Below are 288,358 nucleotides of genomic sequence, written 5' to 3'. Positions count from 1 at the left end.
GAATAGGTCCTACATAAGTCTGATTGTCTCTTGTGTTGAAGAAATGTGGGAAGTAGCCCTTCTTAAGTTCTTTCAGCCCGAATGTTTTAGGGAAGTCACTCAAAGGAGAAGCTACGAAACTGTGGCTATCAATAATGCTTATTAGTCCGTTTACCTCTAGCATCATCAACTTTGTTCCATTGTATATAGTGTATGGTTTCAACGTATTCTCTATACAGTATTTTAAAATGAATTGTGAGTCGTAGTCTTTGGCGTTGTGTGCTATGGCGGTGTACCATTGATGGTTATTAGAAATTAACCATTTACAGAAGTCTTCATTCGCCCTGAAGGATAATTTGGTACCGTCAATATAGTGGGCTACTACGAGGTTGGGGATGTGCACTCCAGTATCTTGCTCAGCTTCATAATCAAACCAAATATACTTCTCTGTATACGTACAACCATTTAATAGCGTTACAATTTCCATCAGTGTGTTAGTGTAGAGTACTTTGTACTCTTGTTCTGAAATGTCTCCATTGCTAAATTGTTTTCGAAGCCTAATGAGCTTTGCATTTTTGAGAAGTTTATCCTTGTTTTTAGCTACAAAGTGTTCCAAAAGACTCTCCTTATTCGTAGCCTTACAAATACACCGACTTTTACACCTTCCGCCTTTCTGATGTTTATGTTGTATGTAGTATTTATGTTCACCAGTCTTACAAGGTTCCATACAATTGTAGCAAAAGGAGTATCCACATTTGTGTTCCTTATATCTCTGAAGAATCATGTTACACCCTCGGCACTTGTAAACAGCCTTACAAACCTCAGAGTGATGATTCAAGCATTCCTGAGAGTAACAATACCTATTACATTCATTACAGTAAACTTTATCTTTACCTTCGGGGGGAGTGCGCCGGTTTCTTACACAAAATACACACCTTTACATCCTTCTTACACTTGTGCTTATCCTTGTTGTTGTAAGGTGAGTTACAAGTATCGCAGTAACATACACTACCCAAGAAAGCTTTCATACTGTTTACAACATCAAAGTGGTTCCCGTTTTTGTATAGATAAATTTTTGTATGCCTTTCTTCACCAGAGTATATAACTGAATTAAAATTTTCGGCACAGACAACCTTTATTTGAATATTCAATAACTTTTCCACGTTCCTTATATCCTCTAAAGTGAAACCCTCCTCATTGTAGTTACCAAGCCTCTTGCACAACTCTTCAGTTAACTCTCTTTGAATGGGTCTACCCATTCTGACTTGCTTAATATCCATGGGACTCAGTTGCCTACCGAGAACTTCATTCGTGTGGTAGGTCAGGGCTGTTACGATGGCTCCCGGGCAGCACAAGTTATCTTTGTTCTTTATTTGGGTGATGCATTTTTTCGTTTTCACATCTTCAGACAGATTTATAGTTTTGGACCTACCTTGACCTCTATGTATATTCAAAATCTTAATATTGAACCTGGTTTCTGTGATATTTAAGTTGTCGTTATAAGATAGAATTCTGCCTATATGGCTCATGAATGTTCTAGCACTGACGTCTGATTGAACCACAGTCGAAATATCATGGTTAAAATGCGGATTACTTGCTACTATAGTCAGTTTGTCTCCTTTTTTGTAGTTACCCTTCTCTTTGGCCAGTTTAATCATTGCGTTGATGGCGTTCTCAACTTCCATTAACTTATCAACTTTAATGGTGTAGTCTACTCCAGTGGCATTAAATTTCTTAATGAATCGTGAGTTGGTCTCTGTGATAGTGTATGGTGGTTTGCGTTCTACCTTAGGTGGTTCTATCAAGTCCTCGTGGAAGCCTAACTCTTGAGCTACCTTATTACGAAAGACAATGTCTTGCGTCTTCAAAATGGATTCAATTATTTCAGCCTTCCTCATCCTAACAGTCACCTTAATGTTTTTACTTCTACCGATGTCTATAAGCTGTGGTAACCTTAGCTTTTCCAAATCCTGTTTCTTGTACGACATGTCCAGAGCTTTTTTAAGTTGCGATTTCTTCATTTTCGAAACACCACTGAGATTATAATCTTTAGCCATGGTTCTAAGATCTTGACAGGTTATTTTCTCCTTGTTGTGCTCTTCCTTCTCTTCATTGTTAGGGTCATTCTTAACATGACTCTTCGATTTCAAGTGCCTGGGCCAGTTCTTATAAGTGATGTTCACTCGACACTTGTTGCAGTGTTTACCTGCATAGTTATATTTACTTCCTTCCGACATACTCGATTCTTTCTTTGTTTAGGCTTTTCTTTAAGTGAAAAAAAGTATTTAGTATCTCGTTCATCCTTGAATTGTAACCCAACCACTACAGTATCTTGACATTACTCAAGACATTGATGTTGAGATACATAGGTTAATGGAACCACCACCATCACTACCACGTCCAATAGTTAAACCACCACTAATGTCCGTGGCTACAGCTGAGGCTGAAGACGATCCCTTTAGTTGTGAGGTTCCGCTTGAACCACATTTTGGAACGGAAAAATGAGGCAAAGGGGTACCCCATGGTCAAACGGTCCGTTCTGCAACTTTGAAGTTATACCATCAGAGGTCCCCCATGAAACGGGGGGGGGGGGGGCTTATTAGGTTCAATTGAACCTAATCTGAGCTACAACAATGGCAAGGCTGTATACATCAATTGGTCAGTGGTTACCGGTTCCAGCATTAACCACATTTAGTATAGTTCCTTATCTTCCTCGACCTTAACATGCGTTGTGTATGGATACTTTTAGGTGGGTCCTTAATAATGGTGTTTGTTATGTACCAGTCTGATACATCATCATAGTCCGTCTTTGGACGATCTGTTATGCTTGAAAAAGATATCATGGTTACTTTATTAATAAGGATAAAATTAGGCTTTAGTTTTGGAGCTGTAAGGTTATAGTGAACCTTAACACGAGCCCTATTGTCAAGGTTAAGTTGAACCATAACACTAGACCCGATAAATATGGTTCCCAATGACATAACATTAACATATTAATGGTTCAATTGAACCATTAATATTTATAGCTGTTATATAGCACAATATTGTAAACAATGGATCAAATAAGGATCATTGGTCTTTTGGTTTACAGGGTGCCATTGTGCTTACCTGTTGCCGTACCTTGGTTTCGTAGACCTTAAAAATAATTTCTTCACCTAATTTAGTCAGATTGTGGTATTATTTCAACCATCAACTTTGCGAATTGTTCTTCTAGCTGAGACATATCTTCACCTATTTTATTGAGGTCACTGGGGTCTTCAACAAGTTCTAGAATAGTTAGCTGTAAACACTGATGCTGTCTTAGATAATTAAAAACAATATCTTTCAGGTTTTCAGGTACCTTATTTATATCAAAAGGAAGTTCTACTGGTCTGTCACCGCCTTTCATTAAGGCTGTGATACTGCAAGGAGGTATTAGTTTATTACTCATGTTTATTTATTTACTGATTTATTTCTTTAAGTGAAAAAAAAACTTCTTAGGGTGTCATTGGAGACGTGTATGTGGTTGCCGGTATGGTTAATTGGAAACCAGAAATATCCCAAACGTATCCATTAAAATTTCATCGAAAATGGCAAAACCTCGGCGCCGAAGAACCCTGTGGGGTCTTTTGTTTGTAACATTTCTTCGTCGTTGTCGTTGTTCTTCTGCCCCACAGGGTATTTTTCCTCTTTGTTACCACGTCTCGTCCCATACTTCTTAGCAGATGAGGGAGAGCGGATCAGTGCGGACGTCTCATGACGTCACTCAAAATTCCACGATGAAAACGTTACTCAGTTTTTTCTTCAGAAAGGTGGCCAGTCTTCCTGACCGAACGCGCTGAGCTACCGCGCCGGCGAAGCAAATGCATTCGAGTAAGCTGTTAATCTTACTCTCTCTCAGCATTACGCTTCATTCGAATTACTGTATATTTTTACTTACATTACGTAGTGTAACATACACAACAACACCCAAAAACAACAATTTATTAGAGGAACATTTACGTTTAAGTGAATAATATACATTTAAGTTAAAATATTACGCTAGAGCAGCGCTGTTGTGACTAATGCAGGCACTCGTGACATCGGCGGACCGACCTTCACCGCTGGCCTCCCAGTCCGCTATCGCTACCGCAGAGGCCTTGGCAGTGAAGCTATCGCAAGAGGCGAGGCGGGACACGGTTGCTCGAACCAGCGTCAATGAAAATACGGAAGAATCTACTCCTCACCCTTTAAAGCTTTACATTATCCATATCGACTGGTTGATTACCTACAAACTTTTGTTTCATGCTTCTGTCAGACCCTTCATAACCAAACCATTCTAAGGTCAACCTGGCCACATGGCCAGGTTGACCATTGCAGAACCACTGTGCCCACGTGGGCACAGTGGTTTTCCAACCATTACTTGCCAAAAGTAGTTAACCATTACGGGGTCCAGAGCAAACTTGGCTACTGAAGTTTTAGAAGTTCGTAAGCCTCGGACACAAATGTATGGTTAGCTCATCCTGGAACCACACCATCCTCGTCCAACAGACCATAATTGTATCCATAATGTCTATACTTTATGGATGGAACACACACATTATAATTACCTTTCAAATAAATGAACATAATAATTCTACTTTCAATTTATCCTTAGTATCTGCTCACGATGAAGCAGCAATAAAATATTTGCACAGCTTTGGGTACTTGGACTATCAAGAAGATCAACTTTCTCAACTGAGTGAAGAAGCGTACAAAGATGCACTTACGTTATTCCAACAGAAATATCATCTCGTGGATAATATTGAGCTGACTGATGAAATTTTACAATTAATGAAGAACCCGAGGTGTGGCGTGGAAGATAACGTTTTAAGCTTTACTACGCACATCTACAAGTGGAATAAGAAGAATATAAAATGGCATTACTATCTCGCAACTAGAAAAATGTTACAGGTGGCACAATCAGCACTTAAAATGTGGCAAGAACACACGGATCTTACTTTTGAGAACAGCAACCAAAGTCCTGATATTGTCATTTCGACTAAGCGAGGAGCATTCCGACGCCAAAACTCAGCCCTGCAGTTCTGTCAACGAAGTTTTGATGGTAGAGGAAACGTATTAGCTCATGCCGACTTTTCTAACTTGTACAACGACCCCATTGAAATCCACGTTGATCAGGATGGATACTGGTACATGGAAATTGACTGTAACACACCGTCTTCACAGACAAACCTGTTTATTGTTCTAGTTCACGAGATTGGTCACACGTTAGGTATGGCGCATTCAGATTTCTCTGAATCGGTGATGTACGCCTTTTACAATAGCACTATCACCACCCTATCTGAAGATGATATACACGGTATCCAAAGTTTATATGGGAAACGTGCTTCTAGCGATACTGAACAGCGCCCTACTCCTACTCCGGTTTCGCCCTCAACCGAAGCAGTCCCTATGAAGGAACCTAAACTGTGCAGACTGAAGCAGTTTGGAAGTTCTCCAATTGTGAATGAGTTTCTATACATTTTTTATGGAACGTGGGTTTGGATGACTGCTCTTAATAGTAATGACGAGCTTTCAAAACCGCAACTAATCACAGACTGGTTAACGTTTCTACCTCAACAATTCGAAAATGTATCTGCTGTTTTTCAGAGACCATCAGGTGAAGTTGTTCTGATTATTAATAACATGATATATATGGTTCAAATACCGAGCTTATCGTTAAAATCTGGCTACCCAAAAAGAGTATCTGATATAGGGTTGCGACAAAATTCTTTTGTACACGGAGCTGTCAACACTTACTCTGGCAGAAACTTCATTTTTTATGACCATATATATTTTGCTGAAATAGATGAATGTAGCTTTAAAGCAAAGGCTTATGGTGTTATCCGTAAAATCTTCCCAGGAGTACCTTCAGCCTTTGATTCTGTTTTTAGATACATAAACGGTTTGCTGTACTTCTTCAAGGATGGTATATTATATGAATACAATGAATTCTCAAACGTACTAGTAAGAGCAGGTAAATTCGAACTTTCTTTATTTGGCATAAACTGTCCCAAGAAGTCATCTTCATTTAGGGCACTAGTGAAGAACTTAAAAGATGCTGTGACTCAGTTAGAGAAAGAGACCGGCCAGCAACAAGAGAACTTAATGTAACGTCCCAACGTCAACATCCCAACGTCAACGTCCCAACGTCCAACGTCCCAAAGTCCAATGTACCAACGTCAACGTCAACGTCCAACGAATAATTTTATATTTTCTCCTTAAATAAATGTTTGCAAAATATGATGAAAAGCATGTTAAGCAAGCAAAAAGAACAGAAAGAAATTCGAACAAATCAAAGACCAATTTAAAGAATGGAAAATTAAGCCTGTAACCGAATACGAAAAATACAAAAAGGAGGACCAACCAGTAATTTACAAATTAGATGCGATAGGGAAAGACGTGATTGACGCTATAGAAAAAAATCGTGAGATTGAAAAGCAGCTACTACCTTACGATGGGCAATATGACGATATGTTCCCTATACCACCTACTCCTGAGGTAACATCGTTTGAGAGAAGCTTATTTGTTGATGACCCCATCACACCAAAGACACGGAAGAGGTTGGAGCCTATGTTGGAACAAATTGAAGTCGAGGAACGGCAGAAGATGAAGGCTGTTTCAGACTACTCAACAACTTACCTGGGCCCAAAAGTTTCAAAATATTTAGGCGCTCTGAATGACACAATTGTTGGTCTCCGTTTTGACAACGGGAGGCATTATATGGGCGACTCCGAAGTAACATTCAACAACGATAATATTATGGTGAAGGGTAACTCCTTTAAAGCCACCAATGGGTTTATGAAGCTCCTGACTCAGAAATCCGTATCACCTGGAGACTACACATCTGACGACCTTGATACCTATACAACTATGCTGAAGGTTACCAATGCGATATATCAGAACAATGATCCAAATGCAAATAAACCCAAGTCAAGCAGTAGTGAAAAATACAACAACATCATTAAACCAATATGGCAGTCACACAAGAAAGAACGTGGCAACACTCCAAACTCATATGGTGGTATGGGTTTTGTAAAGAGGTATACAGACAAACCAGTCGAGTACGTGTGGATGAATGACGTCAGAGATTTAATTGATAGGCTAATGGCTATTCATGGTGAAGAGAATCCAGGAAATAATAACTACCACAATGAAAAGGTTGGAATAACCAATATGCTTACGAGTAAATTTAATGACTTCATAGTAAATAATCCAAAGGGGATACCTTACCTAATTAGATTTCTAAACAATCTCCCTCATACATTCTGGAAGGCAGAAAGTTATGGAAAGGGCTTAGTGAACACGTTAATTAATAATCTTCCTGTTGAAATGCATTTACCTGGATACAATTACTGTGGCCCTGGTACCAAACTAGAAGAAAGATTAGCTAGAGGTTATGCAGGAGTTAATCCTCTAGATGAAGCGTGTAAAAGGCATAATATTGACTACAGAGACTATAAAGATTTGGAACAAAGACATCAAGCTGATAAAGAACTGCAGAAAGCGGCAAAGGAAAGGATTTTCAGTAAAGATGCTTCCCTAGGAGAAAGATTAGCTTCAACAGCTGTAGCTGGAATAATGTTTGGGAAAAGGAAGCTAGGACTAGGGTTAGATGATAATGGATGGGCACTGTGAAATGTGAATGAAGAAGTGTAATTTTAACGGGTCACAACCAATTAAAATTTAAGATGAGTGTTGCACTAAAATATTTAATTTATTTGAGATAATAAATGAAAGGATTTAGTATTGACTACAACATCCCATCCAGTGGGAATCCGAGAGCGAAATCTATTAAAATAAAACTGTCCAATGACGACCTGAAAAATCATAGCTTTCTTGATGCTTATCTTACAGAGACTCAAATGAAACAGAAAGCCAATAAACTTAAAAAAGGTGGTAGTTTGTTGATAACATTTTCTATACCTGTTGTGAAGAAGATACTCGAGTACCTAAACTCTAAGAGATTGAAAGCAGGTTCTGGATTGAATAAGCATGAAGGTGGATTTCTACCACTGATACTTGCAGCGTTGGGAGCAATCGGGTCCTTAGCTGCTGGTGCTGCGGCAATAACAAGTGCTGTGAACAAGAAGCAAAAGGAAGACGCAGAGTTAGCGGAGCAAAAGAGGCATAATCTTGAAATGGAAAAGAAAGCGGGGTATGGTATCTTTAAAAAAAGTCGAAAAAATTGTGCAAAAATATGATCACCCCTTGAGCAACTATGATATAGAGAGGTTAGCAAAGTTTTTAAAAATCAAAACCTTTAGAGGTGTATTCATGGCTGACGAGCTACCGTTAGAACCTAAAGAAGATGAATCAGGGGTAGTTAACTTAGATACATCTGATCACGTAGGTATTCACTGGATATGCTACTTCAAGAAGGGTGATGAAAAATTCGTTTTTGATTCGTTTGGTGGTAGTATTCCACTTAGCTTAGTACATTACTTGGGGCCAGATAATTTGTTTTATAATACTGAGAGAATTCAGAATTTTGACCAGTATATATGTGGCCATTTGTGTATGCTTGTATGACATCTATTTACAGATGGATGGAGTTTTATTAAAATTCTTGATACAATAAATGGATATTTTCGGAAACAAGATAAAGAAAGGTACTGAACAACTAGACGATGTCAGAGACGTCATAAACGGACTAGAATCTAGTCTCAGTAAACTTAATATTATGAAGTATTTCTCATTTTCAAAGAACTGGGTATCATTGAAAGGAAGACGCATTGTAAACATAGCAGATGCCATAGGCGGATCCGACGCAGTCACCAAAAGCCAGCACAATGCTGTTACTGAAGTTACTAATGCCAAATACACAAGTATACTAACAGCCCTTAACAATTATGTAAGTAAAATCAACCTCGACCATTATTACAGTAAAAAGGACCCAGAAAAAGTTTTCTCAGATTATTATACAAAAGGTGATTTATCTCAATACATCAACAAAACTGAACACGGCCTGAACAAAATATGTGATAAACAAACAGTTCAATTCACTTTTATGACTGGATTAGAACAACAAATGTACATCTTCGAGTATGATTTTGTACTGAAAAAAGTTATTGTCATTGGAAAAGATATAAACAAAGATTTAACATTTAATGATTTTGATGTTGCAGTAAGTATGTAGGACAAAGTACACGTAATTGAGAATAAGCATAACCCAATATTAATTCATAAAGGAAATTTCCTAACCGTAAGACTAAAAGAGTCGGCGAAGACAGTCCCCATTGACGTAAGACTCTTACTATTTGGCGAACTAGCATCAGTTAAAGATGCTATTGACGAGGGCTTAGAATCTTGATTTTTTAATTTCCGAACAAATAAATGATGGATGACAATCACATTTGGTGTCTAAGCTGCAAAAAAGTTACTACTACACTTCATCCCAAGAGAGTTGTGACGAAAAACGGTCGTCATAGGATTGAGGGCTATTGTGGGGTGTGTAATACCAAGAAAAGTAAGTTTATAAAAATAAAGTAATGTCTCAGACAAGTAAAAGTATTTGTGAAGAAATTATACGTGAGCTTCACAAGCCACTGAGAAAGAATTTTCCAAGAAAACCTGTTACATCCTACAGTATAGATGATTTGTGGCAAGCTGACTTGGTTGAGATGGATTCTGGTCACCTTAAAGGTATATCTAAATTCAACAAGGGTATGAAGTATTTACTGACTATAATAGACGTCTTTTCAAAGTATGCTTGGGCTATTCCTGTTAAAGATAAATCAGGTGGAAGTATTACCAATGCTTTTAAAGGTATACTACAAGAAAGGACGCCCAAACACTTACAGATAATGGCAAAGAATTCTACAATAAACACTTTAAAGAGCTCATGAAGATTTAAGGTGTAAATCATTACTCTACGTTTACAGAACTTAAGGCTTCAGTAGTTGAAAGGTTCAACAGGACTTAAAAGGAAAAAATGTGGAAACAATTTGCACTCCAGGGCAATCGAAAGTGGGTTGACTTGCTGCCTAAACTGGTATATGACTACAACAACAGAAAACATAGGACAATAGGGATGAAACCTATAGATGTAGATGAAAAGAATGCAAAAAATGTGGTGAAGGCCGCTTTTACAGCGGAACTCCAAACAGATCCACCCAAGTTCAATATAGGTGATAAAGTTCGGATCAGTAAATTGAAAGGTTTGTTTGAAAAAGGTTATACTGCTAATTGGTCGACAGAAATATTTGAAGTGAGTCAGATCAGTAATACAAATCCGCCTACATACAAGTTGAAAGACACTAGTGAAGAAGAAATCACAGGAAGCTTCTACGAACAGGAGTTACAAAATACAAAGTATCCAGATGTGTATTTTGTAGAAAAAGTTTTAAGAAAAAAGGGAAGACAAAGTATTTGTTAAGTGGTTAGGTTTTGATAGCTCACACAATAGTTGGGTAAACAGAAAAAATGTGGTATTTTAATGGTTTTTTAACCATTAAAATCTTGTAAAAGTTTTAATTCTATCTCTATATTTGCCGTCATACAGCTTTCGAGTCATGTCAACAGTTATGTATCCAAAGTCCTCGTTCCACACCTCACTGAAAAGCTCTCTAAAGTCATTCCATTTAAAGTCTCCACCTACAAACTCGTCGTAGATGTGCTTCAAATTAACGTCGACGTGTCTAAATATGTTCAAAAAGTTAAGGTTGTCTCTCAGCAGCTGCTTAGGTATTTTAGAATACGTTTGAGCTAAGTAGAAACAGTCAATATTCTTATGTCTTCCTCTGGTAAAGTATTCTCTTACAATATCTTGATTTTCTGATATAAAGTCGTCAAACACCACAACAGAGCGGTCTTCACACTCATCTAATGGTATAACGTCATCACAGTTACTAACAAAGGTTGCTACCTTCTCGTTGTGTTCCTTTTCAATTCTTTATCATTTTTCCATAAGATGTTTGTACTTAAACTGTTCTAAGCTTTTCGAGTAGATGTACAAGTGCTTAATATTGTTCCAGTTAAGCCAGCCTGGACACAACAGATAGTTATCAACCATTAATGTTGTTTTACCACAGCCACAAGGCCCCACGAATTGAACTAGGTAATAACTTTCCATGTCTATTCGCAGTTCGTTTTTCTCGTATTCTGATTTTTGGATCCCAATCAGTTGCATCTTTAGGCATTTTACTTATTTTTAATATCTTTAATAGATAATAAATGAATAGAATTTTTGAAATCAGTGGTACATCCTCAAACTTAAAAAAGAGGCTAAATGTACCAATAAGAAACTTGTATACAAAGGTTGGTTTGGTCGGATTTTATTCAACATTCTTAACTCCAAATGTCACAAAGGATAATAACAGATTACACTATGAGAAAGATGGTGTGGTTCACACTTTAAATATTCCTCCAGGACAGTACAGTCTAGAGAGTTTAGAGAGGTGTATTCAGAGCCAGGAACCTTTCAATGCTAGTAATATAAAGATTAAGGCTAACGATATCCTAAACAGAGTTGAGATAGAAAGCTTAGACTTTAAGCTGTATTTGGGAGGGAGCTAGGTTTTAGAGATGTAATTCTTGACCCTGCTAAAAATGTAGTTGCAAATGACCTACCAAAAATAAACTCTTTTGAAAAAATTAAAGTGCATTTTAACTTAGCTGATGGTATGTTTGTAAAGGATTCTGAACACTTTCATCGAGAAACAAACATTATTGCTTCTTTTAAACCCAAATTGGAGGGGTGTGGTCACTTACAGTTTGGTAGTCCTATAATACACGAACCGAGTTATCCATTATTTTTTCCTGTACACGATAAAGTTCAAGATTTGGAAGTCAGTGTAACGGACGAGAACGACTGTGTTATAGATTTTGGTGGAGCTACAGTGACTGTTCTTTTAGAAATGCTTTAAAATTAAAATATTGCGGTAAATAAAATGAATAAGATAGAAAGCTATGAGTGGCAGTCTTTCCCAGTAAAGGGGAAGACTAGAAATAATTTGAACCTACCGAACAAAGATGTGGAAATAGACATCAAAGTTGGTGATGGTTGGTTTGACAACAACGCATACTTGTATATGACATGTAACGTTACTCATGCAAATGGCTCAGACTATACTTCTTACGAAGGCAAATCGAATGTTAAACTAGTAGACAACTTTCCGGCACAGTTATGGAGTGCAGTAATTGTTAAGAATAGAGGTCACATAATCTACAAGTTATAGCATCCGAGCATTTCTTCAACGGTTTTATACCACCTTACCTCTTCTCTCGACGATGACATTAGATTCGAGGGTAATTTCATCAACAATGGTAAGCTACAAAGGAAAGCAAATGAGGTACTTTATCCGTTAAAAATGTTGGGTGGATTTTTTAAAGATTACAAAGAAATCATGTGGGAAGGAGACCTAACAGTAACTTTTGTGGGAAGCGCAAACGCTGGCGATGCCTTGTTTAGATGGTTTTCAAAAAATAATAGTGGTGCTGATATTGAAGGCTCTCGACCTGAGATGGGTAAAGTAACCATTACAAATATGGAGATTAGAGTACCCATTGTTAAGTATGAGCCTAACTATGAATTAGAGCTAAGAGAAAAGATGCTAAAGGATCCTAAGATTCCGATTTCATTTTTTGATCTTCAGACGCAGGAAATAGCAGGAATTACAACGAATTACTACAATTCTATAGAGTTTGACATGCCTTGTTTTGTATTTGTGGTGTTTCAGACCAACAGGAAAGGAAACCAAGATGCAGACTCATCAGTGTATGATCACGTGCATCTCCAAAACATTTATCTAAAGAATGGCAGAAATGAGATATTTCCTGAAGAACTGTGGAACATAGATCCTCCAGACACTTGTTTGAAGGCATACAATGCATTTGCAGACTTTAAGAGAATAACTGAATTGAAAGATGACCATAAAATTAGTGCATACAATTTCGTTAATTCGTACCCTGTTTATGAAATAAATGTGAGCAGGCGTAAGAATGTTGTCACTGCACAAAAAACAGCAATGAAATTATCAGCGACTTTCAATTCTCCAATTCCTGAGAACACTTTAGCATACATAATTATGTATGGTAAAAGAAACTTGACTTATGATCTTAAGCATGGACTAATTACTGAAAACTTTTGATGGGGAAGTTTTAATTTTAATGGTTTTTAAACCATTAAAATTTTAATGCAAAAATCGTTGCTTTAGAGTACTTTTAAGCTGGTTCCAGCAACTATGGTTCGCATTAGGTTCACAATCATTACCTCCAGGTGATAATTGTGGTTCACTTGAACCTAAACATGGTACTGGTGTGCATCGTGTTATGGTTCACCACAGGGTGTCCCCTGCTACAGCAGGGGCTGGGCTAACATTGTCATTTTAACCACATCATTGTTAACATGGATGGGTTATGGTGGTCGTGATCAGGCTGATCAAACAGAGCGGTTCCGTAAGTCAGGACCCGAAGACATGTTTAGCTTCATAAACAACCGCAGCGAATTTGACGATCTTAAAAACGATCTTAACAGTGATTGGTTTCAACAACTATGGTTTGTGTTAGGTTCGAAAAATGTCATCCCACCTATCAATTGTGGTTCGCTTGAACCTAAACATGGTACTAGTGATGTGTCGTATTATGGTTCACGTCAGCCCAGCCCCTGCTGTAGCATGGGCTGGGCTAACATTGTCATTTTAACCACCTTTGAACCATAAATTGTTTCACAATTCTCCAGAAATTTTTATGGTTAGTTTTCACCTTAAACAAGATTTACTTTTAGAAGCCTCATTGGACAGGGTATGGTTGGTTTTTAACCATTAAAAATAAAATGAGTTTAAGGTAGACAACAACCATATCCAAGTTATAAGTGAAATGATTTTTTAAGGTTCAAAGGGACCTTAAAAGACAAATAAAGTTATGGTTAAAATTTAAGGCTAGCCGAGGGGGGGTGTTCCCAAGTGATCTAGGGCGGTTGGTTTTTAACCATTAAAAATAAAAAGAGTTTATGGTTGACAAGAACCATATCCAGTGGATAATAGAAATTATTTGTATGGTTGCATCGAACCATAACAGATAAATAAAATTATGGTTAAATTTAAGGCTAGACGAGGAGTGTTCCCAAGTTACCAAATGGCTCAGACTGTACTTCTTACGAAGGCAAATCGAATGTTAAACTAGTAGACAACTTTCCGGCACAGTTATGGAGTGCAGTAATTGTTAAGAAAATAGGTCACATAATCTACAGGTTATGGTTAAATTTAAGGCTACACGAGGGGTGTTCCCAAGTGACCCACCTACTACTGGAGGGGCTTCCCTGCAGCTTTTACATTTCACAATACAAGTTCCCTAAACATGAACCAGCTTCCAATATACAAATTTTTCTTTATCAACATACATTTATTATAGAATTTCATTATTTTACACATCATTTCGCTTTTCCCTGTTTATATTGCAAATTTTGAATTTCCTGTCACACATAAATGACCTTAACTAACAAAAACAAACACTTCATAATCACAGATACGTAGTTATATAGTCTAAACCTACTTCCAATCGATATTCACACCATATAAAATTACTTCTAATCGATGTAAGTGTCACAATTGCTTTCTTGTAGGATGGAGTCGATGAGAATCATAACGTAAGAAACCATTGACATACAGTAGGAACCATGCATCGCATAACGTCGACAAGTCCTAATCTCTCCTCCTAGGTTTTGGGGCGTTGCAGACAGACGCAAGGCGCACGCACTTCAGTAGGCATGTTGTAGCGGTGGATAACGGGACGCCGTTTATGACGCGTAAACTTAATTAGTGTCTATAAATAACATAACGTCACTATACGAGTCCACGATCATTACCGCTAGTCAAATTAATTCTCAGTTTTGATCGCTATTACATCTTTATTATTTAACATACATCTTAATGCGTTTCTGTCACAGCCATCACAGGATTTGCCAAATAACAGAGAAAATGTTAAGCAATATTCATACAATAGCTGCAGTAATACACTGTACAGGAACAGAATGAGGACTTAAGAGTGTAGTAGTGCAGCAAGTGCAGCTGGCTGGTCCGAAGTGGTTGTTTGCCTGTCGTCCATCGCGTGTGCACCGGCCGTGGGCTGCGGCACGTATCGACACTTTCGCAGCGTCAACGCGAGAAGTAAACACATTAGCTGCTAGATGGCGACAGTACCAGAGCCTACAGTTAGTGGCTTGCTACGTATTTTAACATAAAACCATCACTTTTTATATCTAAAACTTATGAAACTAAAAACATGTTAAAATACGCGCTACAGTCTCAATACTTTGTCCCCCGCCTATATCCCCCATCAACGTGCAGTAACCACTGACACGCAGCAAATTGCAGCACTAGCAATGGGGAGGATATAAAGCGTGTTCGGGGACGCGGAAAACAGTCCAGTGGTTGTTAAATACGGAAACGGAGCGATCTATCTGATGTCTAAAAGGGCATGATCACTGGTTCTCGGGCCAAGTTTGAAAGCATTTCCGAAATTGGAAACGTTCGTAAACTGTTCGCACGCCGCCATAGTTATTAAAGTATAATGTCCATGGCAAACTGGTGCTGTGCAGAGCCGGCGCCGAAGAAACTGTGGAGCGCCACGCGCCATACATGACAGAGGTGAACGGCAGCTGAGGGCGTGCGTACGGGCGGGAGGGCGTCCAGCTGCTGGCTGGCTGACCGACCCGCCAGGTGAACCAAGGGGCTACCAACAGCGTCTTCTGAACGACCATTCAGCCCGCGACCATCGAACAGTTGACAAGCATGACGCAGGCCGCATGCCGATTGGACGTTTCTTGCATGCCGCCTACGTACTGTTGCAGTTTTCATGGCCAGCAGTGTAGACTGCATCTACCTACGAAGGGCGTTCAATAACTAATACAATACATTTTTATCGGACAATTTCGGTTGAAAAAATTGCGGAATTTGGTGTGGGACATGGAGAGATATTCCCGCTTCACCCCTACACTTTCATGACGTACCGACAGGTGGCGGCGCCTTACGTAGCTTTCAAAACGACGTCCGTAACGGAGCTGCGTTCCAAACACTGTAATTGTCATAGCTAGGCCTGGCAGGGAACAAAAGCACGGTGAGTCTTTGGGCGAGGAGACTGACATCATCGTAACAATGCCTCGCATAGTTATCAGATCCCTCGCGTGCCGGCCGGCCGCACACAGCTGTCTCTACTGCAGTGTTGGAACTTGTGGACACACTCATTCGAGGTGATCGAAGGATCACAATCACACATCTCGCTGCTTAACTCGACATCTCTGTTGGTGGTGCTGACACACTCGTCCACCAGTTGGGATACTCAAAGGTGTGTTCCTTCTGGGTTTGTCACCGCCTAAAAATGGTTCAAATGGCTCTGAGCACTACGGGACTCAACATCTGAGGTCATCAGTCCCCTAGAACATAGAACTACTTAAACCTAACTAACCTAAGGACATCACACACATCCATGCCCGAAGCAGGATTCGAACCTGCGACCATAGCGGTCGCGCGGTTCCAGACTGAAGCGCCTAGAACTGCTCGGCCACAACGGGAGGCTGTCAGCGCCTAACTGAAGACTGTAAAGAGCAACGAAGGACCATCTATCCGCAACTGCTTGTTCATTACGAGACTGATGGCTACAATTTTTTATCGAACACCGTCTTAGGTAATGAGCCGGAAACAAAACGACAATGCATGGAGTGGATCCACACCGCCTCTCCTCCGAAGATAAAGTTCAAAGCTGTACCCTTAGCCGGTAAATCGAGGCTACGGTGTTCGGAAGTGATTACTCTGTTTAATGTCCTCCCTCATGATGCAATGACGAACTCTGAAGTGTTTTGTACTATCCTCGAGAAACTGAAGAAACGGCTTCAGCGTGTTCGTCGTCGAAAAAAATGCGATCGAACTTCTCTTTCTTCATGACGCCACAAGGCCCCACACGAGCCTGCGCACCCGACAGCAGCTCACAAAAGTTCATTGGACTGTTCTTTCTAATCCACCCTACAGCCAGGATCTGGTGCCTTCCCAGCGGCCCAATGAAGGATGCATTCCGCGGGAAGTAGTACATCGACCAATTATTCAAAAGGACAGTCACAACCGCATTATTTATTTTGCCTCCAATCGGTATCAAACCGCGATGGGGTCATCTTGGTAACTATCATAGTTAACTATCATACTTACCAACCGTGCACAGGCAGGGTGACGACTCCAGCGAGCAACCATATGGTGTAAATTGTCCTCAAGATGACCCCATCGCGGTTTGATACCGATTGGAGGCAAAATAAATAATGCGATTGTGACTGTCCTTTTGAATCATTGGTTATAAGAACATCAATCGCTGTTATCTCCAAACAACTGTGTTGTCTAAAAATACAGTGCATGGATAACACAGAGGCCATTAACGCAGCAACAAGTTGGCTGCTATACAGGCCCTCCCAGTAAGGCGACGTAAGGTCGTCGTACTGGACGGTGATTACGTTGAAAAGTAGGATTCTGTAACCAAAAGAATGGGAAAGTATGGCTTTTTGAAGTACTGAAAAAATAACGCTTTCAGAATAAGATTGCTGCACTACTTATTGAACCCCCCTAGTACATACACAGTACATTGTCTATTAAGAATTACTTTTTTGAATCCAACGTAACGTATCAGTTGAAGGAAAGCAAATAAACGTTATATGCGTGACTGTCATCACTTATATAACCTATGTATCTAACGTGTGTAGTTTTTACGACATCGCCGGCCGCGATGACAGAGCGGTTGTAGGCGCTACAATCTGGAACCGCGCGACTGCTACAGTCACAGGTTCGAATCCTGTCTCGGGCATGGATGTGTGTAATGTCCTTAGGTTAGTTAGGTTTAAGTAGTTGTAAGTTCTGGGGACTGATGACCTTAGAAGTTAAGTCTGAAAGTGCTCAGAGCGATTTTTTACGACATCCTGCCATTTCATTTTAGTATTTGTGTAACTAGTGGCTTCTGTGCAAGTCTTCATCGATTCATGGTCGCCGCGCGGTTAGAGGCGCCATGTCACTGATCGTGCGGCCCCTCACGCCGGAGGTTCGAGTCCTCCCTCGGGCATGGGGGTGAGTGTTGTCCTTAGTGTTAAGTTACTTTAAGTAGTGTGTAAGTCTAGGGACCGTTGACCTCAGCAGATTGGTCCCTTCGGACCTCACACACATTTGATTCGCGATGAGAGTAATGAACATCCATCGTTATGGTACGGCAGAGAACATCAAACACTCGAAAGGTACAGCAATTAAAATCTCGGTCAAATCTTTCGCAGACCCTTAATTGAAAACCTGTTCTTTTAAATAGAACAGTGAAAGCATTCGCGTAACGTATGTTTTGAGTGTATTTGTCAACAAACACATATAGAACTCAAAATGATATTGTCAGGAACTGTTATGCTTAGAACCCATTAGCAAACGGGTTCGTGGTAAAAGCGTTGACTTCAATACAAGATGGGTGCTGAAGGAATAAGTTAGCATGCAATTATTGTTGTTTATCTTACACGCCACAAGTCTAATGGAAAAGGTCTGATAATCTACGATTATGTCTGTACGCGAAAAGTGAATTCACCCTTTTAAGATTGCACAGTTCCTGATGAAGCGGCAAAACTGATGATTATTATCTGCCGCAACGTAAAAGAGCTTTGACATCTGTAACACGCAAGTTACAGAAGCCACGAAATAGGAAAAACATTATTTCAGTAAACTTGTGTGACATATCTTGAAGATACACACATCGTAGTTTATTGGGGACAACCTCTTGTCTCTTTGATATCCACATGCTATTCAATGTGTGAATGTATGTTACGAAATTATTGTAACACTATTCTGTAATACCGAACCGAGCTAGTTGTTTTGGTTTGCCCTTGGTTGAGACACTGAGGATTATGGTGGGTGAAATAATGAATGACACGAAACTGGTAACACTTACTGGTTCCACTCCTAAAACAACACATTAAGAAGGTTTCCCTCAAATAATCTCTCTCTTTGTACAGTTAGTTCGTCGTTCGCCCTAAGTGCCTTCGCCATACTGAGTTCTAAGTAATTTCTGAATCGTTTAAAACATTAAAATGAAAAAATCTAATCCCAGTTAGGCCCGGTCTGAGAAAACTGTTGACTCAGTACAACCTTAAGGAAACGACAACCTTGTTTTCAAAATCGTTTCCCACTTTCGATATTTTAGATTCCCAATGCTAAGAACAGGGAGGAGCACAAGGTGTTGTGATCTGGTACTGAACAAAATGGAATACGAGCTAACAGTTTATTGATAGTAACTTAATATATAACATTAAATCAATAAAAAATAGTAGTTTCTGGTTGAATGCTACTGTCCGTACTAATTAGTTGTAAGAAAAGAATATATGTAACTTCCAATATGATCAACACAGTGGCATCTTTCTGGACCGAAGGAGTTGGATTGTAAAATTGTGTGGATTATTAGCCATGCGAGTACTAAGCATGCATCGCTCCACAATGGAAAAAGACGCGGTTCCATTTGTGGGTGCATTAGCGGAAAGTTCTACGAGACGACCTCGGATATTAAGCGGAGAAGAAGAGCGTTCTGGTGAATAACGCTCTGACTCATGGCAACATGATGTGTTACTGTAGGCCTAAACTTTCAACCGTGTGTGGACAAGCTATTTTCGCAGTCTGTAGTCATGGCGCCACTACTCACTCGCTATGACTATCTTCTCATCACGAAAATTAATTTGGACCATTACTAACATTCTCTTTTCCTGAAAGCGCTAATGCTACTAGATTCCTTCGTATCCTAGCCTTCCACCAAAACCAACATGCAATTACATTTCGACTTAAACACCCAGAAAGCAGATTCAGCAGCTCCTTTCCTGCGGTACCTTCTTCTCCTCTCTGCAAAAAAACAGTTCTGCGTCCGGTTTTTTTGGAGGGTCGAATCTGACCAACCCAGCGACTCGCTCTACTAAGCCAATCAGAGCCTGCGAGAGAGGACGGGAGACAGATGTTCTTGGAGCCTTCGAGAGCAGAGAAATGTTCTCCAACATACTAGAAGTTGACACACCGAATCCACAAGAGCCAATGAGACATCTAGATTGCAGAATCGGTGCAGGTGTTCTTTCCGGCCATTGATTGTTAGTAGGACATTGTTGCACTGTCCTGCGAACCTCTCCCAAGCCTACTGCAGCAAAGCCTGGGAAAGAAAAATGATACGCACACTGCCCAGTTTGTAACAGGCGTACCATGCAAGGTACTTAATATGGACAGAGCAGAGACTGCTGATCATAGAAAGGAATTAAAATTAAATAAAGCGCATGTTCCACCGTTTATTTCCTCTAGCTAATGATGCGAATCAGTTGTAAATTAACTACATAAATCACCAATGTGGTACACAGATAAGTTAAGTACCTATATATATCTGAAAGAGATACCAAAATCAGTAAACGTCTTTCAATAGAAAAGATGAAATACGGAATCTTGTAGAACCCATAACGGCACGCAACAGTAAACTCTTGGAAACACTAGGTGCTATGGAATTGCTATCAGAAGAAAACGTACCCTGATGGAACGGAAAGTGTTACACCTTGAAGCATCAGTTCAATATTTATCAAATTATGTCGGGATGTTCGTTTCATTAACAAGTATTAAATAATTAAACATTTATTCCATTACATCAGTGTCAATGTGAAGTGGAGGCCGTCTTGGCAAGAAGAATAAAACTTTTATGTCCTTTGTGGCACGTAATGAAACAGCCTCCCTATGTCACCCTGAGGAACTTCTTGCCATGTCTGAAACACAAGCGGTGTCTGTCCTTGAAGACCCCGACTGCAGAGAATGCGTCTTCCCGTCGCATCCCAGACATGATCAAGGCAACGAGCAGTTCACTCTAATAAGAAACTAGTCGGAGCGTCCCTTCGAAAGAAAGGTGTTACTCTGTCGAATTCTCGAGATGAATTCATCACCTGTCTTGCAATTGTTTTGCAGGACGCGACTTTTTTTCCAATTTCTGTAAATTTCTTTAAATTTGTCGAACGGCGTTATTCAAGAACACTCAGTCGCTGATAGAGGTTCTGGCGAGTAGCCCTGACAACTTAAAAAGTGAGACACTGACAAATAAATAGTGAGAACTACCTACAGTGTTTGCTTCTTACGTGCAGTAGACTGCACTGTTCGTGTCGTATTGGATTAAGTCGAGTTCCTAGCATTCCAAGGGTGAGCTGCACAAGCAGAGTGAACAGGGGGGGTTTCATGTCTTACTTTGGCCACTCCACGGGCGCTCTGCCGTTAATAACCTGCAAGATTGCTTAACGGTTGTAAAAATAACCATATTTCTCTCGTAGCTGAACTAAACTGAACGATTTAATTCATTTTGACTGGAAAATGTCAACAACTATTTCGTGACGACTGAAAATGCAGCAGCATCGGGTGTTTCGTCATTGATCATGGACTACCGCATATCTGCGAGTTCACCTTCCAATGTGCAAAACAGTTAAATGCTTATCTAGAATCGATACGCATTACCACAGAGAAGTTATATAAATACAAAACTTACTTTTTTTACATAGCAGCCTCCTTTCCAAATTACGGACATGTGCACCCATCTCATCATTTTTTTAAACGAATATGGAAATATCACAAATAAAAAAAATTATGTTCGTAGTTCATGTCCGCAAAATAGTTTTTCCGTGAAAATGTCGGGATAAAATTAACATACAGTGATTCCAAAACATTATGACCACTGCCCATGACCTTCAGAAGTTTGTAATCCGAGCAGACACGGACGGAGGATCACCCTAGCGAAGACGTGGGCTGCAAATGGGAAATGAGAAAAGCGACTTTGAGAAAGGGTGGATTATTATTAAGGAGAGCGTTTGCACGAGTATCTCGAAACGGCGAAGTTGGTCCGAATGTTCACGTGATACTGCCGTGAGCGTCTACGGAAGGAGGTAGGACGACAGTTCAAAATGGTTCAAATGGCTCTCAGCACTATGGGACTTAACGTCTGATGTCATCAATCCCCTAGAACTTAGAATTACTTAAACCTAGCTAACCTAAGGACATCACACACATCCATGCCCGAGGCAGGATTCGAACCTGTGACCACAGCGGTCGCGCAGCTCCAGATTGAAGCGCCTAGAACCGCTCGGCCACACCGGCCGGCAGGAGGACAGTGAAACTACCACTAGACACTAAATGTTTGGACGTCCACGACTCTTCACAGATCGTGGGGTTCGGAGGCTTGCCTGCTTGCTCATCAAGAGTAGTGACTGGCGTATTGTGACGAGCCAGTTGCCCGGCCACCATTGACCAGACGTTCTCAGACGTGGTGATCTGTCGCATCTCTGCCCAATGAGCACAATACTGGTGGACGCTCGAATCTTTCGGAGTACATCGTACATCGAACATTGTTGAACATGTAGCTCCGCATCAGAACACCCCTACGTGTTCACTTGTTGACGCGGCGACACCGTCAATTACGACTGCAGTAGGCACGGAACCATCGGTATTCGACCATCGGCTCTTAGGATTGAATCACATTTTTGCTACACTAGGTCGATGGTAGTCTCCACGAACGACGTTATCGACGTGAACGGCGGCTCGAAACGTGCACCAAGGCAAGAACGCAGGCTGCTGAGAGCAGTATTATGCTATGAGAGACATTTTCCTGCGATTGCACGGGACCTGTGGTAATAATAATGGAAGACACGCTGACACCTGCGAACCATCTGCATCCCTTCACGCTCCATGTCTTCGCCCATAGTGCTTTCATCTTCCAGCACTATCTCTGTGTCTGAGGGCCGCTGTAGTGGCTTGAGGTGCATTATAGGCAACTCATGTTGATGTCTCGGTGACCAAAATCGTCTGATGTAGATCTGGGTCACTATTGGGCGCCATCGCCGCGTACGGAAATCAGCGGCTCTTTCTTTACACGAATAACATGGCCTGTGCGTAAACATGTAATGCCACATATCTGTACAAACTTACCAACAAACTGTCGGATCCATGATACCCAGAATCAGTTATGTATTTCGTTCGAAAGACGCATAAACAAGCTATAAGCAGGTGGTCATGATGTTTCGTCTCATCAGAGTAAGTGTTTCGTATAAATAAATAATCCAGTTATTAATCTCCTTCATACAGAGGTTGCAGAGAGCAGTGCAGTGGTTACAGGAAAGATCAATCACAATGTTTACAATGTTTCCATTGTCACTGACCGCTATACGCCCGTGACCGCTCTGTGCTGTTTAATGGTTTCCTTTTCGACGCTGCCGGAGCTCTTGCATTCACTGGACACTAGATATTTAGGTCCTTTTGGTTCCTTTCGACACGAACTTTCCTCTAACTTGTGTATTCTATGAGGTGCGACAGTAAAGTAACGAAACTGATTTTCTTTGCAAGATGTGGCAACCCTGCAGGCTTGCATAGGCACAATGTCTTTGACCTTGATCTATAAGCTGCTGCTAGTCCAAGCGGCACATCGATGCAACTGCTCAGTCGGGAGTTGTTCTGTATTAAGTTAACACATGTTTGTGTCTCTCGTAACGAAAATGGAACCGCATAATATTGCGCAACGGTATGCCATGTCTTTTTGCGTTAAACTGGGTGAAAACGCGACGACAACTTACAGTAAACTTCAGAGGGCTTTTGGAAAGAAGGTTATGTCAGGAGCTCAAGTATTTCGTTGGCATAAAATGTTTAGTGAAGGCAGAACGAACGTTGAAGATGAAGAACGCAGTGGATGATCACCAACCTCACGGACTGATGTCATCTTGGCCAGGGTGTGTGAACTCGTACGATCTGATCGAAGATTATCCGTGAAAATGATTGTAGAAGAACTGAACATCAATCGGTTTGTCTAATAAGAGCTGAAGATCTTAATATGAGAATCATTTGCACAAAAATGGTCTCCAAAAATCTCCCGCCACGGAAAAATGTGGCACCAGATCTGTTAGAGTAAACGGAAATCAAACCATAATTGTTGAGCTGTGTTATCACTGGTGATGAAAGTCGGTTTTCTCAGTACGATCGAGAGACAAAACGACAAAGTTCGCAACGGTGCTCAAAGGAATTACCCAGACCAAAAAAAAAAGCATGTCAAAGTCAAAAGTAAAACGCGTGCTTCTATGCTTCTTTGATTCCAAGGGAATTGTTCGTAAGGAGTGGGTGCCTCCTGGACAAACAGTTCACCAGTATTACTACAAAGAAATTTTAGACAAACTTCGTAAAAGAGTTCTTCGTGTCCGTGTCAACATAGCTGGTAATTGGATTCTGCATCACAATAATGCGCCATCCCATACTGCTCTGTCAGTACAGCAATATTTAACTTAAAAACAAATTTCAGTACTACCACAGCCACCTTATTCACCAGATATCGCTCCGTGCGAGTATTTTGTATTTCCAAGAGTGAAAACGGCGGTCAACGGACACCACTTTCAAACAACACAAGATGTCCAAAAAGGTGTGACGTGGGTCTTGGAGGATAGTACAGAAGATGAGTTCCAGAAATGTTACCATCAATGGCAGAAGCGCTGGAATAAAGATGTGCAATCAGAAGTGAACTACTTTGAAGGAGACAACACTAAACTTGACTAAAACGATAATCAACATTTTTTCCACATCAGTGTCATTACTTTACTGTCCCGTCTCGTATAATACTGAGCATATTTCATTATTCTGTAATTTTCAGTTTCAAACCGATTTTCACATGTATTCCGGCGATTATTTTTATAGTTTTACTTTTGGTCCCAGTATTGCTTCACAAGCTCTTCACAGAGACACCGAAATCAATCTCCAAGTAAAATGCGCTTCCAAGCCACACCAATTTGTAACTTCACACGAATATGATCCTTAACAGTTAGGTGGATGCACCTACACTGGTACGAAGACGTTAAAATAAAAAAAAAAAAAACACGGAACGAGACGCACTTATAGAAATGATGTGTCCGCACTGGGCTCAATCGTTGTTTACACTTTATTACTCAAATCAAATGGCTCTAAGCACTACGGGACTTACCTTCTGAGGTCACCAGTCCCCTAGAACTTAGAACTACTTAAACCTAACTAACCTAAGGACACCACACACATCCATGCCCGAGGCACGATTCGAACCTGCTAGCGTAGCAGTCTCTCGGTTCCGGACTGAAGCGCCTAGAACCACTTGGCCACCGCGGCGGGCACACTTTATTACTCTCGTAGATATTTTGTCACACAGTGAACTTGGACCGATTACCGAATAGAAGTTTTCGCGCGACGAAACGCAAACAAAAAATTAAGAGCAATGCTAGAGTACAGACACCCATGATGACATTCTGTGATTCTACCGGATGTCGGCGTTCAAACAGCAAAGGTGATAGCCGAGCGATACCCGTGGTATTGGACGCAGTTCAGCATTGGTTTCCACAACGTCAGTACCGTTTAGTTCAGTGTAGAGGGATTAAGTAACTGAAGCTGGCGCAGCAAGAAAACGAAATTTAGGTGTAGAAGTACACATTTCGTTAAAATTAATGGAAAATTTGGAATTAGATGATTGAAAAACGTTACACTGTAATTCAGCTTTTTGGCTGGCTTGTTTTGTCTTGCAGTGGTTCTTCAATTTTCACGGCAACGAGAATTATTGTTCAATGGTCACTGGGACGGTATTCCACCATCTTGCTTCGGAAGGTCGAAGAACGTGTATCATTGGCGTCCGTGATACGTCTTCCTTTTCACATTATATAAGCACATTTGCTTCACTTAAGTAGTGCGGCTGCTGTTACGTCACTCCGCAGATCCGCAACAAACATACAAAACTGATTAAGATTGAGTACAGTTAGCATGTACAGTCCAGTGGCACGCCATTGCTGCTGGAGTCGGCGTGGGAACACTTATTCGACCACTTACTATCCGCTTCCATGGATCGAATTCACTAAGAGACTGTGCAAAATATCTTTACTGAATTATTTTGTCACGCGATTTGAGCACATATTCTACGGATATTAGACGCGTGACTTAAAAAGGCGTCACTATGCTCGGCGATATAACCCGTGATCCTTAAAAAATTATTTAACCGGAAGCTCCCTTTGGCTGAACACATTCAGCGACATGACTGCTTCGTGGTGTACCAGAAGATAGAACAGAAGAGAGAAAAATGTTGTGGAAGACAAAGATACTCGCATTATTCAGTAGAAATTTTGTTGACATTTCACATAAAAATGCGATGTGTGAAATTTGGGCTCTGTTGATTAGGTCACGGTGTGCCCTCCAAATCTGGAACTCCAGAAAAAATCCACTTCGCAAAAAACAGGTTTACTCAAAAGAATCTAGACACATTAAAGTTATTGTGAAAAATGTTTTTGTATTACGGTTAAATAGTATATGATTATACGCGGTGGGACAAACAAAAGTGGCCCGGAAACAGAGATACAGGCTACGGAGAAACACATCAGAGGAAAGGACGTGCAGTACTGTATCAGTTGTTGGAAGTTACCACTCTTGGGCCCTGGTCAGCAAGCTGCTGAAGGTGGATCGGAGCTGTACTGCTGCAATTGCTGCAGTCCCATTCGAAATGTTCTGCTGCAGTTCTTGAAGACTATGAAGTTGTTGCTATACATTCTCAAACTGAGGACTCCCCAAACAAAGTAATCACACTGTGACAAATCAGATGACCTGAGTGGTCAGCTAATGCCGTGACCAGACTGACTTCTGTTAACATCTCTGTCAGGCCTGAAGATTGTGAAAATCAGCTCCAAGGTTCGGCTGGCTGATTGGGCAGTTGCTCCATCCTATTGGAAGTAACTGGAGGTCTTTTCCGCCTCCGTTAATGCTGCCACAGATTCACATCCAAACTTATCCACTCGTCTGGGACACTTACATTTGCCCCACCTTGTATGTATGAAAAGAGCAACTCAGTAAGTTTTTCGTGCCATTTTTACATATGTAAAATATGTTAACTCTTAGGCACACGACACACTGTTGTGGTTGGCAGGAGAGCCAACCGTGTTTTTCTAAAGGAGGCCGAAATGCACGCGTCTCAGCTCACGCAGGCTGGCGTGAGGTCTCAAACATGACAAGGGAGCTAGAATTGAGAAAAACGGACGTAGCTGGTGGAATACTTAACTTTAATCCATTCATGGAGAACGTCGCTCTTTATGGTACATGATTCACAATATCAATATTACGGATACTGGCGCCTTGCTATTTCGTAGTAAATAACGTAGCTGAAGGCTATGCTAACTATCGTCTCGGCAAATGAGAGCGTAGAATTCAGTGAACCATCGCTAGTAAAGTCGGCTGTACAACTGGGGCGAGTGCTAGGAAGTCTCTCTAGACCTGCCGTGTGGCGGCGCTCTGTCTGCAATCACTGATAGTGGCGACACGCGGGTCCGACGTATACTACCGGACCGCGGCCGATTTAAAGGCTACCACCTAGCAAGTGTGGTGTCTGGCGGTGACACTACACACACGTCCTGTTTGCATCTATGATGATAATGATAATGATGACTGGTTTGTGGGGCGCTCAGCTGCGTGGTTATCAGTGCCCGTACAAATTCCCAACCTTTGCTCAGTCCAATATCGCCACTTTCATGAACGATGATGAAATGATGACAACACAAACACCCAGTCATCTCGAGGCAGCTTGCATCTATGTCAGCCACAGCTACCCTGATACATCCTCGTAGTCTGTAATGAAGTCGGGAAGTGAACCTGTGAAAACAGTGTCTTCGATGTAACCGCACAGGTAAAAAATAAAAGTCATACGGCGTCAGATCCGGAGGACGCGGGGGTCATGCCAACAAGTGCAGACTGCCACCTGATTCACACCCGCTGTTACTATTCTCGTCGTCAGTTGTTATGGTGACAGGTGGCCAATACTAAATAGAAACATATATTGCAAGTTTGGTAGTGAAGTCGGTAAGGAGCTGACTCCGTAGACTGTATCTGCAACGACTGAAATTATTAGTAGTCGTTGGTAAAAAGTAATATACTTAACTTGTGTTACAGGCTTCTTCATATGCTGCATACATATAATTACAAACAAATATCTAGAGAGGCATTACTTACGCCAAACATAACTAAGCGCCTTGTTAGAGGTTGCTTCCAATCACCTGAAGGCCGTGCTACATTCCTAGTTGTCGTCCCGGGCAAGAGTGGACGAGAGCTTGCCAGATACTTGTCACAAGCCGCGGAGTGGCGCTAGCCGCGACTCGCGGGTCCAGCGATGTCTATTACGGACCGCGGTCGATATCTGCGACCAGTAACAAGTGTGGTATCTAAGAAATCAGGAACATCGATGTTTAAATGCAGTGGATCACCATCATGTTCATATATGTAGTTATCACTATCCTGTTTCAGTTTCAGCGTGAACAACGTAAAACGCTTCCTCCGCAGACCTAAGAGCCGTGTTGCTGGAGATCACTGCAGCAAAACAAACGAGTTGCTGTTTCCATACATATTATCATATAATACAGTACCTCAATACAAGCATTTTTACAGTCACTTAAAAGTTCTCGATCGTTTGAATAACCTTGTATTACATCTGTGTGATAAATTTGTTCATTACTTGATGTTAACACATCGTTTACTTCAGTCGCCTTAACTGAAAGTCCTCATTTCATTGATCGTACTGCTTGGGATTAAGCGCTGGATCACTTTCCATGAGCCAGGTAGAGTTATGACACAGCGAACACAGCAGTTTCGGTTTACTACCCGAACAAGGGCCACGCTACCCGTCTTTCAGTCGCAACGAAACTTATCAGGCTTAGCATTTACTATGTCGTCTTCTTATTGTCAGCTCATCGACGAGAGACGACTTATTTGCGTTATTCATTTTCACATGAAATCATTGGATGGAAACTGCAGTCTCCCAAAGAAATGGTTAGTGGCTTCCTTCTATAATTTATACATATAGATGAAGTTCCCACACATGCTGTGTGGGAACTGACGAGTTATTTAGAAAAAGAGCAATTCTGATAGGAGCTAAGAACAGCATACCAAAATTAAAAAGTATGTGTCAACTTTGGATACAACTCCAAACTTATGCTGCAAGATCTTCAGAGGTTCAGAAGCAGAAAGATTCGTTGCTTGAGGAGACAGCACATGATAATACTTTGCATACCATTATTAATGAAGAAAATACCTGGTTTTTGATCAATCTGTGTTTGAAAGGAGGGCATGGAATCTGTCCCTAATTACTTGACAAATGGCATATTTAAGCGAGCAGTCAGCAGTGAAGAGAGAAAAGCAAAATGAATTATAAATTACACTACTCACTCAGTAGTTCACTTATGTTCTTACAACATAAATTTTGTGCATAGATGTATTTGAAATACAAAATAGTAGTAATAATAATAATAAATAATAATAATAATAATAATAATAATGCTGATAAATTTATACAAATTTAGACCACTTAGTATAGTAAAGAGCAAGAAAGAGTTTTCATTTCTATGTTAAATGATTAGCTTTTGACAAAACACCATCAAAAGTGGACACTTCTTAAGAGATGCGAGTGTGTGTGTGAGGGGGGCGGGGGTTCATATGTGTTAATTGAATTTTTTTTGGAAGAAACATTTCGTATTTACCTTTCACGCATCTGATATATGATATCATCCTCAGAAGCTTGTTCTATGCTTAAGATGAGCAATTTAAAGACATATCTGACTACATCAATCTTGACAAAAATTCTGGAGTAAATTTTAATGAATTCCAAACAGGCATTCAGCTTGGAAAGGTCTCTAAAGCTCAATTTATTTCAAAATACGTGAGTTATCTTTCGGTGCCAGAAGGTCTATCAACAAAGAAAGACGGACGGCGAAAGCTATTAACGGCTTGAGAATGTTCATGTTCCGTGGTAAATTCGGATTGGTACTGTAATACGAGAATTCATCTTCTGCAGTTATCATTTCTCTTGTCGTTTAGTGTGTAGAAGCATGAATCTATGCTCTTTGTGGAGGCACACCACCGTATATGTATTCTAGTATTGTTCCAAAGTTTTATTAATGTCAGGTAATCGATCGTGATACCTTCTCTATAGATATACAACAAATGAGAAACTATTTTTCGACTGTTAAATCACAATGAGTGTGAAGTTCCTAATCAACTAGTGTCATTACTAAAAGTTTTTAGAATAACCATGCAGCAATCATAAGAATGCATGGTCACCACTCGGAGTTTTTTGATGTCGCAGATGCAGTAGGTAAGGTTGTATCCCTTCACCACAGGTATACTTCGTCAGTCTGATTACAGGGACCGTTGGATGACTGGTTGATGGACTTTCAATTGAGAGTAGGAAAATCAACAATGTGCGTTTTAAAGTGATACTACCTTCGTTGCAGTAAGTGAGGAAGTACTTAAGGAGATGGTCTCCAGAGTGAAAAATATTAATTTAGTTTAAGTCTAGAGTTAAACTTGAAGAACAAACTAATGGTTATTGTTCGTCAAGATTTATATCAAATTCAACTTACAGGATGTTTAAAGGATCTGAACTTACTGAATGATAGTGTGTACAGAGGATCTCTGATCAGTAACACAGTAAAGCGTGATAAGGAAATAAAACGAGGAATCGTATTTCGCCGAGCCGCGCTGGTTGAACTCACTAAGATCTGGCAGAACCGGATAATATCCAAAACAACGAAGTCATCCCCGGTGAAGTCGTTGGTATTTCATGGGTTCTTCTAAGGGTACTAGTGAAAGTTAACGGCAAGAGCCGAACTGATGACTTCAAAGGGGGGTGTTGGTGGAAGATCTTACGAGTACCATGGACACGAATGAAACCAGTAGTTCCATTATGGAACGCTAATTTAAACCGCTGCCCATCGCTGGTCGGCATCAGTACTAAGTATTTGGAAGACGATAGTTTGCCTTCATTCTGCGAGTAGTAATAGAGAATACTGTACCTGTATGTAGGAGGCACAAGAAGCACAGGAATCAAGAGAAGTTAACTACATAGTTTCTTTTTAGAAATAAAGGGTTCAGTTAATGTTCAAGTGATTTGTACAGATGAGTTTGGATTCCTGCCACCGGCCATAGTAACTTCTCTCTCCTTCCTTGTTTGTGTCGGTGCTGAATCCTACAGTAACCGACGCAACAGAAAAACTTCCCCAACAGTTCAAATGACATTGTCTCCTTCTTTGAAACTTTGGGTATTTTATGAGCATTCGTGGAACTCATATTGAGCACAACTTTGAATACTCAAGAGTCGCAAGCGTTGCAGACTCATTTCCACCCAAATCTGTAGAGCCAATATTTGAGTTGCGATGCATCGTTCCGCACGATTAATGGTATCTGTGCGATTGACCGTGTTGGGAGCATTGGCTATGACAGGACGTCCAGAACGTGACTGTTTATGAAGAACCGTCCACGTACTTCCTGAAGGTCTATCTATCTTTATCCATCGACCAACAGCATTCCTGTCAGCTGCACAATCACCATCCGCTGCACAGAAACTTTTATGGGTATTCGTACGATTTCTTTTTCTACAATAAAGATCTCAAATACAGGATGTTGTCTGTAACGAGTTTATTTAGTAGGGGTCCGATGGTTCACTATGATGATCCTCGTAGATCGCCAGTGGCCGGCTGTCCCGCTGTGCCAGCGGCCACGACCACGCCCTTCAAGGGCCATTTGCGGCCAGGCTGGACGCACGACAGCTGGCGGCATTAGCCCGGGCTCAGCCGCCGCGCCCTAAATACCAGCGGCTAATGCCACCCGCTAAACCGAGCCCTCCGTGACACAGCCAGCGCCTGCGCGCTCCGCTACCCAGCAACACACGGTCTGTGCGGTGAACGGCTGCCGAGTGACTAAACACAGAGAGAAGAACACTAAGTAAATTTCGCACGATTTATCACATCTAAGTAATTAGTAATGCCTGGAATTTTCAGGGAATGAGAAAGCGATTTAACGTATTTTGTTAAAATAATAAAAAAACACTTTTCAAAAATCTTTTAATTGCCTGGATCGCGTACATATAAGGAGTAGTTCTAGTTGCCAGTCCAGCTACCCGCAGATCTGTAAACAAGCACGAAGACAGCAAATCGCCTTAGGCAAACCTTATTTTACAAAGTAATGTACAGGCTTAAAATGTTTGAAGGAAAGAATCACAAAGGTAATAACCTAGTACTCATAGTGAAAGCGTTAGCATCTGATGTACGGAATGATTGCCGAACGTATAAGGGCCAGTCAAATAAAAATAATACAAACGCAAAAAAGGAAGTAAACTATTTATTTTTTCAAAAGTAATCGTCATAACTGATAATACATTTATCTCACTCTGAGACAAGTGGTCAATGTATTCATGGAAAAAATGTTTACGATTTTCTACGGAAACATGATTGTACCCAGGCGCCCACCTCTTTACCCGAGGCAAATTCCAGCAGCCCCAGATGTTGCCAACGTTGTTTCCACTACGCCGCTGAAGTTTGGCTTGGAACCTCTTACACATCCTCCATATATTTTCCATCTCCCCCATGCGAGTTTCATATTTGGGAGTCCTGAAAAAAGAAACACTATTGGCTGTCGATTTGATAAGACGAAGAGGTTTACGCTTGGGTACAATCACGGTTGTGTAGGCAACCGCAAACGTTTATCCATGAAGGCATTTACAGTGGTATTCACAGTGGGATAAATGTATATGATGGAGATTACTTTTTAAGTAATAAATTTCTTCCTTTTTCCTCGGCTTCATTTGACTGCCCTTTATAAGTAATACATGAACGTGAATCACGGGCAACTTCACAAAAAATCTTTTTGAAACGTACTTTGGTCTCATTAGATGCAGGTTAGACTAGAAGTGGATGAACCAGTAACAACCATATTATGCAATAACTCGCACTTATGTCAGAAGTAAATTAAATCAGATATTTGATGGTAACAGTAACAACAACAATGAGACTAGTTTTATACCTGTTGTGACGCACATGCAGGTATATACTGAGGAAAGAAATCGCAACACCAAAAAAAAAAAAAAATTAATGTAGAGTAACAAAATTTCGGGAACGCATTTGTCTGGGTAACATGTCCAAGTGATTAACATTGCAAAATCACATGTTAATTAAGAGCGACATCAGCAATTGCAAATGTAAAAGGCTGGTACATTAATAACCGGTGTAGCCACTAGAATGTTTAATGGAAACACTCTTCCGTGCATGCATTGTGTTGTACCGATGTTCGATGTCAGTTTATGGGATGGACTTGAATTTGATCAGTCAGTACATGACTGTTAATGGTGGTTGTGGATGACGTTTTAGTTGTCGTTCGATTGTGTCTCATAGCTGCTCGATTGGAGGAAAATCTGGTGATCGAGCCAACCAAGGCAACATGTCGACACTCTGTAGAGCATGTTGTGAAAAAACAGCGCTATGTGGGCGAGTGTTATCCTGTTGCAAAGCATATGCTGGTATGCTGTCCATGAATCGTAGCGCAACAGATCGAGTCACCAGATAGACGAACAAATTTGATGGCGGTGTGTGTGGGATGAGCATGACAAAGATGCTGCTGTCATCGCACCCCGGACCATAACTCCAGGTGTAGGTCCAGTGTGTCCAGAACGCAGACAGGTTGGTTTTACGTCTTCAACTGGCCTCCTCCTAACCAACACAAGCCCATCACGATGGTGAGGCAGAACCGACTTTCATCCAACGAGCACTCGGTTTGGGGCCAGTGGAATAAACACAACAGGTCGTACGGCTTGGAGCTCTCCTTGAAGTAACCGATACGCAGCCATTCGCTGTGTCACTGTTGTGCCAACTGCTGCTCGACTTGCTACTGCAGATGCAGTACGATACACCAGAGCCACACTCCGAACCCGATGGTCTTCTCTGTCAAGAGCGCCACATGTCCGTCGGGAACCTGTTCTTCTTGTGACCGTACATTCTCGTGACTATCACTGCCAGCAGTCATGTACAGTGTGTTCATTCCAACCAACACTTTCTGCAATATTGCGGAAGGAACATCCAGTGTCTCATAGCCTTGCTGCACGAACCCGTTCAAAATAAGTAAAGTGCTGATGACGGCGTCTTTGTAGCCATATAGGCATTCTTCACTAACATCAGCTCGCCACGTCCACTCTCGAAGGTAACGAACCATCTCGACTGTTAAAGGGCGTAGTTAAAGGAAACCTGATTTGCATCCTCAGAGTGGCACTGGTAACGCTCCTCTATTGCTAATGACGCTAAATTTGAGTAGCCATTATCTTTCAGATGTAGAAACATGTCTACCGACAGTCGTTTTTGTCTCACAACTACTTCCTTGTGTTACTATTTGCTGATTTTTGGGCAGACCTAGGACTGGTTGCGTTGGCAACTGAATATACAGGGCGACAATTATTGAACTATAAAACCGTCATAACGTCAGAACGGTTTGTGTTTAAGACGTTGAAACTGCTCAGTTGGCCGCGGCGCTTGATAAGAATTAGTAGGCGCATGCTCACGCTTCTTGCTGTTGTCGGTCGTTTGCTCTTGAAAATGTCACGTTATAGCGTGCCTGAGTAAATAGTCCTACTATTCGAACAATAACAGCCCACCTGCGGCTGAATGAAAGTCTGCGACCGAGCTCAAGCTGAAGAAAACCAGTCCAACTGTGCTAACAGTGAATAATTTGAATCGCAAATTTGAGAGAACGGGTAGCGTTCGTGATGACAACGTTGGAAATGTCGGTCGCCCAAAAAGAGTGAAAACGATTGAAAACATCGAGAAGACACGCGCTGTGTTTCAAACCAACCCCAGGCAATCGATCAGACGAGCTGCACAAGAGTTGGGAATCAACCGGGAGACACTGTGACAAATTGTTGTTGAAGACCTGCATCTCTTCCCATACAAAATTCAAACCAATCAGCCATGAAGCCCCAGGCCCCTGGAACAGGGTTCCTCCAACACTATTGTCCACAGAACTGGCGAACAGGACTTTGATGTGATCGTGGTTCAGTTTAGCGACTAAGCGCACTTTCATTTGGATGGGTTCGTCAATAAGCATAATTGGCGCATTTGGGGGACTGAGATTCCGCATTTCTCAATAGAGAAGTCTCTTTACCTTCAACGGTAGACTGTGTGGTATGAAGTATCCAGTCACAGAATAATTGGTGCGATATTCCTTGATTGCCCAGTTGCTACAAAATGGTACGTGTACGTTTTAGAACATGATTTCATTTCCATTATCCAAAGTGATGTCGGCAAGATGTGGTTCATGCAAGACGGAACTCGATCCCATCGAAGCAGAAGAGTGTTTGACGTCCTGGGGCCGTATTCTGGCTCTGGGGTACACAGAGGACTCTGGAATGGGCCTCAATTGGCCGCCGTATTCTCCAAATCTGAAAACAGGAGACTCCTTTTTGTGGGGCAAAAATACAAACACGATACGAAGCAATAACCGGAAAACCGTTGCTCATCTAAAAGCAGCCATTTAGGAGGTCATCGACAGCATCGATGTTCCGACACTTCAGTGGGTAATGCAGACTTTCACTATTGATCTGCGTCACAGCATCGGCAATGATTACAGGAGTATCACTTCGTAACCTAAATCCGAATATCTGCAGTGTGTGCACGCCGTAGTTTGTAACTAATTTACGTCTTTTTCATATAGTTCAATACTTGTCGCCCTGTATGTGATCTAGACAGTTAGAAGAGTTTCCAAAAATGATATTTTACTTTTTAGCATACTGGCAACTAACATACCTCGATGAAACTTGAACCATAGAAAATAGGAAACTGCTGTAGTATAATTCTGAACGTAAACGAAAAAAAAATGCAATGAGATGAAGAGAAATGACTCCTTTAAGCGAAGACAACAGTTGAGCTGGGGTCACCACGTTTCGTGATGGACCCTTAGATGTTAAAAAAGACGGACATGGTTATTAATCGGACATGTAATCACCCAGGACGCGATACATGCTCTGCTGCGTGCTGCGATGCTGGCCACAAGGTTGGTAAGGAGCTGTTGTGGTAGGCCGCCCTACTCCTCCACCAGCGAGGTTGAAAACTTCTGGATCGTCGTTGGTGCGTGTGGGCGCGCTGCAATACGTCTCCGCAAACGCGTCTCACACGTCCTCGGTGGTATTTAAGTTGGGGGAACGAGCAGGCAGCCCATTGCCCGAATATCGAGTCGTTCTTAGAAATCGTCCAGCTGCACTATTCGAGGGGATCATGCACTAGCACCTACAAAACGAATTTAGGCCAGCAAACGCCATTGAAACGACGCACGGGGGGAAGAAGTACTATGTCACAATGACCTTAACTGGTAAATGTACCGCGTTTAATGGTCTAATGATTTGGAGGTCAGTAAACCCACGCAACGTCATGCATCCTCATGTCACAGTACCTGTATCACAAAACGATCTTGTTCGACAATGTTACGTGTTCCAAACTCTTGCCATCTGAGCACACACAAAGAATGAGTACTCTTGTCAGAAAAATGTGACCCTACTCCTTATTGGTCCAGTCCCTATGCACTTGTGACCTTCACAAATTGTCCGTCGATGTGCGAGTATCAACAGAAGACTGTTCGTCAGGCAAACAGACCACTCCCACATAGTCACCGTGCCATTGTGGCACTTCAGATTGCTTCCAGTCTGTTAATTATATTTGCAATTGCACCCGCTGTTTCCTGCGGGTCTGTCCCTGCCTATTTCACAATGTAGTGGACGTCTGCTGCTGCAAGTTGTCCATGGTCGGCCATTTCCTCTCCTTTGGGCAGTAGTACCTGTGGTTCTGAATGGACCCCATGCAAGTGAAATAATGAGTGAGCGGAGTTGTAAAACTATTTTATTCTACAGTAGACTACTATAAGTCATAAGTAAGTACAGATCGTGGTACTTTTCCTAGTAGCTTTGGTCAGTTAAGGTCATACCCACACTGCCTGTATGTTACGTGTGTTGCATACCTGTCGGGCGTCATCTCATCTCGATCGCTTTCTTCATACATGCAGTCAGTGTCTTACTGTATTCCCTGAACTGAACTGTCTTGAAACTGAGTGATGACATATAATGGACTAGGTAACCTTCAGAACATTTTTGTTCCACATACGTATCCTCCAGTCTACGGAAAAGTAAACAGTATTTACAGCAAAATTGAAATTGTCAATGTGTAACTGAAGTTTTATTCGAAAATAGTTAATTTGTAACATGAAGGAGAGGAATGTTATAGTAAAAATAAAGAACACAATACATATTTATCATATAGCGCCAGAAAACGCGATTTCCTCAACAAAAAGCTAAAGTAAGGAAAACACAAAACGTAGGTATACCAAACATCGATTCAATACTTCGTCGAGTTTATGTCCGAATGTTTCTGTTACTCATAAACAATAATAACAGGGAACTCTTGCCTTTGATAATGATGATCGTTTTATTGAGTACAAAATAGAAACAGTAATTATATGTGTAATTTTTATGTTTGTGCATGTAAACTGTACTTGCATCAAAAGTAACAGCTTTGACTGCATAAAAGCGCAGAAGAACGCTATCAACTAATTTGTTTTATTTATAAAATGCAATTTATATTTTGTAACTATATAACGTACACAACAGACTAACGATTTTGGACTCTAATTACGTGCAAAACAAACAACCAAACAAATTATAGAACAAAAGAAGTCGTTCTCCCAGTTTCACACATTACACATTCATTTATGTTTCTTTCCCTATCAATTGTACCAGTATTTCTGGTAACTCTTCCATTTAGTACCTCATTTGTTGTAGTTTTGGTAAATCCTCCTAGTTGTGAGCAATACTAGACCCTTGGGCTACACTCGTCACGCTTCACCCTTCTTCCAGTTTCCCGATGATACTTCCTGTTCATATATTGCTCCAGGCCTTGTTGTAATGAAGAACACCACACAAGTGCATCGTAATTGCTAGCTGATTGACACACAGTGTATCTTTCTTTTCCCACAACTACCTCATACTGCGAGGCCAGCTCTGTTCAGCACTATAGTCACGCCGACTCCACAACATGCCTCATCCATTTTTTTGTGCACGACTAAGAAATCTCTGGAAATATCACTCCACATATTCATTCATTTCCATCGCGTAGTTATCAGTTTAATAAGTCACGGTTGGAAACTTCGAACACGAATTCTTTACAAAGGTATGGGAACACTGATAGAAGCTGACCTTGGGGAAGATCAGTTGGGATTTCGGCGAAATATAGGAACACGCTAGGCAATACTGACACGACGACTTATCTTAGAAGATAAGTTTGGGGAGGGGGGGGGCACATCCACGTTTGTAGATTTGACAACGTTGACTGGAATACCATCTTTGAAATTCTGAAGACAGCATGGGTAAAATACAGGGAGCGAAGAATTATTTACAACTTGTACAAAAACCAGTTGGCAGTTATGAAAGTCTAGGGGCACGAAAGGTAAGCAGTGTTCCAGGAGGGAGTGAGATAGGGTTGTAGACTATCTGCCGATGTTATTCAATCTGGACGTAGAGTAAGAAGTAAAGGAAACCGAAACAAACTTTTGTGGTAGGAATTAAGGCCGCGGGTGGTAGCGGCGTGGTCTAGGGTGCCTTGCCATGGTTGGGGATTCAAGTCCTCCCTCGTGTGTGAGTGTGTGTGTGTGTGTGTGTGTGTGTGTGTGTGTGTGTGTGTGTGTGTGTGAGGGGGGGGTGTCGGGTGGGTGACCTCAGCGTAACTTAGTTTCAGTTAGATTAAGTAGTGTGTAAGCCTCTAGAACGATGACAGTTTGGTGTCATAGGAACCTACCACAAATATGCAAAATTTCCAAATTAAGATTCATTAACATCTACATGGATACTCTGCAAATCACATTTAAGTGCCTGGCAGAGGGTTCATCGAACCACCTTCGCAATTCTCTATTATTCGAATCTCGTATAGCGCGCGGGAAGAATGAACACCTCTATATCTTCCCGTACGAGCTCTAATTTCCCTTATTTTATCTTTGTGATCGTTTCTCCCTATGTAAGTCGGTGTCAACAAAATTTTTTCGCATTCTTAGGAGAAATTAGGTGATTGGAATTTCGTGAGAAGATGCAACGAAAAACGCCTTTCTTTTAATGCTGTTCATCCCAAATCCTGTATCATTTCTGTGACACTCTCTCCCATATTTCACGATAATACATAACGTGCTACCTTTCTCTGAACTTTTTCGATGTACTCCTGTCTGGTAAGGATCCCATACCGCGCAGCAGTATTCTAAGAGAGGACGGACAAGCGAACTGTAGGCAATCTCCTTAGTAGGTCTGTTATATTTTCTAAGTGTCCTGCCAATGAAACCCAGTCTTTGGTTAGCCCTCCCCACAACATTTTCTATGTGTTCCTTCAAATTTAAATTATTCGTAATTGTAATTCCTAGGCATTTTGTTGAATTAACGGATTTTAGATTAGATTGATTTATCGTGTAACCGAAGTTTAACGCGTTCTTTTTAGCACTCATGTGGATAACCTCACACTTTTCGTTATTTAAGGTCAGGGAAAAGAAACAATGACATTGTAATTCTGTCAGAGACAGCAAAGGTCTCAGAGGAGCAGTTGAACGGAATGGATAGCGTCTCTAAAGGAGGATATAAGATGAACAATAACCTAAGCAAAACAAGCATAGTGGAACGATTTCGAATTAAATCAGTTGATGCTGACGGAATTAGGAAACGAAATACCAACAGTAGTGGAAGAGTGTTGCTATTTAAATAACAAAATAACTCATAACTGCCGAAACAGAGAGGATATAAAATGTACGTTATCGAGGGCAAGATATGCTTTCTGAAGAAGAGAATTTTGTTAACATCGAATATCGACTTCAGGATTTTGTATGCCCTTCCTTTTGTCTGGAGGCCTTCGGGCACCAAGGCCGTGCACTATTGCAAGGAAATGAAACGCCTACAGCCGTCATTGTAACTTTATATATTGTGCAGCTACCAGTTTAGCCGCTTGAATGCGCTATCCGTAGGCCTGTATGCACAAGCAGTAATGGTTGATGCGTGGTTGATAGTACTGTATTGAGCCGTGCTCACTCCACATTGTATATTTCCTTGAACTTGGCTGTCTATCTGCATTGGATTCCCGCTGTTGTTGCGGTTATGCCGTGTTTCTTTCCCCTTCTACGCGTGGCTGCAGCGATGTGTATCGATATTTGCACCGTGTACCATCTTTGGTCTTGTGCATATAGGTTCTGGCTGGTTGTGTGGGCAGTCGGTCGGTTGGTGAGGACCAGGGAGGATATCTCCATGCGGTGCAGTCGGCTGGGCCCACTGGCGGTCCCTGTGCAGTGTCGGAGCGTGTGTAGAGCTGTCCGGTTGCTACGAGCTTCGTGGCTCATCGACCCAGGACGTCAAAGTTGAGTGGTGTCTTTAAGTACCAAGCCACGTCCGTTCATGTTGTGTCGTTCGTTTCGGTGGTTCACTGTTGGTGAGCTTTTACTGTGAGCAACACCGAGTGGTTCTAGTGGTGAAATAGAGCCCCCATGTGGTGGAATTAACTATACTGGTTCACTACAATTCAAATGCACCAGAGGGATTTTTTGCCTTGTGGCCGTTGGTGTTCTGGTTACCTGCCCTGGCCACTAACGTAATTTCAGGCAGTCTCGTTTTCTCACCCGTTGTCGCTGTCTGAGACAGTGTGTAGTTTTGACAGCTTAATACATATTTCATTGTGGACAATCAGGTCCGTAACAGTTTGGTCTTTGAGTTTTCATGTACCGATTGGTGGGTAACAAGTCGTTTGGTCGGTCGGTCTGTGAATGTCTCTTGGTTTGGTTACTGACAGATCGTGTATTGTTGGGCCCACCACCTGTCTCACCTAAGGGAACGTTAAGTTTTCGAGGTCAGCCCCACCCCCTGGAGGCGTCGGAGTTCCGTTGTCTATACTGTCCTTTTAATGGGTGTTTAATGGTCTGTTGGTAATCTCTTATAGCCAATGCTTTAAAAGAAAAAAAGTTATTGTGCTTTATGTAAATCAAGGGCCTTCAGGCCATGTAAATACTTTCAGCTGAAAGGTACTGTTGTTCTGTTATCTTTTCATTTAGTGTGCTGTCAGGAACTTAAAACTTACTGGTTTAAGGTATTTTGAATTTCTGGAAAACCATCTGTGGGCCTTCAGCCGCTTAAAGCCTTATTCTCAAAATTTCCCATTAAGCAAAAACATTGAGACCTTCTGCCTTAAGAGATTATGGTAATATATTTTAAAATTTTGAAATTTAATTGTGGCCTTCAGGCGTTTGTATTGCACCTTGTAGATGTTTGTTCTATCCACTTTTGCCTTGGGACTTCCTGCCTAACTATGCTTATATTTTATTTGCAATTTTAACTGCGTGTCTTCAGTCTCTTGAAATTTATCTAGCTGATTTTTAAGATTTCTTGTTTGAAGGCGTTAAGCCGTGAAAGAATTGGATTTTGAAACTTTTATTTGTAAAGGTTCGGCTTTGTGCCGTTTTGGTTTAAATGTGTTATTAAATTACAATTTTGAAGTGAAACTGACCGCCACCTTATTTGGCCCTTTGCTCAGTCCCAATCACCTGTTCTCCCAGCGGGTTTCGTGGGCGTCTCAGTATTACTTTTTACGCATACAGCCCTGAAAATGAAGCATTGAAGCGCCAAAACTATTAGCTACATAATAAATAAGATCATAAGGACGGTTGTAGGCCCTTCATTTTCTTACAACCAGTGTTAGGATGTCTTTTCTGAAGGTATTTGTCTGGAGTGAAGCCACGTGTTGTAGAGAAACATGAACGATAAACAGTTTAGATAAGAAGAGATCAGAGGCATGCGAAATATGGTGCTACAGAAGAATACTTAAGATTAGGTGCGTAGATCACGTGACTAATGGGAGGAGGTACTGAGTAGAATTGGGGAGACAAGAAGTTTGTGGCACCCCTTGTGTAAAAGAAGCGACACGTTGATAGGACACATTATGAGGCGTCAGATGGTCACCAGTTTAATATTGAGGGGAAATGTGGAGAATGAAAATCGTATGGGGGTGACCAAGAGGTTAGTACAGTTATCAGACTCAGAAGGACGTCGGTTGTAATAGTTACTCGGAGATTAAGAGACTTACGCAGGCTAGAGAAGCATGTAAAGCTGCATCAAGCCATTCTTCAAAATGGAGACAAGAACAACAATGGTTCGCATTTCATTTTATATGTTATTTATCTGCAATGTTCATGGGTTTTTGCAGAGCAGTTTACTTCAGACTTTTTCATACGACTCTCTTCGATTTGCTATTGCTGTAGTGTTACCAGTTGCTGCTTGTATATTGAGGGTCTTTTCTCTAGCGTGAGCGCCACAGGGAGTAACGGCCACTGGGGAAAATTGGTCCCCCGCGCTGCCGGCTGCGTGCGCCCTTTATGCGGGGGAGATTGTTGTGAGCGGAGCTGCTCGCAGGGCGGCGGCTGATGGAGTTCCGATAAAAAGCGCCCCCAGCCCCGGAGCGCGCCTGTTGCCATGGAGACCATTACCGGGACGTGCCGCGGCAGCGGCGCCGCCTAACGAGGCCAGCCGCTAGGCTACGCTGGCTGCCTATCCCAACTACTAGAAGGGGCCGTCAAACGCGTCGCAGCATCAGGCGATTTATTTCACGCTTCTGCGAAAGCGTCCTAAATGCAGCGTGGTGTGCGTCACCGAGTATGAAATTATTAATAGCTACAAACAATCCAGAACGCATTCAGAATGAACAAGTACCTTAAAACTCAGATCTCTGAAAACAAAACAAGACTTATAATTTAATATAGATAATACACATTCAATTAAGTTGTCACAGTATAATCAATCAACGTCAGAATAAGGGGGCGCAAATGAATAAACGGCATCACAAGACACTACTATCTAATTTTAGAGGGACCGGAAAGTAATATCATTTATTAAGGTTCCTTACCTCAGCCGATAAAAATGGAATCCTTACAGGATCACTTCGCTGTCTTTCTGTCTGTCCGACAGTTGTCTCAGTTATGGTTAGGAATATGAAGTTGAAATATATGTCACATACTAGGATCTACGGTCCCTTGGCAGTATAAAAAAGTTAGGCTTCTAAATCAGAGCAATAAAATACATGACCATTATTGACACTCGCAAACTCACTCATCAAAACCTGTACAGCACTTCCCGTTGAACTAGATTCATGAAATTTGACAAGAAGCAAAGTTTCGCAGTACAAGTTACGGTAAAAAAATTGAAGTTTGTAATTATATCACATAAGAAATATTTATCTGCAATTACAGAAGTACATTGCATTCATAACCTTTCAAAAATCTCGGGTACTGCAGTAGAAATTTTCATCTTTTTTTCAAAAAGAGGTAGAGTGATTCAAAAGCAAGCTTTGAATGTATAATTTCCAAATATTTCATGTTAATAGGGTGAGTGGGTGAACTATGATGAAATGAAGTCCTCTGCTGCTGTCAAAACGATGCCTTTGCCCTTCACTTATGACAGGCGTATGACTTCCGCATCACTCCAGCTCATTCTACTTACAACTATTCCCTGACAATCTATGCTTATGACACATAGAGCTTTTGTAATGTTTCAGAGCATTATTTGGGTTGAGGTTTTAGACTCCCATAAAATATCCACTGAAGTGTTCCGCAGAACAATTCGACTCTTGATTAATAACAGTGGAGCTATGATCGGCTGTACCGTGGGCGTTGTTAGAGACTTCCGTCAAATGTTATTAGCAACAGCAAAAGGGACGAGAGCGGACGAAGTCAAAGCATCTGAAATTGCCACTTAGCAAAAGACGTTAATAGAACTCCACAGTTAATCAAATGAATGAAAGTTACGATAGAGAATGTTATAGCACACAAAAAATTTAAACTTAAAACTCAAAATTAATACCTTCTCTAAAGCCTTTGAATTCCTTGGACAGATATCTTGAAATTTCGATATCGGAAAAATGGTTGAGATTTGTAATCTTACCCTCCCATTCATCACTATTAAAATTCTCTGTCTCTGCACAAGTTTTGTAAGCTTCGTGAGGTGTAAGATATACAAAAGAAAAACTTTTTACTTATCTTCATTTACTCTTGTTGTTGGTTCCAGGTCTTGCGTCTAGGGGTATATTCTTGTGGCAGAAATTTTGACTTACTGGGTTCCAGATGACTAAATAACTGATGCAGTACTATATGTTGCTATGTTTTTCTTTCCTTTTATCCCATTCTTCTATATCACACTGACTTCACGATCTCCACTTTCATACAACCATCAGTTACATTGACAAAATTAAAAAACATGCGCTTTTCCACCAGACGCATGCCCACTACTACTTACATTCTGTGGTACTCACAATACTTCAAAGAGTTTACAAAGCAAAAGAGATTACAAACTTTCTTTACAAAAGAATAATCATCACCAAGATATAACATTATTTTATAAATGAATCCAGAAATAAAATTAATAATTGGAGTTAGATTGTGCAATTAATAATATGAATTTTATGTATACGAGAAATTTCGTAATTTCAAATATTTCTAAAAGGAGAATCATTTAAACTGTACATACAGAGTGTAGCAAATTAATTTCTTTCTATACATTTTATTCTGAAATATAATACATCGTATACAAAATCATATCAAATTCTTTTAGCTACACTCATGAGGTGATTTTCACCTGTACAAGAATCTATACTATATATGGTATCGGTTATTTCTATAAAAAAGTTTATGTTAGAAAGGGTGTCCCATTACAGATTCTCGATTCTTGGGACGAATTAACTATATGTATATAACTATATACAACTATACGTAACACACAATTAATTTTCTATGGACGCATTGATGCTCGAATCCTACTCGCACTAGAACGTTTTCTCTTCCATTAAATTCGTACAGATATTTTTTTAAATTATTTTTAATCAGTGATTTAACCAGCATCATTATCAACAACCTTTTCCCATCTAGTGTGCAAATATTCAGTGCCTGATCGATAAAAATTTAGTTCTGGGCAAAATATCTGGAGATGGCATTTCGGACTTCATCGAAATTTTCGGATTTTTTGCCACATAGAAAATGTTGTAGTGATCGGAAAAATGGAAATCCGATGGCACATTAATCGGACGAGTACGGTGGGCGAGGCATACGTCCGACCCCAATTCATTAATCTTCTCCCGCGTTCATCTTGAGCAGTGCCATCTTGCATTATCACATTGCAGAATAACGCCCTTTGTGTAGACAATCGCTGAAAAATTTTGAATTGAAGATTGGTTTACTCCATCCACGTACTCCCAGTAAAGGCCTGCGTTTCACACTTTGTCTAGGTTTCAGCACGAATACTCGATCAAACATACAATATCACCTTTTTGGAGTGTAAACAGGAGTGAGCCACTGCCCTTTGCGTTTTGGCTTATGAGACCGGACCCATGGTCAACGTCCAGTGATTAATCAATAGAGAAACGGTTCTTTTTTGTGCCATTGAAGCAGTAAGTTGCTCGTGGTGGCTCAGTTAGCTTCGTTTTCATCGGACAGACTACGCGAAATCAAAACACCTGTCGTGCTTACTTTACGAGTCCGCTGCAAATGTTCTTGGATGGTCGAACAAGGTTGGGTAAGAGTGCTTGTCACTTACTCGATTGTCTGACACGGATTTGCTTCCTCTGCCCCATTAACATGTCATTCTCTAAACGTACTGGTCATCCTGATCGTTACGAGCCGGAAACGTCAAAATTACCACATTTGAACTTAGTAAACCACCTTCGGCACTTACGAACATCCAATACACTTATATAAACATCGCAGATGCTTTTGGTAGCAAGTGTTACGTGACTACCCTTGTGAAACACAAAAAGCGTGCAATGCCGAATATGTACCTCTTCCATTGATGTGCTGGCCAGTTCACAATAAACTGGAAAAATAATTAGGATGTAATTATGTACGAGTAGCCAAGTCACTCTGATCTCAAAATATCTCTGGCACGACTTTAAAGTACACAATGAGCTTATAAATGATAAGCGAATATATTCATGCGCAGAAACTATATTACTTCCGCTTCCCCTAATACAATTGACAGAATATCAACACAGCAGACCCTCTGAGTTCATTCAGGCTACAACACAAGGACATGAACTAAGAATCATAAATAACAGCGCACAGTTAAAGGACACGAGCCTCTCAATACCAGATTTCACCCCTCAAACAAAAATCCAATAATAGCCGAACAAAGCCAACACCTTGCTTAGTAAAAAGACAGGGAAAAGATAGAAAATTCTGCTGGACACTCAATATAAGGTGAAATAGTGAAATGGAACAGAAATGACAGATATGACACATATAATTTTGACTAGGCGCACTTCCTTCAGCTTGTACTCTTTCAGTTGTATATACTAGGTCCAACTGCGTCCTCCTTGTGTAATCAACAGGCGACCCTAAATGGCCAGCCCTGCCTTAAATGTTTAAACTGCAGCCAGCACTTACCACGTCAAGCGCACTCTCGTCTAGCCAGCTTTTCACTCCCAGCTGCGCTCCATTCTCCTGATACGCTAATCCCGGCATTGTCCGCTGCTTCAGCTGGAAGGATACCCCGTGTTGGCAGAAACAGGCTACCAGCTTCGGGCGTCCGGCGACAAGGCTGCCTCGTTGCTCCGCCACGCACCTCCTCCAGGAGGCTGTCCTCACACGCGGAGTTGCTGATGGTATTCCGCTCACTGGCCGATCCAGAAATGCCTCTGTTCCACCGCGGCGGCCTGTCCCTGATTGGTGCTGGTGCTCTCGCATGTTCCCAATTTGAAGCTTGCCAGGCCTCTTGTTTTAGAACACAATCCAGTGCGCGGTTACTGAGGGGAATTGAGGGACCTTGAGCTGCTTAACTCTACATAATCCCATAGAAGATCGTATATGGTCTGTTTTGATCTCTCTTTCGCTACATGGGTACCGTGTTAGCTTACCAGACATTATTTCTAATGGTATGATGGGGAGCATATCATGGGAGAGTTTTGTGTTATTTTATGCGAAAGTAACGGAAGAGATTAGTACACCGTTTTACTATGTTTACCCTCCACGCTGCCCTACAGTACCAAATTGGTGATCCGTTGATGCCTCAGAATATGGCCTATCTCAAAGTGTTTATTCCTACTCCGAATTTTCTTTTGTTTTCTTTACTGCTTGCTCAATATACAGATTGAATAACATCGGGGATAGGCTACAGCCCTGTCTCACTCCCTCCCCAACCACTGCTTCCCTTTCATGCCCCTCGATTCTTATAACTGCCTTCTGGGTTCTGTACAGATTGTAAATAGCCTTTCGCTTCCTGTATTTTACCCCTGCCACCTTCAGAATTTGAGAGTATTCCTGTCAACATTGTCAAAAGCTTTCTCTAAGTCTACAAATGCTGGAAACGTAGGTTTGCCTTTCCTTAATCTATTTTCTAAGAGAAGTCGTAGGGTCAGTATTCGTATCGAGTACGTGTAATGATGATATTTACCTCCTCCCTTCATATTCACCACTGAATCGAACATTATTTACGTACCGGGCGGTGGTTAGCGTCCCCTCCAGAAACAATATGGATGAACGAGAGTCGCACCTTATCGCGCCTCAGACAGTAAGGCCAAGGTTTAGGCCGGTGTGTCTTGGATGGGTGTACTCTAAAAGACAGGCTCAACAGATCTCCACCACACGCGCGAACGACCGCCACTTGCATGCAGATGGGATCTGAAGAGCACGGCGCGCCAGGCCGTCTTCCGAGCGCTCCTCTGACGGCCCCAGTCGAGCCGTGCACGTTGATTCTGTAGCGTGGGTGGAAGACGAGCTGGAGGTGTGCAAGCCCGCACTCCCACTACCAATAACCGATTCCCAACAGGTCGTGTTGACACGTCGGGGCTCATAAGCCCTCATATCTGTCCTGTGATGGTTGTACCATCTGCCACTGCTGTACTTGCAATATGACGATCCTGGAGGCGGTCTGTGGTGCGTGGGCGTCCAAAATCTCGTCTGTAGGTATAAGGATGTCTCACGTGACCTTTGATCGTCCCTCAACTGTCACAGTATTTCCTACTTGTGTGGGAATTCTCCGAAATGACCATCCCGCCAATCGGAGAGCCACAATTTGACCCCTTTCAAATTCTCATTTGACTGTAGGAAGCAAGAGTGCCTTCTCATGCTTGTTTGCTTGCTTCATACGTTTGCACGACAACAAACCTTTTGGCTATGAGAGTGGACACAAATGGCGCTCTGCTAACTATGCCAGTGCGCTACATGTTGGCGGACGAGTTGAAACCAATATCAGTACTAGTGTCGTCAGAGCAAAGTCGATGCCGTCCTACCAGATGCACATTTTTTTTTTCTGGCAGTGTGTTTCATGTTTGACATACCATAGTTAACGAACAATTGCTCACTATGAACGCTGGGTCATTCCATTCTCTTTTCTCGATCGGAACATGGATTGATTTTGTTGCACATCATGATACAGCTAAAAATGTGCCGTGCCTGTAAATAAAGGACTTACGGATAAAGTGGTCTTACCCTTTCAAAACAATTTTCATTGTCTTTTATGTTTGGCCTTCGATCAGGCTATACTTACGGTTTCTATGATGTGTTGACGAGATACATGACTGCACAGTACGACCACAGCCTCACGGCTGACACAACGTACGCATGAGTGACAACGAAATGTACCACGTCATCCGTTGTGGTTTTATAAGGATGGGGCCCCTCCACGCCCACACCAACGTAATGACCAAACCAAAAGTTCTACTGTCACCTCCGTAAACATGTTAGTTTTTGAATCAGACGTCACAGGATGCGGTCTGTGATGTTAGTCATGCGTTTGATAAGATTAATCATGGTCCATCAGGAGATATAAGTGGTCGAAAACGATAGAAGGGTACCGGTTGTAAGGGCAGAGGAAAAAAAAAGTGACAAGGCAAGCGCCAAGGGAGAAAAACCTCTGCGACAGTAGGACGGGTAGTAAGGGCAGTAGCGGCTTGCTAGCTGCGACAGAGCATGCAAGGTGAGGTAAGGTTAGTGTGAGGTATCGTGCATCGTTACGTATGTGCTGCGTGTTCGTTAACTGGATCAGTCCGTGTGCTGCGGCTGCGCTCGCGTGTAGTCTCCTGGGCCTGCTGCAGTGGCTTCCACCCTGTAACAAAGGAATTAGGCGCGGCAACGCATGCGTTGCTGTTAGGCCCTCTGCTGCGCCTTGTCGTCAGTGACCTGGTACAGCTTCATCAGGCTGCTGCAGAACGGCCGCAGCCGGCCTCCGTCCGGCATCCTCCTCTAGTTCACGGCGCAGCTTCAGCGTTGGAGAAATGCAGGCCGTTCGCTCGCGCTCGTGCGATGAAGGCTGCCTTTCTGTCTTCTCGGTGCGTCGCGAGGGCCGCTCCCGCAGCGGTTGACGTCGCCACCGGTACCGCTGGGGCGGCGGTTTTCTTCTTTGTACCTTTCACCTGCGGCGCTGCTGGGGCAGCCGCTGGGACAGGCGTGCGAACGTCCTTCAGCGAGGTCACAGGAGTGTTCGCAGGTACTGCTGCACTAAGGCCTTGGGCGAAGACTGCACGCGGTTGCCTCGAGGCCTCTTCCTTCTCTGCAGCCACGGCGGCTGCGAAGACAGCCCTCTCTGTCGCCGTGACGGCTTTGAGGGCTGCAGTTGCCTCCTTCACGGCGGTGCCGAGTTCGAAGTCACATTTCTTCTCGGGAGCGCTAGCTGCATCCTGACTGCCCGTTTCCGGGCGGTCGTCCCTGCCCCTGGCAGGTGGAGCTGCTACTGCGCCGTCCCTCAGCTGCGCCGGGCTGTTCTGCGCCCTACACCTTTCCGACGTCGTCTTCTCTTCTTCCACTGCGTCAGTGCGGCCGCGGCCGCCTCACCGCCTTCGGCACGGTTGCGGCTTGAGAAAGCTGGGCAACTGCGCCAGCTCGCGACGTGCGGGCCGCCACACCGAACACAAGTCAGCATAACGTTGCTGCCGCGGTCGCAGGCGCGGCTGTCGTGCTCGACTGAGCACTTGACGCACCGCACCGCGTTGCGGCAATACTTCGTGACGTGGCCCTCACCCTGGCACCTGAAGCACTGGGGCTGGGGGACCATGGCGGTCGGGAGAGCCTCCGTCGCAACCGGGAAGGCAAGTAACTTCCGCAAGTCGAAGATGTCGCTCCCGCCGTCGGTCGTTTGCACGGTTACGGCATAGAACGGCGCCCTCTTCTTGTTGGTCCGGTTGTCCAACCTTGCTGTTGCATTGCCGAACCCGGCTCGCAGCAGCCCTTCCCGGATTGCCGCCTCATCACAGCACGAAGGTAACTCCTAAGGAGTGCCTCGGTCGTCTTCATCCTTCCTACGGAAGGTGCCTTCTCACACGCCGGCGGCGTGTCGGGAATGTGTTCGGCCACTGCGATCTTGATCGCCCTGTGGTCGGCCACATTTGCAGGTCGAACGCAGATCAGCGAATCTGTGTCGACACACTCGTAGACTACCTCGTTCCTAGCGCAATTCTTCGTGGTGTCGAATAGCGCTGTCCACCCTTCTTTTCACTTGACGTATATAGGGGGGACAGGCCGCGACACGTCTACTCGGGACTTCCTTACATGGTCTGCAGACTCAGTGATTTGCACAACCGAAGGTTTCCCCTGCTTGTACTTCTTTTCCATGCTGCGGGGCGCAGAACACGACAATCTGCAGGCGTTGTGAAAACAACACGCGACAATTTGCTTTCCGCGGGGCCCACAGCACTGAAACCTCTTCTCGAGCTTTCAACGGCCGAGTAAGCGTAGCGCGCAACTGCAGCGATGCGCTCGCCTCGCTAGCTCAGGCCGCTCTTCCCATCCAATGTGGTGGCACGTGTGAATCCTATCTACGTCATCGACTGGACTTCCTCTCCTGTGGAATTGAAACGTGACCTGATCTCTCTGTAGCGCAATAGATCATTTACAAGTACTGACTACAATTGCTGAAAAGACCAGTGAATGTGATTTACCACTTCCTCTGTTTTTTATTTATTTATTTATTTATTTTACTCGAGTTGAACAAAATCGTCTCCACTACCCCTTGAGAACTAAGGTGTTGATGCAACTTACGTTGCTACAATGATGAAACTTCCATTAGAAATCAGCAGGATAATTCGAGGCTTAGAACTGGAAAGGAGTCTTGTAACGAGATTCTGTTTCACCAACATTGTCCTCAGCGGCTCCAGCGAAAGGTTTCAGGTTCTTAAATTGCGAAGTAGAAGAAGGAATACATGATTAATATGTGAATCATCTGCATTTTGGTGGTGGCGCTGTACTGGTTCACTCTAGTATACTTGAACAGCTATCGGAAGATCAGGACAGAGCAAGATTGGGAGCAGACCAGAGAAACGATTATAACAGAAATAATGTTGACGAGCACACCGAAAAAGAAGTTGTACAAGTTAACAGTGATATCATAGACACAGTTCATCAACTTTCTATCACAGCTGAATACGCCTACTGGGATACAGTAAAAGCATAAAAAGTTGCGTAAAACCCCTTCAGTGCTTTAAGTGTACTGAATAGGGTTTTTGAGACTAAGCTACCCAATGTCATTGAAACAGAAAGCTTAAAATCTATTTGCTATTTTCAGTTATGGTCCTCGGATATGGATCGTAAATGTGAAATTACTCAAATACAAACATCCAGTTACTTGAACCATTAGGAAAATCGTCACTGCCTATTCGAATCGGAATATGCTTTCAACATTTCCAGGGAGTTGAGGAATCCATTCCGCTGCAGACTCTGTAATTTACTGGACTTCACGTTGTAACTACAGAGTGTTCTGAGGGAAGCTTTCCTTGTCGCGTGGTTACTGACACTTCAGACTACGACGAGGACAAAAACACCGCCACTAGCGTATTCAGTCGTCTCCTACACTCACAGAATTCCACGCGTGAAGCTGTGCTGTGAAGATCCCATGGATGTCTGACGTTGGTAAATAATCGAGGTGACTCCGATTTCAGTATCGAATATGAGCATCGGCTGCCGCTTATAATCGATCTCAAAACATCTATGCTGAGATAACATGATGTGTTTACAAAATGACGTAAAAACATATGGATATTCATAAGTACTTCCGGTGTTTCAGAAAGCGGCTGCGCGAGAACTATAAGCCTTCAGGAAAACACACACACATCAGTGCATATTTCATGTGTCTATGTTTACAACTCACGTTACAGGTGTTAAGTGTAGGCACTGTTTATGACACGATAAACGTCAGTACGTGAGAGATGCACGTCGCCGCCGCAATGCCCATGAAGGCGCAACAGCAGCAGCCCGCTTTGATGAACTGGTGATCGGGTTGTCTATATGCAGGAGCGAAATAATTCGATGCGACAACACGAAGCGAATGATTTGTTAACATGCTATGAGACGCCTGCCGCTTACTGCAAATATCTAGTGATTTGAGTCAGTTTTGTTTATACCTTGGACTTTTCGTCTTCCGAATCCCCGGCGGTGCTTATGAATAACTCTGTATATTGGAATTGTATTTATTAAAAGTTCATCCTTAATAAGTGTTACATAGTCTACAGTGTTTCGTTTTTTGGTTGTAACAATAACATTTTTTTTTAAAAAAAGAACCTTTTGCAAGTGAACTTGATCACGATATGTGGTACACAAATACATTGCTATCTTAAAGATGATCTTCCAGATGATAACTTAAACTGTGATTAAGGGTATCTTTCTATGACAGTTTGTATTTGTTGTCCTATGTCTGTATCTACTATTCATACGATTCGTCTCATCAAATTTTGTATCACTGCCTTTCTACAACACAATATGTCGTCCATTCGTGCTAGCAGGTGTTTCGATTGCTATAAAAACGTCCAGGTGTTTCGATTGCTATAAAAACGTCCTTGATGGCTGTAGTTGTAATCAAGCATTCTAAAGCATGTTGAATCTACAATATACACAGTTGTTTGTTTAGCATTCAACGTATAAGTTACTTAGCTAGTCGTAAGGTCCTAACAGTTATGTTTCAAAACAAACTCACTCAAAAGACGGAAGATTGTTGACTACTATGGCATCTCCTAAGGTTCTTAACTTCGGTGTTCCTATGCTTCACACACTTCATTATCATATTGCCACACTGATATTCATCTTATTTTATATATCTATAGGTGAATCGGAATGCTGAAGCCGCAATTGGATAGAATAAGTGATCCAGATTCCTACATGTTGAAAGCAGTTTGAGCGGAAACCGTCCCATGAGGGATGATGTATATCTGAAGATTCTACCAATTCTTCAAGAATTCAATTTAATGGGGGCGGGGCAGCACTGTGGTCTGGAAAGCTCCTTCAGCTTGTATAGCTGTCGTCTGGCCCATAAGATATGTAAAGGTCGTCAGCTTATCAATTGCAGTTCGCTAGCAACCAGTGTCGACTCGTTGTGGATCTGATCAAATAGTTTGAGGGAGATTTCTCACAGAGTCATCTAAACCCTGTTTATCTCCACAGGCAGTATCAATAAAATTGATCCGTGAGTACAAATCTGCCTTTTCGTCAGTTACGTTTCGAAGCACTGCGATTGCTCTACAAACAGACATGAGGATACTGCAACAACACTATAGATTTCCCAATGCTCTCTCGTCAATATACTGCACTGGTATTAATTAAAAACTGTGTGGAGGTGGCCACGAATTCAGCAAAAGGAACAATTTACCAGCCTACTTGCAATGCGGCAGAACAGTTCGAAAGTGTTAGTGCAGTTTGACCTGTATCGGCATACAGTGAGAGGGAAATTCTATTGTATACAGAGTAATGGCTGACTGTTGTGCAATGCTCTCCTTGGTGACGTGGTTAATGGAATTGTACCAAGGTTTGTGATTCCTCACTACACACCTTGAAGTGCAACGAAAGGCATATGACAAACGTATCAGAAAGGAATGTGTTGTAACAGAGCATTGTTTGGATGTGCTACGATGGAGGAGGTGGCGTCGGGGTGTGTCGAAGATTCTCGACAGCAGTGGAATCCCTTTCATACTTTCCAGCGTATGATACACATAGATCAAACTCGTTTCTGGCGGGCGCTGGAAGGCAGGCATTGACCGTCAAACCTCGGCAGCCAGGCGTTGACATAAAAACGCATGCAGCTGCTACGCACATTGCAGCCCAGGCTTGGTATAACCCGGCGCTGTAAACATTCCCGGACAGTGGCTGAGGTGCCTCAGGATCTCAGTTGGTGGACAGGCATGACCACGACCATTGTGTAACGGATTGGCGGCCTGCCTCAGGCTGGTGAGTGGTCGGAGTTTAGATGTCCGTGGAGTAAATTAGTCTGGCCTCTCGCTGGGAGCGTCTGCTGCTCAGTGGCTGGTAGAACCTCAGTTCGCCTCTTGACCCATCAAAGCGTTAGCTGGACTAGTAGTTTACTGCTTGTAGGTGGTTCTATCAGGATGGAGGTAGATTGCTAGCAATCTCACTCATTTTTAGGAAGTGTTCATTGCTCAATAAGGTGCTGTGCGATGCTCACCCACAAAGTTCTCGTAGTCATTTTTATTACTGTTTCACAGTGCATTTCTTCCCTCCTGAAGTTTTTTGCAACTAATCCACTAATCAGAAGCAACAATGATGTACATAATTACAGTACCAGAAAAAATGACATTCATTACGACACATTAAGGCGGTCTGTAGCACAAAAGGCGTGGACAACGCTGAACCAAAAATTTCTGATAACTTGCCCAGTAATACAAAATGACCAACAGACAGCATTTGAAAATTGGAAAGTAAATAGGAAAACTTTTCCTTTACAAATCCTGGTGTTCCATAGAAGAATTTCTGTAATTGTAATATGTAAAAGGCGGTGGGCATAAATTACTAACTCACATCTGTATTTCTTTCGTAAGAAATACCTCTTGTAATTGATCAATATGTCGACATATTTCCAAAATAATTTGTCAGATGGATATAAATTAACACATACCACTTCATTATGATTTATTGTGCAAATGATCGACCATGAAACCGGGTATCTAACCAATCGTCATTATTTTGTATGTTTGCTGTTTTGGTACTATATAAATACATATTTTGATATATTTTTCATGTCTTCGAAAATAAAGTTTGGCTTTGAGAACTATAAGTAGTAAGGGGCCAATTTGTTACCTAAATTAATTTTACTTCCTGTAGTCAGTCACAAATATGTGCGATATGTCCTATACATTTCAATAGGAATTCTTGGCATTCAGCTATAATGTACATGAGCCGTGCGTGGCTCTTGTTCGTGGCGTTTATTGCTTCACATCTTGTCTTTGCGGTACTGCATACCGTTAGTTATTCGATTTGCTGGCATCACTAAATAGTTGGCTTGCCTGCCCGTGACTGTCAGCAGCAGCACTTATCGATAAGAACACTGTCGTACTATCTAAGGAGCCCCCGTTAGTATTTCCGGGCCGTCGTGTGTTGGGAGTTTAATGGGGGCGGAGCAGCACAGTGGTCTGGACAGCCATGACTCCCACGACCGTTGCCGTCACACATCACTTCAGTGGGGACGACCTTTGTTGGTCGTTCGATCGGCTGGCACGAAGACGTGTATTTGGTCGCCGACTACTTCTGGGTTCTTTGTGTGTGTCGACTTGTGATTCCTCCTAGTTGTTCCACAGTCACTGGTTTTAGTATTGTTCGAGTTGTTTGTGGCAGTGTTTTCGCGGAACTGTGTGTAGCTGGTATGGTTTTGACTGAGCAGTTATTTCAATTCTGTCTGCATGCTGGATTTTGTCAGTCGGTTGCCACGGAGCAGCGAGGATCTCTCCGTGGCGCGAAGCCAGGCCGGGACTGCTGGTGGTGTGCATGTGCTGTCAGATCGTGGCGCGCTAGCTGCGAGAGCGCCAAAGTTCGTTGACCACCGAACCTGGACGCTGACGTTAAGTGATCAGTTAACCTGTTATGAAGCTCCAAGTATGGTGACATCTCTTCGTTCTTTTGTGGGTTGTTGCTCCCTGGGCCGTTCGGGCTAGCAGCAATGTATGATGTGTTGGGGTCGGCGAAATCTTGCAGCCGTCTTCCTATATTGTGATTCATTATTAAATTGACTGTTAATTGCCAGTGAAATGCACCAGCGGTATTTTCTGCTCTGTGGCCATTAACGCCCCAGTTACGTGCCCTGGCCGTTAGCATACTCTTCCGACAGTGTGCCTTTCATCGCCGTGTTCACGCTGTCCGGCACAGTGTGTAGTTCGACAGACTTTAAGTTGTCTGGTTCATATTTGCTTAGAGTGGTTATTGTTCCCTTGGCTGTTTTTAAACGCTACTGCTGTTTGTATCCTCATCCTCGGACGATATTTACCACTGTTGTGCTGTTGGTTGGATGGAAGGGAATTGGTTAAATTCCGTTCCTAGTTTGGGTTGCCATCCAGTTATTTAACTTGCACTCTTGGCTGCCTGTCTCACCTCACCTTACGTTTCAGCTACCTTCTCAGGATGACCATTGGAACACTTCTGAGTACCACTTGTTCTGTTTGTTTTAGATTGTGATTTTCATTTTAGTTTGAAGTATTGAGCGAAGCCTTTGGCCGTGTATGAATTTTCTTCTTAAATTTCACATAAAGGCATTCAGCCATGTTAAATTAAAATTTTTAAGAATGATTTTATTTTGAAAAAGAAAAAAGTTTTAATTGAAATTCGTTCTATGTGAAATTGTTTGTAATCCAGGCCCTAAGCCTTTAGTTGTTCGATGTGTTATGTGCGCCCTTCAGCCGAGGACTTACGTGAACCGCTTTCAATAAGGCCTCCAGCCCTGTGTATTCTTAAAGGCAAATTTTTTATAAGAAGGAAGGGGTTTATTATAAATTGTTTATCTGACTTGTTGTTCAGGCCTTCAGCCATTGTATCAGATTTGTTTGCAGCCTTCAGCCGTGCAATAAGTTAATATTTCTTTAATTAAGCTTTTGGCCGTTCTGTTGTAAGTTTAAAAAGAAATTTCTTGGGAGGAAAAATTGTTTATTAATGTGTTTTAATTATAGTTGTCCTTTAGACGTGTACTGTAGACCTTCAGCCGCAAATTGTTTTCAATTACATGTTCTTTTTTTAAAAAAGAAAAAAAATACCTTCTATTTTTAATTGCTTTTGATTTCTAAGCCAGACCTTGATCTGTCCTTGTTTTTGGTGTGTTTCTGTGTCTTCAGCATCTCAAGTTCTTTAACTAGGCCTTCAGTCGTATTGTTTAATTGTGATCTTTTAAAGCAAGGTGTTTATGTGTTTGTTAGTAAAATAAAGTTTTATGTTTGAGAGTGCAACTGAAAGTAACTGCTTAGGGCCCTATCCACAATCATAACCTTATCCTGTGCGCTCTCCGAGTACCTACGAACCAGGATGAAGTACTTTTATATTATCTTTCATAACTGCGGGACATTAACCAATCCCTCCTGGAGAGAAGTGTTGGGCTGCTCACTGCAACATCTCATCAGGCAGTCAAGAGCAGTGGGGCCGGGTCACGTCTCTGACCATATAACCACGTAATGATCTTGTGAATCTTTCAGTAACAACAGTAATATGAGCGTCTATTTATATACATGCATCGTCAGTCTCCCTCTAAACCAGGATCTTCAGAAGAAGAAGCTGTCATGGAAGTATATAGACGAGATTTTTAAATTTCCTTTGCTTTGCATCCCTGTATAAATAGAATAAAGTAATAATAATAATAAAATAAAAATAATAATTGCTTTAACTGACAGTTCAATTGTCTCTTCGTAGAATATTTTATGCATCATGAATAAAAAGAAAACTGACACTGGTGTAATATTCTACAATACATATTATTTTACAGTACTTTACAGTGTTGATTATGTGTTGTGCTTACAGACATGTACTATGAGACAACTTCAGCCGTTCCTCAACCATCTAAATTCTAAGCACAACAATATAAGCGCCTAGAACACTTCGGCCACCATGGCCGGCCCACCATAAATTGTTTAGATCTAACCATAGATACTTTCAAGATTTACTGAAAGCCCACCAACACACACATACACATAGCATAATGCCATCCCTGTGAGTGATTACAAGCCCTGAACTGAATTAAATGAAATTAAAGAAATAGAATCAAGCAATGGGCACATCCCCGCCTTAATGGGTTCCACAATCCATAAAATACAAAAACAACGCTTCTGTCTTCTATTATCATATGTTCGACTCACCACCTTGAGACCTTACTAAATGGTGAAAAGTACCATCTCTACAAAAGTGTCTATGAATGTGGCCAGAAAGCTTACATATGGGAGCCCCAAAACATCATTTTATGCGCACAACGCTATTTGACATCTTTTGCCTAATGGTAATTATAATAAATCATCTTTGGAAAAGAACGAGATATTCAGAAACACTTGTAACTGTGGCAAATTCAGTACAGATTAGATGCCCTAGAAGTACGAAATTTACAAAAGCGATCAATACTTTTGTCAGCAATCTGTTAAAAGAGGCCCACAGTTACGAACTGTAACATGGAGCTTTACATAATATCTTCAAAGAGAGAAAGATGAACTGCCTTGAAATAATGTAAACTAATAAGTATAGGTCCACCTGCCCGAATTTAGTACCGAGTGAACAGACACAATTCCCTTAATCGCGACTTCTGACGACAGATCTGACAGTAATCTTATCCAAGCCACTCATTAAATTATCCCTCCTACTTACCTGCCCCATTTTTCTATTATTTCAGCTACTGTAGTTTCACTTGTCACGCCAAAACTTTTCTTTTTTATACACTCCTGGAAATTGAAATAAGAAAACCGTGAATTCATTGTCCCAGGAAGGGGAAACTTTATTGACACATTCCTGGGGTCAGATACATCACATGATCACACTGACAGAACCACAGGCACATAGACACAGGCAACAGAGCATGCACAATGTCGGCACTAGTACAGTGTATATCCACCTTTCGCAGCAATGCAGACTGCTATTCTCCCATGGAGACGATCGTAGAGATGCTGGATGTAGTCCTGTGGAACGGCTTGCCATGCCATTTCCACCTGGCGCCTCAGTTCGTGCTGGACGTGCAGACCGCGTGATACGACGCTTCATCCAGTCCCAAACATGCTCAATGGGGGACAGATCCGGAGATCTTGCTGGCCAGGGTAATTGACTTACACCTTCTAGAGCACGTTGGGTGGCACGGGATACATGCGGACGTGCATTGTCCTGTTGGAACAGCAAGTTCTCTTGCCGGTCTAGGAATGGTAGAACGATGGGTTCGATGACGGTTTGGATGTACCGTGCACTATTCAGTGTCCCCTCGACGATCACCAGAGGTGTACGGCCAGTGTAGGAGATCGCTCCCCACACCATGATGCCGGGTGTTGGCCCTATGTGCCTCGGTCGTATGCAGTCCTGATTGTGGCGCTCACCTGCACGGCGCCAAACACGCATACGACCATCATTGGCACCAAGGCAGAAGCGACTCTCATCGCTGAAGACGACGCGTCTCCATTCGTCCCTCCATTCACGCCTGCCGCGACACCACTGGAGGCGGGCTGCACGATGTTGGGGCGTGAGCGGAAGACGGCCTAACGGTGTGCGGGACCGTAGCCCAGCTTCATGGAGACGGTTGCGAATGGTCCTCGCCGATACCCCAGGAGCAACAGTGTCCCTGATTTGCTGGGAAGTGGCGGTGCGGTCTCCTAAGGCACTGCGTAGGATCCTACGGTCTTGGCGTGCATCCGTGCGTCGCTGCGGTCCGGTCCCAGGTCGACGGGCACGTGCACCTTCCGCCGACCACTGGCGACAACATCGATGTACTGTGGAGACCTCATGCCCAACGTGTTGAGCAATTCGGCGGTACGTCCACCCGGCCTCCCGCACGCCCACTATACGCCCTCGCTCAAAGTCCGTCAACTGCACATACGGTTCACGTCCATGCTGTCGCGGCATGCTACCAGTGTTAAAGACTGCGATGGAGCTCCGTATGCCACGGCAAACTGGCTGACACTGACGGTGGCGGTGCACAAATGCTGCTCAGCTAGCGCCATTCGACGGCGAACACCGCGGTTCCTGGTGTGTCCGCTGTGCCGTGCGTGGGATCATTGCTTGTACAGCCCTCTCGCAGTGTCCGGAGCAAGTATGGTGGATCTAACACACCGGTGTCAATGTGTTCTTTTTTCCATTTCCAGGAGTGTAATTTCAGTTGTTTCACGTAACTCTTTAGTCTCATTTTATTGTTTGTATCGCTGTACGGCCACCTTCATGGAACATCTCACCATTGTTTACCACATATTGTGGAAATTATTTTTTTATTATACCAGTTGTTGTAATCTCTCATGTAGTTAATTATTTAATCTGTAACGTATTTTATGTTAGGTAAATAGTTTTGCATAGCATTTTCACTGACGTAATAAACAGTCAGACATTAACAGTTATCATGTGTCGGGAAACAAGATCCTCTGTAGATGCACTAATTCTAAATTTTTTATCCTACAAATATTTTACTTTTGTAGCTGAAGGCGGTGTGACAGCCGAAATCCGATTTGTAAAATAATAAATATAATAGAATATTACGTAAGTATCGAGAATATTTTTATTCATAATAGTTATATCGATATAATATCCTTGTAGGGTCTCCAGCAGGATTGTACAATCATCTTAACACACATCAGAGAATACTGTTCAAATGATAGTATAAATACTACATTTTCTAGCATCTAGATTACAGTATCTTCATTGTGACGATGTTTCACTTCATCGAGAGACAAATACATAAATATTACTTTCGATGAGAAAGAAAAAGAATTTGGGTTTGAGTAAATGAACTGTTTTAGAAATCTGGATTAGTTTTATGTTAAAAATTACACCGAAGAACCAAAGAAACTGTTACACCTGTCTAATTGTCTAATATTGTGCAGCCCCCCCCCCCCTCCCCCCGGAGAGCACGCAGAAGTGCCGCAGCACTATGTGGCATGACTCAACTAACGTCTGAAGTAGTGCTGGAGGGAATTGACAACATGAATCCTGCAGGGCTCTCCATAAATCCGTGAGAGGGAGAAGATCTCTTCCGAACAGCACTTATCCTCAATAATGTTCATGTCTGGGGAGTTAGGTGCACAACGGACAAGAATGGGTGCAGGTGATCAGAAAGGATGCTTACGTACGTGTCACCTGTCAGAGTCGTATATAGACGTATCAGGTGCCCCATATCACTCCAACAGCACACACCCAAATCATTGAATAGCCTCCAGCAGCTTAAACGGTCCCCTGCTGACACGCGGGGTCCATGGATTCATTAGGTTGTCTCCATACCTGTTCACGTCCATCCACTCGATGCAGTTTGAAAGGACACTCGTCCGACCAGGCGACACGTTTACAGTTATCAACAGTTGAATGTCGGTGTTGACGGGCCCAGGCGAGGCGTAAATCTTCGTGTTGTGTAATCATCAAGTGTACACGAGTGGGCCTTGGGTTCCGAAGGCACATCCTGTTGATGTTTTGTTGAATGTTTCGTACGCTGCCACTTGTTGATGGCCTAGCATTGAAATCTGCAGCAATTTGTGGAAAGGTTGCACTTCAGTCACGTTGAACGATTCTCTTCAGTCGTCGTTGGTCCCGTTCTTGCAGGATCTTTTTCCGGCAGCAGAGATGTCGCGGATTTGATATTTTACCAGATTCCTGATATTCACGGTACACTCGTGAAACGGTCGTACGGGAAAATCGCCACTTCATCGCTACCTCTGAGATGGTGTGTCCCATCGCTCGTGACCCGACTAGAACACCACGTTCAAACTCACTTAAATCTGGATAATCTGCCATTGTAGCAGCAGTAACCGATCTAACAACTGCGCTGGACACATGCCTTACATAGGCGTCGCCGACCGCAGCGCCGTATTCTGCCTGTTCCTCTGTATTTGAATACATATGCCTATTCTAGTTTCTTTGGCGCTTCAGTGTATAATAACAGTGTGTCAAATTATGGATGTTGTTTTGAAGCATCATTTGTACTTCTACTGCTTCTCCTTTCCGACTGGCCGTATATGACAATTTTATTCATTACAACAATGAGGAAATTTTGTTATCCTGGTGGCGTATTCTATCATCATCCGAGTCATTTTTTCGGTGGCTGTTTCTGCATCACGCCCGTTTTCGTTCTCTCTCTCTCTCTCTCTCTGTCTCTCTCTCTCTCTCTCTCTTTCTGATACAGTCGCACTCGCAACCACACACACACACACACACACACACACACACACACACACTCAAAAGCACGAGAGTGAGAGGCGAATATACAAACGCCCTTAAATGAACGCAGGCAGACTATATAGGAGGTATTTCAGAGATAAAATTCAGACACTCACCCCACAAAGCCAGCGCCGGCAAGGAAAAACTGGAAGGTGTTCCGCTCTATGAGCGTGAAAAACATTTGGAGCCCACAGCCATCGTTTTAAACCTCAGAATAAAAGAGTTATGGTCGACTGATTATTTACACAGAACAGCCTAGATAACAAAACGGAGATTTCTAGGACATCTCAGGTAGTAGCTCCGTCGCAGATAATATCGCACATAATTTTAAATTGTTATGTGGCGCCTACAGTACCTGAACAGTGTTCCCTACTCCTCAATATTATTACGACAACTTGTCAAAATAATTTATTTTGATATTCGAATGCCACATACTTGTAATGCAGTTTCTGCTCCTTCAGACGACGGTCATTCCGTGAAATCAGTATTCCACCAAACAGTACTTACAAATACCCAAATGAATTTTACTCATATTGTCATTGGCCGTGGAACCCTAAGTTCGTATAGTTCTCCCAGCACTGCAGACGGTCGGTGACATGTGAAAACTATGTTTAATCAACATTAACTTTCCAGTCTCTCTTTTTTGCCCTTCCTCTTTTTCTGCTGCCCTGATTTTTTACTGATCTGATGCAGCGATTCATGTCTTCCCCTCTTTAATTGTATACGAAATTATTCGTTCCTCGCGGTGGAGGCACCTCTACGAATTTTCAGCGGCACCCATAAATGGTTCAAATGGCTCTGAGCACTATGGGACTTAATATCCGAGGTCAACAACTTAGAACTACTTAAACCTAACTAACCTAAGGACAACACACACACCCAAGCACGAGGCAGGATTCGGACCTGCGACCGTAGCGGTCCCTAGTACCGCTCGGCCACAGTGGCCGGCCACAGCACCCACAATATCTTATATCCATTCTTTGATGCGTTGCTTACCACGTCATTTGTGACATCCTGTAACATTGCGTTTAAAATAATTCTAATTTTCTGCTCTTAGACTCCCTTACTGTACACATTTCATTTGAGACAACGATGTACCACATGTGTTCAGTGAGAGGATGTCCCTGCGTCTTTTAATTTGTTCTGAAAAACAGTATTCCTTTCCTTATTGTCCCACTACATTTTTCATGCCTTTAGTGATTCCTCCTTTCAGGGGCCACGTAAAACCTACTTTCTTCAAATAACTGCCATGGTTTCTGTTACTTGTATATACTCTTATCATCCTACTATTTATTGTTAGAGCAAACCTGTCCTTAGTTCGTAGTTCTTAATATGTACTGCTGCTTCTGTACCTTTCTGTTTTTAAGTAAAATATTAGAATGATTGTTCGAATGCCGAGAGCACTATCGCTTCAAGGAAAGCAAAGTACAAAAGTGCAACTATAATTATAGTTTCTATTTTGAAAGAAATATTATGATTTACATTTGTTTCTATTTTTCAGGAATGTCCTGAAGGTGTCGTTCACGAAGATTCCTTCAAGGACATCTACGCCAAGTTCTTCCCTCACGGAAGTAAGTAAAATAGTCATAATATTTTAGTTAACGAATATGATATATGAGTTCCCTTTTTACTCATGATTAATACAGATATTGGTTAATATATAATACTTCAAAACTTATAACCATTTATTTTACATCAAAATATGATATTATTAAGTATACATTTAAACAGAATCATGTCAAGTAAAGGCTGTGTCGCCACAGTACAGTAGTATCTGACTGTCACCTGAAACTCTTCTTATTGTGGCTCTGTTACCGCATGGCTTAAATAAGTGCAATAAATATTTCATGAATGGGTTAAAGTAATATCACATACTCTTCACTGCATGCATCCAACTCTAAAAACGTGGATGAACAATACAGTACGAAATCCTGCCCTCCTTTTATTATTTTTGAGATGCAGATGGAATAAAATAAAGTAGGTATTTAAGCACTGCATGCTTATATTTTCTATATTATTCATTGAGACATATTAAAATATTACGAAATGAATTAGATGAGTCTCAGTTTTTCATTTATCTCACTTACTATTAAACTTTTCCAGTTGCCACACAGAATATTCAAATAAGTAATTTGATTACACTCAATATCGTATGCCTTTATTTAAGCACTGACGTCAATTGACAATCATGGTGATATGTTTCATCTCGTATCTTCTTCCTCATCTTTAATGACAAATGAAGCAGAGACCTAGGCACTCAGATGAGTTGCCAATCGATTGCAAAGTAAAAAAAGAAAAAAAAATCAGAAGTCCATGCAAAGTAAACAACGCGAATGTTACCGAGAACCTCGTATCTAAATCGATTAACTTCGGTCATAGCTGGTGGCGTTGCAGATAGTGTGTTTGGAGAATCGGAGCAGCATTCTGATTGACTAAAGACTTTCTAACCAGTAAGTTAACATGGGAAACCATCAGATATGGAAGTACCTTCGAGCGTATTCCAAAAGAAATTAAAGTATCTGGTAGTTATCAAGGATGTTGCGTGACACAGTTAGCGTCTGATGCTGTTATATACTAACAAGTGTCAGCGTAAAATAATTGCAAATAATTGTACTTACATCCATGTCTGAAGCAGCAGATACTGTTGACGATCCGCAACTTTACTAAATATTTTCGAAATTAATTGTCTCAGTGCGAATTCCTTGACACAGGCTGTATTAGGCAAGGACCTACTATCTAATAGTGAGATGTGCAAATTTGTTCCGGACTGGGACTCAACCCCGGATTTCCAGCGTATCGTGAGCGGTCTCACATTAACCACTTAGGCTATCTGGACACGCTCCCTGGGGACCGACCAAAACTATATGTTACCCGGTCTACATCATTATATCATAGTCCACAAAATTCATCAGCTAATGCTCGCAACATCACTCAGGTTCTCGCAACAATGTACCGGTGTACACAGTGTGGCATATGTAGTTTTGGCCAGTCCACGGAGGATGCACGGATAGCCAGTGCTGTTAAGGCCACCGCTCACAATAATCCGAGTTCGAGTCCCGATCTGACATAAATTTTCATGTGTTACTACTGCGTATGAGCTCTATAACTAATACAGCTAATTTCAATGAACTTGCAGTCAGTGAATTTATTTCAAATAATTGTACTGAAGCGAAAGAAAACATGCAGATGATCGGTAATTGCTTAAACAAATAGAAAGTATTGCGCATATGGACTGTAAGAACGTTTCTGTTTAATTGTGCAGTTGGTAATAACTGGCTGGGAACATCAGGAACCCTTAAATATCCAAGAATGTTAATTGGAAGTGGTTTAAAGTGTAAAAACCGTACAGAAGTATTGGGAGTAAGGCAGATGCAGTTTCATTGGAACCATATCAAGAATATGTAACTAAACCTCCGTTAGAGTGTTTGCAGAGTACTGTTCGTCAGTCTGGTACACTTACCAGGAAAGATTAGCAGTACAGAAACTGAGGCATCAATGAAAAAAAAAATAGTGCGTTTCGTGGAGGTTTCGTTTGGTGGGAGCAAGAATGTTGCTGACGTATTTATTCAGCTCCAGCGATAGATTCCACAAGAGGGGTGGCGTGCAGCACGGATATGTTAACCGCTAAATTTCCGAAAGCGTCACCCTGTTCCATAGCCACTATAGTACGCCTTTGACGTGTCTTTAGTCTTGGAAGTAGCTGGCTCGAATCTAGGTGGTGGAATGAATCTTAACCAGCGTGTTTGACCAACTAAGGGAGCCATGGTGGCGTTCTTGATCACCAGACTTTGCGCCAATGTGTAAGCACCTCTTGTGCTGTTTCAGTATATTGGTACTGTTTTTATTACATTACTAACCATTTCCCAATGGCTTCACTCACTTTTGCATATAATGCACACTCGCCCTTCTCCCTGCCTCTGTGTTCACATCTTCCTCCTCTTGCCTCCCCAGCTCATCTCACCAGCTCTTTCTAGCTCGTCCTCCCCTCTGTCTGCTTCTCCAACTCATCATCTTTCCATCTATTTTCTGTGACCATATCTTCCTCCCCCTCCGTCTGACCCCATCCTCTTTCCCATCTCTCTTTCCATCTCCACATTTCCTTTTCATCCGTCCACAGCCCCTCTGTCTTCCATATTCCTCACGCATCTCTCCCTCCTCCCCTCCCTCTGTCTATTTCCTCCTATATCCATCTCAACCTCTCCGCATCCATGCTCATCAGCAAGTGTAGCCACTCAATACAGTTCAATAAAGCTGCCCAATACCACACCCATAACACACCTGTCATGCAGGACGGGCTACACATCAGAGGTTCGAAAACCATTCATTTGTCCATAACGTTCAGGCTCCAAGGAAAGCAAGTCAATAAAGCAGGACGGGACTGCTCCAGCAAAACACACCTGTCGTGAAGGGCACCCTATACACTAGAGACGGGGAAAAAATCGTTTTTCCCCATATATCTCCGATCGGAGGTTATAAACCCCATGTGGTCATACTCGTGAGGCCTGCTGTTTCTGTACCTAATTTGGTTGAAATCGATCCAGGGTGTTGGGATAAGATCCAGGATGCACAAATACACAGTGCTTCATAGAGAGAGTGGTCAGAAACAGTCTGAGAAGCTTGTAAGTTTATTGCAGGGTATTTTATGCCGAGAGAATAACTGTTAAGACAAAAATTCGTTACTTTTCGCCATTTGCTAGGTAATTAGCATTGAGGTTAGTTAATCAGACTGTTGCATGTGCAGATTCAAGCACACCAGAGAAGATGTCACCAAACGTATGCTTCATTTGGTTTCATACCAAACAAGAGAGTGATACAAAAATTGGACATGGTACATTAGTAAAGACTGAATCCAAACCAAATGCTGAGCAGGCTAGTGTGTCATCATCTATGCTGTGAGAACAGCTGACACTAATTGTATCCAGTACACCAATTGAATTTGCGTGTGCAGTGGCCTGATTGACTGGCTTCAATGTTAATTAACTCAGAAACGGTGCAATGTCCCGAATTTTTTTCTTAACAGTTATCTCTCAACACAACGTACTCTGCAATGCCCTTACAAGATTTTGAGACTGTTTCTGAGCACCCTGTATATAACAGATTAGTTCGCATTGCCTGTACCCTGTACACAACGTATTACGAAATGAAACGTGTTCGGTGCATTTGTATGTTCACCAATAACCAATCAGATCATGACACAGTTTACATCAGTCACTCAGCTCCCAACGGGACAAAGGCACCAATTGTTCACTACAACAACTCATATCTCAAAGTGTAAACCACCCTAGGTGAGTTCCTAATAACATATCACAAACTCGAAAATATACTCGCGTATTGTGAAAATCAGTCAATGAAAAGAGCTGATTGCTTTTATTTTTGATACTTGTGAATTGTAGGTGAATAACAAGGAGTAATTATTGGCCATTGTTTTAAGAGTAAGTTCAGAATACTTTTGCTAGTACTGTAATAAAGACTATGAGTACTGGCATCGTAATGTGGGCAAACACTTTTATACCCAAGACGCACAGTTCAGTTTGATAATGTTATTCAAGTTTCTCAGTGACGCAGCCACAGATATCCTAAAAGTAATACATATCCGCTTATACATAAATACCGTGAATAAACATAACTTTGCATTTGTAACTGGGTGTAGTGAACTTCTATAAAAATATTCGTCCTATTGTTCACAACATTCAGACCACATTGCAATACGCTGTCAGTCATTATATGACCACTTCCTGCGCAACATGATTTACATTTCGATGCGGCGCTGTCCAGCTCCTCACGTCAGTCCCGCTGATTGCCGCTTGTCCGTACCGGCGACAGTGAACAGCTCCGGTGAGGACGCTTCGAGTCAAATTACAAGCGCCGTCGCACTACTTAAATGATCATTTATTTCGTAAGGTTTGATGACCGTACAAATGTCCTGGGTGAAATTCCAAACCTCTCCGCAGTTTGCGCATGAGATACTAGAAACATGCTGTAGTATCACTGTTCACCTTTTAGAGGGCGCTGACGACGGTTGTTAGAGAGTCATGTTGAAGTTTTCGTTGTAAGCAGTGAAAGGTGTAAGTTTTAGATTTGTTGGTGGTGGCAGTTTAAAACTGGTGAAACTTTAATTGGCTCTGTATATTTCACATAATTAAATCGATGCCCTCCAAAACAAATATCAAGGAACTTCTTACCTACGAAATTAATTACCTGATAAACTCAATTTGTTACATCAAAATGCAGAAGAAGTGCTTAAACGATCATTGAGAATAATGAGCTAATGCCTTGGCAAATCTGAACACGGAATCTGGGACACGGTTGAAATGAACGCGCAACTGGATAAAAAATTTACATTGACGGAATTCATATCATAATTCCCGAAGGTTTGTGTGTAAAGATAGAAAGTATTACAAGAGGGTGGGCGTTTGCATCTACACTGATGGGACAAAGGTCATGGGATAGCCATATGTGCGTATGTAGATGGCGGTGGTACCCCGTACACAAGGTATAAAAGGGCAGTGCATTGGCGGACGTGTCACTTGTACTCAAGTGATTCATGTGAAAAGGTTTCCGAGGTGATTGTGGCCGCACGACGAGAAGTAACAGTCCTTGAACTTGGAGTGACACGAATGGGAAATTCCACTGCTGGAATCTTTAGGGAATTCAGTATTCCGACGTTCACAGCATCAAGCGTGTGTGTCGAGAATAACAAATTTCAGGCATTAGCTCTGACTACGGACAACGCAGTCGCCGATGGCTTTCACTTTCCGGCCGAGAGCAGCAGCGTTTGCGTAGAGTTGTCAGTGCCAACATACAAGCAACACTGTATGAAATAACCGCATAGGTGCCCGCATCTCGTGGTCGTGCGGTAGCGTTCTCGCTTCCCACGGCCGGATTCCCGGGTTCGATTCCCGGGTTCGATTCTCTGTCTCGTGATGGCTGGGTGTTCTGTGATGTCCTTAGGTTAGTTAGTTTAAGTAGTTCTAAGTTCTAGGGGACAGATGACCATAGATGTTAAGTCCCATAGTGCTCAGAGCCATTTCAACCAACCGCATAAATCAATGTGGGACGTAGGATGAACGTATTCGTTAGGAAAAGTGCGGCGCAATCTGACGTTAATGGGCTATGGCAGCAGACGCCGGACGTGAATGTCCTTGCTAGCAACATGACACCGCCTGCTGCGCCTCTCCTGGGCTCGTGACACTATCGCTTACACCATAGACCACTAGAAAATCGTCGCCACGTCAGATGAATCCTGATTTCATTTGGTGAGTACTTATGGTGAGGTTCGAGTGTGGCGCAAACCCTCCGAAGCCATGGACCCATGTTGGCAACAAGGCACAGTGCAAGGTAGGGGTGGTTCCATAATGGTGTGGGCTATCTTTACGTGGAATGGACTGGCTCCTCTAGTCAAACTGAACCGAGCATTGACTGTGAACTATTACGTTCAGCTACCTGGAGACCTTTTGCAGCCACTCATGTTCATGTTCCCAAATAATGAAGGAATTTTTACAGATGACAATGCGCGATGTCACAGGTCACAATTGTTCGTGAATGGTTTGGAGAACAGTCCAGACAATTCGTTCGAATGTTTGGCCGCCCAGATCACCTTACATGAATCCCAGTGAACATTTATGGTACATAATGAAGAGGTAAGTTTGTGCATAAAATCCTCCACATACAACACTTTCACAATTATGGATGTTTATAGAGACAACATGGCTCAATATTTCTGCAGGGGATTCCAGCGACATGTTGAGTGCACGCCACTTCGATTTGCTGCACTATTCCGGGAAGGAGGCGGCCCGGCACGGTATAATAAGGTATCCCATAACTTTTGACACCCCAGTGATGGCCAGAGTTGAAAGTATGTTGAACCTCTAACTGCTAACAAGTCTGCCGGCCACGGTGGTCTCGCGGTTCTAGGCGCGCAGTCCGGAACCGTGCGACTGCTACGGTCGCAGGTTCGAATCCTGCCTCGGGCATGGATGTGTGTGTTAGGTTTAAGTAGTTCTAAGTTCTAGGGGACTAATGACCACAGCAGTTGAGTCCCATAGTGCTCAGAGCCATTTTTTTTTTTTTGCAAACAAGTCTTGTGAGTGAATGTTGAAATTATTACACATCGTTAAAAATTACCCAGCTATGCGTACACTTCATCTCGCTGCTGGAGCTTGGTCTGACCATACAATCTGCAAATGTGGCTAAAGTGGCTGGAGAATCAGTTACTGGCTCTGTACCAACAGCTTGTGTCTCTAATTCAACGGTGAGAACCTCTCGCCGGCGAACTGGAGATGGCACCTGGCTGAAGAGATTCTGACCCCAGGTAGGACTCTTCGTCAACTTGCTGAAATACAAAGTCTGCCTGTGAAGCTTACCAGAGAAATAACTTCCTGCAGGTTACTTACGACAAGGCAGACCCTGTTCTCTATCACATAGTTTTGATTGGCTGAATGACAAATACTGCCAGTGCCAACCAGTTGTAAGTTGACTTAGAAGACATTGGTTTCGCTCCGTTACTCTCATTTCAGATAGTTTATCAGCTACGAATTTCGTTATTTGTGGCCCTTCAAAACTGTGCGCCGCACTCTTCCTCTGTCTAGGTTCGTGTTGTGGCCAATAAGGGTGGACTTCTGTAAGCACAGTCGTTTTTCTTACTTCCACTTCTACATTACTTAGGTTAGCCAAAACTAGCTGCTTTTCCATTTCGTGAAACTTTTAGGTTTTTGTGGGGGCCTGAAAGCGGTGGTGGTATCTCACAATCTTCAAATGTGCCATAAGCTTTCCTGTTCCCATTCCACTCTCTCATATGTTAAGTGCTTACGTGTTTCACAACTTCTGATTGACTGCAGAACTATCCACAATATCAGTTCTTTCGGGACTCTGCCAAAGTAGTGTGCACTCCCAGACCATACACAGCTCACTAAAAACAGTCTCCGCAGCCCCGCACAGCCTAAAGATACAATCTGCCGTGTGACTTTTAGTGCGTCCGGCGTGAAGTCAGCTTTCCTCAAAGTACCGTCCTGTCTGACCGCCCTGTCTGACCCTCGCACGTGTTCAAATGTCCCACTGGACCTTCCGTGAATTCTGCTGCGGCTGTTTTCCCTGCTTCTTCATGACCCACGGCGCATCCATCAAGTGTGAGGTGCTTTCATGAAAGCTTCTTATTTAGGTGTCCATGCAATACAATATAGGAAATTGAAATATACGCCATAGAGTACTGGCAATCACTCATATTATTCATAACTCCTTTATCAGCGGGAAGTAATTTACTCCCATTCGATTCGTCGTTTTGTTTCGGGTTTACATCATTTGTCGCACAATTTGGGAACAACGGTCGTGTAATAGCAGGTTGAGTACTGTTGGACAAGTGGCCTGCGGGACGTCAATTGCTGGTTGCCAGAAACGGTTAAAGCCAGCGCTAGAATATTTGTGCATGTTAGTATCAAAGTTTGTCAACTACAGTGTATGTGAATTATTCTGGCAAGTACACCTTCCATATTCATGCGTCGTGTCATGGAGGTAACAACCAGGCATTCTCCGCCGGTTACGGGATCAAGAAACATGGACTTAGATAATTCAGAGAAAAATCTGCTTGAGAGAGGCTACAGGCAGTGTGTAATTAGATTTCACGAGGGAAGACTTCAGTCCGTGTACCTTGTCGCAAGATCAGCAGCCAAACGCATCACGAACTGGCTACTTATACCCTCGTGAAAGAGACTGACAGCATCATTAGTGTGCACCAATGTTAGTTACAAGTAACTGTGTCAGTCATTATCAAAAGCAGAACTGAATACCCAAGCAGTGAGTTTTAAACGGATGAATGGTAAGAGAGCAGTGCGTTAGAACGTTGCGACAATATGTCACAAGGTATTACAAGCAGACTATTGTGGCTGAAGTATTAGTAACAGTATTGAGATTATTAGATAATTAAAACAGTTTTAGAACGGTGGAGATCATATTCTGTGTTCCCAGGTAGAATGTACGTGGCTCTCTATCTGATACTTATGGTGCTTGCTATGTTTGTACTTCCACAACCTTCAGTTAATTACAGGACTGGTAACTGCAACGAAAAGTGTCGTATGATCTATGTAAATATTTTGATGTACGTCCTTGTATCTGTAGTTCTGAGCGACGTGTCTGTCTTTTGAGGTATGCGGAATCAGTCTTCCGGAACCCACTCCCCCTCCAGACCACTTACAAAACATATGATGGAGATCTGTCAGTAGTATGGACACTTGACATCCCACACTGAGCAGATACACTTAAGGTACAACTCGTGCACACCGTAAGGCAAGCGGCCCTTGTTTGACGAGCAACAAAACCTTTTCTTATCTCTATGTTCCCGGTCCACAATGCCACACAGCTCATATTACTCTAATGCATAAACATCTCACGAAATGACCATGACCGTACATTTACCGAAATGAAGCTCATATCGGACCTTCACAGCACTCCTTTTTCCTCTCCCACACATATTTCGCATGTGGAACAAGAAAAGATGGAAAATAGAGTGACACACGCTACAGACTGCGAGGCGTCTTGCAGACTACCGATGTAAACACTCGTGTAGATGTACCAGCGAATGATGACGAATTATGGCTGTAGAAAATTAAATACAGCTAAAGGCGCAGGAAACTGTGATACAGAAATAAAGCGACGAATCTCTCTAGACCGAACTGCAGTGGTTAAGCACACTAATATCAGGTAGAACCGGTAAATACCCAAAACAAGTAAGATGCGCTTGGTAGAATCATTGGTGATACCCGTGTTCTTGTACGGCTGCGGGACAAAGCTAATGACGAGAGAGAAAGATTTTACACGTGCCATGGACAACACGAAGGACCAGTACTTACATTACAGAAGGACTTAGCATTACAAAAAGTATTGCTTCCCGTGTCAGCCACAGCATTTGCCTTTTCCTAGGGCACATTTTGACAACAGAAGGCAATAATGTAGAAAAGACCACAGTGGAAGGGAAAAGCGAAGACAGGAGCCAACGTGTAAGAGCAGCAAGTGGACGATTAAATGAAGCCTACTTCTTCACATCATATTAAGAAGAGCTGAAGACCGCTGTGGATAGAGACGTCTAGTTGAAGATTCAGTTACGTAAGAAGGTCACAACACGCAGCAATGAGTAAACCGACTAACGAAAATGAAAGAATACCCTTTGTAAGTCAACAACTCGGCCATGGCGTTTCTTCTGCCGGTTGCTCAGGCGGGAGGAAGTGACCCTCACGCGTCTTCGGATTGGGCACCGTGCTCTCGCACATAGCTTTCTATTACGGCAGTAGGATCCCCCGTTTTGTGGTGCTTGTGGTGTGCACACCCCTGTCCGTCACATTTTACAGACTGCATTTTATACCGTGATGCAAGGGCAGAAGCACAAGTTGCTGGGGATCTGCCCTGTGTTTTAGCTAATGATGAGACGTGTGTGTCTAGGGTTTAAAGTTTTCTGATGTGACTGGACTCTGGCCTAATCATTTAGGCTGGAGGTTTTAGTGTATTGCAAAGTGGCTGGCTCCTCCCTTTTTTCCTTGCGGTCAGCCAGCCACTTCCTTCAGCTGCATTGTTTTAGCATCCTCTACCACATTCTTCTTGTGTTGTCCATGTTTTACTGCTGACGGCGTGCTTCGTCCCACGTTTCGGTGTGGGTGAGCACATATTTTTCCAACCTTGTTATCTGTGTTTTACGTTCTGCTTTCTCTTACTGTTCTGAGTATTTTCTTCACACCCATCTCAATCTGTTACTGAGCGGGCACTGAAGACCTTGACGTCGTGCGCCGATGCAACCCTCTCCATCCATCCACCTTCTCAATCAAGCGTGATATCGTGTTTTACAAAGCAGGGACGGTAGTCTGCACCCCAGCATCTTTACCTTATACGACTCCAAATGCGACCATCGCGGTCTTTCCCATTAAGCACCGCCGACTCGTCGATCCGCTGTCTTGTTCTCTCCATGTAACCATCGGACAGCACTATTAAAGGGCCTTGCGAACAGCACAACACTGCCCCAAATGTTAACGTAGGCCTCGGAAACGGTGCGACTACTCGTCTTCCAGGTAGTGTGTTAAATCAACTCAAACAAGCATTGCAGCGTCTGCAGTTCTGAGGATGGGGAGCACGGATTGAAAAACTAAACGTATGAGAAAAAAATACTTCACTGTTAATTAAAACAAAACAGTAACTAGAATTCCCGAATGAGATTTTGAGTGTGCGCTGATATGAAACTTTCTGGCAGATTAAAACTGTGTGCCCGACCGAGACTCGAACTCGGGACCTTTGCCTTTCGCGGGCAAGTGCTCTACCATCTTTTTTTTTAATCTCATTTTGTTCGGTGTTGCTCATTGCATCTGCTCGTGGCGGATGTCGTAAGACATTCATTTAAGTTCGTTGATGATCGATTAACTCAGTTTTTTTTTTTTTATTACAGAGGGCAGGTAACCCTCTGACCGAACACGCTGAGCAACCATGTCGGCTCCATCTGAGCTACCGAAGCACGACTCACGCGCGGTACTCACAGCTTTACGTCTGCCAGTATCTCGTCTCCAACATTCCAAACTTTACAACAGAAGCTGTCTTGCGAACCTTGCAGAACTTGCACTCCTGGAAGAAAGCATACTGCGGAGACATGGCTAGCCACAGCCTGGGGGATGTTTCTAGAATGAAATTTTCGCTCTAAAGCGGAGTGAATCAAACATCCCCCAAGCTGTGGCTAAGCCATGTCTCCGCTATATCCTTTCTTTCAGGAGCGCTAGTTCTGCAAGGTTAGCAGGAGAGCTTCTGTAAAGTTTGGAAGGTAGGAGACGAGGTACTGGCAGAAGTAAAGCTGTGAGTACCGGGCGTGAGTCGCGCTTCGGCAGCTCAGATGGTAGAGCACTTGCCCGCGAAAGGCAAAAGTCCCGAGTTCGAGTATGCCGAGCTTACGCGGACGACTTGGCCCTCGCCGTACGTTCAGCGGCCGACTTACAAGCTGCGATGCAGTGAATTATCCGTTACAGTGCAGGGAGCGCTATGAACGTGGCAAAATCATGCGCCATGAAGATCGGCCGCGTCCTTCCCGCAGACTGCGTAGTCCCATTTCAACTGGTGGACACCCTTCGTTGTCTCGGATTAGTGTACACGCGAGACATTCGCCGCACATCGGCGATCAATTTTCGGGCGCTGCTGCAACGCATACGGGCCAACATACGAAATCACTTACTACGCCCGCTGAATATGTGCCAGAGGGTCACCTTCGTCAATACCCATCTGGCAGCCCGGATACCCCATATAGCGCAGATTCTGCCGATCACTGCGACAATGGCGGCCAGATTACAGGCGGCTTTTGGCTATTTCATTTGTTCTGGACACATCTTCAAAGTCCAGTATGAAGCTCTCACCTTACCGAAGCGGGATGGTGGCCTCGATCTGGTTAATGTGAGAGCCAGGACAGCGGCACTTTACACCAATACTATGCTCCGGTTATGGAAAAGTCAAAATGCTAGTTTTACTGGAATGTTGACCACCGAGCTCGCACCTGTTTCGAGACACCGACCGACGTCCTTGGCACACATCCCACCTCCGATGTCACATATCGGCCGTTTCTTTTTGGAGTACAGCTACATATGCACCGAGCTCACCAGGACCAGGAAGACGACCACCCGCGACATCTACCGCCTTCTCCGAAAGTCTCCATCCCGCAAATCCGTCGAAACACGTCACCCCCAGGTTTCATGGCCTACAGATTGGAAAACGATCCACCAACCATATCACGCCACTGACACCTCCTCTATGTGGTACTTTCTCGTCAACGGCAAGTATACTACACGACAGAAACTGCATCGCATCGCACTGGTGGACTCACCCCTGTGCCTCAAGTGCAATGTCGAAGATACAGATTTACATCGTTTTGAGTGTGGGCCAGCAGCAGCTGTCTGGACCCTCGTACAGAAGATTGTCGCTTTCTACCTCCGAGTACCACCACATCACGTTTCTCCCACCATGATGATATATCCCGACACGACCTACTTTCCATCGGCTAAGTGGCACGTCATCACATAGATCAGTGGCATGGCTGCCAACCGCCTCTTCCGGGACGACATCGTCGATCCGGCGGACTCTTGGACACGCCTCCAAGTACATCACCACACCCTTCGCCGACATCGATACTATCGGGCCACTTTCGCGAACTATTTACAGTGTATTTTCACCAACTCGCCTCAAAGCTGGAATCTCAACGAACCGTGCCAGCCAAGACTGGACGATCCCACGTTCCCCTTCCATGGTCAATGATAGAATGCATTTTGTTCTGATGGCGCGCCAAAGTGGAGCATGGTGCGGAAAGTATTGTTATTTTATTTCACTTTTCCTTTCTCCTCCTCTTCTAAGTTTTTTTTCTCCTTACACATGTTTATCCTTTTCACACATAGCTCTCTATCAGCAGCCTATTTGTTTTCTTCCTCCTGTGCTCCCCCCCACCAAAAAAAAGGCTGCTGATGGTGAGACTGTATACTCATTTACGTTAGCAAAAAAAAAAAAGGCCGTTGCGGAAATACAGCTACCTTGCATGTTTTTACATTTTCAAAGTATATTGTGTTATTTTATGAAGATCGTCGTCTTTTATTTTCATACACAAGAGGTTTTTATTTGTTTTCTTAAAAAAAGAACAAACAATGAAAAAAGGTGGTAGAGAACTTGCCCGCGAATGGCAAAGGTCCCGAGTTCGAGTCTCGGTCGGGCACACAGTTTTAATCTGCCAGGAAGTTTCAGTAACTAGAGTGTTCGAAGAGCACATGTAATCGCATCTGAGAAATCTGAATCTGCTGCTTGATAATGTTCAGTATTCGTTTACTTCGATGGACATCTAGGTGATAATCTGAGCACCCCCTTAGATTGTTTGCAGATGACGCTGTAATTTACCGTCTAGTAAAATCATCAGACGATCAATTTCAATTACAAAATGATCTAGAGAGAATTTCTGTATGGTGCGATGCATGTATTGTATACAAGGTATTCGAAACGTTGCTATTCAAGGATGGCTCACTTTTAGATGGCTGTCCACCTGAGGTGAACTAATATGTCACGTTAGTTCCTACCGCTAGCTACGTCTGCTCCCATACAAGGTCAGTCTACTTCTAGATCGTTACTCTGCAATTCACACTTAGTGCCTGGCAGAGGGTTCATCGAACCATTTTCATATTACTGCTCTACCGTTCCACTCTCGAATGGCGCGTGGGGATAAGGAACACCTAAATCTTTCAGTTCGAGCTCTGAATTCTTTTATTTTATTGGCTTGGTTCAAATGGCTCTGAGCACTATGGGACTTACCATCAATGGTCATCAGTCCCCTAGAACTTAGAATTACTTAAACCTAACTAACCTAAGGACATCACACAACACCTAGTCATCACTCTTATTTTATTATGATGATCATTTCTCCCTACATAGGTGGGTGTCAAAAAAATATTTTCGCGTTCGGAAGAGAAAGTTGGTGATTGAAATTTCGTAAATAGATCTCGCCGCAAAGAAAACCGCCTTTGTTTCAGTGACTGCCACCGCAACTCACGTATCATATCAGTGACACTCTCACCCCTATTGCTCGGTAACACGAAACGAGCTGCCCCTCTTGGGACATTTTCGATGTCCTCCGTCAATCCTACCTGGTGGCGATCCCATACTGCTCAGCAACATTCCAGCAGAGAACGGACAAATGTAATGTAGGCTGTCTCTTTAGTGGGTTTGTCGCATCTCCTAAGTGTTCTGCCAACAAAGCGCAGTCTTTCTTTCGTCTTCCCCATAATATTATCTATGTGGTCTTTCCAATTTAAGTTGCTCGTAATTGTAATTCCTAGGTATTTAGTCGAATTGACAGCCCTTAGATTTGTGCGATGTATCGTAAACCGAAAATTTATCGAATTTCTTTCAGTACTCATGTAGATGACATCGCACCTGTCTTTTTCAGTGCTAATTACCACTTTTCGTGCCAAACAGAAATTCTCTCTAGATCATTTTGTAATTGGAGTTTATGGTCTGATGATTTTACTAGACGGTAAATTACAGCGTCATCTGTAAACAATCTAAGGGGGTTGCTCAGATTATCACCTACATCATTTATATAAGTCAGGAACAATAGAGGGCCTATGACACTACCTTGCGGAACTGCAGATTTCAATTCTGTTGTACTCAATGATTTACCGTATATCACTACGAACAGTGACCCCATCTGAGAGGATATCACCAATCCAGTCACACAACTGAGACGGTACCCCATATGCACACAATTTGATTAATAGTCGCTTGTGAGGAACGGTATCAAGAGCCTTCTGGAAATCTAGGAATATGGAATCGATCTGAGATCCTGCAATCCTTTCCGTTCACAACACTCTGTATGTAGGTTACCTACAATGCAAATATTCCATGATCAATAAGAATCCCCGATGTAACTTTTCAAGTTCTACATTCAAAGAGAGGGCCAGTTTCACAAACTGAGGAGTCTTCAACAAGTAATGCAACACCTTTTTTTTCTTTTCTTTTCTGAAAGCAGGTAGGTTTGATTCATGATACCAATTCACAATATTATTCCACAATCTTGTAACTGGAAAACGTAATCTGACAGTCAACGTCATCTCCGCTCATTGCAACGGTCTACGCCACGTCAATGCGAGCGCCTATATGCCCCATAGTACCGCTCTAATGTTCGACGTCGCAGGCGACGTCTTCCTACATTAAATTTCGCAATTGCGAATAAGGACTACCATCAGCTGTAGACTGAAATGATGACAAAGAAAGTTTGTGCCGGACGGCATTCGAATCCAGATTTCCCGATTATTGCAAGCGGTCAACTTAGCATTTCACTATCCGTGCCCGACTCACGGCCAGAGTCTGACATTTATAGTATCTTGCTACATAACGGAGGTACGAGCACAGGTTGTACAGGTCTCTCGCAATAAGAGCGTTCGAGTCCGGGTCCGGCACAAATTTCCACTGTCGTCATTCCATTCAACAGCTGATGGTAGTCCCCATTCGTAATTGTGATTTCATTTAATGCGTTTCGTAACGGCTGTGATGGTTACAGCGACTGTCCCTTTCGACATGTATGCGTGTCAAAAGGAACTTTGCATCGTAATCAGAATAACACAGGCAATGCAATATCTTGCCTTGCTGTCGGAAGGTGCGAGATCCAATGAAGTTTTGTGAGCTATTCTAGGGAGCGCACGTTTGTGTGAGGTCTCGCGTTGTCGTGCAGAAGGAGAAGTTGGTTCAAGCTGTTTCTTCAGTTGCTTGAGGGTAACACAATACACTTCAGAGTTAATCGTTGCACTACGAATGAGGACATCAAACAGAATAATCTCTTCGTAGTCCAAGAAGACCGGCGACGTGACTTCATCGGCTGAGTGTGCGGGTTTGAACTTTTTCTTCGGATGAGAGGTGGTGTGGCCCCACTCCATGGACTGCTGCTTCCGGTCCGAAGTAGTGAACCCATTTTTCATCGCCTGTGACGACGTTCGGCAACACATTGTCACCGTCAGTCTTTAACGCTGCTCTTCGTGGTCTTCTGTTGCGAGGAACGAAGCCGGTACCCACCTGTGAGCTCCCCTAGATGCTCGACGACTATGTCTGCGCTACCAACACACACGTCCAATTGAGCGGCGAGATGTTCGGTTGTGGTACGTCGATCACTTCTAATGTCAGTGTCCGCACGTTCGTACACTGCACATATGAAAATGTTCTGGTCAGGGACAGATCTGACTTCGATTGCTTTGCTGGTGTAATTCGTTTTATGAATAGTTTCTCCTCTGGTACATTACGTCACTAGAGTCTGTGAATATTGGATTAAAAAATGAAGCATTATAAGTTAGATGCTGAATCTGGTTGTCTAGGGGTAACAATCGTATATTTTTATTGTATAGTTTTATGATGTAATTCTACATCTGTAGACGCTCCTCTTCGGATGTTCTTTTCTCCACCTTCTTTGCGCGCCACAGTGTTATAGGGGCTGTACTTTTGTACGTGAATGACGCCGCGAGCCCAACTTCCTTGCTGTCTAGGTTGATGTGGTTCAAAAATGGTTCAAATGGCTCTGAGCACTATGGAACTTAACTTCTGAGGTCATCAGTCCCCTAGAACTTAGAACTACTTAAACCTAACTAACCTAAGGACATCACACACATCCATTCCCCAGGCAGGATTAGAACCTGCGACCGCAACGGTCACACGGTTCCAGACTGTAGCGCCTCACGGCCACCCCGGCCGGCGGTTGATGTGGCCCTGAGATTTTCCAGCGAAAAGGCAACTCGCGGTTGTGTTGCATTCTCCTCGTGTAGCTACGTGTACTACTATGGAGCGGCGGTTACCTTTTATTTTTGAACACAGGTGACAGAGATCTTAAACATTTTGTCTTACGAGAGTGAGTGACTCCTCGAATATAGTCGCTGTGGTGTATAACAATTAAGCGGGCTGTCCCTCTTTCTGTAAAGTGACAATGTGAACACTGTTTTAGTTTCAAATGAACATCGAACAAATATAACGGTAAAAGTCACCTGCTATACAGTGTATGGCCATCACAGATTACTGTTTGCCGACACGTGTGACAGTACTGCTATGTTTCAAAGACTTTACAATATACCGTCTCTGATACGCCATTTTGTTAGTAAATTAATTTTTAATATGACACTACCGCTATTTTAAGTTAATGTTGAAGAACAATATATAAAGATCTATGTGTATGTTGTTCTTGTGTATGGTGTCGATAACGACTGTATCATTCCAATTCAGATGCTACAATAAAAAAAATGTGAGGCATGTTCACAGACTGAGCAGCGTACAAAGCTCCATCCTACCGTTCACGACAAATCGAATTCTACTTAAATGCTCCACGAACGAAGATTCAGATTTACCTCCATTAATCAGGTGGCAGTGTTTAGTGGTTTATTATGGTCAAAAGGGAATTAAGAGTAAGGGGTTTGGAAAAAAAAAAAAACGAATCTTGCAGTTCATAAGGTTGGTGCCAGAGTTTATTTGAGCAATATGATATTGGGCGGTTACTTTTACCTTTTACACATCGAGCATCGATTAGCATCGCCAATAGGGGGCATCATCTTAAAGAGTTTCCAGAGCCGGGCTAGGGCTGTCTCTAACATAAACCTCGCTATGTAGTTCTGTTTTCCCGCCCTCTCCCTGCTTTCACTCTGATCCAGTCGATGCTTTTTTTTTTCAGCACACTCGTCCACACCTTTAGTCATCCATCCCGTGGTCCTCTTCCTGGTCGTTTCCTTCTCATCTCCGTTTCAGATATCTTCTCGGGAATTCTCTTGTTTTCTATTGTCTTTAAATGATTGTATCATCTTGATCTGGATGTTTCTGTTCAGAAATGCAAGGGTTCCACTTTCACTATTTCAGTCATCCTGTCATTCTTCATCTTCTCTCTCCTTGTTGCTCCTATCCTACTTCTAGGGAACCTCATTTCACAAGCCTGTAATCTGCTTAAATTTCTTTTGTTCAACACCTAAGTTTCAGTTGCATTGATGAGTATTAGGATGTATTGAATTCTAAATATTACTTTCTTGCTTTTTTGTGGAACGCTTTTGTTCCAAAGCAGGCTCCTAACTCTTTGCAGGAATGCTTCTACCCGTTTACCACGTTCACAGATTTTTTTCTCATTTCTTCCAATTTTTCTCTATCCCACTTTCAAATTTCTGTGTACATGCCACCTCCTTCTGTCGTTCACCTCCAATCTTTGTTTCGCTAATTGATTAATCTTTCTTCCTAGTCCTAACCAGGATATTACATTTGTTTACAATGAATTTAGTTCCATATTGTCCAGCTAATCCAAAATCTCCTCCCCCATATCATCAAGTCATCCGCAATCACCATTGCCATTGCTCTCACTGCAAAACATCATTTCTACAGCTTCTTCTGCCACCTTAGTCATTATATCATCCAAAACCATAATGCGGAGGAGAGGTTTTACACGACTTGTTTGCTGGAACATTTCCCATTTTCACACTACTTACAGAGTACATCCCTTCCTCTCTGCTTGTTGTCTCCTTTTCCATTCCGTTCTTTTTTAGTGCTTCCCAGACCTTTCGAGTACAGACGCTAAGAAATGTCATTTCTTAAACGCCAGCACTGACAAGAGAAAACTACTCCTGCGCAAAGGAACAAGGGCACATTTTGGGTTGAGAATAATGTAGATAAAAAGCGACGCAGACCGCAGACCCAGCCGCATTCTGCTTCTCAGTGAGAGTCTCCTTCTGGTACACAACACCCGACTGAACCACGCGCAGAGAGAAAGATTACTGTGTTGTTCACAATGGCCCCTTTCACAAGCGTGAAAAAAAGTGTGAGCACATAGTACTTCTCGAATAGCATGGAGAGGACCGTATGCGTTTAACTATGGCTGGTAAAACGATACTCGTTTTCGAATTAGCACGAGTACCCCATTACGTGACATAACTTGATACGTTATCGACCGATACTCAAACAGTTACGTGACATTTCTATATCGCAGCGTGAGTTAGAGGATAACGTGAAATTACAAACTAGCCACAACAACAGATCTATAGCACTACTTGAAATGTGGTGATTTTCGGAAACATGAAAATAGCAATAAATCCAAACACCGCACATACTCCCGTAACGCACCATTGTGGAATTATCCGAATGGGACGGAAATCGGTAGAGGTGATGGCATGTACAGAAAAACATATGATAAAAATTTCAGAAAAATTGGATAATTTATTTTAGAGAAAGAGCTTCAGAAATTGACCAAGTCAACAACAATAGGTCCATCTCTGGCCGTTATGCAATCAATTATTCAACTTACCATTGAGTGATAAAGTTGTTGTCTGTCTCCTGATGGGTATCATACTAAATAGTGTCTCGAGATAGTTGGAGGACCTGGCCCATAATGCTTCACACGTTTTGAGTTGGGGAGATATCCGGCCATCTTGCTGGCCATGATACGGTTTGGCAAGCATACGGACGGACAACTGGAACTTTCGCCGTGTGCTAACGGACATTATCTTGCTGAAACGTAAACCCGGGATGGTTTGCCCTGAAGTGCAACAAAACAGAGCGTAGAATAACGACAACGTACCTCTGTGCTGTAAGGGTGTCGCGTATGACAACCAAAGGCGTCCTGCAATGGAATGATATGGCACACCAAACCATCCTTCCTGGTTGTCAGGCCATATGGCAGGTGGCAGTCTGGTTGGTATCCCACGGTTGTCCATGACATCCCCAGAAATGCGTTCGGCCTGGAATATCATTGTCTGGAGTACAACTATCTTCCGAACACAGCCCCTATTCTGGAGACGCCCCGGACAGCGGTGGGGTATCACCCACCACACAGCCCGACAACCAGAAGTTATTGTCTCGAATACCGTTTCGTTTCATAGCAGAACCCCTCTGATTGACATTCGCGGTACCCTTGCATCACAGAGGTACGCCGACCGTATTCCACGTCCCATTCTGTTTCCCTTCTCGGTAAGCAATCCTGGACTTACATTTCAGTAAAATAAAGCGCGCACACGATGAGAGTCACTACTGCTTGTCTTGGTGGTTGCCAAACCCTACCAGGGCCAGCAAGAGCGCCAGATTCCTCGCTAATTGAGAACGTGTGGAGCATTTTGGGCAGAGCACTCAAACCAGCTCGGTATTTTGACAAACTAACGCTCCAATTGGACAGGATTTGCCACGGTATCCCCCACAAGGAGTTCCAGCAAATGTATCAATCGATTCCAAACCGTAAACTGCTTGCGTAAAGTCCAGAGATGGAATAAAGTGGTAATGACTTGCTCAATTTGTGAAGCTCTTGAATAAATCATCAAATTTTCCTGAAATTTGGATCACTTGCTTGTCTATACGTGAATATCACATCAACCGTCTTTCATCTAATTTGGAGAATTCCTTCATGATGGATCGTGTTTTTTGTCTTTCATTGTATTTTAACAGATTTGCAATTACAGTTCTGATACAGTATGTAACCATTTATGGCGATTTTTACGTATATCTGGTAAAGGCGCAACGGTCGTTTTTTTAAAAATACTGCATCTCTGTTGAACCCAAGAAAATAGCTTATTTATTTGTGTAGAGAGTCAAATACGTTGCAAATGAGCATTTCACACCCTGTTCCCTTATTACAACAAGGATAATCAGTTTGTAATCAACTTGAAAACAAGATTCCAGTTTTAAGAAGAAACAATGAAGAACTAAACGAATCAGTTCTCCTCAAAATGACAGCAGTTACGATCGGGAGGAGAAATTACGGCCGCAAGACGTAACTTGGAGTTAGTATCAAGAGCTGTCGCCAAATCGCAGGGGAGCGAGTCCGCAGCTCGTAGTTGTGCGGTAGCGTTCTCGCTTCCCACGCCCGGGTTCCCGGGTTCGATTCCGGGCGGGGTGAGGGACTTTCTCTGCTTCGTGATGACTGGATGTTGTGTGATGTCCTTTAGTTAGTTAGGTTTAAGTAGTTCTAAGCTCTAGGGGACTGATGACCATAGATGTTAAGTCCCATAGTGTTCAGAGCCATTTAGGATAAGCGAAAACAAAGAAGTTGGACAGAATCGTGATTTTCATCATTTATTAATTCCTGTTTTTACGAATGGACTCCTATAAGTAATGTAACATTTTTTTATCGACTAGGTTTGGTCCAAAAAAAAATATGCGTGAATGTCCTTCTAAATGGCGTGTGTCAAGAAGGCGCGTTCCAAGCGGAGGGTTGTTTCTTGTGGCAGAAAATCAGACCGTCGGAGATTTTCATACGCGCACACAAGACCTACGGAGGCCTGACAGTGAACAAAACCACGATGAGTCGTTGGGAGAGCCGTTTGTTATCATCGGAAGAACGTCGTATAAAGCTGTCCGATCTCTGTCGTGTCGGGCGACCGCACACAGGTATGATGACTCCTGCAATGTTGACGCATGCGGACACACTCATTCGAGATGATCGACGGATCACAATTAAACGGCTCGAATTTCGATGCTCATCTGGACGTCTGATGATGGTCGAAGTACAGAGGATATAAAACGTAGACTGGCTATGGCAAGCAAAGCGTTTCTGAAGAAGAGAAATTTCTTAACATAGAGTATTGATTTCAGTGTCAGGAAGTCGTTTCTGAAAGTATTTGCATGGAGTGTAGCCATGTATGGAAGTGAAACGTGGACGATAAATAGTTTGGACAAGAAGAGAATAGAAGCTTTCGAAATGTGGTGCTACAGAAGAATGCTGAAGATTAGATGGGTAGATCACATAACTAATGAGGAAGTATTGAATAGGATTGGGGAGAAGAGAAGTTTGTGGCACAACTTGACCAGAAGAAGGGATCGGTTGGTAGGACATGTTCTGAGGCATCAAGGAATCACCAATTTACTATTGGAGGGCAGTGTGGAGGGTAAAAATCGTAGAGGGAGACCAAGACATGAATACACTAAACAGATTCAGAAGGATGTAGGCTGCAGTAGGTACTGCGAGGTGAAGCAGATTACACAGGAAAGGGTAGCCTGGAGAGCTCCATCAAACCTGTCTCAGGACTGGAGACCACAACAACAACAACTGGACGTCTGTGATAGTAGTGCTGACACACTCGTCCAGGAGCCGGGCTGCTCACAAGCGTGTGGCTACTTGGATGCTCGCCGCCGAATAGAAGACCGTAAAGAGAAATGAAGAACCGTCTGATCGATACGAGGCTGATTGTGTCAATGTTTTGTCGAACATCGTCGCAGGCGATGCAGCATGGTTTCATCACTGGGCTTTTTTATAAAATATTACAGATATCTTGCTGCTCAAGTAAGACAGTAGATGACAATTACCAACAGATTTAAAGAGAAGACCCACAGATATTTCAAACAAATTACAGTCTGAAGCTGATTTTAAAAAAAAGTCACAATTTTGGTTAAAAATTCACAATATAAGGGTGATTTACCAGAAGCATCAGTTCTTTTAGAACCCCCAAAAACCCAACCAGCAAAACACGTGGCTAATTACAATTCATACTCAACAAATTTAAAACCCCTTTTTTAAAAAAAGAAAATAGATGAAACAGGTTATGTTTACCAAACAGGCAGTGGCCACAGGCTGCCCTGAGCAAAGGTGACTTAACTTAAATGCCGGAAGCAGTAGACCAGCCGTCCAGACAACGCCTAAAGGTCGGGGCCCAACCGGGAGTCACTTCCTCTTAGAGGGCACGTCACAGCTTCTGTGCACTGAAGCGGGACGTGACGCTGCACCCACGCACCCAAACTCACAGAAACTGGAACACAAACATTCCGCAGAAGACACGGCAAACACCAACCAAACATCAATCAATATACGTTAAGAAATTGATAAAAACAAAATACACAAACCAGTTACTGTCGAGTGAGGGCATTCAATAAGTGCACGTATATAAGGAAGTACATATAAATGATTAGCTTTACAAAATACAAGTTTTACTGATAACAGAATAGCTGGTTGTAAAAATTTTTTACAGCAATATACCAGGGACGTCGCTTGATGGCAATAACCCTAAATCACACGTACGCTTTCGCGCTAATCTGCGTTTTCACAGTCGTCCAACCAGCGGATTTTAAAGCAAATAGTAACTTCTGGTCTTCATACAGTCATACAGACTCTGCCGGCTTCTCTTACTTCGCCAACACGTGCATTAGAACCAACCGACCAACAAGTTCACTCGCTGCAACGCAAATCGTTTGACGAAACGAAGACACATAAACCACTTACATGTACGATGGAGAGAGTTTTTTTGAGATGGTCTTGAGGGATGGGTCTCTCCGAGAAAACAGGCCCCAAATCAATGCGACGAGGTCCACCACAAACTCTCGACCGTCTTGCAAGGTAGACCGACGACGCCACCGCTGCCCGAGCCCGCGTGTTTGCTCCGTCGTCCCCTGAAGCACATCCTAGTGCTTCGTAATCCTGATAAGAACAACTTGCTTCCAAAAAGAATTGTTGGATGACTTACTGAACGCCTCTTGTACATATAAACTGCACTCTATAAGATTCTTCAGTCTTTGATTCATGATTATTTTTTATTATTAAAAATTAGGACCATTGACAGTCACCAGATTGCGCTGCTACCAGAAAAGCCCGGATTTTCTTACGCTGTGACGACTGCTGTTGGAGTCGTTAGAATCGTGCTCCAACACAGCACGAAATTTATCGTTTCTATTCACCTGCCGGATCAGAGTTCACAGTATCACATACTCGTACCCCATGAGACACAGGGGAGGTGTTTCTGTGATGGTTGCTCATAGGAAGGTGTGGGCCAGTGGTTCCCTAACAGTGGTATGTGGATATGCAGATGGCGTTTCTGGATCGACAGCAGGCGGAGGGAAATGGCACTGACGCAAGAGTAGAGATTTTTGTTTCCTCTACTTCACGATTGGCGACGCTGGCAACGTCAGGAGACGAGGAGGGGGGGGGGGGGGTAGAGGGAGCGGCTAACGCTGGTCAAGCGTAAACAGACTCACACAACGTGACCGCCCCTAATGTTAAGCAAGGAAGTGAGGTGGCACCAAGCTGACTGAACCTCACTGCCTCGGAAGGTGAGGCAGTCACAGAACGGCTGGCTGCCAGGAGCCCAGGCAGTGAGTCGGCGGTCTGTGGTTCGCGCCCCAGAGATAGCGGCAGCACTCGCATCGGAAGTACGGGGCTGGCTGTCTCCGACCCCACTTCATACTACTGCCAGTTGTTCAGTGACGAAGGGCTGGTCCTGAGTGGCGTAAATGCCACTGCCTGGCACTGACCATTGCGGAAGTACCAAGGCTTTTGTGTGGCTTCAAAATGTCAGGCATGCTGCCAGCGGTCTAGGTGCTGCTGTCGCCACTCAGGAGAGGTCGACGCTAATGTGGTCCAACAGTGAAGGGTTACTGCCTCGACAGGTCTTGGTCCATGGCTGCTGGCGCCGATTGTTGCCCGGTTACAGCTTTGGGTTGTGGCACGACTTTATTCCGTAACATTTCCAATAGAATCCAGGGTCTTTGTGCAAAGTCTGTTGGTCAGGGACTTTACACCGCACACCTCTCGTCCCTTTGCCAGCCATGTAGGGTAAGTCCAGGAGAGTTGGAACACTTTTTTCTTCATCATAAAATTTGGATGTTTTCTTCTTTTGACTTCTGGCAGAACATCCGTGTAGGGTGTCATATAAATTTAAGTGTAATGTATTACTGGGACACTGCCACTTAAAATACAACAGATATGGTAAAATTGAAATACACATGAGTGGTCCATCTCACCCTTATGTGTACAGGTGGCATGGAACAGTGAACTGGGGGAGATGGTCCACATAAAAATAGTTATATGTACAGAAAAAAGTCAATAAAAGTTTTATATTTTTGTTTGGAACGTGTTGCAATGAATACGGAATTGTACTATTAAACCCAGTTCTAAGCAAAGAAGGAAAAGCAGACAGGTGGAAGGAGTATATAGAGGGTCTATACAAGGGCGATGTACTTGAGGACAATATTATGGAAATGGAAGAGGATGTAGATGAAGATGAAATGGGAGATATGATATTGCGTGAAGAATTTGACAGAGCACTGAAAGATCTTAGTCGAAACAAGGCCCCGGGAGTAGACAACATTCCATTGGAACTACTGACGGCCTTGGGAGAGCCAGTCCTGACAAAACTCTACCATCTGGTGAGCAAGATGTATGAAACAGGCGAAATACCCTCAGACTTCAAGAAGAATATGATAATTCCAATCCCAAAGAAAGCAGGTGTTGACAGATGTGAAAATTACCGAACAATCAGTTTAATAAGCCACAGCTACAAAATATTAACACGAATTCTTTGCAGACGAATGGAAAAACTAGTAGAAGCCGACCTCGGGGAAGATCAGTTTGGATTCCGTAGAAACACTAGAACACGTGAGGCAATACTGACCTTACGACTTATCTTAGAAGAAAGATTAAGGAAAGGCAAACCTACATTTCTAGCATTTGTAGACTTAGAGAAAGCTTTTGACAATGTTGACTGGAATACTCTCTTTCAAATTCCAAAGGTGGCAGGGGTAAAATACAGGGAGCAAAAGGCTATTTACAATTTGTACAGAAACCAGATGGCAGTTATAAGAGTCGAGGGACATGAAAGGGAGGCAGTGGTTGGGAAGGGAGTGAGACAGGGTTGTAACCTCTCCCCGATGTTATTCAATCTGTATATTGAGCAAACAGTAAAGGAAACAAAAGAAAAATTCGGAGTAGGTATTAAAATCCATGGAGAAGAAATAAAAACTTTGAGGTTCGCCGATGACATTGTAATTCTGTCAGAGACAGCAAAGGACTTGGAAGAGCAGTTGAATGGAATGGACAGTGTCCTGAAAGGAGGATATAAGATGAACATTAACAAAAGCAAAACGAGGATAGTGGAATGTAGTCGAATTACGCCGGGTGATGATGAGGGAATTAGATTAGGAAATGATACACTTAAAGTAGTAAAGGAGTTTTGCTATTTGGGGAGCAAAATAACTGATGATGGTCGAAGTAGAGAGGATATAAAATGTAGACTGGCAATGGCAAGGGAAGCGTTTCTGAAGAAGAGAAATTTGTTAACATCGAATATAGATTTATGTATCAGGAAGTCGTTTCTGAAAGTATTTGTTTGGAGTGTAGCCATGTATGGAAGTGAAACATGGACGATAAATAGTTTGGACAAGAAGAGAATAGAAGCCTTCGAAATGTGGTGCTACAGAAGAATCCTGAAGATTAGATGGGTAGATCACGTAACTAATGAGGAAGTATTGAATAGGATTGGGGAGAAGAGAAGTTTGTGGCACAACTTGAGCAGAAGAAGGGATCGGTTGGTAGGACATGTTCTGAGGCATCAAGGGATCACCAATTTACTATTGGAGGGCAGTGTGGAGGGTAAAAATCGTAGAGGGAGACCAAAAGATGAATACACTAAACAGATTCAGAAGGATGTAGGTTGCAGTAGGTACTGGGAGATGAAGAAGCTTGCACAGGATAGAGTAGCATGGAGAGCTGCATCAAAGCAGTCTCAAGACTGAAGACCACAACAACAACTATTAAATATTTTAGTCCAAAACAATTTTATCAGTTTATTATAAATCTCGACTAAACATTGAATTTTGTAATGAGTTGTTGGTTCTGTTCAAGCATTACCCCGTCTTTCTCTCACTACAGCAATTATACTTATTACCTAATGTTGACAGAGCGAGGTGGGACAGTGGTTAGCACACTGAACTCGCATTGGAAAGGATGATGATTCAAACCCGCGTCCGGTCATCCTGATTTAGGTTTTCCGTGATTTTCCTAAATCGCTTCAGGCATATCCCGGGATGGTTCCTTTGGAAGGTCACGGCCGGCTTCCTTTCCCACACTTCCCTAATCTGACGGGACACATGACTTCGCTATTTGGCTACCTCACTAGAATCAACCATCCAAACAACCTAAAGTTGACCTTCGGAGAGGAAACACACTGAATCCAATCGTAACTTTTATTAGTTTTGCAATGCATTTAACCACAGCCAAAGCATTCACCCTCATCTCATTGATCAAATGTATTTTCGTAATCTTCTACAATGTCTGCTTCTTCTAAACACGGTGACCTATTTGCAGTATTTTTCTTATTGGGCTTCTTCAGTCTGTTTTTATCTTTGCTAGTAATTCCTTTTGATGATTATTTTACGCTTTTTTTCTCTTTCCTTTTTTTTAACAGTTTCAATATTTTCAGCGAAGTTTATCCCTTTGCATGCATTTGCTGCCTTCCGCTCAGAATTCATGGTTTTATCAATAGAAAGACCAGATGATATTTCTTCCAAGCGTTTTGTCTGTGACGGCTTCGGTGTAGTCACATTTGAGGTGGTAATATCGAAAGTTTCAGATTTAGTAAGAGTGGTGCCCAAAGTTTTGTGAGTGAAGGAATTTGACTTGTGGAGATAGCTCAGCACTTTTGGTGTGCTTGAGATCAGCAGGTGTTTTGAGGTACTTCAAATTGGTTTCTTGGCATGTCCAGGAGATTCTGCTCTTCCATTTGTTGGCACAGATATATCTTCTGACAAATAAGTATTGTCCGAGACTGCTGCCATTTTCAGTGGGGTTATTGCATATGTCTTGAAGCTAATTTTAATTGTACTCTATCTCACTCAAATTACAACAAGTGGTCCTTCTCTCCCAAATAGCACTGGTCCATCTCTCTGTCTGCAGGTAGCAATTTTAGGTTACCAGAATGAGATTTTCACTCTGCAGCGGAGTGTGTGCTGATATGAAACTTCCTGGCAGATTAAAACTGTGTGCCCGACCGAGACTCGAACTCGGGACCTTTACCTTTCGCGGGCAAATGCTCTACCATCTGAGCTACCCAAGCATGACTCACACTCAGTCCTCACAGCTTTACTTCTGCCAGTACCTCGTCTCCTACTTTCCAAACTTTACAGAAGATCTCCTGCGAACCATGCAGAACTAGCACTCCTGAAAGAAAAGATATTGCGGACACATGGCTTAGCCACAGCTTGGGGGATGTTTCCAGAATGAGATTTTCACTCTGCAGCGGAGTGTGCGCTGATATGAAACTTTCCTTGCAGGTTCCGAGTTCGAGTCTCGGACCGGCACACAGTTTAAAAAAAAATAGTTCAAATGGCTCTGAGCACTATGGGACTCAACTGCTGTGGTCATCAGTCCCCTAGAACTTAGAACTCCTTAAACCTAACTAAGGACATCACACACATCCATGCCCGAGGCAGGATTCGAACCTGCGACCGAAGCAGTCGCACGGTTCCGGACTGCGCGCCTAGAACCGCGAGACCACCGCGGCTGGCGCACAGTTTTAATCTGCCAGGAAAGTTTCAATTTTAGGTTCGTTTAATGCCTACGAATTTCTGAAGCTCGCAGTAGAAACCTATCCCAATGTTCCGTAAAGTAACTCTTAATGCTAAAATTATGTACGTACACGATAAAATTTTACGGTTTACCAGGACAGAGAATGTAGTTTTTCTCCAAAAGTAACATGAAGATGACAGCAAATCTTGTGTACTTGTGCTTCCTCACAAGCAGCGGGAGCTGCTCTACAGCGGCGCATTTGTGATATATACCACTGGTCTATCTCTCCCAGACTTACCCTAATGGAGGTGAAGTTTTTATCCTCCACCAACATTCCAAAGACCTATTGGTGAGTCGAGTGCCACTGCAGAGATGCCACGTTAGAGACGTCATCTGTGGGGGCGGATGTTAGATGTAGGGAAGCGACTCTCACATTATCAAAATATACGGAAAAAATAATTGAGGACAATTTGAGGGATCACTAACACACATTGCACGATAATTTAAGCACCGCCGTGCGCCCTGTGCGAGCGGCAGACGCGGCGCTGCGGGCTATTACCGGCTGACCCCTGACCTTAATTGTATCGGACGGAGATAATACCGCTAACAGCCCGCCCTCACCACGGCGGGGCGATGGCGCATCGCGCCCTTTCGCTGGCAGCGCACTGCGCAGCCGGCCGGCGAATCAACTTAAAAGACGGCGGGGCGTGGTGACACGTCGATTACAGAGGGCGTGCTCTGTTATTAGGCGCTACTCCCTGTCTGCGTCATTAATGGGGTAGAAGGCCGCGAACGGCGTTTCATTGTCGCCACTACGGTTCGTTAACCGAGAGAATCAGGTCAATCATATAGGCGTGGCTTTTCTCAGTTGCTCATCCATTTTCTATACGGTGTACCGCGGAGGGTCACTCTAAAAGAAATGCACCCCATTTTATTCTACATGTTTGAAAGTTCTACAGTGTGTAGATACTCTCTTTAGGAACAATATTTTCATTTCTCCACATAATTTCCATCCATCCCAACTGCCTTACACCATCTTGGAACCACCGCCTGTATACCCGCACGCTAAAATTCTGGATCAACCTGTTGCAGCCACTGTTTGGCAGTGTGCACAAGGGAGTCATCATCTTCAAACCTTGTTCCACGAAGAGAGTTTTTCAGTTTCCCAAAGAGATTATAGTCACATGGAGCCCGGTCAGGACTGTCCATCCGAGTTTTTTGATCGCTTCCATGATTTTTTGGCTGACATGTGGCCGTGCATTGTCGTGAAACAGCGAAAAATTCTAGTCACATGGAGCCCGGTCAGGACTGTCCATCCGAGTTTTTTGATCGCTTCCATGATTTTTTGGCTGACATGTGGCCGTGCATTGTCGTGAAACAGCGAAAAATCCTGTTTTTGCCGATGTGGTCGAACACGACTCAGTCGAGCTTGAAGTTTCTTCAGTGTCGTCACATATGCATCAGAATCTATGGTGGCATAGATGGTGGCATGATGTCCACAAGCAAGAGTCCTTCGGAATCGGAAAACACCGTAGCCGTAACTTTTCAAGCAGAAAATGTGCTTTTGAATATTTTTCTTGGGTGGATTTCCATGATGCCTCTCCATTAATTGCCTCTTCGTCTCTGGTGAAAAATTATGGAGCCATGTTTCATCACCTGTCACAATTCTTCCAAGAAATTCATCTCTACCACTTTCCTACTGCTGCAAGAGGTCGCTGCATACCGTTTTTCTTGTTTCTTTGTGAGCCACTGTCAACATCCTGGGAACCCACCTGGCACAAACCTTTTTTAACGCCAACACTTTCAGTATTCTGCAAACACTTCCTTCCGCTATCAAAACGTAGCGTGACAATTCGTTCACTGTGATGCGTCTGTCATCAGTGACCAATTCGTTAACTCTCTGCACGTTGTCTGGAGTGTGTGGAATACCAGGCCTCCCGACGCGAGGACTATCGTCAATATTGCCGTGCCCGCTTTCATCACGTAACCTGCTTCCCCACCTACTAACTGTACTGCGATCGACAGCAGCATCTCCATACGCGTTTATCAACCTCTTGTGGATCTTTTTCACTGTCTCGTTTTCACAACACAGGAATTCTATGACAGCGCGTTGCTTCTGTCGAACGTCAAATGTAGCAGCCATCTTGAAGACATGCTGTGCCGGCGCCACTGACGGGAACAGGTTGAACATGGTTTGAAAACAATGGGGAAGGATGTATGTACACACTGTAAAACTTTCACACATGCAGAATGAAAACTATATTTTTTACAAAAATAGTGTGCATTTCTTTTGGATTGACCGTCGTATATACCATTATATCTACACCCAAATTCAGTAACTAGCTATTACGCCTATTATGTACTACCGTACTATGGTCAGTTTTAACACTGAAGGCATCTACAGTTCAAGAATAAAGCGCATGTTAACACGTGCAGCTGCTGATAAGCAAAAGGAGGACAACAGTTACAATTGCTCAATAGTTACGGTAGGTGTTTATCCGTTAATGTTAAGCAAAAGACGGTACCACATAACTTCTCAAAGTCCACAATGCGTTATGCATTCTGCATATGAGAGGCGGAATAGACGAATTATTTATACACATGTGTACAAAAATTAAATTATCTCTCGCATGATTTGTCACGGACAAGTAACATGGCTCGATGAAACTTGGACCCTGCACAGAAAGAACTGATAACTACTGACGACGCCTTTGGCACGATTATTTTATGTATCTCCACTGCAGGATGTGATTTCAGTGTATTTTACTTCTGATCAAGGTGTATTTAGATATACCGAAACAGTGGTCAAGGATTTTAATAAATCTTTATCCTGCAACTGTTTGGCTGTTATCATCTACCGTGAGGAACTGATAAACTACGGTGCGGAAGATAACTGAAAGAAATAAGCATTCAGGCGAGCAGAAATGACACTGTTATTCGAAGACAACAATTACACTGTCACAACTTCATGTTGGTCCCCTGGACACTACAAATGGCGGGACTTTGTTCTTAATAGGGGGTGTGATCACCAACGCATGCTCTGCAACGTGCTCTCCCATTATGGCCACGAGGTCGGTAAACAGTTCTTGTGGCAGGACATCCCATTCCTCCACCACCGAGGGTGACAACTGCTGTACTTCTATCCAAGGCACCAGACACGTGCTGGATGGGACTAAAGTCGGGCGATAGGGCCGGTCAGTCCATCCGTCAGACGTGCTCTCCACGTGCACTGGTCGGAGTAGTCGGGCATTGTCGTCCATAAAAACTCAAATCAGGGCCGAACTCAACCCTGAAAAGACGCAAGTGAGAGTGGAATGCAGCGTCACAAGGACCAACAAACCTATAGTGTTCGACAATGTTCCAGTATGTACGAGGTTCATTCAAGAAGTAATCCTCCACTTTTTGAAAAGCCATCGATATACATAATAGACAAACGTAGTTGTTGGTGCTTCACATTTTATGTTCTTTCTGTGCGTCGGTGAAGTTTCGAACCGTTCTGGCAGATGGCAGAGCCGTAGTACACCGTCAAAATGGCGTCTACATAGACTCCTGTTACAAGTAGCGTGCTGTTACTGAATTCTTGTGTGTAAGAAAAGGAACTGTGGTGAACATCCATAAACGTTTGTGCGCAGTGTATGGCGATGCTGCAGTTGATAGGAGTACAGTTGGGCGGTGGGTAAAGACAGGAAATGCAGAAACTGTGCTCCATGATCATCCGCGCTATGGACGTCTTGTCACAGCCGCTGCTCCAGACGTGGTGAATCGTACGGATGCCATTATTGGTGCCGACCGGAGCATCACAACTCGACAATTGGCTCTACGGTTGTCGGTCATCATTGGAAGTGCGTCTGCAACGATCGACACTCTCGGATATTCAAAGAAGTGCTCACGATGGCTTCCACGAATGATCACACCGGACCACAAGATTCAGAGAAAGGCGATTTTATCTGAATTGTTGGAGCACTTTGAAACCAATGGAGAGGCCTTTCTGTGACGGATCGTTACGGGGGCTGAAAGATGTGTGCACCAATTTGCGCCGGAAACAAAAAGGCCTCATCCTCATTTACCACAAAAGAAGAAATTCAAAACAACCCCCCTCTGCCGTAACAGTTATGGTGACAGTCTTCTGGGACAGTGATGGTGTCACGCTCGTGGTTGTGATGCCAAGAGGGGCAACCATCAATTCAGAGGCATACGTGAAGACTCTGAATAAACTCAAGAATCGTTTCTGACCTGTTTGAGTGGACAAGAACACAGCAGAAATCTTGCTGCACGCCCACAAACAAGTCTGAGAATCCGGAAACACATCGCCAAATTGGCTTGGACATCATTGACTCATTCCCGCTACCGTCCACACCTGTCACACTCGGACTTCCACCTCTTTTGGCTGCTTAAAGATTCTTAACCTGGAACACACTCCGACGATGACGAGAGTGTCAGTCATGCAGCAAACACATGGCTACGCCTACAGGACAAGAGATTTTACCAGCAGGAAATACACGCTCTACCACAACGTTGGCGTACGGCCATAGGACGTGATGGAGACTACGTACAAAAATAGGGCACGGACAAGACATTTTGGTATATATTGTAACCAAATTTTGACCATTAACAATAAATATATTGTGCGAAAAAATGTGGACATTGCTTATTGAACGACCCTAGTATTACGTGGTCCCTCCTTTCGCTATGAGGGTACATCCAACGTTGTCCACGTCGATTTGGTAGCCCAAGTGTTGTAGTATGGAGAGGTATTATACTGTATTGTATGGGCGTTCTGACCTCCAGATCTTTGAACACGGTACACCACCGGCCAACTTGGTTGTGACACTGCAATCCTTTCCCATTGCAATTCGCCTTGTCGTTCCTTCCTGTCGTCCACGACTGTTACGATAGTCTGTCTCACTTAAAACGTGCCACACTCCCGTGGAGTGCCACACACACCTGTCTTGTCTTACGTGTGTACGTCAAGAAGTTCCTATTATTGTCCGCTATACATTAGCAAAAACCGCATTTCAGTAACGTGTTTGCTCGTTCTGGAAGTGTTTGGGATGACCCATCCTAATGCCTCAGCCTGTATACATCAGAGCTGGAGATACCATTAGACCGAATTATTGCCTCGATTCCCGAAGTTTTCTCAAACAAGCGGCGGCCCATATCTTACCCATTGCTATAATTTCTTGTATCCCTTGCAATTGGTTACTGGCACTGTAACAACTTCCACTGCGCAGCTTCCGTTTGTTTCAGTGCTTCCATTACGACCAGGTTCTCATTCAAATGAGCAAAAAATAGGGTAATGTTTCGAATTTTTTTTTTAGACAATGAAAAGGCCAACAAAAGATCTTTCCCTGTTTCCGTCATGGTTTTGTTCGATGAACAGATTCTTAATCCGAACACCACTTTATTGATCTTTATAATTGAATAATACTCGTAGTACCCATCTTTCTCTATAGCTTGCACCTATTTTTTCTGGGAATTTACATCGATACCTGATTACTCTGCTATTCACAATCAAGAGGCTGGCAGAGGGTTCAATGAACCACCTTCACCCTATCTCTCTACCGTTCCACTCTCGAACGGCACGCGGGAAAAATGAGCACGTAAGTTTTTCTGTGCAAGCCCAAATTTTTCTTATTTTATCGTGATGATAATTTCTCCCTATGTAGGTGGGTGCCAACGGAATGTTTTCGCAGTCGGAGGAGAAAACTGGTTATTGAAATTTCATGAGAAGATCCCGTCGTAACGATAAACTACTTTGTTTTAATGATTGCCATTCCATTTCACGTATCATATCCGTGACACTATCTCCCCTATTTCGCGATAATACAAAACGAGCTGCCATTCTTTGTACTTTTTCGATGTCATCCGTCAGTCCCTCCTCATGCAGATCCCACACCGCAGACCAATACTCCAGAATAGGGCGGACAAGCGTGGTGTAAGGAGTCTCTTTAGTAGACCTGTTGCACCTTGTAAGTGTTCTGTCAATGAATCGCAGTCTTTCGTTTTCTCTACCCACAATATTATCTATGTGATCGTTCCAATTTATGTTATTTCTAACTGTAATACCTAAGTATTTAGTTATATTTACAGCCTTCAGATTTGCGTGACTTATCGCGTAAACGAAATTTAGTTTATTTCTTTTAGTACTCATGTGAATAATTTCACACTTTTCCTTATTCATGGTCAGTTGCCACTTTTCGCACCACATGTTGGTAAATCATTTTACAAGTAGTTTTGATCATCTGATGACTTTACAAGACGGTAAATGACAGCATCATATGCAAACAATCTAAGACGGCTGCTCAGATTGTGTCCTACGTCGTTAATATAGGTCTGGAACAATAGAGGGCCTATAACACTTCGTTGGGGAACGCCGGATTTTACTTCTGTTTTACTCGATGACTTTCCGTCTATCACTACGATACGTGACCTTACTAAGAGGAAATCACGAATCCACTCGCACACCTGAGTCAATACTCTGTAGGCACGCAGTTTGGTTAGAAGACGCTTGCGAGGAACGGTGTTGACTACCTTCTGGAAGTCTAAAAATATGGAATCAATTGGACATCCCCTGTCGATAGCAATTGTTACTTCATGACTATAAAGAGCGAATTGTGTTTCAGAAGAACGATATTTTCTGAATCCGTGCTAACTATGTGTCAATAAATCGTTTTCTTCGAAGTACTTCATAATGTTCGAACACAGTTCCAAAGCCCTACTTCAAATCGATTTTAGTGGTTAGGGCCTGTAATTCAGCGGATTACTCCTACTTCCCTCTTTGGGTATTGGTGTGACTTGAGCAATTTTCCAGTTTTTAGGTAAGGATCTTTCTGTCAGCTAGTGGCTGTATATAATTGCTAAATACAGTGCCGGCCTGTGTGGCCGAGCGGTTCTAGTCGCTTCAGTCTTGAACCGCGCGACCGCTACGATCGCAGGTTCGAATCCTGCCTCGGGCATGGATGTGTATGATGTCCTCAGGTTAGTTGGGTTTAAATAGTTCTACGTTCTAGGGGACTGATGACCTCAGATGTTAAGTCCCATAATGCTCAGAGCCATTTGAACCATTGTGCGAAATATGGAGCTATTTTATAAGCATACTCTGAGAGGAACCTGAGTGGTATACAATCTGGACCGGAGGCCTTGCCTTTGTTAAGTGATTCAAGCTGTTTCGTTACTCCTAGGAAATCTACTTCTATGTTTCTCATCTTGGCAGTTGCTCTCGATTGGAATTCAGGAATAGTTACTTCGTCTTCTTCGGTGAAGGAGTTTCGGAAAACCGTGTTTAATAACTCTGCTTTAGTGGCACTGTCGTCAGTGACTTCATCATTGTTATCGCGCAGTGAAGGTATTGAATGCGTCTTGCCACTGATATGCTTTAAGTATGACCAGAATCTCTTTGGGTTTTCTGCCTGATTTCGAGACAGAATTTCGTTGTGGATATTATTAAAGGCGTCTCGCAATGAAGTACGTGCCATATTTCGAACTTCTGTAAAACTTTGCCAATCTTGGGGATTTTGCTTTATTTTAAATTTGGCATGTTTTTTTCGTTGCTTCTGCAACAACGACCTGATCCGTTTTGTTTACCACGGGGGTTCAGTACCATCACTTATTAATTTATGTAGTATATGTCTCTCAATTGCTGTGGATACTATATCTTTGAAAACATTCCACAACTTTTGTACACTTACATGAACAGATCGGAAGGAGTGAAGACTGTCCTTAAAAAGGCGTTAAGAGCATTTTTATCAGCTTTTTTAAATAGATATACTTTGCGTTTGTTTTTGGTGGTTGTAGGTGTTCCAGTATTCAGCCTAGCAGCAACTGCCTTGTGGTCGTTAATCACTGTATTCGTAACAATAGTCACTATTTGTCCAGGATTATTTGTTGCTAAAAGGTCAAGTATACTTTCGCAACCATTTACGCTTCGAGTAGGCTCTTGAACTAATTGTTCAAAATAATTTTCTGAGAAAGCATTCAGTACAATTTCCGATGACGTTTTATGCCTGCCGCCGGCTTTAAACGTATAATTTTTCCAACATATCCAGATTAAAGTCACCACCGACTATAGTTGTATAAGCGGGGTACTTATTTGAAATAAGACTCAAGTTTTCTTTGAACTGTTCAGCAACTATATCGGGGTTGGTAAAATGATCCGATTAATAGTTTAGTGCGATTATCAGGTATAACCTCTACCCATACTATTTCACACGAAGTGTCTACTTCAATTTCGCTACAAGGCAAACTGCCTCTGACAGCAATAAATACTCCAACTGCCAACTGTATTTAATCTGTCCTTTCTGAACATCGTTAGACCATTTGAAAAAAATTCTGCTGAACTTATTTCCGGCTTTAGCCAGCTCTCTGTACCAACAAATATTTGAGCTTCAGTGCTTTCTATTAGGGCTTGGAGCTCTCGTTCTTTCCTAACACAGCTACGACAATTTACAATACCGATCGTTTATACAAATACCTTTAGAAATTCTTGCACTATTTTATATTATGAATTTTTTTTCTAGGTCGACAAATCCTATGAAGGTGTTCGAATTTGACTAAGGTCTTGCTTCCTTCCATAACAGTCTCTCTGATTTTTACCTTTTCTAAAGCCAAACTTGTCTAAGAGACCTTCAGTTTTCTTTCCCATTCGTCTGTATCTATCTATCTATTATTATTATCTCTTTCCTTTCTCAGACTTTATGTCTGGTTAAAAATGCGAAGTTCAATGGCTCTGAGCACTATGGGACTTAACATCTATGGTCATCAGTGCCCTAGAACTTAGAACTAATTAAACCTAACTAACCTAAGGACATCACACAACACCCATCCATCACGAGGCAGAGAAAATACCTGACCCCGCCGGGTTCAAATGGCTCTGAGCACTACGGGACTCAACATCTTAGGTCATAAGTCCCCTAGAACTTAGAACTACTTAAACCTGACTAACCTAAGGATATCACACACACCCATACCCGAGGCAGGATTCGAACCTGCGACTGTAGCATCCCCGCGGTTCCGGACTGCAGCGCCAGAACCGCACGGCCACAGCGGCCTGCTTGATCCCGCCCGGAATTGAACTTGGAACCCGGGCGTGGGAAGCGTGAACGCTACCGCACGACCACAAGATGCGGGCAAAAATGGAATGTGACGCGGATCTTGATCAAGCGTGACTTCCTTTTAATTGTATGGTATATGTTACATTGCATTTAGGAACTTTCTGGTAATTGAACATGTATCAATAATTACAGATTTCTCTGCTTGTATATATACGTTTGGATGTAGCTGTATTGAGTTGATGTACTGGTGGATATTGTGTAGTATGACTCCTGTAGTTGATAATATAATTGGTATAATGTCAACTTTATCCTGATGCCACATGTCCTTGACTTCCTCAGCCAGTTGGATGTATTTTTCAATATCTTCTCCTGTTTTCTTCTGTATATTTGTTGTATTGGGTATGGATATTTCGATTAGTTGTCTTAATTTCTTCTTTTTATTGGGGAGTATGATGTCAGTTTTGTTATAAGGTGTTGTTTTATCTGTTATAATGGTTCTATTCCAGTTGTTCCAGTATAATTTGTATTCATCATTCTCCAGTACGTTTTGTGGTGCATACTTGTATATGGGAACCAATTGTTTTATTAGTTTATGTTGTATGGCAAGTTGTTGTTGTATTATTTTTGCTACATCCCCATGTCTTCTAGTGTATTCTGTATTTGCTAATATTGTACATCCCCTTGTGATGTGATCTACTGTTTCTATTTGTTGTTTGCAATATCTGCATTTATCTGTTGTGGCATTGGGATCTTTACTAGTATGCTTGCTGTAATATCTGGTGTTTATTGTTTGATCCTGTATTGCAATCATGAACCCTTCCGTCTCACTGTATATATAGCCTTTTACTAGCCTTGTGTTGGATGCGTCTTGATCGATGTGTGGCTGTGTTAGATGATACGGTTGCTTGCCATGTAGTGTTTTATCTTTCCAATTTACTTTCTTCGTATCTGTTGATGTTGTGTGATCTGAAGGGTTGTAGAAGTGGTTATGAAATTGCAGTGGTGTAGCCGATGTATTTATATGAGTGATTGCTTTGTGTATTTTGCTAGTTTCTGCTCTTTCTATAAATAAATTTGTTAAATTGTCTACCTGTCCATAATGTAGGTTTTTTATGTCGATAAATCCCTTTCCTCCCTTTCTGTTTAATGTGAATCTTTCTGTTGCTGAATGTATGTGATGTATTCTATATTTGTGGCATTGTGATCGTGTAAGTATATTGAGTGCTTCTAGTTCTGTGTTACTCCATTTCACTACTCCAAATGAATAGGTCAATATTCGTATAGCATCGGTATTTATAACTTTTGTCTTGCTTCTTGCTGTCAGTTCTGTTTTCAGTATTTTTGTTAGTCTTTGTCTATATTTTTCTTTTAGTTCTTCTTTAATATTTGTATTATCTAGTCCTATTTTTTGTCTGTATCCTAGATATTTATAGGCATCTGTTTTTTCCATCGCTTTTATGTAGTTGCTGTGGTTCTCCAATATGTAATCTTGTTGTTTAGTGTGTTTTCCGTTGACTATGCTATTTTTCTTACATTTGCCTGTTCCAAAAGCCATATTTATATCATTGCTGAATACTTCTCTTATCTTTAGTACTTTGTTGAGTTGTTGATTTGTTGCTGCCAGTAATATTAGATCATCCATGTATATCAAATGTGTGATTTTGTGTTGGTATGTTTCAGTAATATTATATCCATAATTTGTATTATTTAGCATGTTGGATAGTGGGTGTGGGGCAAGGCAGAACCAGAAAGGAGTTAATGAGTCTCCTTGGTATATTCCACACTTAATCTGTATTGGCTGTGATGTGATATTATTTGAATTTGTTTGGATATTAAGTGTGGTTTTACAATTTTTCATTACTATGTTTAGGGACTGTGTCAATTTAGGATCTACTTTGTATATTTCCAATATTTGTAGTAACCATGAGTGGAGTACACTATCAAAAGGTTTTTGGTAATCAATGTATGCGTAGTGTAACGACCTTTGTTTAGTTTTAGCTTTATACATCACCTCTGCATCTATTATCAATTGCTCTTTACATCCTCGTGCTCCTTTGCAGCAGCCTTTTTGTTCTTCATTTATAATTTTGTTCTGTGTTGTACATGTCATTAATTTCTGTGTAATGACTGAAGTTAATATTTTGTATATTGTTGGTAGGCATGTTATGGGGCGATATTTTGATGGGTTTGTTGCGTCTGATTGATTTTAGGTTCCAGATAAGTTATTCCTTGTGTAAGTGTACCAGGGACTGTGTATGGGTCTGCAATGTAACTGTTAAACAATTTAGTTAGATGTGAATGTGTTGAGGTGAACTTCTTTAGCCAGAAATTTGCTATTTTATCTTTTCCAGGGCTTTCCAACTGTGTATAGAATTAATTGCTTTGGTGACTTCATGTTGCAAAATTATAACTTCAGGCATTTGTGGTATCATCTTGTATGTGTCTGTTTCTGATTGTATCCACAGTGCATGTCTGTTATTTTGTGCAGGGTTTGACCATATGTTGCTCCAGAAGTGTTCCATGTCTGTTATGTTTGGTGGATTGACTATTTTAATGTGTGTGTTAGCTATTGTCTGATAAAATTTCTTTTGGTTTGTGTTGAATGTTTGGTTTTGTTTCCTTCTATTGTCATTTTTATTGTATCTTCTAAGTCGTTTGGCCAATGCTTGTAATTTCTGCTTCTTTTCGTCTAATTGCTTTATCGCTTCTTGTTGTGAGATTTTACCTAACCTTTTCCGTTTTTTGTCTGATATTTCATTTCTTATAAATTGTGTTAGCTGTCCGATATCTTTTCTCAGTTTTTCTATTCTGATCTGTAGCCTGTGTTGCCATGCTGGTTTTGTGGGTTTCTTCTGTGTGTTGGTTGGTCCTGATCTCTGCCTAGTGTGGATATTTAGTGTAGTGAGTGCTCCTATATAAACCAGTAGTTGTAACTCTTCCATAGTTGTATTTTCATTTATTTTTTGTGTATGATTGTGTTGATAGTTGTTATTGTTGTTTCGACTTGTGGGTTATTTGGTGATCTATGCAAGAATGGTCTAAAGTCTGTATTTGTGTCTTTGTATTCTCTATATGTCAGCTGAAATTTTTCTTCTATATCTAACATGTGTGTCACTTCGTGTTCTATTTGTGCTTGTTCTGGTGACTGTCGTAAGATTTCGTTTTCCTCAGATTGTTTAATTGATGCGTGTTGTTCTTTGTTTGTTTGCTCTGGGATGTTCAAGTCCATTACTATATTTTCTTCTTCTTCTGATTGCACATTATTTTGTTCCAATATTTGTTGTACTTGTTGTCTGATGTTTTCTCATTCTGACTGGGGTATCCTGTTATTTTTGATTATTACACGGATCTGATCAGCTTGTCGTTGTTCTGTTAAAAATTTTAGTTCTGGGTATCTGGTAATAAATGTTGTGTATACTTGTGATCTGTATCCAGTTGTGTTGGTTCCTAAGTTTGTTACTTGATGCAGTAGTTGACTCCAGCCGCGTCTCCAGTACGACTGAAATGTTGTCTTCAGTATCCAGAGTTATCCCGAAAAAAAGGCAGTTTGTCTGATAGAGCCTGTGCCACCAGGAAACTCTAAAGGGCGTTCTCATCATATTATGAAGTAAGGGGATCTGTTCTCTGCTCACCATATTCGGGTTTCTAAGTGAAAATACCTCGAAATCGGCCCTTCGCCTTTGCCGGTAACGATCCCAGTTGCTACTCTGGAGTCCTCTTTCACTGCTTCAATTCCGGCAGCGGCCCGTGTCGTTTCTCTACGTACCGACCCCCTTCTGGTTTGTTAATTTTTTCTTTTGCTTCCTTCTCTGTGTAGAGGAGAGTTGGAACATGGGGGAGCGTCCGTAGGGAGGATTGTGGACAATCATTGTACTAACGATTTCGACGAGATAATGCTTGAATAAGCTGCCCCTAACCCAACTGTATCTTCGAGGTAGGTGGACGATACCTTCGCAATGTTGCTCCATGAAGAAGATAAATTGGTCAAATGGCTCCAAGCACTATGGGACCTAACACCTGAGCTCATCAGTCCCCTAGACTTAGAACTACTTAAACCAACTAAATATTGATTATCCTTCATTATTTAAAAAATATGACTTACTATTTTTTAATTTACAATTTAAGTGCGTGTCACACTTTGAGGTGCGTGTTTTCTGAGTCGGCCGCTGTGGCCGAACGGTTCTAGGCGATTCAGTTTGGAACCACGCTGCTGCTACAGTCGCAGGTTCGAATCCTGCTTCGGGCATGGATGTGCGTGATGTCCTTATATTAGTTAGGTTTAGGTAGCTCTAAGTCTAGGGGACTGATGACCTCAGATGTTAAGACCCAAAGTACTTAGAGCCTTTTGAACCATGGGAGAGCAGAGAACCCTTTGGTGCCTTATTTCATCTTGGGTAACGTTTATCTAATTCCATCACCGTAAGTGAGTGTCCGTGGCTGTGAGGGACTGTTACGAAGTGCACTGCGCCCCTTGGGACCAACTGACAAGGGAACTCCGCGTCGCACACCCCTCAGATCTGGCCGTAAGATGGCCCAGTGGGTAGTCCGACAAAAACTGAACACAAATCAAGCATGAAAACAGGAAGAAGGTGTAGTGAACTGTAAAAAAAGAAGCAAATAGAAAAAGTGAACGGTACAAGTTAGTTATGTGCAGCATTGAGCATGCTTAAGTAGCGATGGTGTCGTAGTTATGTGGTTAGACAGTTGGAATGTGAAAGTAGAAACCCAGGTTCAAATATCGCTAATGTGCTGTTTTTTTTCACAAAATGATGAATTTCCCGTTCTGTTAGTGACGTGTCTGTTCGCTGTAGTCAGGTTTTTGTCTGTGTCTTGGTATAATGCCCGTTTGTATCGGCGAGGTGATAGACACGACCTCCAGACGTATGTGCCTCCTAGTTGTTCTACATAAATGCCGCATGTTATGACTCTTGCATTCCGTTTTGGAAGTTTTGACCATCGAATTCCTTTGTTGTAGCACAGTTCAGATCCCCTTATTTGTGTTCATTTCTGTGAAAGGCCGATGCGACATCTCGTCTGCTGTCACTATTCATGTCATTTACTTGCGGCAGTAATATATTCTTACTACATTACATAATCTATAACCAAAGTATCGTATAACGAATACCAACACTACAGGAAGAGACAAGACACATCAACCACCGGACGGACACTTAATAATTTTGTGAGAAACAATTTCTGGTACGACCGAGACTTGGATACGGATTTCCCCTTCACAGTTCAACACCGTGACAACATAACCACGACTCCGTACCTGCATAATGATCCTCGATGCTCCACATTTTGAGCATGGACATTTCGCTTTTTCTATTTTGCTTCTTTTTTCGTAGTTCAGTTGACCTCCTTCCTGTTTTCAGGCTTGATCCGAGTTCAGTTTTTGACAGGCCATCTTACTACTAAATCTGGGAGTGATGCGGAGGGGAATTTCTCTTGAGAGGACCACACTACTGATTAGTATTGGCTACAAGGTCATAAAAACGCAAAGACCGTTACGCGGACCCTAGACGGTCAATGATATTGACAATATTTCCCGGATTTCTACATTGAACGCCGAGGAGTGAAATTGAGACACTACCCAGTAATATTGAGAACATCAAAATATATTGGCCTCTCTGGAAATATTGTGCCGTACTTGGGCAGTGTCTTGCTTGGTACCCAGACGAGAGAAGTTCGGTTACATTAGGTTTGTTCTTGTGTGGAAAACGTGTTCAAAACAATACGAAAGAGCATTGTTATTGTAGCGTATCTAAATGTATCAATCATTGTCGCAATTGTGGGATGTTAGGGCAATGATCCGAAAACCGAAAGTGTTAAGAGTGAGATGAATCGTATAATTTGTTGCTCAGAAAATACAGGGAATGGCCATGAACAAAAACGTTCCAAAACATTCAGTTGACGCAAAATTATGTATAAAAGGATACACAGATAATTATCTGTGTGTTTATGCCTCCATTACTTACATAAATAGAATCCTTAATGCACGTGTTTATGGATGAAATGTTTACATAACTATGTGTCAAATACTGTGAGGTAAAAGTGTACGTATAAATTTCAAGTCTTCGAAAGAACTAACAGTAGTAACGTATCGTATTGTAATAGATAAGCGCTGACGTGGCGGAACAGCGTCTCTCAGTATGTTACTTTACTTTTTTAATGACGGGGAGGAGGGGGTGGGGGCATGTGCCTATGTATGGTGACGCCAGTGTATGGGGACAACCATTTCCAGTAGTTCATCATATGTTGCACCAGCAACACACAGTAGTTATAATCTTGTTCGTTTTCGTTCAACCTTAATTCTCTCAACCAGTCATCTTTGACGCTTCTTGAACCAATTTTTCATTCAGCTATATTCGTGCTTGCGACAAAACAGCGCTATTATCACAGCAGTAGCGTCTTTATCGTGCAGCATTCCAAAATGGTTCAAATGGCTCTGAGCACTATGGGAGTTAATTTCTGAGGTCATAAGTCCTCTAGAACATAGAACCACTTAAGCCTAACCAACCTAAGGACATCACACACATCCATGCCCGAGGCAGGATTCGAACGTGCTACAGTATCAGCAGCGCTGTTCCGGACTGTAGCGCCTAGACCCACTCGGCCACATAGGCCGGCTAGCATTCCGTATTATTCCACAATACTATTGACATAATTACTGAGCAGTCTTGGAAGAACGTCAATAATATTAGTGTTATCATGCAATATTATTGACACTTCAGGGGTTCCATTACAGCGATGAGCTCATCACATGCCCTTCCATGTGTCGCATCCGATGACACCACTGATGGAAGATGACACGGGGCGGCGATCGAGGCCAGAACGCGGAATTTTAATTTTAACATTTAGGTGCCAGTTATGTGAGTTATTTCTCGTAAGATTCCTATTAAGAAACTTTCCAGCCCTATTGGTAACTTGATATCTATGTTGGAGGATGTGATATTGTCCCTGCCATTGACATGATAACAGAGGGACACCTCCCAAAATGCTCAGTCAGGTTATACCGGATTTTAGCATTTTGCTTAAAGCACTTGAAGTTTACTTCTGTTTATCTAGTCTAATTCCTTTTTCCGTCCACATTATGTAACAGATGTTGCAAGATCTTCTCGCTGAGTTGCCTTAATGGCTGTCTTGTGTGTCCTACACAGCCCAGTATAGTGTTGTAGTGCAATGTATTTGTAAGCACAAACTTTAACGCGATAATGCACTCGATTTCGACCAACTAGCAGTTAGTCGTAACTGGCGCTTTTGTACAGGCGTGATGTCTGTATTGGTGTAGATGGTGTTATCTGGAGTACTCGGGCATAATCGGCAAGCTAACCTCAGGGTCCTCCTCTCGACTGAGAGTATTTGGTAGGTGTTTGTCTTACTCCAGATGCGCAATGGCTCCCTTCGTGCTAGAACTTCTTTCACGCCCCGGATATAATGTACTTGATGTGTGTATATCGGGACATCGATTCATTTATGATCAGACCTTGATATTGTACATTGCCTATTATCTGTGTGTGTGTGTGTGTGTGTGTGTGTGTGTGTGTGTGTGTGTGTGTGTGTGTATGAGTGTGTGTGTGTGTGTGTGTGTGTGTGTGTGTGTGTGTGTGTGTGTGTGTGTGTGTGTGTGCGCGCGCGCGCGCGCGCTTCTCTCTGTCTTATTTATGTAGACTGTCTAAGCCCTCACGGTATTAAATTTTAAAAGTAAATTAAACAATCTTTATAGGTGGTGCAAATTTATAGTGGAAGGCTACATGAAATATACAACACAGGGAACTAAACCTTTTTAACAGCCATGGACAACATATTTTTGGTATGGCGTAGTAGTAGTGCAGAAGGCTTGTGTTCCAATACACAGATTTCTCATTCGGTCACCCTGACCAGGATGGCAGGAGAGGACTAGCGGGCAAATTTTATGAAGAACTTAGTTAAGTATGTGGAAACCAGAGACAACATCCATCGCAAGATCAACGTGTTTTAACAAGCAAAATGTGGATAAGTTTTACTTAGTTTTAAAAGAAGTGCGGGAAAAATGTAAATTTCCAGCATCTGCTGTTGATAACGCAGATAAGTCTGTCCAGTGTGCCTAATAAGCTACCAAAAGTGATTTCACCCACGGAAATTAAAGAGGTCCTGAAATCGTATCAGTAGAAAGAGGGAGAAACGTTACTATCATTTCTTGCATTAACGCTACTGGATATAACTTGCCGATTTTTCTCGTGTTTGCACAAAAACTGATACCACCTCACCTTGAGGAAAGGGCACCCCCAGTAACCGTCGGAAATTGCAGTGATAATGGGTGGCGCAATGGATCAACATTTGTCTTGTTTTTGAAACACTCGAATGTTCATGTAAGACCCACTAATGAATACCATATCCTGTCGCTTGATGACAATCATAAAACACACAACACTGGAGGCCGTCAACATTTGCAGAGAAAATCGTATCGTCGTGGTTGGATATCCACTGCAAAAGTACCCATCGTCTTCAGCCGTTGGATGTTTCATGTTTTGGTCCCCTAAAGACATATTACAGTTACAGTTAAAATTGTGATACCTTCATGGTCAATCACAAAGGACAATCCATTACTGGCACAAAAGGTTGCTGAAGTAATGAGGACTGCTTATTTCAAAGTAGCTATTTCAGAAGTGGACTTAATGGTATCAAAGCATGTAGCATCGAACTCTTCGACCCAAAAACCAAAGATTCTGTTCTTGTTAAAGCCAACTCCAAAACTGGAAGTGATCCTGCCCCGATTGCAGCATCGGAAGGCCTGCTCACATGAACTCCTGGTGATCATCAGGCAAACCAAAATGAAACACCCGGACCTTAACAAACTGTGCTTCCACTAAGCCAAAAGAGTGCCGAAGTATTTTTGACTTTAAATCATTGCCTACAGAAAGATAAAAAGAACTAAGAATACGAGCAGTAATACAGTGCATTGACGGTCTGTCGTGGAGGAACGTAATGCGTTAGGATAACAACAGCACAGTCGTACACGACAATCACCATAACTTTCACCATACTGGGGCTCTGGATGATCACCTGCGACTAGCTTTTCGAAAGAAGCGGCGACGCTTTCCGCGCAACCCACCCATCATCTTGCGCGGGCGCATACAGCGTAAGCTGCGGCTGCTCTGTTCGGTCGATGGGACTGGGACGTACTCTACTATCCACCATACTCTCCGGACTGACATAACCCTCGTACATGAAAAATTATGATATAAATGGATGGAAGCAACAATAAACAAACGCCTAGTTCGTAAATATCATTAAGCAGACTCCAGGTAAACAATCCCCCACAAAACAAGGATACAACCATAGACCCGATACTCAATGGCTCAGAAATGGTATACCACTTCAGTTTGAAATGCTTCTGCTCCCCCCCCCCCCCCCCCAAAACTTAATTCATTGGTACATAAACCTGATGCCATCAAGCCTTGTCCAAAGAGGCAGCCATGTAACGACGCTGGTATCGATATAGTCACTCTATTGCATAGCTCTTTGGCGTAGCTGGACATGTGACATGTCTCGTGGGAGACGTTTTGGTTTGCTGTGGCCAATTATACAGCTTGAGGAATGGATTTGTTTCGAACTCGGTATGGTTGGATGGCAGTTACTCGGGGCTTCGATTGAATCACTTGCCTTGCTTCCAGCCGAACTGCACGCTCTGGGTGGCATATTTCTGTTGTTTATGCTGCCACTCGGAGGCGGTAAGTCGCCGAACATGTAACTAAGTTCTGCGAGGACAAAAGCACCTTGCTTTCGCCAGGTTAGGAGCTTGTAATTACATTAAATGACGACGTTTCTGCTATCTGCTAGGTATGGATGTTTACAAAGGAGTGTATAACGTTGTACTCTAGAGAATTAAAAGTAATCTCATGTCCACACATTCTAATTTTGCCTACGATTTGTACTAATGCGCTTGCGCGGGTTAGGTGTTTATTGGTCAACTTTAGCCCTGAACTAGGTACCTGTCTCGGTTTCGAACGATTACTGCTTCGTATCTGTGGCGGACATCTTGTTTGGTCTAGGTGTAATGAGAAATATGCACAAACGTTCCTCGTGAATCAAACAGTATCAGCATCTGTACAGTAGTTTCTGAGGTTACTGCCTTCACGAACAGACAGAAAAACGCAATTGAGTACAACCCTGAGTTAAGGCTATATTAATGGGGCGTTTATACTGCTGGTCAGCGCATTGCTCTGGAACAAATTAATTATAAATTATATACACAAACCTTTCATGAATCGGTCCATCTACTAGTGAAAACTGTGTAAAAGTCCCTGCAGTACATCCTGAGATCAATATTCACATACAGACAGAAAAAAGTGATGAGAGATTTTAATTTACATTATGTGTATACGGACAAAGCGATTAATTCCTGGCCCCTAAGATCCGAGAACGACCGGATGCCACTGTCCCACATCCCAGCTTCCATTACTTGGACAACATAGTAGAAACAGGACGTATTCAGTGCTCAGCAACGCCTATGGATCCACCTCCGTGTTGTTAACCAGCATAGCTTCCATACCAACTTCTCCTTTGACGAACAACTCCTGTACCTCACCCATCTCCTAACCCACCAGGTCAATACCGAAATATCTGGTATCTTTTTCTTTTTCGACCTTGAGAAGGTGCATGGCCGCGAGTGGCATTTCAGTCTCCACTTCAAAGTACAGACTCCTGCATTTCCAATTATGTATGTCCGCCTTATTGCGCCTTTCCTATCTAATTACCCATCCTTTGCCACTGTTAACAATACCAACTCCCATACCTTCCACCCCACTGCAGACGTGCGCCAAGGCTCCGTCCTCTCTCCTCTCAGTTGTCTTCTCCACACTGCTGATATGTCTAAACCACTTCTGCCAATCCACCTCCTTCAATATGTTGATGAACTGCTTTCTCGCCTTCTGACCTACACTCCAGCAACCCCAATGATCCCTCAAAATCCTTCTAAATACGTTTACCTACTGATGAGACCAATGGCTCCTCGAGATCAACCCTTCCGAAACCCAGACAATAATTACAGGATGAATTTCCAGCAGCTACCATCTCCATGGCTTTTACCTCATTATTCACAACCTCCCTGTCCAATTACCTAACACACTAAACTGCCTCGGACTAATCGCATCTACTTACTGTTAATGACGAAGTCAACAGTAGCTTAAAAGTACTAAAGCTAGTAACTGGTCGAACTTGGGGTTTGCACGCTACCACTATCGTCCATAACTATAAAACTTTGATGCTCTCCGCCCTCCCGTATGCAAAAGTAGCATGTATATCCGTTCCACCTAAGCTCTACCAATCCCTCCAAATCATTGAACGTCGTGCCCTCTGCCTTGCTTTCCTCATCAGCTTCCTCTCCAACACCGAAATCCTCTACCACCACGGCAAATTCCCACAGCTCCTCACCAACACTGAATGCCTCTGTACATTCCAATCTATAAGCAAACTAGATTCCAATCGAACCACGGTATCCACTCTGATCACCAACTGCCGTGCGCTGACGCATCTTTGCAAACACATCCCACCATTCCCACGCCTACACATGCTCCATATGCCACCCCAACGCATCTTCAGCCGACTTCGTCTCCCAGACAATGAAGTCCGTCCCGCGCTCATCACAACAGCGAACTTGATTTAGGCTAGCCACACCAAGAGCATTATGAATCACCGCCAGAGCCTTTCTGGATACTAAAACAGCCATCCAGAATTTCTGCGCATGTGGCAAGGTGTACCAGGATTGAAACCCCTTCTTTGACAACCATTAATTAGCAAATCGGATCACTCGATGGAAGATGCAGCTGTTGACGATAAAGTGCTAGAAGAACAGGCAGTGCAAGGCTGCAGCGGGGCGGATTTCGTCGATGTTCGGAACAGATTCATAGCTGGTGGCGGAACACAAGTGCTCATTTCACTGCACAGCAGACGGAGCCAGCTTCGTTTAGGAGGCACCACAGTCGACTGCCCACAGCGCCGCCAAACACCGTGGGCGGGAGTAAAAATCTCTCACAACACTGACGATGTTTTGAGTCGGCACACTGTTGTGTTGTCGCCCTATCACTGAATTCTGTACATTTTTTTAGGAAAGGTTCGATACACCTTAGCTTCGTTAGATGCAGGCCTAACAGTTCAGTTTGTTTCTGATTCTCTGATGTGAGTAGTGTTTTGTCAATATTTAGTGTGCTTCGTAGATCTTTAAGTTATCAGCTGTTGGTTTCTTTGATAGAAGTGCCGTGAAAACCAGACTGCGAAGAGGACCATTTTGGCTCTTCCTAGATAAAGAATGTCTGTTGTTTTGACTTGTCAATACAGGAAGGATAGGGGGGAAGAGTTGTAGGCACTGTTGGACGATGAGTTAGTTACATAAGAAAAAGCAAAAATATACAAACCTCTTGCAAACACAGATCTGAACAGCATACACGTTCGGAGTGATCACTAGCCCCCGGAGCTACAATAGTGTAACAAAAAAGTGGTACTTCTGACTTGGAAAGAAGAAACAATTGTTTCAAAGTCTTCCACAAAAACTGAAGCAGTTTGCACCAGGACCTTGAATTAAAATAGCCATAAATCTGTTGTGCTTGTAAAGTGTCTAACATTTTCCCAGCATGCCCATCAAATAAATTAAAGTAGGAATCAGCTAATCTCCATCACTATTATTCATGATAACAAATATGCTGTAGTACGTGAGACGACAACGAAGGTGAAATAAAATCTGACGCATGCAATGGTGTTAATCCCTTTCCAACTAAATTATAAGTCAAAGGGAACATTTATTTATATGTTATGGCTGAGTCTATGTAATGTACGAGGGTCATCCAATAAATAAAAAGACAAAATGGGCAAAACTGATAGCAGGGCAAGTTTGGTACTTTTATGGCTTTAATCTGGAATCACTGGGATGACCCCTGATCAGCTAATGTATCAACATTGTTTCGTTTATAACCTCAAAAATACATTTCAAGATGGCGAGTCCGCTTGAAATGTCCACATTGGTTGAAAACGTTCTGTTGTTCGCTTTTTTACTTGCTGAATGCAAGAAACCATTGAATATAGAGGGTCGTCTGTTGATAGTGACCGGGCCAAATATCTTACGAAGTAAGCGTCAAACGAAAAAACTACAAAGAACTAAATTAGTTTCGCTTAAAGGAGGAAACCAGGTGGCGTTACGGTTAACCCGCTAGATGGCGCTGCCATAGGTCAAACGGATATCAACTACTTTATTTTAAATAGGAACCCCAATTTTTTATTACATATTCGTGTAGAATGTAAAGAAATATGAATCTGTTAGTTCGACCACTTTTTTCGCTTTGCGATAGATGACGCTGCAATGGTCACAAACATATAAGTACGTGGTATCAAATAACATTCCGCCAGTGCGAACTGTATTTGCTTCGTGATAAAATACCCGTTTTAAAATGTACCGTTTACCAACTGCGGGAAAGGTCGATAACGTGTTGATGTATGGCTATTGTGATCAAAATGCCCAACGGGCGTGTCCTGTGTATGCTGCTCGGTATCCTGGACATCATCATCCAAGTGTCCGGACCGTTCGCCGGATAGTTACGTTATTTAAGGAAACAGTAAGTGTTCAGCCATATGTGAAACGTCAGCGACGACCTGCAACAAATGATGATGCCCAAGTAGGTGCTTTAGCTGCTGTCGCGGCTAATCCACACATCAGTAGCAGAGAAATTGCGCGAGAATAGGGAATCTCAAAAACGTCGGTGCTGAGAATGCTACATCAACATCGATTGCACCCGTACCATATTTCTATGCACCAGGAATTGCATGGCGACGACTTTGAACGTCGTGTACAGTTCTGCCACTGGGCACAAGACAAATTACGGAACGATACAGTTTTATTGTACGCGTTATATTTAGCGACGAAGCGCCATTCACCAACAGCGGTAACGTGAACCGGCATAATATCGGAAAATCCACAATGGCTGCGACAAGTTGAACATCAGCGAACTTGGTGGGTTAATGTATAGTGCCGCATTATGGGAGGAAGGCAATTTAAATGGTGCAATGTATGCTGATTTCCTACATAATGTTCTACAAGACGTTCACTGCATGACAGAATGGCGATGTACTTCCAACATGATGGATGTCCGGCACAAAGCTCGCGTGCGGTTGAAGCGGTATTGCATACCATATTTCATGACAGGTGGATTGGTCGTCGAAGCACCGTACCATGACCCGCACGTTCACCGGATCTGAGGTCCCCGGATTTCTTTCTGTGGGGAAAGTTGAAGGATATTTTCTATCGTGATCCACCGACAACGCCTGACAACATGCGTCAGCGCATTGTCGGTGCATCTGCGAACATTACGGAAAGCGAAATACTCGCTGTTGAGAAGAATGCCGTTACACGTATTGCCAAATGCATTGAGGTTGACGGACATCATTTTGAGCATTTATTGCATTAGTGTGGTATTTACAGGTAATCACGCTGTAACAGCATGCGTTCTCAGAAATGATAAGTTCACAAAGGTACATGTATCACATTGAACAACCGAAATAAAATGTTGAAACGTACATACGTACTGTATTTTAATTTAAAAAAACCCGTACATGTATCACATTGGAACAACCGAAATAAAATGTTGAAACGTAGCTACGTACTGTATTTTAATTTTAAAAACCTACATGTTTCCAACTGTTAGTCTAAAATTGTGAGCCAGATGTTTGTGACTATTACAGCGCCATCTACCACAAAGCGAAAAAAGTGGTCCAACTAAAACATTCATATTTCTTTACGTACTACACGAATATGTAATAAATAATGGGGTTCCTATTTTTAAAAAACGCAGTTGATATGCGTTTGATCTATTTCAGCGCCATCTAGCGGGCCAAGCATAGCGCCATCTGGTTTCCCCCTTCAAGCTAGGTGAGTTTCGTTCTTTGTAGTTTTTTCGTTTGTTGCATATTTCGTGAGATATTTGGCCCCGTCACTATCAATGGACCACCCAGTATAATTACTGGGTGTATGCTGAAGATCTTGGTTTTAACGAAACATGTGTTCTACTTAGTCTCCCCCCCCCCCCCCCAATCCCCTTCCCAAGTCCAACGCACAACACGTTTACGCAACCAGGTAAAATGTCAGAAAAGTTCTTCTTCGGGATGTTGTTCAACTAGCGCGTCACGTTTGCTTGAATGTCAGCTTCGTCATCAAAGTCCAATCACCTTTGATCATTGATTCTAAAAAAAAAAGAAAGAAGCATACCAATGTTGCATTACAATTACAATCAAGTCATCAAGTCGTGGCAGGCGTCCAGCCTATCGCTGGATTTGTTCGAAAGTCAAGACGTGCGGAACAAACTTTGCACACACTTTTTTCAAAACATTGTGCAGAATGTCTCAAATACTTGGTTTGCAAACGTTGCTCCACTGCTATTTGTGACACTATAACGTCGATACACTATGGCAGCGCATCCACTACATAACACTACGGGCTCACAACTGATTCGTCGAATGCTCAAATGTTATTTACAACTGTTAGTTCAAGCTGCCTCTGTAGTTACTGTGGTGACGTCTCTTATATGCAGGCATAAAATCAGTCTTATAACTTTCTATACAGATGGTGTAACAAAGCTGTTTCCCATACAACATATTTAAGTATGTTTCACGTAATGTGGCAGATGTAGTTTGGTTAATATGGGACATACAGCTTCCGTTAGTACTGGAATTCACACAGGGTTCATAAAAAAGTCTCTGTGAATTTAAAAAGATAATTCGGCAAATTCAAGACTTGATTTATGTACCTGTCTTTCAAACCTTTCATCTCGTTGACTCTCCTGGAGGTTCATATCCAGGGCACCCATTTTTCAGTTTGCTTGCTTCTTATTTTGACAATGAAAAACTTAAATTGACTATTTTTCGTAACATTTTTGTTGAATTCACACTTCCAAACATAGATGATAACATTGACATACTTTTAAAAACGGCGTCAGTGTTGCGAAGTTTGTTTCACAACTGGATATGTAATACATGTGTAAGAAACAGTCTGTGTCTCAGACTGTACCTAACACACGTTGCGTACCAACAGCTGGACAAGGTTTTCCTTAAACAGTGGCTCGTGATGTCATTGGTAGATCGTCAAACGGGTCGTACGCCATAATGCTAATATTATTTTTTATTAATTTAGTATCTCTACGTGGTTAGTTTAGGCTGAAGGCCAATTGCGGTTAGAGGAATTACAATAAAATGGGAATGCCTCACGGAGTCCAAATCTGCCATGCGTGTGTTCGTGCTATGCGATACTCAATAGGAAGTATGGCAGGATAGTAGAGCTGAAAATATCAAAAATACTTTAGCATAATATTATCAAATTACACGATGAATGGCATGTGACAATCGTGTCTATGAATCGATAGCATTATATAATAACTTGGATTCCGATTTTATGAGGACAAACAACAGTCGTCGATGTTTTCATACCGATGCTTAAATCAACTGATACCAATTAAAAGATCGTCTTGTGTGAAAACTAGCTGTCTGAATCGAAGTAGTTCAGTTTATTTAGTAGGCTGTTTCAGAGAAGTATTTAAAATAAATGTTGTGGTGCTCTCATGTCAGGTTTTATGGGATCAGCTCACAGAAGCTTTTCCCTGCAAACCTGTTACTTCATAAAGGCTGGGTCTGCGGAGGTTTAACACTATAGGAGCACTGACATGCCCCGCTAACTGCCGCTCGCAGGTAAACACTTCTGTCCGATAGGATGCGACATGTCCGCCTTTCATGGCAGGTGTCTAAAATATTTCGCTGTTCTGCTCATGCCAGCCATGGCAAAAAAGACCACATAGACCCGAAAATACCCATGCTTGGGATGCAGCCCCCTATGCAGAAACTGGCATTGGAATGACCACTGACGGAGGCAACACCGACGCCACCGTCTCCCCCAAGAGGGTGGAAAAACATGCGAGCTGAGGCAATGGCAAGATCCACCAGTGGCGGCGGTTTGAGGCCACCTCCATCTAGAAAGGTGGAGAAGGGACGGAAGGGGAAGTGACAGGGGCAGGTGCAGGTCGAAATTTATGACCTTCACCCCAGTGGGCGTAAGGGCGAGCCGGACTGAGGTCTGAGGCTGCCGGCTCCTCCAGGAGCAATGTCGCACTAATTCCTGCTGATCAACTCACTGGAAAGCCACAATAGTGACGCTCCAACAGGGAGTAACAGGTTGGTATGACGAGTCAGCTGCTCCCTACCAACATCCTCCCTAAACAATTGCCAATCTCTCTGGCTCACCGTGACAACTGGCAGCCATCGTAGCCACCGGACGAAGCAACGGCCCTGACGCCGGACTCAAGGACAGAAATGAAGCAGGCTACAGTTGTCTGTGACACGCAAGTCGGGGTGCAACAAATTCGCAGCTGACACCACTCTGTGGTGCACTTGCTGACTGGCATCAACGAGTGTGTAGCCAGAAAACTCGATAATGCATTGATGCAGAATGAGGCAAGCATGGACTACTTCATCTGGGTCATTAATGTATGCACAAAGCACTCCGCCTTCGAATTACAAGTTAGGTGAAACAGAGGGGCAGTTAGATGCTGGAATTCACTGCTGCTGCAAAAATCTTGAAACTCCCATTACAGAAATTGCCTACCATTATCCGACATGAGGGTCCTAGGAGATCCCGCAATGGCAAACAAAACTGACAATGTTCGACTGTTGGCAGTTGATGATGTGAACGACAGCATCGCTACAAATTGCAAATTCAACAATGCATTGACCAGCACAGAACACATGCTGCCTAAAAATGGACCCTGTTCCAGTTGTGTTCCATTACAAACAAAAGAGAGAACTGGCATAGCAGAGTGGCTTGGTACTGTGCAAAAGCCCTGAAAGCCAGCACCAGATGTTCGAAGTCACAGTCCATAGACGTGATATAGCGCTAATGCCTTCATCCAAGTCATACCCCAATGAGATACTTCCAACAACTGCACGATGTGTGGATGCAATGCCGTGGGAACAACCACGCGACAGCACTCCTCTCTGTGGCGAGCATAAGGATCTCTGGACAACGTTGAGTCGAGTATGTAGGAGAAAAAACGTAGACCACACAGGATGTGCAGCAGAAGAGAGACGCTACAGTCAACCCATTTGGACCACTGAAACGACTTTCCAGAAAAGCGTGTCAGTAGCCACCTGTGAGTAGTTCAATTGCACATTGAAAAACGTCTTTAATGCATAAGCAATGGGCTGTTTGGTGCCATCCAGATTCCGATGGGACAGGGCAGCATCATAAGTCAGAGTCAAAGCTTTACATCATGTAAAGAAAGCCAGACAGGGAGCAAACACAAACTTTGCCCGAGAGACTGAGAAGCCCATTGGCAATCAGTAGACCAGGTCAACTTAGCGCCCATCTGCTGAAGTTGGTTAATAGGCTGGCAGACGTGTGCAGCCTGGAGAATGAACTGACCATAATACGAAACGTTACCCAAAAAGGCTTGAAGCGCCTTCAGATTCTTTTGCGCTGGTAGTTTGGTAACTAACTTGTTGCGGTAGCTATGGGGACAAGACTATCTTTACTAAGAAGATGAAAAAATGCATCTTCTGGGAGAAAAAAGTGTACTTTTCCATCTTGCAACGAATGTCATTCTCTGGGACTCACTGGAAAACCGACTGAAGGTCCCATAAATGCTCCTCCCGTGGAGGGACTATGATCCAGATGTCATGAAGGTAATATCGTTCGTAAATTCCTGTCGCAGACGAAGTTCCAAAAGGCAACCTCTTAAACTGGTTAAGTTCAAAGAAGCCTTTGAGGAACATGAAAGTCCTAGAAACTGCATTAAGCAGCAACTGCAGGTAAGCATCGCGCAAGTTGGATGTGGGAAAAATATTGCCTCCCAACAACTTCACCAACAACTCTGGCCTGCCACAGACTGGGATATGAATCCACATGTTGCACATTGATTGTCGGTTTAAAATTGCTGTAAAGGCTCTTGAGTCCTTCACCACCATGAGGGGGTGGCCCACTAATTCGACAAAACAGGAGAACCAATACCCTGACACTGCCAAATATGCAACTCAGAATAACGCTGAAGACCTGAAAATCACCGTGGAAAGACGAGCGACACCAAAATCCTGTTGCACTGACCTTATCAATGGCGACAACACGCTGTGGCAAAGCTACCTGAGGCACCCTGCAAGGCACTGGGGGGCTTTTGACTATGCACGTGTTACTGCATCACCTGCCAATTATCAGAAAGGACGTCGTGAACCTCCTCTGTGCGCTCATGCAATTCTGTAGTTTGGGCAATGTTTGGATAATGATGGGTCCGACAAGGTCAACACCCTAGTCTAAACCTGGAGATCAGGAGCTAACCGGACAATTGCGTCCCGAATTAACGAGTCTGCAAAAGAGACAGCTCATTTGGGACACTCAAAACGACATTTCCGTGAGAGCTTTTGCAAATCGGTGAACCAGGCTGTGTACGACTGCCTTGGGCGCTTGTGTTGCTGCTTAAAATGCAGCCGCGCCGCTACCACCTGCATCTGATGGACAAAATACTGTGTGAGCAAACTACAAAGCTCATCAAAGGAAAGCTTCTCGGGCTCAGTGGAGGGCTTCAAATTTTGAACAACTTTATATGAACCAGCGCTGCTGGCTAGCAACAACAAGGCAGCCTTATGAACAGAATCGACGATCCGCTTTACCTGTAGGATGAACCAACACAGATAATTTTCCCACTTTTCCGCCGACTCATCGAAACTGGCAAACGGTATCGGAGAAACAGGATAAACAAATACTCAGCGGGTGGGTGACACCGCACCACTGTGGCAACGTCGCGAAGTAAGTCCGCTTTCTGGGTTACCACCACTCCCACCTGCTTCTTTTGTTGTTGCTGCTACTTCTCTACCCGCAATTGTTCCTGCCTGCATTGCAGAAACGCCAGGCCAATTGGTTGGTCAAAGTGAATATTATGGAAATGGGGAGACAAAAAGAAGGAAAAATAGGGGAGTCACGCGAGTAAGAACGTCCTTCGTCGCCACTTCATTGTGTGCAGAAGGCGTGACGACGCCGCTACTCAACATCGTTGGCATGGAAGCTTCACAGGGTGGCGGTGACTCGGTATAACAGAAACCCTAGAGTGGAACGAACTCGTCGTGCGAATTGAAGTACGGGGTGTGGAGCGACCATAATATTCAGCATCCGGCTGGAGCGGAAAGCTAAAGAAACCTCTCGGCACGAAACTCTTAGACTGAGTACCTGGCGGTTTAAGTCCGAACTGGCCTGCTACTCTATTAGCGCTCGCAAGTAAACATTTCCGTCAGCGGGCCTGCCAACATGGTGCAATGCATGCGCCCTCCATGCCAGGTGTCTGAACTACTCCGCTGTTCTACCCACGGCAGTCCATCTGACTCCACCGGGACGTCCGCTGGCTGGGGTATAAACCAGAAGGCAATAGCTCCTAGTCACAAGCACACGATCACATATTACTCTAGTATTTGCTGTCCCTTTTTCAGTGTTTACAATGAAGGATTCAGGAGAATTATCCTGGGAGAAGCGATGTTCCATACAATGACACCACCGAAGAATTCATTCACATTCGACTGAAAATTGCTGGGCGTAAATGACTGAACACTTGTAAAGTACCACACTGACTTCCTGTTTGTGTAAGCTCCTGTTTACCCGTAGATGAAGTGGATTTTTAGTTGTACGTGAACTGCGCCCTGCCGCATGTTTTCGGCTGGCTCGCTAAACCCGACGCCGCCGCCCATTCACTGTGCTGGCAGCCGATCGGCTCAACTACATGTCTGGCGTGGTGTTTCAGACTCGAGCATGTACGCCCACTACGTCTTCAAGGCCTTCGATGTCAACAGCAACGGTGCCATCAGTTTTAGGGTGAGTCCAGCATGACTACACATGATAATACAAACCATTTCAACTTTGTAGTCAGAGACAAGTAGACAGAGAGAAGCTTTGCTGGCTGTAGAAAACTCACGAACACTGCCGCGGAAAAATGCATTAGATATCAACGCTCTCTTTGTATACTTATTTTAACATAATAATACCATGGTGTACAAAACTTACGGAAAAAGCTAACTTTCATATGTCGTGTCACTGCAGACGAACACATCTCGATGAATCCTGGACCATACATATATATTATAGCATAGTAGGCGATATAACTGAAAGAAATAAGGAATGTGGCAGGTGCAAATGCCACTTATACTCAAAGGCAATAATTAGTCTGATGTCATCGCGATTTACGGTGGTGTCCTGGACATTCCAGAAGGCGAAACATGGTTCTTAATTCTTGATCACCGCGGACAGCGATGTATACCCCTCAAGCTGCCACAAGGCTGGTAAAGATTTCTTGTCGTGGGGCGTTCCATTACTGCGCCAGCACGGTTGACAACTGAAGATAGCCTCTGGTAAATGTGGGCGTTCTGCAATACATCTCTCCAACGCGTCTCACACGTCCTCTATGGGATTGAAGTGAGCGGAACGAGCGCGCTAGTCCATTTCTCGCCTATTTGCTCGTTCCAAGACCACCTCCACCTTCCCAGTTCGATGCGACGTCTGAACGCTCATGAAATATTATATCTGTTCACACCACAAAAGCTGGATCACCAAAACGGTCATGTTTGACATGCATCCTTGGTCCATTCAGTGTTCCCATCTGCCGCCATATGAGATATGTTGGGCAGACGTATTTCAGCACATCCACATCCACTAACTGCGATTCATCAGTTGACAACTACTCTGTTCGAGAAATGAAACACCCGGCAACTAGACTAGCTAATCAATCTTGAGAGCAACGTGGGAGAATATTTCCGAGTATGTAATGCCGTCTGTGGTGATCTCACATTCCATTAAAAACCATTTCCCACCTGTTTTGATGTCCACGGGAGCATCAGAAATCGCTGTAACTCCAGTTTAATTAATATCTTTGAGTTATTTCTGTTGGTTTCATTGCGTATTTCTTTCAGATACCTCCTGTACTATACTGCAGTAGTTCTTCGTATGTATGTTCCATGTTTTATCGAGCTATGTTAGTTTGCGGCGACACCTCACATGAAAGTTACTTTTTTCCTTAACTTTTGCACACCGTTTTCTTTTAGGCATTCTTATATAGGCGCATGTTTACTTACATATTATTTTCACTCGTTGGTTGCAGTTATCTCGCTGACAGCTTTGCTGGCTTTCGCTTAGGTTTACTTGAAAACTCTTGACAGATGCAGCACAGAAGCTTGACTTTTTAAGAACTTAATTAATGGATTCCAAAGAATAATTACATGTGCTCTGGGAATATTAGAGCTACGGCTTAGTTGCTCGGTTTAGTTTATGTTATCTGCGGTCGGAAATTCGCACTCCTAATATGAAAAGATGTTTTGGAACTATCCAAACCAATCTAAATCGTACTCTTTTATAAAAAAATGTAATAATAAATAATTAATACTTACAGTACTACTCAGGTATAGAGAATATATATGTGACTACCTTCAACTCGTTTGCTATGGTCGTGGAAGGTGTATTCAGGGGCTTCGACTGGTGCAGCAGATGGATCAAAATCGATACGTAGTCCTTGCAGTACCTGCAATTTTCTGACAACGTCGTCGTTATATGTGGAAAACTGAAGAACAGTAACTAGTCCCTGCAACTTTTGGTTTGGCGTTTGATATGGGGGAAAGTGAAGTTTTGATTTCAAACGCCAGACCACCTAAAATTAACTATGATGCTACTAAGGTTCTTTTGCACTTCAGGCGTGAGGCATTTGCATGTTGCGATACGATTCTTTTCTTCAGTGTCCCTTGACATCTTTTCTCTTTAGATTTGTACATTATGAATTTGAGACGTAATCTTTGGGCACTCAATTACTCCGCGATCATTCCATTTTCTCCAGTTTTTATGGCTTGTGTTTCCCAATTGATATATGTTCACCTCACTTTTATATAATCATCTTTAATTCTGTCTGATCTACTACATCCTTTTGTTGCTCTGAGAAAATTCATTTTTGCTGTTTGAATTCTGCTTTATTGTAGTTTATACGTCACACTTGACTAACTTTCATTCACTAGAATAATAAGTATGTCTTACACAACTTCAGTTGTCGCTTTCTGCTTTGTTTTTGTTTTCAAGGCATCTAGCCCCCAACACATTTGAGAATTTCGGTAGTTTCCCCCTTATATCTTTATTATATTCACATATAATACGACGTATTACATTTTTAAAACATTTTAACTTGTTCAAATAGTTCATAATCAACAACACATTTTAATATTTTTTAGATATTTTCCCTTAAAACCCATTTTTTATTTTCCTGTAGATATAAATTCCCTATGGTAGGGCGCCATCTTTTCTTCCCAAAGGCGCGGCATAACCTGCATTTAAGAGAGAGAACAGAATATAGTCTCCACCTAACAGAAATATTGTACTGATAAGCCAGATAAATGTTAAAAACTGTGGGTTTGTCAGTACATTTTTGTCTAACTTCTTTGTTTTTCGAAAGAGCCTGCATCAATTTATCATTCATGCCAATAGTATCTTACTTGTCAGAGTAATGAATAATCTCATTTTTTTCGTTATTCTCCGCAGATGTTCTGTATTAACTAAAACGCCCACTAAACCTTCTGGGCAGACCAGGTAATAGGATTGTGGAAAGGGCAAAGGGTTGAGGTCAGTTTCTACTTCTAATTGTCATTTATTGTAATTTAACACCCTTTACAACCAAAACGGCACACAGTCGAATCTTTACCGAATGCAACTCTTTCACGGCTGAAGGCCTCCAACAATAAATCTTAACAAGATAAAATCCAATTAAGATAGCAATAAAATAATTTAAAGAAACATGCACAAAGTGCAATACAAACGGCTGAGGGCCACAATTAAATTCCAAAATTTTAGAATATCTTACCATAGACCTTTAAAGGCAGAAGGCCAGCATGTTTATCAACAGAAAATCTTAGAAATCAACAATACACAATCCAAGTAAGATAGTAATAAAATAATTTAAAAAAGCAACATATGCAAGGTGCAATACTAATGGCTGAAGGCCACAATTAAATTTCAATATTTTAAAACATATTACCATAATCTTTAAAGGCAGAAGGCCACAGTGTTTAAACTTGAAAGATAAATTTAAAAATTAATTTTGCAAACTATTAAGAAAACAAACCAATAACCATAAGATTAAAATTTGAAATAGCTAACAACAAATAATTAAACACCGGTGGCACTCAGAAGATCTCCAGGCAGGTGGGTCTGCCCTCGTTCACTTAGGTGAGACGGGTGGTGAGCCCAACTATACTTGATCCATCGGAACCCAACCAGGGGACAGCCACGGACCGACCGACACGACTCGCTTCCCGTCAATCAGTACATGAGAACTCAAACCGGCAATGTTACAAACGTGATAATCCACAATGGAGTATGTATTAGCTATCAAAATTACACACCGTGTTGGACAGCGACAACAGGCGAGGAAAGGACGCTGCCTAAAATTACGTTTAGTGTCCAGGGCAGGTAACCGGAACACTAACGATCACAAGACAGAAAATTCCATTGGTGCACTCAAATCGTAGTCGACCAAAACAGTTAATTACACTGCATGGTGGCTAAATCTCAGCACTAGAACCACTCGGTGTTGCTCACCGGAAAACCTCCCCAACAGCGAACCACCGAAGCGAACCACCACCACATGAACAGACGTGGCGTTGGGTAGTTGAAACTTTGACGTCCTGGGTCGGTGAACCACGAAGTTCATGGCGATTGGAGAGTTGCACACACGCTCCGACACTGCGCAGGGACTGCCAGCGACCCCAACCAACTGCACCGCATAGAGATAACTTCCCTGGTCCGCAACAACTGACCGTCTCACTCCAGACCCCCGTTGCCGGAAACTATATGCATCAAACCAAAGATGGTACACGGCGCAAATATCGATACACATCACTGCTGCCACACGTGGAAGGAAGAGGAACCACGACATAACCGCGACAAGGGTGGGAAACCAAAGTCAGATAGACAGCGAAGTTCACGAAAACGCATAGCTAGGAGAGAGCACGGCTCATTAACATTACCAAGGCTTTTATAAACTCTGAAAATACCGAGTCGATTTCTCTGATAAATTCGTTTTTCAATTACTAGCATTTGTTTCAACGCAAATACTGCATCTATCGTAGATAATACCATTCTACAAACCACCTGTCCTTCACGTCAGAAAAACTCGTATTTGCTCTTCGAACTGCGGTTCAAAATCTTAGTATACAATTTGTATGCAATGACCAGCAGACTGGTTCTTATATAATTTTCAAAGTTAATCCTATCTCCCTTTTTGGACAATGAGATTACTCAAAGCTACTGGAATTGTCTCCAAATATGAATACCATGAATTCCGCTAGAGAAACACACTTAAAGGTCAAGAATTCGGTAAATAATAGATGTGTGTTGAACAGCATTCAAAGAGCTTCAGTTCATGTCGATCAACAAAGACGTCTCTCTGAACCTGAAAACTTAAGTGTACAACATGAGTGTCATACTGGAAACAACATACAGTCATTAAACATGAGCTCCGACATACGCTATTAGCTATAAGCCATAGCGTTCAGAAGAGGCAATGAAGAAGAGGACATTGGGCGTCATCCTGAAGGTCAAGGTGAGGAACGAAGTCACCAGTAGAGAAACACAGGTAACTCACTTCGTAGAGAAATTTGCAAGGCTGATGGGCCAATGGACTGGCCCTATAGCGAGACAAGACCCCTACTAATGCAGTAAAAGGACGGTTCACTGAAGTCCTTGTGGATAAAAAAGAAATACTGTAAGACACAGGAAGAGACGACTCAATTACCCTAAGAGGACAGCTGAAACGAGGTGGTATCTGGTGCAATAGAACTGACTAAATAAGAAGAATATGGAAGACACTTTCAGCAGTGAACGCATTGTGGCTGAAGAAGATGAAGATCCCTCAGTCATTTCTCTTTTTGTTTTTCCTCTCCATTACACGGACCCATAGAAAGAGAAAAGGCATTTCGGAGAAGTTTTAAGAAAGAGGGATACATTTCTTTCCAAACGCACGTTTACAGCAGCACCATTAGCAATGGTGAACCTTCAGACGGTATAAGATGCACACAAGTTCACATGTTGACTGAAACAAATGAATAAAAAGTTTTTCTTTACATTACCAGAAAATCCCATTCTAAAGTAGTGTGTTTCGTAACTACATAGAACCGAGCACTGATGATTATTTCTTGCGACTAATATGTTTATGTCAGTGGTTTGCTGTTGAAATACTGTATCCTTCTTCCTTCATTATAGCCCAGCGAAAGACATCATTTTACCCATTTTCTTTGCTTTACACGTTCTCAAACATTCCTTCAGTTGTTCACTTTCTTGTTTTCTCTCTTCTGCTGTCCATTTTGTTTCCTATCTTTTTGGACCAATTTTATCTTGAAAACTTTCCCATCACACCACCGTATATTGTCTCTATCTTGTTTCTTTCTTCATTATTTTGCTTATTATACCAATTTTTCTAATTATTGAGCTATTTGGGTCTATCTTTCAATTTTTCAGACTATTTCATAGTTTTTCTTATCAGTCTACCACAGCTCATTCTGTGCATGTTTCTGTAAAACATTAGTCTTCTTTTCCTAACATCATCTATAATATTTGCTACATGATTGTGTATTTTTGTTTTATTTCTTAATATGATTGTGTACTTCTGTGTTATACAGATGTAGACAATCGGTATTTCTACTGTTAAAATATGTGTGGAAAAAATGCTAAATCGTGTTCACAGATTTTATTTATTGATTACCAGTTTCGGTTCAATGACGGACAATTCTCAGATCGGTCTAAAATATTGTTTAATGTGTAACAGTCATTACACGTCGTCCTATCCTTAGCACTAAGTCACCCTAAAATAAAAAATCGTTGTTGGCTGTGTAAATTTGCAACGTTAATCAATATTCAAATATTGTTATAGTGCTCATATTGCCACACATGTGAAAGCATTGCTCATGAGTGGATGTTCACAAGACGGCACGTCATAATAGGAACAAGGGAAATGTCTGTATGACTACCGTTAGCCAACACACGTGTGGCAACATGGACACTATAGTAATATGTGATTAGTAATTAACGTTGCCAATTTACATCACCAACTATGATTTTTCATTTTAGGGTGACTTAGCTTTAACAATACAACGATATGTAGTGATTATCTCACACTGAACATCATTTTAGATTGATCTGACGATGTCTCGTTAGTGAACGGAAACCAGTAGTCAGTAAAGAATATTTGCGATGTTGACGTAGGCTTCTTTATCCACACATGTTTTGGTCAACAGATCACGTGTCTTCCAACTGACAATGTCAAAAAATAACATTTATTCTGTTGTTTTATTCTGTGATATCTTCATCACAACCTCTCTTTCACTTCTCCTGACTTGTGCATTGATTCTCAAATAGTTGTCTTTAATGCCCATTTGGATTGTGGCTGAATTACAATCTTGTGATAACGAATTTTTGCATTTCTAAAGAATCATTTTCTTTTGTAAACATCTTTTGCTATGTGAAATGCGAAGTCCATCATCCGTAATCTTTCGCTGGTGGCTTCTTTTCTCCTCCATTAGGATGTATAATACCTCTTCGATACTTAATTTGTTTATTCTTCTGTTATTTCCACATTTCGTGCTTAATGTGCAGAACTTATGAATTATGTGCAAGGACAATAAGTTTTGAGAGTATTCATTTTCCTGCAAGCTTCTATTTCACTTCTAATGTTAGTGTCTGATAATTTCTTCTGCCATTCTCTGTTAATTTTTTTCTACCACACGTAAAATGAAATTGAAGATAGCTCATCACCTTGTCAAACTCCTCTATTATCGCAAAACAGTGTGACATTCCCCCCATTTTGCGTTAGATTTAGAATTGGTGGTGTTTCTTTTACGAGGTCCTATCTTTTTCTTCTATTCCGGATGTTCCTGTGTTTTGAATAAAATAACCATGTCTGTATAGTCATATGGCTTTTTCAAATTCGCCAGTATACAGCAATATTTTAGCTTATTTTTGTTTCTTACAATGTTAGCAACAAATTATTGATTCTGTACAGGCTCTACCACTCCTAATCGCTGCGCGTTGTTCTCCTATTTCTGTACCCAGTACTTCTTCGTCAGAAGTGCTGTAGGAAATATTTTGTCTGCTGCAGTAATAAGGACACACCCCTATAGTTGTTTACATCTGTTTCTCAACCTTCTTTGTCTTTTAATTGGATTAATGTTGATTTGGTGCCTCTTCTTCCTAGATTTTTCCATCAGCTTAACTAGTTCCAGTTGCGTTTCTAACTCACTGTACCTAAAAATTTATGTTGTTATATCAGCTTCAATTGGTGCTTTAAAATTCTGGATTGAATTCTCAATTTGTACCATTTCTTGTTCATTTTGAGACATGTTTGATTCTTATATTACTCGTAATTTGGGTTTTCTAGATTCCAATATTTGTTCAGTTTATCAAAATACTTTGCTAGATTTTGCAATTGTCTCTGTGGTTAATACCAAGATTACTGTCTTCGTTCATAGATCGTAGACCCTATGACTAAAGATTCGCTGTTTTTTCTTAAATATTTCATAAAAGTTTCAAGTATTGTTTTTCTTCAACTTCTTATCAACCAAGTGTAATTGTTCTTTCTCGCACCTTCCCTGAGAATTTCTGAAAATTTCGTCATTTTGTATAAATTTTAATTTTCCTTTGGAATAACTGTGAACTACCTGCTGAACATAATTTTCTGTACTCTATTTCCATACATTGTAACTAACAAATCAAATATTTCGTCTCGTTGTTGTGCATAGAGTCAGTAGTCTATGTTCAGTGTCGTCCTCCTCAAAGTAGTATCGTTGTTAACAGCAAGCGTTTTAGAGTCTAATCTTTGGTCGTTTTGTGAAATGCCTTCCCCGCTGTGCGGCATGAATAATTAAAGTGCCCCAACTGCCGGAATCACGAGGAACGCCAGGCTGCAGCGCAAACTTCGTCTCAGCCGTACGGTCGCATAAACTTCGGAAAATCCCATTTCTTAGCTCGAACACTGTAATGAAGATTAAGCCTCAAATAAGACACCAAACTTTTACCGTGGGTTTTGTTAGTAACGCTTGAGCAGAGGAACAGCGTTTATCATCTGTGCCGAGAGTTGTGTCATCCGTCTGTTATAACATGGAAGCTGTGAGCATGTAACTTTGTTGCCCTTTTATTACAACTTCATCTTGTAAATGTTTTTGTAGCAATAGTATTTAACAGACGATTTAAGAAGTACTTAAAATATGAACACATTTTGCTTAAAAACAATACTGAGCATAGTCTAACGAAGATAAGGAACTCTATTGACATGATTTGCTATGTATATGTTGAAGGAAATCTTAATCATTATAGCAAAATACTCGCATACCAGCACCATTTGGAACGGGGGCTTAGAAGAATAAATAATGTTGGAGCTGACTGGACGATTATAAAATAATAAAAAATGGTAATCAATACCAGTTTGCGTAAGATATACTCGAGATGTCAATTTTACGTTGTTGCAAATAATGTCTGTTGTAATTTTTCATTCCATTGTAGTGGATAAGGCATGGAGGTATATAATAAGGGGAGATGTCGCTACAGCCTTAACGTTGTACGTTGCTTTGATGGCCGCGCTGCTATGTTAGATGTCCGAAGTCATTATCAAACTGCTGTTTACGAGTGCTTCTTTTTCTCATACCTGTAGTGTGCATTCAGATTTGCTTTAAATAGAAAGTGTTAGCTTTACTGGGAATAACACAGCGTAAAGAACATATTTTCAGGCGTTTTTTCTGTCTGAAATGCATATTTGATCCCGTTATACGACGCATTTCGCCTCTCCAATGTACATTTCTTTTTGTTACACCTTTCGAATATCCAAGAAGACAAGTAAGTCACGTGAAATTTCTGCCGTCATAATCCCGCATATTCTTTAGTTTTTCTCTTCCCGAAAACTCTGAGAACAGTTTCCGCTCTTTCCTTCTCACAGCTTTCACACCGAGAGTTTTACGATCTGTATAGCAGAAATAAAACCAGTGCAGTAAAAGTAATCAGAGCAAACAAAATACTAGTATATGACGGACAATATCGTTTTAATAAGTCCACTTACGAATGAACTGTGTGATTTCTTCACGCTTTAGATTAGTACACCTGCAAAGAACCGAAGCTGACATTTTTTATCAGACGTCTTCCGCCAGAAGCTACTATTGGGGCAACTAACATGAAGGGCGTCGGCTTCAGGTTTGTGATCTAATGACTACTCCCCATCTTATACATCCATGGGAAAAGGCTTAGTATTTGTGTGTCTTTTTAAGTGAATGGCCGCGTCGGCAATAGCATCAACATAAAAAACCTAAATATGTCTTTTTCCCTGTTTCTGGTGATTACTATAACTTGAATGTTTATATTTGGATTAACGTTCCTTGTGAACACTCTTCACCCTAGTTTGAAGAGAAACGCAATGTTTTTTTCGTAATTTGAAAACTCGTAACATCAAATTCCCGTGTTCGTTAAAACATAATCACGGCGAGGGCCTTTACCAGAGATGTTGTGACTTCAAATACCACATAAGATTCGTAGAAACTCTGATTGTTATTCAGTGTGTTAAAAGCATTTATTTTGTCATACATACTGTATATAATAAACTTCCAGTCTGTATGGACTTGAAACGACTTTTATAGATGAAATAAATATTCTAACTCCAAATTTTTACACTAAGTTTTCTCGGCAATGGACATTTATTTGCGTCAGTAGAGTTCCATCAACACAGTAACGGACGACGCCTAATATTAAACTACGTGAATAGGACTGTATCGCTTCTCGAAAGCCTCTATACACAGTCTGGACACATTCCATTACAAAATTCATCACTGGACCACGAGGCCACAAACTCATGCACTCGACATGAAACAGACAGAAGACACACACTTCGATGAACATCAATAAATGACACTTGACCATATGCTATCAAATAGCGCCGGCCCTGTGACCGAGCGGTTCTAGGCGCTTCAGTCCGGAACCACGCGACTGCTATGGTTGCAGGTTCGAATCCTGCCTCGGGCATTGATGTGTGTGATGTCCTTAGGTTAGTTAGGCGACTGATGACCTCGTATGTTAAGTCCCATAGTGCTCAGAGCCATTTGAACCATTGTTTATCAAATAACAAACTGGTACATACCTGAAGTCGTTCAGGCTGGAGAAGACGTCGGTGTTCCAGTTAATATAGGGGTCACTATTAAAGTGAGAAGCGATTAGTAATGGAGTAAGAGAAAATTCATTTATGAACGTAAATTGTATCACAGACTACAATATGCACATTTTTTTCACTTCTTAACATAGTCACCACGAACACTTAAACACCTGTCAAGTCGTGGCACCAGCTTTTGGATCAGCATCAAAGAACTCTGCCACCTGACCGTTAAACCAGCTAATAACAGTTTCTTTCAACATGGCAGCGTTTTCCAAGCAGTTTCCTCCCACAAATTCCTTCAGTTTTCGAAAAAAACGGAAGTCTGATGGTACGAAGTCGGGACTGTACGGTGGATGATCCACTAATCCCCAGTGGATCTTGTCCAGTTGCGTCTTTGTTGTTGCCGCAACGTGGGACGAAGCAGAACGACGCCGATAGAGAGCAGCCCCCGCCGGCGTTTTTGAATAGCGGGCCTTAACTTTAATAATGTTTAACAGTGCCTTTCAGTAATTATTGTCATCCCTCTCGGCAAAAGGTCTAACAGAAGAATGCCCTTCCTGTACCAATAAACTCTGACCACGATTTTCCATGCTGAAGGTTCTTGTTCGAATTTTCGTGGTTTCGTCGGCGAGTTTGAATGATGCCACTCACTGGATTGAATTTTATTCCTTGGAATGTAGTGCGCAATCCATGTTTCATCACGGATCACAATTTGACCCACGAACTCGTCACCGTTCTTGTGACAGCGCTCCAAAGCAGACAAAGAATGAGCCATTCGCTTTGTTTTGTGTTCTTCCGTCAACATTTTCGGCACCTATTTCACTGACCTTATTTTTGGGAAGTTTGTCAATACAATGTGAAAAACTACTGGTCTTGAAACTTGTGGAAATTTTCTGATGCATCTCCATCAACAACGAAGCTCCGGTTGTGGTGAACTGCCTCGTCAACCTTTTTGTGTGAAGTCTTCATTCATGACGGGTAGGTCGTCCAGATCGATCTTCATCGTGAACATTTGTCCTTCCTTCATTAAAGGCCGGCCGCATTGGCCGAGCGGTTCTAGGCGCTACAGTCGAACAGCGCGACCGCTACGGTCGCAGGTTCGAATGCTGCCTCGGATATGGATGTGTGTGATGCCCTTAGGCTAGATTTAGACAGGCTTCACATTAGACAGGCTGCACCAATAACGCACATATCCATCATTCATTGCACATACACCATAAACGTCAACCAGCTGTCGGTGAATTTCAGCAGGACGAAATTATTTTGCATTTTAGAATTACTGATTGATATGGAGACAACAAACACCAGCAGAGACGTGAAACGTAATGGCGGCATAGTCAGAGACTGGCAAAGAGTGGCCGATCGTGAACAAACGTCACTTCACAGGATGCGCGGACGCGATGACTAATCGGTTCTTACTTTAAAAATTACCTTGTATTTTGAAACTTTGATGATGAAGCATATGCTGTTAATTAAGGTGCTTAATGTGTAATGAGATTAATCAAAAATGTGCTACAAGTTTCAAGAGTATTAAATGAGTGTCGTATTACATTATAAACCGCTATATGATTCGAATATTTGTTAAAGGCGTTCTGTAGTAAGGATCCTGTCTCATGCGCACGACTGTTCGATACAAAATTCACGCAGTCACCCTTATGTTCGTAAGACCTCTTTAGCTCTATACCTGGTCAGCTAGTTCCATTATCTTGTACCTTCTGCTACACAGGTATACACTACAAAAGTTGTAATTCATTTCCTATTTACAGAAAGTTTTCAATCTTCCTGCCACTGTATTGAGTATATACCTGGTTAAGGTTCGAACAATATCGACGGCAAAAGTTCAACTGAAGGGATTTCCTATTGACGAAAAGTCTACATCAAAGCGAAACAGAGTTTTGTTATACTTTCTACTTCAGCAATTTGTCAGTACTTAGCCTCAGTCTTCCTCTGCTTGGCTTAATCATTTTGTTAAAGACTTCTTCAAACCATCTCATCCCTCCGCTTGTTTTGCATTAAACAGAGAGGCACAAATCACTAACAGCATCTTGTTTCTTTAAATGTATGTGCCCGTCATGAGAGCCAATCCTGTAACTATTATAATAACTGATCGAAGTGCTGTACCGTGAACATAAGATACTAATAATCGAAGGGTGAAAAGCATTAGGCGCAGTAATCTTGTATACTTTTCAGAAACTTCAACGCAAGATAATGACTCGATTTGGAAAAGATGTAATACCACATATCCAAAGAAATTTGGCAGGAACGATTAATACATCGGGAGGCGACAGCTTGATTCTAAAAAAGTATCAGCTAAACACACGACGGCTTTTCGAAGAGCTGTGCGAATGATATGAACTAACGTAACTTAACGAAAATTAGCAGGAACACGTAACTACTTAATTTAGCTACAACACACAACTAATTTATCATACAGTTTCAACTAAAGTTTAAAATATCCCAAAGTCGCCATCAATAATAGTCCTTACTCTACATCTACACCTACGCTCTCGAGAGTACAGTGAAGTGCGTGGTAGAGGGTACTCCCTATTGTATAATGTATTAAGGTGGTATCCCTTTCAATTCGCGTACGGAACGCAGGAAGGATGACTGCTTAAATACATCGGCGCGCCCTGCAGAAGGTCTGAACTTGGTACGGCGATCTTTTCGGGTGCAGTAGGTGACAGGTGTCGGTCTAGTCTGTTGCTAGATTCCTCCCTTACACTGATAAGCCAAAATACTGTATTACGACCGCTGCCCGCCGCGACAATGGATGCCGCCGGGTCGCGTAGCAGGCATGTGACGCTGTAACAAAGTTATGTAAGCGAGCAGACACGGACAGGGGATCACCCTAGAGAAGATATTGGCTGCAAGTGGGGAAATATATTGAAATAAGCGACTTTAGTGAAGGGCAGATTGTTACGACGCCTGAACGAGTTTCATAAAACGGCATAGATGGTCGAATGCTCACGTGTAACTGTCGTGAGCATCCAAGAAAGCAGGCAGGACTGTGAAACTACCACTAGGCACTAAATGGTTGGACGTCCACGACTCTTCACAGAAAGGGGTGGGGGGTGGGGTTGGATGCTTGTCTCCTATACAGTGTTTCGGAGCACATCGTTCATTGTTGAACAAGGAGCTCCACAGCAGGCCACCCATACGTATTCACATGTCGACCCAGCGATTGCAGTAGGCACAGGACCATCGGGATTCGACCATCGGGATTCGACCATCGGTTAATGGAAACGTGTTGATGAATCACACTTTTGCTACACTTGGTCGATGATTGTCTCCTCAAGCGCCGTCATCGAGGTGAACGGCGGCTCGGAATGTGCAGTCACGAAATGTGCAACGCGCTACTGACGCAGGGTTGTGGCAACAGCATTCAAATTCTCCTGCGCTTGTATGGGACCTGTGGTAGTAACCGTAAATACGCTGACAGTTACGGACCACGTGTAACCCCTTCATACTTCGTCCTCCCCGACGGCGATGTCGTCCTTCAGCAGTGTAATTGTCCTTGTCTCGGAGCCAGAATTGTGCTACAGTGGTTTGAAGAGCATTCTAGTGAACTCACGTCGATGACTTGGTGACCAGATTCGCCTGATGTAAATCCCGTGGAGCTCACCACGTACGCGAATCAGCGGCTGTCCGAAGGGACAGATACCATCTTCCTATAGTGATGTATTTCGTTCCAAAGACGGACAAACAAGCTATAAAAAGTGGTCATAAGGTTCAAATGGTTCAAATGGCTCTGAGCACTATGGGACTTAACATCTGTGGTCATCAGTCCCCTAGAACTTAGAACTACTTAAACCTAACTAACCTAAGGACATCACACACATCCATGCCCGAGGCCGGATTCGAACCAGCGACCGTAGCAGTCACGCGGTTCCGGACTGAGCGCCTTAACCGAGAGACCACCGCGGCCGGCATAAGGTTTTGGCTTGTCAGTTTACATATAGTTCCTTGAAATTTTGTATGTATCCGCAGCTATCAGCAGCATTAACGGTAGTTCGTCTCGGTATGTATTGTTGCACTTTGATAAAGAAGACATTGATCGTCTTCGGAGTTGCAAGGTTACTCTCTCATCGTAGAACTTTCCCCTTCATCTACTGTATCTCTCAAGACACTAAACCAGTGTCTGGTAATCATCATAGTCAATCCTGTTGATACATCGGTAAGGAATTAGTGGGTTTTGTTCATGTATTATCTTCTTGATAGAATAAAAAATTGGCAAAATTTAGAAACTGAAGACTTTTTTCAGTGAAGCGCTAACCTACATCGCAGGAATGTTCTTGAGTGGAGCGTATAGTAAGGTTCGGAAAACACGACACAGAATTGGCCGACTGTCTCTTACACGAAGTCCCGCAGTTGCAGATAATTGATGTTAAAGTGCCTGTTCTACAATGGCTTGAGCATTTTCGTCCCACTGATGTGAGTAGTGCTGCTGATCCGTGTCAGAATAGATTCGCTGGCGAACGTATGCAAGACATTAATCAGCGACTGTCAATCACCCCTCCCCCCCCCCCCCCCCCGACCCCCACTCCTATAAAATTCTGATCAATGAGCTTCATCGCCGGCTTTTGAAGTAAACAATGCTAGCCACGCTGACGTAAAATTTTAATATTTAAAGGGTTTTTTTTTAACTACCGCTAACGGTCAAAAACTTTGTCAACTATTGTATTACTTATCCATTTAGCGACATGTTTCGAAATCCTTCATCTTCAGGCTAAATGGCATTACAAAAACAACTTTACAATAAGGTCATACTGATGTTGCATAGTCTTTTCGTAAATGCTGTGGTCATCTTTGTTCTTCTGGCGTGGCTGTCTCGTTGTGATGCGCTGAGCTGTTTCAATTTCGGTGGCTCTCTTGATCATTGTTCTCAAATTGTCACTAACATAGCAGCAAAGATGACCACAGCATTTACGAAAAGAATATGTAACATCAGTGTGACCTTATTGTAAGTTGTTTTTGTAATTCCATTTAGCCTGAAGATAAGGGGTTCCCTCGAAACATGTCGCTAAGTAAATAAGTAATACAAAAGTTGTCATTTTGTGACTGGTAGCGGTAATTAAAAAAAACACTTTACATATTTCTTCAAACAATCGCCGTCGAAAAATAGTCAAAACGTCATAATACACTATGGCTATTAAAACTGCTACACCAAGAAGAAATGCAGATGATAAACGGGTATTCATAGGACAAATATATTATACTAGAACTGACATGTCATCACATTTTCAGGCAATTTGGGTGCATAGATCCTGAGAAATCAGTACCCAGAACAACCACCTCTGGCCGTAATAGCGGCCTTGATACGCCTGGGCATTGAGTCAGACAGAGCCTGGATGGCGTGTACAGGAACAGCTGTCCATACAGCTTCAACACGATACCACAGTTCACCAAGAGTAGTGACTGCCGTATTATGACGAGCCAATTGCTCGGCCACCATTGACCAGACGTTTTCAATTGGTGAGAGAATGTGCTGGCCAGCACAAGCAGTCGTACATTTTCTGTATCCAGAAAGGCCCGTACAGGGCCTGCAACATGCAGTCGTGCATTATCCTGCTGAAAAATAGGGTTTAGCACGGATCAAATGAAGAGTAGGGCCACAGGTCGTAACACATCTAAAATGTAACGTCCACTGTTCAAAGTGCCGTCAATGCGAACAAGAGGTGACCGAGACCTGTAACCAATGGCACCCCATACCATCACGCCGTGAGATACGCCAGTACGGCGATAATGAATACATGCTCCCAATCTGGGTTGACCGCGATGTCGCCAAATACGGATGCTACCATCATGATGCTGTAAACAGAACCTGGATTCATCCGAAAAAATGACGTTTTGCCATTCATGCACCAAGGTTCGTCGAGTAAACCACCGCAGGCGGTCCTGCCTCTGATACAGCGTAAAGGGTAACCGCAGCCATGGTCTCCGAGCTGTTAGTCCATGCCGCAGCAAACGTCGTCGAACTGTTCGTCCAGGTTGTTGTTGTCTTGCATCTGTTGACTCAGGGATCGAGACGTGGCTGCACGATCCGTTACAGCCATGCGGATAAGATGCCTGTCATCTCGACTGTCGGTGATACGAGGCCGTTTGGATCCAGCACGGCGTTGTATTACCCTCCTGAACCCACCAATTCTATATTCTGCTAACTGTCATCGGATCTCGACCAACGTGAGCAGCAATGTCGCGATACGATAAACCGAAATCGCTTTAGGCTACAATCCGACTTTGATAAAGTCGGAAACGTGATGGTACGCATTTCTCCTCCTTACACGAGGCATCACAACAACGTTTCACCAGGCAACGCCGGTCAACTGCTGTTTGTGTATGAGAAATCGATTGGAAACTTTCCTCATGCCAGCACGTTGTAGGTGTTGCCACAGGCGCCAACGTTGTGTGAATGCTCTGAAAAGTTAATAATTTGCATATCATAGCATCTTCTTCCTGTCGGTTAAATTTCGCATATGTAGCACGTTATCTTCGTGGTGTAGCAAGTTTAATGGCCGGCAGTGTATTTGCACTACTTCTTGAGGTAGGGCACAATCATTTGTTTAATAGGCTGGATATGATTGTTTCGACCTTCGTCCGTGTTTTCTTCGAACTGATCTGTCTGTAATTTTTGCCACGGCACTAAATACTCTTGGATCCGATATCACGAGTTCTTTTCCTTAAAATATGAGTATGAGGAAAAAACATTTACAATGCATTGAACCCGCGTGATTTGGGGCGCCACGTCTCGGATTGCGCGGCCCCTCCCGCCGCATGTGCGAGTCCTCCCTCGGCCATGGGTGGGTTTGTTGTTCTTAGCATGTAGTGTGTAAGTCTATGCACCGAGGACCTCAGCAGTTTGGTCCCTCTGGAATTCACACACATTTCAAAAATAATGCTTTGGGACAATGTGTTTGTGTCCAGTACGTTCACGTTTTGTGCTCCAAATTGCTCGAAGGAGTTTTATAATGGTACACGTCCCGTACACATACCAGAGTAACGTGAAAGTTCGTCGGCCTGATACTGACAGTCTGCTGATTTTTATTGTGTCTCAAAATAATCACCTTTAAAATTTACTCACTTTCGCATATTACGAACAAATTTTGGTATCATTATATCCATTATGGTGTTGATATCTCAAAAGCATGGTTTTGGAAATATTCAATAGGTGCTAGGAGTGATGAAAAATCGTTATTCACACGCTATTTGTTTGAAACAAGAAAATAAAAACACGTCATAGGCGACAACTCTGTTCATAATGACAATGAGAAAGTTCGACGTGATGTTAAAGCTGGCATTGACCCGATGAAGACTAATGGATTAATATTCAGAATGTGCTGTTCGATGATCCCTTAAAAAATTGGTCGTGTCATATCCGGTGGAGTCAAAGAGAACAGAGCGACTGTTTTCATGGAAATGCCTTCCGAAGTAAATACTTCCGTCGGTTTCGTTTCATCTTGAAACACTCAAATAGTTGACTGCTGTTCATTTTGCAACTCATAAAAACATATCCCTTCGTCTCTTGTACGATGTTCTGTAGGATTTTGCGCATGTTAGAGCTTCGATCGCATTGCGCAGGTAACGATTGTGATAATGTGATTGGGCTGGGAGCCCCACTTGCAGGGAGCACAGCCACCTGGAAAAAGTCTACTTAGTTGACGCCACTTCACAGACTTGCGTGAGGATGGGGATGAAATGATGATAAACACTACACCCTCTCCCCGAGCAGAAATTATCTGTGACCCTGCCGGGAATCAAACCCGGGCCTCTCGCGTGCCATTCCACCGCACTGAGGGTACAGCTACGGAGGCGGACGGATTGTGCAGAATCCATCGGGAACAGTTCTTTTTCATAGCTAAATCTCCACGCAAAATAAAACGCGCTGCAGTGTTCGGTATGCTTATGGATGCCGCCATCTTGCGGTGGTTACTTTCCAAGCGAACTGCGCGCACCAACGTCATTTCTAGAACTACAAACGATTGTGTTAGACCTTCACGGAATCCATAGATGACCCAAGTAGGACCACGATGAAATTCTGCAAACCAATCGTATACACAGTCTTTGTGAAAGTGCTCACGGAGAGTTCAGAGAAGCGATTTGAGGCAATGTTGAAGAGTTAGGAATAAATCTTCCAAGAACCCCTTAGAGGAGATCTTAAAGGTTATTGTAAACGAACTAATAGGAAAACTTTTAAGCTTCATTAATTTAACAATAATACATGACACATTTTAAAGCGATAATGATGTCATATCTCAGTAACGGCATGTAATAATTGTTTGTAAAACCTCAAAAGGTCTTGCTGGGTATCATTCTGTAATACGGGTTAATAGTTCTAAATGGATGAGATATCCGGATTTTTAAGCAAAAAAAGGTAACGTCTTCCTGAATCCGACTTACAGGGAGCCAAGGGCGAAAGCACCTTTGCAGTTGTTTATACAGAGTGTTTCAGAAGTGACGGTCAATATTCAGGGATGTGACAGCAATGATCAATCGATACAAAAAAGTCAAGTAAACATGCTGTAAAACGCATCCCTTAAGAACTATGAGCAAGTCTTGATCTATGGTACTGTGAAACAAATCTCTTTCACTATAAGCTCTTTGCTTTCTATATTTTGGGAAGTGGTAATATGGATCAAAACAAGAAAAAATGCCCAGTAAACATCTGATCTAAAGGGCATACCATAAGAGCTATGAGCACTTGTTCATCTTCGCTATTTTGAAACACAACACTCATAATGAAGAAATGCCCATAACTTTTAAGGTATGCATTTTAGAGCACATGTTTACTGGACATGTTTTTCTTGTTTTGGTCCATACTACCACTACCCAAAATACGAAAAACAAAGATCTTGCAGTAGAAGAGATCTGTTTCACAGTATCGAAGATTAATAATTGCTCATAGCTCTTAAAGTATGCATTTTAGAACACATGTTTACTTGACTTTTTTGTTTCGAATGGTCATTCCTGTCATATCCCTGAAAACTGAACATCCGTTCTGAAACACCCCGTATTTATGGTACGTGAAGCTCACAACGAGTAATGTCACTCCCCCAAAGCCGTTCGCCGGGCGAGATGGGTCAGTGGTTAGCACACTGGACTCGCATTCGGGAGAATGAGGGTTCAGACCTGTGTCCGGCTAACCAGCTTCAGTTTCTCTGTGATTTCTCTAAATCGCTTCATGCAAATTTCGGCATGGTCCCTTTGAAAGGACAGGACCGACCTCCTTCCCCATTCTTCCCTAACCCGATGAGACTGATGTCCTCGCTGTTTCGTCCCCTCCCCCCCCCCCCCTCTCTCCAAATCAACCGCCGGCCGAAGTGGCCGAGCGGTTCTAGGCGCTACAGTTTGGAACCGCGCGACCGCTACGGTCGCAGGTTCGAATCCTGCCTGGGGAATGGATGTGTGTGATGTCCTTAGGTAAGTTAGGTTTAAGTAGATCTAAGTTCTAGGGGACTGATCACCTCAGCAGTTAAGTCCCGCCGCGCGGGATTAGCCGACCGGTCTTAGGCGCTGTAGTCTTGCACTGTGCGGCGGCTGGTCCTGGCGCAGGTTCGAGTCCTCCCTCGGGCTTGGGTGTGTGTGCGTTTGTCCTTAGGATAATTTAGGTTAAGTAGTGTGTAAGCTTACGGACTAATGACCTTAGTAGTTAAGTCCCATAAGATTTCACACTCATTTAACATTTTTTTTTTTTAGTTAATTCCCATGGTGCTCAGAGCCACTTGAACCATTTGAACCCAAATCAACCAACGAAAGTAGTACAGAGCAACTCTAAAAAGTTCGCCAGAAAATCGACTTTGAAGTTTTCCCAGTGTCTTTAATACCCTAAAACAACATAGATTTTTCGGCGGGCGGTGTGGCTTTTTACATTGGTTCAGATCCGTTATTTTCTTTTTTCTTAAAAAAAAAAGACAGTAGAATATTCTGCGAGCATTTCCGTGAAGCATACACATCTATAATTTAGAAAATTAGCTGAGCGGTCCATGCGCTACAGTCATGGACTGTGAGGCTGGTCCCGGCGGAGGTTCGAATCCTCTCTCGGGCGTGAGTATGTGTGTGTTCGTCCTTAGCATAATTTAGGTTAAGTAGTGTGTAAGCTTAGGGACTGATGACCTTAGCAGTTAAGACCCATAAAAAAATTTAAAATAGTTTCTAATGAAGTGTTTTTATCGGCAATGAAAATTAGATTTTTGTGTCCAGTATGTAATTGTAAATAAGACGACGTGCATTTGTCATAATACAATTACATATGTGTTAATTAAAACATATTTGATGAATTTTATATTTGAATGACGCAGGTTTTAGAACTGAACTTAAAAAAAATTAAAAAACGTAATGACCAAAACGAGAGTCTAACCTGCGATTTCCAGATTCGAACGCTATCGATTTTTTCCCACCTTCATGTATTTCGCGCTTCACGAAAATGCTTGTAGAACATGTAATGTCGTGTAAGAACTTGCATCACCCTGGAACCGAATCCATGCCCTCCACATGGTAGGCCAGCACTCTATCAAAAAGCAATATAGCCATCTTGTTTTAGGATGTTAAAGACCGTCGGGAAAGTTCAGAGTCAATTATCTGAAGAATTTTTGAGAGTTGCTTCTAACGTCTTTGGTGGATTGATAATTGAATTCTGAACTTCACGTACCTTGAATATGTTGAATATGTAAAATAAAAAAGTACGATTGCCGTGCAATCTCTTGCAGGGACCTATTACTGAGATGTATCTCTGTTCTTGATGAGGCCTTTTAAGAAGACACCTACTAAGAAATAGGTGGTGTTCCATGTGTTGCTACATGTTTTACTGTCGCGGCTACTGAATCTTTAGCGTCCAGCAGTATGTGTTCCAGTACTTGAAATCAATCATCCCTATCAGGGTGCCACTAGAATGAATCACAACTTGGAAACCGTCAGTTATTTATTTTCAGGAACATGTAGAGTGCAAACAATTGTATAAATATGAGGTACACGATATCAGATTCTACCCTGCATCTAATTTCGAAATTGGCAGAACATACACTATGATTGTGATCAAAACGATCTTGACACCTCGCTGAAAATGACTTAAAAGTTCGTGGCGCCCTCCATTGCTAATGCTGGAATTCAATATGATGTTGGCCCACCCCTAGCCTTGATAAAAGCTTCCACTCTCGCAGGTATACGTTCAAATAGGTGCTGGAAGGTTGCTTTGGGAATGGCAGCCCTTTCTTCGTGGAGTGCTGCACTGAGAAGAGGTATCAATGTCGGCCGGTGAGGCCTGGCACGATGTCGGCTTTTCGAAACATCCCAAAGGTGTTCTATAGTCTTCAGGTCAGGAATCTGTGCAGTCCAGTCCATTACAGAGATTTTACTATCGTCTAACCACTACGCCACAGGCCGTGCATTATGAACAGGTGACGGCCGGGATGGCCGAGCGGTTATAGCCGCTACAGTCTGGGACTGCGTGACCGCTACGGTCGCAGGTTCGAATTCTTCAGGCAAGGATGTGTGTGACGCCCTTAGGTTAGTTAGGTTTAAGTAGTTCTACGTTCAAGGGGACTGATGACCTCAGCTGTTAAGTCCCATAGTGCTCAGAGGCATTTGAACCATTTTATGGTGCTCGATCGTGTTGAAAGATGCAGTCGCCATCCCCGAATTGCTCTTCAACAGTGGGAAGCAAGAAGGAGCTTGAAACATCAATGTAGGCCTGTGCTATGATGGCGCCACGCAAAACAACAAGGGGTGCAAGCCCCCTCCATGAAAAACACGACCACCTCACAACGCCACCGCCTCCGAATTTTACTGTTGGCACTACACACGCTGGCAGATGACGTTCACCTGGCATTCGCCATACCCACACCATTTCATCAGATCGCCAGATTGTTACCGTGGTTTGTCACTCAATCCAACGTTTTTCCACTGTTCAATCGTCCAAAGTTTAGGCTCCTTACACCAGGCGAGGCGTTGTTTGGCATTTACCGGCGTGATGTGTGGCTTGTGAAGAGCCGTTCTACCATGAAATCCAAGTTTTCTCACCTCCCGCCTGACTGTCACAGTACTTGCAATGGATGCTGATGCAGTTTGGAATTCCTGTGTGATGGTCTGGATAGATGTCTTCCTATTTCATATTACGACCCTCTTCTACTGTCGACTGTCTCTGTCAGTCAATAGACCAGGTCGGCCTGTACGCTTTTGTGCTGTACGTGTTCCTTCACGTTTCCACTTCACTATCATATCGGAAGTAGTGGACATAGGGATGTTTATGAGTGTGGAAATCTCGATCACAAACTTATGACCCAAGCGACATCCAATCACCTGACCACGTTCGAAGTCCGTGAGTTCCGCGGAGCGCCCCATTCTGCTCTCTCATGATGTGTAATGGCTACTGAGCTCACTGATATGGAGTACCTGGCAGAAGGTGGCAGCACGATGCACCTAATATGAAAAACGTACGTTTTTGGTAGTGTATGGATACTTTTGATCACATAGTGGTTGTTTGGCTTTCTTCAGATCCCCCACCCATCATTAGACGAACAGACTGGCTGATTCTGGTTAGCAGGGAGAAACGGAAGTCCCACATCCTGACTGACAATTTCAGAAAACGCTCAGTGGACAAGAAACGGAAGTCAACACATTTGGTGTGAGTGTTCTCCTATCTGCCGAAATGGAGTACACATATCATCTAGTGTAGCATTGACATCAGTAGTACCGCACCAGTGATCACGTAACTGGGCTATTGGCTGTTGTGAAGATGACATACATGGTGTACTTGCAGTTAGTTGCCTACACAAGTGGAAGTAGTAGGGCTGAAATTACCTCAGTACGAAATAGAACATGAGTCAAGATTTCTGCTGATTTCTGAGGTCACAAGCCAGGAAGAGGCAAGTATTCTCTTGGAAAGAAGCAACTTAATGTGTGTCAAACTCCACAGAGAAGTAAAGAGTAATGACTTGAGTAAACAGAATAACAACTCTATCCAGAGAAACGATTCACGGGTTGCCTGTGTCGAAAGCAACACTTTACAAAATTTAACGACCAGTTTCTCCACTGTGGCTCTTGCCAGTGGAGTCTCTAGGTCGAGCCCCAGAGGGAATCGTCTTTGATCGATCCCAGCAGGGAAGCGGCATCCATGGTTCCCCAGAGGGGAGCGTCTTTCTGCACGCCACGCTGCGGTCCGTCCTGGAGAGACAGTATCTACGTTTGTGTTCAGGCGACAAATACCAGTGGCTGTTACATTACCTCCCACTACATGGGTCATTCCGCGCAGTGTCCCGATGCAACTGACATCAGTAATCCCTTCCCTTTCCTTTCATCCTCCCCATCTCCACCTTCAATTTACATATAACGTGTCAGAGCTGCAGATTCTGTCCGAAAGAACAGACCCCTTGCATTCATATAAACAACTCCCTTTTATAAGGAAGTGACAGTGGTTTTCGACAGTGTTCAGCTAACAATTGTCACCATAAGATCCCGAAGAAGATCCGACAACGGAGGAGTCGAAAAGCCGATCGTACACGTCAAATATGACTCGTCCTAACAATCCAGAAAACTTTACCATTAGTTATACTATTAATTGAAAGGAATGAACAAGCTACCATGCTTATGATTTTGTTCATAGCTGTAGTTCAGCAACTGCAGAATATTTCAACGAAGATAAACGACGACTGACTTGTTTATCTTTCTTGAAGCTACTGAGCACGTAATAGGCTATGAATTGAGAATGAATCAAACACAGGCGAATGTACTGAAGAGTACCAGATGTGAGATTAGTGACAAACTTAACATTAAAAATGGTGACCATGAATAAATGAAGTGAAGAGCTTCGGCTACGAATTGGGGGACCAACATTTGATCGTAGTTTGAAGGGATATGACGAACATCCGATCGTAATATTAAGGGAGGTTTAAGGGAGATTTAGTGATAATAAATTTCAACTGTACAGTTACATGGCATTTTCTTGAAATAGATCACACTGAAGTTATAAATATAAAAAAAAACTGGCACACTTCAAGTACTGTTACTGTATTACTTCATTTGGTATCATATTTTGTGATAACTCCACAAACTGAAATGGATGTAAAAGCGTGTAATAAAACTCAGTATAGTGTGGTATGGTACAGTATAATAACTATGATGAAAGAAAGAAGACTACACAAATCGGAAGATTTCGTGCTGACTGTCCTCTCTTTTCGATTTCTTCCAACTTAAGCAGTTTCGAAGCGATGACAAATGATGTATTGTGTGAGTCAGTTGAGAAATAAACAATGTATCGAGCGTGTTTGGACATGAACGTCTCTATAACCTGCTTTCGCGAGCCCTTATTGGTCCCGTGTCTGATTTACACCATACCTGGTGATTGGTTCGAGGCAAGAGCATCTGCGAGTTGCCAGTACTGACCGAGAAACAAGTAAAAATTCCCCATTCCCTCCCTTACAATCCTCCTGCCATGTAGGCTATGTCAATCTGCCTGCACTCCGCGCATTCGATTGAGCCAAACCGCCTTCTTTCCATTGCACGAACAGACATTAGTATCGGTTATTATACGAAAACGTTTCAAGATCTATTACGGTAAGTTGAAAAACGGATAGAGTTAGAGAGAGAGAGAGAGAGAGAGAGAGAGTGGTATGTATATGTGCGTATGATGAACCCCTCAAAAATATTTCTGTCCTTCATAGGTCCTCTGTGTTACCACGGATGACGAGTCACTGATCTCATTTGTACTAAGATTGCAGGACACGCGAGGTGCCTTTTGTTTCCACTACCCTGACTGGAATGCGTACGTTCTAATAAATGTTCAGCAACCTAGTCTTCTATAGTTGTTGTCGCCTGCGCAGAAATCCGTCGTGAATCCATTATCTTGAGGCTGTAAGGAACTCCTAGAGAGGATCTGATATTACATGAACAATTTAATTTTCAATAAGTTTGTTTACGCGGGATGCCACTCACTTTTTATTAGCAGAACACGAGCAACTGCGTAGTTCCATTTCAATTTAGAGTCCCAAATAATTTCCATCCTTCAACATAATAATGATTTATATATTTCCTGCAGCGCGTGGCAGCCGTGCGGTCTAGAGCACCTTGCCATGGTTCATGCGGCTTTCTCCGTCGGAGGTTCGAGTGCTCCCTCGGGCATGGGTGTGTGTATTGTCCTTAGTCTAAGTTAGTTTAAGTTAGATTAAGTAGTATGTAAGGGTAGGGACCGAGGACTTTAGCAGTTTGGTCCCATAGGAACTTACCACAAAATCCAATTTTATAATTTCCTTTATTACTATCACACTACTTTCAACTATATGTCCCAATAACTATACATAGCTAATAAAGTCATAACCTAATGCCGACCGCGGCAGGCAACATGACCGTCGAAACAGCTCTCACATTTACAAACCATTTGACTGAAACCGACCGCAGGAGACGATACAGTATGTCTGTCCTCCGACACTGCCGAACCAGCTCTGATCTTAAGAGCCGAACAACTTCGTCCGCCATCCAAGTTAGGCGCGATGCCAAGATCACCGAAGAGCCTCGTCTGTCTTTTGTTTTAGCAATTGTTTATTATTCTGCTGGTTATTAATACTTGTGAAATAATGTAATGATAGCACGGCATTGACAAATGTTTTACTTTTAAATGCAAGTAAATACGCTGTTCAGTTTGTCTGATACTAATAACAGAAGACTGTCGTTTTGGCGCGCAACGACCGAACGCAGCAGCCAATCGCCGAGGAGGACCACAATTTAGGCGGTCTTTCTCACGCTACCCGTACCTAACAAACCATTACGTCATCTTGCCACTTCTACCTTCTCAACTGCTCTAAGAAAGGCTTCTTGTACCTGGTTATGATGGCTGCACATCCATAAATATTACACTGTCACTTAGCGAATCCGAACTATCGATAGTATTTCGCGGGATTAATGTTTAAAACAGTGATCGCTGCCGAAATAAGCGGGAGAAACAGGTGGTCCATAATGGAGTTGGGAGGATTAGAAAAACTGCTATAGTAAGAGAGATCTCGAGAAATACGTCAGTCTGGATCGGCCTAGTTACCATAGAAGCAAAATAATGCGTGACGTACGAATCAAGAAGAATATAAGTAGCAAAGCAGCACTGGCAAAAAGAGCATTCCTCGCTAAGAGAAGTCTACCATTTTAATTTGAGAAAGAAATTTATGGAAGTGTAAAATCTAAAGGACAGCATAGTATGGAAGTTGATGAAGGGCTGTGGGGAAACCGGAAGAGAAGAGAAAGGAGGCGTTTCAGATGTGGTGTTACAGAAGGTGGCTAAAAATAAAGTTGACCGAAAGCATAAACAGTAAGGTCTCACGCACATTCGGTGAGGAAAGGAATACGCGGAAAACGCTGACAGAATGACAGGACGTCTGTTCAGACGTCAGGGAACAACATCCACGGTACTAAAGGGAGCTACACATGCTAAACTCTGTTCATAAATATACAATTTCGAACACATCCCAAACAACGTTGAAGACGAACAATGTAAGTACTATCATGAAACGAAGACGTTGACACCAGAGATGAAACCTTGGCGGTCGCATCAGACCAGTCAGAATACTTATGACACAGAAGTAAAAGTCTGCAGGTGAATACCCACTTTTCTCCCCAACTGCTGTTAAGTGCCACCGACATTCCTAATGAAAGTCCAACGAGACGCCATTTTAACGTCCACTTCTGTTCCATTGTACTGCGTTTACATCGAGGTAGAAAACTGACTGACAGAATTTTGCGTTAGCTGATGATAATGTCTTGCCTTTTGTCTGCAGTGTATTTCATGCGCCATTTCAGAGCACAGTTGGATGTAGAGTACGATCAGTTGTGTTTTGGAGGTCGTGACTCCAACGTGCTAAGAATTCAGCTCCAGCACGAAGACAGCCGTGTTATGACATATCGTCGTTCTTCGGACAGTGGATAGGATCTGTGATTGTTGTGTGCGGATGCGAGCCGAGTTGGTGTCACTTCAATCTGAGCTACAGGTTGTGATGGCTTCAGTTACCACTCTGAAGTTGCAGTGGATGGACATCACTATTGTGGGCCAGCCCTGGGAATCCAACGGACATCCAGGACGACAGAGTCCTCCAGCTGGTCCTCACCGGTGGCCAGCCTAGTTACCGCTCACACTTAGGTTGGCTCAACAGCCATGGTCAAGTTGGAGGTCGCCTTGGGGTGTGGCAGGTGGCGAATGACTTGCAAGGGGACCGCACGTAAGGCCTCCACAGTTAGTCTGACAAATCAGTTCCAGGTGCTGTCTGTGGCTGACACTGTCACTCAGATGGATGCAGTCGCCTGTCCTGTTTCAGAGGAAACCTCAGCCTGCAAGATCCGGGCAGAGGGTGGGATTATTGGTAGTTGGGTGATCCAGTGTTAGGCGCATTATAGACCCCTTTGGGACATGACTGCCAAGAAGGGGAAGAAAGCTAATGTGCACTCCGTGTTCATACCGGGTGGAGTCGTTTCAGATGTAGAACGGGTCTTTCCAGATCCCATAAAGAGCAGAGGATGCAGCCAACTGCAGGCGGTGGCTCATATCGATACCAATGATGTGTGTCGCTTTGGATCGGAAAAGGTTCTCTCTGGCTTCGAACGGTTAACAGAAGTGGTAAAGACTGCCAGTCTTGCTTGCGCTTAGAAAGCAGAGCTCGCCATTTGCAGCATACTCGACAGGACCAATTACGGACCTCTGGTACAAAGCCGAGTGGAGAGTCTGAATCAGAAGCTCAGACGGAGCTGCGACCGTGTACGCTGCAGATTCCTCGACTTACGCCATAGGGTGGTTGGGTTTCGGGATCCGCTGAACAGGTCAGGAGACGGTTACACGGGTAGCAGGGGCTCGTGTGGCGTGGACTGGGAGGTTTTTTAGGTAGAGGGTCTTGGGAAAACACACAACGGGCCTCAGTCTCAACGGGTGATGGCCGAACACAGGAAGAACGGAGATACAGGAACCATAGGTATAACTGCTGTAAACTGTCGTAGCTGTGTTGGGAAAGTATCGTAGCTCGAAGCGCTAATAGGGAGCAATGATGATCAAATCGTTATAGATACTGAAAGTTGGCTAAAGGCGGATATAAGCTCAGCTGAGATTTTGGCAAAGAACGTAATGGTGTTCCGAAAGGATAAGCTTAACAAAGTTGGCAATGGCATGTTAGTTGGTGTTACAAGTAGTTACTCTTGAAGCGAAATTGAAGTAGATAGTTTCTATGAGTTAGTATGGGCAGAGGTAATTCTTGGAAAAGGAATATAATAATACTTATATCCTTTTCCCAAGTCATATGATACAACTGCTGAAACGTACAAACAAAAACTTGAGTTTGATTTCAAGCACGTACCCGACTCATACAATTATTGTTGGTGGTAACTTTAATTTACCCTCGATATGATGGCAAAAATACATGTTTAAATCCGGAGTTACGCAAAAAACATCATCCGAAATTGTGGTAAACGCATTCTCTGAAAATTATTTCATGCAGTTAGTTCATGAGCCCACGCGAATAGTAAACGGTTGTGAAAACAAACTTGACCTCTTAGCAAAAAATAATCCTGGGCTAACAACAAGCATCAAAATTGATACAGGATTTAGTGAACACTCGGTTGTCACAGCGAGGCTGAATATTGCAATCCTCAAATCCTCCAAAAATAAACGAAAAAATACCTACTCAAAGAAGTAGATAAAAATTCACTTGACGCCTTCCTGAGAGACAATCTCCACTATTTCCAAATTAACAATATAAGTGTAGATCAGCTGTGGCTTGAATTCAAAGAAATAGTATCGGTAGCAATTGAGAGATTTATACCAAATAAATTAACAAACGACGGAGCTGATCCTCTTGGTACACAAAATGGGTCAGAACACTTTGTAGAAACAAACAAAAAAACCATACCAAATTTAAACAGACGCCAAATCTCCAATATTACCGATCTCTTATAGAAGCTCGAAATTTAGCACGGACTTCAATGCCTGACGCTTATAATAGTTTACACGACAAAACTTTGTCTCGAAACATGACAGAAAACCCAAAGACATTCTTATCGTATGTGAAGTATGCTAGCAGCAAGACACAATCAATGCCTTCTCTGTACGATAGTAATGGAAACACTATAGATGACAGTGCTGCCAAAGTAGTTGCTAAACACAGCCTTTCGCAATTCCTTCAACAACGAATAAGAAGAACATATTCCAGAACTTCAATTAAGAACAGTTGCCAACATGAGTATCTTAGAAGTTGATATCCTCGGAGTAGTGAAGCAACTTAAATTACTTAAAACCAAGTCTTCCGGTTCAGATTATATACCAGTTAGATTCCTTTGAGAATATGCTGTTACAATAGCTCCATACTTCATCATATATAATCTTTCGCTCGACGAAAGATTCATACACTACGCCTGGGAAGTTGATAAGGTCACACCAATATTCAAGAAAGGTAATTGGAGTAATCCACTGAACTACAGACCCATATCATTAACGTCGATATGCAGCAGGATTTTGTGACATATATTTTGTTCGAACATTATGAATTACCTTCAAGAAAACGGTCTGTCAACACACAGTCAACAAGGGTTTGGAAAACATCGTTCTTGTGAAAGACAACTAGCTTTTTACTCGCGCGAGGTGTTGGGTGCTAGAGACAGGGGATTTCAGATTGCTATTCTAGATTTCCAGAACATTTTTACACTGTACTACATAAGCGGCTTGTAGTGAAATTGCATGCTTCTGGAATATCATCTCAGCTATGTGACTGTATTCGTGAATTCCTGTCAGAGGAATTCACGGGAAGTCATCGAGTATAACAGAAGTGAATTCTGACGTTCCCCAAGGTAGTGTTACAGGCCCTGTGCTGTTCCTTGTCTATATATACGATTTAGGATACAATCTGAGCAGCAGTCTTAGGTTGTTTGCAGATGACGCTATCGATTATAGACTAGTAAGGTTATCAGAATACCAAAACAAATTGCTAAACGACTATATAAAACATGTTTGTATGCAAAAAAATTGCAGTTGACTCTAAATAACGAAAACTGCGAGGTCTTCCACGTGAGTGCTAAAAGGAATACGTTATACTTTGGTTAAACAGTAAATGAGTCAAATCTAAATGCCGTAAATTCAGCTAAATACCCAGGAATTACAATTACGAACAATTTAAATTAGAAGGAACACACAGAAAATGTTTTGGCGAAAGCTAACCAAAGACTGGGATTTGTTGGCAGGGTACTAAGTAAATGTAACAGATCTACACTACACTTGTCCGTTCTCATTTGGAGTACTGCGCGAGTGGGATTCTTACCAGATAGGATTGACAAAATACATCATGTAAGTTCAAAAAAGTGCAACACGTTATGTATTATTGCGAAGCAGGGGAGAGAGAGTGTCACTGATACGATATAGGATTTGTGGTGGACATCATTAAAACAAATGGTGTTTTTCTTGCGGCGGAATCTTCTAACGAAATTTCGATGACCAAATTCAAAATCAAAGTTGGAGGAGCTCATACAAAACATTAAATGAGAGAAGTTAATGCAAGACAACACTGTACAAAACATTAAATTATATAACATTTGATAGCTATAAATCAGAAGTATTCCAAGAAACAAATGTCCTAGAAGAATATGCCTAATAATGAAAGGTGTGCCTGTCTGTTTGCGAAGGACCATTGACTACACTCGTAGGTAATGGTAAATAAGCCCAGTCATGTGTAGTGATATGCAGGGTGAAGATATAATGACCAAAGAATAAATATACAATGCTGAGTCAAAATACATATATCAATAATTATACAGCACATACATTCATGACTTGAAAATGATGGAAGGAGAAAAAGGTCCTGCATATCTCAGAATAGTGTGTAATGCATGGATGAATAGCTTAGTGAAAGCAGCACATAGTTCTGAATGTATGTAAGCCTTCTACATATAGGATTAAGATTTAGCCGGCCGGTTGTGGCCGAGCAGTTCTAGGCGCTACAGTCTGAAAGCGCGCGACTGCTACAGCAGTCGCAGCTTCGAATCCTGCCTCGGGCATGGATGTGTGTGATGTCCTTAGGTTAGTTAGGTTTAAGTAGTTCTGAGTTCTAGGGGACTGATGACCTCCGAAGATAAGTCCGATAGTGCTCAGAGCCATTTGATTAAGATTTGCAATGGAGCAGTCTCGTGGTTTATGTGCACGTAAGTTCAGTAAGCACCAAATAGTTGTTAACCAGCTGTAAGATCCTGTGATAGAGGCATACATTTCTATTGGTTGGATTTTAGTAACAGGTCTGTGACTGAATTTTAGTTACAGTTTAGTGACAGAGTGCTACCATATGTTTTATACCAATATCCAGCAATGTATGACGACATGTAATTCCTCCTTAATACTTGACATTCCACTATACTTTTACTGGATAGCCCTCTTCTTCTACTTACGTTCTCACTAAACGTAAGGGTTTTTTCGCTGTTAACAGTATTTACACTTAGTAATAGAAAAAAGCAATTATGAAAGCTTGCACCCACTAATTAAAATGTAGACTTGTTTCACTATTTACAACAGCAACATCGTGTTCGTTTTCGGTAAGATGTTTGACCTTGCGTTTTGAAGCACTGCCTGGCGAACTTTTAGGCCTAACCTCACTTCGCTGCAGCCTAACAATTTCTTCATTTTTATGGTTTCCAACAACACGCTTGTGTTTATTACCATAAAAATTATGAATGGAATTAAACTTCTTCGTTTTTGGCATTTTCCGATTTAAAACATATTGAAATACACAGTCACAATATTTTACAACACGAACACACGCGAGAAACTTAAGTAAACTCAAATACTCTACTTGTACCGACTGAAAGATCGATTGTAATAAATACCTACTAATAGTATAGTCGATATTTTCTTCAAAGATGTTATACAAACGAGTTGCTATGGAAATAGCGGCGCCAAAATTAAATAATGCGACAATGTAGTCCTGGTTTTGTGTTTAACATTAGTCTGAGAGCCAGGCAGTCGCATCGCATCTGATTTAGAAACACATTTAAACAAGAAAATGGTGAGGTGCTATAAATAAAATGAATCGCAGAATTTTATTAAGTAAAAGGAATTCCATAACTTGGGCCCTAATGACGTCCAGGATCACTTATCCGACATTGAACATATGATGTTAATTGGTGCAACACGCATGCCTCATACCCTATCGGAAAGGACACTATAGTTTGTTTTTTGCGAATTCAGTTGTTTCTACGGTTTATCTTCAATATCACGGAGACAACGTTTCCTCATGCGCAAGCCGCTGCACAAGACAATCGCAAATGTCTGACGAGCAGACGTCACATCGTCTCCGCTGTGAGTCATTTCGCCGCCCATTTCTAAGAGGGCTTTGAGAGACAAATTCGCGGCGTAGGTTTCTGACATCACATCTACAAGATGTTTCACAATTCATACTACACACTTCTATAGGTTGTAGAGGGGACTCAGTAAGTTAAGCTTCATAGGGGAACCCATTTCCGGATACTTCATCCAAAGGCGCTACAGAGTGTCATATAGGCGCAGGGGCCTGTATACGAATGATGGAGAAGGATAAATGCTCAGTCTGAGGTAAGGGTCGCTGTACCGGAAACGAACGATTCGTCAAGCAAAAACCATTATGATAACTTATGACAGTGGAATACAGGTATTAAGACTGTTGTTGCCTAGAATGTAGGGTTTCCAACTTTCAGAGGTGGAAGTATAGACTAAGACAAAAAAGTCTATTAAAATATGAAACATGTGCGTATAAAATTACTTAACCGACAGTAGCCTCCGACACATCTGTTAGAATGGGAATATCATGCGAACGTGTATTTCATCTCGTCGCTTATGCGCTTTGCCCTGCACTGACCTTTTGTGACTGCGAGAATGTAAACTGACAATATCTTTAAACCAAACCAAAACTGCATGAATTTACTTAACATAATAACTGAATCTGATGCATAAGTATTGATTTGAAATTGACGCTCGTAATAAAACAAAACTCTATCAGTTTGAAAATAATTGTCCCTATGCTTAATAATGCTGAAATAAGAAAATTTCTCACGCTTATCTGCGCAATGGTAACCCTCTTCGCACTTCTCTCTGTTAGTACTTTAAATTGCATAGTTAGCATACAGCTATTGTGCTAGGCTCTTGATTAGCAAACATGTTAATTAAATACTAAATGACTGGTACAATAACTTCTTGAGCAAAATAGCTAATGAAAAACGACATGGATCTGGGAACTGCTATTGACTTGTGGGAAGTAACGATATGGCACTAACTTCAAAACTTTTATTTTGACTCTTTGAACATTAATAATGCTCACAATTAACACAATAAACTGATTACACATTAACAATTAGCTTTACAAAATAATTGGATTGTGTGCTAAACATTGCCTTAATCATCACTTATTAATACGCGCATTGCATTGGTATCGAAACAACTTTCCTTACCTATATTATTTCCAGTATAGTATCTTGCAAATAAAAACTCATTACTGCCGCATCGAGTAAGTACGAGGGCTACCCACAAAGTACATTACGTTTTGGAATTAAAAAGAAATAAAGTATTGGAATTTTTTTAATTATATACAGATGAAAGCCACACTTAAATACTACTTTTCTACATAGTTGCCATTTAAATTAAGGCACTTATCGTAGCGCTGGACAAGGTTGGAAATTCCTTCGTCGTAAAATTCGCCCGCCTGCGCCTTCAACCACGTGGTTACGTCTTCTTGGAGCTGTGCGCCGTCATCAAAACGCTGCATAGCCAAACACTTCTTCATTGCTGGGAATAAGTGGAAGTTGCTCGGTGCCAAGTCGGGACTGTACGGCGGATGAGGAAACAACTCCCACTTAAAAGATTCGAGAACTTCACGAGTGGCATTCGCGTGTGGGCCCGGGCGTTGTCGTGAATCAGCAAGATCTTTGAGCCCAACTTTCCTCTGCGCTTGTTTTGTATTGCTCTTCTGAGGTTGTGCAGAGTTTGGCAATACCTCTGAGAGCTTATTGTAGTGTCTCTTTCCAGGAAATCCACAAAAATCACACCTTTTCTGTCCCAAAAGAAGAGGTAACCACGTGGTTGAAGGCGCAGGCGGCCAAATTTTACGACGAAGGAATTTCCAAGCTCGTCCATCGCTACGATAAGTGCCTTAATTTAAATGGCAACTATGTAGAAAAGTAGTATTTAAGTGTGGCTTTCATCTGTATATAATAAAAAGATTTCCAATACCTTATTTATTTTTAATTCCAAAACGTAACTACTTTGTGGATAGCCCTCGTATACATCCAGCACACATCAAATACAACACGTTCTTAGACTTGCAAGTCCTCCATACATCTATCTAAAGTTACTCTTAACACATTACCATCTCTAGTTCAATATAACATTTTCTTACAGAATTTTACCCTGTGTATATACGTTTTGGACTTACGTACTGACTAGCAACTGGTTCTATAATTCCTTGGTCAAACATGGCTTGAAGTTCCTGCTTGACCTGTTCTCCGTCAATAAATGGCATGGAATAATGTTTAGATTTGAAAGAATCGTGAGGTTTGACCTGAAATTTATACGATGGGGTGTGAAGCTGTCTTCTTAGTCTGCTCCTTTTCTCGTAAAAGCATTTCTTTAATGTCGCCAAAAGTGATCACATTTTCAGCTACAGTTTCGTGAGGTTCCAATTGCTGATTGTCGTTGCAGGCTAAAGCAACGGGGTTGTCCTATAGTCATGTAGTATTCGGAATTTGATTACGTGTCGACGTTTGTTGCGGCATCTCATTAATTTGTGCGGGTGTGCTATTGTGGTGATTAGAGTTTTGAGGTGGGTGTACACGTACGTCATGTTCACTCAGAATAAGTGGAGGTGTTTGTTGAAATTGTCCGTGATTCTGGAAAAATTGTTATTGTCTTAATTACGCTGAAAATTCTAATTATAACCTCTACGTTTGTTGCTGTAATTAGTCTGATACGGCACATTTCGGTTGAAATGCGATGTCTGGTACCTATGCACAAAATTATTGCCTTGTGGTGTAATAATATTGCCTGTTCACGGAAAAAGATGGGTTGACCTTGCAAAGAATATTGTTGTCCAGAGTTTCCAACTTGTTGGTTTTGTTGTTGAAAATTCTGGCTGTTGCTGCCAAATTGTTGGTTTTGTTGCTGGTTTTGTGAGTACTGATTATTAAAATTTTGGCGTCTTGGAATATTATTCTGGAAGTTGCTGCCATTCCTAAGTCTCTTATTACGTTTGTCATTAAAATTTCTTGATGAGTGTGGAAATCCATACGTTTTATTATTTTTGAAGTTTTGGGACAAATTTTTGTTGATATAAGAATAATCAGAATGTTTTACTTCAAAAAGTTGTAAAAGATCGCGAAACGCAGTAATGCTTTCTTTTTGTTGTTCCGTTAACAGGGAGACTCCGTAATGCACGCAGTACTTTAGAGATGCATATCTGTATTAGTGCTAATTGACTATACGCTTCGGTAAAGTGTTGATTTTGCTGAACCATCTGTTCAAAAAATTGCATAATAGTTAGGAAGTTGGAATTTTCAAAGGAGCAACTGATCTTTAATTCCTAGTTGTGAAGTTTCTGACTAATAAGCTGATAAAAAGGCATTTTGAAATTCCTCTAATCAGCAGCATTGTCTTTCAATGGGTGGCATCCTAGTGGCGGACTCGTCCTCCAAACAACTGCAAATGAATTCTAATTTATGGGTAATAGGCCTATTAGATGCTAGCTAGAATGAAATCTGTTGTACAGAGTCTTGAGGGTTGGAGATCTGTTTTGTTACTGCAAAATACTTTGACGTACTGACAACAAATGCTTGTAATCGATACCATCGTGTCGGAAATTTTTTGTCGGTTCATTATTATTGAAAAATGTGTTTTGGGGACGTTATCAAGCTTCTAATTCTCTCGCTTGTCTTAATCTGCCAAGACTGTGCTCTAGTAGTGTTGTGTCAAACTTTCTGCCTAAATATATTGGAGGTTACTGTGTACTTGATTGTATGATGTATGATCTTCTAACCTTGCAATTTCATGGTGAAAACAGTTAACTTTACGATTCAATGCATTGCTATGTGAGTTCAGCTCATTAATAGCACGGTTAATAGGTTGAAACTATGCCTTGCTATGTGAGTTCAACTCATTAATAGCAAGGTTCATAGCTTGAAACTGTTCAGACTGAAAGAAAGGAGAACGCAATGTGTCTTCAGATTTAGTATCGGTATTACTTTTTAAATTTTCTACTCTGTTCGAAAGTTCATCAAGTTTTCCTGTACGTGATGAAATTTGAGCAGTATTGTTGGTGTCGTTTTCGTCGATCTGATTCTGCAGTTTCTTTGTACACTTATTAAGTTTGCGTTTGTTAGATTTGACTACGGTAGAATCAGTATCAAGTTGTAATTGTTCAAGTAATAGTTTGTATGTCTTCCTGGTGTTTTCTGTTTTGTTGACTCAAACGAGTTTCTACTTGTGCTTTATGCTTTGTAAAATCGCTTTATGTTCGTGTCTTGTACGGTTTTAAGATGACCAAAAACTTTACAGTAGCAATTATCTGTGTATTTTTCTGTATGAGCTATTACATTTTTCCTGATTTCATGTTGCTCGTTAACGAGAGTTTCGCGTATCTGTTCGATCTATTTGTTTGTTGGATAACGGTCTCATTGTGCACTTAAATGCCTCTATGTGTTGACTGAGGTGTTCTTGAGTCGCCTTTCTCGTTTTTCAAAACATTAATTAATTTGTTGTTCTATACTGTGTGTCAGTTCCTCTTGTTTTTGTGAGACTCTATTAACTTCGTCACTGAGTTTTTGTGTCTGCTGGTTCATCGCGTCACTAATTTGAGTGAAACGTTCGTTTTGTTCTTGCTATGACTTTTTATTGCTATCCATGATTTGTTGAATTGACCATCAGTGTTTAAAGTATTTTGCTTAAACTGTTCAAGAGTGTCAGCATTTGACATGTCTGTTGAGGTTTGGGTATCGTCATTTTGATTGTATTGTAAAGGTAAATGATCAGAGTGAAAATTCTATACATACGAAGCATGTGTATCAGCGGTTTCTGCATTTGTGTTATGTGCCGTCTGATTAATTGCGACATTGGTAGGTAAAGCAGAATTGAAGGTAGTTTGACTTTTTGGCATTGAAGATGCATTTTCCTTGACTATCGTGTGTTGCATTGTAGTCAGTGCAGTATTGTCAGAACTGGTCTTCGTTGCCACAGAGTTATTTGGCAAACTAATATTTTTGGCATTGTCCATGACTGAGCTACGCGTAGTACTGCTAACCGCTTTACGTGGCATGGTGCACAGATGCAATCAAAGAACAAACAAATAGACAAGAAATATAGAGCAATTTGCCGTTGACCTGTTAGAAATAATTGAAACAGATTAGTAAATGGGCAGTGCAAAATTGCTAACTACACTTAGTTACTAAGTAACGAGCAGAGCGCATGCCTGGGTGTGTTCTTTCAAAAGATTCCAAAATGAATTTCGATCTGCACAAAGTTATCGCCAAGTGAAGCATGTACATTTGTAGTAACGATTGAAATTACCTAGCTGACAGTGGCCTGCAACACATTTGTTATAATGGGAATGGCATGTGAACGTGTATTTTATCTCGTCGCTTATGCGCTTCGCCCTCTACTGAACTTATCTGTCTGCGAAAATGTAAACCGTTAATAACTTGAAACCAAACCAAAACTACATGAATTCATGTAACTCAACAACTGAATCTGATGCAACACTACTGATCTGAAATTGACGCTGGTAAGAAAAGGAAACTTCATCAGTTTGAAAATAATGTGTCTTTGCTCTTAATTAATGCTATCCCTGAAATAGCAAAATTTCTTACCTTTATCTGCACAATGGTAACGCTCTGTTAGTACTTTAAATTGTGTAATCAGCATACAGCTGTTGGGTAAGGTTGCTTCTTAGCAAACATTTTAATTAAATCGAGAATGACTGAGTCGATAACTTCTTGAGCAAAATAGTTAATGAAAAACGACATGGATGTGGGAACTGGTATTGACTTGTAGTAAGTAACAATATGGCGCTAGCTTTAAAACTTGTATTTTGACTCTTTCAAAATTAATAATGCTCACCATTAACACAGAATAAACTCATTTTTCATTAACAATTAGCTTTACGAAATCATTGGCTGTGAGTGCTATACATTCTCACTAATCATTTACGAATACGCGCATTGCATTGGTAACAAAAGAACTTTCCTTACCTTAATTATTTCGAGTATGGTATCCTGCAAACAAAAAAATCAGTACTGCCCGCAATGAGTAAGTGTATAACCAGCACACGTCTCATAACTACACGTCTTTACACTTTACACTTGAGAGTCGTCAATACATCTCTCTAGCAAAAGAAACACATTAACCATAGCACGTTGAACCAGCGATCACTGTTGATCAGCGACGCTGCTACAGAAACGATACTACATTTGACCATCTCTGGTTCAGTACAAAATTATCTTACAAAATTTTACCCTGTGTATACACTTTTCGCATGGACTCTAAAATACGTACCTTAAGAGGTGTGAGAACTTGTTCGATAGAGGAGATGTGTTTGACACTAGCGAAGATGAAAGGTCCTCAGACATGCATTTTAGAACCCATGTTTACTGGATTTTACTTTCTTGTTTTGATCCATAGTGCCACCTCTGAAAGTTTCATACCCTACATTCTTAGCCAAAACAGCATCAGTACAAGTACACCATTGTCAGAGGTATCAGAATGATTGGCGCTTTTGACTTTTGATTTTCGACTCGTTCGTTTCCGGTGCAAGCACCATTACCTCGAATTGATACATTTACCCTTCTCCATCGAGTCAGGTAGAGCTATTTGCACAAAGCTCAAGTACATGACTTCCTTTTAATCAGCCGGCCGGTGTGGCCGAGCGGTTCTAGGCGCTTCATTTTGGAACCGCGCGACCGCTACGTTCGCAGGTTTGAATCCTGCTTCGGACATGGATGTGTGTGATGTCCTTAGGTTAGTTAGGTACTTTTAAGTAGTTCTAAGTTCTAGGCGACTGATGACCTCAGATATTAAGTCCCATAGTGCTCAGAGCCATTTGAACCATTGTTTTCTTGTAATCAGGCTCGTCCTTCTTGTTTCCTTGCAGGAAATAAAGAATGTACATGTAAATAAACAGTACAGTACGTGTAAACGTGTACGCAAGTTAGTTGCGAGTAAGTGGGAAAACAGCAATGCTAGACAAAGCGGAAGACAAGTTTACTTTCATATCTCCTTAAACAGGCTTCTCCGACCCCAGGTTCCCTATCCCAAATTGTTCAGTGAAGCATTCTCTATGTCCTGGTACATTTTTGCACGCTCTTTCAGAATCAACGTATATATATATCAACCACGATTTGCAACAAATGATGACGCTCAAGTAGGTGTTTTATCTGCTGTCACGGCTAATCCGCGCATCAGTAGCAGACAAATTGCGCGAAATACGGGAATCTCGAAGACGTCGGTGTTGAGAATGCTATATCAACATCGATTACACCCGTAACATATTTCTATGCACCAGCAATTGCATGGCGACGACTTTGAAGGTCGTGTACAGTTCTGTCACTGGGCACAAGAGAAATTACGGGACGATGACAGAGTTTTTGCACGCTTTCTATTTAGCGACGAAAGGTCATTCACCATCAGCGGTAACGTAAACCGGAATAATATGCACTACTGGGCGACGGGAAATCCACAATGGCTGCGACAAGTGGAACATCAGCGACCTTGGCGGGTTAATGTATGGTGCACCATTATGGGAGGAAGGATAATTGACCCCTATTTTATCGATGGCAATCTAAATGGTGCAGTGCATGCTGATTTCCTACGTAATGTTCTACCGACGTTACTTCAAGATGTTTCACTGCATGACAGAATGGACATGTACTTCCAACATGATGGATGTCCGGCACATAGCTCGCGTGCGGTTGAAGTGGTATTGAATAGCATATTTCATGAGAGGTGGATTGGTCGTCGAAGCACCATACCATGGCCGGCACGTTCACCGGATCTGACGTCCCCGGATTTCTTTCTGTGGGGAAAGTTGAAGGATATTTGCTATCGTGAGCCACCAACAACGCCTGACAACATGCGTCAGCGCATTGTCAGTCCATGTGCGAACATTACGGAAAGCGAACTACTCGCTGTTGAGAGGAATGTCGTTACACGTGTTGCCAAACGCATTGAGGTTGACGGACATCATTTTGAGAATTTATTGCATTAATGTGATATTACAGGTAATCACGCTGTAACTGCATGCGTTCTCAGAAATGATAATTTCACAATGGAACTTGAATCACATTGGAACAACCGAAATAAAATGTTCAAACGTACCTACGTTCTGTATTTTAATTTTAAAAACCTACCTGTTACCAACTGTTCGTCTAAAATTTGAGTCATATGTTTGTGACTATTATAGCGCCATCTATCACAAAGCGAAAAAAGTGGTCCAACTGAAGCATTCGTATTTATTTAAGTACTACACGAATATGTGATAAAAAATGGGGGTTCCTATTTAAAAAAAAAAAAAAAAAAAACGCTGTTGACAGCCGTTTGACCTAAGGCAGCGGCACCTAGCGGACCAACTTTAGCGCCAACTGGTTTCCCCCTTCAGGCTAGACAAGTTTCGTTCTTTGTAGTTTTCTCGTTTGATTATCATTACGTGAGACATTTGCGCGGTCACTATCAATGGACCACGCTGTATATTACATAATTTATATATAGTTGAATGGTGAATGATGTTTCAGGACTTGGGTTCCTATGTAGAACTCTATCTACTGCGCCCCCCAGATCCTGTAGAAGTGGGTAAAACACCCTGTAGATCCGTTCCCATTTGGACACTCCCCATTTTCTCAGTCGCGACCGAGCAGAGCCGCGGCCCGGATAACTCGTGCTGACGCCTCCTGCCCGCAGGACCTTCTGGTGACGCTGTCGACGCTGCTGCGCGGCTCCATGTACGAGAAGCTGCGCTGGACGTTCAAGCTGTACGACATCAACGGCGACGGCTGCATCACGCGCGCCGAGCTCTCCGAGATCGTGTCGGCCATCCACGAGCTGATGGGGCGGCGCGCGCACCACGTCAGCAGGGTACGTAGCGCAGGCGCCGCCCTCGCCGCGGCCACTGCACCTCCTGCCGGGCGCAAGGGTCAGGGTCCCGGAGCTGCAGTGCAGTCACTGCGACAACACTCGAGTAGGGACTAGGTAGTATTTATTTATTGACTGCTGATTTAGCCAGACCACATGAGGACCTTAAGGCCATGTCTTATATCTGACCAGGAGCATCACGAACACAAGATATTACAAACTTGTCATAAATAACATTAATAAAAACGTAATTTTAATCATAATAACTGACAACCTATCTGTAGGAACAGCACTATCAACTCGAGTGAACAAGCTAAAAGCTGGCATACCAGCTGACCAAGAATACCTGTAATAAAATCTCTCTCCCACAACACTACACTGAAGCACCACCAGTCAGTCACCCTTCCTGAAGCCTTATATGCTTCACAGTGTGTGATACTCAGTAGGAAGGGACTTACTGAAAAGTTCGAAATCCAGGAGAGAAAGATAATGAGGAATATACTAGGGCCAGTCAAGGAAGGCGATAATTATATAAGGCGACCCAACCGAGAGCTCTGCGAGTACTGTGAAAGAATCACAGATGTAACTAGGAGAAGACGTCTAGCATTTTATGGACACGTGTACAGGATGCATCGTGACGTATTGACCAACCAGCTTCACTGTTACTGGCAAAAGTGAAAGACCAGTCATCATGGTTGATGGAAGTGGAGAAACGTCTTCAGGAACTGGGAATAACAGAAGGAAACTTGAAGGATCGGACAATACTCAGGAAGAAGCTTAGACGAAAGAGGTTCCAGGACGGACTGCCAAGAAAGAAGACTGGTGCCTTCTGGACACAGGAGAGGAAGGAACAACACAGCCAGAGGATGCGTAACTACTGGTCAAACGTTAAAGCCCACTCCAAACGCAATAGTTGAATGTCGTGGTTCTTAGTTTGCCCATACGAAATAAGAAGAAAAACAAGTGACACTAAATCCAATAACAAAAATAATAATTATTATAACAGTACAGGCCATTTGGAGTGATAGAGATTAGTTTACCATATTTGAAGCCATCTTTGCTGTTACCTGAAGCAGAATGGATAAAGGAAACGGCGAAGACTGAAATTGAAGTTACAGTGATACAGAGAACTCTGCCGGCAAATAGTTGGGAAAAGTTCCATTGCACGGGGATTGACGATAATGAGCTGCGCAGAACGCAGGAGAGATTGCTGTTGCAGTAGCAGGTCGATCATTAGCTGTCTTTCGAAGTTTGGAAGTAATTTAATTTCTCTGATACTATGAGGAAGATTGTTCCCAAGTTGATACAGGAAACGATTCAGGTAACATGGCAGTGCTTTGTGATGGTACAGGAAGAAATTTAATTTGTCGACTACGAGTACAGGAAGGAACAGATTTGAAAGATTTATTGCTTCCAAACTACAGAAGATAGAAACACGTTTCCAACATTCTTGGAAAGAGAAAAGTCCAAATTTTTATGCATTCAATGTGAGCATCATGTGTTACATGGCAAACATCAAAACGGTGGTTCCTTTCCTGCCACACACGAAGCAACTGGTCTCTCGTTATCGAATTCACAGCTTCAACAATGCGACGTCGTAGACTTTCAACAGTGTCAGTCATAGGCGGGATAAAAATGCGTTGTCACAGATAAGAGTTTCAGGACTTTGAATTAGAGGAGGAGCAGGAGGTTAACTTCATCGCCGGTGGCGTCCCAGGTCTCCTGTCTTTTATCTGTGGGATTATACAAAAGACCGCTTTTTTATGGCCCCTATGCGTGACACTCTTCAAAGTTCATGTTGTTGAAGCTATGAATTCGATCACGAGAGACCAGTTGCTTCGCGTGTGGAAGGAAATGAGACACAGTTCTGATATTTATCGTGTAATACAGGGTGCTCACATTTAGTGCATAAAAATTTGTACGTCTCTCTTTCCAAGAACGCTGGAATTGTGTTCCTATCTTTTGCTGTTTGGAAGAAATAAATGTTTGAAATCACTTCCTACTTTTTGAATAGCCCTGTTTTTCTGTTGTGCTATTCAGATATTAGAAGAAGAAATGAAGACAAATAAGAGGGAGTGCAATGAGTGCGAAGACGATAGAGTAAACATAGGGTACGATAGTCTCTAAGCGTATCGGCACACAGCCATCATAATCGTTCGTAGACTGATGTGATATGGTCGAAAAAGCGTATATTACGTATGTATAGTACAGAAGCATGCATCGGCACTTCCATCCTGCATGTGCTTTAGCAAGAAAGTCCTTGGATAGCATCGCCATAGTCTAGTATGACGCTCGACACTTTCTTACAGACAGTAGCTGTGTGTTCAGTCCAATTTGCATGATGGTCCAGAATTATCCCCAAGTTCCTTGCAGAAGAAGAAAAGGTTATTTCTTTGCCGTTCAACCAATTATTTATACAAGAACTAAACACTGTACAGATTTCATAGGTATTGCATTTTGAAGAGAAACTCCGAAAGTTTTTTTTTTCACAAACATTCGATATGCGACCATGAATGACCCGGCATCCGTCAATACGGTAATCGAAATCTTGCCATACCAATCCCAGCATGGCACCGTCGAATGTGGCAGTCATGTCCCGTATTCTCTCCCGGAGCTCTGCTACATCACGTGGTAGAGGCGGTACATACATTAGATCTTTAATGAGTCCCCACAGAAAAAAGTCACACGGAGTGCGATCTGGTGATCGGAGAGGCCATTTCATGAAACTGCTGTCCCCTTCTGAGCACGGCCGATCCATCGTGGCGGCAGCTCCAATTTGAATGGTTTTATACACGGCTTTTATTGCAAGATTTTCCACACTGTCATAGAGTTCCCGGGATGCACGACGCACCGATTCCTTTGGACTCCTTATGAATGTCTCCCTTGCGCGCTGCACATTCGCTTCACTCACACTGGGACGTCCGCGTCTCTTTGCCGGGCATAAGCAACCCGTCGAAACGAATTTGTTGTGCCAGTGGTAAATGGCCTTCCTTGTTGGTAGCTTGGTTCCTAACATCCGTTTAACAGCTGCAGCACACTTGTTTTGGTCGAACTCCAACATACAGAAAGCTCACTCAGCACTTGAACTTGGCATGTTTGCGACTTGCTCTGACTATCGGCAAATTACCAAACTATGCTGTGACGATATACATGAAACTAAAAACTTTCAGGGTGTGCCTTCAATATGACACATGTATGATATCTGTAGAATATTTGGTTCTTGTGCAACAAATAATTGAAAGTGTTCCCCGACTTAATGTACACCCTGAATGAGAGTTGTACTGTGGGTGCTCGTAATGAGTTAACTATCACCACGAAAAAATAAACGTACGTAAAGAGATCGAGAAAACTATGGGAACACGAAAAACACATTACTTTGCCTTATACGGTGTAAATATGCCCTTCTTCGACCGATGATCTCGCAGTCTGGTCTCCTCCTCCATAACAACTAACCTCTCCTCTCGCAACACATCGCCACCATTGGGAAACGGACGTTCTACAGTAGTATAGACCTAATCAGACAAAATGTTCATGTAATTCATGACAGTAATGCGACCTTGCAGAGTACCTATGGTGCCCATGCAATATTATGGTATAGCTGCCCAGTCATCACAGAACCCAGGCCATGATTCGCCCTTGCAACGTAAACTCAACCAGTAATTGGAAAAAGTGTGATACAAGACTCATCCGACCAAATGGCATTCTTCCATTGCTCCACTACCCCTGTTATATGGCTTCGGCACCATTTTTCCCGGTATGGGCCTTCACGTCACTGATGGGTGGTTTTGGAATTCCATTGTGCCCTGCAATTCTCTGCTTACGGACCTCCCTTCGTGTTCAGAATGAGATTTTCACTCTGCAGCGGAGCGTGCGCTGATATGAAACTTCCTGGCAGATTAAAACTGTGTGCCCGACCGAGACTCGAACTCGGTACCTTTGCCTTTTGCGGGCAAGTGCTCTACCATCTGAGCTACCGAAGCACGACTCACGCCCGGTACTCACAGCTTTACTTCTGCCAGTACCTCGTCTCCTACCTTCCAAACTTTACAGAAGCTCTCCTGCGAGACATGCAGAACTAGCACTCCTGAAAGAAAGGATATTGCGGAGACATGGCTTAGCCACAGCCTGGGGGATGTTTCCAGAATGAGATTTTCACTCTGCAGCGGAGTGTGCGCTGATATGAAACTTCCTGGCAGATTAAAACTGTGTGCCCGACCGAGACTCGAACTCGGTACCTTTGCCTTTTGCGGGCAAGTGCTCTACCATCTGAGCTACCGAAGCACGACTCACGCCCGGTACTCACAGCTTTACTTCTGCCAGTACCTCGTCTCCTACCTTCCAAACTTTACACCCGAGGTAGAACAACTCCTTCACTTCGTTTACTTTATGGTCTCCAAACATGATCATAAGTCTCTCGCTAATCTCATTCCTGCAACTCTTTATCACTTTCTTCGGTTTACTCTCAATCGTTGATGATGGAAACGTCATCAGCGAAGCTTAACAATGGTGTTTCACACAGAATTTTAATCCCACTCTTGAAACTTTATTTTGTTTCTGCCTTTACTTGTTCGAAGGACAGACTGAACAGTAGTGGACAACTGCATCCCTATATTGCAAAATTTCTTTCTCGGCCTTCCCTTGTTATTATTCCATCTGCGCTCTTGTATGTATTCGTCCGTGCGTGAGAGTGCGCCGTACCAACCCATACTGCAGCTATCCTACAGCGAAAGGTCAGAAAGTAAACAATATACGTTTCCTCCAGAACAGATAATTAACTAAATCGATTGCTTCTTTTGCATTAGGTGTGATCTACAGTGAGATATAGTTGGCTTCAGAAAGCACAATATGTTCATGGGCGCATCCTGAGAAAACCGCAAAAACCAGGCTTTAGCCCTTTCTTACACAATTGGCCGCAATTGTCTAACCAACCATATCAAATGGCTCAAATTTTAACTGTATATCTAGAAACATCTTTTGCCCGTTTTCGAAAATCTTTATCCCTTATCGAGATACACCTGGAAAACCATGGTTTGAGGGGACCAGAAATACCAGTTGTGGGAATGACTACTTCTATAATTTCTATTCACAGCAGATCTTCAAAACGTTTACCATTTGTTCTTAAAATGCTGTTCTCTGTGAACCCTGAAACGTTATCGATGTCGCTATCCGTTATCATCGTCCAGAGGTTCAAAGTTGCATACTCGTGCATAAAGTCTTAATGTATGAGGGTCACTCCAAAAGAAACGCAAACAATTTTTTTTAAATCCGTCTTTTATTCTACATGTTTGAAAGTTTTACAGTGTGTAGATACATCATTTAGGAACAATATTTTCATTTCTCCACATAATTTCCATCCCTCTCAACTGCCTTACGCCATCTTGGAACCAGCGCCTGTATATCTGTTGGAGCCACTGTTTGGCAGCGTGCACAAGGGAGTCATCATCTTCAAACCCTCTTCCAGGAAGAGAAACTTTTAGGTTCCCAAAGAGATGATAGTCACATGGAGCCAGATCAGGACTGTAAGGCGGGTGTTTCAGTGTTGTCCATCCGAGTTTTGTGATCACTTCCATGGTTTTTTGTCTGACATGTGGCTCTGCATTGTCGTGCAACAGGAAAACATCCTGCTTTTGCCAATGTGGTCGTAGACGACTCAGTCAAGTTTAAAGTTTCCTCAGTGTCGTCACATATGCATCAGAATTTATGGTGGTTCCACTTGGCATGATGTCCACAAGCAAGAGTCCTTCGGAATCGAAAAACACCGTAGCCATAACTTTTTCAGCACAAGGTGTGGTTTTGAATTTTTTTTTCTTGGGTGAATTTGCATGATGGCACTCACTTGATTGCCTCTTCGTCTCTGGTGAAAATTGATGGATCCATGTTTCATCACCTGTAACAATTCTTCCAAGAAATTCATCTCCACCATTCTCATACTGTTCCAAAGGTTCGTTGCATGCGGTTTTTATTGTTTCTTTGTGAACCACTGCCAACATCCTGGGAACCCACCTGGCACAAACCTTTTTTAACGGCAACACTTTCAATATTCTGCAAACACTTCATTCCCCTATCCCAACGTAGCGTGACAATTCGTTCAGTGTGATGCGTCTGTCAGCAGTCACCAATTCGTTAACTCTCTGCACATTGTTTGGAGTGTGTGCAGTACGAGGCCTGCCGCTGCGAGGACAATCCTCAATATTGCCGTGCCCGCTTTCATCACGTAACCTGCTTACCCACCGACTAACTGTACTGCGATCGACAGCAGCATCTCCATACACCTTTTTCAACCTCTTGTGGATGTTTCCCACTGTCTCGTTTTCACAGCACAGGAATTCTATGACAGCACGTTGCTTCTGACGAGCGTCAAGTGTAGCAGCCATCTTGAAGACATGCTGTGCCGGCGTCACTCACGGGAAAAGGTTGAACTAAGTTTGAAAAGATGCGGGAAGGATGTATCTACACACTGTAAAACTTTCACACATGCAGAACGAAAACTGTATTTCTACAAAAATAGTGTGCATTTCCTTTGGAGTGAACCTCGTAATTTTAACTGACGTAGAAAAATTATTTTGTCATACGAGATTCTTTGCATGCTATTAAATCAAACGCCGCGTTTCTCGGTATACTATAGGTGTGGCCCAAAAACGTCGTCATTTGTGTATAAAGCAGTGTAAAGTGAACTTGCGTTGGATACGAGTCCCGAGCTCACTTTAAAGCAGAGGAAGCATCTCTTTCAGGTGTGGTTACTGTGCACAGCATTTTTGTACAGTCGCTTTAAGATCTTTTGTTTTCATTCCTCACGCGACGATTTTAAAATTTTGTACTGAACTTAAGACTTTGGACCAAACGAACTTCGACTTCTATTTGTTCAAAAAGAAAACCAAGTATGCGTTCTGGGAAAATCTGACAAACGTTTGGTTTATCTCAGGACTCCAGCAATTATGTAAAAATGGAAGATTACAAAATTCAGTAAAATATTACTAATAACATTTTTACTGTTCGAAGATTCAAATCAAAAGCTGCGCGTTTTTTATGAAATGCGATTGATGAGCAAAGTCTCCAGAAAAAATATAAAGCAAACAGGTTCGTGTTAACCAAATGTTATGCTCAATTATTTGTTGTTTATGTGTGTCAGGCCATGTATGGAAGTGAAACGTGGACGATAAATAGTTTAGACAAGAAGAGAATAGAAGCTTTCGAAATGGGGTGCTACAGATGAATGCTGAAGATTAGATGGGTAGATCGCATAACTAACGAGGAGGTATTAAACAGAATTGGAGAGAAGAGAAATTTGTGGCACAACTTGACTAGATGAAGGGCATATTCTGAGGAATCAAGGGATCACCAATTTGCTACTGGAGGGCAGCGTGGAGGGTAAAAATCGTAGAGGGAGACCAAGAGATGAATACACTAAACAGATTCAGAAGGTTGTGGGTTGCAGCAGGTACTGGGAGATGAAGAAGCTTGCATAGGATATAGTAGCATGGAGAGCTGCATCAAATCAGTCTCTGGACTGAAGACCACAACAACAACAGCAGCAACAGCAACAGCAATATGTGGGTCAGAGTATATGAACGTGTCGAAATGTATAAGTGTTGTGTACATAGATCCGCGTAGTCAGCGCGTACACAACTTTCCCACTAGAGCGCGCCCCGCTATGCACAACAGCGCAGGCGCAGCGCTCGTCTCTCTCTGCACTACGTGATGGCGCTGTCTTAGAGACGGACCAAATTCTGCTTCCGCCGATCCGTGTATTAATATGTAACGCAGCCATTGAGATTGCTGCTAACATAGAACCTTCTCTCCTCACGGATCACACTCGCGCAGTGATACCTGAACGCGCGAGGTATTATAACGAGTGTACAGACCTCCAATTACTAAGTCTCCATTAGTCTGCATTAGCCTATAGTCAAGTTTCAGTCAGCGCCTAATAAGATTATCATATTCCTGTACAAAGCCATGAACAGAAATGTATATACACTTTGTCAAGTATCAGAGATGTATGAGAATAAGATTAATGTACCAAGACCAAAGGAACTTCAGATTGTCAATTGTAAATAGCATCCAAAATCAAGTTAAGTAAGGTTTATAATTTTTATTATTATTATAAATGTGTGTGAAAATTAATCAAGTGCTGTTTAAAGTTGGTCACCGTCAACCTGCTACTCTAAGCGTGCGAGTGGCATTTCTATCGTCTGACCTAACGGCAAAAGATAAACACGCCACGATAAGACACTCGCCTTCTTCGTTAGAGAGACAAGTCAAATAATCTGATGGTGTGTGTACCGAAGGTCTTACAGTACGCACACCACAATAAGTGAACTGACAAAACTCCACTGACCTATAGTATTCGTTTCATAAAATCTGAACAACATTCTATAGCAGGGTAGAGAAGGGAACCATCGGAAAAATGAACATGTCAGGGTGCAAATTAGGAGAAGATGTTCATCTTTAAAAGACTCTGGTACAATAGTTATGGGACTTTGCTGTCCCATAAATCATGTCAAAATAAAGATGAAATGCTGGGTTGTATTGTACCTCAGAATACTAAATCACACTCGCTGCAACGAGAGCGAAAATGATCATGTTTAGTTTGCAGATAAGATAGGTTTTAAGCAAAACACCCCACTGAAGCCGATTCTAAGCGTTGTTACCACTATTTTTCCTGTTATGACGCAACCAGATGCAGAGATCGCTACAAGAGACCGATCAGTTGGGTGCTGGTTGGCCGTGACAAAATTCCGCACAACGCGATAAAATGTTGCATTAGAGCACAGAATCGGAATTCGTATGACAACAATTGAGATTGCAGGCTCTACGAGGGAGAATGCAAATACGCATGGGATACCACGCTGATGGCGTGTAGTCATCCCACCAGACTTTACATTCCCAGCGGAATGAAACTGCTGAAACATGTAATAAACTTATAGAGACAGTTAGTGATATTTAAGGTACATATTCAATAAATACTAAGTTATTTTAACTCGTACCAACATTATAATTGACAATTAACTTGCAGCTACAAACATGGTGATCTTATATGTATCTAGACAGAAGAAAGAGTATGAAGCAGGAAGGACTCAACGAACTTTTTTTGATTCAAATAAAAGAATAACGACATTTCTCCATCGATCCTCTAACACATGGAGTTCAAGGATATACATATCTCTCTGCATGCCATTTAATCAAAGGAAAAAGTTTAATTTGATATAGTGGGGAACCAGCTGCCTCAGTCTGCCTTCCTCAACAATAATTTTGGCTTGCAAACATATCCGGCCTTTTTGCGATGAGAGTAGCAGAGAGTCATGGATGGTGGATGAGAAAAGAGATAGTGCCAGCTGAATAGTGATGGTGGGAAAGAGAAAGTGGCACTGAAGGTAAAAGAGAGATGGATGAAGACAGTAGCAGTGGGGGTCAAAGAGAGGAGGAAATGATGGTCAGCGAGAGACAGTAGCAGTAGATGAGACGGAGATGGCTTCAGATACTGGTAGTGGGACCAAAACGGAGAAAAGACAGGGGAAATGAAAAAGAGAGATGAGTCGAGACCATAGATACATTTCAATTCAAAATTCAATCTCGCCAATACCTGGGTGTTAAAGTTCTCGAGCATGGGATGGTCCAGCCCTCCCCCTCCCCCCCCCCCCCCTCCCCCACTGTCGGGAAAACATAAACACGCAGGTACAGCGGAGGGCACATTATATATCGAAAATTTTAAACACGTGGGTATACGCTAAAAAGTAAGTTGTACCACGACTATATTTGAGGTGCCAAGACAGACAAAAGGAGACAGTGGCAGCAGGAGAAAAAGAAACAAGTGGACACAGCAGAAGAGAGGAGACCATATGTCCGCCAGTCCCCAGTTTGGGGAGGGAGGGTCGACTTGAGTCAGTCTTCCCCCATCGCCCCCATACCCCCATCATCCATACCAACGCGTTAAAGTTTCCCAGTCAAGGGGCACAAACACCAACAAAACTCTCTCCAAGAAGACTTGTAGAGGGGAGACGAGAGTGGTTGAAGAGCAGACAGCAGGCAGAGTGTAAGCGAAAAAGAAAGAGGCAATGCCAATGGGAGGGAGAAAGAATGGGTCAAAGACAATAACAGTAGGACAGGGAGACAGTGAAAGTGGCAGAGAAGGAAACAGTACTAAGGAAGAGCGGGAGAAAGGGATCAAGATAGTGGCAATAAGAGACAGACAGTAGAAAGTGTCAGTGGGACAAAGAGATAGTGGGAGAAAAACACATATGGAAAGTGTCTGTGGGAGGGAGATGTTGGGTACGAAGGACAGACTGGGTAAAAGAGCGCGAATACGTTCGTGTGACAGAATTTTTGGTGGAATAAGGATTGAGGCAGCTGGTACCCAACTTCTCTGTCGGTGTCTTTTAAAGAGGAACATATTCGCCTTTTTGTGCTCCGACAGTAGCATTTTTCGACATTGCATATTACCACTGTTCCTTTATAACTTACTGCTACTTGCCTCAGAATTTCGACCACCTTGTACCCCTTTTTCCTAAGTCGACAAATTCATTGGAAGTGGTTTGTTTTTCAAGTCTAGCTACCATTATCAAGCGCAAAGTCGGAGCTGCATTTCTGGTGCCCTTGCCTTTCGAAAACTGAACTGAACTGATCTTCAGCTAGCAACTCCTCGTTTTTCTTTTCCATTCCTTTATTTTTATCAGCGAATTCGATGCATGAGACGTTAATTTGATTCTGCGACAGTTCAACTCGCTGTCTTTGTCGTCTTCAGGATTGCCTGGATGATATTTTTCCGAAAGTCGGATGGCCTGCTTCCAGTTTCATACATTCCACACACCAACTTGAATAGTTACCTCAAAGATTTTAGCTATTCCTAAGGTGTATTGCCTATCCTTTCTGCCTTCTTTTATCGTAAGTATTACAAAGCTCTGCCAAACGCTGACGCCAGTAGTGGATCCCCTATGTCTTTCATTTTGGCTCCTATTTCTTCTTCTGTCACATAAGCAGGGTACTTGTCATGTGTTTTCGAGGTGATGGTTAAAATCTTATGAGTACTATTCGGGGTTGTGAGCCACACCTACGCTCCAGAGAAATTGCTCGGAAACGGTTCAACCGGAAATCTATTGAGGTCAGGATCTCAAAGAACTAACCCAATGGTGAATTTAACATTGGGTGTAATGAGCACGAAACGATGCCAACTGTTGAGTTTCAACCCGGAGAGTGCTGCAGATCAAGTACCATAGCTTAGGTCTCACAGAACATATTAATTTTTGTCTGTAAAATTTGAGGTATGTTGCGCTGATTCGATTATATTAAAGAAGTATTGCCGATATGAAGAGCTGAAAACCGCGTCAAGGAGAAACAGAAGTTTTGTAGGATAGAATAATGAATGCCTTTTCTAGCGTTCAGAAGTGAGGAAAACAGTTTCCACTTTCAGTTTTAAATGAACATAAAAGACCGGCCGAAGTGGCCGAGCGGTTCTAGGCGCTACAGTCCGGAACCGCGCGACCGCCACGGTCGCGGGTTCGAATCCTGACTTGGGCGTGGATGTGTGTGATGTCCTTAGGTTAGTTAGGTTTAAGTAGTTCTAACATCTAGGTGACTGATGACCTCAGAAGTTAAGTCCCATAGTGCTCAGAGCCATTTTTTTAAACATAATTTTCAAGAACAGAAGAGAAACACTTCTTTGACATTCTGCAAAAATCGTTTAATCGCATGATGACGTAAGAAGCGTAATAATGGTCAATGGGTAGCTAAATCAATACAATCTAAATGTAAATGTCGTGTGACTACGGCCTCCCGTCGGGTAGACCGTTCGCCGGGTGCAGGTCTTTCGATTTGACGCCACTTCGGCGACTTGCGCATCGATGAGGATGAAATGATGATGATTGGGACAACACAACACCCAGTCCCTGAGTGGAGAAACTCTCCGACACAGCCTGGAATCGAACTCGGGCCCTTAGGATTGACATTCTGTCGCGCTGACCACTCAGCTACCGGGGGCGGACATCAATAGAATAACAACCGTTATGATAGACTAAAGATGCGTTTCTTTTTGTTCTTATCGTAATGTTCTGCCAACCAGCTACGGGGAAATTTTTTATGTTTTAAACATTACACAAAAAGTATTTTAAGGACACGGTCGCCCATTTCCTAGCAACATTGACACGTTTTCAAAAATTTCCCAGCTTTATTCTCGGAATACCTACCTCTACGATTTTGGAATCCGTAAATATCTCTACAGCCTGGATGAAACGCCTTATTTTCCGAATTAGATCTTTCAGTTCATCTCTCTTTGTAGGAAATTGTTGCTAAACAATGTTTTGAAGCGCACCCAAGGAAACAGTCAAGAAAGTTACTTAAGCTTCGATGGTAATTGTTGGTCATCTCCAACTTCATCTGCTTCTGTACTCTGCAGACCACCTTTCGGCATGTATTGGAGGGTACTTACGTACCGCTGTCACTGCCTCCTCTTTCCTGTTCCAGTCGCGAACAGAATCATATAATAACGCATATTTTTGTCTGTATATTCCAAATATGCTACATTTTGTTATGCTCATAGTTCGTTCCCACTCCCTGCACCCAGCGTCCTGTTGCATTTCGCTAAAATTTCCATCACTGCGACTTCTCTGTATACAACAGCAATATCTTCGGAAAGCCTCATGGAGGTTTCGATGTTAACTAATAAGTCGTTTACCTGTGTTGTGCAGAGTAATAGTCCTATAACACAGCCGAAGTTACTTTTGGTGCCCGAAGACTTCTCTCCGTTCAGAAAGACATTCAGCGTTCTGTTAGCTTGAAACGGTTCAATACAGTCACACAGTTGGCCTGCTATTCCGCACCAGCGCACACTGTCCATTAAACGGTAGAGCGGAACTGAATCGAATGCCATCCGTAACTCAAGGCAAACGTCATCTACGTGGGCGTCTGCATCCACTGCTTTCTGGGTAACGTGGACGAACAAAGCTGATTCCTACAAAGCGGATAAAAATTCTGAGACAGAAGCAAATTATATTTAGGTATGTCTCGTCTCCAACAAAGAATGTGTCAGGCATCCGTATTGTTACAACCGTGTCGCTAGTGTAACCTGTAGCAACTCCGTCAATTTGTGTAGCAGAAATCCAGAGTATCACTGGCCAATCAGTTATGATCAAAAAGTGCGGTAAGAAAACATGTTCATGGATGAACCGGTGAAGTATTTAACCTTCAAATATACTGCTTGTCTTGCTAAACTAACCATCTTACGATCAATGCTAATCACTGTATTAGAAATATGACAATTACGATACTCCAGACTTCGATTTAAGAACCAGTTCCACAAAGCCACTCTAATTTGAATATCGTCTCTTCTTCAGTGCCTGCTGAACATGAATATGACAGAGACGCAATGAACTTCTTCAGAGGCACTATTATTTGACTCAGAATAACGAGCTTTAATCGTTGAAAAAAATAAAGTCCGGTTTTATTGAAGGAAGAGCATCTATCATAGCCAAAATTTCTAAGATTGTGGGTGGGATTCATCCCGTCAGTAATGCGACTTTATGGCTCCAGTCACTACAAAATGTATCGTCAACTGTGTGGAAGATTTCGATATCTCTCTGCATGAACCAAAGCTCCATAAGCATATCAAATGCCTCTTCGTTAGATTACTGCATTCCTGCACGAACAGATAAATTGATTAAAAGTCACAGAAGAATGCTATGCCAATGCACCGCTATAAAGCCTCTTGTTAGGCAAGACTAATGGTGCAGACCAAGAGGAAATGCAGGATCCGCCATCGGCTTAGCGTCATAAACTTTATTTCGTACCTGCGTTGTACTGGCGTGATGTGGGACGAGATCTATGCAGCAAGATTTTTTGTTGTTATCTTCTCCAACAATAGCACTTTTGCACCATCCTACTACTTGAGATTATTGTGAACTCGTGTGCTGTAGATCCCATACATGAAAAGGTTTGCTATTAAGTTCGCCATAGAAGATTTGGCTACAATCCGTCGTTTCCTGAGAAAGTGGGCAGTGTGATAGCTCAGGGACAGCCGGTGTTAAAGTCAAAGTGCCTATGTATTTGTATACTATGTTCGTTGTAAGTAGTCAAGGACATGAACAGATTCAACGAAACTGGGAACAAATATTATCTCAAGACATGATAAAAAATATTACAGTAGTTAAAAAACAAAAGGAAGAAACAACAGGTTAGAATATATTTTGTGGCGTTCCGTCTTGAGGATTTCTCTTTAGAAAAAATTACTGCTTGCAGGTCTTTAGGCGTCGTCAACCGCGATCAACAATATCAAGCGCATTGGCATGTTCATTATACTCGATGTATAGTGGCTACCAAGAAAAAAAAATCACGTTTAAAAATGTGGCGGTCAAGTGCTAAGACGAGTGCTCAGTCCCCCCCCCCCTCCCCCCTGCCCCCTAACACGATTACAAAAACTTATACAGCTGTCTCTTCACTCTGGTCCTTTTTTTGCATACCAGTAAGCAGCAAGATACCTTAAGGTGAGTGGTAGAGAGTATTTTCGGTGTTATAACTTGCCTCCTTCCCCTGTTCCTGCCGGGAACGGATCGTGGGAAGGATGGCCGTTTCCGCATGAGCTGCAGTTTCCTCCTGCTTCAAAGCAGAAGTTTCACAAGACGTGTGCGACACAAACATGTGTTCTCGGAATTTCCACATTAAATTATCTGTGTTGCAGCTTCTAGCACTGGAGTTTGTTGACTAGTCCCGCAATTCCTTTCCTCGAGGAAACACGCCACGTATCGTTCGGTCTTCTCTATGTAGTCTACCTGGTAACCGTCCCTGACTGGCGAACAATACTCAATAATATGTAAGTCTGCAGGCTTTCGTGGCCGTTGTCACTGAAGTTAAAATCTTCTGGGTTATTAGGCCGCGTCATGTTTCTTCTAAAATGTTCGACGTTTCGACCCCTCTACTGGGATCTTCCTCAGGATCTTTTGGTGTCCACTACTGCTGGGACAGTGTCAGAGACGAGTGTCGCGTCCACTTATAAAGGGGGAGTTTTCTGGCGTTCGTGCTGGAGAAGTGATTGTACTGGTTAAAATTCATATCGCTACCATTGGTGGGCCATACTCATAGGCTAATACTCCCGCTCTGATGCAGAAGGGTAGTTGGTAGCTTATCTCATGTGGATACCATTGGCGGTTCATCGTGATTGGCTAGAAAGGCACTATTCCACACTTATGCCGGAGAAGGGTTATTGGTTGAAATGCCTGCTACCGCTATTGGTTGGTCGTCATCAGCGGCTAGATTCGAAACGGACAGAGCAAGAGAGGGGGAATGTTTACAATAATATTTTGGGTAATATTTGGCCCACCGATGGTAGCCATATGAACTTTAACCAATACTATCACTTCTCTAGCACGAACGCCAAAAAACACCCCCTTTATAAGTGGACGCGACATTCGTCTCTGACACTGCTCCAGCAGAAGTGGACACCAAAAGACCTCAGCAGAGGGGTCGAAACGTAGAACATTTTAGAAGGAACATGACGCGGCCTAATAGCCCAGAAATTTTAACTTCAATACTCTATAGCCAGTCGAGCGAGGGCTTTGTAACCCACATCTTTTCATGTAAATTACGAGGGGCAATCAAATGAGACCCGAACACCCGCCACAATGGCGCCGTGGAGTAGTTCTATTCAAAAGCAATCACCACTCGCGTCAAGACTTTTATCCCAGTGGGAGACGTGACGATCGATTCCTGTTTCGCAGAACACAGTCGGCCGCTGCCGGATCTACAAACCCACCTACTGTTGCACTTCCTCGTCAGAGTGCAACCGATATCCACGAAAGTCTTTCTTCAGGTCACCAAGGATGTGAAAATCAGACGGTGAAAGATTCGGGCTGTGCAGAGGATGTTGCAGTGTTCCATCATTTTTCGGGCGTCCACTCGGGACAGCGACAATTCTTCTTGCGATATTTCGGCTGGAAACCTCCCAGCCATCTTTAAGGCGTGTCGATGACTGAGTTCATAGCGTTTGCAGTGTTTGCCACCCACATCACTGAAGCGTAGACGTCGTCGCACTGCCGGGCGATGTTATGGAACAGGATGATTCCATCCGACAGCCTTCCTGGGTTCTGCAAATTGATTGTGGTTCCACGCTCAGGAATTCGGCGGGCAGAGGGACCTTGCAGTCGGAGGAGGAGGTCATCATGACCTTACCGGAACTTCGTGTGAAAACGGGGGAGATGTTTCAGCTGTTGGCTTGATCGTTTGCCCTCCAGCTGTCGGAATGCTGTTGGACGGAATCATCCTGAAGCACGATAATATCCGCCCCCACACTGCCAGTCGGACGAAGGCTGCAATTTGGTTGGGAAGCAATGCAACATCCTCTATACAGCTTGGGCCTTTCTCCGTCACATTTTCATATCTTTGGCGAGCTAAAGAAAGACATGGATGTGCAAGAGTGGGTGCGCTGTTGGAGTCATCGGCAGCCGACCTCGTTCTACGATACAGGAATTATACGTATAATCTCCCACTGGGAAAAATGTCTTAGCACGTGTGGTGATTACTTCTGAACGGGAACATTCCATGACCCCATTGTGTGGGGTGTCCGGTTTCCATTTGACTGCCCCTCACAAGATTCTTCCAATGATTCTCAAGTCTCATTTACTTTATTGCAGTTTGTTTGACGGTTGTTGCTTTTCCCAGTGATTTATCACCAATAACGTAATCGAACAGTAATGAATCTTTCCATCTATTCATTCGCAAATCGTTACACTTATTTACGTCCCAGTCCCAGGACCACGAGTCCCTGCAACGGAGTCTGCAGGCCCTACTGCAGTCTACTGGCGTCGCGGTCTTCCTTCAGTGAATATCACCATGCATAAAGAGCCGCACAGTACTCCAGTGCATATGAGAAACACGTCTACTTCGTCGAACTTAGAAAAGAAGAAATTCCTCACGTGTCTTTGTGTGGAGTACTTTCTTGTTTTGGTTTGAAGAAACCATTCGCAAATTCTGTAAAATACTACTGATGCCTTCTATAATTAACTGCAGTGCTCTCTATCAATGCGTTTCACAGCTTGCACTGAATGTACGACAATCAGCCAGACATAATTCATAAGCAACGTATTATACTTGCTTCCAAAATTTAGTCATATCTCTCTCTCTCTCTCTCTCTCTCTCTCTCTCTCTCTCTCTCTCTCTCTCCCTCTCTCCCTCCTCCTCCTCTCCTTCCCTCTCTCCCTCTCTCCCTCCTCCTCCTCTCCCTCCCTCCGTCTCCACACACACACACAAGCACACCCGTACACCCGTTCATACACACACACACACACACACACACACACACACACACACACACACAGGGTCTCATATTGTTGACTGGAACTGTGTTTTCGAGCAAATAATTAAAATAGTTTCAGTATGCGGGCCCCAGTGAAGGATTTCGAGAAGGTTTACTTAGTTATTGACCAATATTTGCCACTGGAAACACCTCCAAATCTGGCTGTTGATATACTTTCCGGGATGTGAGGTCGTGGTCCAAGAACTTTTTCTGCTCCTTACGTTTCGTCCAGGACTGCGCTGGACATCCTCAGAGGCGCTGCTCCGCTGAGTCTTGTCGACTGACTGGTCGGGTGTCTGAGAGCGACTTATATATTGTGAAAAAGGGGGGCGTGGTTTCAGGTGACACGTGATGAGCAGTGATAATCCATAGTAAAGATAAGGTTGACTATCGATCACCACCTTGTCAAGATAAAAATTATTAGCAATTTTGTAGAGCCACTGTCCATATATCGCTGAGTTTCATAGCCTCCTCTTTCCTATTAAAATTATCGTGATGTTTATAAATTTCAATAGCTTCTCAGTATAGGCGTGGATAGTAATTTAACGTTGTAGATAAAACTTCGGTATCCGAAAACTTCACTTGGTGGTTTCCTGGTTGAAGAGCATGTTACGCTACAGCTGATTTTTCTATTTTTCCAAGTCGACAAAGACTTTTATGCTCTTTCAGTCGCGTATTTACGCTTCTTTTGGTAGTACCAATATAAACTTTCCCACAGGTACATGGAATTTTATACACACCACATGTCGACAGAGGAGGGCGCTTATCCTTCACAGATCGTAGTGCTTGACTTATTTTCTTTGTTCGTTTAAAGACCGGTGTTATGTCATGTTTTCGGAAAATCTTACCGATCCGGTCTGTTACTTTTTTAATAAAAGGGAGAACTACTGTATTTTTCTGTCGTTGTGGTTCATTCTTATCTTTTGGTCTTCTGTTCCTTTCTCACAATATATAAGTCGCTCTCAGACACCCGACCAGTTAGTCGGCAAGACTCAGCGGAGCAGCGCCTCTGAGGAAGTCCAGCGCAGTCCTCGACGAAACGTAAGGAGCAGAAAAAGTTCTTGGACCACGACCTCACATCCCGGAAAGTATATCAACAGCCATGTCACCCGGTCGTGAAAGCCTTCATTCTACCTCTAAATCTCTCTGAATCTTCCCGATCCAACCACTGAAATGGACCTCCTAAAACCAGCCCGCTTTATATATGTTGGAAAGGCTTGAAATGATAGTAAAGAATTAATAAGTGCCGGCCGCGGTGATCTCGCTGTTCTAGGCGCGCAATCCGGAACCGTGAGGCTGCTACGGTCGCAGGTTCGAATCCTGCCTCGGGCATGGATGTGTGTGATGTCCTTAGGTTAGTTAGGTTTAAGTAGTTCTGAGTTCTAGGGGACTGATGACCACAGCAGTTAAGTCCCATAGTGCTCAGAGCCATTTTTTTAAATTAATCTACGCGAGACCGGTCAAGGTCTCTTATATTTTCCCTCTGCTGTGGCTAAAACAAAAACCTAATTTGAAAGAATTCTATCGATTATCCACCTCAAATCCGTCTGCTCAAAACTAGCTTTCAGCATTTTTCACAGTGTAATCTTCCATGAATTTTCCATTTTTCACTCACTGCTCATGCCTTGACAGCCTCGTTCTGTTCTCAGAAAACCTAACAAATTTTTAAAAAAAGTTCTGCTGGACGTTCTTTTAATAATATGTTTGTTCGAAGAGATTTCGGGATTGCAGGCGGTCGCCGTACAGACTTCACTTCACTTTACGATGTTTCAACTGGTCACCTACCGGTCTTCTTCAGATGAGCCATCAAAGACTGGCGAAGACGTTCTCCGCTGGGCCGTATATAACGCGCTGATAGTATTGCCGCGCATGCATCAGAGTCACGGTGACAGAAGGGCCGACCACAGCGCCTGGAGTCGGTGGAACTCCACAGATCAGCTGTGTCTCACGTTGTCGCTCGCCGCAGTCATCGGATTATTCTGGCGTCCTCGTCTGTAGCAAATCTCTGAGATGAGAGGATTCCACGCATTATCCATCTGGTAGCCACTGTCGCGGTTCATTAGATTTTCAGCGATGCGTATTTCAACGTTTTTTTTCTTTTTTTATAATGGAGTCCCAAAAAGATATTTCTGTGGCTGAATTAATGTTTTGTCATACTCCATTGAATGTCCGTTGTAGGTACAATGTTTTGCAACTGCAAACTTGCTAGGTAGCAGAAGGCGAGTGCAACGTTTATGTCCTGTGCAACGTTCTTCCACTGTGCGTGTTGTTTATCCTATATGGATCATACCACACTAGCAATGTATTTCGTAAATTCCCACCTTCTGCAATAACAAGTTATCCTTGATTAATTCTAGCAGGTCCGAAATGTTAGATGGTTGGCGGAAAAACACTTTCACCTGAAAACGAGTGAGTATCCTTGCTATTTTTAAGGAAATATTTCCAACGAAGGGAAGAAAAGCTAGGGACTTTGCTGGCGCTTTCTCCTCTTAGTCCACTTCCCGGTTCTTGTCTTTAGCTCAGAACGCCCTGTTAATTTTGTGGGTCGAGTATTCATTGTCTCTGAACATTGTCCTCAAATGTGCAAGCTCTCTAGGTAAACTATCAGCGCGCTGTATGAGGCGGAGCGGAGAACGTCTTCGTTAGCCTTCGACGGCTCACCTGAATATTAGTGGCAGGTGTTCAGCTTAAGTATCGTGAAGCTTACGACGACCGATTGCAATCCCGAAATCTCTGCCGTGAAAATTTTAAATTTCACTATGTAACCTTGGTTGAACGTTTTCCTCATTTACAGAGTAGTGGATTTGTATTATAAGTTGTGAGTGGACTAAGTATTTAGTAGTTTTACTATTTACTTAACGTAACAGCTCATACACATTTACTCTATATGTTAGTCGTTAACGACACGTTTGGGGAATCTAGCCACAATTATCGATTAACATTAATTCAACAGTTACTTTAATTGAGAGTGTAGGAGTGTAGAGTGGATGTTAAATAAACTATGTACGTGTTGATCTTGCACTGTAGTTGTTCCATTGTCGTACCTAAGTCTTGCCTTAAAACTATTGCCCTTATAAGGGAGCACAGTCCACGATTGAGTTAGGTTCTAAGTACTATTTTTAGGTCACCGATGCTCACCTGAGTTGCGTCTTCCGTCAAATGCTACAGTTCGCTCAATTCCCCGTCTGACAGTTAAGACTTCAGTGTCGCCCCTTGCAGCTCCCCGTCATTCACGCAGGGATGACAAATGTCTCCTCGTCGGAAATGGATCATCTCCCGTTTCCGTGTCCGTCTACGGCAAATGAACGCCCTGCCCATTCTCCCACGCCCCTGGAGGTTATTTCCCGCTGCCTGCCATCGCGTTTTGGCCCCCTCCCAAGAAGCAATCTCACGTGTTATTTATGTCGCTCGAGGACTGCCTGCCAACAAAGTGTTCCGAGTTCTTCCTCGTCTTGTTTCCTGTCTCTCTATTTACTGCTCTTTCTCAGTTATGAGCGCTCCAGTCATTCCCCCGCCACTTGTCCACCGACAATTGGGTCACGTATTTTAGACACCTGTTCTGCTTTTGTCTAGAAGATATGTGTCTCCCATTTGTCACAGTCGTCATTAACGGAATGGGAAACTATAGATCAGTAGCTTTGTAACTTTCACGATGCCGCGTGAGAGGAGAAAATTTGTACCATCCCACTGTGAAAACTAACTTGAATTGCACACGTACAGGACTACAGATACACAATTAACTTTCTCTTGGAGTAACAGACGGAAAAATTTTTAATATCACTACTACTCCCGAAATAAAATTTTCTTCTGTTTGTTCAAATATTTTCCGAAAAGGACTGGTTTAATTTCTCTTTGACAATCGCAATATTCTTCATACGACTTTGAATGTTTTACGTTGTAAAATGTGCCCAAATAGCACACCATTATTTCGCACGAAATGATGTAAGCTAACCACAAGAGATTTACAACGGGGTGACAAAGCTTATATCATGGGAATAAGAGACAGGCATATGTAGAGTCATTTTTCCCTCGATCAATAGTTGGACGGAATAGGACAAAATACTCGTACGAAGTACCCTTCACTACACACAGTACAGTGCATAGTCAAGTATCTACGTTAATGTAGAAGCAGAAGTGGCTGTAATGAAACGAAAATTTTGATCGTCCTCGAAACGAGACATGTGTTAATTGCTGTTCCATAGTGTTTATCAGTAATTACGGGAAGCCCGTTCTGCGTCAACTATGAGATTTTACCGTGTCAAATTTAAATTTGTGTCTCTGTAGTGATAGTCACCTCAGTAGGGAGGCCTTAAAAATAATTGTCCCCCGATGATTACACTCCTACAACTCCGTCTGAGGTGAACATCAGTCATCATTGAATTTCTCTCATACTTTATGTAATTGCAATAGTTCCCGTACTGCATCACCAACAGTGCACCTTAAATCTTTGCACAGTGACTCAGAACACGTACCTTGAGTTCGTTATAGGCTTTGCGTCCTGAATTACGTATAATATTTATCGGTTCAGACAGTAGCTGTCATAGTATAAATTGAGGCCGGAATATGTATTTGGTGGTTCGAAATACCCCAATGAGATTCGCTTATTGACGGAAAAACGTGAGAGTTGGAAAGATATCCTTCAAGTGGAAGAACCTGTTTGACATATATGTTTGTGATGTACTACTACAGATTTCCTTATTTCAATGAACTGTTGCACACGTTGACAGGTGTTACACTTTAGTATATCACTCTCTTAGTGATAAACATAATTGTTTAGGTCAATCACGCTATCGCTGGATTTTATAAGGAAAAAATAATAATGTTATTTTCGATATCGTGCGCTGACATTATATACTGTCTGAGTATGGATCTGTCAGCCGATTTTTGGTGGTGGTGGTGGTGGTGGTGGTGGTGGCGGCGGCGGGGGGTGGGGGTGAGAAGAGTGGTAATAAAAAGAAAAGTGTTTGACTGTGGCTCAGGCATGACTCTCATTTCAGTTTAAAATTATCTAATTGGTCTCTGCAATTATTTCACTTTATATTTCTAAGACCATAGTCTTCATCATCCATTTGGCATCAACTGCACGATAAATGCCTTACCCACATTTCTCGATGTAAATCAGTTTTCAGTTATGCATACCAATGCTCCTTCCATATGTTATCTAATGCCGTGTAGCACCTTCCATTACGAAGTCATCTAGGTTTTTTGCCTCATTTCTTAGAATCCAACAACACTTCTTCGGTGCCTAAAACGCACATTCGCCTGACTACATTTTTCGTCTACCAGCTTTCTAGTTTATCCTGTGATCCACTGATTTGTTTTGCTGTTCTCCTATCACTTCCCATCATGCAATCTCGAATACACATCTGCAGCCCTCTGTTTTTGAATGACTTCGGCATTTCCACTCCTTTTAAGAAAAATTTTAAGTTTTTTCTTCCAGACGTTTTGGTCTAGTGCTAAAATCTTATACTGCCATTCCAGTAACGGTAATCAGCCCTTATAACCAAGGAAACACCCTACTGCTTTCCTAATTTGGACGAAAATACCTATGTTATACGATCAATCATATTATCAGACAGCGAAAGTCGTACCGTAATGTAATTTCTTGGACTACGTGAATACCACAAACTGAAGATAAATTTTGATAAAATATAAGCGGTAACATTTAGGTGATAGGTTGGAACGAGTATCGATCATTGTCAGGAAAGTCCCAAGAAAAAAATCCGACTCCAATTAACATAACTGTATGGTGCTAAACTATATTTTCGACTTTGGCAGCAATGAACGAAAGCAAAAGCGTGGAACCGAGTGAATTTGGACCTTACATTGCTCGACCCAAAACGAATACGAAAAAGATTGTTAGAAGCAAGCAGCGCAAACTGCCTCATGAACTCATTGCTCCTTAATTCAGTAATAAAAAGGTATATAATTTCGTCATTAGGATTCTACGAATTTTAACTAAATATTGATTATCCTTCATTATTTAAAAAATGAGCTACTTTTTTAATTTACAGTTTAATTGGGTGTTACAGTTTGAGGTGTGTATTTTCTGACGTCTCACCTTACACAGAGAGAAAGGTGTGAGAAGGCTGGTGAACTACTAACGTAGATTCAGATCTAAAGCCAACGTTCCTAGTTGACCTTGTGTTTCTGCTAAGGACATAGAAATGAGATGTGACAGTTTTTAGCGGAATCCCTACAAGCTGCTGACTGACTAGAGTAGGGGTACGGAGAATGCCCGAAATTACTGTCTGGAGATGTTGCTTAGGTCGTTGTACTTCAAAGCACGTAAGCTGTTATTCATGTAGGTATGGACAAGAGTCATATATGATGAGTCAAATTTGGTGCGCATAAAAATTAAAAAACAGAAGACATATTAGCTGAAACACTAGTAATTTTTTGATGAAACTGTGATATATTTCAGTATCGTGATGAAGAGGTTCGAGATTCTTGCCTGGGAAGCCAGAAACCGTGCCTACGTAAGGAGTCTCGGCGTAGACCTCAGAATTCAAAGTTTTTTTTGAGGGGCGTCGCACAGAAAGTTATAGGTCTAGTCGTATGTTACAAAACTTTTACAAAGGAGAAGGAAATGTGTTCCACTAAACACATCTCTGACACCGTAGTGAAGTGGTTGTAACACGACCTAAATCATTACTATGCTAATCTCTCCCTACCGTTGGACGGCGCTCTACGAATTTGACAGGAATGATCGAAGACTGTCACGTCTTCTTCGCATAAGGCAGAGGATGATAACAGACTTTTCCCTTGTCACCGTATTCTCAAGATTCTACACAATGTGACTTCTGCGTCTGGAAATTTGTTGCAAACAGCCTTACGTTTTATAACTGACTAGAAACGTTAATCAATGCAGCGAACGGAGAGCACTTTCAGTGCAGTCCATTCAGGCTAACTTAAGCAACAAATTACTTAGATTAGCATGGCACAGGGAACACATACTGAAGGAACGTATATCTGTAAATCACACATCTGTATGTTAGAGAGTTGACCATGCTGACGTTCTGATCGTAATAGATAATTTGTTACATTACAAAACAAAACCTGTGTTTTCCTAGTGTTATAAGTCACGATAATGTCTTCTTCGTCAACTTCTTACTCGTTTTCTCCCTCTTCCTCCTCCTCCTCCTCCTCCTCCTCCTCCCCCCCCCCCCTACTTCTTCTTCTGCTTCATCATATTCTTCTCATTTTTCACCCTTGAGAAAAATTTAATTCTTCGGATTTAGAAACTCCACTTCCCGCGACGTCTAACATTTGGACGAGAGTTATCTTCATGATCACAGTCAAGACTTCCTGCCATCTACGTTTCAGTCTCCCTAGTAGTTGTTTGTCATCAGTTTGGAGCTTGTCTATCCAGCGACGTCGCACAGTTTTTCATAGACTACTCTCGTAATCGGGAAGAGAGGCTTTAAAAACCGCATGCCATTATCCTGATATATACAGTCGCTGTTCACTTGTGGGGAATATGGGGATGGTTCATTCGGCAGGCGCTCTCTCTTTAATTAAAAGAGCGTTTCTCCGGTGGCCTAGTTGTTTTTTTTTTTAATTCCTGTAGTTTCTTTCCTCTCCAGAAGATGGCACGCAATTTTTTTTTAAGTGTGTGAGATACGCCTAGTCGCTATACTCAAAAGGAGAGATGCTCTGACCGGTCTCAGGGTAGGTGTTCAAAATATTTCACATAAACAGGGACTTTGAAACGGTGACAATTGGCTGTCCTATTCTTACAAAATTGAGACAGAAGAAATGGCGCGTGTAATATTAGGCACAAACAGTAATTAGTGCAAAACAATCGAAAGGTCAGTTCACTAGATTTTCTGAACAACTGAGATGACTCCCATAAAATTTTTAAACTACACAAAAATGTCTGCCAACGGCATTGACACGTTACTTGTAGCTATTTCAATACCTACTACCAATAGGAATGTAATTCTCGAAAGTATTTCAGGTATTATGAAAGCCGTTTCCCTACATTCAACTTCAACCCGTGACTTGATAAGAAACTATGACCGGGTTTTTATATCCTGAAATAATACATCTTCATATAACATCTGACAAATATGGGAAGAAACGCAATGTGACTAACTTTCATGGTGACAAGAACTTTCCAAAGAACAACGGAATAATAAAAGGGGAGGATTTAACAACAGTTAGCCAAGACGACACTGAAACTACAATTTTTGCAACATAAAACCTCATGTACATACTCACTATTCACGTGTAAGAATAGCATCTTATAGATGCAGTTAGTGCTACGCAAATGTTTTTGCTTTCTATAGCTTACAACACCAAGCACATAGGAGATAGTTCGCTAACGTGGCAGTAGAAATCATCTCGATACTTTCATCCTCGCTGGTTCATATCGCTAAGTTAAACAGCGTCATAATGTTATCCGTGTAGCTGAAAACTTTATGAAATAAATGTTTCATTTCTGCTTAAGGCAGCTAATTCCCTCACTCCTTTAAATACTGTTAATGTAGGACGTTCGGGGAAAGTAATTCTTAAGTGAACAAGTGGAAGACATGATCGAAAGAATCACAGATTACATTCGTACTTAATATTACATTCAATAATTGAAACAAGATGTCATATTTTATTTAAAAAGCCAATTCAACAGGTCGTGTTCCCTTACATTATCATTCACATTCCATAGGCGAAAGATCATCGCAGATTAGCATGAATGCCCCGAAATGTTATTTGATGTGTGGAAGGGCAATGAGCTGCTACGTTTTCTGAGACGTTGATTGTGTACACAAAGATCTTACATTCCCCACTTAAAACGCGAGTGCAAAATGTATGATAGAAACATGTATTCTGTTCTATAATCTGGAAACCACATAACGCGCAATAACGAAAATTCAGTGCAACCTTGCGAACCAGCAATCATCTCCCCATGATACAGAACGAAGCCAACTGAGTACGTTCAGTGCGTTATCATAACAAAAAGCGTCTGTACTGCGTGGTAGAATCGGCTCATTAACATCTGATTCTGCTGTCAACGTTCTCTGTTGCTTGAGTCACGTCAAAGCTCGGGCGACTTGCTAAGCCTCCCGCAGATATAAAACACAGTGCCCCAACTTCCCAACCCTGATAATGACGTACAGAATTCGCGCTGAATAGTCCCAAATACCGTCAGGTAAGTTCCCTTGTTGCTGGACTGATCACGACGCACGTAACTTGATGTCAGAGAGGCCAAAGATTGTAAGCCTACGATACAGTAATAATGAATTTCCAGAATGAGAATGAGAATTTCACTCTGCAGCGGAGTGTGCGCTGATATGAAACTTCCTGGCAGATTAAAACTGTGTGCCCGACCGAGACTCGAACTCGGGACCTTTGCCTTTTTAATAATGAATTTCGTTTACCTGTTCAAGATTCGCAAGCTGCTACATTTACGTCTGTTGTGCAATACGGTGTCACCCTGCGTCTATGGAGTTATGGCGTCGTCGCACAGAGTTCTGTCATAACAATTGTAATATCCCGGTGTCTTTTCAGCTCTATCGGAGGCCGTGAGCATTCTTGCCAAGATATCCTGTTCAGTCTCGACAGACTTTTCGTACTCAACATTTCTCACATGGTCCCAAAGAAAAAAATCAAGTGGGCTGAGAACAAGTGAAAGTGCTGGCCACGGAAAAGGACCACCTCTGCCTCTCCACGTTTCAGGGAATGTCTGATGTGAGCTCCGTCATGTCGGAAACATATCCGTTGACGAATAACAAGTGAGACATGTTCAAGGACTCTGAGCACAAACAGTACCGGTACATTCTAAACATTCATGGTGGTGTCTGATTGTTCTATATCGTGTCTCCCTACCACTTTCGCGCAACGACGCTCTGAGCGTGTTTTTTAGGGAATTAACTAGTTTGAACCTGGGACCTGTTGCTGGTAAGGAGACGCCAGACCACACATGACATGTAGAATTCAGAAGAGTTCAGTGAGACTAGCGATGATATAACCAAATACTAAATTATCTCAGCGTCAGCTCCACTGCACTCCCTGTAAAAGAATCTTAATACTAACAAAATATAGTGGAAAGGGTTCAAGGCTTTCCTATTTTTAGTTAGCTGGTAAAATAACGTCGAAAAAGCAGTTAAGTTTACCATTGGAAATTTATTCTATTCACAAAACATCGTTTATAAATTGCACTATTGATAAAAGGAAATGTTTTAATACAGGATGGTAAAAACCAACTGCGTTCAACAAAAATGTGAACGAATATTCCCTAAATGGGTTTCCAAGTTCTACAATCGATCGAAGGATGACCTATGCCATATCACATCTATAATCTAGGTTTAAATTCAGTTTCACAAAAGAGAAAACTATCAAAATGGTCTACAGTGACCCTCAACTATCTTTAATAACTTATCTAACTTGTCGTAAATTACAGTGGCTGATGTGGCTTCTCAATAACTATATAAAAGAAAAATCATCGCGTTTCAGATCTGTTCTTCAAGTGACAAATGTGAACACCATGAGTTTTAAATAACGATCACCATTAGTATTACGCAAAAAAGGGGTGTAACAGATGAGACTTCTGCAGTTCTGAGTGAAGCTTTATGCGCTCAAATATGCGGCATCGCGTGCGTTCATTACCTTGTCGGTGTTTAGGCAGCGTCAGGGCGACAGCGGCCGACGCAGCAGCCATCCAGCTCGCCGTCTCGGAACCAACTCTCTCTAACTTCTCCTTACTACAATTTACCGAAGTTAGTTTAAAAAAACTATCTGGCTATGTTTTCATCTGACCAGTCAGGGTCTCAATGTTAACCTTAAGCTCCGCCTACAAAAATTCTGTGTATCCAATGAGAAACGTTATACTTTTCGTGGTGGGGCAATGTTTTTTAAAATTTGCAACGTAACAGAGACGCTAAAAAGTCTCACGCTAAAACCTGCAGCTGGTGTGGTCCTTTTAGCGTTATCGTGAGATCAATACTGTTCTTCTGGAGGGCTCTATCTTTTAACATGGGCTGGAGGATTGTCCTAATGTAACAGACACGCGAAAAAGTCTCACGCTATAACTTGCGGGTGGTAGTGGCCCTTTTTGTGTTATCGTAAGATCTATACTGCTTTTCTGGAGGGCTCTAGCTTTTAACATGGGCTGGGGGGTGGTCCTTGACATACCTGAGACGCGAAAAAGTCTCACGATAAAACGTGCGGGTGGTAGTTGTACAGGTAGGCTGGGCCCTCCGTTCCTTATCGTAGGGCCTTCTAGCTCGACACGGTTCTGCTCTCGGCTTCTGTCCTCGTTTCTCCCCTCGGAACTGCGTCTGCCTCACGGTGGGAAGGTACGACATGCAATTAGGCATTCTTGTGTTAGTCTGTGGTATTTCATTTGCTCACTCGTTACTCGTATTACTTTGGTTAATTTAATGTAACGATTTATTCGGAGCTATGTGACATACTACTGGATTTGCTTATCATGTCAGGGTTTTCATGTAAGGTGTTGGATTTGCCTGACACCTTACAACATGTATTCCACTATCAAAGGTATCAGAACGATTTTTGCTTATAACTTTCGACTCGGTGTCATTTACATCAAATTGACACATTTACCTTTCTCCATCGTTCCTAAAAGTTTGTAGCATCATCACGGACTCGTGCTGTATAATGTAGTCAGATCAAAATTAGCCTTGACCGTCAACGGCTTGTTCCATTTCTTTCTTAATAATGTCCGATAGCCTGCCCAACCGCGTTTTCTTCTTTTTTCTCTTCACTTTCAGTTTTAAGCTGTTTACTGTAGTTTATGGTTCCCTTCATTTCCTGACTCTTCTAGGGTATCACCTTCTTTTTGGTTTCTCATTCTTCATTTCCATTAACGTTTCAGGATCTATCCTTCGTATGTGTTCAGTGCATCTTCTCCTAATTTCTTATAACTTTTCTTCTACAGTGTATATATTTGTTTCATTTCTGATATCAACATTTATGAGTATGTCTGTTGGTTTACAACCCACGACACTTCAGGAAACGGCGTTTTGGTTAATGATCTCTTGTTTAACATCCACGATTCACTTCATGTTGGAAGAACAAGAGACTTATAAAATTTAATAACTTATCTTTCTGAGTTTTACTTCCAAATATCTGCTGATTCTTCCGAAAATGTTACTGTGGTGTGCATACTGTAAGACCTTCGGTACACACACTATCAGATTATTTGACTTGTCGCTCTAGCGAAGTAGGCGAGTGTCAGCAAAATGTCTCGTGGTCTTATCGTGGCGTGTTTATCTTCTGCCGTTAGGTCAAACGATAGAAATGCAACTTGCACGCTTAGAGTAGCAGATTGATGGTGACCAACTTTAAACAGAACTTGATTAATTTTCAGACACATTTATTAAAATAATAACAAGCATAAAAATAACTTGGTTCTGGATGCTATTTACAATTGACAATCTGAAGTCTTGGTACGTTAATCTTGTTCTCAAATATCTCTGATACTTGACAAAGCGTCTATACATTTATCTTCATGGCTATGTACAGGAATATAATAATCTTATTAGGCGCAGACTGAAACTTGACTATAGACTGGTACAGACTAATGCAGACTGGTACGGACTGGTGCAGACAAATGCAGACTGACTAATCAGAGGTCTGTACACTCGTTATAATACCTCGCGCGTTCAGGTATCACTGCGCGAGTGTGATCCGTGAGGAGAAAAGGTTTTACGTTAGCAGCAATCTAATTGGCTGCGTTACATATTAATACGCGGATCGGCGGAAGCGAATTTGGTCCGTCTTTATGACAGCGCCATCTCGTAAAGCGGAGACGGACGAGCGCTGCGCCTGCGCTGTTGTGCTTAGCGGGGCGCGCTCTAGTGGGAAAGTTGTGTACGCGCTGACTACGCGGAATTATGTACACAACAGTTACTAAACATATTCACTTTGTTTTGCATTTCCTTGTCGCAATTATGCGTTACATGACAGCCATAACGCTTGAAGTCCCGGTGTTGAAGCATGAAACATCTCTGACGGTCATTTCCTTTCCTGGATATCAATGTAAAGCATAAAGAAGTATTTTAATACTGAGATACCATTCAGCTGAACCTTAGTATTTACGTGAAAAGTCCATCTGAAAATAGCATCGTCGATTCGGATATTAAATAGAGCAGAAGGTAAACTGAATCGTAGTCTCTCTGCTTTGTTTCTTGTGACTAACCAAGTCAGTGTTTAAGGTCCTGCAGAAATAGTGTGCTTTCATACAAATTTTGAATATCAGATATCAGGCCTAATGGGTATACTTTATCTTTCTGTAGGTGTTATCTTTATGTACGATAACGGTAAAAGCTGCAGAAATGAATTAAAATTTGTTCCACAGCCAAGAACTTGAACCAGACTCTCTTGCTTACTAGCCTACATGGAGACTCAAATGTTTCGAGGAAAATTCTATCATAACATATATAGATGATGACCCTCCAGGCTAGCTGAGAACGCTAACGCTCTGCTTCCTGGACTCGGGTAGGCGCGCCAGCCCCAGATCTAATCCGCCTGGAGGTGGTTTTTACGCGGTTTTCCACATCCCACTAGGTGAATATTGGGCTGGTCCCCATGTTCCGCCTCAGTTACACGGCTTGCAGACATCTGAACACATTCGCACTATTCCATGGACGCAGACAGTTCGGGTACACTAATTCCTTCCTGGAAGGTATGTGGTGGCGTCAGGATGGGCATCTGGGCACCCCTTAACAGTAACATGACACATCCGATTAACCAGCAGACCCCGCCAGTCGGGATAAATGCTAAGAAAGAGAGAACATCTATAGATCATCTGCACATCGGTGACAGGATTTCCGCATTATGTCCAACGCTGGGCTGCTATTCCAATGTTGGGGAACCTCGGCAATACTGACGATCTAAAAAGGAGAAAATAAGCTGAAGATTTGAAGTTTGTGTTGTGGAGGGTATTGGACTTGTGTAGTCCTTGTAGGAATGTTAGATATAGCACTGCAGTGGTGTAATGGTTGGAATTCCTGCCTAGTTAGCAAGGAGACCTGCGTTCAGTTCCTGATAGTGGTACAAATTTTTACTCATTTCTTCAGCTTTCATCATTGCATCTATAATTCATTAGGCCCTACAATTTTTTCACTTAAGTTATATCTTCATTACCCCTTGCAATTTCCTTTTTACTGAAATTATATCTTAATATTCTTGTAAACATTATATCTTCATATTCTCTTGAAACATTGTATTTCTTTCTCTGATAAGCTACTTCAGCTGTTTGTTGCACAAACTCTTTTGATTACTTACAGATTACGCTAGCATTCACGAGAGAAAAAACTGCAGTTTCACACTAATACAAAATAAGTTGTGTTCATACTTCAGGTAGCGTAGACTACTTCAGTTAGGTAGTGGTACACCATGACACCCTAACCACACCCCGGACAGAGGTAGCCAGCCCTCTCGACTGCCGGAAGCTTAGTGGCTGCGCTGTACTATGTTCAAAGTAAGTTTGTTATTGACTTAATGGCGAGTCGTGTGGTGGGAGCCAGCCGCCAGCCAGTGGCGCCTTGTCAAGCGTGGCTGCTTGCGCGTCGGCATCACTTCCCCCGCCATTGCGTCCTGTCTGTCACAAAATTGCTTCAGGCTAGGTGTAGCAACCAGACTGGACACTGAGCAGTGCGTCGGCTGTTGCAGGTGGAGGACGAGAGAAAGGCGCGCGAGCAGGTCGACAGGGTGTTCAAGAAGCTCGACCTCAACCAGGATGGCGTCATCACCATCGAGGAGTTCATCGAGTCCTGCCTCAAGGTTAGTTGGCACGCATTGCTTTCCTTACCCAAACAAATACTGAAAAATTGAATCAAACCGCAGCTATGTTGAAAGTCTTCATCTGCATTTAGCTGTTTCCTACAGTGTCGTACACCGAAGTGCAGCCCGAATACATGGAAGGGTGGTTGTGCACGGTCCAGTCGCATTAATGTGACAACTTGTAAAAAGCCTGAATAACCATCTTTCGGAGTGCGGACGTGCAGGAAGAGAATCAGTGAGATTTTGGAAGGTATCGACAGGAATGTGGTGCCACGCCGCCTCCAGTGCTGTGAACATGTGCGCTAGGTTTCTTGCTTGAAGACATATGGCACCAAAAACTAACATACCCAGCTACTTCCTGTCTGCATCCTCATGACCCATATTTCGGCACCATGCATTGTGACATTCCGGACCACACAATACTTCAGCCCTTTCCCTAATCCTATTTCCATATCGTTGCACAGAAATTTTAGACAATGCCAAATATGCCACTGCTATTCTCCAGTTAATGTCACTGTTACGTCTCCAGTTGCTCTATATTTTACCTCCTATGCAATTAAAATGACTCACATATTCCAAATTCTATAAATCCAGCATCATTGTTATCTTTTCAGCTCCTTCTGTAGTCATTATTTTTGTTTTCAGTTGCTCTATATTTTACCTCCTATGCAATTAAAATGACTCACATATTCCAAATTCTATAAATCCAGCATCATTGTTATCTTTTCAGCTCCTTCTGTAGTCATTATTTTTGTTTTATTTGCGTTTATTTTCAGTCCATACTACTTGTCAGTACTTTCGATCTCCTCTTCCATTTCGAGCAGCGCTTTTTTGTTCGTAGTAAGAAGGACCATTTCGTCTGAAGAGTGTGAAACAATGTGTACTTCGACCATCAATTTTTACACTCTTATCTATTAATAAACAATGCTCACACACTTTGTCTGACAAAAAAAAATGAAGCACTCGGAAAACATGGTGGGGTATCAGTGTAGCTTCCCAACCGAATCAGTGCAAGAATGTGGGCCAGAGGCCATGCAGCGTCACGCCAGTAAGTGGGCTAATAATTCCAGTTTCTTTGTAAATTTGACAACATGGGCTTGTATTTAAATTATTAGAGATGCATTTCTCTGCGACAGGTAGAATGGCCACCACAGTGCATTCGTCTTAGGTATTGTTACTAGTTCCCTTAGTGTACATAAAGGGCGTCAACAGCGTCATTTGTCGATTGAGGGCGCTGAAGAGCACAGAGATGCGATCTACTCATCTGAGGCAGCGTTATAACCACCTAACACCGTTTCAGAGAGGTCTCACTTTGGGTTTCTAATTGGCCGCTTGATCGAATGTGCAGTAACCAGATTTGTAGGGCTTTCGATGTGACAATGTCCTGATGTTGGACTGCATGGGAACGTGAGAGCGGGCATACTCAGCGTCTAGGTTGCAGTTGAACACATCTGATCATAACAAGGGCTGATAGCCGTATTGTGCACAAAACACGAGCGAGTATTCGTCAGAGGCAAGCGTATGGTCAGGAGTACCCGAGGGAAGTATGGACCGGTGTTGTTCTCTATACAGGGTGGTCCATTGATAGTGAACGGGCCAAATATCTCACGATATAAGCACTATTGGGCAACGGAAAATCCACGATGGCTGCGACAAGTGGAACATCAGCGACCTTGGCGGGTTAATGTATGGTGCAGCATTATGGAAGGAAGGATAATTGTCCCCCATTTTATGGATGACAAACTAAATGGTGCAATATATGCTGATTTCCTACGTAATGTTCTACCGATGTTACTACAAGATTTTTCACCGCATGACAGAATGGCGATGTACTTCCAACATGATGGATGTCCCGCACATAGCTCGCGTGCGGTTGAAGCGGTATTGAATAGCATATGTCATGACAGGTGGATTGGTTGTCGAAGCACTGTACCGTGGCCCGCACGTTCACCGGATCTGACGTCCGCGGATTTCTTTCTATGGGGAAAGTTGAAGGATATTTTCTATCGTGATCCACCTTCAACGCCTGACAATATGCGTCAGCGTATTGTCAATGCATGTGCGAACATTACGGAAGGCGAACTACTCGCTGTTGAGAGGAATGTCGTTACACGTATTGCCAAATGCATTGAGGTTGACGGACATCATTTTGAGCATTTATTGCATTAATGTGGGTCTTACAGGTAATCACGCTCTAACAGAACATTATCAGAAATGATGAATTCACAAAGGTACATGTATCACATTGGAACAACCGAAATAAAATGTTCAAACTTACCTACGTTCTGTATCTTAATTTAAAAAATCTGTTACCAATTGTTCGTCTAAAATTGTGAGCCATATGTTTGTGACTATTACAGCGCCATCTACCATGAAGCGAAAAAAATTGTCCAACTAAAACATTCATATTTCTTTACGTACTACACGAATATGTAATTAAAAATGGGGGTTCCTATTTAAAAATCACGCAGTTAATATCCGTTTGATCCATGGCAGCGCCATGTAGCGGGCCAACCATAGCGCGGTCTGGTTTCCCCTTTTCAAGCTAGTTTTTTCGTTTAACGCTTATTTGTTATTTGGCCCAGTCACGATCAATGGACTACCCTGCATACACAAATACGATATTGCAGAGCCTGTGTTATTCTGATAAGCGGGAAATCCGGGTTCGATTACCGATCCGGCACAAATTTTCATTATCGTCATTGCATTCTACAGCTAATGGCAGTCCTTATTCGCAAGTGAGAATTCATTTGATAAATGATTTGTCGGAGAGGATTGGCAGCAATCTGCGACTATTTGCTGATGATGCCGCTTAGAACGTGAGTGACTATAGGAAGATACAAACGACGTAGACAACATATTTATTTGGTGTGATGAATAGCAGCTGTCTCTAAATGTGGAAAAATGGAAGTTAATGCGGATGAGTACGAAGAACATACATGTAATGTTCGCATACAGTGTTACTAGTGTCCTGCCCCACACAGTCAAGCCTTTTAATATCTGTTCGTTGTGTTGCAGAGCTGTATGTAATGGAACGAGCATGTGAGAACTGTCCTATTGAAGGCGAATCGTCGACTTCGGTTTACTGGGAGAATTTTAGGAAAGAGAGGTTCACCTGTGAAGGAGACGGGATATACGATGCTGGTGCGACCTATTCTTCTGTTCTGGTGGAGTGTTTGCGACCCGTACCAGGTCGGATTGGAGGAGGACATCGAAGGAATTCAGAGACGGACTGCTAGATTTGTTACCGGTATGTTCGAACAACACTTAAGTGTTACGGAGATGCTTCGGTAACTCAGATGGAAATTCCTGTAAGGAAGGCGACATTCTTGTCAAGAAACACTATAGAGAAAATTTAGAGAAACGTCATTTGAAGCTGGCTGCCGAACGATTGTGTTGCCTCCAACATGCATTGTGCGTAGAGACCACGAAAATCGATACGAGAAATTCAGACCCATACGGAGGCATACAGATACTCGTTTTTCCCTCTCTCTTTTTGCGAATGGAAGAGGAAAGGAAATGTCGGTTAGTGGTACTGGAGTGTACTCTACGCCACACCACGCGCCATACAGTGTTTTGCGGACTTCGTGACGTGGCTGGCAGTGGTTGAGGGAATTCTGGCAGCGCATTTACAATAGTCGCTGCGTCCGTGATATTTTCTGCGGCTTTTTTGCCGTTTCTCTCGGCATACAGTTGCAGATGTCATGATGTATGTCGAGAAAAAAAGCAGAAAATGTGACGGAAGCAGCGACAATTGTAAACTCATGCGGTGTTGTATAGCAAATAAGAAATTATGAAATTATTCAAAGAAACACTATTTGGAACAAAATAGTACAATGCTTTATAAGTATACTATTTCCGCATCTTTTAGAATCAATGAACCCACTGATGATGATGATGATATTTTCACGGGAGCTAGTTTGCGGAAATAAACAAACAACAACAGAGTTTTGCATCAAGGTGGACCCACAGTCCCATGTTGTTGCGTTACCTCTCACGCGACAGTATCACGGTTCCATTTTTCAACACGCCAATACAGCTCCACACATGGCACGTGCCTCTTATGAGGCGTCTGTGTGGCGCTGTGGTTAGCGTGTTCCACTGTTCTGTTCCCGGAAGAAAATGTGTGAGACTAGTTGTGACGTCAGCTCCGTCCCAGTGCCGGCGTGCACGATGTCGAGAACCAGTTGCGGCAGTTGTGGGCCACCTCTTCACAGAAGAGGAAACACTGGCTTTGTGACATTCCCAACTGAATTAGTCCATGCATACAGGGCAGATGGGATGAAACGACGTACTGATACTTGGACCAGTACGGTCAAGTACTTTGTAAATTTTATTCGATTTTCTAAGTACCTCTCAACCTGTGAAATTTCATTTCGTTCCTGTCTGGGTTCTAAGCCTTTTTTTTTTAAGGTAGTGTACATGCGTGGAAGCGCGTACGTTGTAGGCAACGTCATTGGTTTTTACGTTAGCTCCATTCTACTGGTCTTCTCTTCAGTGTATCTTGGCAGAGACTTTTCTTTGAGATATACTTAGTTTATAAGTCATCTGTTTCTCCATTCCACTAGTCTTTCCTTCATTATATCCAGTATAACACAGAGCTTTTCCAGATCAAGTTGTCGACAGCCGAAACTTTGTACCTCAAATTACAATTAAGTTGAAACTTCCTGGCAGATTAAAACTGTGAGCCGGATCGATACTCAAACTCTGGATCTTTGCCTTTTGCGGGCAAGTGCTCTACCATCTGAGCCACCCAAGCACGACCCGTCCTCACAGCTTCAATTCTGCCAGTACCTCGTCTCCTACATTTCAAACTTTACAGAAGATTTTGGCATAAGCTCAGATGGTAGAGCACTTGCCCGCAAAAGGCAAAGGTTGCGAGTTCGAGTCTCGCTCCGGCACATCGTTTTAATCTGCCAGGAAGTTTCATAACAGCGCACACTCCATTGCAGAATGAAAATCTCATTCTATACGTAAGTTGTGTAAAAGACCCAAGTTCTAAATCTCAGCATGTTTCCCTAGTTTGTACGCTGCACTATGCTTTGAAATGGGAACGCTTCCCCAAGGCTTGGTGCAAGCAACAAAACGTAAAACGAAATAAAGAAAAAAGCTTGTAGGCCCTCTTTTGTTGATTAATTTGTATGTAATCCATAGATTGTTTTTTTTTTTTTTTTTTTGAATCAGTCTTGCTCGATGAAAGAATTGTAATTTTCTTTCGTTCTTTTAATGATGGATCATTTAATCACAGTCGTAACACAAACGTGGTCATTCAGAATTATAGGTCGTTGTGTGATTTCTAGGGAGGCCACGAATCCCAGGTACAGGAGGGAGCATTTAACATAACGGAACGCACCACGTAATGCCGGTAACCTTAAAAGCCAGCAGCTAATGGGTCAGTAGCGTGTCACGCAAAGTACTCTACGCGTGACCCTGTTGCTTGTGTTAAAAAATGCAAGTGTCGTGCAGCAACTCGAGGCTTTTTATCGACTCTTAAACACGGGACGACGCATTCCACGAATGTTACCCCTCAGGACTAACTTATGCTGGGAACTACGTCCAGCACACCGATTGGCGAATAAAATATTAATGTTGAAGAACGTGACGCAGAGGTACCCGGTTAAAACATTGTCCACATCAATCCCCCATATAGACAGCATTTCCAGCATGCAGCTTTCCTACAGCACGCATTTTTGTACGAAGCGTCCAATACGATTGCTTCGAACGATAACGTATGAATAAACCCTCATAAAGATGTAAGAGATGGTCTCCAAAATGAAGTATACAGTCAGTTTACGTAAGTTGTATATTTGGCAGAGATAATCACTTTCAGACGGACACACACATACATCGTGATGGCTGTCGGCAAGGACAACAATTCATATTGTTCATGACTTTGCACCAAGCAGTCCCTCGGGACCATCGAGTATTTAAATATTATGAACTAGTTGGAAAGAGAGTATTATATTACACAAGGAAACAATCAATTATTTTTACCCCTTTAATATACCAGTGTTTTGAAGTCTAACGTTTCCGTAGATAAATAACAATACAACACATTTTGAACGGCATTTTGGGCTTCTGTTTACATTACTTTGACAGACGTCATGCATTGCACTTCCGTATGCTACTTTATTCAGTGTATTTTGAAACAAATTTATCCCTGAAACAGTGCAAGCAATTTCTTTTAAGTCCCAAGGACAACATGTCAATATCATGCATCTCGCAGTTTAGCGAATAAGGTCTTGCAGAATTCGCTTTAGTTGTAATCTCCAGTTTATTTATTCTCAGCCTCAGAATATTGATATTGTTCACCCCAGAAAGGTTCAGAATGGTACACGGTATTTCCGTTACCCACCTTCTGGCTCCTGTGGATACTGAGTAACTGCTACAGAGCTGATCACACGACTACTAGTCTCACGCTTAACGTTGCTGCCATCATTGGTCGTGTAGACAACAACACAATTACCTATATGTTTTAGTGAAACATGAACGGAGTGTCAGCAATCTGAGAAAAAACAAAATGTACATAAATATCTTGGATGTCATCTGACTTCCGGAAACACTAGTTTAGTCATGAAAGTACCTCAGAGGTTTTGACGATGCCATAATCTGTAATAGATTACTATGTGAAAAAATCTACATAAGTATTTAGTCATATCTTGATAACAGTTCAAAGTGGTGAGAAGATTTCCATCTTGGTTTAAATGTACAAAAATGTGCTATTCTGCATTTCACAAAACATAAAAAAGTGGGAACCTCTGAGTAGAAAATCAATGAGGGACAACTGGCAACATTCACCTCATACATGTGGCTTGTGTGGAATAATTTGTAGAGATATGAAATGGAACCATCTCACAGATTCAATCCTAAGTAAAGCTGGAAGCACACTTCTGTTCATTCGCAGAATACTTAGTCTACGAAATAGATTGTTTACTTAACACTTGTATCACTCATCCAACGATATTGCTGATGCGTATGGGATCCATACCCAATTTTTTTAAGGACTAACAGTGGATATTGAACAAGAATAAAGAAGGGAAGCACGAATGGTCACAGGTCTGTTTGACACGCAGGTAGGCTACACGGAAGAGCTGAGCAACCGCAAAGAGACAAGACAGACTCCAACAACACCATGAAAGCCAACTTACAAATTTTCAAGAAACAGTATTAATTGAAGAATCCGGAGGTATATTGCAGCCTTCTATGTATACTTTGCGTAGAGACTGCAGACACAGAATTAGGGTAACTAAATGCGTCTTAGAGTGTTTTTCAGGCTACGGATGTAAATACATTACTGATACATCGAAAAGATTCCGTTTACTGCAAGGATATGCAAAAAAAAAACTGCAATTGATTTTGTATGTTTTGAAATCCGTCTTATGGAAACACTATTTCTTTCTTTTTTTCATTTAGACATGTTTCGACACCTTTGTGCCATTTTCTGAGGGTCATATTTATTTCTGTAAAGTACGACATAACGTATATAATCAGTAGTGTATCGTAAGCCTAAAACTCATAATATGTGCATTTCCCTTGGTTTGTTTCGATTGCTCACCAGAAAATTAGATTGCAAATGAATCTTCATTATTATAAATGGGTTCTGTGCCCCTTTTTGTCGTTTTTTATAGCATGTCATCTACAAAGTTGTCACGAAGAAAATTTTTATGCTTTTCTGAAGTACTATTTCGTGGTTAGTGGTTCTGCACAGTATGTTACTGTACTTACATTTTCCGTCCTTTCCTGTATCTCTGTTCGGATATTACTGCTATTAAACACACTGTTATGTACAAAAAGGCTTCGCTCACAAGTTCACTTCACACGTATTTTCCAAAAAGAACGTGACAAAACGTGATTTGATCGCTATTCGATTATTATGTTCTACGTGGGGAAGTGTCTATGTATAGTTCCCTAAGTATTCCAGACTGTTTTTTGGTGCACAGTGTTGTATTTTCATTCAAGAATTCCTCTCCTTGTATCATTGCTTTTCGTATGTTTTTGACAGAGACTATTGCTTTCTCTGAGTATCTTAAATCAGTCTCAGTGTTGTTTGGGTGGTGGTGTACTGTCACTTTTTAGGGCTCTGAGGTGTTTATCTCGTTTTGAACTTGACCTGTGCAGACAGGTTAGCATTAACTACATGTTAGCTGACAGACTGTAGTTTCGGAGAATTTGCCTATGAATGTGTTCTCAGTATTGACTTTTATTTGTGCCGAATGATATTCCTATTATTTTCATTTATTTTTAATTACTCGTCAAGTTCTGTAGGACCTAGTTGAGAAGCAAATCTCCAAGCTCATGGAACGTGTCAGTACAGATAAAACAGATAAAAATAATATGTTTATGAACCCGAAAAATGTCAAACCATAAGTTTAAGTAAACGCAATCAAAAATACAACAAGAATCAGTTTAACTTTTCAAGGGACTGGAAAAAAATCGTTCAAAAGGTTCTAAGCCCTATGGGACTTTATATCTGAGGTCATCAGTCTCCTGCTCTTAGAACTACTTAAACCTAAGTAACCTAAGGACATCACACAGATCAATGCCCGAGGCAGGATTCGAACCTGCGACCGTAGCAGTAGCACGGTTCCGGACTGAAACCCCTAGAACCGCTCGGCCACAGCGGCCGGCATTAAACTCCTCGACAGAATAGATGGAGTGATCCATGAGAAAACTCTTCAGTTTAGATTTCAAAGCACGTGGTTTACTGCTAAGAATTTTTTATTCTGAAAGTACGATGCAACTGCAGGTTTGACTTCTGCCGAGTATTAACTGAGTGAAAGCTGCTTATTCTTGGAAATAAGCTGATATTGTTAACAAGAAATGACAGTAAGGAATATACGTATGTCAAAATACCTAGACTCGTGAACAGGGTTCGACGAGAGGTCCGTGCACTTACACCACTTATTTCCGAGCCACCCGTTTCTGAGCCAAAACTATCCTTTTAGAATGGGAAGAATTACTCCAAAACATAATACCACATGACATAAGCGAATAAAAATAAGCGAAGTGTATTAATTTTCGTGTCGAACGATCACTCACTTCTGACACCGTTCGAAAAGTAGAAATGGCAGCATTAAGTCGTTGAACAAGGTCCTGAACGTGGGCTTTCCACGACAACTTACTATCTATCTGAACACCTAGGAATTTGAACAGTCCAGTTTCACTAATCAAATGCCTAGTCTGTGAAATTAAAACGTTAGGTTTTGTTGAATTGTGTGTTAGAAACTGTAAGAACTAAGTCTTACTCCGATTTAGCGTTAGTTTGTTTTCTACAAGCCATGAACTTACGTTATGAAACCGAGCTAATATTACACTCAACATCCTTTACTACCAAGCTAATATCATCAGCAAACAGAAATATTTTAAAGTTACCCGTAATACGAGAGGGCATATCATTTACATAAATAAGGAACAGGAGTGGTCCCAGCACTGATACCTGTGGCACCCCGACTTGACTGTACCCCACTCAGACCCCGCATCACAGCCGTTATCAACATTGTGAATAATGACCTTTTGCTGCCTGTTGCTATAGTAAAAGGTACTCCCCGTATTCCGTAATGGTACAACTTCTGGAGCAATATTTTGTTTTCAACACAATCAAACGCCTTCGTTAAATCAAAAAATATGCCTAGCGTTCGAAACCTTTTGTTTAACTCATCCAGTACCTCATAGTAAAAGATAATATAGCATTCTCAGTTGTTAAACGACTTATAAAGCCGAACTGTATATTTGATAGGAAATCGTGTGATATAAAATGATCAATTATCCTCACATACACAGCCTTTTCAGTAACTTTAAGAATGACTGATGGGATAGAAATAGGTCTAAAATTTTCTACATTATCTCTTTCTCCCTTTTTATAAAGCGGCTTTACTACGGAGTACTTAAATCGTTCAGGAAACTGACCATTCCTTCTAAATATTCATGGTGGTGTCTGATTGTACTATATCGTGTCTCCCTACCACTTTCGCGCAACGACGCTCTGAGTGTGTTTTTTAGGGAATTAACTAGTTTGAACCTGGGACCTGTTGCTGGTAAGGAGACGCCAAACCACACATGACATGTAGAATTCAGAAGAGTTCAGTGAGACTAGCGATGATATAACCAAATACTAAATTATCTCAGCGTCAGCTCCACTGCACTCCCTGTAAAAGAATCTTAATACTAACTAAATTTAGTGGAAAGGGTTCAAGGCTTTCCTATTTTTAGTTAGCTGGTAAAATAACGTCGAAAAAGCTGTTAAGTTTACCATTGGAAATTTTATTCTACTCACAAAACATCGTTTATAAATTGCACTATTGATAAAAGGAAATGTTTTAATACAGGATGGTAAAAACCAACTGCGTTCAACAAAAATGTGAACGAATATTCCCTGAGTGGTTTTCAAGTTCTACAATCGATCGAAGGATGACCTATGCCATTTCACATCTATAATCAAGGTTTAATTTAAGTTTCAAAAAAGAGAAAACTATCAAAATGGTCTACAGTGACCCTCAATTATCTTTAATTTCTAATTTAACTTGTCGTAAATTACAGTGGCTGATGTGGCTTCTCAATAACTATATAAAAGAAAAATCATCGCGTTTCAGATCTGTTCTTCAAGTGACAAATGTGAACACCATGAGTTTTAATTAACGATCGACACTAGTATTACGCAAAAAAGGGGGTGTAACAGATGAGACTTCTGCAGTTCTGAGTGAAGCCTTATGCGCTCAAAAATGCGGCATCACGTGCGTTCATTACCTTGTCGGTGTTTAAGCAGCGTCAGGGCGGCAGCGGCCGCGGCCGGCGCAGCAGCCATCCAGTTCGCCGTCTCGGAACCAACTCTCCTCTAACTTCTCCTTACTACAATTTACCGAAGTTAGTTTAAAAAAACTATCTGGCTATGTTTTCATCTGACCAATCAGGGTCTCAATGTTAACCTTAAGCTCCGCCTACAAAAATTCTGTCTATCCAATGAGAAACGTTATACTTTTCGTGGTGGGGCAATGTTTTTTAAAGTTTGCAATGTAACAGAGACGCTAAAAAGTCTCACGCTAAAACCTGCAGCTAGTGTGGTCCTTTTAGCGTTATCGTAAGATCTATACTGTTCTTCTGGAGGGCTCTATCTTTTAACATGGGCTGGGGGGGGGTGGTCCTTGACGTACCTGAGACACGAAAAAGTCTCATGCTAAAACTTGCGGGTGGTAGTGGCCCTTTTTGTGTTATCGTAAGATCTATACTGTTTTTCTGGAGGGCTCTAGCTTTTAACATGTGCTGGGGGTGGTCCTTGATGTACCTGAGACGCGAAAAAGCCTCACGCTAAAACGTGCGGGTGGTGAGCCCTAGTGGTTAGCTGGAGACGTGGGTGTCCGTCCCTTATCGTAGGGCCTTCTAGCTTAACACGGTTCTGCTCTCGGCTTCTGTCCTCGTTTCTCCCCTTGGAACTGCGTCTGCCTCACGGTGGGAAGGTACGACATGCATTTAGGCATTCTTGTGTTAGTCTGTGGTATTCCATTTGCTCATTCGTTACTCGTATTACTTTGGTTAATTTAATGTAACGATTTATTCGGAGCTATGTGACATACTACTGGATTTGCTTATCATGTCAGGGTTTTCATGGAAGGTGTTGGATTTGCCCGACACCTTACATATCACCACCCTTCGAACTTAATTTTTGCACTGAATTTAGGCAATGATTGAATCGTTGTCTAAGTCAGTCAAAAATTATTTCAGTGTCTCAATTTCGTTGCCTACTGTTCAGCCACGTTATTCTGTTCTATGCTAGTTTTTATTACTAATTTATATTTTTATATTCTTCCACATTATAATTAAAAATGACATGAGAAGAATATTTTTATACTATTATTAATTTTTAATTAATTTCTTTATTTATTTAAATGTGTAGTTCGTTTTTTAAGAAGTTTGTTATCAAAAGTGAGGAGTCTTTCACATGGATTTTCTTGGAAATATGTAGTAATTAAGTAAAATGTATTCCTAACACATTTTCTAAATATCATGTACAAGTAAAGTGTTTTTGTTTCTAGACACGCATTTCAACATTGTGACACTAACAAATAAGAATTATTTCCAAGAATTGTTTTGACAAAGAAATATACATACACAAGTATTGAGATATTATCCTAACAAATTTTACAAATGCTAAAAAAATTGCCTTGACAAAGAAATATACATACACACGTATTGGGGTATTATCCTAATAAATGGTACAAATGTTAAAGAAAGGGAAAACATCCAACAAGATAATTTTTTATTCTTTGTTTTTATAAGGAAAAAATAAGTGAAATATAGTTATTCTTTCATTTTTATGAGGAGAAAATAAGTGGCATATTGTTTCCTTATATACTGTCCATTTAAGAACTAATGACTTTTTTTTATCGATAGTCTATTTTTTACTTCAGTCCATAGTCAATGACTGTTATTTTGTAGTTTATTAGCTGTCTGGTGTGCTTAACTTATTTAGTTTTTCACACGTTTCTTTTGCACAATTCCTACATCACATAATTACATTTCACACATTCACATAATCCCATGAATGTTCAAGCATGAGGTTGTCGAATGTTTTTGCACGAAGGTGATGGACTTGAGCGAGATGGATGTGGGCAAGTATTTGATGTAAAGCTTCGTTCGTCGTTCCTTGTTGGCTTTGCAAGTGTGTGTCGCTGTTGTGGAGGTCCCATACTGGAATGGAGCTGTGAGTGCAGAATCTCGTCGTTTACTGGCTTTGTATGCGTGAAAGTCATCGTTATGTGTCGCTGAAAGCGGTCGTTTTTCGTTGTAATACTTCGCAGACGACTAGTTTACAATAGGATAGGGATTTGGGAAGATATGTCGTCTATTCTTCACCCATCTTCTCTTGGTCTCAATCTTGCGAATCTTCAACTTCTGTTCTTCCTGCTTTTTCTCTGCTTCTTACTTGCTTCTTGCTTCTTCTCTGGGCAGGATATGGAAATTATTATTGATAACTAGTCGCTTTGAAGTTCTCCTCCTAGTAACAGTTTGATAAGTTGTTTGAGCGTGTCATTTTTACTTTGTGAAAGTTCTTCTTCAGTTTCGTGCATCAGCGTGCTGTTTAATAGCAGTAGTGTGACTTTTACGCGTTTTTTTTTTTTTTTTTTTTTTTTTTTTTTTTTTTTTTTTTTTTTGCCAGTGGTGGCTTGCTCAAGCGGTCTTCTCGTCCGGCCGTTTTTTGCTCGCTCCGTTCATTCGGGGCTCGGAGACCCTTCCGGCGTTCGCCGTCCCGCCGCGTCTCAGCACGGGTCTGTCACTGTGCGGCTCGGTGTTCCATCGCAGCAAGGTTCCACCTAGCGGGCATATTTATTGCCCACTTTCGCTACAAGGGCCTTCTGTTAGTTTTGCTGTCTTTTCCCTTCTCTCGACGCTCCTGCTATGTATGAATCGTGTCTTGCTAATTACAGCCTTTTCTTTCTTGATACATCTCATGTTGCAACTTGTGGGTCGTTGCATCTCTTCCTTGCTGGAGTTTTTACAATGGTTCTTACAAAAAGTTTTACTTATAATCATCTAACATATATCTAGTACCTACTTGTTATAAGCCTTCTTAAAAAGCTTTACAAATTTCGGCGCCCTTTCCATGTTACAATTCTAAGATATTTGGAGTCTTAACGTCTACTCAAGAATCCTCAAATTCGTTTTTTTATTTTTGTGTAGTGTCGTGGTGTAAAGCATTTTAGTATTTCATGCTGTTAGACTATCTACGCTTTATCCCTTCACCTTAATCTATCGTACTACTGGTGTTATTATTGAAACTACTTTCTTTTTCCCACCTTCCTCTCTCCTCACTCTTCTTTCTCCTGACGATCTTATCTGCAACATAATCTTGCAATATTGTGCTGATTATTTACAGTAATAAAATTAATCTTCAAACTTGTACTGAAACTGTTTAATACTGCCACCCTTAGGTAAATGTACCTCTGCTTTATCCCGTAAAATACCCTCTAATTCTCTTTAACTGTGTTCCGAAATACATTGACTTCTTGCAATTTTTCATCGATTTCTTTATGGACTTCTAACATGAGTTGAGGCGATTCCCCCTTTTGTGCATACCATTCTAATTCTTCATCCTCTCTATCTCGCATCATTCTTAATTGTTTGTTTATAACTGGTATTTCTTCTAATTTTAGCTTTTGCTCAAAGAGAAGTGTGACATTCCCGAATGTTACGCTACCTTTCCCCATATCTATTATCGCTCGTCTCTCATTTAAAAATCTGCACCTATAATCAAATCTACAGTTAGCTTAGGTGTAATCACGAAGTTGACTTCGATCTTTTGACCTTGGCACGAGAGAGTTAACCTTGTTTGTCTCGTAACTTCCGCAGCATTGTTTCTAATAGGACCTCTTACTTTAATCTTAAATGTTTTCAGAACTGTCAATCCCTCATTGGCATTACACTGCATGAATAAATTTTCTGAGATCGCAGTCAGTTCACTTCCGCTATCAATTACAATATTGACTGGGATATGCATTACCATGGCCTTCACAATTGGTTGAATTTGAAAGGGATGGTTCTTTTCTTCTTCTTCTTGCCTCAACAAATCCTCCACTGAATCATACATGAGTCTTTTTAGGAATTTCCCTTGTGAATTCGAACTTTCTGTAGGATAAGCTTCGACTACTACTTCTCTCTCTTTTATTTCCTCTTCTCTATTTCTTCCTTCATTTACGCTTTCTTCTACATCCTCTACTTTTCCCTCATCCTCGTCCATCTTCTCCTTCTTCGTCGCTACTTCCACATAATCGCATCTAAATGCACTAATTATCGCTTCATAACTTCCTTCATCCCCCCCCATGAACCATGGACCTTGCCGTTGGTGGGGAGGCTTCCGTGCCTCAGCGATACAGATGGCCGTTACCGTAGGTGCAACCACAACAGAGGGGTATCTGTTGAGAGGCCAGACAAACGTGTGGTTCCTGAAGAGGGGCTGCAGCCTTTTCAGTAGTTGCAGGGGCAACAGTCTGGATGATTGACTGATCTGTCCTTGCAACATTAACCAAAACGGCCTTGCTGTGCTGGTACTGCGAACGGCTGAAAGCAAGGGGAAACTACAGCCGTAATTTTTCCTGAGGACATGCAGCTTTACTGTATGATTAAATGATGATGGCGTCCTCTTGGGTAAAATATTCCGCAGGTAAAATAGTCCCCCATTCGGATCTCCGGGCGGGGACTACTCAAGAGGATGTCGTTATCAGAAGAAAGAAAACTGGCATTCTACGGATTGGAGCGTGGAATGTCAGATCCCTTAATCGGGCAGGTAGGTTAGAAAATTTAAAAAGGGAAATGGATAGGTTAAAGTTAGATATAGTGGGAATTAGTGAAGTTCGGTTGCAGGAGGAACAAGACTTCTGGTCAGGTGACTACAGGGTTATAAACACAAAATCAAATAGGGGTAATGCAGGAGTAGGTTTAATAATGAATAGGAAAATAGGAATGCGGGTAAGCTACTACAAACAGCATAGTGAACGCATTATTGTGGCCAAGATAGTCACGAAGCCCACACCTACTACAGTAGTACAAGTTTATATGCCAACTAGCTCTGCAGATGACGAAGAAATTGAAGAAATGTACGATGAAATAAAAGAAATTATTCAGGTAGTGAAGGGAGACGAAAATTTAATAGTCATGGGTGACTGGAATTCGAGTGTAGGAAAAGGGAGAGAAGGAAACATAGTAGGTGAATATGGATTGGGGCTAAGAAATGAAAGAGGAAGCCGCCTAGTAGAATTTTGCATAGAGCACAACTTAATCATAGCTAACACTTGGTTTAAGAATCATGAAAGAAGATTGTATACATGGAAGAACCCTGGAGATACTAAAAGGTATCAGATAGATTATATAATGGTAAGACAGAGATTTAAGAACCAGGTTTTAACTTGTAAGACATTTCCAGGGGCAGATGTAAACTATGACCACAATCTATTGCTTATGACCTGTAGATTAAAACTGAAGAAACTGCAAAAATGTGGAAAATTAAGGAGATGGGACCTGGATAAACTGAAAGAACCAGAGGTTGTACAGAGTTTCAGGGAGAGCATAAGGGAATAGTTGACAGGAATAGGGGAAAGAAATACAGTAGAAGAAGAATGGGTAGCTCTGAGGGATGAAGTAGTGAAGGCAGCAGAGGATCAAGTAGGTAAAAAGACGAGGGCTGCTAGAAATCCTTGGGTAACAGAAGAAATATTGAATTTAATTGATGAAAGGAGAAAATATAAAAATGCACTAAATGAAGCATGCAAAAAGGAATACAGACGTCTCAAAAATGAGATCGACAGGAAGTGCAAAATGGCTAAGCAGGGATGGCTACAGGACAAATGTAAGGATGTAGAAGCTTATCTCACTAGGGGTAAGATAGATACTGCCTACAGGAAAATTAAAGAGACCTTTGGAGAGAAGAGAACCACGTGTATGAATATCAAGAGCTCAGATGGCAACCCAGTTCTAAGCAAAGAAGGGAAGGCAGAAATGTGGAAGGAGTATATAGAAGGTTTATACAAGGGCGATGTACTTGAGGACAATATTATGGAAATGGAAGAGGATGTAGATGAAGACGAAATGGGAGATACGATACTGCGTGAAGAGTTTGACAGAGCACTGAAAGACCTGAGCCGAAACAAGGCCCCCGGAGTAGACAACATTCCATTAGAACTACTGACGGCCTTGGGAGAGCCAGTCATGACAAAACTCTACCAGCTGGTGAGCAAGATGTATGAGACAGGCGAAATACCCTCAGACTTCAAGAAGAATATAATAATTCCAATCCCAAAGAAAGCAGGTCCTGACAGATGTGAAAATTACCGAACTATGAGTTTAATAAGTCACAGCTGCAAAATACTAACGCGAATTCTTTACAGACGAATGGAAAAACTGGTAGATACGGACCTCGGGGAGGATCAGTTTGGATTCCGTAGAAATGTTGGAACACGTGAGGCAATACTGACCTTACGACTTATCTTAGAAGAAAGATTAAGAAAAGGCAAACCTACGTTTCTAGCATTTGTAGACTTAGAGAAAGCTTTTGACAATGTTGACTGGAATACTCTTTTTCAAATTCTAAAGGTGGCAGGGGTAAAATACAGGGAGCGAAAGGCTATTTACAATATGTACAGAAACCAAATGGCGGTCATAAGAGTCGAGGGGCATGAAAGGGAAGCAGTGGTTGGGAAAGGAGTGAGACAGGGTTGTAGCCTCTTCCCGATGTTATTCGATCTGTATATTGAGCAAGCAGTAAAGGAAACAAAAGAAAAAATTGGTGTAGGTATTAAAATTCATGGAGAAGAAGTAAAAACTTTGAGGTTCGCCGATGACATTGTGATTCTGTCGGAGACGGCAAAGGACTTGGAAGAGCAGTTGAACGGAATGGACAGTGTCTTGAAAGGAGGATATAAGATGAACATCAACAAAAGCAAAACGAGGATAATGGAATGTAGTCAAATTAAATCGGGTGATGCTGAGGGAATTAGATTAGGAAATGAGACACTTAAAGTAGTAAAGGTGTTTTGCTATTTAGGAAGTAAAATAACTGATGATGGTCAAAGTAGAGAGGATATAAAATGTAGACTGGCAATGGCAAGGAAAGCGTTTCTGAAGAAGAGAAATTTGTTAACATCGAATATAGATTTATGTATCAGGAAGTCGTTTCTGAAAGTATATGTTTGGAGTGTGGCCATGTATGGAAGTGAAACATGGACGATAACTAGTTTGGACAAGAAGAGAATAGAAGCTTTCGAAATGTGGTGCTACAGAAGAATACTGAAGATAAGGTGGATAGATCACGTAACTAATGAGGAGGTATTGAATAGGATTGGGGAGAAGAGAAGTTTGTGGCACAACTTGACTAGAAGAAGGGATCGGTTGGTAGGACATGTTTTGAGGCATCAAGAGATCACAAATTTAGCATTGGAGGGCAGCGTGGAGAGTGAAAATCGTAGAGGGAGACCGAGAGATGAGTACACTAAGCAGATTCAGAACGATGTAGGTTGCAGTAGGTACTGGGTGATGAAGGAGCTTGTACAGGATAGAGTAGCATGGAGAGCTGCATCAAACCAGTCTCAGGACTGAAGACAACAACAACTTCCTTCATTATATACGTTGGGTTGTGTGCCCACTTGTAACTTATTTTCAACTTCTGTCGACTGCACATTATCCTCATTGAATTCGCTTTCCCTGGTTTCCATCTCAAATAGCTCTGCAATACTCATTACTTTGTCCTTTCCTCCTACATTCGTTGTGAATGCCTCTGGTAATTCATCTTCCTCGTCAGTATTCTCCCAATTAATTTCGTACCAACACGATATTGTTATGTTCTTGTCTTCGTTTTCATCTGGTCCCTGCGGATTTGTTTCTTCCTTCTTCTCTTCTCGTGATAAGATTTTGATTTCTCTGTCAAGGTGCTGCAATTGTCCTGGGTCGGTGCGTCATTCTCTTTGGCATGGGCGCTTAGCTGTCAAATCGAACTTTTATTAGGGTTTGGTGGTCTTACCTCCACGTCTTCTATCTGTATTCGCTTTTCTTGTTCAGCTTGTTGATAGTGGTTTCTTGGTTGATAATTTGTCGGTCTATTGGTTCTCCAGTACCTGTTCCGGTTGTCGTTATTCCCTCTGTAATAGTTGTTGCCGTTCCTGGGTGAATTATAGTTATTGCCACATTCTCTTCTAAATCCATAACCGCTTCTTTGTTGAAATCTATTCTGGTTTCTTGGTGCAAAGTTATCACGTGGTTCGTAATTGTTTCTTCATACTGTGTCTTGTGGATTCCACTGCTTTTTGCTTTCGTTTTCACGTGTGCTTCGTCTTTTTCTTGCATCATCTTCCGAGAATATGAACTCTAGTTCCCTTAGAATACCTTTAAATGCTTCGACGTCATTGCCTCCGCGACCTACTAATGATTGCTGGTATTTCAGTGGTAGCTTCATCGCGCATAATTTAATCAACTCTCCGTCACTGTATGGTACATCTAAGCATTGATTTTTGTTTGCCATTACTTCGAAAAATTTCACGGGACTCTTCTCTCCTGAATTTTCAAAATTTGGGTTCTGTAATAATTCGTACTTCACTCTCTTCTGTGCTTCGCTGGACCAATATCGTGAGAGAAATTTCTCTCTGAAATCTTCGTACGATCGGCATGTCGCTGCAACATTCTGCATGGTTTCTGCGACTGCTCCTGACATGTGTGCACATATAAAGTCTAATTTGTGTGCTAGCGTCCACTGTTCTGGTAATACTACTCGGAATTGATCAATAAAAGTTCGTGGATGTAATGAGTTTCCTTCTCGAAATTGTTGAAATTTTCTGACTGTGAGGAAATGATCGTTGTCGTACTTCGTCATAGTTCCAGATGAAATTCGCGATTCTTCGCCACTTTTGTTTCTGATAATTTCTCCCGTCGTTCTTTCCGGTTGTGGTAGATCCATTGGATATTGTCCACTGTAACTTTCGCCTACCCTTGCGTAGTACCGTTGGAGTGGTACGCAATAATTTTCTTCTGTCGGTTGTTAACGTGTAGCTGAATGCATTGCACTGTACTCTTCGCGACCTGGCTTTCCATTGTCATGTATGTTACTTTCCGCCTGTGATTGGAATCGCAAATGCGTAATATCTTCGTTAAATGCTTGTTTTTCCGGTGCTGTTACAAATACGGATGTGGTTGCAAACTCTGTGCTTGTTCGATTCTGTTCACTACGCTCTTCAATGGTTTGCAGGAACTCTGTTCGCAATTTCTGAAATTGTCGCTTCGTTTGCGCTTCCATTTTGACTATGCGGATATCATATCTTTTCAGCGCTGCTCTTGTGATACGTTTGTGCAACACACTTTTTTCAACAATTTCACACGCTGTACCTGCTGCTTGTCTAGTAATTACGTTTGTCTGTTTCTTTAGTTTCTTGACTTCTGCCTGGGTGTTGTTACGTAATGTTTTGATCTCACCCTGAATGTCATTACGCAATGTTTGTACGTCCACTTGTACCTTGTCAATGTCTGTTCTCAATTGATTGTAACCTGTTATTAAGTTTCCTATCACTTCTCGAGTTTCTTTTGCCTCGTTTTCAATATGACTTAGTTGTAACTGAATTTTTTTGTTTTGTTTTTTAATCTCACGCATTTGTCTCGTGGTTTCGGCATTCTGACTTTGAATTTGGTTCGCTATGTCTTTATTTTGCCTTGTCATGGTCTCCGTAATTTGTTGTAATAATTCTGCCAGATTGGTGGGTCCTATTGCGTTTTCTTCCGACGTCCTACGCTCTGTGTTTTCGACCAAGTGTTGTTTCGCAACCGATTGCATTGAACTGTGCTGTGACACGTTTCTGCTCGCATTCCAAGTACTCTGTGGTGAGGGAGCTCTGATTACTTGTACTATGGGTTCTACGTATTCAAGACGCAAGTTAGAATCCTCATCGACTGCCTCTCTACTTTCCTGCTCCTCTGTCGTATGCTGACCTGTGTTTTCTATGCCTTGGCGTACATTGTCCACGTTATGGTGCGTTATCTGTCCTATTTCTCGCGATACTGCATCGTCTGTTGTACTGTCCTCTATTCTCTGTCCAATTTCATGTTGGGTCTCTACCTCAATTCGGTCAAGGTCTCGATCTGCCATTGCTACTCTTTCTGAATCCCTTATTTTCTGTTTTAAAGTCAATTCACGCGCCCTACTTCGCGTCAACATGCGCTCATACGATCTCACGCGTTTCATAATTTTTTTGTTCACACGACTTGACACTACCAAGACTGACAATCCATTCACTTACTTGTTGGGACAGAACCAACTTGTCAACGATGTATCCGCCACCTGCGCGCTTGCATTGGAGAGAGAACTTAATTCTAACAATTTTCAAAACTCATAACTTAATTATGCTTCTGTCACTGATAGAATTCTCACTTTTTCTTGAATACTTTTACTATCTATCGCTGCAGCTACTGTCTTTGACTATGTATAACGTTAGAAAAAAAAATTTTTTTTACAAACATTTTCAAACCAGATTTTTTCTGACCTACTTAGGCATGTGGTCGACCTTCAATCATGGTATTTTACCATCCTGGCAGGGTCGCCATTTTCTAAACATTCATGGTGGTGTCTGATTGTACTATATCGTGTCTCCCTACCACTTTCGCGCAACGACGCTCTGAGTGTGTTTTTTAGGGAATTAACTAGTTCGAACCTGGGACCTGTTGCTGGTAAGGAGACGCCAAACCACACATGACATGTAGAATTCAGAAGAGTTCAGTGAGACTAGCGATGATATAACCAAATACTAAATGATCTCAGCGTCAGCTCCACTGCACTACCCGTAAAAGAATCTTAATACTAACTAAATTTAGTGGAAAGGGTTCACGGCTTTCCTATTTTTAGTTAGCTGGTAAAATAACGTCGAAAAAGCTGTTAAGTTTACCATTGGAAATTTTATTCTACTCACAAAACATCGTTTATAAATTGCACTATTGATAAAAGGAAATGTTTTAATACAGGATGGTAAAAACCAACTGCGTTCAACAAAAATGTGAACGAATATTCCCTGAGTGGTTTTCAAGTTCTACAATCGATCGAAGGATGACCTATGCCATTTCACATCTATAATCAAGGTTTAATTTAAGTTTCAAAAAAGAGAAAACTATCAAAATGGTCTACAGTGACCCTCAATTATCTTTAATTTCTAATTTAACTTGTCGTAAATTACAGTGGCTGATGTGGCTTCTCAATAACTATATAAAAGAAAAATCATCGCGTTTCAGATCTGTTCTTCAAGTGACAAATGTGAACACCATGAGTTTTAATTAACGATCGACACTAGTATTACGCAAAAAAGGGGGTGTAACAGATGAGACTTCTGCAGTTCTGAGTGAAGCCTTATGCGCTCAAAAATGCGGCATCACGTGCGTTCATTACCTTGTCGGTGTTTAAGCAGCGTCAGGGCGGCAGCGGCCGCGGCCGGCGCAGCAGCCATCCAGTTCGCCGTCTCGGAACCAACTCTCCTCTAACTTCTCCTTACTACAATTTACCGAAGTTAGTTTAAAAAAACTATCTGGCTATGTTTTCATCTAACCAATCAGGGTCTCAATGTTAACCTTAAGCTCCGCCTACAAAAATTCTGTCTATCCAATGAGAAACGTTATACTTTTCGTGGTGGGGCAATGTTTTTTAAAGTTTGCAATGTAACAGAGACGCTAAAAAGTCTCACGCTAAAACCTGCAGCTAGTGTGGTCCTTTTAGCGTTATCGTAAGATCTATACTGTTCTTCTGGAGGGCTCTATCTTTTAACATGGGCTGGGGGGGGGTGGTCCTTGACGTACCTGAGACACGAAAAAGTCTCACGCTAAAACTTGCGGATCGTAGTGGCCCTTTTTGTGTTATCGTAAGATCTATACTGTTTTTCTGGAGGGCTCTAGCTTTTAACATGGGCTGGGGGTGGTCCTTGATGTACCTAAGACGCGAAAAAGCCTCACGCTAAAACGTGTGGGTAGTGAGCCCTAGTGGTTAGCTGGAGACGTGCGTGTCCGTCCCTTATCGTAGGGCCTTCTAGCTTAACACGGTTCTGCTCTCGGCTTCTGTCCTCGTTTCTCCCCTTGGAACTGCGTCTGCCTCACGGTGGGAAGGTACGACATGCATTTAGGCATTCTTGTGTTAGTCTGTGGTATTCCATTTACTCACTTGTTACTCATATTACTTTGGTTAATTTAATGTCACGATTTATTCGGAGGTATGTGACATACTACTGGATTTGCTTATCATGTCAGGGTTTTCATGGAAGGTGTTGTATTTGCCTGACACCTTACATCCTAAATGAAAAACTATAAATATGGCTAAGTACAGGGCTAACATGTGCAGGTCCTCGTGTCTTCATGAAATTTCCCTCCTTGTGGACATTTTGGTTGCTGTGGTGTTTGTAGCCGCCCTCAACTCTCCCCAAGTCTAAGCCAGTGGTGCATATCCCCTACAGGTGGCAAAACGTGCCCAAGTAGTGCTGTAGGTAGTGGAGCTGCATTATTTTCTGGGCCATTGGTACCAGGCTATCGGGACTATAGAGTGTCCTTCCTACTAATGTCTCAAATTGGTGCCTTGAGGTTTCCGACAGGCAACTTTCTCGCACTCATTTGCAACATTGCGGTTTACTCAAATAAAAGTGATATCGATGGCACTCCACATGCGACAACAAAAAGAGTAGGGCGTTGGAGAGGGGAGGGGCATATTCAGACGAGTAGTAGTATACATTTGAGTTAGCCTACAACTTTTCGAAGAGAGGCCGACAGAAACGAAGTGCTACAAGCAGTAACAGAGAATTCACCATGTGCATTGGGCTTCATTACATGATATGGGTCACCGAGCGAGGTGGCGCAGTTGTTAGCACACTGGACTCTCATTCGGGAGGATGACGGATCAATCCCTCGTCCGGACATCCCTGATTTAGGTTTTCCGTGATTTCCCTAAATCTCTCCAGGCAAATGCCGGGATGTTTCCTTTGAAAGGGCACGGCCGACTTCCTTCCCTGTCCTTCCCTAATCCGATGACACCGATGATCTCGTAGTTTTCCCCGAAACAACCCAACCCCAAACCCGCGTCCGGCCATCCTGATTTAGATTTTCAGCGATTTCACTAAATCGCTTCAGACAAATGCCGGGATGGTTCATTCGAAAGGGCACGGTCGATTTCCTTCCCCGTCCTTCCCTAATCCGAGCTTGTGATGGTTGTGGACGCAACGTTAAAGACTAGTATCTTTCTCGTCCTCCACCACATGCGTCAACCTAACCACACCATCCCTCGCCAAGATCGGCGCGACGCAGAGTGTATGTCTTTGTACAGCAGACTCCACCTCTTGTAATAGACGCTTTCAGAACCCGCGGTGGCGCCGCACGTTACGCCAGAGCACAGTGTATGTTGGTCAGAGGCAGGCCAGTGGATACAGGCCAGCGGCTACACAGTGCAGCTAAGCTTCCCCCCTCTCCCCTCCCCGCCCTCACCGACTGCCCAGGTGTTATAGCCGTAGCGGCGCGGATTACCCCACAGGCGAGGCCGGCTGGCTCTAACGCTGATTTACTGCCTGGCGCGCGCAAATCCGCGCTCACACACACACACACACACACACACACACACACACAGAAACTGGTCGCCTGGCAACGGCAGTTTTCCTGTGAGGTCAGCACAATCCATTCAGACCGTGCAGGTCTTGCATTTGCATCTACGTGTACACATCACGATAGCCTAACTGTGAACGGTCTACAATTTCATTCGACTAATTTCTCATGGATGGGGTTCATAGCCATGTAGAACTTGTTAAAGACATTATATTCACCGTTGACTGCAGAAAATTTTTACTTTTGCGTTTGCAATTTCGACCTTAAACCAACAGTAGTGTGGCCTGGAATTCTTACGCTAATGGTGTGGAGTGTAGTAAAACACACCTTTTTTTACATATTCGGAATATTTTTACATTGAAATTAGTGGTTATTATAATGATTAATATTGCTGTATATTATTAATATATAAAGTCCCTAATAAAATGGTATATTATCTACAAATTGTTAGTCACATACCTGTTACAAATTTTGAGACACACGCTCCCAATTTGCCATCCTTTCGCTGACAAAAGTTTCTTATAGTTACTCACAAACTGGTCAACAACGTCTATAACTGAAGCTAATGTTTCTACTTCCTCCCTGACTGCTCTAGTATCTTGGTCATCAAAACTAGGAGCTCGCAAGAGTGATCTGAATCTTTGGGACATAGTAGTCAAAAAATCTTTACCCCAGTTCCATCAAACGCCCAAAGGTGTTCCAAATTCGGTCTACATGCCTTGCAGGTTCCTGCTAAACACAGGAGACCACCGCTGTCATTTCATGCTTCGTCATACGTTTTAGTAGGTTTTCTTGTTAATTATCCATGCGTTTATTTGTGAACATAACAATCTGTTCCATAATATCAGAAAATATAGAGAGATGGAAACACTTTAATGGTGTCTGGCAACACCAGCGATGCCTGAAACATGGGTAACAGTATCGTGCTACTTTGTTCTAACATCACGTTGTGGAAATTGTTTCCATCAGTCAGTCGTTCCAGCTTTACCCAGATAATAAGTGTCACTGACCTCATCCTCACCCATTTCATCTTCTCAATGCTCTCATGATGTGTCGTGATCTTCATCTCCATCATCGGAATCACCTGGCCACTTATCAAGTACGTGATTAATCTGTGCTCGCACTGCGTCTCCTTCTGGCCCATAACAGTCGATTATAACAACTATTGCTATTGATTATAAATCAAAAATCACGACTTACGTAAAATATGCACAAAAACGCAATGAAATGCTGCCTCTACTTCTACTTGTTATGGGTAAAGCTGAAACATGTGTCAGCAGAATCTCACGAAGTCCTGTACTCAAGTTACAAAAACACATTTGTACTACTTTACTGACATCTCGTAGTAGCTACCTGGAACCACAAAGCAGTGTGACATGCCATCTAGCAATTAACTATAGAAACTCGTCAGAAGGGGTGCACCACACCCCTAAACACAACTCCTGAGTTGAGGCCATTTTCAGGCTATGTACGTCGGAGAACTGCGCTTGAACGTGTGTGAAAGGTTAACCTGCTCCGAAATGTACATTTGTCATCGTCGTATCTGAGCCTTTCAAACGTAAGAATGCAGCAATATCAAACGAGCAAGACGATGTGTACATTGTAAAAATGATATAAATTACATAAAGTATTACAAATGTTGACGTCCTTAACGCGAACCCCAACGAGCCACTGTTCTTGAACTTCGCGCCAGCTGCCTCAATTCATACGTATGCAATGTCCGTGAACAGCGGTACGATGGGATTCGTGTTAAGGATGTCAACATTTGTAATATATTATGTAATTCACATCATTTTATACGACGTACGCAGCCTCGCGTTCGTGTAATATTGCTGTTTTCTTACGATTGAAAGGCTCAAATACGACATGTGTACATATTGGAGGAGTTTGATGTTTGACATATGAGGCACATTTTCCTGCAGTAGACTGCTTGATAACGACCCTAAGGCCTTTTAAAAATTTTACTCGAATCACAGAATTAGATCTTTCTGTAGACTATAGATGTGCTATAGGTTATCCGAGAATGGAAACATCAAACCATAAAATGCAGGGTGGCTCACAGGAAGTGCACACAGACCTCTGATGAAGCGGGAGCAGTGGTTTACTTGCTACAAAACCTGAAAAAAGATTTCGCACACTGCACGTGTCGACAGGGCACAAAATATAAAGTTTCAGCTCTGGCTAATAACCAAACGAGAGAAAGTCGTAGAACGAAAACTACTTAATATAATTTGGGATGCAGCAACCTTCACACGTAAAACACAGTCGCTCTTAGTAGTCAGCTTACGAATGCATTTTTCAGCATGACTTGGTACCAAAAGTGTGTTCAAATTTTCATTGGTAGAATACTCGCTCTATACTTTGCAAAGTTCACTTCGAACTATCGATTCTAAGTTAAAATTCCGCAGTACGCCACGTGGAATTCGACTTATTCGAAAAAAGTCAAAGTTCACACACAAAAAATCCGGAATTTGCACAATCGCCTTTTACGTTCATGACGTAATACTTTTCAATATTTCGTAGACTTTTATTTGTTACTGGTAGCTCTAAAACAAAACTCAGTTCGTCACAAGAGCAGGGCACTGGTTCTTCCAGCCTTCAAACAGCTGTCTATCTTGCAGTTACACATGCGCCCCAAAGCATTGTCTTATCATTGACTGAGTCCAGATACAGATTTCGACTGATGTATTCAATCCTGCGTTTTCTGTTGCACACCCTGTTCGTTAACAACATTTCTTTAGACCAACGTAATAAAAACTAACTTCCGGAAACTCAGACAGTAGCAGATTAATCCCCTCTTTAATGACTGATTACTGAAATAGTCTTGTTTCCCAAAAACCGTATAGCGGCGTCTTTTAATACAAAAATTTCCCGCTTGTATGTGGCTGATTAGTGCGATACAGATCGACACTGAGACGACAAAAATCGTTGGATATGGAGGTACCCATATGCTGATGGCGGTAGTATTGCGTACACAACATATAGAAGGTCCGTGCATTGGTGGATTGTCATTTGTACTGAGATGATTGATGTGAAAAGATTTCCGGTGTGATTATGGCCGCACGACGGGAATTGACAGACTTTGAACAGGGAATGTAGTTTAAATTAGAAACATGGGACATTCCATTTCGAAAATCCTTATTGAATTCAGTATTGCAAGAACTACAGTATGAAGAGCGCGCCGAGAACACCAAACTTCGGGTATTACTTCTCACCACGGACACCGCAAGGCCAAGACCTTCACTTAACGACCAGGAGCAGCAGCGTTTGCGTTGAGTCAGCAGTGCTAACAGACAAGCAACACTGCGTGAAATAACCGCAGAATCAAAACGGGATGTCCGACACATCCGTTCCAACAGTGTGGCTAAATTTGGCGTTAATGGGCTATAGCAGCAGACGACCGACGCGAGTGCCTTTGCTGACAGCTCAACATCACCTGCAGCACCTCTCCTGAAACCTAGACGACTGGAGAAACGTGGCCTGATTGGATGAGTCCCGATTTCGGTTGGTAAGAGGTAATGGCAGGATTCGATCGTGGCGCAGACTCCACCGAAGCCGTGGACCCAAGCTGTCAACAAGGCGCTGTGCAAGCCGGTGGTGGCTCCCTACTTGTATGAGGTGTGTTTACATGGCATGGACTGGGTACTATGACCGAACAGCTACTTATGGACCATCTTGCTTGCAAAAACGGTGGAATTTTTATGGATCACATTTCGCCATGCCATCGGATCACAATTGCTCGCTGTTGGTTTGAAGAACATTCTGGACAGTTCGAGCGATTGATTTGGCCACACAGACCGTCCGATTTGAGACCCATATAACATTTGTAGGACATAATGTAGAGATCACGTAGTGTGCTAAATCCTGTACCTGCAATACTTTCGCAATTATGGACGAGTGCAGAGGCAACATGGCTGAATATTTCTGCAGGGAACTTCCAACGACTTTTTGACTCCACGCCACGTCGAGTTGCTACGCTACGGCGGGCGGAAGGAGGTCCGACACATTAGTGGGTATTCGGTGACTTTCTTCATGCTTTCATACACTGAGATAAACTGTGAATATTCACATGCCACCTACATACCACATTTATTCCTTCATTCACTCAAGTAAGAAAATCAATGAATTGGCATTATTTTACGAGTGATATAACGTCAATAAAAATAAAAATTATTACGTGAAAATACTTTATAAATAATTTTTTCCTTCTTACTGAAGAACTAGTTGTTTAAAATTCTTTCTCGAATGTTTAGCGTAAGAACTTTTCATGACGCTTCTACACTGGACTCGCAGTCGGGAGGACGACGGTTCAATCCCGCGTCCGGACATCCTGATTTAAGTTTTCCGTGATTTCCCTAAATCACTCCAGGCAAATGCCGGGATGGTTCCTTTGAAAGGGCACGGCCGACTTCCTTCCCCATCCTTCCCTAATCCGATGAGGCCAATGACATCGCTGTCTGGTCTCCTTCCCCAAACAACCCCATGGCGCTTCTGTGATATGGAAGTTCTAATTTCGATGGTTTGTGTGATTTTATTTATCATTAAACGTACTGTCATTAACTATTGACTTAATAAACTATTATACCAAGTTCTACGCCAAAGACAAGCTGAATTAATTATAATTTTCGCAATGTGTCGTCGCCTGTACGGCAAGACCCGCATGCGAGAACACAGCTGTCACGTTGAAGTAGTGACTCACACAGCTACTATACCACGATAAAAATAACAAAGTTGTTGACAACGAAGCACAGTTGAGCGTCTGTTCGCCTGTGCGTAGGGGCGCAGTATGGCTTTTGCGGCAGCAGCTGTGAGGTTCCATAGTGACCAGTTTCTCACGCTCCCTGCGCGTGTGCACTTCTGAATTCGCTTTGCAGTATCGTAATGTTTTTGTCGCTTAATCTACACACTGCTCTGTACAAAATAATACTGGTATTCCTATTATTGGCATCTCAGCAAAAGCAACAAGAAGTATACTGCTTTTACAATTTATCAGAACGACTCTCATTTAGTTGCCACATTCGATATGCAGTGGGTGCTAAAATGGATCTGAATACATCATGTAAATACAATAACTAACGATGTTAAAATAATATAACTGCTTAAGTACTTACCAATCACTATAGTCCACACGTCACATTTGTGCGGGATTAAGGTTTGTTGTGGAAATGCGGTATACACCATTAACTCAAAATACACTCCTGGAAATGGAAAAAAGAGCACATTGACACCGGTGTGTCAGACCCACCATACTTGCTCCGGACACTGCGAGAGGGCTGTACAATCAATGATCACACGCACGGCACAGCCGACATACCAGGAACCGCGGTGTTGGCCGTCGAATGGCGCTAGCTGCGCAGCATTTGTGCACCGCCGCCGTCAGTGTCAGCCAGTTTGCCGTCGCATACGGAGCTCCATCGCAGTCTTTAACACTGGTAGCATGCCGCGACAGCGTGGACGTGAACCGTATGTGCAGCTGACGGACTTTGAGCGAGGGCATATAGTGGGCATGCGGGAGGCCGGGTGGACGTACCGCCGAATTGCTCAACACGTGGGGCGTGAGGGCTCCACAGTACATCGATGTTGTCGCCAGTGGTCGGCGGAAGGTGCACGTGCCCGTCGACCTGGGACCGGACCGCAGCGACGCACGGATGCACGCCAAGACCGTAGGATCCTACGCAGTGCCGTAGGGGACCGCACCGCCACTTCCCACCAAATTAGGGACACTGTTGCTCCTGGGGTATCGGCGAGGACCATTCGCAACCGTCTCCATGAAGCTGGGCTACGGTCCCGCGCACCGTTAGGCCGTCTTCCGCTGACGCCCCAACATCGTGCAGCCCGCCTCCAGTGGAGTCGCGACAGGCGTGAATGGAGGGACGAATGGAGACGTGTCGTCTTCAGCGATGAGAGTCGCTTCTGCCTTGGTGCCAATGATGGTCGTATGCGTGTTTGGCGCCGTGCAGGTGAGCGCCACAATCAGGACTGCATACGACCGAGGCACACAGGGCCAACACCCGGTATCATGGTGTGGGGAGCGATCTCCTACACTGGCCGTACACCTCTGGTGATCGTCGAGGGGACACTGAATAGTGCACGGTACATCCAAACCGTCATCGAACCCATCTTTCTACCATTCCTAGACCGGCAAGGGAACTTGCTGTTCCAACAGGACAATGCACGTCCGCATGTATCCCGTGCCATCCAACGTGCTCTAGAAGGTGTAAGTCAACTACCCTGGCCAGCAAGATCTCCGGATCTGTCCCCCATTGAGCATGTTTGGGACTGGATGAAGCGTCGTCTCATGCGGTCTGCTCGTCCAGCACGAACGCTGGTCCAACTGAGGCGCCAGGTGGAAATGGCATGGCAATCCGTTCCACAGGACTACATCCAGCATCTCTACGATCGTCTCCATTCGAGAATAGCAGCCTGCATTGCTGCGAAAGGTGGATATACACTGTACTAGTGCCGACATTGTGCATGCTCTGTTGCCTGTGTCTATGTGCCTGTGGTTCTGTCAGTGTGATCATGTGATGTATCTGACCCCAGGAATGTGTCAATAAAGTTTCCCCTTCCTGGGACAATGAATTCACGGTGTTCTTATTTCAATTTCCAGGAATGTATGAATACAAAATGACAAATTAGCGCAATGGGTAAGTGCCCTTAGTTCAAAGTCACTTTCGTTCTCAAGACCGTAGTTATCTGTGCTCTGGTCCGTGGTAGAGTCACTGTAATTACTCAGGGATATAATATTTTCGGTTTTATTTTCTGCACTCACTTTTCCATGCTTCTTCAATTACCATTACTGTGTGGCATACAAAAACATGTTCAAATGTGTGCGAAATCTAATGGGACTTAACTGCTAAGGACACACACACACACATACACACATACACACACACACACACACACACACACCCATGCCCGAGAGAGGACTCGAACCTCCGCCGGGACCAGCCGCACAGTCCATGACTGCAGCCCCTTGACCGCTCGGTTAATCCCGCGCGGCTCTGGCGTACAATATTACTCTACAACTCTGTCGTTATTTGTGGCACTGCTTCCTCTAACAGTTTTTGAAATTCTGTTGCAGTGAAGCTTTTGTTATTTGTCGCTACGTAATGTTTGATCTGTGCGGAAATCGTTTCGATACCGTTGAAGTCGCAGTGATACGGTGGAAGCCAAAGATCCTTGTCACCGTATTCTTCAGTCACCTTTTGAACAATCTACCGTTGAAACTATGGCTTTTTGAAATTTTTCATCAGTACCATGAGCACTGTGACGTTTCAACCATCCAACAGGCTTTTTTAGTTGCAATCGTCGGAGCTCTAGCTTTAATAACGGAAAGGTATGGGGTGTTATCCCTTACAATGGGGGATGTCCGATTTAAGTTATCCAATAGTTGCCCATTGAAGCATTTCAGACAACTATCGCACTTCATCTCCTCGTGGTAGTCGCTTGTTTTCCTCGATTTGTAAGAGAAGAGGCAGTTCGGTACGAAACTATATCACATTCCAGCAAGCAAGACAATAATTCTTGCGCCTTGTCCTCGAGGATAGTAGAACTTCCACATACACTATCATTTGTTGACTCTCTTCTGACGGAACGCACAGGTCTTTTTTTATAGTTGAATGTTATTTTCTGTCGTAATATTCATACACATGCGACGAGCAGCATCTCGTTGAAATGAGTCCAAGTCTGTTAGTCGTCTTTTTGTTGTTAGCTTACAAGGTGGACCTGCCATAAGTCGCTCTCTGATAAAAGTCGAAACTTGATAGGACGAAAGAAGGACGAAAATAAAGGGACAACTCTTTCTGGCTTAGGTGTCAACACGCAATAGCTTCCGAAAAAATTCATGTGATCAACTTCATTTAAAACATTCCAGCGTTCAGTGTCAGTTTTAGTAATGGCACGATACAGTCTGCGTTAAGTTTCTACCTGTTAACGTGGTAGCGATTATTATTAATTTAATAGCCTCTGTGGATATAACAGCGTGGCAATTGTCAGCCTGAGCTGGAGTTGCATGTTACTGAAACGGAAGATGTTATCTGTCCTTCCGAGCGCAGGGTCGGCACGTCACATCTCTCCGTCGAACGTACATTTAGCTGACGTGATAATATCATACGTGCCAAGAACATGCAAGTTACGTCGAAAGTCCGCTATTACCACACTCGTTTATAGGGAGAGACTAATTAATTCATAAGTATGGCAACAGCATTAACTGGAGCGGAAAAATAGGGCAAAAACGCAAGGTGTAAGGGCGGCCGCTTCCTGGTTGTGGAGCTCCCAGTGAGACTCGCATACATGTCGTAGAAAAAATGGTTCAAATGGCTCTGAGCATTATGGGACTTAATATCTAAGGTCATCAGTCCCCTAGAACTTGAATTACTTAAATGTAACTAACCTAAGGACATCACACACAGCCAAGCCCGAGGCAGGATTCGAACCTGCTACCGTAGCGATCTCGCGGTTCCAGACTGAAGCGCCTAGAACCGCTCAGCCACACCGGCCGGCCATCTCGTAGAAAACTCGCTGGTAACTTGCTGACTACTCGAAGACAACTTAGTGTCGTAGGGCTGAATCGGCGTCCTAAATACCCACGAGCTGACAGATAGTGTCACACCGTAGTTCAGTGTTAGGGCGACCACTACAGTTCCCCATAGCACATTTGGTGCCATCTGTGATCCTGACCGGAACTATGTTATGGTTATGGTAGCTGTGTCTGCTGATCAGGCAACCCTCCACACAGGGCTGTACTGCGGGAGTTCGCTATGCCCCTTGGATACAACTGGCCTGCTCTGAAAAAGATAACATTCAAATCAGGAAAAAATTGTCAGTGGTATCAAGTCGCTTGATTTTCTTGCATACGTCAAATCCCATTATATTCTCTTTAACATCGATGTTACGATATGGCAAAGCCGTCAGCATCCATGCTGTAATATCGATGATTAAACTTCATTGAACATCCCGAGTCCAGATATGATGGTTAAGGTGAAGGAAAGATAAGAAGGACTGCACACATTGATCGGACGGAGAGTACACTGACTGCGTGGCAATACATGCGACTGTCAGGAAAACAATGGATAAGATTCGCAAATGATCGAAATGCTAGCCTCACATGGATTTCTAGTACGCAAGTGTCAATCACGATGATTCCCATTTACAAAGTACTTGCAAAATAACTATGTGGCAGTCAACAATATTGTAAGTAGAGTTGTACAAGTTTCTTTGCAGGTCCAAAGGGGGAACGTAAAACTCCATAGGTCATCGAGAGATGCAGATGGCTTCTTGCAATTTGTTGTTGTATGTCCACACTAGATTAGACCTACAACTAAAAACTCTGTTTGTCGATTAGGACTAAAACTAGGAGGTATTTCCACAGTTTCGGAACAATGAGACAACAATGATCAAAAGGGCCTCTTGGGGTTTGGATGCATTTGGGTTCTATACAGCGTGCATTTGAGACAAAACACGCAAGTCAGCATTTACAGTTTCAGTGGACATTCTAGTGTTAAATACACTGATCAGCCAGAACATTATGACGACCTACCTAACAGCCGGTATGTTCCACCTTGGCAACGGATGACAGTGGCGACGCGTCGTGGCATGGAGTCAGTGAGACCTTGGTAGGGAGACGGCGCTACCTCTGCTCACACATCTAATTACCGCACATTTCGTGGAGCGGGGCGATAACCTCAAACTCCACCTTTAGTCACATTTCAAATGTGTTAGACCGGGTTCAAATCTGGCGAGTTTGGTGGCCAGCACACCAACTGAACTCCACACTGTGTTCCTCGAATCACTACATCACACTCCTGGCCTTGACATGGCGCGTTATCCTGTTGATAAATACCACTGCTGTCAGGTATACGTGGTCTGCAACCAGTGTACAATACTCGTTGGCCGTCATAGCGTCTTGCACGAGCTCCACTTTACCCACAGATGCTCACGTGAATGTTCCACAGAGCATAATGAAGCCGCTGCCAACTTGTCTCCACCCCACAATGCATGTATCAAGGAGCTGTTCCCATGGAAGATGACAGATTCGCGCTATCCCATCGGCATGATTAAGAAGGTATCGAGATTCTTCGTACCAGCCAACGCTCTGCCACTTTGCCAACGTCCAGAGCCGATGGTATAGAGCCCATGTCAGTCGTAATTGCTGATGTCGTGGTGTTAATATTGGCTCATGCATGGGTCGTTGGCTTGACAGATCACGCCTCTTCCCCGTTCTACAGACGGACAGAAAGCTCGCTGATACTACCTGTACCATGCGTGTGTCTGACTAGCAATCATACGTCAGCAGCGGGGCGAAACTATCGGCAAGTGGTTCATGTACAATAAGGGGAGTGTCGAAGCTAATATCGAAGCTTATAGTTGTTTCCACCTCCCCCCATGAACCATGGACCTTGCCGTTGGTGGGGAGGCTTGCGTGCCTCAGCGATACAGATGGCCGTACCGTAGGTGCAACCACAACGGAGGGGTGTCTGTTGAGAGGCCAGACAAACGTGTGGTTCCTGAAGAGGGGCAGCAGCCTTTTCAGTAGTTGCAGGGGCAACAGTCTGGATGATTGACTGATCTGGCCTTGCAACATTAACCAAAACGGCCTTGCTGTGCTGGTACTGCGAACGGCTGAAAGCAAGGGGAAACTACAGCCGTAATTTTTCCCGAGGACATGCAGCTTTACTGTATGATTAAATGATGATGGCATCCTCTTGGGTAAAATATTCCGGAGGTAAAACAGTCCTCCATTCGGATCTCCGGGCGGGGACTACTCAGGAGGATGTCGTTATCAGGAGAAAGAAAACTGGCGTTCTACAGATCGGAGCGTGGAATGTCAGATCCCTTAATCGGGCAGGTAGGTTAGAAAATTTAAAAAGGGAAATGGATAGGTTGAAGTTAGATATAGTGGGAATTAGTGAAGTTCGGTGGCAGGAGGAACAGGACTTCTGGTCAGGTGACTGCAGGGTTATAAACACAAGATCAAATAGGGGTAATGCAGGAGTAGGTTTAATAATGAACAGGAAAATAGGAATGCGGGTAAGCTACTACAAACAGCATAGTGAACGCATTGTTGTGGCCAAGATAGATACGAAGCCCACACCTACTACAGTAGTACAAGTTTATATGCCAACTAGCTCTGCAGATGATGAAGAAATTGAAGAAATGTACGATGAAATAAAAGAAATTATTCAGATAGTGAAGGGAGACGAAAATTTAATAGTAATGGGTGACTGGAATTCGAGTGTAGGAAAAGGGAGAGAAGGAAACATAGTAGGTGAGTATGGATTGGGGCTAGGAAATGAAAGAGGAAGCCGCCTAGTAGAATTTTGCACAGAGCACAACTTAATCATAGCTAACACTTGGTTTAAGAATCATGAAAGAAGGTTGTATACGTGGAAGAACCCTGGAGATACTAAAAGGTATCAGATAGATTATATAATGGTAAGACAGAGATTTAGGAACCAGGTTTTAAGTTGTAAGACATTTCCAGGGGCAGATGTGGACTCTGACCACAATCTATTGGTTATGACCTGTAGATTAAAACTGAAGAAACTGCAAAAATGTGGAAAATTAAGGAGATGGGACCTGGATAAACTGAAAGAACCAGAGGTTGTACAGAGTTTCAGGGAGAGCATAAGGGAACAATTGACAGGAATAGGGGAAAGAAATACAGTAGAAGAAGAATGGGTAGCTCTGAGGGATGAAGTAGTGAAGGCAGCAGAGGATAAAGTAGGTACAAAGACGAGGGCTGCTAGAAATCCTTGGGTAACAGAAGAAATATTGAATTTAATTGATGAAAGGAGAAAATATAAAAATGCAGTAAATGAAGCAGGCAAAAAGGAATACAAACGTCTCAAAAATGAGATCGACAGGAAGTGCAAAATGGCGAAACAGGGATGGCTAGAGGACAAATGTAAGGATGTAGAAGCTTATCTCACTAGGGGTAAGATAGATACTGCCTACAGGAAAATTAAAGAGACCTTTGGAGAGAAGAGAACCATGTGTATGAATATCAAGAGCTCAGATGGCAGCCCAGTTCTAAGCAAAGAAGGGAAGGCAGAAAGGTGGAAGGAGTATATAGAAGGTTTATAAAAGGGCGACGTAATTGAGGACAATATTATGGAAATGGAAGAAGATGTAGATGAAGACGAAATGGGAGATACGATACTGCGTGAAGAGTTTGACAGAGCACTGAAAGACCTGAGTCGAAACAAGGCCCCCGGAGTAGACAACATTCCATTAGAACTACTGACGGCCTTGGGAGAACCAGTCCTGACAAAACTCTACCAGCTAGTGAGCAAGATGTATGAGACAGGCGAAATACCCTCAGACTTCAAGAAGAATATAATAATTCCAATCCCAAAAAAAGCAGGTGCTGACAGATGTGAAAATTACCGAACTATCAGTTCACGGCTGCAAAATACTAACGCGAATTCTTTACAGACGAATGGAAAAACTGGTAGATGCAGACCTCGGGGAGGATCAGTTTGGATTCCGTCGAAATGTTGGAACGCGTGAGGCAATACTGACCTTACGATTTATCTTAGAAGAAAGATTAAGAAAAGGCAAACCTACGTTTCTAGCATTTGTAGACTTAGAGAAAGCTTTTGACAATGTTGACTGGAATACTCTTTTTCAAATTCTAAAGGTGGCAGGGGTAAAATACAGGGAGCGAAAGGCTATTTACAATTTGTACAGAAACCAGATGGCAGTTATTAGAGTCGAGGGGCATGAAAGGGAAGCAGTGGTTGGGAAAGGAGTGAGACAGGGTTGTAGCCTCTCCCCGATGTTATTCAATCTGTATATTGAGCAAGCAGTAAAGGAAACAAAAGAAAAATTTGGAGGAGGTATTAAAATTCATGGAGAAGAATTAAAAACTTTTGAGGTTCGCCGATGACATTGTAATTCTGTCAGAGACGGCAAAGGATTTGGAAGAGCAGTTGAACGGAATGGACGGTGTCTTGAAAGGAGGATATAAGATGAACATCAACAAAAGCAAAACTAGGATAATGGAATGTAGTCAAATTAAATCGGGTGATGCTGAGGGAATTAGATTAGGAAATGAGACACTTTAAGTAGTGAAGGAGTTTTGCTATTTAGGAAGTAAAATAACTGATGATGGTTGAAGTAGAGAGGATATAAAATGTAGACTGGCAATGGCAAGGAAAGCGTTTCTGAAGAAGAGAAATTTGTTAACATCGAGTATAGATTTAAATGTCAGGAAGTCGTTTCTGAAAGTATTTGTATGGAGTGTAGCCATGTATGGAAGTGAAACATGGACGATAACTAGTTTGGACAAGAAGAGAATAGAAGCTTTTGAAATGTGGTGCTACAGAAGAATGCTGAAGATTAAATGGGTAGATCACATAACTAATGAGGAGGTATTGAATAGGATTGGAGAGAAGAGAAGTTTGTGGCACAACTTGACTAGAAGAAGGGATCGGTTGGTAGGACATGTTTTGAGGCATCAAGGGATCACAAATTTAGCATTGGAGGGCAGCGTGGAGGGCAAAAATCGTAGAGGGAGACCGAGAGATGTGTACACTAAGCAGATTCAGAAGGATGTGGGTTGCAGTAGGTACGGGAGACGAAGCAGCTTGCACAGGATAGAGTAGCATGGAGAGCTGCATCAAACCAGTCTCAGGACTGAAGACAACAACAACAACAACAGTTGTTTCCAACGTGAATTTGCAGTTTCAGACGCAACCCGATGTTGTTGGAACGCCAGAACAGAGCGTGATCATTGCACAGCAATTGGAGAAAAATTTAGGCTGCAATTTTTTTCCGGGCACAATTTCTAATTCGACAGTGTCAAGACTTAGCTAAAAGCTAAGTTTCCGCAGGAAGGTCCCTACCATATCTCAATTTTCATACTACATGTTTTCTGTTTAGCTTCATTATCCAGTTTTGTTAGTGGTTGTTTGCAAGAATAAATCCTTCTTACATATCTGATTTTCGCTCCTTCTACATTTAATGGGCCTTCTTATTCCTTCATCCGTTCTTGAATGTTCCTCAAAACATCTTTGCAGTGGAGTGTGCGCTGAGTTGTAACTCCCTGGTGTGACAGACCAGGACTCGAAACTGGGACCTTTGTCATTCGCGAGCAAGTCTTCAAAGGACTGGGCGTTTTAAGCAAAACTCAAGACCCCACCTCGTGTCTTTACTTCAGACAGTGCTGTAGTGAACTGAAAATTTTTTGATGTCTTGCGGCTTGTATACCCGCATGGTACCAATCTACTGATCAACGTTGGAACTAACGTCTTGCTGCTACAGTAACCTCCCCATCATCCTCGTGCTGCTACCCGCGGAGTGCATATCTCATTGGACCGAACAAATGCAACCTGGAAGGTGCGAGATACGGGATGGGGGGCTGATGAGGAAGAACACTTCCACGAAGTTTTGTGAGGTCTTGCGTTGCCATAGAGAAGGAGAAGTTCATTGAACTTTTGTGGCGACGAGCAAGCTCAAGTAATTTCTTCAGTTTCCTGATGGTAGCACAGTACACTTTAGAGCTGCACCACGAGGGAGGACATCGAACAGAATTAGTCCTTTAAAGTCGCAGAATGTTGTCGGCATGATTCTACCTGCTGACGGTGCAGCTTTGAACTTATTCTTGGGAGGCGAGATGGTGTGACGCCGCTTCATGGATTGTTTCAGTTCTAACTGATGAACCAATGTTTTATTGCCTATTACTATGATCTACAAGAATTATCACTATCAGCCTCGTAACGCGCAGGCAATTCCGCACAGATGGCCCTTCGTTGCTCTTCTGTTAGGTGGCGAGGAATCCAGCGTCACACACCTTTGAGTACCCCAGCACGAGTTTGTCAGCACTACCAATAAAGACGTTCAGCTGGTTGGCTGACTCTGATCTGTCATGAGAGTGTCCGGACGTTCCAACCTTGCAAGAGTTGCGCCTGTGTGTGGCCAGCGGACACGCAGGAAATCGGACAGATTTGCACAACCTTGTTGCGATGATGACAGAAGCTTCGTCCAACGACTCACCGTGCTTTTGTTCACTGCCGTGTCTCCGCCGACATTCAGCAAGCGTCTATGAATGTCTGTGATGCTCTAGTGTTCCGCCAAAAGAAACTCTACGACATCCCTCTGCGTGGAAAGCACCTCAGTTACAGACGCCATTTTGAAGGCTGCGTGTGGCGCCAGCACCTATTGCAGCGTCATGAAGCTAGAGGTGCTGGAGCGGAAAATTCCACGATGTCCCACAGCAAATGCCGCATTTTTTTTTTCAACCTAACTTTCCCGAGAAAAGAAATGTGGTGCATTACTTATTGAATGGACTTCGTACGTACTAATTACTAAGACAGAAAATGCACTCACAAAAACCCATGTAGTGTTGAAACGTCCCCTTAGAAAAATTGTACATGACTGTTCTTAAACTGACACACAATATTTTTAGCGCAACGCAATCTGACTTCCAAAAATCCCTACGAAAGAATGACCTTGACTAACATTAACCTATACGTTTCATAAATCACTTACCTCACAAAAATCTTCGTTACTCAAGCTACTGCAATACAGCGAGCACCACTACTGCCAGCTAAATAAAAGATTCAAACTACTGAAGGCACTAACTACTGACAGGCATAGTTAACAAATGAAAGATTTTAATAGAGAACAAACAGTGTATTTACCTTAATAGTCAAAATATATATGGTAGTTCATGACATCCAGTCTTACAAATTACAAAACTCCGCCATTTCTCTCCTCACATCCACCACTGCTGGCGGCTCGCCTCCAACTGCGTAACGCTACGCGCTGTTAGCATCCAGCTGCCGCTGCCCAACACTACAATGGCAGACAACAATGCAAACCAGCCACAGACTGCACACGGCACAGCCAGTGATTTTCATACAGAGCGCTACGTGGCGGCGGCGTTACCAATAAAAAAACCTAAACAGCCTACTTACAGTGTTAACTGTCATCTGCAACTGTCTGTACTGCTACTGTTGTACACTAACCTATTGAGCTAAATAAACTCTTAGGCTGCGGGCCTTACATAACCCAAAGTCTCGCTGATCGTCATAAGCAGCGTTAGCATCACCATCTTGACCACAGCGGAACGACGAAGTCGTTCGTGACACTCGCCAAGGAGTGGTAACATGTCGTACTCAACTCCACTTCTTTCCCTTTCTCATCAGAGCCTCCAGAAGGCTCAACATCTGCGTGAAGTTGACAATGTATCCCCTGTGAAATGAAATCAGCTCCAAGAAGTGTCTTCAGTCTAGTTTGCGGGATCGCTGTTTCATTTTCGCGATCTCACTCGATTTGCACTTTTCCGGACCCATAACGTTCAGCGAGATTTGGAATCGGGGATGTACCACCCCGTTAGCGCACAGGTTCGCTTTTTCAGGCCTTAGAGTCACTACATATCTCTGGAGTACCGCCATTAGCTTATTTATGTTGCACGTGCATTCTTCAAATGTTGCGATGTAGGCAACACAAAATTCCCTTACATCAAAAATGTCATTATACCATTCAGGGCCCCCACAAATGCCGAACTTGAGCATTAAGCTCATGTACGCACCTGTACACATGCTGTTCTCCATCGAACAGGAAGGCAGTGTACTTTCGACAGCATGGATCGAGCTCAACTTGATTGAAAACGGCTGTAATGTCAAAGGCTAACAGCCAAATTTTCCACTAGAACTGGCGCGATATGTCTGGAGTAGGTTCAGACCCTGTTCCTTCTTCCTCAGCGTCATCATTTAACAACCCCGCATCGAGGTTACAACGGAACAATCCGTCTTTCTAAGGAAAAATCGCCAGCGAATTCACATATTCCTACGCGCCCCGCGGTATGACTCCGACTGTTTCCATAGCTTTCCTGAAGGCTTTTCGGCGCTTCCAGGCCGATGACACTTACTCTAAACTTGTCGAGCTCTCCCCGAAATCGTCCTGGTAGGAACGAGAATGTATGCGTGAATTTCGTGATTGTTTTCTCCAATTCCTCCTCTGATCACGGCTCAACTGTCAAGGATACTCTTTCTAACTATTCCGATCGGATAATCCTCTACGTCCTCCACACCCACTTCTGGTTGGTCCTCTGCACACTGGGTGCTATATAGACGTGATTAACTTATCCAGCCATTTGGACACATGGAAACACCTCTGGTCGTCAAAAAACCGTTCTCGATTGTGGACGGAGCAACATTATCTTCTACTACTGCCGAGTAGCCTTAAACTGCACTTCCGTGGATCGTTTCACAGTGCTTCTCAGCCATTCTGCATTCTCCACTCCACGTGAGCTTCTCAGTTGCTCAACCATTGTCTAGGCACGCCTGTTGTCATAGTATTTGACTGTTGCCTCTCTTTGCTCACTATTATGCCCCCTTTGGAGCGTGTGTTCCGTACTCACGTGAGCGACGTGTGATCACTGAACAGTACTCAGTAACGGCCTCTGGCCCTCTAAATCCCAAAAGTGGTTGTGCGAGAGTCTCTAACTCACGATCAGTCGCATCATGTTCGTTATATTCTTATTCGTCGGCTGTGTTCGTGGAATTATCGTCACGACTTGCGAACAGCAAACTGACTGCATCAGTGACACACGTTTCCTCTAATAAGTCTCCTTGTAGCTCCCATGTCGCATCTATGAAAATTCCACTGTCTTTCTTACACGTTACTAAATCAGTTGCGCCCTTAATGCTCTATGTCCACCCCCGGTAGCTATCAGCATCACGAACGTCAATCCTAAGGGCCCGGGTTTGATTCCCGGCTGGGTCAGAGATTTTTCTTCACTCAGAGACTGGATGTTGTTTTGTCCTAATCATCATCATCATCATTTCATCCCCATCGACGCGCAAGACGCCAAAGTGACGTGAAATCGAAAGACTTGCACCCGGCGAACGGTCTACCCGACGGGAAGCCCTAGTCACACGACGTATATATAATGCTCTCTACATACCATCCAACTGGACCTTTGAAAAAGGTAACCACAGTTTTTTATCCTCCAGTCCACGACCACCGCTCTACTCGACAGTAATTATTACCAGTTACAATATCGAACGACAACCCGCCGATGACAATTCCATTCACTTGGAAGCCACTCCTTCTGTCGCTCAGCGGCACCAGGTCATGCTTTTCTATCTCCTTCCCTTTTGTCTCAAAAGCGGTAATTAGTGAGATTTCTATTACAGGCATCACCTAATCTACCAGTTTCCACCAGTTTTACATAGAAAGACATCGAAAGTGCTGTCACTACCGACTCAGAATCCCGGCATGCTCTCGTCTTACTTCCTTTCATGGTGTCTCAATGAAGGTACATAGATTGTCCACTTTTGCCAGTAACTCCGGGTCATTGCAGTACTGATCAATCTTACGCTTGTGATACCCAGTACCGCAAAGTGTGTATGTCACGTCCCTTCTCTACTGAGGTGTACCCTGCGAAATCTCGTTGTCTTTGGTCATTTACTTGTGCGATCTCTGCCTGAGGTGAGACCAGAGATGGGGAAGCCCCATTACTCATTGCTTCTCTCATTATGCGACGCTTGCACATAATTCACGTAGTATCCGTGGTCCAGCGCTTCGCTCCTTCCTTCCTCTTCCTGGTCTGGATCATGGCATCTGTTACGCTCTCGCCTATCCACTTCTTCTCTCCTTCGCCTGTACTGTCCCAGTTTTACCTGACTGCATTGCACAAACACTTGTGGCACCCTATTTTCTGCCCTCATGGCGTTAGTGTGCGCCGCTCTTCGCTACTCCTACACTTCGATTCGTGCAAGGAGCTATTGTCTACTATCGAGGAGCTATTCTCTCCATCGTGCCCCGACGAGTACACTTTGTACGTGACCAGAAAAAAGTGAGTGCATAACGTTACATCATCCCTCATCTGTCATTTTGTCGTCCAAGTATCCCTCCAGAACGACAAAGTGAGCAACGTAAGTTGCTATGGATTGGCCTGACTGACGCATACTATCCGCTATATTTGCTCACCTTTGCAGGTTCCAGTACACTGTCCGAAAATTGGTGCAGACATCTTTGTAACTACTGTTCTCCCAAATCGTTACGTCAAATTAGGCAGCCGCCTCCTGGTGTACCGTGCGACAAGTTAAGTATTACATTCCGCCTCTCCTTTTGCACGCAGATACGTGTCCCAGTTCTCTAGGTATGCCTTCGTGTGGGTACTGTCTTTCCGAGCGAATTCAAGCAGTGATGTGTCCAACCCGTGCATCGGAAAGGCAGCCTGCAAATTCGTTTGTGTTACCTGAGTTGCGAAGATATTAGCTTGTCGTATTGCAGACCCTTGTTTGCTCGAGGACTGACACTCTTTTCTGTTTTTCATTGGACATATTACTTTCCTCGTCCATGCGCGCAGAGATGCCACTCATCTTGGGGGACATCCGCGTTTCTAGGTTCTCAACCTTCGTTCACGAGCTTGTGTCACCTAATCGAGGCTCTTGGTGACCTCCTTCCGTATCTTTTTGGTATTGGGCACCAAATCGTATCTAGCTTCATTGACCTGCCCACCAGCATTCTGATTACAAAGTTTTAGCGCGGCTTCTAGTCTTTCAAGTCGTGCTTCATTCTGTTCTGTCATGATGATCAACTGAGATGTGTGGTTTTCTAATATCGCAGGAACTGGATCTGGTGGCATCTGACTTTGCATATCCCCCACAGACGTGCCTGGTGTTCCCTCGCTCACATCCGAACTCTTCAGGACTCTCCGATGCCGAGTATTTATGCAATGGGGAAAACATGCCTGTACCTCTGGCGTACGTGATGTCTTCAGCAGATGGAATTACATTTTTCCTGGAGACATACTGAGTTTCAGCTTCCTCTGCCCAGTCACGGGAGTTACTCGCTTGTGACAAGCTGGGGGATGTTTCTATAACCATCATGCCCCATAAGAGCTTAAATATGATCCAGGGCATCATATTTCACAGAGACCTTCTTTTGCAGTCGCCCATTTAGAGCGGCGAGGTGTACATTTCGTCTGGAGTGTCCACCAGGTTCCGAAGGATAATCAGGTTACCACCGGTGCCTTCATCTTGGCCTTTGAGGTTGATACATTGGCCGAGAAGGTCAAGGTGATGGTCTACTGGTGTGACGTAAAGTCCTATATTCATCGCCCGATGCGGTGCTTTAAGTTCTAGAAGTTCGGCCATATGTCTTCCCACTTTACTTCCAGCGTCACAAGCCGAGATTGCAGACGCCCATCACATCCCAATACTCCATGTGCCATGCCTCCCAACTGTGTCAAATGTGGAGAGCTCGCCTGACTGCAGGATTCTCCACAAAGAAAGGAAAATCATGGAGTACAAAACCCTGAACCGACTGACCTACACTGAGGCTAAGAGAAAATTTGAACACCTGCATCCTGTGCGTATGACATCGTCTTACCACGCTGCTACAACAGTTCTGGCACTTTCAGCTCCACCAACCCAGATCACCTCTCAGAGCCAGAAGATTACACCTGCTCCCTTGATGGTGGGGGCCATTTCCCTCCCTGTTGCTCCTGCATCACCTACTTTGGGAGCAACCCCCCCCCCCCCCCACCAACCATTGGAGACGTCTGTCCCCACTTCTAAGCTGAAAAGCGTAAGTCTTATTCAGCTTTTCTCGCTAGGAAGGGGTCCCTTTGGTCACTCCCTTACCAGGTTTCTTCTAGTGGGAAAGACGACACCCGCCAGTGGCTGAAGAGCCCAAAAGCAGCTGGTCATAGGGCTTCACGCTGATCCTCAGTCCCGTAGACTCAGCCCGTGAAGTCCTCCCAGCCAGGGAAACCCAAGGACCTGCGTGAGTAATCCAAAACGAAAACCCCTAAGACCAAAGAAATTGCAGTGGCATCCACACCTCCGCTACCTACAAGCTCTGCGGCTGAGGATTGGGTGGAGATTTTGGTGTCCGCTGAGGACATAGATCTCTCCAGACTCTCACACACAATGGCAATGGCAACCGCAATAAAACGGTGAGACGTAAACTACCTCATTGAATGTTCTGTGCCTTCCCAGTCTCACGATGTCATCCCCCAGTGGAATTGTTGCGGTTTTTTTCCATCAACTGGCTAAGCTACTGAAACTGTTAAGCTTTACACCTGCTATCTGCATTGCTCTCCAGGAAACCTGGTTCCCAGCAATGCAGACCCCTGCCCCCCGGGGCTATAAGGGATATTGCAGGCACCGTAGCGACTATAATCGCGTGTCAGGTGGAGTTTGCGCTTATGTCCTAAAATCGGTCTGTAGTGAACATATGTCCCTTCAAACCCCACTTGAAGCTGTGGCTGTCAGAATAATGACGACGTAGGAAATAACTGTCTGCAATGTATATCTTCCTCCAGATGGTGCAGTACCCCTGAATGTATTAGCTGCACTGACTGATCAACTCCCTAAACCTTTCCTACTTCTAGGAGATTTTAATGCCCATAACCCTTCGTGGGGTGCTACCATGCTTCCTGGCAGAGGCAGAGATGTCGGAAATTTACTGTCCAATTCGACCTCTGCGTCTTTAATACTGTGGCCGCCACACATTTCAGTGTGGCTCATGGAAATTACTTCGCCATTTATTTATCAATTTTCAGTCCTAGACTTCTCCCATGTATCCACTGAAGGGCACATGACGACCTGTGTGGTAGTGACCATTTCCTCATCTTTCTGTCACTGCCCCAGCGTCAGGCACACGGACGTCTGCCCAGATGGGCTTTGAACAAGGCGGACTGGGGAACTTTCAACTCTGCTGTCACTGCTGAATCTCCCCCACACGGTAACATCGATGTGATGGTTGAGCAGGTGACTAGCACAATTCTTTCTGCGGCAGTAAACGCTGTCCCTCGCTATTTATGGTGCCTGAGGCATAAGGCAGGCTCTTTGTGGTCACCAGAAGTCGCTGAAGCAATTAAGGAGTCTCGGATAGTTGTTCAGAGGCGAGGAAGCCATCCACAAGGCCTCAGTCATGGGCTCTAGCCCACAGCTTCCAGTTTGCAGCCGCAAAGTCGTGTGCCATGCACTTCTGTCGGCGTCGTACCGTTCATCTGGAATCCGCACTTTATCTAAATGACGATCCACTCACTGTAGTGGAGACATATCAATTCCTAGGACTGGTTTTCGATGCTCGATTGACTTGGCTCCTTCATTTTTGTCAGCTTAAGCAGAAGTGCTGGCAGCACCTCAATGCCCTCCATTGCTTGAGCAACACCAATTGGGGTGCAGATCGCTGTACGCTGCTGCAGCTCTACAGAGACCTTGTCCAATCCCGAATTGACTATGGGAGTGTGGTTTACGGTTCATCAGCGCCTTCAGCATTGCATTTACTCGACCCTGTGCACAACTGTGGGGTTCGATTAGGGACAGTAGCTTTTAGGACGAGTCCGGTGACCAGTGAACTGGTGGGGGCTGGTGTCCGTCCACCGCAGATCAGACGTGCGCAGCTACTCACCAGTTACGCAGCGCATATTCATAGTTCCCCTGAGCATCCGAACTACCGTCTCCTTTTCCAGCCTGTGGCAGTCCATCTCCGGCATCGGCGGCCCAAATCGGGGCTAACGATTTCGGTTCGCTCGCGGCCCCTTCTCTCCGAATTGGAGTCCTTCCCTTTACCACCTCTACTTGCGGCATGTTCACGTACGCATCCATGGTGTACACTTCGGCCGCAGCTTCGTCTGGACCTATTGCGTGGCCCTAGCGACTCCGTTAACCCCGCCACTCTCTGCTGTCACTTCCTCTCGATACTTGACGCGTTCCGGGGCTCTGAAGTGGTTTACACACCAACGGCTCAATGGCTGATGGTCACGTAGGCTTCGCATATGTTCATAGAGGACATACTGAGCAGCACTCCTTGCCAGTTGACTGAAGTGTTTTCACTGCAGAGCTGGCGGCCATATTCGTGCTCTTGGGTACATCCGCTCATGCCCTGGCGAGTCATTTCTCCTGTATACTGACTCATTGAGCAGCCTACAAACTATCGACCAATGCTACCCTCGCCACCCTCTGCTAGTGTCCCTTCAGGAGTTCATCTTCGCCCTGGAACAGTCCCGCCGTTCCGTGGTGTTGGTGTGGACCCCAGGACACGTCGGAATCTCCGGCAACGAACTTGCCGACAGGCTGGCCAAACAGGCGATACGGAAACCGTTTTTGTAGATAGGCATCTCCGAAGCTGACCTGCGTCCTTTCTTACACGGCAGGGTCTTCCGGCTTTGGGAGACGGAATGGCATAACAGCACGCTATAAAATCCCAGCTCCTCCACCAAATTATAACATTTCAGCTCCTCAACACCAAACTAAAACGTTCCACTTCAATTTGTTTGCACTTATAGCGATCCCAGCTTCCTCAACCAAATTAAAACGTTGCATTAGGATGTGTCTGCTTCGTGCAAAAGGTCTTGAGTTCATATTGACGACAACAAGTAATTATTCATTACAGACGTTTATTTACAAACAGAACTGACAGACTTCACAGACTCAACAACTGACTCTCCGAGCCAACCGCACTGCACATCCGAACTGGCAACTCCTAGGTGTATTAATATTTTTCCAAACAATGAGAGTCTTTGACAATGTTTTGTTTACAATACGATAGCAATTCACGACTTAAAACTAAATTAGACATTACAGAATTTTAGTACAGATTAAAGTAAGTAAAAGGATCAGTACATATAAATTCTTACAAGCATAAGTTCCAAATAGATTTTATAACATTTTTCTACCAGCTTCTGGATAACCTTCACCAGATTTGTACCGATGTTTCCAGAAATATCTTGACATTTGATTCTGGATATTTCTTGAGTGATTTAGAACAACTATTTATATGTAAAATGATTTAAATCGTGTTTCAAAACGTAAATAAATCTTTTGAGCAATATTTCTTGATATAAATCGTCTTTCGAAATTAGGTTATGAAACAGTTTTCACAAGTTTTCGTATTTTTATGATCATAATATAGAATTTCTCCATAGAAAGTTCCAGAAGTGTGCATTAAACGTTCATTTACAGACTTTCTCTTTAGCTGGTGAGTTTTTAAAAGTATCTTGTCCATATTATACGAAATAATTTAGCTCAAAACTGATAATTTATACAATTAATCAGAGCTACAGCAAACAGTGAGTCTTTCTTTTACAAAATGAAGTATAATTACAAAATTGAATGAAAATAGGTTACTAACACTAATATATATTTACATTAATTCTATTTTTGTTCTTTCTGTGCAAAATGTCCTAATATTGACACAGTACAGTATTTAAACAACACCAAAGTTTCCCTTTACATTTTGCATATCTGTATCGACATCCCCTAAAAGTCTACAGTATCGAATACTTCAATATGTCCCAATGTGTCCTGTAATGTTACAACGCACAACAAACTGCGTGTCATTAAGGAAGTCTTCCATGCAGGCCTCTCGAAGGGAATCGGTTCTCCTCTGTCGGCTCCACATTGGCCATACGTGTCTAACGCATGGTTACCTACTCCGTCGCGAGGACCCACCTCAATGCCGCTGTGGCTCCTAAATGGCAGTCGTCGACCTCTTGCTGGACTACCCACTTTTAGCCGCTCTTCGGCAGACTTTCAACTTTCCCAACACCCTGCCTTCAGTGTTGGGCGACAATGCCTCCACATCAGTTTTACGTTTTAGCCGTGAGAGTGAGTTTTATACTTCTATGTATGTTTTAGTGTATGTCCTTTGTCCCTCTACATCCTCCACCCTAGTGCCCTTAGATTGGAAGTTTTAATGTGTTGCAGAGTGGCAGGCTTTCCGTTTTTATTCTAGTGGTTGGCCAGCCACTGTAATCGGCTTTCATGTATTACTCTCTTCTGTTTCTAGTGTCTCTCTGTTGTTTTCTTGTCCTCTTTTATTACTTTTAGTGTTCGTTGCTTTCCCTTCGTTCTTGTAGCTTTTCCTTTCTTTTCGTTTTGTGTTATTTTTCGTCCGTTCTATTCTCACACTTGTGGCATTGTTTTATTAGGAACAAGGGACCTATGACTTCATAGTTTGGTCCCTTCTCCCGCCTTTAAACCAACCAAACAACATCCAGCGAAAGGTGAACTCATGTGCCATCCAGAACAACCTTCCATTACCTATGGACTACAGAAGCAGCGTCTCCTACAGTATGCCTATGTTCACCTTATGTTACAAGCCACAGGGGTTAGCATAAGTGGAGGAAGAACACCTTTGTTGCTTGACGCATGAGGTTTGTGTAATATTACAAAGCGATAAGCCCCGCTTGGTGGTTGAGAAATCTTGTGCGACGGATGTTAGACAGGATAAAATGGCGGCTGCTGATGCCTCTCCCTGTCGACGCTCGCCAGCGAATGAGCCTTTCTTAACCACCTCCATTATTTAGCCACCCCATATCAGCCTGTACCTTAAGTAGGACAATGCACCAACCCATTGCTACTGGACCGCATAAGAGTTGTTAGAGGACTACACCATGGGAAGTATGGTGTTAGAGTGGTCCATTGAGTTCAGTCTCAGCATATCTGGGACGCTGCCTGACACCCTGCTTTGACCAGTCTCTGAGAGTGGACGGCAGTGGTTTAGCATTCGTGAATTACGGTGACGACCGAACGCTTCCAGTGTCTCGTTGAGTCCACGTCACGACGCATCGCTCCGTCATAAGGACGGAGGATATTCTACATGCTGTGTGCCATTCCGTCAGAACTACTGAGATTCTTGCAAGAGATTACCACGATAAACTGTTCCAGGGTATATCAGACACGCAAAATGCCCTCAGGCTTCAAGATAACGAAATAATTCAAATCTGGAAAACGTTATGATGTGACAGGTGCGAATAATCGAACCATCAGTCTGGTAAGTGAAAGCTGCAAAATTCTGACATGAATTATTCGCAGAAAAATGGAAAAACTGGTTAAAGCCTACCTCGAGGAAGATGAGTCTGAGGTCTATGAAATGTGACATGCAAAGCAGAGCTGATCCACGATTTATCTCAGAAGACAAACTGCGGCTCAGAACTCGGATGGGAGACCTGTTTGGCTCGAGGTTGTGCAAGCATAGGCTGTTATTCAGTCTTTGTTTTATTAAACAACAATTTACCATTCAAGAGCTGGTACGCCTACAGCAAACTCTTGCCACCAACCTCCTGCCGTCATAAACTTCAGATAACAAATGACACCAGCCAGAGAGGAGTTTAGAGACGGTTCCTGCTCTTTCCTGGCGTAACACTTCACGGAACATTATTGGTAAACGTTCCTTCATTGGCGGGACGTCTAAATGTGCCGCAGTACACTGCAAAAGACTGAGAAACACAGGCTTAAACATATAGAATTTACAGATTTGGAGAAAACCTTCACCAATATTCTCTGGAATACATTCTCTGGAATTCTGAAAGTAGTCGCTTTAAAAAACGGCGAGCGAAAGCTTATCTACTGCATTTACATAAATCACACTGCAGTTATAAGTGTCGAAGGACATGAAAAAGAAGCAGAAATTTTAGAACAGAGTAAAACAAGCCTGTCCCCTATGTTATTCAATTTATGCATTGAGCAAATAGTTAAAGAAAATAAGGAGAAATTCTGAAACGGAAATAAAGTTCGCAAAGAAGAAATATAACATTTAAAATTATTTCCGATGGTATTATAATTCCGCTAGAGACGGGAAAGGACTTGTGAGATCTGTTGAAGAAACTGGATAGTGTCTTGGAAACAGGTTATGCAGTAAATATCAACAAAAGGAAAACAATTTAGTGTAATGGAGTGCAGTCTGATTAAAAGATACAGTGCAGAAAAAATTGGGTTGGCAGATCCAAGACTAAGATTAGTACAAACGTTTTGCTGTTTTGGCCCCAAAGTAACTGACAATTTACGAAGCACATAGTAGAAACAAAGAAGAACAATTAGGTGTAAATAAGTTATACTCAACTGCAACCAGTCACTTTTTTCAATAATAATGCTTTATTACATGATCCGGTTTTCGAACCTTTTCAGGTTCATTTTCACATGGTTTCTGGAGGATCCGGGAAGTTACATCATTACTGGTAGTAGCATAATGCTGGGTGCTGGTTCTATGGCACAAAGATGGGCCACACTTTAATGTATCGCCATGACTATAGATTATCTGTCGATATGGATGTAAATTTAGTTTTTACGTACTGTGACAGTATAGGCGGCTTTTTTCGTATCTGTCTGCCTCCATGTTGACGTCCAAAACACTTTCACACGAACTATATTAGTTTACACTTTGACAGTGACACTTTACCAGCATCCACCATGCGCTTTACAACTGTTGCTTGTAACAAAGATCTTGACAAAGAGATATGGCATAAGCCTACTTTGTACAGAGATGTAATTTGTTGTTCTTTACATGTCTTAAAGTCGATATAAGGGCAAGTATTTTAATCAGAATGGCGATAGAATGAGAGCACAAGATAAAATGATAAATAAATTACTACAAGAACAAATTTCAGGTGATCTGATATCTTATTTCTACTTGTATATTACGGGCAGTGTTTTTATTCGCAATTATCATGTTCGGCATTAACATGAATCCCAAGGAAGCAATAATACAGAGTTGTTGTATCTGCGATGAGGTGTAGCTGTCTGTATGTTTAGGACCTGTATATTTAAATTAATAACCAATCTTCAGATGAACTGTTGGCTTATTTCTGTTGTTACGTTAACATAATCTGGGGTATTATCAAGAGCAGATTCTGTTTATTTTAGCTAAAGGTATATGTATAAGAGTTATGGTGATTGTAACGGATTAAAGCTGTTTGTATGGCTGTACATTTATTATTTAAAAAATCATGAACAAAATTGTTTAACTGTTGACTTATTTTTATTCTAACATTAGACTGATCTGGGATATTGGTAAAGGCAGCTTCTGTTTGTTTCAGCTATAATTAATATTTCAATTTCTTCAAGAAAGTCAAGTATTGTGCCTTTGTTGGCAAAATGTAGTATTCGGAGATTCTGTTCTATGTTGTTTGCAGAATGATTGTGTTGGGCAAGATGTGAGGCAAAGCTGGACTTGTTCAGGTTGTTAATACAGAGTGCATCTATGTATTCTTTAAATCTTGTTGTGAAACTTCTACCAGTTTCTCCAATGTATAAGCTTGGACATGAGTTGCAAGTGAGCTTGTATATACCTGACTTTTGATATTGTTGTATAGTGGTTTTGGTGCTGTGTATGATTTCATTTTGTATTTTGTTGTTGGTGAAGAAACTTATTTTTATGTTGTATGTCTTGAAGAGGTTGGCAATTTGGTGAGAAATCTTCCCTAGGGAAGGCAGGCTAACAAATGTGCTTTTCTTGTTTGTGGGTGGTTGTTCAGCAGTTGGTTGATTTAGTTTCGCTGTATATATTAGTTTATCTATTATTGCCGGGTTGTACGCATTGGTGGAGGCAATTGATTTAATAATTTATGTTTCTTTTTGTCTTTCACTTGTGTCCATTGGGATTTTAAGCATGCGATTAACCATTGTTCTGAAGAATGCTTTTTTATGTTGGTCTGGATGGCTAGATGATTTGTGTATGGTAACATTGGTGGTTGTTGGCTTTTTGAAAATTTGAAATTTATGCTTCTGTTTTTTATTTGAGATTGTTAGATCAAGATAGTTAGTGCCTTCTGGTGCTCCATGTTCTATTGTGAATTGGATTTTATTGTGTATTTTATTAAGTTCTTTGGCTAGATTATCTATTTCTTCTGTTGCTCCATTGAACACTATTAGTGTGTCATCAACATAGCGTTTGTAATAAAGCAGCTTATCTTTTTGTTATTGAAAAAAAGTGACTGGTTGCAGTTGTGTAACTTACTTACATTCAATATACAGTCACGGTTCTAAAATATCCGTAATGGATAAGCATGAGAATAATTAGGTCATGCATAAATGAAAAGTATCAAGTAAATGGGCTTGGAGAATAGTTTCAAATGAAACAGTGTACAAGAAAATAGAACAAGTTATGAGCACAGTCAACACGGTCTGATGAGGCCACCACAAAACGGAATTAGTAAGGCAATAATAAAAAAACTGTGGAGCAGTAAGAGAAACATTAAATGGATCACATAAAGTAAGAAAGATACACTAGATGTCTTAAAAAAAATAGAGGAAACCAGAATACTGCAAGATACGCAAACCAGACTACAAATGAAGATCAATAAAAGAGCTACAGAAAGAGTGATATCAGACAAAGAAAGAAAGAAAATATCTGAGAGAATGAAGAAGTATTGGATACACAGGAGAGCAAAGCACCCTTGATATACTAATAAACTATAATAATCCTTGTACAACCACTGTGCTGTTAAATTGCATTAATGAACTGTTATTGAACTGTGTTGCATTATTGAATAATAACAACCTGTATAAAAGGTTGTATAACTGACTAGAGTGGTCCAATGGAGGCCACAAAATAAAAAAAGTAAAAATTAGAAATAAAACTGACAGTAGGAAAAAAAGTGTTTCTGAAAGAGAGAAATTTATTAACACTGAATACAGATTTAAGTGTCACGAAGTCTTCATTGAAGATCTTGTCTAGATTGTAGCCTCGTACGGATATGAAACATGGACTATACACATTGGAGATAAGCAAACAAGCTTTTAGTATACGGCGGTACAGAAGGTTTCTGATGATACAAGGGGAGATTGGAAAACTATTGATGCTCTACTGGATCGAATCGTGGAGAAAATTTTGTTAGAGAACTTGACCAAAACAAAGGAACTTTCGCTACGACATATCCTGGGGAATTAAATAGTTGGCAGTCAGAGAGATGTGTGGTGGGTTAAAATGGTCGACAGGGTTTGATCACAGTAAGTAAGTTTAATATGTGTATTGCATTGTATTGTATTGTATTGGCGACCTAGACGGAGAGCCATCGTCTCCGCCTTAGCCCTCAGTGGTACACGGCCCCACAACAGGCTACAGCCGCCCACCGCCGCTGACTGCACCGCCGCCCCACACCGAACCCAGGGTTATTGTGCGGTTCGGCCCCCCAGTGGACCCGCCGGGAACGTCTCGCAACAGACGAGTGTAGCTCCAAATGTTTGCGTGGTAGAGTAATTACGGTGCACACGTACGTGGAGGTAGTGTTTGCGCAGCAATAGCCGACGTAGTATAACTGAGGCGGAATAAGGGGAACCAGCCCGTATTCGCCGAGGCAGATGGAAAACCGCCTTAAAAACCGTCCACAGACTTCGACACTAATCCGCCGGGAGGATTCTTACCAGGGACTGACACGCCTTTTCGTCCGGAAAGCAGTGCGTTAGACCGCACGGCTAACCGGGCGAGCTTTAATGTATGTATTGTTACAACAAAATGACAGAATAAAGGCCGAAATACTAAATGTCTTTTTCCAAAGATGTTTCACGGAGGAAGACTGGACTGTAGTTCCTTCACTATATTGTCGCACAGATGACGAAATGGTAGATATCGAAATAGAGGACATAGGGATAGAAAAACAATTAAAATCGCTCAGAAGATCAAAGGCCACCGGACCTGATGGGATACCAGTTCGATTTTACACAGAGTACGCCAGGGAACTTGCCCCCCTTCTTGCAGCGGTGTACCGTAGGTCTCTAGAAGAGCGTAGCGTTCCAAATTATTGGAAAGTGGCACAGGTCATTCCCGTTTTCAAGAAGGGACGTTGAACAGATGTGCAGAACTATAGACCTATATCTCTAACGTCGATCAGTTGTAAAATTTTTGAACACTTATTATCTTCGAGTATAATGACTCTTCTCGAGACTAGAAATCCACTCTGTAGAAGTCAGCATGGGTTTCGAAAAAGACGATCGTGTGAAACCCAGCTCGCGCTATTCGTCCACGAGACTCAGAGGGCCATAGACAAAGGTTCCCAGGTAGATGCCGTGTTTCTTGACTTCCGCAAGGCGTTCGATACAGTTCCCCACAGTCGTATAATGAACAAAGTCAGGGCATATAGACTATCAGACCAATTGTGTGATTGGATTGAAGAGTTCCTAGATAACAGAACACAGCATGTCATTCTCAATGGAGAGAAGTCTTCAGAAGTAAGAGTGATTTCAGGTGTGCCGCAGGGGAGTGTCGTAGGACCGTTGCTATTCACAATATACATAAATAACCTTGTGGATAACATCGCAAGTTCACTGAGGGTTTTTGTGGAAGATGCTGTAGTATATCGACAGGTTGTAACAATGAAAAATTGTACTCAAATGCAGGAGGATCTGCAACGAATTGATGCATGGAATGGCAACTGAATCTCAATGTAGACGAGTGTAATGTGCTTCGAATACATAGAAAGAAAGATCCTTTATCATTTAGATACAATATAGCATTTTAGCAACTGGTAGCAGATAATTCCCTAAATTATCTGGGAGTAGGCATTAGGAGTGATTTAAAATGAAATTATCATATAAGTTGGTCGTCGCTTAAGTAGATGCCAGACTAAGATTCATTGGAAATATCCTAAGGAGGGGTGGCCTAGGGGTGGCCGAGAGGTTCTAACCGCTACAGTCTGGAACCGCGCGACCGCTACGGTCGCAGGTACGAATCCTACCTCGGGCATGAATTTGTGTGATGTCCTTAGGTTAGTTAGGTTTCAGTAGTTCTAAGTTCTAGGGGACTGATGACCTCAGATGTTAAGTCCCATACTGCTCAGAGCCATTTGAACCAATCCTATGGAAACGCAATCCGAAAACAAAGCAAGAAGGTTACAGTACACTTGTTCGCCCACTGCTTGAATGCTGCTCACCAGTGTGGGATCCGTACCAGATAGGGTTGAGAGAAGAGATAGAGAAGATCCACCGGAGAGAAGCGCGCTTCGTTACAGGATCATTTAGTAATCGCGAAAGCGTTACGGAGATGATAGATAAACTCCAGTGGAAGACTCTGGAGGAGAGACGCTCAGTAGCTCGATACGGGCTTTTGTTAAAGTTTCGAGAACATACTTTGACCGAAGAGTCAAGCAGTATATTGCTCCCTGCTACGTATATCTCGCGAAGAGGCCATGAGGATAAAATCAGAGAGATTAGTGCCCACACAGAGGCATCCGACAGTCTTTCTTTCCACGAACAATACGAGACTGGAATACAAGGGAGAACCGATAGGTGGTACCCAAAGTACCCTCCGCCACACACCGTCAGGTGGCTTGCGGAGTATGGATGTAGATGTACATGTAGATGAAAATGCAGAATGAAGGGCCCTGCGAAACGTGGAATGCTACATTAATGTGGTACACATCGTCAAATTTTGTAGCGAATTCTTCCGTTTAGAAGTGCAAAAATTACTTGTAAATTGCATGGTCCAGTGCAAAATTTGATTAAATATCTTACGTTCATCAGTTCTTTCTTCCTGAATTTTATGAAGAAAGTCTATAGAAAAATTAAATTTACAGTTACCAGTTTACGTGAACCATGATCGCTGACTTTTTTCAGAACTCACTGTCTGATATATTTTTTAAAAAAAGCAAAGAATGCACGGTCAAATTTGGCCGCATACAAGTTCATTTCATTTTGAAATGACGTCAGGCGTGCACACCATTTGACATTGTTCTCACGATTTAACATGTAGCCACCGTTAGTTCAAAATAGCCTCATATGAGGTCGATTTATTGTTTTCTAGCAACTAATAGCACAATCGGAACTGCTGTTATCGACACGGAGAGTAAAAATACTGCATATTTGCTGCGCATGAAGACATTTTTCTATCACTAGTTAGTCCACAGCTCGTGATCTAGTGAACAGCATTGCTGCCCCTGGATCACGGGGTTCCGGGTCCGGGTTCGATTCCCGGCCGGGTGGGGGATTTTGTCTGCCCGGGGACTGCGTGCTTGTGTTGTTCTCGTCATTTCATCATCATTCAGGAAAATGGCGAGACTGAAAAGTGAAAAGATGTGGAATTTGGACGGGCACTGATAACCACGCCGTTGGGCGCCCCACGAACAAAAATCGTCATCATAAAACTTGCTAGGTCCTTTTAGCGTTCCGTATCTCACATGGTTAGTGTCAGACTGTTAAAACCTATTTTACTCAGGAAGGGGTGACGGTACCAACTTGAAATTTGCGTCACATGCTGGGGTGTAAAACACTTAGGCTACTACATAAGTGCTGTCCAAAGGTACTTTCATTCATGTCGTGCATTTCGGTACCAGAAACTCACTCATCAAAATCTTTAGAATACTTTCATCTAAACTAGAATCATAAAATTTGGTAAAATGTGAAAATTTCACAGTACGGGTAAAGGAAAAAATCCGAAAGTTTTGATCTGTATTTATATCACAAAAAATATATATTTTTGTCTGTCTGTCTGTTAAGACCACTTTTTATCAGCAAATGGTGAAAATATCTGACCCTTGTCGGCGTAAAAAATGTAAGCTTCAAAGTCATTGTAGTCAGAATATACGGCCATTTATGTCACATATTTTGGTACTTGCAAAAGCATAGCCTGTAGAATACTTATCATTTACTATAATCATGAAATTTGGCAAGAAGCAAGCCTTCGCAGTACAGGTGAAGGAAAAAAATCCGAAAATTGTTAATTTGAAATCATATCACGGTAAAAACACTTTTTCTTTAAATCATACATTTGACTGTGCGTCTGACCGCATGTTAAGACCCCTTTTTCTCAGGAACGGGTAGTCATATCATGCTGAAAAGTTATGTCATATTCTAACTCTGTGTTCCCTACCTACATACACATCGGGCTTGGTGGTGTAGCGGCAAAGTGCCTTATTGAAAACCGTGAGGTCACTAGTTCGAATCTCGGTGGGACCTCGGATTTTTGCTCTTATTTTTAACCTAGACTTCACTTCGCAACGATCTGACGAGCCGCTAGAAACAACACGTGGTGCGGATTCCACGTTACGCTGTAGGGCCCCATACTCCACAAGCCACCGGACGGTGTTCTCCCTTCTATTCCAGTCTAGTATTGTTCGTGGAAAGAAAGATTGTCGGTTTCCCCGGTTGGACAACTGGTGTACGTAAGGAACATGCATGTCGCTGAATTGGAGTCCAATATAAAGACTTGGGTCAGGCCACTGAACAGTACAAAATCAGTATTGTTATCTACATACATAATCATGTCTGTATGGAACCCCAGAACTCAAGTCCTGCTCGCAGTTGCCGGTTTGTTTATATGAGAGATAACGTAGAAAAATCTGTAAAGATGGAAAGCTTATGCTTGTAATGCCGTACTTAACAAACGGAGAGGGGAACAGCAACCAGGGCAGCATTGCGGGGTTTCAGTCTGTCATTGTCTGAGTACGGGAGAGACTTCGTTGTTTCCCGAACATTCAATAGCCACCACGATACGTTTTTCGATCGCATACGAGAGTCGCTGACAAGACGACAGGAAGTCCACACAATACCTCCAGATTTTTCAGCGAATGGTGCACAATGAATGTCGCTCAGGGCTGCAGAACTGTACCCCGGAAGACAGGAAGAGCGACTCTGAAAAGTCAATGCGACAGCGATGGCAGCCCTTTCTGCGGCGCCCTCATTATGTATCGCACAAGTCGTGAGTCTGACACGATAAAGGAGTGCGTGGCTCCGATTCCGCACAGATCCTGACCGATTTCAGACGCAGACAAAGGACGCCCGAACAATGGCAGCGTTCCAGCTGTCAAGAGTATTGTTTGAGCGCAGGACCGGCAGCTGGTAGCGGCAGAACGAGTGGGGCGTACCGTCCAATAACTTTCCAGCATAATGCAGCGGACGTGTAAAAGGAAGACAGACCCACAGGTACCGCAAGCTTTTTTTTCCGCGGGATCTCCAGGCAAGTTCACCCATAATTCCCCAAAACGAGCAGACTTTCTTATTATTGTTGTTGTGGTCTTCGGTCCAAAATGTGGTTTGATACACGTATTAGTCTATCCTATGCAAGCCTCTTCGTCTCTGAATAACTACCGCGACCTACATCCGTTTGAACCTCCTTACTCTATTCGTGCTAATTTTTACTTCCCACGCTTCCATCCATAACGAAATTGACAATTCCTTAATGCCTCGGGAGATGTTCTGATAACTGTTCCCTTCATTTAGTCAATGCGACATTTTTTTTTTATCCGTTTGATTCAGTACCGGTAACTCCCGATTAGGTATTCGATCTACGTATCCAACTTAACCAAACTTCTGTAGTGCCACTTGTCAGAAGCTTCTACTCTCTTCTTGTCTAAACTATTCATCGTCCACTTTCACTTCCGTACAAGGTTACATTCCAGATCTTCATAAAAGATTTTCTAACAGTTAAATTTATATTAGATGCTAACAAATTCTCTTCAATAATGCTTTTCTTACTACTATCTCTTTTTACTTTATATCCTCTCGAATTCGGCCATTATCAGTTATTTTGCTCTCCAAATAGCAAAACTTATCTCATGCTTTTTTATGGACTTTTCTAATTCCCTCGCCATTGCCTGGTTTAATTTGCATACATTCCAATGCTCCTCGTTTACAATGCACGTTGCGTCGTAAGGCACTCCTAATTTTGACCCTTCTTTACATTCCTCAGTAGTAATGTGAGATTTAGTCTTTCTCGGGCCATGTTTACATGAACAAAATTGGACGATGACCACTGTTCTGATTCAAGATAGGGTTGTGTTCATTGTGATTTGTAATGAAATTTTATTGAACATGGCAACATGATACATATGTGTCACCACCCAAACGCACGTATGCAAACCACATTCCCACGTCGCTCACCCCCCCCCCCCCCCTACCGTCCTCTCTCTCTCTCTCTCTCTCTCTCTCTCTCTCTCTCTCTCTCTCTCTCTTCCTCTTCCTCTGTCTTTCTGTCCCTCCCCCTCCCTCTCTCTCCTCCCCCTCCCTCTCTCTCCTCCCCCTCCCTCTCTCTCCTCCCCGTCCCTCTCTACCCTCCCCCTCTGCATAGAACCGCTTTCTGACGTCACGTCAGTCGAAATATAATTCTTACGAAAATGTTGAAGTTAATTCATCGGGAAGGGTGCCTAGCTAGTTACTAAAAGTCAGTCAGAAAATGGCACAGAGTGTATACAGTACGGTAAGAGAGATCACTGGAATGTGATATGTGTGTGTGCTCTTCACTTTTTTTTTGTTGTTGAGATAATGTGTGATTAGACGTTTAAAAGTTGAAATTCTTACTATTTATAGACGTCGTGCGCGGTATGATTATTACGTGAAAGCTTCAGTCAATTCATCGAGTTAGGCGCCAGCTAGATGCAACAATCCACTTAGGAAATGGCACAGTGTGCATAGAGTCTGGGAACAGAGGTCATTGGAATGTGTTACAGAATGTGAATTATCAACAACTAAAATGTTGACGTTGGTAACTGCATGTACTGAAACATTGCTAATATGAGTCAGTAACAGGAAAGTAAATGCAAACCCTCGCCGGGTATTTTGCGTGGGCAAAAACTAGAAACACGTGTTAAATGGAATTACAAGTTCTCATCTACAATGCGACGAGAGCTAAGAAACGGAAACGGTTACAACCTCCGGAGCCGGACGATTCCTCTGACAAGCAGAAGCAAGTCTGGTGCGAGCAGGTCAGCCGCAGTGACTGCGAAGGCTCACTGCACACTCACTTCTCGGATTACCGCGGTACGAACCACTTACCATACTACTTAAGTTAGAAAACTGTCATGTAGGTGAAGCAACAGCAGCAGCAGTAGCTAGTGTGGAATCTTCCCAGATTTCAGCGGAACAGCACTCTTCAACCCTTCTTCTCCGAGGTTCGAGCCGAACTGCACTCCCTCACCAAGTGCTCTTCCGCCATTGCTCTGCTTGTGCATTACTTACTCTCATTTGTTCCCAGGTTGTGTATTCTGCAGGTACAGGGTTGTGCGTTACAGGGTTGTAACTCCCACTAAGTCTTTTTGGTAGCACTAAAAGAAACAGATACCGATCGGCATTACCGTGTTTGGCCGCTACATTGTTCTGGCGATGCGAATGCGTCTCCAGCGGCCATTTCCGATCCATTAGTGTGCGCATACAGTTGTTCTCCAGGAACAGTAGAGCCCCGTTCCCAAATGGACGAGATGTAACGTAAATACACTTACGTTCATAAAAAACATAACACATTGAACGACTAGAGGTAGGGCGTTCATATTCACAGGACATGTACATCAATGTGTTCTGTAGACGTGATTAGCATTTGAACCACGTCGGCCAGCGGGTTCAAGTTCAACAACGATATCGCGGCGAAACACCAACTATTAGGAAACTGTCCTGCGGGACTCCTCGTCGTAATAAACCCAAGGTAATGGATCAGTGTGACTCGAGCAGCGTGCAGGATGCCTCTCATACGTATCCGCAAACCGTACCATCAAAACATTGAATTTGACAGAGGGTGCATTGTTGGCATGAGAGATTGTAGTGCATCAATTCGGGAAACCGCTACTCGTGTGGGGGCGAAGTGTTTCGGCAGTGCAACGGGTACGTGCAGAATGGTTTACGGAAGGCAATAGGACACGAATATATTGGCCAGGTCGCACCGTCCCGATCGCCCACAGAGAAGATCGACGCCTCATCCGAATGGCATTGCAAGACAGCTCGGCTAAGGCCCAACAGTGGGAAAGTGTAACACATCGTACAATTTCAGGGGCGACAGTCCGTCGCCATATTTTACGGCATGGATCACATGCACGTCGTCCACTTTTGGTTCGCCGCAGACAAGTGGCCTGGCATGACAGTGACTGGATTCGCACAAGACATACAGCGCCAACTCGAGGCCTTATGGTTGGGGTGCTATTGGGTACAACCAAAAATCACAGCTGGTGCGTGTTCAGGGCACTATGACCAGTGTGCCCTACGTGAAAGGCATCCTGCGACCCGTAGCCAGACCCTTCCTGCGTAACACCCCATACACCATTTTTCAGCAGGACAATGCGCGATCACATGTTGCTGCACGAACACGTGTCACAGGATGTCAGCCTTTCGCCCTGGCCCGCCAGGCCACCAGACTTGTCACCAATCGAAAATGACTCGTATATAGTGAAACGACGGGTGCAACGCTGTGACCAAGTTGCAATCACCATAGATGAACTATGGAAGCAGATGAATACAACGTGGATGGCTATGCTACAAGACGCCACTCGCAACTTTTACGCGTCGATGCCATGAAGCATTTGAACAAACTACCAGGTCCCTGTGCCTACTAGGCAACAAGAAGCCTGCCTGAACTGCTAATCATTTCTGCACAACACACTAATGTACATGTCCTGTGAATACGAGCTCCTAACTCTAGTCGCTTAAGGTGTTCTGTTTTCGCTGAACATGAGTGTATACTAGGTCATCTGCTAACAGACAGCTCATGAGAAGTTCTCAACAAGGCGTTCTCCTGAGGCGGCATGCCTTCTTTCCTAAGACTGAATAGAACACACTGCCTACACCGGAATATCATATCATATCAGTTCCTCGACAATGGGCATCCAGCATAATGCAGAACCGCGATTCGTCACTGAGTGCAATGAGAAGCCATTCGTCAGCGGTCCGTGTTTCCAGGTTACGGCACCACCCTAAACGAAAACGTTTGTATAGTGGTGTTAACGGCAGGCTAAGAGTGGGGCAGTAATTCACTACTACTGCTGCTGCTAGTCTCCGACCAATGCTGCAAAATGAGGGAGTCCACTGCTTGTTCTCGAGTTGCGGACACAGATGAGCGTGTGCTGCAATGTGCTGCCATGTGCCGCCATGTGCTTGGTGCACCAGGCAGCTGTCCTCCCCCCTTGTGGTGGCCAGGCGTAGTAGAATGCAACCTTGACAAAGAGTACACCAGCCCTCACGTCCCCGTCCAGTCCAACGTCGGCCCGCTGTCACACCAATACGTATATTTCACGACTCGACCAGCCAAATGCAAACCCGCAATGAGGCTGTAATCTTTCCCCTTACTAGTCGGTCGATGCGAAATTTTGACCGTCATCGCGTGCATGTAAGGAAAATAGTTTTGGACAAGAAAACATTACCAGTTAGTGGGGAGAAGTGTACAACAAGTTATCCTCATGAACAACTTATTCCACTTCCTCTTGGGACACTCCCCATTAAACCCACCGTTATTGACTAGTGGATTATTGTCTCACAGTTTAAAATAGACTGACAGTGTGCAACTGATTGACGGTGATCGGTTAATATCTGCACAGGAGTTGTTTCGTATTAAATCCAACAAAGCGAATTAGGATGTGAGGAAGCAATAATCGGTACATACTTTGTTGTTAATGTTCTACATATTTTTTTCTAAACAGCACGAATGAGTCAGATACTCCCTTCGTCTGGCAAAGTAGTAACGGTTATTTATCACAGGTCGCCTATTAATATTATCACGCGCCAACATTCTTCGTGTGCCACTCAGTACACAATCCTCACTGCAGTCCAAATCGTCGGTATCCGGCGCGGTTCTCACGTAATCACGGCACACAAATGAACACTTAAAACACATCAAACAAATTACTCAATTAACGCCATTTACATATTTGCTTTGGGCGACACACACAGCCGTTACAAAATTCTAAACGCGTCGGCCGTCCTACCGAAATCCGCCCTGTTCACTTAGCAGCCAACAACTTACTTGCTCGGAGTCTCAACACTGATTACTCTCTGGCGCACTCGGCGCTCTACTATCCATAGTACCTACTGCGATCTGCGTGAGGCAAAGATATATTTTTCTCAATACGTAAGGGGCGGTTGACCACTTACACTCTGCGCTCAACTGATTTAAATTTTGATTGGTAAACTACTTAAAACAGTTGCACCGCACATGTAAAGGACGAAACGAAAGGAATCGTGGGGGGGGGGGGGGGGGGGGGGGCGGGGGAGGGAGGAAGGTCGGGGTTGATTTGGGGGAAGAGACCAAATAGCGAGGTCATCAGTCTCATCGAATTAGGGTAGGATGGGGAGACAAGTCGGCCGTGCCCTTTCAAAGGAACCATGCCGGCATTTGTCTGAAGCGATTAAGCGAAATCACAGAAAACCTAAAGCAAGATGGCCAGACGCGGCATTGAACCGTCGTCCTCACGAATGCAACGAAAATGGGTACCACGTAACTCCAATAATCAACAACAGATTCGACTGACATAATGTGGAAAATAATTAACATGGTCGCCATCTCACCAGGGCACTGTCCGTTCACTATCCAAACTATAACGTAGACAGCAGTACCTATTTGCCTGCACGTGTCGCAACAGGAAGTTGTCGCAAACATGTTCAAAAACACAACTTGTCAAGTAATAATAAGAGGGAATGAAAGTATTTGTTTTGTATTGTTAATAAATTCAAATGTACTAATTGGAGCAAATACAAAAATTTGTTATCGGAAATGATTAACTTTAGGTAACTTTGTGCTGCAGCATCTCCTAAGAGTAACATTTACTTATATGCAGAAACTTTCTGAAATTTGCAAGCTATGTAAATTGAAGCATTGTGATTAATTTAAAGATTAGTGAACTGAATAAACAACTATTGACTTTCAACACATTTGCAATCCCAATATGCGAATCAAGCTAACACAAAATACCACTATGACAATTTCCATAAAATTGACATATGCAGATTTAATATATTCATTTACTTGGCTTTTGAATTTCCAGAACTTCAATTGATGTTACTTTAGGTTACTTTTGATTTAACTTGTAAGAATGACTTTGCAGCTGAATATTATCAGTGAGCAGAGCAGTTAACTTACGCAAGCTACATTAATACTTACATTCAGTTATTTTTCCAGTACGCAAGCAATAGAGGCAGTATTTCTCTTTCATTACAATTCTTTTAGCTTTAAGCAACGACATTCGGATATTAAATAATACGAAAACACCCAATGATGTTGGATAGTGATTAAACTGGGGATTTAAGTTTTTACACATATTATTTTTTATTCAAATCAAGTATACTAAAAAAGTAGATGGGTAGTACCTCACAATATTTGAAAACGTGAGCAGAAATGAAACGATCTCACAATTCGTTGGAGATGTCAAGACGCCGTCTTCGGTGTCGTCGAGAACGCCGCTGTTGCTCCATATGGTAGTGTGGGCATACTTCGAAAGGCAGGACCAATTATGGAGCAGGATCTTCATGTTGCTCAAGTTTGTCGTGCTCTTCGTACCATGCAGTTAACTACTCCTGACTTTGCACACGACATGCAGCTCGCGCGTGCACTCACTCTCGCACCCGACCATCAACTACCTCTCCTGCCCACTCGCTCTGACGTCACCCTCGCGTCCGGAGAGAGCACTAGGCGCACAACTTTTCTCCCTACCAAGCAGTACTACACTTCCCTGACTTTCACTAATGGCTGTAATCCAGTAAAATTACATCATATTACGGAAATACGTTATATAGGGTACAATATCTGTACCATTTCAGTTTACAAACAGCATCTTTACGGTCAAAAAATCATCTTTACAATATACAGGGTAGTCTGGTTAAATATATAATGAGAGAAATCCTTGTAACATGAAATGTAATTAAGATATTTAGTAACAGTTTGCTTCTGGAAGTATAACAACTCCAAAAAAAATTTTTGTGTTCTACATCTACATCTACATCCATACTCCGCAAGCCACCTGACGGTGTGTGGCGGAGGGTACGCTTAGTACCTCTATCGGTTCTCCCTTATATTCCAGTCTCGTATTGTACGTGGAAAGAAGGATTGTCGGTATGCTTCTGTGTGGGCTCTAATCTCTCTGACTTTATCCTCATGGTCTCTTCGCGACATATACGTAGGAGGGAGCAATATACTGCTTGACTCTTCGGTCAAAGTATGTTCTCGAAACTTTAACAAAAGCCCGTACCGAGCTACTGAGCGTCTCTCCTGCAGAGTCTTCCACTGGAGTTTATCTATCATCTCCGTAACGCTTTCGCAATTACTAAATGATCCTGTAACGAAGCGCGCTGCTCTCCGTTGGATCTTCTCTATCTCTTCTATCAACCCTACCTGGTGCGGATCCCACACTGCTGAGCAGTATTCAAGCATTGGGCGAACAAGAGTACTGTAACCTACTTCCTTTGTTGTCGGATTACATTTCCTTGGGATTCTTCCAATGAATCTCAGTCTGGCATCTGCTTTAACGACGATCAACTTTATATGATCATTCCATTTTAAATCACTCCTAATGCGTACTCCCAGATAATTTAGGGAATTAACTGCTTCCAGTTGCTGACCTGCTATTTTGTAGCTAAATGATAAGGGACCTATCTTTCTATGTATTCGCATCATATTACACTTCTCTACATTGAGATTCAATTGCCATTCCGTGCACCAAGCGTCAATTCGCTGCAGATCCTCCTGCATTTCAGTACAATTTTCCATTGTTGCAACCTCTCGATACACCACAGCATCATCTGCAAAAAGCCTCAGTGAACTTCCGATGTCATCCACCAGCTCATTTATGTATATTGTAAATAGCAACGGTCCTATGACACTCCCCTGCGGCACACCTGAAATCACTCTTACTTCGGAAGACTTCTCTCCATTGAGAATGACATGCTGCGTTCTGTTATCTAGGAACTCCTCAATCCAATCACACAATTGATCTGATAGTCCGTATGCTCTTACTTTGTTCACTAAACGACTGTGGGGAATTGTGTCAAACGCCTTGCGGAAGTCAAGAAACACGGCATCTACCTTTGAACCCGTGTCTAAGGCCCTCTGAGTCTCGTGGACGAATAGCGCGAGCTGGGTTTCACACGACCGTCTTTTTCGAAACCCATGCTGATTCCTACAGAGTAGATTTCTAGTCTCCAGAAAAGACATTATACTCGAACATAATACGTGTTCCAAAATTCTATAACTGTTCGACGTTAGAGATATAGGTCTATAGTTCTGCACATCTGTTCGACGTCCCTTCTTGAAAACGGGGATGACCTGTGCCCTTTTCCAATCCTTTGGAACGCTTCGCTCTTCTAGAGACCTACGGTACACCGCTGCAAGAAGGGGGGCAAGTTCCTTCGCGTACTCTGTGTAAAATCGAACTGGTATCCCATCAGGACCAGCGGCCTTTCCTCTTTTGAGCGATTTTAATTGTTTCTCTATCCCTCTGTCGTCTACTTCGATATCTACCATTTTGTCAACTGTGCGACAATCTAGAGAAGGAAGCACAGTGCAGTCTTCCTCTGTGAAACAGCTTTGGAAGAAGACATTTAGTATTTCGGCCTTTAGTCTGTCATCCTCTGTTTCAGTACCATTTTGGTCACAGAGTATCTGGACATTTTGTTTTGATCCACTTACCGCTTTGACATAGGACCAAAATTTCTTAGGATTTTCTGCCAAGTCAGTACATAGAACTTTAGTTTCGAATTCATTGAAAGCCTCTCGCATAGCCCTCCTCACACTACATTTCGCTTCGCGTAATTTTTGTTTGTCTGCAAGGCTTTGGCTATGTTTATGTTTGATGTGAAGTTCCCTTTGCTTCCGCAGCAGTTTTCTAACTCGGTTGTTGTACCACGGTGGCTCTTTCCCATCTCTTACGATCTTGCTTGGCACATACTCATCTAACGCATATTGTACCATGGTTTTGAACTTTGTCCACTGATCCTCAACACTATCTGCACTTGAGACAAAACTTTTGTGTTGAGCAGTCAGGTACTCTGTAATCTGCTTTTTGTCACTTTTGCTAAACAGAAAAATCTTCCTACCTTTTTTAATATTTCTATTTACGGCTGAAATCATCGATGCAGTAACCGCTTTATGATCGCTGATTCCCTGTTCTGCATTAACTGATTCAAATAGTTTGGGTATGTTTGTCACCAGAAGGTCTAATATGTTATCGCCTCGAGTCGGTTTTCTGTTTAACTGCTCAAGGTAGTTTTCAGATAAAGCACTTAAAAATATTTCACTGGATTCTTTGTCCCTGCCACCCGTTATGAATGTTTGAGTCTCCCAGTCTATATCCGGCAAATTAAAATCTCCACCCAGAACTATAACATGGTGGGAAAATCTACTCGAAATATTTTCCAAATTATTCTTCAGGTGCTGAGTCGCAACAGCTGCTGAGCCCGGGGGCCTATAGAGACATCCAATTACCATGTCTGAGCCTGCTTTAACCGTGACCTTCACCCAAATCATTTCACAATTCGAATCTCCGTCAATTTCCTTCGATACTATTGCACTTCTTATCGCTATAAACACACCTCCCCCTTCACTGTCCAGCCTATCTCTGAGGTATACATTCCAATCAGAGTTTAGGATTTCATTACTGTTTACGTCTGGTTTCAGCCAACTTTCTGTTCCTAGTACTATGTGGGCGTTGTGAACGTTTATTAATGAGAGCAGTTCTGGGACCTTTCTATAGACGCTCCTGCAGTTTACTATTAGCACATTAATATTGTTATTCCCTGTTTTATTTTGCCTACTCCTGCCTTGCCGCATCTCAGGAGGCGTCTTGTCGGGCCTAGGGAGGGAATTCTCTAACCTAAAAAAACCCCATGTGCACTCCACACGTACTCCGCTACCCTCGTAGCCGCTTCCGGCGTGTAGTGCACGCCTGACCTATTCAGGGGGACCCTACATTTCTCCACCCGATAGCGGAGGTCGAGATATTTGCACCCCAGCTCTCCGCAGAATCGTCTGAGCCTCTTGTTTAAGCCTTCCACTCGGCTCCAAACCAGAGGACCGCGATCGGTTCTGGGAACGATACTACAAATAGTTAGCTCTGATTCCACCCCGCGAGCGAGGCTTTCCGCCTTCACCAACTCCGCCAACCGCCTGTACGAACTGAGGATGACCTCTGAACCCAGACGGCAGGAGTCATTGGTGCCGACATGAGCAACAATTTGCAGTCGGGTGCACCCAGTGCTCTCTATCGCCGCCGGTAGGGCCTCCTCCACATCTCGGATGAGACCCCCCGGCAAGCAGACTGAGTGAACACTGGCCTTCTTCCCCGACCTTGCTCGGGACAGTTGGTACCACATGCGCATGCGCGTATCTCCTCTGTTCACGTAAAGGCACGTCAGGAGCCATGTAGATACTACAGCAGAACGTGTTCTATAGGCTTTCTCTGACGAAGATAAGTCTATTACACTTGTAAAACCCTGTTTCTGCCGTGAGAATTGACTATGACCAACTGGCAATGCTCCCATTTAATTAACAATCAGAAAACGGGACAAGCTGATTCTAGAAACTGGGAGTTTGCTTTCAATGTAGTATCACCAAGCCAAACACGCAATTCCACTATCGAGTAAGTCCGTACGTCCTACAAGCGAGGACTCGGAAAATCAATCCGACAAGCAAATAGGCAGTTACAGTTACCTCGTTCGAAAATACACGATGTTTTCTATAAAAGGTTGCGTCTATGAGCCTAAAAACTGCATCTTCGTCAAAAATGGAGCCTGAGGAAAGACCGCGACGCAAGGCGTTTCGGAGAAAATTCTGGCACTGATGAAACAGAGGCATTCCTCGATTTTGTCTGTTTCTCGGACAGTGCTACATTCCACGCTTTCGGCCTGGTAAACACGCACAATTTCCACATATAGGAGCTGAAGCCCCCGCCCCCCTCCCTGCTCGTAGTGATGGAGTGCGGACGTCACTCTGCGAGTCTCTGTACGTCCATCTTTTCTGGGATGGTTGTGGGACTCGGCTGTTCAGTACAGGATGTCATATCAAACACCTTTCAGTCGTCTAACTTCCAAACTGTTATTTTATTTGGCTATCAGTTTCGGAGATTTACTACGCCATCTTCAGGCCTCTATGTACAGACAACAATGGTAACAGAATGAAATATACTGAAAAGCCAAAGAATCTGATGTACATGTCTAATATCTTGTAGGGCCCCGCGAGCACGCAGAAGTCCCGCAACACGGCGTGGCATGGATTTGACTAATATCTGAAGTAGTGCTGGAGGGAAGTGATACCGTGAATCCTGCAGAGCTGTCCATAAATCAGTAAGAGTACGAGGGGTGGACATCTCTAATGAACAACACGTTCCAAGGCATCCCAGATATGCTCAATAATGTGTTCATGTTTGGGGAGACTGGTGGCCAACGGAAGTGCTTAAACTCAGGAGATGTTACTGGAGTCACTCTCTAGCAATTCTGGGCGTGTAGGGTGTCACATTGTCCTCCTGAAACTGCGAAAGACCGTCGGAATGAACAATGGACATGGATGCAGATGATCAGACAGGATGCTTACGTATGTGACACCTGTCAGAGTCGTATAGAGACATATCAGGGGCCCCGTATTACTCCAACTGAACACCATTACAGAGCCTCCACCTCCATGAACAGTATCCTGCTGACATGCAGGCTCCATGGACTCATGAGGTTGTCTCCATACCAGTACAGGTCCATCCGCTCGATACAATTTGAAACGAGACTCGTCCGGCCAAGCAACATGTCAACAGTCAACAGTCCATCGTCTGTGTTGAGAGGCCCAGGCGAGGCGTAATTCTTTGTGCAGTCTTCAAGGGTACACGTGTGGGTTTCCAGCTCCGAAGGCCCATATCGATGATGAAACTTCCTGGCAGATTAAAACTGTGTGCTGGACCGAGACTCTAACTCGAGTTCGAGTCTCGGTCCTGCACACAGTTTTAATCTGCCAGGAAGTTTCATATCAGCGCACACTCCGCTGCAGAGTGAAAATATCATTCATATCGATGATGTTTCGTTGAATGGTTCACACGCTGATACTGATTGAAGGCTAGCACTGAAATCTGCAGCAGTTTGCGGAAGGGTTGCACTTCTGTCACGTTGAACGATTTTCTTCAGTCGTGGTTGGTTCCGTTCTTGCAGGATCCTTTTTTGGAAGCAGCGATGTTGGAGATTTGATGTTTTATTGAATTCTTGATCACGGCACGCTCGTGAAATGGTCGTACGGAAAAATCGCCACTTCATTGTTCCCTTGTTGGTACTGTGTCCCATCGCTCGTGCGTCGACTATAACACCACGCTCAAACTCCCTTAAATCTTGATCACGTCCCGTTGTAGCAGCAGCAACTGATCCAACTTCTGCGCCAGACACGTGTTGTCTTATACAGACGTTGCCGACCGCAGCGCCATATTTTTCCTGTTTACAAATATCTGTATTTGAATATGCTTGTTCTGAAGTGTTCATTATATAATCTTCATCTATGTCATACTGCTTAAACAAATTCTAACGATATTTAACATGGTATATATGCTGTAGCTAATGATAAGATATATACAGACGTAAGACGTGGACTCACAATTTTGTGGGTTTGTGTGTATGTGTAATATTGTAATTGATCTGGTCCACCAACTTCAGGGATTTTCCATGTGCTTTTAAGGATGTGTGATGTGAGATAATTCTGTGGTAACACATTTTATTGAATAATTTTAGAGGTTTTCAGTTGTTTGTATTCAAATCGAAGTTCGTCAGCGCTCCTTCTGCTGATATTGATACATATTCTAGGTGTGCTTCTGTAGTCGTATTGTGGTGTAAAAAAGTGTAACTGTGGGAGGAAGCATGTAACTTCTTCTCGACTAGGAATACACCAGAGTGCAAATATAGAGACCCTCCTGTCTTTTGCCTTTCGGCCAAGGGCAAAAACTCAGGGAACAACGTTGCCTAGAAATGGTTTCACTCCCTATGTTACCAAACTGGCACATTAACTAATGAAGTCTGTATCCTGGCAGGTTACTTGTACAACAGTTGAGCTCGCCTATTCTTCTGACTGGCAAACATATCAACTGCTCTATTGTTGAAGTTTGACTGATTTCCTCGTTGTGAACATTGGGAACAAACAGCCAGTGAGTTCAGTCTTTCCTGACCCATACTGCTCCGGAGGAAGGTTTTAATTCTTTTTAAAGTACTGAAAATGGGCTCTTCTCTGCTGTTGAAACGTGTATTTAGTGCGATTTGCAATGTTTTACGCGCTTCAATGAACTATTCTTCAAAGGAATATCCCACAAGAAAGGCGAAAAGCTCAAAAACCGATGTAATACCTTTAAACGTATTATTGTGATAAATCACTAGCAGTTTGATTTTCAGTTTATCATAGAAAATAAAGGGACTGTGACTTAATGAACAAATGTTGGCCGAAGTGGTTGGGAAATGTTCTTTGAGTGAAGCAAACCTTTTGGATCAGTAATTTCGAAGCTACTGAATACATGAGGGTTTCGGCATCTTCCTTTCAGTTGGTTGGTCACAATGGCATACACTTCTTTGGCATCTTGTTCAGTGCTACATTGGAATGTTTTCTTGAAGGAGCAAAACGTTCATCTTCAAAAACTCGATATTTTTCAGTATTCTCTCTTTGTTCAAAAACAGCTGACTCAAAGTGATCTGATGCATTTCTGTGTTGTAATGGCATTTGCAATCTCCATCTGAACTGCGTTATATGAAATACTAACATGTTTTATACCCTCGTAGAAAAATTTTCGCAGGAACAAAGTCTGCATTGTGAAGTAAATTTCTTAAAGCAAATGCTTCTTTTGTTGCAATTTCATACCACAAATCTTCTTACTCAATCTTTTCAAAACGTTCCAATAAGTGTAATTTGTTTTCTTGAACATTAGTTACTACGCGAGACTGGCAGTGAACAAAAAAAGAGTCAAATTTCCAACTTTCGACTGGTTTTTCGTTTTACTAAGAACATAAGCATTTTACTATTCTGTCTAATATGTGTCTGTTCTTTGTAATTATTCATTATATTTCTTAATTGACATTTTATATGCCGAATCAATCTGAACAGCAATGTTACTTGTGCCAAATATTTTGTGTTTACAACAATTTTGTAAATGAAGTCCACTTTCTTCATGTTTCTTAACTCGTTCATTTAAATACTTTAGATCCTCACAGCCGACTGTAGTCCACAATCCTTCATCACCAAATAACACACAACAGAAAAAAATTTGTTTCTCTTCACTCACTGTTAACCAAGACTTTTTACAGAACCATACGTTGCAAAAGTTCTCTTCTTTTTTTCCGTCGAGTTGAGACATCAAGAAATATTTTGGTTAATGTGTGACTAATCACTAGATTTCCAGCTTCTCTTCCATAGTTAATAAATGAAAGGGCATTTGAAGCAAACAGTCTACGAGGATTGCCCAGAAAGTAATGCACAGCATTTTTTTTTTCTCAGCTGAAATCAATGCTTCGAATGCGAAACGTTACGTATGTATTATTTGAAGTCTCCCGAGTGGTCGTGCCAAGTTTCCGTCACTTCCGACGGATAGCGTAGCTACAGAACTCTTTGAAAATGGCGTCTGCAGGTGATGCACGTTACAAACAATGTGCCGTCATTGAATTTTTCACTGCAGAGAAAGAAACTGTGGGGAATATTCATAAACGCTTGTGCAAAGTCTATGGAGCAACTGGTATCGGTTCGGCGGAGATCCACGATTTCCAGCGGTCTGGGAGACCATCCACGGGTGTGAAACCTGACATGTTGCAGCGAGCTGCTGATGTCATTCGCTATTAAAGGATACCATTCGTGGGAGATGTTTTGGGGACGATGAGGAGGTGATTCACACAGTGAAGTACTGGCTCCGCCACCAGGCCGAGGACTGGAACCGACAGAGCATACACACCCTTGTTTCACGCTGGAGGAAGGCCATTGAATGGGATGGATATTACGTGCAAAAATAGGTGGCGTGTGTAATTCTCATTATGTTCAGTAATGAATTTTTGAAGAAAAAAATGAGCTCATTACTTTCTGGGAGACCCTCGTACTTTAACCATTTTAAAATTACTGTATATACCCTCGATTCTCAAACACACGGTTCCAGAATATGGTACATCATTTGCTGTTTACCCCATTTCCCATTGATAAATGGCAGTAGGGTGCAGGGGGGAGGAAGGAATGCAGTGAGGCACGTGACAGCAACTACAATTAGGTGTTGTGGGCCCAAGCTGAATGGCCTCAAACATTTCGAAGACTTGTGGTAGAGGGCAGGAGAACATGGGAAGGACAGCGGCGTTTGATGGGGCGCCAGGATATATGAGTACAGGTGAGGTGGTCCATCCACCAAGGCCACGCGAGCTCGCCTTGAGCTGCACTAGGGTGAAGGCTGAGATGTAGAAACGGAAACAGCTCAGTCATGTCACTGCGACTGCAGTTTTAGGCGTCGGGGGTGTGGGGGCAGTAAGGGCCGTCTCCCACTGGTCGCACAACATTGCTGGGGTATAGGGAATGAGGGGTAGTCCACTCAGGACTACGCTCACTGGCCCACGGCTGTGCTTCGGCAAGGGGTGAGGTGGAGAACGGGAAACCACATGTTCGCGCTACAGTCACTGCGAGCCAAGAGTGTGGAGGGAGTAGAGGGGCTGTGGGCTACCTGCAGCTGGGCGCGGGCTTTGGATGAGTGGGATGGGGAAAGAAAAACTGGTTTGTCATTGCAGAATGATACACTTTGTGTGTGTCTGCAGCAAAGAGAGCTGGACCTGTATATGTCTGCTTTCTGACAGTCGCACAACGCCACAATCATGTCATACTCAATATATTTCATACAAAACTAAAAAAAATAACAAAATTTTTGGTGAGGCCGGGCCGCTCTGGCCGATTTGAACGAAACGTCCCTGCCACAGCACTTCAGTATTTACCTGTACATCTATCCATTTTTAAACTGACTAACCTCTTGAACGGTTTGCATTCGGACGTTCAAAAGGTATTTTTGGCCACAGCACACGATGGGATTTAGTATGCGCTGGTGTGGCTTGGTTTGGTGAGGAAGCCCCGTTTCATTTGGATGGCTTTGTCAATAAGCAAGATCGGCACATTTAGGGTCTGAGAAACTGTTCGCGATCGAGGAGTCGCTTCACCCTCAACGGCTGATTCTGTGGCGCGCAGTGTCCAGTCATACAATAATCGATGCGATATTCGTCGATGGCACGGTGACTACGAGGATTTTGGGAGATGATTTCATCCCCATTAGTCAAACTGACCCTGACTTCAACAAGATGTGGTTCATGCAATACGGAGGTCGACTCCAGCGAAACAGCAGAGTGTTTGATGTCCTTGAGGAGCACTTTGCGGACCGCACCCTGACTCTGGGGTACGAAGGTGCCACTGGGATGGGCCTTGATTGGCCACCTTATTCTCAAGATCTGAACACATGCTACTCCTTTCTGTGGGGCTTTATTAAAGACAAGGGTGTAGCAAGAACCCCAAAACCATTGCCGAGCTGAAAGCAGCCATTTTAGCAGACATTTTAGCGGACTGTGCGGAATTTTGTTATACGTCGACTACACAACATCGCTAATGATGGCAGGCACATCGACCATGTCGTAGACTAAATCCGAATAATGGTAGTGATCTTTAAATGTTGAATAAAGTGTGTCACGCCATTGTTTGCAACTAATTTACTTTTTTTTCATACACACTCGTCAAAAAAGCATTGCATCATCTGCGTTCCTAGATTTCCGGAACCTGTACAGAAAATTGGAATGCAGATCAACATAAACATCACTTCCGCCATTTTTATTGCTTATGAAAACCACACAGTGCATTTTTTACCACCATACAGTGAGACCTTCAGAGGTGGTGGTCCAGATTGCTGTATGCCTGTATTCGTCGTGGCATACTATCTACAAGTTTATCAAGGCACTGTTGGTCCAGGTTGTCACATTCCTCAACGGCGTTCCGGCATAGATCCCTCAGAGTGGTTGGTAGGTCTCGTAGTCCATAAACAGCCCTTTTCAATCTATCCCAGGCATGTTCGATAGGGTTCATGTCTAAGGAACATGCTGGCCATTCTAGTCTAGCGATCTCGTTATCCTAAAGGGAGTCATTCACAAGATGTGCTCGATGGGGTCGCGAATTGTCGCTCATCAAGGCAAATGCCTCACCAATATCCTAAGCCGATATGGTTGCACCATCGGTCGGACTATGACATTCACGTATCATACAGCCATTATGGCCCTTTCCATGACCACAACAGGCGAACGCTAGCGACACATAGCGCCACATAACGCCACCCCAAAACAGCAGGGCAGCTCCACCTTGCTGCACTCGCTGGGCAGTGTGTCTAAGCCGTTCAGCCTGTCTGACGTGCCTCCATACTCCGACGGTTGTCTGGTTGAAGACATATGCGACACTCATCGACGAAGAGAACGTGATGCCAGTCCTGAGCGGTCCATTTGGCAGGTTGTTGGGCCCATCAGTATAGTGCTGATGGTGTCGTGATTGCAAAGATTGGAAGTGGCCATGGACGTCGGGAGTGAAGTTTCGCGTCATGCAGCCGATTGTGCACAGTTTGAGTCGTAACACGACGTCCTGTGGCTGCACGAAAAGCATTATTCAACATGGTGGCGTTGCTGTCAGGGTTCCTCCGAGCCATAATCCGTAGGTAGCGGTGATCCACTGCAGTAGTAGCCCTTGAGCGGCCTGAGCGAGGCATGTCATCGACAGTTCATGTCTCTCTGTATCTCCTCCATGTCCAAACAACATCGCTTTGGTTCACTCCTTGTCGCGTGGACACTTCCCTAGTTGGTCCCGAGCTCGTGGTCGTGCGGTAGCGTTCTCACTTCCTGCGCCCGGGTTCCCGGGTACTATTCTCGGCGGGGTCAGGGATTTTCTCTGTCTCGTGATGACTGGGTGTTGTGTGATGTCCTTAGGTTAGTTAGGTTTAAGTAGTTCTAAGTTCTAGGGGACTGACGACCATAGATGTTGAGTCCCATAGTGCTCAGAGCCATTTTTGCCAACTTCCCTTGTTGAGAGCCCTTCTTAGCACAAAGCAACAATTCAGGGGCGATCGAACAGCGGTATTGACCGTCTAGGCTTCTTTGAACTGCAGCCATGTATCTCCTTCCTGGTGGAATGGCTGGAACTGATCAGCTGTCGGCCACCCTCCGTGTAATAAGGGCAGCTCATGCATTGTTGTGTACATCTTTAGGCCGGTTTAGTGACATCTCTGAACAGTCAAAGGGACTGTGTCTGTGATACAATACCCACAGCCCACGTGTATGTTCAGGAGTGCTGCAAAACTTTGTCTGGTATGCGTGTGTAGTTGGATAATTGTCACCCTCCCCACCTCGGACAGGGCAGTGACAGTGGGACCTGTTGAAGTGAGCGGGTGGCGCGCGCGCTCTCTGTTGCAGGACGAGGTGATCACCAAGTCCCTGCAGGTGCTGGACGCCGGCAGCGGGCTATGATGGCCGGCCCGGGCGGCGGCCGCGGCCGGGGGCGGCGGGGGCGGCGGCGGCGGCGGCGGCGCGCCCGGCGTGCGCCTCTTCCGGTGGCTGGTGCGCGGGCCCGCCTCCCAGCACGCCCTCGCCGCCTACGAGGCGTCGCTGCGCTCCCACTGGGCGGCGCACTGCGCACTCGGCGCCGGCTAGCCGCCCCCGCACCGCCGCCGACGCCGGCCCCGCTGCTTGCGCTGTACGCCGCACGCACATTCGTCTCGCCTCACGCATCCGCAGGCCGCCTCCCGACGACGAATGGACACGACTCGAGTGATGGTACACAGACAGTGCAAACGTTTTTGTTGTCGCTTCGCGCCCTCGCTGCCGTTAAGTGCCTCTGAAAAGGATCTATGTGCCAGCATTGCCTTCGGGGAAGCACCTCCGCTAATCTGGCGGCGATTCAGCCACTGCGTTCCCAATCGTACACACACACACACACACAAACACACACACACACGAGACAGTTCTTCCCGGCACGAGAAATCAATCGAACTCAAAACACGTATCAGTGCAGCCAATAATTTCATTTTAGGTACGCAAACTTTTCAAATATTTCCGAGACCTCTAGTAGCTCTGGAAGGCAACTAATAGTGGCCACTTCCAATCAGAACCAAGTAAGGCGGGGTGCGCGTTCCCTTCTGTCAGATGAGCTCCTGTCAAACTAACAGACGTAAGACTTCCACGTTTCCCTTCTGAAGTTTTGTTTACCAGGAAGCAGGAGCCCGCAAAGCAGCACGAAATACAGACACGTAGAACGGCTGCTTCGCTTTAAGCCTTGTCACAATTTACTATTATTATATGCGCTTCTCCGGAGCTGCTTACGACAAAGGTCTTCCCGACGATGCGTGCAGGTATTTGTTTTGCGTACGTGCCCAACTGTATTGCGCTGTGCAACAGCAATCTTGAATTACAATCGTGACAAGTAAAAAAAATCCACGTAAGAAAAACAGATTCCATCTGTCAGCCAATGCTGTCACGCAAAGACAATCATAGTTGTTTCTGCCACCTCTCCTAACAAATCGTCTAGTAATTGCCATGTCTAACCTTGGATAAGCACTACGAGACCCCACACATAACTTTGGAATTTTCCAGAATTCAGTTGCCATAATATTCCGGAACTAACTGCAGCAGAATCCTTACTAGAGGATATGGATAAATACTGCTTCGGCCACAATACAGACAATATGTGATCATAATCTGGTATTGGCTAAGACACTACTGATATGTAGTTCACACATAGCATTTCCGATGCATATTTGATAATGAGTACCATGATGCATCATTTTTAATCTAAAAAGAATAGTAAAATTGTCAATATAAAACAATTGCGAAAACAAAGGCAAGTGACGTACACTAACAGCTAACAAGTGCCACTGCAGTTCGTCTGGACTAATAAGAATTTTTTTTTAATATTTTCCCTCAGTTATTTCAAGAAGCAGACTTGCGCTATATTTTCTTATTGTTCCTCAAAATTTTTCTCACATGTGAGAAACAATGCTCGCGTCTCAAATCAGTTTGATGGCCAGTTGAGCTCGCTAGTAAAATGCTTGAGCATAAGGATAACAAAGGCACTTACAACTTTTACATCAGACTGAAAGACATTTTTACTGCCATGTTGAGCTACCCTTTGTTTTGACACCATCTGTTATAACAGGACGTCTTGTTCCTACCAGGATTCAAAGATCTCCGAGTATTTAATTATTGTTGTAAAAAGACATTTTATAAACAAAATTTTCAGCATGAAATTAAGCACTACTTGCTGCTTATCATATCACATTACTGGAATGGGCATATGTAAATGTATTTTTTCGCTTCTTGTTTCAATAGAAATGATATTGAATAAGATTCAATGAAAATACGATTATGAAATTTTCCTGTATTTAGACTGATGCTGGTGACCATATTGAAAGATCATTTTGTTACATTTCTGCTGGGGCACGTAGGTAATTGTCACTTCATTTGCAAAACTACTGATTGCAAATTAGTTCCTAGTTCATCTTATTTCTCTTCTTATCAAGATATAAATACTGTGTGGTGTTGCTGTTTCTTTCTTAAGAATCAAACACCCTTACATTATGTGTTCTCTTTGTCTCTCTCTGTCTCACACCTGTTGCTTCACTTAAAGAACAGTGTGTCAGAGGAATTAGAAAACTCTTACTGTGCTTCTCTAGTTTATGTCTCTGTTCGAATTATCTGAGAAAAATAAGGGTTGGGAATTTCTCAAAACCATACAATTTTCTCAGCAGCAAATATATGTAGTCTTACATAGATTTATTTGAAAAAGTCTACTCTGTTTCAGTTTACATCATAAGACAACCATAATTAAAACTGTTCTTACTTTTACCTATATTCCCTTCAGCATCTTGTCAATTTCCATAGGAGACCCGATCCAAAGTAATGTACTACTAAATAGTTTCACAGTTTTAGGTTTGAGTGCGTTTTAAAAGTAGACATCAGTGTATGAGTTGAGAAATTGCTACTTTCATGCATTACTTCTTATCAGGTGACAGTGTCACAAAGTTTGAGCCCAGCAGCACAGTTGTGCACAGCGACTGTGGTATACTTCAAAAAAGTAAAAGGAATTCTGTAATCAACGAGCAGTCATTGCAAATCTAGATTTTAGGTGTTAATTAGCTACCTTCACGGTATGAGTCATATAGACTCGACAAGCTTGTGACAACATGTTACTAGACGAACATACCAAGTACATAGCCACACTCAAGCTGGAATCTTGGTATGTTCATTTTAAAGTCGTATAGCGACATGTATTTTCACAAGCTTTGCAAGTCAGTATGAATTGGTTTGAACACACTGAAGATAGCCATTCAGTAGCCAGAATCTAGATAAGCAATGAAATATGGATCAGATTTGTGACTAACTGCTGAATTTCTTTTCCTTTTCCTTTTTTGAATCTTTGAAATTCTGCCCTACTGGCAGTTTTCTTCCAAAACGAAAATAGCTTGCAAATAAAAGCCTTTGATCAGTACAGAAATTTCTGTTGTGTTGGGAACGAACTCATACCACAAAAACTGGCTGTTACAGTACATTGTATTGAATTTTAGATCAATAACTACGTTGCTAAAGTATATAAGCCAAATGAAGGAAATAATGTCATTTCTCAATCAATAACATCTTGGCAGTTAAATGATATGGAGACTACCTTAGTGCCCCAATCATTTTATTAGGCCTTCAGCAATATTTTTATGGGATTAAGTTGAAAGAGCAATAATAAATACTGAAAACATATCACCAAGCAAATAACTTTGGCAATAAGTAATTTTTAAGTCACTCAAATAATATTAATATCTGTAATTGTATTGCCCAGAATTACAGAAACTTCAATTAACAAATAATTTTTCACATAATAACATTTGTCCAGAATTATTTATGGTAATTTTTGTACAAACTTACTGCTAGTATCTTCCATTGTATTTAAAAATACATTTAACTATTTTTAAGAAGCTCAACATTCTGTGATGATGAAGAGAATTTGTCACTTTGTTCCATTACCAAGAGAACAAATGTAAGATCAATATATTCTTCGATATTATTTAATTAGTACATTGAGAGAAATCAAGCTACTTACCTAAATTAATGCTGCATACAAAATTTCCTTTTCCGATTTTTTTTAAATTATACATTTTTTAAATTATACATCAACAGAGAACATCAGTTGTTGAATAAATCGTAAATTATACAACAATATGACACTAGTAAAATAAGTATCATGACTGATTCAATGTTGCCTCTAAACATCATCATTTGGACTGTGATAACTGCCGCTGTTCAAAATTTCATTGCATGCCCCTAATGAAGATATTTCCGAGAAAATTCTCTCAGGTATAAACATGGTGCATTTTTGAAGTGAAGGCAGCAATTCAGATTTCCTAATTGTGAACATCAACTTGCCGCTAAGGGAGAAATGCTTCTCGTTCCTAGTTCAGTGGATTAATATATTAGACAATAGCTTTGTTTGGGTTGCTACTGTTCACCATTGATCAATAGTTAACTAGCTCTTAAACGATAACACCATTAGTAGTAAATGTTAAACATAGATTACATTGTATTAGATGTACTTTAATTCATTGATAGACTTTTATTAGGCCTTTAAGAACAAGAATTTCCTTTTTCTGAAATTAAAAAAAGGATTCTCGTGTTTAACTTCTGCGTTGTTGTTAACATAATCTGGATTAACATTACACTTCATCATTGAGATCATAGATGATTAAAGTAGGTGATTTAAGCAAACTGCAGCAAAAAGTCCATCGCCATTGCAATGTTGCTTGTTGATGAATTAAAATGTCAGCAGCAACTGTGTTCCTCAGATGTTTCTTTTTTTCCATTACAATTATACCTGTATTTGATATAATTAAGCATGCATAATGTTTTTCAGGAAACTGACTAAAGATTTCTCCCCAACCCTTCCCTTATTTTGTTCTATAAAAAAGCAAGACTAGTTCTGTTGTACTTCCAACATTTTATACTTCTTATTCCATAATAATTCTGCAGTAGTAAATGGTGTTGGCATAGTTTCAACATATTGTAAAGTAGTGCATCTTAAATCAAGTGTAATTTGCAGAGTATAACTTGATTCAGTCTTAGTCTGTTGGTACACTGTAGTGACAGACAATTTATTACAGTCATGCCAATAACTGAAGTGTTATGGTTTGCTGATATTCCAGAAATAAAATACGTAGTCAGGATTACAATCACCAGAGGCCTACATAATATTTAACATATTACAAAGCGAAGCCAGTGTTTATGAATTTTATGTGATTATGAGTAACATGAGTAGTATAAGAATTTGCTCTATATTGTAGATGAAGTTTTTTAAGAGAATGTATTCATAAAGTAAAATACATGAAAAGTTTGAAGCAATAGCTAGTATTAGAGAAAAGCCTGTAGGAAATTTCGAAGTTGTTGTTATGAGCACCAGCCGAGTGTGGTACTAGCAGAGAAAGCTTGTAAGAAAGGGAGGACTAGTTAACCAGTCCTTAGAACCATCTCTGTCAAAAACATAAAATTACTACTACTTTACAAGAGTTTGGTTCATGTTCTTGAAAAGTGACAATTTTTATCATGGTACAATTCACAGATGTGCTACTGGTTTTGCTTTCCTGTAAAAATGAATGTGATATAGAAAGTTAAGTCAGATAACAATTTTACAGCGATAAAGTGTTGTTAAATTTGCATTCCTGTTACAAAATGACGTTACAATATTTGCAACATATGTACTTTCTTCATATGTGTATATAATATTATGATATTCATAGTGGTTGATATTTTAAAAAGTTTTTGAAAGTTTTGGTCATATTTTTAAGATACTTGTCCCCACAATTTCTGCTACCTGTCTTTATTTTTTGAGAATCACACCACATTAAAGCTTATTTTAATAAGACATCAGTCAAGAAAATTCAACCCATTGTGACATTTTATGTAAACAAACTTGAAAGAAAGTGTGAAACAAACCATAAACATTTTATCTTCTTTAGTAACTGACTTAATATGAAGACTCTGCAGTTCAAAGATGCAGACTATACTCGCATTTTTAAACAACCAAAACTGCATCAGACACAGTTTCTGTAAAACACATTCAATCTTTATGATTGAGCCTTTAACTACACATACTGTTATTTACTTCATAAAATAATTGTTTATACTATTGTACAACATGAGATATTTTTTGCATATATCCAGTATAATAAGTGTTAAAGACTGCAAATGTGGTTTCCCAACAGAAGGCCTACTGGTTAGGGGTGTATCAGTTTTTATGAAGATGTGTTGAACATGTATGGAATAATTGCACCTACATGAAGTTGTTATTGAATGGGAAATATATTGGATATATAAGGTCACATCTTTTGGAAAATTGATCTGTTAAACTGTAACAAAGATTGTCATAATTTTGCTTGCAATAAAGAAATGAGTTATGTAAATTTTATAAATTGTTACCAAAAACTTAAATATCAAATAATATGTTTAGAAGTACCAAATATAAGAGCACTTCCACAGTGCATCTGCCACAATCTTCTAGGTGTTTCATAGATTTCACTTTCTCAATATTTGAATGTCATCATTTAAACCTATAAATCACAATTTGGCCTCACATCATAACTCCAAAAATTAATTTCCAGATCTACAGCATATACACAAACTATGGGTTAATGCAAGACCTGTTCTTTTTCATAGTTATCCATGGATTCTGGAATTTTGCATATGTTAATAGCAAAAATTCCTGTCATAACTTCCTATTAGTAAGTTCCTTAAACCACAGAGTACCAGTGAAACAGTGCAAGGTAAGTTAGTATGTTTGTACTAAGTAGATCTGTCCCATACAGAAATATTCTCTCTGATACAAAAAGTGATGCTCAGTATGAAGGATGCAACTAGCAATCAGATATTGAAAGTAGCACCTTTTATTAAAATAAATAAATAATAATGACAGCACTTGTAAATGATGATCAAACAGAGACACTTCACTGCAGTTACTGAAAGTAGATGTTGGAGGTTACATGTGCTTAATTTTTAGGAATACAAATGTTACTCACCTATACAAAGCCATGAATATCTGCCACAAATCTAAATCCTAGATCAGCTGTTTGCTTCACAAGCAGAAAATAATCTAAAAGTAATTTTACAACTTGGGTCACTAATATCTTCTAGTCTCCATATAAAGGCTATAGAGTAGTCATATGTTACCTATATAATGAAAGGGTCAAATGCTGTTTCCTAATGACACATTAGGCACTCAGTTCAAAGTACTTTTCTACAACATATACATCACAAAATCAAATGGAGATGCCAAAAAGTATAACCAGTCATTCATTTCACCAAATGGCCTCAAAGAATAAATAATTAATAAAGTAAACAACAGAAAATTAACAACACAGCTAGGCAGCAGAAGGATTGCTCATTCTAGCATGGGAAATTGAAAATACAACAGTTACAAGAATGTTTCTGTGGAGAAGAGGGAAGCTTCACCAATATTAGGGGTCAACCATGTAACTTGGATGCCATAAATATAACATTATTGGCTGATGCAAAATTTACAGCAATTGATGGTATGCTGAGGGGAAAATAACTTTTTGTATTAATAACGGTTTTTGAAATCCAACAATATACATTAGGGACATTTGAAACTCTTTGCAGAGATTTCACTGGCTTTACCTTTTCCTGTGGAACTGAGGTAGGTAATTATGTAAATAAAAGTTGCCAATATTCACCTACGCATTTATAATCTCAAGACATTTTGGTGACATCTCCAAGTAATGTGTCAAGATCGTTACTTTACAAGGACAAGCTGTTTCAAGGTACCACAGTATAGTAAGTATCTGATATGTGAAATCAATTTTTCAACAATTGCATACATAGCAAGGCACCCACTCAAGTTGACTGTAAAGTTTTCTAATGAGATTCTCTGTAGACCTCTACATTTTCTCTCAAGTCGACCACTGAGTTGTAGATCGTCAGTATCGGTTGATGTCAGTACTGAACATTGCCATGCTGACTGCTGCCTTGAAGGAACTACTATGAGACCTAACACATTATACTGATCCTCATCTTTACTGGAACTCATGAACGTCATGAAAATGAGATAGAATATATGGATTTAAGCAACAATAAACAAGTGATTCAAATACTATCCTGTTGAATGTCACAATTATGTGTAACCACAAAAACCTGATCTTTAACATTACCCCTAGTTCTTTCTTTAAGCATATCCAGTTTGAGAAAGGAACCTAATATTCTGTTACAATGGTTGTCTGAAATGGAGTGTCTCATTTTTATCATATGCCACACAGATTTACAATAATCCTATCACCTTTCAACTGAACAGCAAAGAGTAATTTCAATATGCTGATTCTACATGTTGAGTCTGTCCTATCAGTAATTTGTGGAAATGGTAACAAATGTGAACTCTACAGGAAGAACTACATAGAGTATTGTGCTTTAAAGTTGATTGCTACAACTCACATTCCTAGTAATGTAAAATAAAATTGATCTTTTTACATGTACATAAGCTGAAAAACATATGTATAAAACAAATATGGAAAACTATTAAAAACTGAATATACAGCCTTCTAATACTGTCAGCCAGTAGAAATGTAAGCATAGATCCTGAGTGGACAGCACCTGTTGCTTCAATGTCTGATCATATAAATCCTTGCTTGTAATTTATTTCTGCTCACTGAATTCTGGAAACTACATACAATGGATTGCATCACTTGCAGTCTTTGTCAGAAAAAGAAGAGGAGTCAGCACAGCCAGAAAATCAGAAAACATGAAATTTCAGTGTTCTTTCTTTGCCATAACTATAATTACAGGATCTATGAAATAAAAATACTATTTCTATTCTTCTACACTTGGAAACAACTGACGAGTATTTAAACTGTATTTAAAAAAGATTGCAAAAGACAGAATACTTGGCATGCAAGACAAAGCATTGTCTATTGTGTATCAGACAAATACAATTGTCAGTTTAAGAGACAAAACAGTTACTGCTGGATCAAGTAGTCATTTACTGTATGTACTGAATGTTGTAAAACTGTTAAAGATAGAATGAAGTTATGGTAATGAAAGTCACTGAAACTGGGCAACAATTGGTTTGTTGAGAATAAAAGCTGTACATATTTATCTATATGCAGCAGATAATTTTACATGATATTTATAAAGGAGAGAATTTTTTCCTATTAGTTCAACACAGAACAATTACTTCAACTGGATCTTACCTCGATGTTGAGAGATGGCATTCTGTCTATTGGTGCTGCCATCTTATTTTTCTATCACCTTTGGGTGGATTACCAGAATTTACCATTTTGATGTAAGCAATCAGACTTAAAAACACAAGTTGGCAGTCCTAAAAATTTGTGGTAACAATACACATCATGAATGTAAATTGGGGCAGGTGAAAATGATGGAAATGAGCAATGAAGTTTTTGGAATTACATTATAATTCTGTTAACTCTTAATGACATACTTGAGGACATTCAGTTCCAATTAAGGACATGAAAAGCCAGTGGAGAAGCTGGTAAATATTTACATAAGTTGTTAAATGCTGTCACCATTCCTACCAATTTAAAAAGGTGGAATAGAACATTACATCTTCACTTTAAAATGCTATATATATTTTTAAACATACCAAAAACTAAAAATGTTTGTAAGTATCTTCTGTGTAACATTGTATTTATAAACTATTTATCTAATTAAAAATAAAATGTTATCACTGAAATAAATGCAAAATGGAGAATAGCAACAGTATGAAAACTATTTCTGAAAATAAGGAATTTGTTAGCATCTAATATCAATAGAATTGTTGAGTAGTCTTCCCTGAAGACATTTGTCTGGAGTTTAGCCTCCTATGGAAGTAATTCACAAATCATCATCGGTTCAAGCAAGAAGAAATTAGATGCATTTGCAGCGTGTTTTGTTACAAAATAGTGGTGAAGATTAGATTTAAGAACAAATGAGGGCATTCTGAATCGAACTGGCAAAAACGGAACTTTATTACAGAACATGTATCAAAAAAGAGATCTGTTGGTAGTACACACCTGAGGCATCAAGGAACAGTTAGTTTGGTAATGGGGAAGGGTAAATGTTTTAGATGGAGACCAAAGCTTGAATATTATAAAGAGGTTCGAATACATGTAGGTTGTGGTAGTTATGCCGAGGTGAAGAGGCTTCTACACAATACCCTAGCATGATGAGCTGCATAAAACCAGTTGTCATACAGAAAACCACAAAAACATCCATATAGTTAAAGCAGATAATACACTGAACATGGTAATTCTTCATTTCAGAAGATTTACCAATAAAATCTGCATTAGTAGGTATAATTTCAGTGACCATCATTTAATGAACAGGCTACAGAAAATAGGGAAGCAACATAAGCACTTCTATTATATGAAGTAATTAATGTACCTACACTACAACATTCTATAATCTTATAATACACAATTACACAATGAGGAACTGTTCTTAAATGTCATCATCATAACAAAATTGTAATTCAGTTGGAAAGTAATCAAATGTCTCATTGAAATAATAAGTATAGGAACAATACCTTCTATTCACAAATCAGTGCTGATTTAGCAAGTATCGATTATTTGAATCTTTGCTTTCTCTTTTTTCACAAGATATCCTGCAGACTATGGATGGAGGGCAACAGTTGTATTGTGTTTTCACACTCACATTCATTAAAAATATGGGTATAGTGTTGTAAAGCAACATGAAATGGAATAAATTTGTAAGGTAGGTTTATGGAAGGTGAATGGACAATTTCAGTTTATTGGGAGGATTGTAATAATGTGTTGCTCGCCTATAAAGGAGACTGCATAAAGAACACTTGTGCAACTCATTCTTGAGTCCTGCTCGAGAGTTTCTACTGAAAGAAGATGTTGAAGCAACCCTATTGAGTTTGCAGAACCAGCATTCCTCAAAACCTATAGATCGATTGTACTGCCACCAAAATTTGTCTAATGCAAAGCTCACATGAATAAGGATATTGACAGTCACTTTCCTCTCAGTACATTTGTGAGTCAAAGTGGAAAGGGAATTAACAGTAGTGGTACAAGGAATCCACTGCCATTCATCATACTGTGTCTTGCAGAATGTAGTTTAAGTTGTAGATACAGAACAATAAGAACATGATTTATATATTTTTGTGAAATACATAATCCTTTTATAATAAATAACAAGAGGACATAAAGATATGATAGAAGAATATGATACACAAATATATAATGAAAGTTATTGTCACCCGTGAACAATTTAAAGTTCGCAACTCAGGTGAAATGCTATAATCAACTCTGAAATAGTAAATACTCATAATAGAAATTGGGGGAAAAAGAGAAGGATCATATGCATCAAATAAATATGTTGTGTAAGATGAATAACGCCACTTAACTGATCATACAGAACAACATTTTTAATTAATAAATGTCAGCCTAGAACTAAGCAAAGAAATACTCAATCTTTAGACAGTGAATGTTTAAGTGTAATTAATGTAAAAGTTAAATATATTATTCATACAAAAAAGCAAATAAATAAATATGTGCGCCAGCATAATGACAACTATGGTGAGAATAGGAATAAATACACTCCTACCATAATTAGGTCGAAGAAATAAAAAGTAATGGAAAAATTAGAAAGCAGTTTAAGATACAATGCTATTTAACAACCATAAATCGAGGTGCATTTTTAAAGCCGACAAGATTCAATATTCGAAAATCTTAAAAGAAATCGTCAAACATAATGGATATACAGTTATTTATACTCTTATTGCATAAGTCATTCTCTACCTGAAATTAATTACCAACATCTATAAATACACTCCTGGAAATGGAAAAAAGAACACATGGTGTCAGACCCGCCATACTTGCTCCGGACACTGCGAGAGGGCTGTACAAGCAATGATCACACGCACGGCACAGCGGACACACCAGGAACCGCGGTGTTGGCCGTCGAATGGCGCTAGCTGCGCAGCATTTGTGCACCGCCGCCGTCAGTGTCAGCCAGTTTGCCGTGACATACGGAGCTCCATCGCCGTGTTTAACACTGGTAGCATGCCGCGACAGCGTGGACGTGAACCGTATGTGCAGTTGACGGACTTTGAGCGAGGGCGTATAGTGGGCATGCGGGAGGCCGGGTGGACGTACCGCCGAATTGCTCAACACGCGGGGCGTGAGGTCTCCACAGTACATCGATGTTGTCGCCAGTGGTCGGCGGAAGGTGCACGTGCCCGTCGACCTGGGACCGGACCGCAGCGACGCACGGATGCACGCCAAGACCGTAGGATCCTACGCAGTGCCGTAGGGGACCGCACCGCCACTTCCCACCAAATTAGGGACACTGTTGCTCCTGGGGTATCGGCGAGGACCATTCGCAACCGTCTCCATGAAGCTGGGCTATGGTCCCGCACACCGTTAGGCCGTCTTCCGCTCACGCCCCAACATCGTGCAGCCCGCCTCCAGTGGTGTCGCGACAGGCGTGAATGGAGGGACGAATGGAGACGTGTCGTCTTCAGTGATGAGAGTCGCTTCTGCCTTGGTGCCAATGATGGTCGTATGCGTGTTTGGCGCCGTGCAGGTGAGCGCCACAATCAGGACTGGATACGACCGAGGCACACAGGGCCAACACCCAGCATCATGGTGTGGGGAGCGATCTCCTACACTGGCCGTACACCTCTGGTGATCGTCGAGGGGACACTGAATAGTGCACGGTACATCCAAACCGTCATCGAACCCATCGTTCTACCATTCCTAGGCCGGCAAGGGAACTTGCTGTTCCAACAGGACAATGCACGTCCGCATGTATCCCGTGCCACCCAACGTGCTCTAGAAGGTTTAAGTCAACTACCCTGGCCAGCAAGATCTCCGGATCTGTCCCCCATTGAGCATGTTTGGGACTGGATGAAGCGTCGTCTCACGCGTTCTGCACGTCCAGCACGAACGCTGGTCCAGCTGGGGCGCCAGGTGGAAATGGCATGGCAAGCCGTTCCACAGGACTACATCCAGCATCTCTACGATCGTCTCCATGGGAGAATAGCAGCCTGCATTGCTGCGAAAGGTGGATATGCACTGTACTAGTGCCGACATTGTGCATGCTCTGTTGCCTGTGTCTATGTGCCTGTGGTTCTGTCAGTGTGATCATGTGATGTATCTGACCCCAGGAATGTGTCAATAAAGTTTCCCCTTTCTGGGACAATGAATTCACGGTGTTCTTATTTCAATTTCCAGGAGTGTAATTGTAACAGGAGGACACAAAACTGTATTAAACATTAAAGCCAAACATCCTAGATAACTTCATCAATTTACAGTAACCGATGCAACAAAAACAATTTTTATTTCAGCAATGAAATGACAAGCAATTACGTCTACTGTCAAAAAACAGAAATCTTAAACACAGCTGGATGTAAAAATAATTAACAGTAATTGAAATTTTTAACAGTAATGGGAATTAATTTTATGAAACTGAAATACGAACTATTGGACATCAACAAACTGCAGCAACAATTCTACCATGACTAACTGGAGTCTCTACATCAGGCTTAGAAAGTAATGAGCAAAACCAAAACATGTTTTTTGTAGTTTCCATAATTTTATAATTTTGTTTTTTTGGAAAAAAATAAGGAAAGTAAATAGTATTACGAAGTCATTTGCTTTAAATGAAACAAGTAATAATGGTACATTAACAGTGAAGGTAGGAAACCAACAAATAAATAAATACTAGCCTGATAACAATGAAGATAATACCTTCACCTAAAAACCGAATTCAAAGTAGAAATCATGCTTCAAAATGAAAAAACTAAGACATGAAATTTAATTTAGCAAATGGAAAATACAACAATCATTTAAATGAAAATAATAAAATGGAAAAATCGAATAGTAATTAGGTATATAAACTAAACCTCTAGCAATATTAATTAAAGAGTAAGTTTAACACTTAATGAAAACACACTGAAAGAAATAATCAATTTCAAACTAACACCTACTCAGTCAGCATTATAATATGTGCAAAATACTCTGGTGTGTAAAAACTGAGGCGAAAAGTAGCTTCCACTTGATGTATCACCATGAACTACATTGCTCAATGAAACTTACATAGCACATAGAAAGAACTGCTACACTATGCAATGGGTAACTGAAAGAAATACACAATTACATCAACAGAAATGGCACTTTTATCAGAAGGCCTTAATTTCATTTAAGTCTTTGGAATTCGTGATGATCCCATGAAGCATCCCAAAAGCAGTACATTATTTGTAATCACTTTGAATTTGTGATCACTTTGAATAGTATTGCAGTCTGCAATGTGCTCCCATGCTGGCCACTTAGATATGTAGGAGTTCTTGTGGTAGGACGTTCCATTCCTACACTAGCACAGTTGACAGCTAGTAGGTTGTCACTGGTGTGTATGCATATGCTGGAGTATGTCTCCCCAAGGCATCTCCCATACTTATTGGGGGTGGGCAGGCTGGTCAATTAGTCGAATATCCTCTCATTCGAAGACACCTGCACCTGAGCTATTCGATGTGGTTGACAATGTCATTCGTAAAAGTGAAGTCATTTCCTAATGCACCCCTAAGAAGACGCACATGAAGGGTTAAAGTGTTGCAATAAATATTGACTGGTGAGTCTACCACGGTCAAATAATTGGAGAGCACTATCTTTATCCAATGTTATGCCTTCCCACACCGTACACTTGGACCACCAAAACGATCAGGTCTGACAATACTGTAAAAACCCACATATGCTCAGAAGTGGAAACACACAATGCACCCAAGGATTGGTCATAGTTTGTCCAAGTGCTACGATGAGTAGAGGTATAAGCATGGGGTGTTTGACTATAGTACACTCTGTGCTCAGTGTTACTATGCCACTATGCTACCTCCCCTTGCGTGTCTGTCAGGGGTGCATTTGGCCCTGGGTTTATTTTTATGGGAATGGTCCGCACTGCACACATGGAGGAGCTCTTGAAACAAGAGGATGTTTGGCAAATAGACTGCCTTGCCTATTCCCCCGACTTAAATCCCACAGAACATGTGTGGGTTGTGTTTGGAAGAGAAGCCACCAAAAAGTTACAAAAAAACAGAAAAAATAATCACAAGCAAATTTAAAACTAAAGAATAACTGATAGAAATAAATAAATAACAGTTTATTTCCATTCTGATAAAACATTGAACAAATGTTTTCATAGCGAAGAAACAACTTAATTCAACTACAGTAAACTAGAAAACTTAACAGTAATAGAAAATATAAACCTTAATTTTAACAGCTTAAAGAAACATCGGTCTTGTGAACTGGAATAAGATTGGCCACAGCATTTTAAAACTCGGAACCCTAAATTCTGTATTTTAAAAAATATTTTTTGCAGTTATTCAAATAATAATGTAGTAAATATTAATTTCAATTAAATAAAACATCCTTCATCTAAAACCCTTCTTATTATTTTACAAACTTTGCAAATTTGAGGAGTAAAAATAACAAAAAACTTTTTTGCAGCATTTCTTGATGATGTTCAAATGAACTTTTCTGTCTCACTAGAATCCCAAGAGGTGAAATATTTCAATGGAAAGCAATCTCCAAAGTCGTCATCTCCACAACATTAATCATTGTTATATCTATACCTATCAATAATAATATATTAATCTTTCTATATTTATATAATACAGAAACCATGTATGTTATCACTGATCAAGAGATAACAACATTCCTTCAAAAATTGGCTAGTAAACCAGCACATTATTACAACTGTAATGAAATATTCTTATTTTTACAGTTATTAACTAATGTTAATATTCTTAATATTAATGAAGTTTCTAGTTCTAAAATAAAATGATTCTACTAACATATGCACAATTGCAGTCGAGACAACCTGTATATAAAATTAATAATTACTTATAAATTTTTCGATCAACACCTATTACTATTTCATTTGTAGAATTATTCATAGTAACTTGCATTGTCGCTGGATTATTGTTAGACATTTTATTCCCCCTTAAATATTCTTTATATTTACATATTCAGTTAATATTTGATGAGAAGTAAACAATGGTTGAATGATAAAAATTTTACATGCTATTGGACCATGTATTTCTGAATAGTAAGTGTCTGACAGTAGTGGTCGCGTTGTGCCTCTAGGCGACCTTGCAGTTTCGTTATATTCCACAGAGAATTTTATCTAGTTGACAATGATGTTATATTTTTAGTTTCTATTCCTCCAAAATTTGTGTTTGACGAGAGCACTTTTGCTCAGACATTTTAAACCATGGTGTGATTCTCGACATCCCTTTTCTGATCACCAATATATACAGAAGAGTGTGAGTGAGCTGTGGGCTCAATAGCAGATGAGAGTAGTATGGAGATAGGGTCCTCAGTAGAATTTTGACATCAAATTGATATGAAAAATAATGAAATTGATCAATTAATCACCTCCCTCTTCATGCCCACGCATTGCCGTCCCAGACGAAGCCCTGCCCCAGGTGACGTCACGTATTTCTCTGAGCCTGCATGTGTACCCCAGACCCCTCCTCTCCATCAAACCTCCCCAACCTCCCCCTCCCCCAACGTACCCTATTGGTAGAAATTTTGAATTTTGGACGGAATTTCGAATTTTGTGGGAATTTCAAATTTTGATGGGAATTTCTTTGTCCCAGGGCTGTGCTGACATTCCACACTGCCACCTCAACTGGGCAGTAATAGAAAATTAAAATTGGTAGTGAACTTTCTGGTACTCAAACCTGGTCCTCCTGGACAAAAAGCCTAAGTGCACCCCTATGACAAAATGAAATCAATAGAGGCACTTGGAATTGACAGAAAATTAAAAATTGCTGTGCCCTTTTCTGGGACTCGAACCCTGAGTCTATTGGATGGAAAGCCCAAGTACACCTACTAACCAGTGGAAAC

The 288,358-nt window shown here is 42.3% G+C and overlaps 1 protein-coding gene across 1 annotated transcript; it reads left to right on the top strand.

The window, feature by feature from the left end:
• Positions 1 to 63,414: 63,414 nt before the first annotated feature.
• LOC126284920 (calsenilin) lies at positions 63,415 to 271,955 on the top strand. The gene is made up of 5 exons (XM_049984186.1): positions 63,415 to 63,481; positions 121,490 to 121,560; positions 162,786 to 162,959; positions 194,863 to 194,973; positions 271,872 to 271,955. Exons 2-5 carry the CDS (start codon positions 121,498 to 121,500, stop codon positions 271,923 to 271,925), a joined length of 402 nt encoding a protein of 133 aa, XP_049840143.1. The 5' UTR covers positions 63,415 to 63,481; positions 121,490 to 121,497; the 3' UTR covers positions 271,926 to 271,955.
• Positions 271,956 to 288,358: the final 16,403 nt, after the last annotated feature.

Source organism: Schistocerca gregaria, chromosome 1 (genome assembly GCF_023897955.1).
Source record: "Schistocerca gregaria isolate iqSchGreg1 chromosome 1, iqSchGreg1.2, whole genome shotgun sequence".
Lineage (NCBI taxonomy): Eukaryota > Metazoa > Arthropoda > Insecta > Orthoptera > Acrididae > Schistocerca > Schistocerca gregaria.
Note: the sequence above shows the minus strand (reverse complement) of the source record. Positions and strands in the feature narration are given on the sequence as shown.

Coding starts and splice junctions, on each gene's coding strand:
- LOC126284920 (XM_049984186.1), top strand. CDS start 121,498: ATGTACGCCCACTACGTCTTCAAGGCCTTCGATGTCAACAGCAACGGT. Junction 121,561..162,785: donor ACGGTGCCATCAGTTTTAGG/GTGAGTCCAGCA, acceptor TCCTGCCCGCAG/GACCTTCTGGTGACGCTGTC. Junction 194,974..271,871: donor TCATCGAGTCCTGCCTCAAG/GTTAGTTGGCAC, acceptor TCTCTGTTGCAG/GACGAGGTGATCACCAAGTC.